The following is a 262,107-nucleotide window of genomic DNA, read 5'->3' on the forward strand; positions in this document are numbered from 1 at the left end:
CGCTTTTAAAACATCACACATGCAGCAAAATTCCCAGGCATTCTCCAAGTTAAGAACAAAATGAACGAAGACAACCAAGAAAATGTTCTGATTATGGGTTCCGATTTTTTTTAACCCTGATATTCTGTGGTAGGTTTCTTTATTTTTGAATATAAAGTGACAGAAATAATTTGTTGTTAGAAAAGAGAAAGTATCTTTGACTATTTACAGGTTTTGTACATCACAAAGGTTTTCATGTTTTTGTTGATTTTTCTTCTTTTTTTTCTTTTTTTTTTTCCTCCACATCCTTTAAACAATGCTGAACTGGAAATCTCAACAGTTCACAAAAAACCCTCTTCCCAAAAAACAAACCCCAATGAGAAACAAGAGAAATCAAAGGGGAAAAAATCAACTCCTTTCTTAGTTCTCCAGGAAATCCATTTGCTTAAATATATATATTTATATATTTATATATATTAATTTTTTTCAAGTTCAAACACCAAAATTCAAGAGAGAAAGGAAAAAACCAAAACAAAACAAGTGTCTTCCCCTCCCCCCTCCAGAATCTGTTGATCCCTGCTTGTCCAAAATCAGAAAGAGTTATTTACAGAAAGAAGAACCGGAGGGGGGTGAGGGTGTAGGGAAGAGGTGGATGAGGTCGTGACTGGTGGAGGAAAGATAGTAGGATTAGGGCCTCGGAGAGATGAGGCAAGCCTGAGTTCGACCGCGCTTTCCCTTAGGAAGTCGCTACACTGGGGAAGTATCCACAGTGTCCCCTTGCCCCCATGTTCACTGCAAGGGTGCTGCCTTTCTGGGTCCCCATCTCAGCCCCACACCAGGTGCTCGGCGGTCATCGCTGCCCTTCTCCCCGCACTCTCCGCAGGTCCTCCCCATGCCAGCCAGCCATCCCTGAGCAGCCCCAGCCAAAGGTGGCACTACAGGGAGCGGAGCGGAGCGCCTCGAGGGTCTCCGCTGCACCCAGCTGAGCCCCTTCGTGAGGATCAGGGCCAAGGTAACCAGGCCATGACTGGCAGCAGTGGTTGCTGGCCCTTTCCCTCTCACTGGCTCCTTTTGCTGTTCACCCATTTCACTCCAAGCCTAAAGTGGCTGAGCACGCAACTAAACTGCGTGTTCACAGAAGCCTGACCCCAGGGCCAAAGCACTACATGAAACTCATCCTGTTGCCAGCTATCCTTAGCATCCTCTTCTGCTGTTTCATGACTGCAGGGTATTGGCAAGTAACGGGTGCTAAGAAAAGACTTCTCCACAGAATATCCACCTCTGATCCCTGTTCCTCCTTGCCTTCCTGCCATACCCTGACTTCAACTGCAACCTGCTGGAAAAGTTCTGTCAGACAAGTCAAATATTACATTGCACAAAATGAAGTTTATGTTGCAGATGTGAGCCTGCAATTTACACATGATTTGCGTGTATTATAATGTATTAATCAGGAAACACTATGTAAATGTGTGTAAATGCAAACCACGATCTTAAATCAGTTTTGCATAATGCAAGTAAACAAATTAATCTCCCAATGCACTTGTAAATGTTAATAAAAACTTGACATTAGCCATTAAGTTTAGATAATGTTACTGGATGAGAAAGCAGTGTTGCATGTCACATGTGCCCTTGAAATGCAAATGAGGAAAATTTACATGTCCAAGACATGCATGTTCTTGAGAACTCAAATTGCTGTTTGCTGCAAGTCATGTAAGCTCTACTTTTTCTGTCAGCAAATTCTTTTTAAAACACTGCCTCCTCCCTGGAGAGAGTAAACCATTCAAAATTAAATGTGAGGAACCCTTGAATATTTGAAGAGTGGCAGTGACTCTAAGCAGGAGTATGCAAAATTTAAAGGGGTACTGGCAAGACAGACCTAAAATTTTGGAGCAATTATGAGGCTGGAACTTGAACTAAGCTGAACTGTAACCCTAGGAAAACTGGTTTTATCATCCTAGCCTTTTGAAAACAAATTGAAGCTAGGTCAGGCTCTGCCCAGTTGCGTGTAGTTTGCACTTCAAAGCATCCTGCAAGGTTTGGAAGCAAAGCCCAAGAAGAAGCTGGCCAGGAAGCTCCGTCAGTATTCAAACAGATCAGGATGTGTTGGATGAACTTCATCAAGAGATGCCAAGCTGGATGAACACTTTGCAGGGTACAAAGAGGTTCTTGATGAAGCCTCTCCAATGTGACAGCCTGAGGTGTTACTGCACACTGGTGAAATCAAAAAAGGAAATTATTTTCTATACAGTGTTTTGACAGCCTCCATGTAAAAGCTGAAAGTTTGTAGCAACCTGACAAAAGCAGCAGAGGGATGCTCAAGACTATTCATGAGAGGCACACTAAGACCTTGATGTGCAAGTTTCCAAGGAAGGGAAATGAGTTGTATTTTGAATCCTAGTAGAGCCTCCATGATCAGCCCAGAGAAATCAGGTCAGGGTGGCAGCCGCCCCATGCACCATAGACATCCTGAGAGACCCTGTACAGCCCAGCACCTCTCCGGATCAGGCTCATACGCACTTCCTCATGCTACTTGTAAAAGTAGAGCTAATTAAAAATGCGCAGAGAAAACTATCACAATTTGTTGTTCAGGTTCTCTTTGTCCAAGGCTGGGTTAAGGTACAGCATCCTCAAGGCTCTGTCCAATGGAAGAAGTGAAACGAAGCTGGAAAACTGGAGCGCTGTCGGAATAGTAAGATTTCTCACCAAACTCACCTGAAGCAGAAGCTGATTGCTCTGGCCATAGCTTTGCAAATAGCTGTCATCCCTTCATGACCTCCAGAGGGGTAAGAAGAAGAAGAAGAAGACGACATCCTGCCAGGTACTGAAGTGGTGGACAGGCATGTCTGGGGTCTGGTGGCCTGCTGCCGTATGGATCACAGCCCTTCCTCCTCACTGTTCGCCAGCTTGTGTAGGAAATTCTCATCCCCTTATGGGGTGGGGGGAGCTCAACTGGGTGATGTTTGCGCAGTGCTGCAAAGAGGGGAGTGTTTCTTTCTCAAAGCTCAAAAAAGCAACAGGCTGAGACCCTGACTGGCCTTTCAGGTTGAGGTCCCAGCATCCCAAATCATGTCTCCTAGCACAAGTTTCCTGCACTACTGACCACATCCCAGAGAGATTCCTGCACTGCTTTCTCCAAACAGCAACCATGAACACAATATTTTTGCGTATGAAAACGCCAGATGTCCTTTTCCTCTGCCCCTTGGCTTTACCACAGTTCATACAACAAGTCACATCAAGTCACCTCGCTTATCGTATGTCTGGATGCCTCAGTTATTTCCCCTATAAAGTGTACATCTCATTTAATTTCAAGAGAATTAGATGCAAATACATGCGAGATTTCAGGATATTTGCATAAAATATGTAAACTATGGCATCTGTCAATTTACTTGTTAATGTAAATGCTAATATTAACTTATTTCAGTTTAGCATCAAAATTGCAAACTCTTTGAAGTAAGGGCTATGGCAGTACAAAGCATCGAACGGACAAATCTTGTTTGAAAACAGGGCCTAAATGTTTTTGATCAATTTTATGACAGGGTTTCACCCTGCTGGCAAAGCATTTCCCTTCACTCACTGTTTCCAGATTAATGACTGATACTGACACTGCCCAAGTCCACAGCAATAGTGCTGCTGTTAGGAGAGATGGAGTCATTTTGACCAATACAAAATTACCCCTGAAGCCACCAGTCACTGCTTGCATTCCATGTGCATCCTGAAGCATACCTTTCTGATGAAATCCTGCCAAATGTGCTACCTACTTCCCCCTCTGTGGCAAGTGCTATCGAGGAGGGAGCTCCTGTACCTTCTGAAGATAGCTTCACATCTTCAGCTCAACCCAGGGCACCCTCCAGGAATAGTTGCTAGTTGAGATTACTATCACAATGTTTTAGGGTCAGGAGAGCTCAACCAGTTTACCTCGCTATTAAATACTCCAGCCACTTCATAAAGAAAGAATTCTTTATTCTTTAAAAAGAATAAACACTCTTAGCTTTTGTAGCGGAAATTTCTAAAAGCACCCGCGCAGCTAAACACTACTGGCTTTCACTGAAACGGGGTTTGTTTTAATAAATCTCTCAGGTGCTTCTAAAAATCCTTCCCTAATTGATGCAAACATGGCACAAGCATTAACTAATTATTTCTTCCTAACAGTCAGTGCTGCTCACCAGGCATCCCCAGCTCTCCAGGATGTGTAGTAGGGTGACTTGAACAGGGCCCTGGGACCACCAACTGCCTGAGACTCTGGACTCATGGCTCATCCCTTGAGACCAAGGTGGCAGAGAAAGCGGCCCTGCTTTTGTAGCAGAAGCTGTGCTATTCCCTCAGAAAAAGGATGTAGAAACACACCCAGAGCCTGCGTATGGCCACCAGCCAAAGATCTGTCTTATTCTACCACCACAAAACAATACGCTACACAGACAGACAATAGTCTGAGTTTCAAGTGAGGGAAGAACCTTCCCTTTCCCCTCTTTCAGGAAATTTTCCGTTGGGAGCAGGGGAAATAGACAAGGAGAGAACCAAGCCCTTCCTTTCTGCTTAGATGCGAGTCTACATACCAATCTTGAAAGGGTGGCGAGCGCGTGGTGTAAGTCACTTAGCATTCCAGTGCGCGTCCCCTCTGCTAACAGCGCAGCAGCAACCCGCAGCCGAAGGGCTATCGCTTACCCACAGCTTAACCTTGCGGCTGGCAGGCCTCGGTCTCTTGCCTCCTCAGTGAGGATAACTAATCAGAGCGCCACAGAGACAGGCCCAAAACTTCATGCTTCTCCAATTTTAATCTAATGTCTCAGATAAGAAAGCAGCCGTGAAGCCCTTACTCTCTGCCTATAAAGAAGGGGAAGGTCAGCAGTGACAACAAACCGGGCTGCCGCTGCAGCAGAGAGTCCTGAAGTGGCTTGGGGAGGAAGGAGAACATCTGACCAGTTAGTCCCTAAGCAATATGAAGCTACAAAGCTAGGAGAAGTGATTGGTTCATTACAACTAGCTCACTTTGGGATGCTTTCATCTGTGTCTTAGGACAGCAAAGTTCAGCTCCCAGAGCTGAAAAGGAGCATCTGGGCACAGAAAAGGGCCACCAGAGACAGTGGAAGTGCATTTATCACTTGGAGAAGTCCCTATGTGTGACAGGCCAAAGAGGAGCCCTGAAATTGTTTGCTTCAAGAAGTGAACAACATCAGCCAATATCCCCCTGGTATGGGATATGCATCTTTGCGGATGCCTTTTCTGTAACTACAGTCCTAGTCCCTTGTTCAAATGTCAAAAAGCCACGTTGAATAGCTCTTTTCCACTGACAGAATCTTGGCTTCCTGATGGACCGTGCAAATCATCTGTGAGGGCAAACAGACACAGCAGTGCTCACATTACAAAAGACACAGAGGTGTTTCAAGGACAGCATCTAAGGCTTGTGTGCTCAAAACCTCCAGACTCCTGCCCTTGCTGTACACGTGAACTGGAAGGACTTCTGCCCTCCCTCTGGCCTGGTTAAATGTCTACCTTGAAAGACCTGAGATATGAGCAGTGAGGTGCAGAGACAAGGTGGGCAAAATGCAAGCTCTTCCACTTCGTCATTAGGCCCCCTGGGTCTAAGGGAAGAGATGAGTCTGCAGCTTCACGCCAAGGAAGGGAAGGTGAGTGAATAAGGAGGCTGGAGTAGAAGAATGGCCGCTGGCTGAACTTCCAGCTAGCATAACGCGCGGCCAAAGCCCCAGTTCCAGACTCTGAGACATTATGCTTTGAAATCTGAATTTTCAAAGCATTTGCCAAGTTTCTGCTTTAGCTCTGTTTCCCCTCTACTTCTAGGGAGTTCCCTTCAAAACGTATTCCACCTATACCCAAATTTCCAGGCCATGTTTTTCCTCCTTCTTTGCCACACCCTGTGTGGCAAAATTATCTATTCTTCACCACTGCGCTCATTCCTCTGCAGGCATTTCCTGAAGAGAGGCAAAGCCCCCAGAGCTGAGGTTTTCATTGTGACTTTTCCTTGCCTGCTGTCAGGCCACTTGTGCTGTCAGGTCAGCAGCCTGGGCTCTGATGTGCGCCACACACTTTCAGCATTGAAGCTGAGATCTCTGTAGGTGCTCCTCAGTCTCTTGCCCTGTCCCCTGCCTCACGTCCTCCATGAGCCATCCTGCTGCCCAGAGAAAAGAAAGAGAGACCATCTCTCAGATGGAGGAGACAAGAAGACCCGTGGGTCATAAAGTCACAGTGCTGCTCTCGCTCTGTGATACGTTCTCTAGCTGGTAAGCACACAGCAGCACAGCATTACATGGTCACCCACACATCACCCTCTCCCTGATTCCCCTTTTCGTACCCTTCTGTGCTGCTGTTGCCTTGATCCCTGGCTCTGCTAAAAGGACGGCATATAAATAGGAGGCGGCTGGTAGAGCACCAGTCACAGGATGATTGTCCAGGATAAAGATGCTCCTTGTGATTCTCCTTATTCTTTGAGCGAGCAAATGCTAGCCAATAACACAAACACAGACTTAGTCCACTGGTCACAGATGTAAAATACCATGTTCTTTGTAAGGAAGGTGACTGGAATATCCAAGCACTGGAGGCGAGTAAGGTAAGAAATACCACTAAGCTGTGTGTAGTGACTTCTCAGCCCTCATGGTTCATTGAAGGACATAGAACAGTACTAGCTTCCTCCCATAAGGGAGCAAGGGCCCCTTTTCTTAACATGCAAGGACAAGAAGCCACAGAGGCATACTGTTCCTCACAGCAAGACAATCTTGCTGTCACGATTTGATGGTGAGAGGACGGGACTAGGAGACAGAATAAGTGGGAAGAAGGGTAAATAGCCAGATATTCACTGGAGGAACAACCTAGATTAATAACTAATAATGACAAAAGCTTCAATAGGCGGGGAAACTCACTCTCCTCTTCCATGTAGGAGTGAAAAAGCAAAAACAGATAGTGCATGGGATAGGTATTGGCAACAGACACAGGCTAACTCAGACCTAGAAAAGCCAAGAAGTTGCTTCAGGATTTGGTCTCTCTTACACTAAAATGACTCTCCCTCTCTTTCCTCCACCACCAAGAGGTAATGTCCCCACGGATCCTCTTTCACACCTGTATATGGGTCTCAGAATTCAAGAACCCACCAGTCAAGTTGGTCTACACCACCATTGCCTCCAGGTTCTCCCTGTCCACTCCACCCAAGTCTGTCTTGAAATGAGCAGAAGACAAGATTTTGACCCAGGATTCTTTTTCTGCACACAGACAGAGGAGTACTCTAAGCTGATCTTGAGTTTTTACTGATTTTCATTCTCTCAATCAAAGCTGAACCCATATTTTAAGTTACATAGTGTGCTATCTGCCTCCTCCCTTTCAGCCTACGATGTAGAAGACACTCAGACAGCAAGGCCAGGAGCAACAGAGAAGTCCCCTGCTAGCTGACGGGGCAGTGTTTTAATGATTGCATGGGAGATGAGAGCATGAAGGGGGAAAGATGAAATTAATATGCAGGAGGTCTGATTCACTCAGGCACAAGGAATATTTTCAAGACAGAACAGACAGAGCAACCTACCAACTTCTCTGGGACAGTCCGGACACCAGCATCTCCCGTTCTCTGAAAATTCAAAGAAGCAACACACCTTGATTCACAGCAGGGTGGGATGGGTGCTACCACCTCCTCGAAGGCAATCTAGTGCTCCAGCACCTAGAGTCAGGTGCCCAAAGGAGGCAAAGAGCACTAACCCCACTTCCTTCAGTGGAGCAGAGAATTGCCACCGTCATTCCTAAGAGGGACTGAAGCACTGAGACAACATGCTGTTTTGTCTGGAATCGGAAGAGGCAGTCTGCTTCCTTTAAGAAACCTATCATTTTCTTGGGTTTTTTAAAGAACTGAAGAATGGTGACAATATGTCCTGCAAAAGCACACTACCTTGTTCCCCAACTCAGGAGGAAATGTGAAGAGACCCTGGTTTAACTCCTGCACCTCACATAACAAAAACCAGAACTTTGTCAGCCCGTTGTTAATGTCTTACCTCCTTCACACCTGCCTCCCCAGTACCACAATCTCAACTACTCAAAAATCATAAACCAAGCAGAAAAGATTCATGATCGCTATTAACACTTAAAAGCAATCCATGGCCATTGTCACTTTGCCTTTTGTTTTTTGAGTCTTTGGGATTCATTCTGTTCATATTTTTCAAGATTTTCTCCACAGCAATCAGAGATAAAAACATCTTTTCATATAAAATATGGGTTGTGGTTTTTCTTTTTTTTTTACATAATCACAAGACTCCAGTTACCAAGATTGAAGAAAAACGTGATGTATTGTGAAACTCACAGTAAAAGCCATGGCAGTAGCATCTCTCTCATACACCACTGCTTTTCTTTTTCTTCTTTTCCCTCAACAACTAAACAAAAACACCCTCTGCACAGCTTTTATTCTTGATCATTTTATTTTGGTGGTTTTCATGCTACATAAAAATTATTTTTTATATCAAAAAATTATTCACAATATTTCCAAAATAGTTCAAGTTTTTTTTTTCCTTTTTGTGTTTTTTAAATATTTTTAATGTATTTTTATTTCTTTTTTTTTTTACTGCAGCTAGGGTTACAAAACATCCCATTTCCTCTCGCCACCACCAATTCGCTGTCGGTTCCCTTTTACATTTGCATATGTAAAAAGAAAAAAAAAAAGAAAAAGAACAAAACTTTTCATATAATTTACTTGAGAAATAAAAAGTCATTTGGCACTCATGTCTCTGTGGCTCTGATTTTCACCAGTGGAGTGGCTGGAGGTGGGTACGTGTGTGTGTGTGTGTGTGTGTGTGTGCGCGCACGCACACGCATGTGCGTGCATAAAGGGGATGAGGAGGAGGCAAAATTTAGGCAAAGACAGTCTCAGACGCGGATAAGATATATCTGCTGTGTGCAACAGCCTGATGGGTGGCCAGGTTCACCGCAAGATACCAACAGCTCAAGAGAAGAGGAGGTAGCAGTGTTGGGCAGTAGAAGACTTACACTAGAGGTGAGTATTTCTTTTTCTTTTGGTTGGTAGACTGAGCTCATCAAACATGCTCTCCAAAGTAAATGTACATTAGTTAGAAAGCAAATACAGCTGAAGCTGACCTGTGCCAGCTCTAGAGATGCTACCTGCCCCAATCCTAGTAGACGTGACAGTCCTCCACTACTACTCTCAGCCACTTCCAGGTGCCAAAGGATGAAGGTGCTGGGCTTTCCCTTAGGTGCCATGACATCGAGAGCTGGCCAGATACCCATGCACCACCTTTAACCCCTACTTCATGGTCTGCGAGACTCTGCTCAGCCTTGAATGACGTTGTCTGAGATGAGGGTCAGCTTTACTCACCTGTAAATAGCTCAGGAGAGGTGAGGCTGAACCCTCTGGCCCATTTAGGGTCATTTGTTTGTCCCTGTTGCAGACCTATGCGCCCTGCTCCTGCTCCGGCATGGGAAGGGCTGTGCAGGGGTCTGTGAGCTATCTTCCCCTGCCTGCCCTCCAGCCTGACCCACCACCCACACAAGCCAGAGGATCATCTCCCATGGATGCTCATTCCCTTTGGGTCAGGTCCCTCAGCAGCCACAGGGTCCTTGTCCCAGGAACGGCTGTGGAAACTGCCAAAAAAGGGCCTTTCTCCCTCCTCACGCAGGCAATCCCACACAGCTTCAGGAGGGCAGGACCCAGGGGTCAGACACCCTCCCTGCCTACTACCCGCCTCACAGCAGCCTTTGGGGCACCGGCCAAAGCTCACTGGAGAAACATATTTTTTTTTAAAGGGAAAAAAAGAGAAAAAGAAAAAAGGAAGGAAAAGAGAGGGAGTACCAAAAAAAACCACCAGCCCCAAAACCCACCTGTGCAACGGTTAAATAATTTGCCTTCTGTGACTCCCCAGGGAAGTAGGTGAAAAACTACTTCCCAAAAGGCTGCTGCCTCCTCTTATACCAGCCCTTGCCTCCAATGCTTTTGTCACTGGCAAAGAGACGTTTCAAGATAGCCCTGCCATTCAGGAGAAACACATACAAAGGAAAGACCCCAAACACAGCTGAACCGTACAAACAATAACTGCACAGAACTGAGGTCTCGGAAAGTTGTATTGCTGAAAACACCTCCCTGCTCCCACTAAAAGGACTGCGTAAACAAACAAACAAACAAACGGACAAAAGAAATCAACAGCTAATCAACAAACATTTTTTTTCCCATGTTAGAAATTTTGAAAATGCAAAGCTAAAAAGAGCAGTTTGCTGCATTTCTAACCACATGTGAGAGAGAGCCTGCTCCAAAGATAAGAAAAGCAACCAGACAGGCAAAGAGGCCTCCAAAGCTAGCAGCTTTCTGTGCTAACCTCCACACTAACTGTTGTCTAGTGGGAAGGCCATTTCCTACAGCACCTCTTGAAGGCTCCAGCTTGCTAGGAGCTTTTAGGTGTATAGCATGTTGATAATAGTAATAATACTTAAAATACACACACACATGTGTACACACACTCACACACATATATCTTCTCTTCCATAAAAGACAAGCCCGGCAGAGCACAGGATACAATTTGATGGAGAGGAAAAGAGCAGCTGAACATGGAAGAAAGCAGAGGAGGTGGACGGATGTGGTCTGATAGAAGGAGTCACTGGAGGCCATAGATTATTCTGTTACATTTTATATATCTATAAATAAAAAGAAACCTTCAAAGAGGCCTGGTGAGACCAGCACTAAAGGGCTGGTTAAGCAGACTTAAGATAGTGTAGGCGATGAGGGCCCTAGCCCCCAAGTGTTGCTCCTTCCTTATCTGACTAGTCATGGCATCTCTTCATCAGGTCCTGATTGTCTTTTCCGGCTGCTGACAGAGGACAGCAGTGTCTTGTTCAGCAGTTTGGCCAGTTAAAGTGCTGTGCCAGTTGGCACTGTAGGGCCCTCCCAGCAGGTCATCCTCTCTGGTGCTAGCAGCGTAGCAATCTCTCCTGGAAATGAATGGGATGAAGAACAGCTACAGAAAGTTCACTCCCTCCCATCCTCCCTATTTACTGTCCCCTCTGAAGAAACAGAACCCCTCCAGAGCTTGGGATTTGCAAGCTCCCTACCCAGCTCCAAGCAGCAATGATGAGGCTCTTCCAAACAGCATGAATGGGAGATCAATCCACCATAGCTCAACTTTTGCCTGTGTCCATCTAACACAAGGGCAAGAAAGGACAGGCTAGTGCGTGCTTGCAAGTGGAATTTCAGTGCTTGCTTTGCCCTAAGAGGCAGCAAAAGGAATGGCAAGGGAGCCTCTTGTTTCAGACACAGGACAGTTTGACTAGATCTCTCCCAAAAGACCTTACAGGTCAGTGCATGATTGTGTTCCTGCTCCACCTACCAATTAAGGCGAAGTAGGTAATGAGTATGGCACAATGGTTTGAAAATGTGGCACAGCGGATTCAGCACAGAAGTGAATGAACACATGGAATGGGTTTCTGGTGCTGTAGTCAAACCATCTTCAGGAGGAGTCTGTGTCCCAGCCTTGTCACTGATTCAGAGCTGGTCCCCCAGAGTCCAAACAAAGCAGACATGCCAGGGCCTACCAGGTAAGCAAGAGCAACAACAGGGTTGCCAAGGTACCTACGGGTACTCATCACCTGGCTTTAGCAGCATACGGCTTCAAACACTTTTCTTTCATCTCAAACACATGCGTACAAACACCTAAGAACACATACAGACTGTGGCACCACACATACAAATGTGTGCAGGCTGCATAAATACACATACCATGAACCCACCCCTGCCCCCAACAAGTAGACACGTGCAAGAAATACAGATAAGTAGCAACAGGCATGCAACATACACATGGTGACCCCAAGCAGAGGGAACGCCTCTAAGCTATGTTCAAGCATGGTGAGTTCCTGGGAGATGAATCCTGGCAAAATGCATTGCAGGAAGAGGCCCACACAAGCAAGAGAATCCACAAAAGGCATTCTAGGCATCTAAACCCCTAAGTAGCTGTTCCAAAAGCTCCTTGAATTTCACAGGAATTTAGCTGCCTGTGATGACGGATCTGGTTCCAAGCCCTGGAAAGAAAGCAGAGGGAGAAAGCACAAAACTTTCATCTTATCCCCTTGACTGATTTTTTTCAGTTCAGGGGCACGTATAATCTTTCTCCAGCTGACATGGGACTTAGCAGCCACTGCCCAAGGGCCTAGATAGAAGTCTCATGTGATGGATACATTCTCTCTGGATGCCCTGCAAATGTTGCAGGTATGTCATACTCATGGCACATCAAATAAGCAAAGGAAACACATCAAGGAGCCTGGTGACGCTCAGAAAGGTAACTAACTCACTACTTTGGCCAAAAGCTAATCTATGGGATGTACTCCCAAGGGGATGCCTGTCCACACCATTGGGGTAGCACCAAATGGGCCAGAGATTTCCAACTTCACTTATGTTTTGGATTCTGCCAGGAATCACTCGAATGCACAAACATATGCCCTTCTCCCAGACTGACACGTGTTTGCAGCTATGTATTCACAAGTACACAGGCCACTGTGGACCATGCTGGAAGAGCCATGCCAAGGTCATAGCAAGGGTACATGAGAGGGATGTCTACCCTGCTCACGCCTTTGAGCAGAGCTCCATCCCCATGTGGCTGTAGTGGTTTCTCCCACTCAGAAATTAGAGATGCAGGCCTGCAATGGCAGGTTGAGCAAGAGTTAGCTGCAGCTGGGAGAAGACTGCTGCTCTGGATAACCTCTGGGCATGCTGACCCTTTCCATTGGTCCCTGCACTGCCCATATGCTTTCACACAGTACAGCTCCAACCCTCAAAGACCATGGCACATGGCAACACACATGCAGACACGGAGAGGCTGACTGGCCCTTTCTCAGACTGTGATCAGCAAACCCAGGTGTCTTCAGGGATGAGCAGGCAGTGCTATGGCTGTGGAGGATGGGGGGTTGATAGAAGTTCATTAAGGGACAATGCAAGTTGTCCAAAAGGGAAGGAGGGAGGCGTCTTGGCATCTGCCTAGTGCCTCTACCAGTTTCACATTGGCTCTGTCTGTGCTTACTCACCATGTCACCCCCTGTCACTCTCCTCCCTTACTGACATGACACTAGACCATAAACCCTAGGCAGCTCATGCCAAGCACCAGCTTATATTGACTTGTCAGACAGAAAGGGACCAAATACTACCAGACATTCACTCCCAGGTTTGCAACATAGCAGAACATCATGTAGATGTTTACAAGTCAATGGCCTCTAGGCAATAAAGGAAGGTAGCCCCTGTGCTTCTAAAAGATAGCATACGTCTTCCTGGTAGCCTTGCTTTATTCACATAGAGTAAAAGCAAAGATACTGTACTGACCCTGGTGTGGAGGAACCTGGAGTGATAAAAACTGTATCTGTCCCCGCTCTAAATTCACCATCCAGCCATCGAGGACAGAAATTATGTTCTTTCTCTTGGCTTTCTCAGAAAAGACAATTTCGCTGCTTCCTTGCACTAGCTAATTTGCCAGACTGATCATTTGTTATTTCTTGAGTGGGCAAGAGCAGAACACCACCTCAGTGAAAGTGACAGAGAAGTCAAAAACAGCTACCAAATATGATCTTCTAAAAATCTGGTCAGGGCTAGAATTTTCCAGGAGAGGGGAAGTAGAGGCCTGCCCTTCACTCATCTTCTGTACGGCATCGCACAGTTTGATGAAGACAACGGAGCAACAAGACAGTAATAAGAGGAGCGGAGTGGGCAAACAGCCAGCATAAGTCATTCTGAGAGAAGAGGCATAAAGACGAAATTGAAGAATCAGTGTGAGTAAGATGGGAAATAAGTAGATAAGAGGCCAGGGAGATGAGGCAGTAAACTGCTAGAGAGATCAAGCACCTGAAAATGAGGTTCTGCTTAGAGGAAAGACAGAGTGGGTCTAAAGGAGAGCAAGCAAAGTGGACAAGAATGGCACAGAGCGTCCGAGATGACACCACCTCCCCTCCCACTGGCACTGGGAAGGCCAGTGAAAGAGGGAGATGGAAGAGTTGGTCAGGAGATGAAGGCCCAGAGAGAGATCCCTGCAATCCACAGTAATGAATGTACTCTGCTGACATCCCAGGGAGAAGACAATGGGGACCAGGGAAGAGAAAGTAATCAAAGAGCAAAGCACATAGAGAAGGAAACAGCCCTGTGCCTCACACAAACAGTCCCTAGCAATCAACACAGCTTTTATTACAGGAAATTATTAACACCCTCTGCTACCCACCACCCCTCACCAATCCCAAACCTCCCCTGTTTGGGGACCCTTTCTTGGCACACACATATAACATCCAGATAAACTTTCCGAACCAGCAAAAGCAACCACTGAAACAACTTCAAACACCACAGACCAATAAAACCACAATTTAGAAGTTAACTTTCCCAACCCCCCCATGCCATTATTTAATAAGGAAATACTGTACAGATATAAAACCCACCCTTTTCCCAACCTGAATATAATTGCTTGAGTTAGTTTCTGTACATATATACACACATATTTACACAGTAATGCTGCAGTCAAGAAAGCAGATGATGTAAAAGTCACAAAATGAATACATAAATTAAATAACTACCAGCAGAACATTAGGAAAGGTCACGTTGTTCCTACTTGGCAAAAATGCATTGTGGGACAGAGTCATTAAGCGTACTGCAATGTACCGTGCGTGTGTCTGTGTGTGTGTGTGCGCGCGCGCGTACAGGCACGCAAGCCTCACAGCTTCCTGCTGTGTCAGGTTTGTTTGCGTGTGTTTCACTTCCCCAGTATGTCTCGTACGTGTGCCCGTGCCCAGAGGAACCCCTGTCCCACAGCGTGGAATTTTTTTCTGACCTGTTGGAGTGTATACTGGTGCTTTCTGTGAACCTTTAATGGCAGGAGGCCAGCAGGTTAAGAGATCTGTAACTACTAACACATCACAGAGATCCTCCTTTACCTCAGCACCTAAGGGACTGTACCCTTGGTGTCGGCAGACATGAGTCCTGCTCTCTGCGATAGGATTTCAATGCCCTTTTCTATATGCAAGCAGATTCATGCTGTGTCAGTTTTGCTGTCAGGAATGAGAGAAGGGTGCCAGAATTCACTCAAATGGCATGGCTAGGAGAGGAGTTTGGGGATGCTCAAGAGATTAAGAAAGAACTCAAAGCCAATTGCAAAGTGGTTTTTGTTGCCGTTCTAATGGCAGACACCCAGGTCTGCCTGCAGTCAGCCCCAGGGAGGTCCAGAGAGCCCGTGATGAAGATGAAGCAATAGTATTAGTATTGCCAGTGAGACAGTCAGCGCCCCAGTTTGCCTTTGAGGGGGGAGGAGAGAGGGAGCCACAGGGAAGTGTAGATGGGTGAATGCAGCGAGGGTCTATGGCTTGGAAATCTATTTGGCTGCAAATTGAAAATAAGCCCTTGTGGGGACAACAATCGGGTCCCACTAGTTACTATCTCAATGTGCCCTGCAGCATCCAGCAGCATGGTAGGTGTGTTCCAGGTGGACACGCCAGGTGTGTTGAGCAGCAGGGAAGCACTTATGGGAAAGAGTGGGTGCAGACGGGGATCGTGGCCTGGAGTCTGTCCCCATTCGTTGCCAGCAATCCAGTTCCTTTCTCGCACACAGCTCCCAGGGGCTCCTGTGGTGAGCCAGGCATATGCCACCGAGAGGCAGCATAATTGGACCCTAGCCTTCACCAGCTTGGATTGAGCAGAAAGGGTGAAGCATAATTCCTTAGAGCGATGGTGCAGAGAGTCAGCACAAAGTCCCTTCATCAGCACTCCTCATCTTTATCCCCTCCCCTTTTCTTTTCTTTTTGGCAACCAAAAATACGTGGGGAAGTGCAACCTCCCACCCTTCTCCATGGGAAGGGCTCATCAAAGGTTGCTTGACTGGAGTGGAGGATGTGTGAAAGGCCTAAGTCTGATCATTGGCTGTGTTCCCAGGCTTGCTTCCATCTGTTGATAAGCAATGGAGGTGGGAGGATATGCCACATTTGATAGAAAGCTCTAAAGCAAAGACTTGCCTATAAAGATCCCTGAGGTATCTCTGATCACTCTAACCTGTCACCACCATCATATTCATTCTCTGTCTCCCCCTCTCTCTTTTGCTGGCAATGTTGCTGTGAGAAACAACCCTGATTTGAAGGTACAAAGGGGCTTTATTCAAGATGGATGCTAGTGTCTTCTTGGAGTGAGGAGCTCAACTTCAGCATGCATTGCTGAAGAAGTCAGAAGCAAAGATGCCCATCCTGGCAGCTCTTAACTCCTCCACCAAATCCTTCAGGACATCACAAAGGAACCTCTTCCCCCTCCTGCGCTGGAAATTGAAACATCAATTCCCTCCAGGTAAAGTTCATACTTGCATATTGCTGAGCATTTTGAACCCACTGGGGTTCTCGCCTGGAGAGTTCTGACAACAAATGCTGGATTTTAGAGAGAACGGGATGGATTTTTGCTGGGGAGGCAGGGCCGATGTGCTTCATTGTCTCAACTGACAAGTCCTGACTGCAGCTTTTCTTTCCCTCTTATGATGTGACACGGCAAATTCTGATACTGTCCTCACTGGGAGGTGTGATGGGAGACAGAGAACTACTACACCAGCCTGTGTTGTGTTGCGCTACAGTAGAAAGCTGGTGTGAATACTCCAAGACGGTTTATGGTGTGGAGATCCATGGCTGCAAGTTCTACCTGCCAGCTGCTTTCCACCATGTGTGGCAAATTTCTGATATTTTTTTTAATATTTCCTCCATCTCCTTCATACACATCCTGCTTCAGCTGAGTACATACACTCCAGTACCACTTCAGAAGAACATGGCTCATGAAAATACCACTCAGAGAGCCATGCCTAGGGCTAGAGTGAGGAGGCAAATGTCAGAAACATTGCCAAAGGCGCCTAATCTTTCCCAGGAGGCTGGCTGCAAATATACAGTAGAGGTCACCAAACTGTAGAGGACGCAATGGTTTTTGCTTGGTATTCTTGTGTGCAGAAACCTTCAGAGAGGGGAAATGTTCCCAGCCACTGCCCCAGAAAATACTGGTGTTTCTAGAGGAGAGAGAGAGAAATGGCAAGGGAGGGGATGTGGAGTTTGTCAGGCTCTGGTATGAAATCCCATTCTTTTCTGGACAGGTAATAAACAGCACGTGGGTGGTTTTCTAGTATAGACAACACCTGCTGCTAATATTACCTGATTGATTCACTTGAATACTTAGAATGAAAATACACCAAATCTAAAATTCTAAATATATAATCAGAGTTTAATAACATCATTGATTTATTTTCTGGATTATGAATTACACCCTCCCCCCTCCCACCCTCTCCCCTTCATCTCTGTCCCAAAACTTGTTGACCTGTCAGAACTAAAATAAACAAAGCAACCAGAAAAGATCGCTTATAGGAGAAAGGATTAACCTGATGGACACGTGGCCTAATCTATTGTGGGAGAAGGCAAAATACCAGACTCCTGTGGTTAGACCAGTGGTTCAGTCCAGAATTTCCAGTTCTTCTTTTCTGGTTGCCCTAGAGCATTCATTTGAGTGGTTTGTGGCACAGTTAATATTTGCAGAGCACTCGGAGTGTTAACAGTGCTACAACAGTATCAACACTAGATAATGATTTTGGCAAACTATCATTTGCCAATCAGTGGAACAAGGGACAGACCAGTTCGGAGAAAATACGAACCAACTTTCACCCCAGAACACAAAAATCAGAACCTTTAAGAAGAGATTTGAAAAAAGTTCCATTAACTTCTTTTTGGTTTGTTTTCGGCTTAATTTCCCTGCAGAGACACCCTCCAGGTTTCCTCGTTCCAGGTGGGGAGGGACGGAAAAGTACCGAGATAACCGCCAAAGAGATTAGCTGCCCTCGCCAGCTGTCAAGCTTCCCCCCCAAGCCCTTAGGAAATACCAGAAATTATCACGAGCTTTCCCAGGTCCAAGATTTCTAAACCAAAGTAGCATTGGAGAAGTCTCTTAATGTCAAAGTGATGGTCCAACCTGAGCGGCCAACTTGATGGTTCACCCCACCACTATCAAGACAGCGTAGTGCCTTGAGGCCCAAACTCCACAGAGAGATGCTGGTACAGAGAGTTTATATGCAAAAAGGAATTGGGGGTGTTCCCGTCAAAACATGAAACCCTGCTGGCAAGGCTTGAAGTGACGTTCCGGCGTCTTCCATTCATGAAGATAAAGGTGACAGGGCGATACGGGGGGCCTCAGGGGAACACAACACACATGGGTTTCTCTCTCTCTCTCTCTTTTTTTTTTTTTTCTCATTCATACGGCCTCGACCCGCGTAAACCGCTTCCAAAAACGCAGCCTGAAAAGTCGTAGAAAACAAACAGAACAGAAACAAACTTCCCCTCCCTCCCACCCCACGACCTGAATATTCACGAGAAGAGAAACACCAATTTATACAAAAACGCAATAAAAAAGAAATATTTACAAATGAAAGGAACGCCTTCTTGGTGGCCACTGTCAGAGGCATCTGACAAGCTGCCATGTGTTCTGGATTGCAGATCGCTCTGTTAATTTGTTTGGTTTCTTTTTTTTTTTTTCTTTTTTTCTGTTCCTTTTTGTCTTTGTAATGAGAGAAGAGGGAAAGAATAAGAATTTCCCTTACCCTGAAGACTAAGGGGTGGCATTACAAAGACTCTCCCCCTCTTCCCTCCTTAATTTCCTCACTGAAATATAAGAAAATACTCCCCTCACCAACCCTGCCCACCCTCTCCTCACACTCTTTGACTTTACAGGCAAATCCCACCCTCCCCCCGCCCCAGCTTTAAAAAATAAATAAAATAAATAGGTAAATAAATAAAAGGCCTTTTCTTGGCTTAAGAGAAAGATAAGATAAAATCAACCAGGGTGCGGTGAGGAATGTGAGAGAGGTGGCTTTCAGCTCCAAGAAATGTGGCTCATAAAGACGGGGCTGCCATCTCCTTTCAGAGTCAGTCCCCAGCAGTGTCCCCATGCCCTCAGCACAGGGTTCTCTCAGCCCTTCCCCTGCTGAGCCATGGTCATCGAGACACTAGGACAGACCCAGGACAAACAGGAGAGACTTTGCCATATCTCTCAGGATGGGAGAGGTCAGCCCACATCCCCACCTCAGGAGAAAGAAGACATATGAAAGGGGAGTTCCACCTCTCACTCCTACCATTGCTCCCTTTCCTTTAGTTAAACTTGCATCTAAAATGATACAATGGAAAGAAAAAACCACTCTTATTGATACTAGGTGCACCAGGAAAGCTGTCACTACAACTGCAGGGATGGGAAACCCTAGGCTATTCCAGCTTTGCACCTGTGCTAGTATCTCTCTCTCTCGCACGCAGAGGCACACGTACATGTACACACGCATCTCAGCCTTGCACGTCTTGTCTTCAGCCCTTGGCACAAGTTTCTGTGCTCTCTGGCATTTATTCAAGCACACCCCTTCCCAGGAAGACAAGCCGCGTACTTCCCCTGTACATTCAAAGTAAATATACACATGTATTTCCCATGGGTGCGCACACCCTCCTCCCATTTCCACATGTGCAAGGAGGCATTGAAACAGTCCACCAGCACCACCGCCACCACACGCACCCTTTCATGGCACTTTTTTTCCTCTCAAGCACCATGCCAGCATTGGCAGAGGGCACCCTATTCCTTTTGTTCCAACCTACTGGCCAAGGATAGGGAGGGCAGAAGGATGAAAACCCTTTTTTCCCTGCCCTCCTCACTGAAAGGACATGCCAAAACGGGCTTGCTGTGCCCTGAAGTGACAGTGACAAAACTTCCCTTCCCACCTTTCCCTACTCTTTAGCTCTGTTCCACTGTGTTTGTTATCCAGACACCTTATAGGATCATGGTTTTATTTTGCCTTCTCCGCAGACATTTCAAGTATAAAGTTATCGTATATACTCGCGTATAGGCTAACCCATACTATACACTGCTCCCACCCCTGAAGTTATGTCACAACTAGAGAGCAACTCACAGCTAACGAACCAATCCTGCGCCACTTTCCCCAAACTCTTCTCATTTCAGTGCAAACCAGCGTCGTCTGTCAGAGATCCCAGCAGCCTCCCTGAGTCCAGGGTTGCTTTCCCAAACTCAGGCCCCTCTTCCTTTCCATTTCTCCCGCTGGTCTGCCACAGATTCAATGGCTGCAATAGCCATAGTGAAACCACTAGCCAGACCTGCAGACAAGCCTTCTCTCCCTCCCCCCACATCCCCCAACAGACAATTCAAAATTTTAGCGTAAATTTCTCAGCATATACGCAAATATATATATATTTTTTTTTCAGCCCTAAACCCCCATAGTCTTCACAAAATAATGTAACGAGAACCTCAGTATAGCTAACATATAAGTGCATCATCAAGTTAGTCGTGTTATTCACCCTTCACTTTCTCCACGTCTTCAAACACTACTCTTTTCTAGGCAGTCTTAGGAAGAGTTGCCTGAGCAAGCACCTTTTCCTGCATGTCCATTACTCTGCTTCTGCTGTCTCCTCCTGCCACACACACCCGTGTGTGTGCACATGCCTTTGCCGGGAGCCAGCAAGAATGAAATGCTAGAGTCACTGCCGCTCCCCCTCAGCCCACCCCTTCCCTGCCTTTTTCTCCCCTTCCTGAAATCACGAGCGAGGATATCCAACTCCGACGTCACTGTAAAGTGCAATGGCCAGGAATGGAGGAGAATGGGAGGAGCGAGAACATGGAAAAAGAGATAAAAGGGGAGGGATGGGAAAGAGGAGGAGGAAGAGGGGAAACCAAAGAGGTGGCACTTGTCACCAGTGCTGCACTATTCAGAACTCCAGTATCCCACAAACTAAGGATGACCCAAGAGAGTAGCTGATGGGATTGATCCCACCCCACCCTCCCACGCTCCACATACACCCCCAGTCCCTCCCCGCGCTCTTCCCCTCTCACTCAAACGTCAGACTCAATACTGGAGAGTTTCTCATAAACATGCCCGTTGCTGGAGCCATTGAAAGCCCTGGGGTTTTTGTTGTTAGGCACACAGGGGTTGGACTGGTTCCCTATACAGATGTCCTTCTGGAAACGGGCTGGCACAGCCCCATGAAGGGCTGAGACCACCGGCTTGTTGGTGGTGACGATGGCTCGGAAGTCTGGCCTGGCTTTGGGCCCTCCTGCCACCACAGGCTGCCTGAAGAAATAAGATTTGCTGCCGTGGAGCAAGCATTGGTCATCCCCAAAAGTGGGGATGAAAGGGTTTTGGGTGACCCGGTCGGGGTAGAGCGACTTGCTGAGCATGTAGCCCCCGCTGCTGCCGGGGTTGTTGTGGTGGTGGTAGCTGGTGGCGGGCACTGAGGACTTGTTGTTGGCAAATGTGGTCTCACTGGCTGGCATCTCAAACATGTGGGCGTAGGGGCTCCCTTCCAAAAAGCGGCCCTTGTCCTTGAGGCTGACGCTGCGGGGGGCCAGGGCCGAGTCATCCTTCTGCAGGTCCACAAAGGTGTCGTAGGAGTGCTGCCGGCGGAGCTTGTTGCGGTTCTTCTTCTGCACCTTGGAGGCAGAATTGGAAGGGCTCTGAGGATATTTGGAGGAGGAGGTGGCACTGGTGGCCACGGGCACGGGGGCAGGCGGCTGGTCCAGCTCTTGGAGCGAGTTGTCCTCACTGATGTCGTACAGGTTGCCCGCTTTCTTGCAGGCCTCGCAGCGGATGCAGGCCTGGCGGGTGGAGTTCTGCCCCACCACCGATGGCGTGTAGTTGTGCAGCTTAGAAGGGCAACCGCGGCAGAAATTAGCCCCAGGCCGGTCCTCCCAGTCTAAGTTGGTCAGGTTCTTCTCCCACGGTGCCGGGACCCCACTCACAACGCCATGCTTGTGCTCGTTGCCTCCTCCAAACTCGCCCGAGCCATGCTTGTGGTGGGCCCTGTTGGTGCAGGATCCACCCCCTCCTCCTCCCGTGTCACGCTTAAACTCATCTCCCCGCTCCTTGTAGATATCTGTCAGGTCCACATGTTCCCAGTGCGGCGAGTTCTCCTTGGCCCGAAACTGGTCCAGGTAGAAGTCCCGTAGCCCTTCCTTGTCCCTGAAGTAGCGCTTGTGGTCAGGCGAGCGAGGTGGACGCCGGCGGTAGGCCAGCTCTATCTCGTCGAACTCCCGCCGGGACTTAGCAGAGGCTGGGCGCTTCTTCAGGCTGTCCTTGTACTGCTGCTTCCGCCGCTTGGCTGCGTTGCCCTCGATGTTGCCGTAGGTGACCGTGTGAGTGGAAATGTCAGAGACGTCCGAGCGGATCAGGTCATCATGGGCCCCACTGCCCCCGTAGCGGTCACTCTTGAAGGAAAACTTGCCATAAAGGTCACCCAGTTGGCTGTGCTTGGCAGGGGGTAACCCCAAGTCCAAGGGCTTCTTCCCGATGGACCGCGACTGGGCATTGAAGGGCGGGTTGTCACAGTCGTAGAGCCCGTCGATGGAACTGGTGCTGCCAATGCTGTGGGGGCGGTGGTGGTGGTGGTAGTGGTCCTGATACACATTGCTGTCCTTCAGCTGGAGGTTGCCAAAGGTCCTTTCCACCTCACTAATATAGTCACTAAAGAGGTTCTCCTCGCAAGGGGGGTTGTTGTAGGATTTGCAGTCTGAGTGGGTAAAGCTGCGGCGGTGCTCAGAGATATCGTAGACCGACGACTCACGGCGGATAAAGTCCAGGGCACTCTGCGGTGAGCCATTGACCCCTGACAGGTTGGCCATGTTCTTGGCTGTCCGAAGCAGGCGGAGGATGTTGGAATGGGTGTTGTTCATAGTCGCTGTGGGGGAGTTCATTGCTGACTGGCGTTCCTCGATGGCCACGCCATGGATGCAGCTGTAGATACCCTGAAATGAGAGAAAGCAGGAAGGTGAGTGGTCCTGCAAAGAATACACAAAAGGGGATCTGGACTGGGAAGCTGTGCAGTAACAGCATGTTCCTGTAGGACAGCAAGGCCTGTCAGACTTCCATCATGAAGCGCAATCAAATCAAATGAAACCAGACTTGCTCTACCAACCCTTGCTGTTCTGCCCCTCTTTCTTGCCCCTCACATTTTTTCCTTCCCCTCCATTCCTCTTCCTCTGCTTTGCTTCATGTCATATCTGTGGGATGCAGGAATACCTGCTTGCATCTGTAAGAGTTACTCAAACCTAGTAGGTGTAACACTGAATTGCAAATGGGGAAAATAATATCCTTGTGAACAAAAGCATCAAGACAAATGATTCTGTGTGGATGAGAGGAAGAAAGTCTGGTTTGGCCCTTGAAATTCATCTGGACATCAGTGAATCAACAAGACAGAAGCTATCTTAAAAAGGGAACAGCTTCATTTGTCATAAACTTAGCAACATTAATCACCAGTACAGATTAGAAAAAGAAACAGAGAAAGAGCAGGACTGCGGGTATTTAGGTCTTTTGCATCTGGTTGAGTGAAGTACAATAGAATTTTTAATTGCATTCTGTTAAATTTAACAGTGATAACAGGCTCCAAATTGACATCCCTGAAAGCGAAAGTCCTCTCTTCAACCTCAAATCAGACAGCAGACATGCCTGGTTCCTCCACATTCCCGCCAGCTCTTTGATCCACAACACAAACTGTTTGCAAGAGCTACCCTTAGGAGTAGAAGGAAAGGGGCTCATTTATTCCCTGGCCTGCCAAATGGCACCTGCTGATTAATGTCAATTCTGAAATGGACACCATCACACCATGTTACTATGGTTTCTCAGCAGCTAGCAGGTGATTAACACTTTTCAGACTTTTCACCAACCTGGCCCAGGTCTAACAGATAACCTCAGAATGAAAGAATCTGTATTTAGCTAAGGACCACCAAACACAATCCCCCACCTCATCTCCAGACTAAACCAGGTTAGAAACTAACAATATAGAAGAGCGGCTGTGCCCCTGCATTCAAAACGCTTTGTCATTTTCCTTAACAATATTTTATGTAGCAATTATATACTCCTTGCACAAGCAAAGTTAATTCTGTTACATCGAACACTGAGGCCAAAAATCTGAGATTTGACCTCACTTCAGCATGGATCAGGGGAAAGGACCAGCGGCTTGAAAGAAGAAAAAAAAGCTCCAAATGGGATACTGTTAGCTACACTAATAGCAGAAAGATGACTCAGAAATTACTAGAATCTTCTTTAAATGTAAGTATTATACCTTAAGGCAGATTTGTATAAAGCAATTGCTAAGTTCATGTGGTCTTCCTCTCTGGAAGGAATTTCTGCATGGTTTAGGGCGTCGCTTTTGGTTAGGGACTTCTGACTGTCCATGTTAGAGTTAATTTCTCTTTATACTGCATTTTCATTTCCATGTGAAATTTCCCTTTCCATGACCACAATCCAGCAGAGACCAGAGATGCCACAGAAAAATACTTGCAACATTAATGGTGAAAGGATGCCAGCCTTTATCCTGCAGACCACCACTCTATGCCACCTGTGTGTTAGACAGTGTCGGTGGATTTCCCCACTTCCAGTACCTAGGACTGTCTGAATAAATCCTGTGTTCCTCCCCGCTAGCTAATGACACTCACCCTGCTGATGGAGAAGACCACACCGGGCTTGCCGGAGCAGACGCCCATGAAGCAGTGGCGGAATTGCCAGTAGAAGAGATGCTCACAGATGAAGGTGATGAGACTGAGGGCCATGGCTGCTCCCAGCATGTAGAAGACACCTGCCATATTATCTATATCCAGCTGGCTGCTCATAACCTCGTTCTTCTCATTGTGACAAATGCCAGTGAGCCATAGTGCTTCCAGCTCCTCCATCTCCCCTAGGAAGACAGAGAGAAGGAAAGAAACAGGTTAGACAGCCCTGCAATGACTAGAGAGCTCAAGCCGAGGCAGACTGAAAGCAAAAAGCTGATCTAAGGTCACTTCCAGTGGCCATGGTCTTTTTCCAATTCTATTATGTCCATGGAATATCCTGACTGCCCTTCTGGTAGGGGCAGGCGCAATTTGTCACAGGGAAGGAAACAGGATTTTTCCACCACCAGATATTAGCCACAAAAAACTTCCACAGGACACAGATGTCACACTTGCCAAATGTTCACAGTGAGATCCTGAAAAAGTTGTCCACCAGATGACTGAACACCTAGCCTCACAAACTTCCAGTTTCATATTAGGTCAATGCAGGGAAAAGTCAGTGACTGATACTGGTAGACAAAAATGAGTTACTTCTAAATGAAAACATTGTACTTTTCCAGCTCAAAACTCAAAATGTTGATTTTTTTTTAAAATCAAAACATCTGATTTTGGATTTGTTTGCATCATATCCATAGCTCATTAAAACTAGGTGCAATGTTCCCAAAAATATTTGTGCATTTTTACCTGTTTTCCTCCCCTTCACTTTTGTCCAAATTCAACAATTTCAAGCCCTTTGACCAATCAAAAATATTACTAATTTGTATCAGCTAGGAACAAATGTTCTGTAGTCTAATTTCATACCCCACTTACTCCCATTATGGTATTTCATGAGGGGAGAGAGAGAGATAAACACTCACACACACACACATACTGAGACATTCAGAAATAAACTAATTTTGCAGGTTGGCAATTCTTTTCATGCTGTTAGGAAAGTTAGTTTTTCACATTTTCAACCTCCAGTCCAGTGACAGGAGGAAAAAAATCTGTATATTTATGTGGCGCCATAGCACAGTCTTTAAAGCTTTATGGAGCACTTACGTCTTTTTCTGAAATAACAGATATTAGATTGTTCAGGAGACAGAACACCCTATCCTTCAGGTGGCCAATTTTCTGCTGAAGTACATCAGAGCTATATTCTTTCCATATTTATTATACTGTATGTTATTTTCAGATTTCAGGGGGAAAAAAGGAAATATTTATTAATAAAATAACCTCTGAATTTTATTTATTCAAAAGAAGGACACAGTAAGATGTAATATGGAATGGAAAGGGAAAGTCAGGAAAATATTTTCTAAGGAGGAATTCCTTATCCCATGAATATTTTTTTTAATAATAGCAAATTTCTGTAAAGGAGGAGATGAACTAGGTAACTATAATTTTCTGATTAAAAACTCACTCCAAAACATGCTTCTGAGTCTCAAGTCCTTCCTTGTTTATTCTGAGGTTTTGGAAAATCTGAGTTAACTCTTTCATCAGAAAGAGTTAAGAAATAAGAAATACTTATCCTTTCATTTTGTAAACTCTGCATGGCTTGATCCTGTCTAGAACCATAAAGCATGGGAAGATCACTAAAAGTACAGTATAGTTAGTGGGTTTGGTCATGGCAGAACCTCAAATAGCAAAAAGTTCACAATAGAAACCTTGTTTTTACAAGACATTCTTTGCACAAGATGTTTCAAGCACACAGCTGGTTCTATGAAACCTTTAGTGCTTTTGACATTGCTTTTGATGATACTGCTACCCTGCATCAACAACATAAACCAAGTGACATCCTCACATTTTTGGTGTAATGCCTCTAACAAACCCTTTTAATAATTTTCTGTTCTCAACTCAAATCTGAAGCACCAGAGCTAGGAACTTCTATTTCTTACATGCAAAACTTTGGATTTCTTAGAAAAACCCCTCTTTTTCTTGTCACTTACCATCTCCAAAAAGCTGTAGAATGGCAAGGTCAACCTGGCGCTTCCAGCCTGAGTCCTTTTGGATGGCAATGCCATAGCCGGTGGAGGCAAACACTTTCCCGCTCCCAATTGTCACCAGCTTGCAGCCTTCATCTCTTCCAGCCATGTAATTTAGCACTGCTGCATCATAAATGAAAGCATCCAACTTCCTGCACAGGTGCAAGAAACAAGAGGGGTATAGTACAGAAAGGATAGAATCTGTTTAGATTCTAGAGTTTAAAGGTGTTCTCAGGTCATTAAGGCAGAAACGAACCTCTTTCAGATAGACTACAATAGGTTGCATCTTCACCTTCATCAGAGTTAACTAAAAACTGAGTCTAGAACCTGTTTACAGGTGAAACTAGATTATAAATGAGGACTGTCTGTTTCTTTCTGACTCTTTGATAATCATCATTTCTGATCTGAAAGAAAATTTGTAATACAAACATACTGCAAGATAAAGGTGAATGAAGAGGAAGTCAAGGGGATCTATCGTCCTAAGAATAGCTTATATTTCTGTACTGCCTTTCATCTCAAAGAAACTTGAAATGCTTTATGAAATGTATCAATATTAGATAGCAAAGTAGGGGTTGGAGTAAGGAAAAGATTATCTCCAATTCAAACTGCTGGCATGACTTAGCTGAGTAAAATGTATTTTTTTCAAATTAGATATAGTCAGGACATCATGTTTAACTCCTAGGTTACTGTGAAAAGCACTATTGGATCTTTACCAATGTCAAGTAGCCATGATAGCAGCTTTATGGTTTACCATGCTGAGTAGCTCTTTGGTAAAGAGTGCTTAGCTGAAAACCACAAGAAAAATTCTATTTCAACACAGAGAAATCCCCATTGTGGGCTGGGGTGGGTAGACGGCACAACAGACTGATGAGAGCCTTCCTCTCATCGCAACAAATTGATATGGGTGTGGGGGACAGTCTCAGGTGCTGCATCTTCCACATAACCACAGACAGCCGATGAGTAAATCTTCCCACTAGATCTGAAATGAAGCACTTTCCGATATAAGACCAAAGACCTTCTACCTTGCACATTCTCACACCCACACTATCTTTCCAATCCACCTCCTGCACATATATTTCCAGTATGATGATTATCTCAGTTCAAGCGCATATCTGTGGGGAAGTCTGTCCAAAGGTGGATATGAAGCCAGGATGACATCTACTGCAAGTGATGAGCTCTATTTCATCCATATATTTCCAGGACAGAGCATATTTATTTCCTGGATGATGACTATCCTGGCAAATGTACCTTCCCAGGATGGCATCCAACAACGGTACAATCATTTATAATGGGCTGTGTGCCTCTGAACCTGGCAAACAGGTTTAGGAATATTCAGTCAATCTAGTAATTAAATTGGCTGAACATCTTCATTCGTGCTTTGGAATGAACTTTCTCATAAGAGTGCAACACGAGTGTAAGGAAGAATGGTTTTTTTCACTGGGGCTGGGCTCTGACAACCAAAATGGTCAGCTCTGGGAGGAAGTCTTTAATTATAAAGGACAAAGGCCTGCAAAATGGCGTTTTAAGTTAGCTCCTTTGTAGATTCACTGTTATTAAAACAGGATGAGCTGTTTAAACATACTTTTTGCTAATTAGTTTTCCCACGTTTCCCAAATTACCCAAGGAAATGCTCCCATTTTATATACTTCCTCATTTTTCAAACAACATTTTGTTCAGCCCTTGATACTAACATATTCCAGAGAGAAGGGCTACTTCCAAACTATTTGCTTCAAGCACACCTTCATTACATTCTATTAGCTAGTGATACACTGGGGTGGGATTAGTCTGACAAGGATTGTTTCAGCTTCCTGATTAACATAATCTTTTATACATAGAAGAAAGGAAAACAAAGGAATTTCCAGATGACAATATAAACGTTCTGAAAAAAAAATTTGTCCACAGAGGTCTGAGAACTTTCCCTGTGTATGCATAAGGACCCATCAGCATGAAACATCTCGATGAAGTAAGGTCTTCAGGACTAATATACACAAGGCTAACATACACAAGGATACAGAAGATACTCTTTTTTTTTTTTTTTTAGAACGATCTTAGAAATACAGCAAAACCAGAAACTCTTCTACAGATGTCAATAGAAAAACCTGGCTAAGAGAACCACAGAATTATTCTCCTGTGCTGTGTTTGGCCTTGCTATACTTTTAATCACGGAATGATAATGGAGGGTCATTTTCCAAATCCCACAAAATAAATTTCAGATAAGCACGAAAAGAAGTCAGGTATCTGTGGTGAGTAAGCATGGAAGAAGAAAGCCTCACCCAGTCTTCAGTGAGAACAGTGCATCATCCACCCCTCTCTGATTGAACTTCACCATGTAGCTGTGCATTTCAGGGTAGTTGTTGCGAATGTTCCTTTCTGTGCTGCCATTGGGAACCGTCCCGAAGCGGAAAGGGGGTGAGAAGTCATTGGGTTTCTGGAACTGGAGAGACAGAAAAATAACATTTCTCACAATCTTTCAGCAAGAAGCAGTCATCTGAATGGGAGAACACACTCTCCTCGGAAGGTAGTTCTGATTTTATTTTACTGCCATGTAGAAAACATAATTGAGAAGATATCATATTTCACTTTTTTCAAACACAAACATCTCCTGTTAGTGACTAAGAACCAAGAAGTGAATCTGAGCAATCCGGTCTTTTTGTCCACTCTGGATTAAGTGCATAAAATAGCCAGTGATCAAACATTAAAAGGAGGTTAGATAAAAAGAAAAAGGAAAGGGAAAAGGTAACAGTGGCTTTGGAACACAGTCAAGGAAAGATTTTCAATAAAATCCATGTGCATTTTATCCACGAAGTGTCCTTTATTTTCTAAGTATCTTTTTCAGCTCTGTGGATGCCTTTGCACTTCCTGATTCTGACTGACATAGAAAAGTAATTAATGAGGAGAGATGCCTCTCAGAGCACCTCACACCCACTTCACCAAACGAATGATCAGCTTTCAAACTTTTGGGCAAATGTCCCAAATGAAATGCTATTAGCGGCTGCAAGTCACTAGTAACATTTGATGCCCAGAACAGAGCTGGCAGAATACTCCAAACCTTTTGCCGCTCCCAAGAAACACATTCATCATAACATTCCCCTACGGCTGCAAGGCTGTGAGATTTTATATGCCACTTGCTTAACTCAAGTCATAATCAATGCTCTCTGGGGTTTTATGAGCAGTAAAATTTAGACTGTCAATTACCAAGACTGCTTAAAAACCCTAGAACCAGCAGACGGGAAGGAGCACAGAATTGTAAGCCAGGAACTGAATAAGCAGTAAAGAAAAAGACGCAAAGGTAGGTTAGATGGAGGGAAGCCCCCTCCTCTCTTGATATTCAAGCAGTAGCTTGCCTTATGCTAACTCTTGACTCCCGACTGTGACTGTATATTTGGATGATCCTGAGAAGCATGCCAAGAACATGCTAACAAGTCAGACCAAACCCATTTAACAATAAAAGTTCACCTGGTACATGACTATATGCAGTCATGTACTGCCACATTCTATAGTAGAAACGTGGCTGCGGTCTCTGGCTATAGCTTAAAGAACATGCAGGTGAGCCTTGTTCTTGAGTTCTGCTCAAAGCCAGTTTGGAACCTGGTCAACTGAGCTGAGGAGGCCAAAGCCACTACAGCAGTGTATCTCACTCACAACATCTCAGCACTAAGGCAACCAGGAGCTGTGTCCGTGGGTGAACGCACCGTTCATATGACCTGTTTCTGTGTACCAGTCAAGTCATCTGGCTGTGCAAGGAAGCATCTCTCCAGTTTGGATGGCGAGATGGGCTGGCTTGTATGTGCACACATCAGCGTGTGAGAGAGATCACATGTCCTACTGCTTTAAGCCAATAGAAAACACCAGGGCTGTTTTTTGAAACAGAGGTTGGCACACCACCAAAATAGAAGAGGTTTCACATAGCGTAAAACAGGCAGCAAGGTGGCTCTTAAAACCTTGTCACACCCGCTAGGGATAAAGACAAACTCATAGCTATCAAAACCTGTAATGAAAGCAAACTTTGACAGGAGAAAAATCACTGCAGCATGCTAAAATTATTCTTTTTTACCAAGCTGATTATAGCAGCAGCTTAGGGGACCCATCACAAGAAGGGCATTGCCTTACCAGGCACAAAGGAACACAGTCTCTCCCCTGGCATGCTAAAACAAGCGTTTGCAAAGTGGGCAGCTTGCTTCCCCAGAGGCCGCAGAACGTAGCCTTGAGGGCAGATGGGGCACCCCCTGTCCCCGTACAGCCCTCCAACAGAGTAAAGTCAGCAGGGCAAGCAGCAGGCAGGCCCAAGCAATACTGGTGTGACCTCAGTTTCAGCATGCCCTTTGGACGGGCAGCAGCTATGAGAGCGTCTCTCTGGGTCCAAAGAGTGTTAAGAGAAAAAGAGGTCCCGTCCAGCGTCCATTTTATACCTCCACCCTCCATTCCCAGTGATATAATCTCTAGCTTTGTCTGCTTCCATCACTATGTATACGAACTTGAGTAAGAAGGATTATAGAGTCAGGCAGGGCTATGATAAGGGAAACGATCCCACCTCTGAACTATCCTTTGTCCCCACTGTGTTCGAGGACCCATGTTAGCAGACAGAGCTGAAATATTTCATTTTTAACCTCCTGGGCAATCAGTAAATAAATGAAAACTCTTGAAGAAAATGACTATTTTCGGCAACTGGAAAAGCATGTTTCTAGAGAAGGAAGCCAGGCTGATGGCTTCTACAAACCACATACTGCACATTCACTCATCAGCCCTCACCCTGTTCATTCCTCAGTCAGAACAGATCTGCAAATGCGAATTATTCTTCACGCACCCACAAGCACACACACTTCAACCATAGCCTGGTGGACAACGAGACAGCAAACCCTCTGAAAGGATTTGTATGGAACCCACACTAGAGATCTTTACCTTGGATGTCTAAGAGGAACATACATCCCTGGGCACCTGATTTGGTGTTTGCAAAGCTGAAAGCAATTGATGCCCAGCTGACCCCACAGTCCATGCAGCCAGAGATAAGCAGCTAACTTCTACATATTTGAGAAGTAATAGTGGTACCTACATGCAGCTTTCTGGCAGGAGATGGCAGCTGAAAAATCCCCACATTTCTTGCTCAGCAGTAGGTGGGCACAGCTCAGTCCAAGGATGGAGGGATCTCCAAAGAGCTCTCCAGAGCCAAAAACTGAGGCATCTTTCTGAGATCTCTTGTGCCCCACACAGCTCATACTGAAGGAGCAAGAACACATACCAGCCTTCCCAGAAAATACATGGGACAGATGGGGAAGGAGTGTGTCCTCTCCTGGCAACATGGTAGAGGTACATATGTGGAGAAACTGGAGAAGATCCATAAGGAGGAAAGCTAATTGACACTGTTGCCAAAGAGTTCTGTAAGGAAAGCCACTTGGCCAAGGGCTGGGAGAGTGGGTCTGGGTCAGAAGTGTCAGCCCCAGGGAAGCAGGGCACTTTGGCAGGTTGGTCTAGAAGGACTCTGAGAGATGTGAGACAGGAGCTGAGGCACAATGCAGGGGCCATTAAATGGAGGCAGCCTGTGCAGAGGTAATCTCATTGCCTCAGTAAATATCGACAAAGGAATTAACCACAGATATTGACAGAAAGGGTCAGAATTTAGATTAATGAGAGAACTCTCCCATCATTTCATGTAAATGTTTCTCCTGCCAGAGCCCTAAGTCACAACTACTCTACCCCAGTCATCTACAAAGATTAGCCCCGTGAGGCTCTGGCAAAAAAATATGGTCATAACAGGGGAGGGGAAGACAGGCAACTGCACCGGTTGTTGGGCAAACCCAGCTGCAGAGAGACACAGGGAGCAGCAAACAGGACTGTACAGGGTCTGCACTTGTAGGAGCCCCACCTCACCCTTCCCTGCAGCAGGAGCCCTGTCCTGCTGCCCAGCTCTAGCTACCTCCAGAGGATCACCTAGGAGGGAATTCACACGGCTCAGCTGCAGCCCTTCACCCAAAGAGCCCCAGGCAGAGGCATAGTCCCCCTGCAGCCTCCTGCTCACTCACCACAGGGCCTCGGTTGTGAGATGCTCCTCTGGTACCCAAGATGATGTGACATGCTCTCGCTCATGAGAGACATCCCTTATGGACCTGGCTTCACATCAAATGTAGAGGGGAGGTGGATGCTAGAGATGGGGGTGGGAAGCAGACACCAAGCGTGCCTGAAGGGCTGGGGTAGCTCTGGGACATGAGACATCTGTGTTCAGAGCCCAGCGGCTGCCTGCCTCTTCAACCCCTCACTCCACAAATTGAAATCAAGAATTAAGTCCAAATCAGACCACAGCTTTGGGAAAGTAACCTCTCAGAGTCAGAGAGCAGAAATCTTCCTGCTCTGGAGAGCGATAAACACACAGGCTGGGGGCTATTAGCACATTCAGAGTGGAGAGCCCCTTTCCCGCTCCCCCCCACAACTCGCCATGAGAGCTGTCGGCAGCAGCAGCAAGAGCGGGTTTAAGTGACTTGTCTGGCAGAGCTGTTTCATTAGCAATTTGGAGCCGTGCCGTGCAGAAAGCAGCATTGTTCTCAGATGTTCGAATATCAATCTGCATAATGAAACAGGTGATAGGAGCTTTTCCAATTCAGGCAGCCGCGATTGGAGGGGATTCAGGGATGAGGGGAAGGGGTTATGTCTAATTGGTCACAATTAATTTGATGAGACTTTTTTTTTTCAATATATTGTCTATCACCAAATGGTTCCTACAGAAAAGCGCATCTGCACTTATTTATCTGCCTGATGTAGGCCCTGTTTACACTGTAAAGTGTTTGCCAATAGCATTGAAAGCAGTTTCCCAAACTCAGCAAGCTCTCACAACAAAAATGCTCCTTTTCATCAGTCGATCTACTTTTACACTGCTTTAAAAAAAAAATAATCCCCTGCTGGATAACATAATGAGCTGGCAAAACTTGGTGTGAGTGTGTGTACATGTGTAGTGCCTTAACCTTACACAGCTCCTCTGGGAGGGCTCCTTTCACTTTGTAAGGCCCAGACCCCCGATTTAAATTTTCTACCACAGGAAGCTCCACAAAGACCCACCAAAATAAGGTCCCCAGGTTCCGCTTCTCTGTTAGCCGCAAGTCCAAAAGAGCTTGTTGATCCATTGTGAGATACTCTGGGTTCAGTTCATTTGCCCAAGTGCTAAGTGCCAAGTTGAGATGCTCCAGAGAATTTCATCACGGGAGAAGGTCTCTCATAGCTTCTGTGTCAAGATTTGCCAGATGCCTGAGGGTATTTTGGGTACTCTGGTGCACTTAAATTGGCTCTAGACATCTACATCTGCACAGCTGAATCTAGCCATTGGACTATTTGTCCCTCAGAGTAGCTTCTCCACCAAAAGCACAGGGAGCCAGCTGCTGTGGGCAGCAGACACCCCAAAGTGCCCACCACTCTCTTGAACTTGCCCGTCAGGGCATCAGTCACAGCCTTATGTGCAGGCGCCTATAAGCAGCACTCTGCTTGCTCTTTTGGCAGCCGTACAACCAGCAGATATTTGTTGTGGCATGGGCCAAGTATCTCTAAAAAATATGGCATTTATTAGTGAGCTGCAACGTAAGATTTAGTGACATCGGGCTAGAAAAGCAAAGTCCATGCTCGAGTGCATAATTTTAGCACAACCTCTCTGCATTGCCCAAACATCCTTGATTGCCCCCTCTTGCTCTGGTTCAGCTGCATGTCACTGCAGTCAGCTTGCACCTTTCTTCATTGCCTGAGAATCCAGTCAGGCTGTTTGCACCGGACCTTCATCCAGAACTTGTTAAACATTAAAGATTGGGTCAGTGGTTTTCAGATCTAACTCTGAGGTAGCTCTATGCCTACAATTAAGCCTTGATAGACTACACATGACCACAGCAACATGTCTTCCACTTGCGGCCTTGCTGCTGTATCCTCTGTTTCAGCTAGGAAATTAACTCCTTTACAACTAATGGATGACTCTCAAACAGAGGAGGCTTGTCCTTTTCATACCCCCAAAATATGTCATTTTTGTCCCTAAGACACACCAGGAACAATGCAACAGAATCACAAACCTGGATCTGACCATGAGAAGATATCTGCTCTGTCCCTCTCTCTCTGGTTTGTCTCTCCTAGACATCACTGTTCTGACAGCTCTTCATTTGGCCTGCTGTGGAAGATGGCTGGTGCTGGAGACTCCCCCATTCTCCATACAACCTACACCAGGGCTTCACCATTGGAAAAATCTTCCAAATGTCTGAACTAAAGCCTTCCTGCTGCAATCCAACTACAATACCTTCATCATGGACAGGGAAATCAGAATAGTCTCTTCTTCTCTGAAGGTACATTTTATGTTTTTGAAGACTGTTGAGCTGTTCCTTCTCCATGTTCTTGTACTGGGGCTAAAGAGGCCCAGTTTCCTCAGATTTTCTTTGCAAGCTGTATTAGCTAGACCTGCAACCATTCTTGCTACTGTCCATTGGATGTATCCAGTAGGTCTTTCCTTGACTTGCCTTTGGTTGGTGGACATGCTGTCCACCTCCACTGTACCAAGAACAATCTGATCAGGACTCCGAGACACTGAGAGAACATCACAGTAAAAAAACTCACAGCAAGACAATAAAAGCATTGCTAGTGAGAGTTAATGCTCATTATGACTCTCCTCAGTGCCCCTCTATGTTATATCCTCTTCCCTCTGTCCTTTAGTCTTGTCATCTTCAGCTTGCAAATTCTTCAAAGCTGTATCTCTGTCCTGAACGGTATTCGGGTGATGACCAGTTTGTTTCTGGAATGTCAGTCCTCACTGCCAGCATCATCTTCAGGGCTTTTACTGTATTTTCTTTATTCAGCTTGATCCTGCACATAGGCACATCCACACAACTGTGCCCCAACACCTGTCCTGACAGAAGATGTGTTCCTCGCAGGCTCCCAGCGTGGAGCCTGCTCTATTGGCATGTTGGTGCAGGGCACTTTTACATTGCTACAATAGTGTCCCAGCTAGGAGTGTGTTGGCCCAACACCGTAGGCAGAAAATCATGCCGCAAACCTAAATCATAGCACTGGTACAATAATCTGTGAGGAGAGCAGACTAAAAAGACTGTGCTGCTCATTCCTCTATTACTCATGAGTCTATTGTACAGATACTTCTCAAGCTTCATTCCTAAAGCATCCCTCTCCCCTCTGCACAGTCACCTAGTCTTGACATTACAAACATTTTTTACTCCCAAGGTGGAACTCACAGCCATTTCTAAGTGACTACAAATTTTCAGACCCTCTTTTTACCCTAGCTTTGATTTCCTCTCTTCTTCTGCATTCCATCACAATATCACCCTCCACCTCTTCAGCAGTGGCTGGGACTTCTCACAGCTGAGAATCCAGTTGCCACATCAACTCTTCCTGACTGTTGGGCCCAGTTGCAAAAATCACCCCTAAGATTGCAGTGGCAAAAAAACAATTTCTTGTCTTCACCAGCCAAACAAAACATGCTTTGATTTATAAAAAAAACAAAACAAAACAAAACAAAACAAAAACGAACAAAAACAAACGGAATGAACAGCATCAAATCCAATATAAGTCAGTTTTGGGAGGGCATAAAAATACTTTGTGCTCCCTCAGACTTTGACTTTGTGGTTTATCTTATTATTCAATACCCAGTGATGTTTCAAATTCTCTGGTCTTGCTTTGCATAGTGCTTTCACCCATGAATTCCTCTAGATAAGTCACAGAAATGAGTTATCAGTTAGTGCAGCTGACTGCAGCAAAGTTGGAAAAGAATTAGATTAAAGTCACTTTTAAAGGAAGATGTAGGGTGGGTCAGACCCACAAACAAGAAGAAAAATACCTATGAATGTCTGGTGGTGAAATAGGGACAGGTGTGGGTCAGGGACAGGAACAGAGCAACCTAGGGACAATGCACAGGTGAGAGGGGGCAGGTGAAAGCAAAAGAAAGGAGTTCAAATATAGCAACTTTAAAAATAGTTGCCCTTGTAAAATAACTGAGATGAAAGCAGAGATCCAATTGGTGGAAGAAGCCGCCATCACATGCAGTTACTGCCAGAGCAATGCACACAGTAGGATTGTGCAGCCTCTTTGCAAGCTGGATTGCTACCTGCAGACCTGCTCTGTGCCGGTTCTGCACAGAGCACAAGACTGGAAACCTTGGGCAGTGCAGTGTCTCCCCAAATAGACGGCATTTCGGGGGTCCCACATCTCCCATAGCCAGACCTACATGCACACGCTGGGACCCTTCTGCTGACCCAGGTGCTACAGTGGCCTGTGGGGCCACTCCAGGATCAAACCATCACATGTGAACAAAGACCACCCACCACCCACAAACAAGGCGTCTTCTGGGTCTGCTAAGTGTGTGAGCATTATGCAGAGTCTGTGTAGCTTCTCCACCTAAAAGATAACACTAAGGCTTTAAAACTTCCTTGGGACACATTTGGCAGGCTATAGGCTTCAAGTCAGCCACACTGTTAGGTGTCCCTCACGCTTGACCAGAAAACAACATCTGTAGTGGAATCACTGAGCTTCACCAAAGACAAAAGCTCCCTACACAGCCCTAGTATTAGTAGATGTGGCATCAGATGAGCACAGTCATACCTGTGGCAATTAAGTGGACTATAGGATCTTAGCTACAGTACACTTAACTTTTGCTTGCATGCATGTAGAAGATGGAGATCATCTTTTTATCCCAGTATCAAATTGTGCCATGTATTCCATCCTTGGAAGTCAGCTTCCTTGACAGCTAAACACAATGGAGCAAAAGGCACCTACTGAATAATCCCAGGCAAGCACAAAACAGAAATTAGTGAGGCAGAAAGATGCCGGTTAGTACACTCATGTTAATATCATTAGAAGTGTAGATGTTCATTCAGAGGGAGAAATTTAACTGATGAAAAACACCTTGAGAGGAGAGGTGGCAGCTAAGTACAGAAGAGTTTATAATCTGCTTTGTTTGGACATGAGACAGATGGTTAACAAATTATGAAACACTCTGAGAAATTCACAGGATGTAGTTTGGTGTAGGAGCAATTTCATTTTTCATCCTTTTTCACTAAGGAAGGCAGGTCAGAGACTCCTATCTTCTGAGCACACAGTAGCCAACCTGCTTCAGGACCTTGTATGTGGGTACCAACCACTGGGCAGTAGGGTGAAACCCTGCGCAAGTCTGGAAAACCTCCCAAAGACTTCACTGGGGCCAGAGTTTCCATCTGAGTAATTAGAAAATCCTAGTCAACACGTTAGTGCAATTTCTTAGGCACCTCTGTAGGCAGGGAGGAAAAGCAAAAAGCAGGGCACTCAAGGCAGAGCAGCTGGGGCACTCCAGCCCCATCCCAGAGGTGGGAGATAGAAACTTAGAATGGTTTAGGTTTGAAGGGACCTTAAAGATGACCTAGTTCCAAACTCTTCTGCAGAAAGCTGGATCCCATCTGCAAGTGGACGACAGTGGATGAAAGCCATATCACTCCCTTGTGAGTCCTGGGGCACTGGAGCAGGTACACCTGAAACAAGCAAGCAAGCCTGCTGGGCCACCAAGACTTAGGGGAAGTTTGACCTTGAACAGCCAAAGACCTGGGAGAAGCAGGGCTCCTTTCCACCAGGGGAAGTAAAAATGCCTGGGAAGATACAACCTGCCAAGTATTTATCAAGTCTATGTATGTACACATAACTTCAAATGTCACAGTCGCTAGGCATCAGCAATGAAAGGGCGGGGGGGGGGGGCTGTTGTATTTTTTTTAATCCTGTAGATCTCATCCTCCCATCCCCTCCCCACTAGCAATTCAGCCCTGATCATTCAGATGAAGGAGGCCAGCTCTCATCTCTCAGGCTGCCAAATCCTGGTGGCAGGGCCATTGTCTTTTATTTGACTGCAGAGTGCCAAGTACATTTATGGCACCGTATAAATAATAAATAAAAATATTCATTGCTTCCTTCTCCGCTGACTTATACTGACGCGAGAAGCAGGACAATCCTTTGCTCCCCTCCTCCCTCCCCCCTTACGTAACTCCCCAAAGACAGCTTTTTCCAGACTGCCAAACAATTAGCGCAGAAGCAACCAAATTTACCGAGAGCCTCCAAAGGGTTAGCTCCAAGAGACAGTTAAAAGGAAAATGAAAAGGAAGAGTCAGTGGTGGCCAAGGCCTGGGAAGGGCCAGAACAGTGCAGCAGGGGCAATGTAAAAGCTGGAGGCCAAGGACCGTGCTGTGGCTCCATAGCTGACATCCCTCATCCAGCGACTCCCATCCACGCTGCCGGCAAAGCCCAAGGGGTTGCATTTCTCCCTCTCCAGCAAGAATCAATTAAGCCTATGGTCTGACTCTGAGTATCTCCTCCCCTTGTATCTTACCTGCTTAAGTTCCCAACTAAACTTCATTTTCACTGGCACTAATCCTGAAGACTCCCATTACAAGTTTTTACTGCCATTAAATCCCCCCAGATCAACAGAAAAGAGAGAATCCTGAGAGATTGAGTCAAGGCTAAAGCATATCGCAGCCTCCTCGCCGCTCTGCGCTACGCAGCGTTGAGCTTAAAAAAAAGAGGGAGAATGACAAAGAAAGTAGGACTGAAGCGGTGGGAGAAAAAGCATGCTTGGAAACCCACTGACTTTAAACATTTATAACCTTAAAACTACTGAATCATTCTTTAGCACACAGGCACAGAGGTTTGTTCCAAGGATCTCAGAAAGCATAAAAATTGTGCCAATCCGAAGAGTGCAGAATGACTGAATGTACGATAAATGTACCCATCTACAACTGTAAAAAATTATCTGAGATCATATTTATGTACACAATAACTGTAAGTCACTAGTTAGAAAGATCTATTACTAACATATGATATGCTATAACTATTTTAATAGCTATTTATTAATATGAAGACTTTAGCATAATGTGTAATTACACAGATATATACTGCACTATAAAGTATTTGTAAATAGTTCATACTACAGGAACCAATTTACAAAGACATGCAGAGAAATCAGATTTCAAGGCATAAAATTTCTGACTCTCAAAGCTCTGAGTTTCCTGCAGTTCACTATGAACCAATATTTGTTATATTAAGCACTAGTCGGTACCACTAATATTATATATAAAGGTCATATTTAAGCAAAAGACTGCACACAGTTCAACTCATCTACAGGAAGGTATCTTCCCAGAGAAGTGTTGTAGGAAGAAATTGAACTCTACCCCATGATGCAAGGTTTAGGGGTTTGGGGACTTCCTTATATTTTTTGGGTTTTGGTCAAGTAAGGTGCATCAGAGTGTATGCATTTTAAAAAAGGTTCTGATTTATCACAAGAGGATGGAGTTGGAAATGGCATGGTCTTACTTCTGTCTAGCTAACTCATATCTCCATAAAGGTCTCCTAACAATAAAAATCAGACTGCCGTTGAAAGGACTGCATATTTTCTGCTTTTGGACACAGCCACATAAAACTTCCTTTATATCATGCAGAAATGTGCGAAAGTACCACAAATGTGTGTTGATAGTAAATGCGCAGTCCCGTGGAAGATTTGCACTGTTTTCAAGCCATCCAGTTAGACAATCTTCCCCTTACAGACCTTACAAGGCACAAGACTGACTCCCACTTTTGGTCCCCTTGGAAATTTTCTAGCTGACACATGTACCCACTCCCCGTTTTTCCTAGACGTCTCCAGAGCAGGTATTTGTTGTACAAAAGCTGCAAGCTCAGAAAAGCATTTAACTTCAATCATGTAAGTAATAGCCCGTTGACTTTAATGTCGCCACTCATGAGCGCAAAGTTAAGCACGTGCTTAAGTGTTCTGCATATCTGGGATCCTTGTATAATTTAGATTTAATGTGCCGCAGAGTACAATGTGGGAAATAATTCATTTTTCAGTTTCGTGGCCAAGCATTTATTACTGCAGAAATACAGCAGATCCTTTTTTGCAGGTTTTTCAGTGAGATTTTTACCCTGTATCAACCTGAAATACTTCATTCATCTCCGAATAATGTGTGTTGTTTTGTCTTCCAATTATCTCCTTCTTTCCCTTTCCTTTGTTACAGAAAAAAATCTTTATTTTCCTTTTTTTTTTTAAAAATGTAGGTCAATTTTATGAGTAGTGCCTTTAGAAAATGACAACTCAAAAATACATGTCAGAAATATCAAACAAAATATTTTGCTTCAAGTACACTTAAATGAGCTACTTTGGCAAATATCAGAGTTTCCCTCTGCCTTCTTAAGCTCTCCCCAGACTTTTTTTTCAGTAAAAATATTGGCCAGTTTTAACTCCAAAAATTAATTTGTTTGGAAAAAAAGCGTATCTATTGAAAAAAATAGCTGACCTATGCTGCATAGAAACAGGCCCTTTGTCTCAACATTTCATTAACATCTTAAAAGCAAATAAGTCAAATACGTGTGAAATTTCAGCAATCTATATTAATTTGCAGGCATGCAGAAATCCATGCCTCTCCTTTTTATGTCAATTACAAAATTACCATTTTGATACTTTATTAGTTTCTTTGTCATTTCCAACTAATTTATAGGCACAGATACTATTTATTTTTTTTTATTATTAACCTACTGCATTCTAAATTATTTTATTTAAATGCCCTGCTGGCTGTCCACATTTGCTTTTATTCTATTACTACTGTATATGAATGGAAATTACGTATAGCTATTAGATTATTTCACACATTAGTTCATTTTATATAATCTTTCCTGTATTTATTGCCTTCGTTAGGCTGAAATACCGCAGGCTCTTGTTTCTCTAATGTGTCTGAAGCTCTCACGTTATTGGAAATTGGGTTATATCTCCTGATTACAGTCAGATGAAATCCAGACCCAGGAGCTGACTGCAGTATTCTGCGACAGGCCGCCTCACCAGCAGGGCTCTCACAGGGGTCGGGGCCACAGAAGCCCCCCACATGGACCGCAGACGGATGCAGCCTGGCGGTGCGTGCAAGGATGCTCCGGCTGGGCTCGCCGGCACTGCCGCCGAGGGCCCAAGCTCCGGATGAGGAGCTGACCCAGCCAGCATGGCTCTACCCCTGCCAGGCCCACATCCAGCCGCTCCGCTGCCCAAGGTGGACCGGCGGAGGCGGCGGGTGCTGTTTTGGCATTTGTGCAGGAGGAGAGTGGTCCGGCATGCCGCGAGCATGGGAAGCGGGAAGGGAGATGCTGCCAGAGCAGCTCTTTGCCTGCAGGACTCGGGGGGCCAGTGCTGCTCTCAGGGAGGAGCGGGTTTCTCCTCCCTCAAACTGCTGGTGGCTGCACCAGCGTTAAGAGCCTCAGCTTGACGTACGGTTTAGCAGCTGTGAGGGTTAACACGGGGGAAATAACAACCATCATGAGATGGGCTCCTGGGTTTGATCTGGCACCAGTTTGGGGACAGCTGAGCACAAAGGGGTGGCACTCAGCAGGGTGAGCATCACCTGGGCCAAAGAGAGAGCAGCAGAGGTCCCTAAGCACAGCACGGGGAGCCTCCAGTGACCCTCAATCCAACGTGCTACACCAGCATAGAGGTATCTGCTCCAGCCCAGCTCAGACAGGTCTGCTCAAGCATCCACACAACACAGCGGGGACGTGACGTTAGTCGCTGTCTTGCATGTCATGGGGAAGTAAATGCTGGGGCACAGCCAAGACACCATCCAAGTCCTTAGACAGCTGGAGCATTTCAGCCCACTTTTCTGGGGAAGCGGCAGGTCAGCAGCCATAGGCACCTCTTGGAGGGGCTCTTCCCTCACAAGGCCCAAGGAAGAGGGTCCAAGGAGACCCTCAGGGTGGCTGTCACAGGGTGTAGCCAGCCTGACCTTGACAAGCATTCCCCAGCCAGGCACAGTAATGGATTCTGTGAGTGCATCTGGCATTTTGGCTGCTGTACAGTGCCAGTGGGACACCTTCCCCAGGTACTGTCATGCTACAAAGACATTTGCAAGCAAATCTGGGTCTAGGCAAGTAGGAACAATATCCCTTAAAATAACTAGCCCTTTGCTTGTCGGCTTGGATTACATTCTCTGTTGACTCCTCGTGCTGGACACAGCTGCCCTTGCCAGCTGATGTAGCAGGCCAGGAAATTATCTGCCTCACTTCTACTCTGGACACCAGATCACACATTGGAGATAAAAGAGACTGGAAGCTACAGCCGTTTCTCTTGGACACCTGGCATTGGTCAGTGACTGCCTCCTTTGAAAGTCTGAACTGGCTGATTTAAGGAGGCAGGAAAATGGAGGAAAAGCACAGCACACCTCTGTCTCCCCTGCATCCCGGCCAAGCAGTGCATTGAGGGGCTGAGTGAATTGCACGCAGTATGCAGGCTTTGGAAGAGGGAAAAGAAGGGATTTAGAAGACTGAATTCCTCCCAAACCAGGGCATCTTGAAGCAGTGTGACAGATGCCCGGACGGCTGCTCTCAAATTCTGCAGGGCCCTCTACACATCCAGAGAGCAGAAATCCATGAGCCCAGTAGATCAAGCTCATTCACTCACACCTTTTGGATGGAGATATTCCCACCTGTCTTTATTCTCCAGAGGCAGCAGTTGGCCTTCAGTTCTTACCAGCCAATTTTCAACAGACTCCAGATGCTCTGGTAGATCGTCATTTTATCCAAATGTTGCACTTGCACTAGCAGCTGTGTTTGAGGCGTACCGCAACGATCTGAGCATGTGCTGTGGCCTTTCCCTTCCCCAAGAAAAAAAGCACATCTACTTTAGGATAGCAAAAGCAAACACAGGTATCTTGGTAAAGAAAAATGATAGAAAATGACCTCAATCCAATACACACAGGTGGCCCTCCAGTGAAATCGACTAAAATACGCCCAGAGATCTGTATCCAAAGGCTCTGTGAAGCTCCAGGAGTTCCCGCTTTCAATTGATATTTCATGCACATATCTCTGCAGGTATGAAGAATATCTTGAAAAACATGAGAATGAAAGCGTGGCTCTCTCCATGAGCCTAGGCACTGCCTGAAACAATAGATCACCGGTATGAACTATCTCATTTAGCTCAGACAGTTGAAAACCTAATGATGACAAACTAATGTTAACACTGATAGGGCTGTCTGGTTTTGAACAGTGCCTTTCAGTCTGAGGGAGTCCACAGCTTCTAAGGAGTCTCTGCAACAGCCTCCACCTGGCAGAAAAGCAACCCCCCTCCCACCCCCTTCTCAGCACAGCACACTGCAAAACATGGAGACAGCGTGAAACAAATTGAGGTTGAAATTAAAACAAATAACAGGAGCACTTCTCCATGGATTGTATTATTCTGTGTCATATTTCATTCCATGAAAAAACAACAAAAGGGAGAAAAAAACTCGTAAAAATTAATCCACCACAGAATTTCCAGCTTGCTGCACAGGACACTGTATGCACAGGGGGCCTGGCCACAATTTATTTCTGGACTATAATGGGGGACACAAGAGACGGTAACTATAACCAGTCTAGCAGTAACAAACTGACACTTCCAGTCCTCTTCTTGCTGCTATCCCTGATAGCAGTGTGTGCGACCTATCGCTGTTTGGTTGCCCTACAATGGCATGAGGCCTTAAGCAGCCCCAGTGATGGAGTGACATATTCAGCATGGGCAGTTGAGCCTCACAACACTCAATTCCTTGTGAGTAACTCCGCCACAAAATGAAAATAAAGCAGTGTGCAAAGCTTCAGACCCTCATGAACGAAACAGCGCTACCCTGCAAGCATGAGCAATCCCCTCAAAATCCTCAGTGTGCAGAGCCCAGCAAAACCAAACGCTCCACGAGGACGAAATGCAGCGCATGTAAACAAGGCAGCGAAACACACTCTGAACAGGAAACAATTGCTCGTGCTAAGCTTCCAAAGGCCGCGAAAAAATGACAGTGTAACTTCAAATGCAAGCAATAGAAAGTCATCAAAGCCATGCTGATTTGCTCCCATGGGCAGAACTTGTCCCCATAATAAACTAACAGATCATATTTGCTAGCCTAATGGCCAGCATTCCCACACAGACAAATTATTTCATCCTGAAGAAACAGGTTACAGCCATTATACACACTGTCTCCAAAGGTCAATTAATTCATTTCTTGCTGACAATCAAGGTGTGGTTTGGGATCATGCAAGCAAACACAGTTCAGTTCTGTTCCTAATTCATTCCTGAAGTGCTTAAAACACGTAAAAATGCAACTGAATACCAACAAGGAAAAATTGTGCTATTTAAACTAAGGACTAAAGCTATGATACGACTCTGAAATAAACTGAATGCTTCCCCGGTAAAAGCAAAGAAGAGAGGGTAGAGCAGCCAAAAGCTGCTTTGGGGGTGGGGGTTGGGTAGTTCCATTACCTTTTTGTCGCTCAAGCCAGACACCTGGTCCACGTATTCCTCTTGGATCATGAAGGCAGCCAGGTTGGCAGTGTAGCTGGCCAGAAAGATGACAGCAAAGAAGGCCCACACCGACACCATGATCTTGCTAGTGGTACCCTTGGGATTCTGCACTGGCACAGAGTTGTTGAACACCAGCCCCCACAGCAACCAGATAGCTTTGCCAATGGTGAAAGAGGGACCTCCGGGCTCTGGAGTGATTGAGAAACATGATCCCACAGTGAGCATCTCAGAGTAAGTGGTCTGCATTTCTATTCACATACGTATCTTGACTTCAGAGTTAAGAGCAGTATCTATTCCCAAATGTGAGATGAACGTCCACAGCTGCTCTCCCCTATGTTCATGGAACCACATCTCAGCAAAGTGTGAGCCTGAAAAATGATATTTTTTTAAATGTCCTCAGGCTTCCATATTTATTCTGTCTCAAAGACTTCCGCTGAAATCTTATACAAGGGCTATTTTTGTATCTGATTGGAGTATCTAAAAGCCCAAATATTCCATTTTGGTTTAAATGTTGTCACCACAAATAGAGTTTGCTCAGAAATAATTCTATCCTCGTTTCTAGCTGTTTGACAGTGATGTTGCCCTTGAACTCCCAGCATACACCTGTGCAAAACATGGCCTTCACTGTTACTTGTACAGGTGTAAGGAAGAGCACCATCTGAAATAACAGGGCTTTACAAATACCACTGCAAGAGGGTTTCATTACCTGATCTGTTGAACACACACAAGACAGAGAAGAACACAGCTCCCTTTCCCCATGTTCTGTGTCTACGGTACGTAACAGTGACGTATACTCTGGTCTACCTCAGGAAAATCGGCAGTCCTGCCCCAGACAGTCCAGGAGCAGATCCAGTGTTTTAAAAGCTGCTATTTTCCCCTTATTCACTTTTCAGCATGGAACATCTTTCATACCCCAAAAGCCATGTGTGCTCATGAAGCACTAGGCCTGAAAACTTGTGAAATCCTGCCTGTCTCCCAGCAGTCTCATATCCCTGGCATATGCTGATTTCATTAGTGGGAACCCAAACCAAAATTTGCTCAACTTGAGCACAAGAGGAGCTGTCAGGGAGACTGCAGATGCAATTACTCCAAGGATCCTGCTGCTTCAAGATACCAATACCCTCTTAGGATGAGAGCCCTCTAGCACAGTTCAAGGTTCTGTTACTTTTCCAGTGATGCCAACCTGGCTCTGCAACCTTTTGGGTTAGCATTCCATGTTTTATCTCCTCCCCTGGGTAGGCTGACTGAGGCCAACTGTTGCTGCCCGTGGTTAAGCCTGGCTCCAGCAGAGGAGGGAATAAAAGGGAAGCAAGTTTTGACAGTCCTCTCCAAGCCCCTGAGCAGGGAATAGCATAGTTCATCTGAAAGCACTAACTGTGTTACTCTAATTACAACTGAAAGGTGAAAGGGGCTCATTTTGCACCTGGGAACTGCACACCAAGTTCAAAGCAGAATCATCACCTGGGAAAACTGGAGCCTCTAGATGCCAAAGAGATAAAGTTGCTATAAGAAACATAGTTTGGCAGTCCTTGTCTTTTTACATGCTGGAATGGTAGCTTTATATCCCTCTCTACCTAATGAGTCCTAAGACACACAGATGCAAGGCCTGCACATCATCGGTGAGAACTGTAAGGTGTAAGGAAATTTTGCGAAGTTCTTTCCTTGAAGCCTTCCTCTCTCCATGGATCGCCCCATGTGCTTTCACAGTTACTTTGTCAGCCACAAACCAAGCCAGCAGTGGGAGCCTCCAATCCAAACCAGGGACCCAGAATTCTTCTGAGCTCTCCAACTATTTGCCCTAACAACAACCCACCATCATTTAGCGGCTAGATGAGGGCATGCCCACCCAACCTTGGAGAGAAAATCTTGGTGTCTGTAAAGAGAAAATGCAGGTGTGGGAGGCAGGGGTATACTATCGTAGACTAGTTCAAATGCAGCCAAAGTAACATTAGCTAGAGTGTGTGTTACCAAACAAGCATTGCAGTCTCTGCAGCAGATTTCTATAGCTTCACGTTATATCTGCCTGATCATGCAATACTGTTCATAATTACTCAGAAATATTGATACTTGGAGCTGCAGTTCAGCTAACTTAACTCCGTAACTGCACACCTGTACTAAGAACTGCTTCAAGTTCCCACTTCTGTATTAATATCTAAGAGACTCAAAGGTTTACCAGTATTTGTTTGTGTCCATAGATCCACGTGGTTACGATCAGTTGCCATAAAGACCCTCCACAGCTCTATGTTAAGAGAGAAGTTCTCCACTTCCCCATATATGTGGGGGTTTTTTTTCACTCCTCTCTAATTTGATGGCATAAATTCACTCAAAGCACTAGATTGGGGAGCAAATGGGTGCATTTTCCAATAACTATCTCTCTCCCACTATTCTGAACAGACCAATAAGCCCAGAAATATTTGAAAGGCCAATTCATCAGGGGCTGAAGATATGGTGATGACAGAGGGCTCAACTTGCGAATTGTCTTCATGCCAATAAGGCAAAAATGGCTGTCTTCTAGGCTGCCTGTGCATCCTTTCTTTAACTCATCAGGCTGTCTTCTGAAGATCAGAACCACAGAGATGGGGCACTCACTTGTTCCCATCTTTCCTGCTGCCCTCGCAAAATAATCCATCACCCACTCCCAGGAAAATGAGCTTCCCACTTTCCCAGTTGGCCTTAGCAAGCCAGAGAGCCAAGACAGGGAGGGACGTGCCCAGGTGACAGATGTTGAGTCCAGAGGGCATACCGCTATGCTGGGAGTGGCTCGCTCTCCAGGGAGATGTAGCACTGAAGGACGGACTGACGGTGCTGAGCCCTCTGATTGCCTCAGAGAGCGCAGCACCGTGGGCACTGCCAGCCCCAGCTACCAGGACCAATTTTCCCTCAATGAGAAACAAGTTGGAGCTGGTGCATGCTTTAGAGATGAAAGGCAACACACCTCCATCTCCCAAGCCAAGCAAATTATCCATTAAACACATCTGCTCTCTTCAGAGCCTTTTTTCCACCTTCATCCCTGCCCTCTTTAGTCTGAATGCAGAGCTCAGAGAGGGGTAGATCCATACCATGTTCAAAGCAAAGGAAACACACCGATGAAGGAGCTGGGACTGGAAGCGAGAGAGGATCATGGCAAGGAGGGACTCCCCTTACCTCTGCCATCAGCAAGGCACCGATTATAGCCCACAGGGCTGAAGTACTCAAAGACGAAGACGGCCACCGCAGAGATGATAAGCAGCATCACAAACATCATCACCCATACATCAGCACTGAAAGGCTCTGGAGAGGAAGAGAAAACCACGATGAAAGACCTGGTACGCCACCTCACCCCTCCCTCACCTTCTTTGCTCTCCAGAGCACCCCAGTGAGAGTGTGGGGCAAACTGGGCTGGGGAAAAACGTAAGTTACAACAAAGCCTTCCACTTAAGTCTGAAAAACTTCTTAAATTGGGAGAAGTGTAGTTTCTGTCTCTGTAATGACTGCATTCCTTCTCACTGTTACATTTGTGACACATGGCTCCATCTGGAACTACATGCAGCCATTGTGGCATGCATTGATAAAATAAAATGCATTGATAAAAAATTGTTCCCAGGAAGTCCTCCAGCACCATCTGGAGAGAGTGGGGAAAATCAAGCAGAACTGGCAGAGTTTCAGACAAGCATCCAACTTTCAAGATGCTGTTGAGCCAAAGAGCATCTCCAAATTTCTAAGGTTCAGCCATAATGATAGTATTTTTTTCAGTTATTCCATTCCTGTAGCAATGGGAACTCTGGCTCATTCTAGAAATATTAGCATTCGCATTCTGCAAGTGTTTAATCTTTGCCAGGTTCTTTCCTTCTCCAAGCCTGAACAAATAAAGATGGGACTGAACCAGATCAAAGAAACTCTGAACTTTGTTCCAGACTATAGCTAATATTGCAACCTCAGTTAAATTACAATTTAAAATTTTGGAGTTAACTTTATCGTTGGTTTTACATATCCCAGCAATATTGGTGGACTTGGCTAAAGGCAAAAACTCCTGAAGAGTGAGTAGTCACAAAACTCCTACTTAAAGAGGTTTGGAAAAATTTTTTTACCCATATAAAGTTATTTCTGTTTGTAAATGTTCTCATGATGCTGGCAGACAGTAATTATATAACTCATATACTGTGTTTGCTGCATCATAAAGAATTTTATAAAGTAGTAGATACTAGGAAGGCATGGATGTCTTGGGGAAATGCAGTATCATTTCTGCATTCTCTGATCACCTTCCACCACTGAAGGACGTTAGAAATCACTTTACTGGAAGTCACAGTGTCAGCACAGAACTGAAGGCTCAACTGTTCTTGAAAAGCTCTATTAGATCTCTAACTTCTACCAGTTGCTCTGTCAAGGGAGGGTCAAGTTAATACTTCCTTTACAAATAATGTCTCTCAAAGTGCAACAATTTATTGCTATTTGTTATCACTAAGTACTATGGCATACCAGCTACAAGGCTTGAATCAATTTTCTTCTGGCCTAAACTCCTTGAACATGCTATTAGTTGAGTCACTGGGAAACCACGTGCTGCAGCGTAGGTGACAACTCTGAGTGAGACCATTCTTTGCCAGGATTAGGCATACAATCACCGAGAAATGCCTTGGAACTCCTAGGCAGTGCCTGTTTGCATTTGCCTGGATTTTGCTTCCTTGGGATTTAGAACTAAAACATCACAGTTTATTTTTATATACCTGTCCCACAGGTACTCCCAAGAAGGGACTTTCAGGCTAAGAATCACAAGCAACCTTCACCTAATTTTTCATGAACACTAGGTGAAGTTTTAATTTTAGATTAAAGTGATACCTAAGAAGGCAGAAGGTGAGACAGTTCCATTGCTACGTGACACCATGACGCTGATTCCCGTCTCAATGAAGGGCACTGAGAAATCCACCACTTCTGATCGCTCCTCATTAATGGTGAGGGATCCCACGGCCATATAGGCCCGTTTGGTGACAACCTGGAGGAAGGAAAGGAAGAGATCACACACGGACCCAAGGCACCTCTCAAGCACCACAGTCAAGCCCTTTCTCACTTTCCTGCCTTTCCACACAGTCCTTTTACTCCTGTAATCCCATTCCCTATATTGTTTCTATCATCTCTCCTTTCTAATCTTTCATCAGGACACCTTCTTCTTTCAGGAAATCTATAGACATTAATCTTCCCCTCAAAGCTGGTATGTGTATAAAAAATAAATCCGCAGAGGTCTTAGGATAAACACATCATCCACTGAGAAGACGTCTTATCTCATTTTTTTGTCCTTGCTTTCTCCTCCCTCTAACACTGCAAAGTCTTATTTCATTCTGTATGCACCTTATATATGATGTAAGTGTAATCTAGGTTGCAGCCTCTCTGGTGCATGGTTATCACCCTCTTTCTTTGACTGTGAAGCCAAAATTTGTGACACTATAGAGAATAATAATTAATCGTCCAACAGGAAAGGCAGTCATGGTCAGAGTGTCAGAGCAGATTAATTCTGGTGCCCAGAAAGAATTCAGGGCAACCACTTATATAGAGTCACCTCTGTCCCAGCCCCAGAAGGGGGGCCAATAATGATGACAGACCAGACCTGACCCATGTCACCCAGCCCAGGGATGAAGCCCACCATGCCCTCCCTTTGCTGCTGACCTCTCCAATCATTCCATTCCACGTCCCATTGATCTTTTTTCCATGCTTGCCGTTAGTCACCAAGTAGAGGTCATAGGTGAACTTGACAGACTTTGAGATTTTCTTGAGGATGTCAATGCAGAACCCCTTGCAACATTTCTTCATGTAATCTGGCTCCTCATCGGTTTTGTTCCTGAACCGTCACAACAATAACGGGTTAAAAGACTGGGGAAAACTCCCTTAATTCCCTTCTGTTGTCAGTATGCACTCCCCCTCCCACAATAGAACGTGGAGAATTTCATTTGGGCTATCTGTGCTGGAGGGTGAAGGGATACACTACAATGATTTGCTTAAAGGGGCCAGTCATGAATGGACACAGGCCAGGCTGGGCGAACAGAGGTGACTATTCTAAAAAGGATTATCAGGGTATGATGGTATTGTCCCAACAGACTCTACATTCTGCTGAGAAGGCAGAGCCCAATAGGAGGAGAAAAACCCAGGGGTGCATACTCTGTCACTATGCGTTTTTGGCAAGGGACCGTGTTCCTCATGCAGGTGCCACTTAGGGGGTCCACATTCTCCACGATGACGAACGGTGCCTCTTCCAAGGTCACGATACTCAGGTGATCGTCCTCACGTTCCTCAGAGTCAGGATACAGCTCAAAGCGAGGCCACACATAATACTTCATCTGCAACTTTTTTTCCTTCCATTTCCCCACCTGTGGAGACACAAACCACAGAAGATAAGATAGACTTCTATCTGCCCCATCCTTCTACATCAACCACAGCCCCCACAGGCCTCGGCAGGAAGACCACTCTGGAGTACCCAAGCTCATGGCTCATGTAAGGTGAGGACATTTCTGAGGAAAAGGTTCTGAGTAAGTGGGTTCAAACCAGGGGGAAGTGGGGAACAAGAAAGATGTCTGGGTTGTCTCATCTCTCACCCTATGGGAGAGTGAGCAGATGACCTGGGGGATACCATCACCACAGTCAAACAGGCATCATGTATTTCCAGTTTCTCAGCCAAACAACAGGTACAGAGCTTGTCTCCTGAAATGTTGACTTCAGCCTACTAGCCACAATAAATATTTTTTTTCCTGCTAAAAAAGAGGAGAAATATATACAAACACTGAAACAAATGTCATTTTGAAACAGAAATTGAAATACTTTACTTGAAAAAGTCAAATAAGAACTTATTTATTCTTTCAAAGTTTTGCCTTTGTTTTGTTTTCATTGAAATTCATCAAAGAAAGAGATTCATTTTGGCCAAACTTGATTTGTCCAGAAATAACTCCTTACTCTGGAAAAAGGTTGCCCATTCCTAGTCAGGACTGACTTCTTCCAAGAGACAGGCAACCAAGGAGGGCGCTTTCTGCATTTTCAGGAGTGTCTTCACAGGAGAAGAACATGGACAGAGGTGCTTGCTAACAATAGTTCTTGCTATCCCCTGCTAAGGCTTTACTGAAATACCTGCTCTCGTCCTTTCACAATGACTTGGTTACATACCTTAGCTGGAAACAAGGAATTGCTCTGTGTTTCTGACACATGAGAAATAATATCAAAGAGCATCTATGATTTTTTAATCTGGCTATTTTTTTCATAAAGATATGCTGCAATTGTATATCTTTTCATTTTCCATTTCGTAAGCAGACAGAGATCATTATCTTCAGCAGTCAGAAAAGGGAAGTGGGACTCAGTTGCCTTATACCTACTGCCACGAATAAAAGTTGTTTTGAAGCCACCCCAGTCCCTGAAGAGACAATACATGTAGCACAGCCACTGCCCATGGTAGACCATTCCTTGCAAAAATTACAGGCAAAGAAAAAACCTGAACATCAACTATGCTTTCAGCTATCAAAGTCTTGCCTTTGTTCTCAATTCCTCCCATTACAGTTGACAGTAATTAGCACCTTGGCTGGCAGCTGAAGCTGAGAGGGCAAGAAACTAACTGGGCTTTAGAAAGAACTTTCCTGCACGATCCTCAAAGAAAGCCCTCCAGGCCAAGGCTGAGACATGTTGACTTGACGGCAGAGGCAGTGTTGGTGTGTGGGAAGCTTGCACGACTGCTCTTAGCAGTGTACCTGCTTGGTGGGTAAACACAAAAGCTTCGTTCCACTGCAGTCCAACACTCCTCCCACCACCCCCAAATTTCAGTCATTTATTTATTTAAATGACAGGACGGGAGGGAGAAGCACTTATTAGAGGCTTATTAGGTGCCAGCAGTTATTCTGTGAAACTCAAAGCCCAGCTGGGGTTTGGCATTTGAGAGCAGCTAGAATTCACATAAAACACTTGTCACCTTCAAAACAAACAAACAAATGCTTCATCTGGCCATGAAAGACAAATCCACTCTGGGGGCTTGTGGAGAAAGAAGAAAGGCAGAAGAAATCACCCACAGACAGCAGCCTCCCCATCCATCCCTGCAGCATGAACACAGCACACCAGTGAGGGAAAGGCAGTGTGTTCTTTAAGAAGAGGGTGAAGCAGCCGGGCAGCTTGTCTTACCTTCCCAAGGGCCTTTATGACCAGCAGATGGCAAAAAATGCCAAGGTGAGCTTGCCCCTAATATTCCCTCCACCCATGGAGTCACGCTGCTTGGACCAGCAAGCAGAGTACCAGCTACTTTTCTTCTTTTTCTCTCTTCTTTTTTATTTTTTTTTTTGTTACTTCAGCAGACAGGGAGGAGTTGTTTTGATTTTTAAATACACTTTGAGCAGCAGGTGAAAGCTGGCAGACTGGGAGCCCTGAGAACTGGTGGCCCTTTTTGTCCACAAATGACAGGTAGTGTTGTCTAGGGCAGCAAAGGGTCTGTACTCTGGGTAATGTCTAAGCCTGGATGCGGAGAGTGCATTTCTGAGGGAATAAGGAGCACATTTACCCTGGGTCTGCTCAGCCCTGGACTTCCCACTCGTTGACCAAGCAGGTCAATTTATCATCATCTGAGCCAGAGGTTTCTGCAGTGCAACTTTAGCCCTCAAGTAACTGAGCTCAAATCCCGCAAACCAGTTCAGTGAAGCCACCAGACAAGCAGAATAACTGCACACATGGAGCTCAGTAGGGACCAGTGATTAAGATGCAGCACGGAACAGCCCAGACTTCAGCTCAGTAACATTAACTTATCATAGAAATAAGTGGTTGATGAAAGAGACATCTTGCAGTATCTCAGCAGCACTTAGATATCACAGTAATAGGCATGATATAAACCCCTAAGTGATAAATTAGATCAGATAGGCAAACCCAACTCGTAATTACCCAGAAGTTCTCTGGGACAGAAAAGGGAGTTCATAAGGCTGTGTGCCAGGCACGTTTCACAGTGTTGTACTACACAGACAACATTATGAAATTAGGATAACAATGACAGTCTTGCCACAGCCTCCTGTGAACTGAAACACCTAACCTGCAAATACAGTAGTACATGTCCTTTCCTAATTCTAAATTGTCCAAAAAAGAGGAAAAACAGGATGTGAGGGAATGTTCTGACCTAAATTTTTAGGTTAACTATGGAGTGTCTCAAGAATACGTGCAAATATTACTCCTCATTGCTAACTGGAACAATTAGGCATGTTGTATACTTGCAGACGGGTACAGATGTGAATAAGAACAGTCAGAAAAGCTTTGTGAATTAAGAGGTGGCAGATTTCTTTACCCACCCATGCATGCAAGGGTCAAACGTGCATGCATGTAGTTAAAGAAGAGTGGGCTTAAGTAACATGGGGGCAAGGACAGCAAGGATAATAAGAAACTTCACATGTGCAGAGGATAGAGACAATGCAAGAGAAAGAAAATACAAACGTGCATTGTAAGCTAGATAATCTGCCATGAGAGGGAAGGAGCGATTCACTGTGGGGACAGAGGTTAGCAACAACAGAATTAAATGTCACAGATTTGTCCAGGTAATGATGCCTACTCTTAAAAGAATATAACCTGCCAAGCTGCGCAGAGAAGAGCAAGGCACTTCTGAAGTCTCAGGGTATTTGGTATTAACAGCTTGTGAACTGTTATTACTTAGGTTTTGCTCAGTGCTTGCCTCAGCAAAAAGAGGAAAAATAAACCATCCCAGGCATCCTACGTATTTGTCACCCTGCAGTTTCGAGACCCACTGAGCGTTCTCCGATCAGAGTCTAGTCATCCAAACTCCCACCAGGAGCCCTGGAGGGTCACAGAATCAGCAAAAGTAAGGATGCTAGGGATCTTTAAAACCCTCTTTCTAACCATATTCTCCAGTCCCTAGGTACGTTTCTGTATGCCAGAGCACCTTAACTTCCCTTGTCCTGTCTGTATCACACCTGATCTTACCAAGAAAGGAACACCGCTTTGGTTTGGGAATGAATTTGGAGGTGTTGAGGGAGGGGAGCAGCTAACTTTTACCTTAAATATAAGATCTTACTTTGGACAACAAGCTGTTGGAAGTAAAAGTCCAATACATTTGTGAAGAAAGAAAGTGAGAACTATTGTAGAACAAAATTTAATCATATATGCTATTGGTTTGCCTAAGTCTATAAACTGCCCCATGCAGACAAAAGGTAAGACTGCCTATGCAAGGGGGAAAATAAGTGAGAAGAGCCTTCTGAAAGCCTTCCAGCAGGCTGGCAAATTGCCTTAACCGCGGTATAATGCAGCCAGAATAAAAGTGTTCTGCAGTATGTTAATGCGCATCTTTAATGAAAGCTGTATCATATTAGTTCCCTGAAACTAATTCTTAACAGAGGCTTTTCCCTACTCCCAAGGGAAGCTAAGGCTTGTAAAAGCCATTTGTGGCACATGTTTGTCTAACCTGTCCTTATGCTGACAGAGAGCCTATGGTCTCCGCGGGCAGTCTATTCCAGTGTTTAAGTATCCTTCCCATTAAAAAGGGTTTTTTTCCTGATATTTCCTTATTCTTCTACATGTGCTCTTTTCAGTGTTATCAGGTCAGTAAGATATTTATAACACAGCAGAGCTATCAGTCTCATTCAGTGGATATCTTATATGCCACACTGACAAAAGCAACCACCTGTTCAAATGACCAGCACCCAGTCTCACCATTTACGAAATCTTTACACAGATGGGTAGTACAGATAAGTACAAGCTACTCCCATGAACTTCCAAAATTGCCTGTTCCAGCCAGGGCAGAAGCCAATCTACGAGCTCCTCCTAGTATGCCAAGACAGGACTTCAAAACACAAGAGCATCTGGAGAAATCTCTAACGAATGTCAACGTACTCGAAATACAAAACTTCCTAGAAATTGTCTTCCAAGGACTAAGCAGGAGAATACAATTCTGGATAAAACCAGCAATGTTCAGATACAATTCTTAGGCAAGATGTTCAGAGGCAATCTCAGGTGCTTGTTTTTCAACAGGCCGCAGAAGAACTACATCTGGGCAAAGTCTTTTGACAGTTTTTATTTCATTCAGACTCCCATTTGCACCACTCTCTTTTCATTTAAAATCTTCTCTCACTTCCTGTCACTTCTGGTATAGAAGAAACACAAAAGGAACAAAAGGGATTTGGTTTCATTTACAGAATAAAAGAAGGACCATCCCAAACTCACTTAGGACTTGAATTGCTTTCTGCATTTCCCCCAAAGTTCAATGTTTCCTCCCTTATCACCATTTTTTTTCCAGGAGCTGAGGGACTTGTTCATTCCAGTGGGGAAGCACTAAAGCAATAACACAGAGCATGGATTAGAAGGCAGAAATTCCCTATTCCACCCAGGACCTCTGGAATCCAATCTGCACCCTTGTGCCTCCACTCCACATTGTGTAAAATGGAGATAATGGTATGTTTTCACTTCTGGGATGCACTGGGCAGATAAATACAGAAAAGGCCACAAGGCTCACAAATAGTATGGAAATGAGGAGACACACACATGTGTCTAGAGCTAGATGAGAGAACATATACAGCATGTACCTGTGAGTGGTGTAAATGTGAAAACTTCCCGTCTTTTATCTTTGCTGTCAGAGAGTTAACTGGAAAAAGCTTATGTAACTTTTACACCTGATTTTAATACACGACAAAGGGAAGATCAAATATAGAAAAGTTAAAGGTTGGGCAGCGGGCAGAAAATAGCAGTGTTATTGGTAACATAGCTGATGGAAAAGCATACCTAACCCCTCTGGGAAGCAGGGAGAAGTAAGTGCCTTGTCAGTACAATACGTACAGATCCTGAACGAGGACATGGGAAAACCAGAACAACTGGGCAGGACCTGAAAAGGGCTACTGTAGGAATAATAGAAACACCATAGAAATAGCAATTATAACTGGGACACTGCCAATGGAAGTAAGCACTGCTCAGGGTACATAAAAGTAAAGGTAAACCTGGGGGATGCTGTTGTAACCTTAAAGCTGCAGTAGACTGTGAAGAAATAAATCATGCATAAATAAAGTGGAATCACCTGGGACTGAGAGATTTTTGGAAGGCTGGTGCAAGATATTCCACCAGGACTGAACTACAGAGACCTACTGTAGATCCACAGGCTTGGCTTTCAGTCTGGATAGAGATGTCATTACTGTTATTAAAGAGAAATTATATCGGGAACTAAGTCATTACGGGAGACTTTAGCTTCATAGAGATAAGGTGGAGAACAAATGCAAATTTTAACAGCAGTACCCTGATGTCTTTTTTTCTGGATCTGATAGTTGACACATTTCTTCACCCCAAAATTACTCAACAGGCAATAGGTCATGCTGTTTTACACTCGGTTTGGGCAAAGCAGCAAGGAAACTTACAGAAAAGCTAGTTATCAGAAATAACCTTGGATTGAGTGATTAGGGGAACAGAAAGCCTGCCTTCAAGAAGGAGATTAAAAAGCTTGTTTAACCTAGATAAATGAAAGCCAAGAGGGGATATGACTGCTCTGTATAAATAAAGGGGGGACAGATACACAAGGGAGGAGGAAAAGGGCTTTTTAAGCAGAAAAACAATGTTGGTACAAGAACAACTGGTTGTGAGGAAATTTGCCTTGAAAATAAGATGGATTTTAACCATCAGAGGAGAGAACTTCTGGAACAGCTGCCCAAAAGGAGCTGTAAAAACAACTAAAATGGGGTTGAGAAGAAGAACATTGGTTTGTATAGGGCTATATGATGTTGCTGCCTAAAGCAGCACAGGTGGGACCAGACGAGCCTTTCCAGTCCAGTGGCCTTAAGTAAGCAGAAGCAAGAGGAGGAATCCACAGAATCATGGAAAGGTTAGAGTTGGAAGGGACCTTAAAGATCATGTAGTCCCAACCCCCCTGCCATGGGCAGGGACACCTCCCACTAAAGGAGGTTGCTCAAAGCCCCTCCAACCTGGCTGGCCTTGAACACTTCCAGGGATGGGGCATCCACAACTTCCCTGGGCAACCTGTTCCAGTGTCTCACCACCCTCACAGTAAATCGTTTCTTCCTAAATATCTAATCTAAATCTCCCCTCTTTCAGTTTAAAATTGTTACCCCTTGTCTTATCACTATGCTCCCTGACAAAAAGTCCCTCCCCATCTTTCCTGTAGGCCCCCTTTAGGTACCGGAAGGCCACTATAACGTCTCCCCGGAGCCTTCGCTTCTCCAGGCTGAACAACCCCAACTCTCTCAGCCTGTCTTCATAGGAGAGGTGCTCCAGCCCTCTGATCATCTTCAGGGCCCTCCTTGACTTTTCAGCCTGCAGATGTCAAAACTCAGCCATAATCATTATATCTTTGCCCCCCAGCTAACCCATGTGAACAGAAAGACTCTTGTTATTAATATCTCCACCTCCTAGGCTCATACTTCCGTTGTTCAGCAGCAAATCTTCTCCAGTGTCCTGAGAACAGAACATTACTCTCAGCCTTCACCCAAGCTGGTTAACTCATGACTCTCACACTTACAGTGCTGACATCACAGCCATTACCAAATGTATAATTCCTGCGATGCTACAGGTCTGTGTCCTCACATAGGCTGGTCTACAGCAGGTGGAGAAGAGATGCCACAGAGAACAAAAATCTCCTGTTTACAGACACTTAAGGTGATTAATTAGCCACATCAGCCAAAGCAGACAAGAAATGGTTGTGAATGCTCCACATGCAAAATTAATTAACACAGAAACAACAATCCTTCCTGAACCTCAAGTTCACCTTCCACAGCCACCTGGGGAAGGCTGCTTTCTTCACTGCACCTGCAGAAGCAGGAATTGCTTCTAATAGCCTTTCAATTAAACATGTAGGCTGCAGGAGATGGTGGAATTTTCTTCCCTCTATATTTATACAACACCTAGCATATGCCAGAGAGATGCTTGGTTTAGAATACAGACAGGGTGAAGTACTTGCTCTTGCTTTACAACTCATTCTGGGAATAAAAGCTCTTTGCAGAAACACGGTCTCCCAGCTCACTGAGGTCTGGCATTTACACAGCTCCTGCCATTTTTGCTGAAATATTTCTTTCCTGGTGCATTTATATGCTTTTTGCAGTTGCTGAGGTCCTGTCCCCCACCGTGATTAGCTTGAGAAGGTTAATGAGATATACTTTGAGCGCTTCTGACTTCTGCAGAGTCAGTGAACTATGGAGCTCCACTGGTGTCACAGAAAGGTCAGAGCTGTGAGAATGCCAAAGTGTTTGCCTTGGTAAATCATTCCTCCAAACCAGAAGGTATCAAGCGATTCCTACAGGCATAAAACCAGCCAGAATCACCTGATAACTCCCTCTGGGAGGTGGTGGTGTTCTTGGTGGTAGTGTTAACTCGGGAGCCCAGGAAGTGGTTCATGCAGGCAAGGCTGGCTCACGCAGGAGCAGCATCGTTTCCAGGGAGACATATTTGTTCAAGGTCCTCAGTGCTACCTGATGTACACATGACCATGATTTATGGAAATGCAGACTGCAATTAGCACAGGCCTAATTAGGAGACATAAGGGGAGAGGTTAGAGGAAGCTGTTCATGGTAGCGTGGGCTGTGATCTCAGTAGGCTGGAGGATGTAACTCAGCAAAGCCATAGCTTCTAGGGGGGCAAACCAGGTGTTAGGATTTTGAAAAAAGGATTAGAAAAAAAAAAAATCTATCTTAACGAACACTGCAGACCGACTGTACCATCCAACATAACCACCTCCAGCTAACAGGCAGTGACAGCACCTGACTCAGGCTCTTACTTCAATAATGTTATACCCTGAGAGCCATCATGCCCTTCTGAAATGACTCTGTGTGAGGAGGGGGACGCTTAATACAATGCCCTAAACTCCAGCAACATCAGCCTATTCTGATTCTGGTCTGGTAATAATAGCTGAAGCCAGGAGCTTATACTGCCCCTATCCTTGCTCATCTAAGGTGAAAGAAGGCTTCACCTTGAGCATCTCTACTGCTCTCCTCTGCAGAACCGCGGGGCAGGGGAAAATGCAGCAGGGATACTGTAAGATTGCGTGTTTTGTGTCACAGGGGGTTCGGGATTCACAAAGCTTTAAAGAAAAATGTATTTTTACATGCATGTATAGGCATCTAAATGCTTTATGAAAGCATTTCATGGTCTCTAGGAAAGCATCCGCATTGTGCAGGTGTGTGTCTGCATCCAGTACGTGTCCATGCATGTAATGCCCTATCTAATGATTTTTCCCCTTGGCTTTCCCTGTTGAGCGCTGGGCTTGGGTTTGCATTTTGCTGAGCTTTCATTTCTTTCACTCAGACTTTTTTTTTCCCCCTAAAACATGTTACACAGTGGGAGGGATGGGCTTGCCAATTCATACCGCAGTCTGAGAGATGGTTTAGGGCTTCAGCTGGTTAGTCAGTCCTGTACAGCGGTGTACAACACCCCGACGTGTGCTCCCCTGTGCAGTGACACCTACTCTTTACACAGAGTGAATATCTCTCCCAGCATCTCTTGGGACCTGAGGCTGAAGGAATGTTTAAAAATGCAGATCCAGAGGAAGGCCAAAAACGTTTCCTTTTGCTGAGAAAAAGCTAAATGTTGAAGCAGGCCCCGGCAGGGTTAGGAGAGGAGGCGACATGAAGAGAGAGAGGGTGGGCTGCCTAATCCTCACAATTTTCTGAGCTGTGCAAGCAAGACCGAAGGCGCTGCTTTGAAAAGCATCTCCGAGAATATCAGAGAGATCTTTCAACTTTCACGGGGGGGTGTCGCAGCAGGTGAAACACCTCGTCATCCTGAATACACCATCTAGAGCCCCTGCCCTCCCTGCAGCAGCCCCGCATTGCCCCCGTGCAGAGATGCACTCCTGCCGAGAGAGGCACAGGCAGGCACGGCCGCACACACGTCCCTCCGCAGAGAGATGCAGCGTGCCCGGCTCCTCTCTCGCTGGTGAAAAGGGGAGGAACATGCCTCCTCCAGAGGAATTACTGCCCATGTTGGGAGCAAGATCTCAGGGAAGGCAGTTACAGAGCTGCACGCCTCTGTTCCTTTCCTCTCCCACTACTGAGAGCTCTGGACAGGTGATTGCAAATGCTGTCCTCACCCGCTGCACACCCTTTTTCCGGATCCTGGCCCTGGATTCACACTGCCATAGCCACAGCCAGCCCCACCATCTCCACACCTTCGGTGTGCACATCTGCATGCTCCCCCCAACCTGCCACATGCAGGGCGCCTTGTGCACTGCACCGGGGCCGTCCCAAGGCGTAGCCAACCGAGCCACTTGTTGTCTCGGTTGCTGTCCCGGCTCCAAGTTGTCACCAGATCTCCAAAATGAGTAGAAACACCAGATCTGCTCTGCATCCTGGTTCTCAGCCAGGTCTCTTCACTCAGCTTTGCAAAGGGGCCAGATAGTAAGAAGGCTGTCGGATAGGGGCAACCAGGGGCGCCCTTGCTGCTATCCCTCTACCCAATGTGTGGTAAGGGGCTGCTCTCTGGCATCCTTGGGCCTTTTCTTATCCACAGTCTCCCTTGCCTGTCCCTATGGAGAAGGCATGGAGATAACCTCATGCTCTGACTCAGTTTCTCCCTCCCTTCTTCTTTCTTTTGTTCACTCAGCTGATCCCAAATAAACACAGGGGACAGGGTATGGGGGGAGGGGGGGGAAGCACAGGCAGCAGACAGCCCCCACCTCACCTGTGTCAGCAGAAAGGGACGGTGGTACCTCATGCCCCAGCTCATCAGCACTCTGCGTCCCACCCATCCACGGTCGTGCCCCCCATCGCTCATGTGCATTCATGGACATGGTCCCCACTGCACAGACCTGTCTCCTCGCCACTGCCTCCATCATGTCTTCAGTCTGCTGCCCTGCTACCCCTGTGCCAGGACCAGCCGCAGGAATGAGACCAGTGCAAGCAGCAGAGAAACCCACACGGATGGGGGAGTAACTCATGGTGTGATTTCTCCCCCATCTCAGCTCCCAACTGACTTAGAGCTGGGTGGGGTGGTTTGTCCCCATCCCAACAGTGCCCAAATGATAGCCTCACCTCTGTCTTGAAATGAAGTGCTGTCCCAAACCAGAGCTGTGTCAGCGCCACACATCTCCGCCAGCAGCAAGCATTGCCAGGGTACTTCTGTCCATGCTGCTGCAGACCAACCCATCACACGGGACAGGCTGCCAGGGCTCCCAGGACCTGGTATAGGCCGCAGTCCCCAGCTGGAGACTCCTGCCTTAGGAGCTCATGCTTCAGGCTCTCTGGTGAATGAGGACTCCAGAAAGAGAGACCACCAGCTGCAGGACCCCCACCTGATCGACTGTGACAGCCAAGCGCTGGGCTTTTGCTTGAAAACCACAGTGCCCTGCTGTGTTTGGGCAGAGCATTAGACAAGACCCACCAGCTCTACCTACACCTTACAGAGAAGCCCTGACCCTTGGACAGAGGCCACCAGCGGGACAGCTGCTTCACTGCACATGTCTGCATTACTGCCACGCTGGCTGGAGCCAGCAAGTACTCTGTGAGTAGCAGAGAGAGGCTCTGCCAAAGATTTTGCTCCTTTCCCATCCCATACACAGGTGCAGACACAAACACACACACAGAGGTACCCCCAGCAGCAGTTATCCTAAGCTGATCTGGGCTTGGAGTCCAGGCAGAATTGCCAAGGGCCCAGCTGAGGCCATCTGGGCTGTAAGTCATCTCTGTGCAAAAGGAGTACAATCAGACCTGAGCAGGGATAGAGAGGTAACCTTGAAATCAGTGATTTGGGAAGGAGAGAGGTAGCTATGCATTTGTCAACCACAGCTAGCATAGAAGGGTTAAGCCAAGGACTGCTTTCTTGGGAGCATGGCCTTAGGGAGATAAAATCCTCACCTTCTCTCAGCCCTGCTGGACCTCAGGCACACCTATTTTTCAAACATCTGCCTGTCATTTTGTGCCTAAACATGTCAACGCAAAGCAGATCTTGTGCCACTCCCTTTCTACAGCCTAAAAGTAGGAGAACAGGCATGACAGAAGCAGTCTTGGAGACATAAGATGAAGGTAAGGCTCTCAACAGGTTGCAAAAGGTCTTCTGTGGCACATTTAAGTCCACACATGGAAATGACTTTTTGCAGCCTGGAATTAGCTGGATTACTTCATATGGGTATTTAAATGTGTGTATAATGTGTAGTTACCTCTATTATAAGGGGAGTAAGTGGCAAGTCTGTTAATTAGGTTCTCTGACGCTTTCCATTACAAGAGTCTTCAGGCCAGTTCCCTGAGAAAAGCCAAGATCTCCATGTTCTGCAACAGGCATTTGAAAGTCAGCAGGAAAAAAACCCTGAGGCTAAGGACATGATTTTTACTTTGGCCCATCAAATTTCATTCACTCTTAACTGCATTATAAACTGTTAAATAATCATCATTTCTTTTCTGTCACTTTCTTGCAGAAATCCTGGCAGACAGCCCAAACAGCATCTGAGCATAAACGTTTTAAGAGCTAAACCCATCAACCCAGTAAATCAGTGGGGATATCGCCACCAGTACCACAGTCAGTACAAGGAACACCTCAGCTTTGGCAGAGCAAGAGAAAGGCAAAAGCCCGATCAGGCTTTTGCCCACAAAATGTGGACAAACCACCCAGGTTCTCCTCTATCTTTCAAATGTACCTTACTGTGAAAAGGTCACTTGCACTCCACCATTTAGGAAACGGAAGAAAGGGAAACCAGTCTGAGCTGCCATGACTGTCGGTGGAACAAGTACAGGTTAGTCACTGGGTTGAGCAGAGAGACTCAGTGCTGAAGGCTCAGCATGCGTAAGAATGAACAATACATTTCTGCAGAAAAGACTTTGGGTTTTCCCTTAAAAACAAACCAATCCACACACACAAAGAGCACATAAAGCAAACAACACTACAGGAACTTTATTTAGGTTGAAATATTAGGAAATGGAAGGTTTACGGTTTCCTTTTCAGCCTTTCTTCCATCCCACTTGTGTGTGGACATTTTGATTTGAGTACTAATTAATGAGTGCATGCAACTCTCTCCATGGGGTCCCTGCCTCAATCCTTGTACTGCAAAGAAACTTGAAGGAGCAGAATCAAGGTGGCCTGGGAAACCAGACTGGCATTTCCTAGCTTGACTTCACAAGCTAAAAATGTAATCACTGTTCTTTTATTTTCTGTATGTAATTGCTTATACAGCTTGAATGTGCACGAACTCTTACAAAACCAATAGAAGGGCCAAGAAAATATCAGGGAAGATGGAGAAAGAGTTATCCATGAATCACCAAGCTCTGGCAGAGAAGAGCGGAATAAAGAAATGGTGATGGACAGCAAACCAATCAACCAATGTAGAGATTATGCAATCCCATTTTATGACGAAAGAAGCAGCACTGACCTTGCCAAGGGGCTGAACGAGGCAAAGAAAGTAGAAGCCAAATTGGGAGGGAGCACTGGAGAGGGGTGGAAGAGGGTGAAGCTGGCAGGTCCTTCATGGTGGTGGTGGTGTCCAGAAGGTGAGAGGAAAGGAAGGCACTGATCAGGCAGATTACACTGCAGGCAGGTTTCTCACGTTGCAGCAATATGGTTGTAAGGGGCTAAGGGAGAGAGAGGGCTGGTCTGCACGGGAGGTATGGACAGGACTGAGCTGGTCTGGCCTGTGTAACCTTACCATAGAAGCCCGAGGATGGGGGTAGATGGCATGGGGACACCAAGCCAGTTATGGTCCTGATGCTGTCTAGCCACATTAGCCCAGCAGGGCTAAGCTGAGAGCCGAGGCAGCTTGCCAGGCTCACGCAACTGCCTTGCACCACGCTGCGCTGCTGCGTCCCTGTGGTGCTGCTCTGCACAGCGTGGGTTCACCATCGCAAGCCTACGCCAGCACAGGCAACGCGTAGCCGGGTTTCACAGGGCAAACTTGCCCTAAGCAGCTGCAGCAGCTGTGCAGAGCGCAGATGCTTTCTCCCCAAATGCCCAGGAGTGAAGAGACTCAAGTGCTGGCTGTAATTTTGTTCTGTGCTTACTCTGTGACCTTAAGCAAGCCACTGAAGCTTTATGAAGCTCAGTTTTCCTGCTGTAAAAGGCTCTTAAATAACCCATCCCACGTTGCAAGGGGGATGAACAGGGACCTAACAGCTGGGAGCAATGACAAAAGTCACTACAGTTCCGCTCATCCACCTCAGAGGGGATCGTGCAGCTCGGGGCTGCACCTACAACACCCTGACACCCCACCTCAGAGGAAGGAGCTTTGCTGTAGAAGGGTGATGGTTACTGCAGAGCAGCCATGCGCGCCGGCAGTCAGCAGTGGAAATCGTGCTGATTAATGACAGAGCGGCAATACAGCAGGTCAGGCACGTGGATCGACAGCTGTAAAAGGAACAGCGGGATTTTATACGGTACTCGCTAAAGACTAGTTTGGGATCAGGAGATTAACTAAAGCTCGCGAGCACATTCTTGAGTCTTCTCCAGCTTCTCTGGAAGCTGAAGTGGCACAAGTGACCAGGCATCTGTCTTTCCTGGCTCTCTGAAGATACCTTTCCTGGAAGAGGGAGCACAGTGATGCTGGAGCTGGCACAGCGGCGCTCAGCCCTGCCCCTTCCAGCCTCCAGGAAGCAGACCCATCTCACCTCCCATGCTCGACATAAAGCTCCATCAGCTGAGTCCCCAGGCCACAGCTCTCTCCTGTGGCTCTGAAGCAGCCTCTCTGCCCCCCCAGGTTGCCATGTGCAGTAGGTCGCCACACACACAGGTGAGACGTGGGTGGGAGGGAGGCTGCAACCGCTCCTCCTGCTCTGCCCTCCTCAGAGCCCTCCGCCAAGGATGTTCCCCAGCTGTGGCCAAGAGCTGTGGCTCTCCAAGACAGTGCTGCTCTTGCACAAGGAAATGGAAGGAGCCTCTCAGACCTGGGTAGGAGAAACGGCCTTGGAGAAGGACCAGCTGATCAGCATTCCTCGGTGATGAGACAGGCACTCGGGGTGGTGGTAGGGTAGCCTACCAGGTGCAGAGCAGCCCCACGGCCAGCCCGAAGCACGTACAAGTGCAAATTTGCCCCAGTGCCAACTTTAGCCCCGCTCGCTTTTCTGCTGTGCCAAGAATATCCAGTAAGCCAGGCCTTACCCTTCTTGCGACAGAAAAGATCGTGCTTACGACTGAACATTTATCCCTTCCAGTCTGCTGATTATTTCACCAGGCAACCTTAACGTTCCATTAATATCAGTCTTTGTGGAGCTAAATATATACACTAAGCACATATACAAATACATATAAATACGTCTCTATCTAGCAGAGAATCCAATTAAGTGAATATGTTACGCCTTAGCAATTAATGAATTCAACAAGCTGAGCTGCCTCTTGCATATGATTAAAGTTCAAGCAATATCAATCACAACAGCAAAAAGATTCCAGATTTTCCTACGTGCTATCTACAAAGAGATTGTTAACACTTAAATCAATGGGCAAATTCAAGTGTATTTGCAAACCTCGGGAAACTCATCTTCCCAATGACATGCAGCCTGTCCTTCAACTCACGGTAGCCTGTTCTCACATGCAGCATCTCAGACCACACCTGCCTTCTTATATATCTCCCTGCAGCATTTTCTCGATGGCAGGTCTGTAAAAATGCTGGTGTCCTATGGGTCAGAATAAAGCAAATTCCGTGACTGAGTGGAGCTGGGTCTTTAATCACTTGACTGGTGCAAATGCTTTCTTTCTCTTTGTGTTCAGTTGCCTATTTATTGTTTGTAAGTGTGTGTTTGTGTGCACACATGTGAGTGTGTTCTTTTGTACATTAATTTTTTTGCAGGACAAGGCTTTTTTGTGCAGTTTCTGCCTCTCAGCAATAGACAACAGCGAGCCATCTAGGGACTGCTCACTCCCTCCTTCTCTCACGATACCCCTCCTCTGCGTTCATAAGACATTCCCCAGGGGTAAGTTCTACATAAATAAATATTTAAGTAGCCATTAAACCACAGAAGATGCAGAAAAGCACACAAGGGACTTGGCTGCAGTATTCAGGGCACAGAGGGGAAAGAACAGAGGCATGGCTTGGAGGGTTGGGAGAAGACAAATGATGACGAGAGTTTGAACTGGAAACACAACCATCCCCTCCTCTTCCCTGACCCAGCCAGCACAGCAGGTGCTTTTCACCCTGAGACCAGAGCTGATATAACACAGGACTGTGTTAGTACGGCTGCACAAATAAGAATGTGCCTTATTGGGAGGCTAGCAGAGGAAAGAGCCTTTAACTGAGACACCAAAGACACAGATAAATAACTGTGCTTCTAATGCTGAGTCTTTTTTATTTTAGTTGCTCTGTTGTTCTCCTAGTTTGTTGTCACACTCCAGAAAGAGGCCTCAAGTGCCCAGGAGCAGGTTGGAGGCTCCCTTCTGGGGACTGTTTGGGGCTGTCACAAAGAGAGGCCAGGCTTGAGCCCTGGTCCTGGCTGTTCCTTTGCCGCCTGAGCTGGGCACCAGAAGGGACAGCTAGCCACTCTCCAAAACCCTGCAGCCACTCATCCACCTTCATCCCTGCTACGTGGCTTGGCAGAGGCTGCTATCATATTGATGGCTCCTTCCAGGCTCACCAGCTCGTGGATCCTATACCCATGCAGAATCATTTGTGTCTACATCCATGCAGCACTACAGATTTCACACATCCCTATGAGACACTAAAGAATAAAGCTTGGATCTTTTCTAGACTACTTAAGAAACAGTGGTTTGAAAGTGGGTATTATATGGAATAGGGTATAAAATTGGCCATTTATACCACCCATGTAAGATTGTAGTTTGAGGGGTAATAGCCATATAAAATACGCCATACCCCAGGAAGCCACACACTATTTGTATGCTTCCCAACATATCCAGAAGAGCTAAAAAGGCCTCAGAAAGTACAGTCAAGAGCCATTTTTTTGCAGAGCTGTGGGAGCACACTCTGGCATACACACAGAGACCACAGCGGGCACCGGCAGACTTGAAGGACCACTTGTATGGTCAGAGTAGGGCATTTTTTGTGTACTGGCACACAGCTGTTGGAGGGTGACACTTCAGAGAGATTTGGAGATCTTTCCTTAAAGAGATCTCCAAACTTCCCCAGAGAGCCAAAAAGATCAGGGAAGGTGCCCTTTCAAGTTCGCTGGTTTTATTTCCTCCTCTAGGTACAAAGATGATGGCTGCTATTCGAGTTGTGGTAGGAAGCAAGCCGTCAATGACAGCTTTGGGTCCAAAGAGAATGCAACCAGCCAAAGACAATTCTTCCCTGTGTTTCAGCAATTTCTGCATGTTTTCTTCTGCCTCAGCAGGGTGTTTTTATCACCGTTTTACCCTACTCCACATCAGTCTCCTTTGGGGAAGGGAGACACTTTGGGGAAAAAGCTCCTTATTGATAATAAGAAAATAACATAGCCACTCTGTATATGGACATCAAAAACCCCAGCCTTAGCACATACGCAAACAAGTGTGCTCAACAGGAATGAGAGGGGGGATGGTTTCTCACCTGAACTCTGTGCAATAAGTATAAAGAAATGTACGTCCTCCCCTAGGCAGCGTTCTTGCACTACAGGGAGAAGCACCCTGTCTCTCAGAAATTCGAAGAGAAGAGCCAGCAGTATCCACCACAGCAGTAGGTGGTGTGTACCACTGAACATGAGAGACCGGCCCATTCCTTCCATCCATTCCCACTTCTCTGTAAGCAGAATGGAAAATGAAAACACCCTTCCCACAAATACTCATCTAGGTGTCAAAGTAGAACTGCATTTGCGCAGTAGGGATCCCTTGGGATTTTTCACCCCACACAGCCGTCACAGCTGATGATTCCCCAAAGTGGCTGCTGCATTGTCAGGCTCCTTGTAGTTTGCTTTCTCTGTGGCATCAAGCCCTTTCCACCCATCACCTTCTCCCTGTCTGTGATTACCACTGCCTGTCAGCACCGCAGTAAATATGTGTATATTTCCGGGTCTTTCATTTCTCACTTTACAGAATTCTCTCTCCTAAAAAACGCAGACACTAATATAGAGAACAAACCAGGATTTTTGACAGGCTCACCTGTTCCACTCACTATGCGTGTAACTACCTGCATCTAAGAATTTTTTTCTGCTTCCTGTACTTCTGCAGCTGTGACATTGTAAAGCTGTTGTCAGAGGTGCCCGTGATCTTATTGGTTAAGAAAAAGTCACGTCTCATGTGAAAGCTCGACAAGATATCTCCAAAACCCAGAAGTCTGATGATGTACAGCAAGCAGCACAGCAGGACTGAGAGAAGGAGAGTTCTGTGCTCTGGCTCCTGGGTGTCAGAAAGCAAACTCTGCTGCTGGACGGACTGACTTTTTGGAGGGGAATGCAGCCAGGTTCTTGACTCCACATTGGCGTCAATGATGCAGGTCTGAGGTATGGGATTAGGACCCAGGTGCGTTGCCCTTCACAGAATATCATGGCCCTGCTCTCTCCCTTACTCTAACGTCTTTTCCCTTTGGCTGTGACAAACGCCCCTCAGCCCCTCACCCCCATTCAAAAGGCCATTTCAGAGATCATTTGCCTGATATAATTTTTCCCCTTTCTTTTCAGTCTTCTTTTGCCTCCCTTCTCAGCTGCATCAAGTGCCTCTTTTCCAAGCCACTTGATGCCTCTAATCCCTCAATCAGTAACAAGATGTGAATGCTGACCTGCTCCGCTTTCTTCAGTAGCTTTTCAGAGACCCACATAGCTTTCTTCAATTTTGGCCGTCTTCTTGAGGGAGGTCCCATGACTACCAGTGAAGTTGTGTCATTGCTTTTCCTCATACCCTACCCTTAGTCTCTCTTTTGCCCAGATAGCTGCAGACAATTTGCAACAGTCAGGCTGTTGATATGCTAAATTTACAGACCACAAAACTTAGAAATACTCACCCATTTTCCCCTCTTATTCCCCTAGCAGATCAATGCAAAAATGTTCACTGCCATCCGCAGATAAAATATGCCATGTCTTTACAGACTTTCCCTAAAGTATGCACAGCAAGAAAATCTTGGATATTTACTACTGTTCTTAACTTGCCTGTGCACTGACCCTCTCATCTGTCTACGTGACCGTGTTTTCTCAGCTGATACTTAACAGTAAGCATTTAGTGGCTGGAGCCATCATCTAGGTCTCCCTGCGCAGCTCCCAGCACAATGAAGCACTGGTTAACGGCAGGCCTTTTCAGAGACTACAGTAATACAAATAATCAAAATAACCATAAGCTTGTTCTGTGCGGTTCATCAATCAAACTAACCAGGGCTGCTTTTTTGCAAGACAGAGAATGATAGCCATATTGCAACCCGAGTGCTATTCATTACAGTCTTTGTCTCTCTAATTACCCCTCCATTTTCACCTGTTTCCTAAACCGCGGTTAGAATGGCTTTGCACTGACGAGCAGCTGCCGCATCTCATCCCAAGGAGGTCCGGCTGCATCTCGACAGAGGGCAAAGCGATCTCTTCGAACGGAGCATGTTCCCAGAGGGCTCAGGGACCCCCGAGGCTAAGGGAAAACAGGAGGTCTGCAGTGTCACAGATTTGCCTCTGCCTGGCCACCGCAAGATCATAGAGATGTGGGAAGTCTGTCTTGAATTTATTTAAGTCATTTATATATATTTAATCGCAAAAGAAAAAATAGAAGAAACTCAAGAAATGGATTTCTATTTTCTTCCACTCATACCGCAAAAGCCCCTCTCCCCACCCCTCCTTCCCCCTGTCCCAGCACAAAACGCACCCTTTAAGACACTAGCTGCTCACTCCATGCATTTGACAGACTCTGATTAAACTCCCAGATAATAACCTTGCAAGGCAGAGCCAAACTTGCAGCAGTACAGGGTGTTCTCATCATTGGCTCCCAAAAATAGTTCCTTGCCAATAAGAGTCGATCGGTTCAGGCTTTGCCAACCTGCACTTCTACTGTGTCCACCCAACGCAGGGGCTGCTGACACAACTTGTTCCCTCCAGAAGGGTTGTGAAGCTCTAAATACAGCCAAGAGTTTTGTATTTGTTGCTGAAAATACATCAGGTTTGTAATATTAATGTAAGCCAGGCTTCCACGGGTCCTCCCTGTCTCCACTCCCCGGTATAAGGGAGATATGGGAGTCCTAGACTGCAATAGCTGTGAGACATAGTTTGTGGCCTTTGGTCTACATCTTCCACAACCTCCTAAGACTTAGTGGCAATGATCATCCTGGGATAGTTATTTTGGCTTTGTCTCAACAACGTCTACTGCAAGGACTCAGCACAACTGGCTGCAAAGAGGGCACGGAGCACGGGGAGCATGCAGCTTAAGGGAGCATGCGATTGCAGGCAAGCAGATCTAAAGGGATTTGGAAAGAAGACAACAGGGAGGAGAAAAGAAGGTCCCAGGACCAAAGCAAACAGAAAAGGGGGCTCTTAATATGCAAGGATGGAGTGCAGCACTGTCAACAAGCCAAACCAAGCACAAGAATGGGTCACTTTTGGGACAGAACCCACTCCGTTATGCCTTAGTACTGTTCATTTTGATATCTACATTGCAAAAATTTACCCCTGATGTCAAGCAGTAAAGCCTACTCTGAATTCAAGGGAATTGCAGCCACTTATGCCAGAGGTGAATTTGGCTCCCAAAGGATTTTTCTATGCAATGATTTAGTTAATGACCCTTCAAAGCTTATGTTGCAGCCATAGCATGAGAGGGGGAGAAAAAGGGCCAAAAAAGGCTGCAACAGAATAGCCATCTGTCATACTCAAGTCTAGAGCTCAGCTAACCCAGAATGGCATAAAATAAGGGCAAGAAATACTGGAAGCTAATGAGCCCCCCTGAAGGAAATCTCACCCCCATCTAACAGTACAAAACAGTACAGATGTGTTAGTACAGGCGCCTTTGTGCAAACTGCATCCCAGAATATTTTGCAAAGTTAAATACAAGACAGCAAATGGCATGCGGCATAAAGAATAGCTGGTGCACTGAGCAATCAAGAGGCAGTGCAAATGGCCATATAATTTCGCCTTTTAAAAGCAACTGCATAAAAGCTCATTCATCCATAAAAATGCTGTGTTTCTGTTTTCTGCCTTCCTAGGAGCTTTCTTGCCTGCCCTCTTTATCACCAACTACAGACTTCAGATCTCAAAAGAGTAAGAAAAAACACCTGTCCTCCCATGCCTGGTGTGGTGAATACACTTGGAATTTGAAAATTAGGAATGAATAGGATATGGTTTCAGGTATGGAAGGATAAATTTTTTTTCCAGTTCCTCTGAGAAGGCAGAATCTGGCATTCTGGTGCCCAGTAAAATCCAGACACTACTTTAAACACCTTGACACTCAGCCTTCAAACTCTCTTCAGCGATGATGTCTGCAAGAATTGCCAGCCATCTTACAACAGCTAGTCAGACAGCAAGTTACATGCACCATTCATTATGCTATAATACAGATATTTCACTTCCTCATTGCCCCCAAGATCTCCCACTCTCTCCATGTGCATGTTTAGTTTATCTACTCGTAGTGTGTAACATCTCCTTTAAACACTTTGGAGAGACTGACCTCTGGAAGGTGTTTTTGCAGTGCCTAATACAAGACACCACAATACTACCATGAAAGATGACAGAGCTGAAATCTGGAAGTCCAAGGGAATTACAGTAGCCCAGATGGAAGAGGACAGAAGACATGTACAAGAAGTCCAGGAGAGTGGAAGCTGGGGCAGTATTACAGACAGGCAAGCTAAATCACTGTGGATGTAGACTGGTGATAGACAGACAGACAGATAGATAGACAGACAGATACATACATATAGAAGATGCAGATGAATGAAAAAGGTAAGGCCAAGTAAGACAATAAAGAGCAAAGCCTGACTTTAAGAAAGAAATAAAAGAGATAATATGAAGCCTTTATCCCTCTTCCCGGGTTACAGATGCTGTGCAGAAGATGGCGTGCCAACCTTTAAACCTCACCTTGAAGACCTTGGCTAGCACACAGCATGCATTGTGAGTGGTTCTAACAACTCTTGGGTGCAAGCGACCCTTTGGCCTAGGGTCACACTTGTTTCAAGTGGGAGAGATTCCTCGTGAGCCCTGCTCACTTGCCCCTTTCCCTCTTCTTTCCCGTGACAGCCTCCAGTGCCACTGTGTTGACCATGGTCCGAAAGAACTGTTCAAGCAGACAGGAACCCCATCATAGAAATGCTTCCTCCATCAGGGACCGGATAAGACCATTGACAGTCACTGATAGTGTCACTTAGTGCTGTCAAAGGGATTGCTGCAGATGGGGAAGCTCTGAGATTCAGAGTTCATTGCCTGTCATCCAGTCTCTCCCCCTTTGTCCCCGGTCCTCTCAATTTACAATTAAACAATCCCAATTCATTAGATCACTGCTTGTATGACTTATTTTCTACACCCTTGATTACTCTCACTGCTTCCCCCAGACTCGTCCCAGTTTGTCCAGATCTTTCTTGAAGTACTATCCACAGAACTGCACGGTTTTTCAGCCTTACCATCACCCAGCAGAGCACAGAGATTACATCATGCGCCTTGCAGGCTAAACTCCTATTTATACATCCAAGTACAGCATTTGCCTCTTTCTCAACAACACACAATCATGTTCAGCTTGTGATCCTCTTTCATCCTCCCCCCAATCCTTTTCTGCAGAACTGTGATCTAGTTGATCTTTCTCTGCACTGTATTTATGTAGTCCATTATTCCTGCCAAGGTACAATAGTTTGTGCTTGTCTCTATTGAATTACATCCCACTTTTTCAGAGTGTATCTCCAATTTGCCAAGATTATTATGAATTCTAACCCTGTTCTCCAACAAATTCACAGTCCCCCCAGCTTGCTGTCATCTTCAAATTTGATATGCAAATTCTCCATCCACCACCAAGGCTGTTAAAGAAAACATCAAACTGAACTGAGCACAGGACAGACCCTCACAGAACCCCAGTCCACACTCCCTTCCATTTTGACATTCTTACTCATTTTGCATGCATTTGTTATGAGCTCTCCTCGAGACCTTGCTCCTCTAGATTGCTAACAAAATGCAATGAAAGAGATGGTAAAAACCTTACTGGAGTCAGAGCAGATGACACTTTCTGTTTCACCTCTGTCCACAACGCCTGTTACCCTGTCACAGAAAGATATTAGATTGGTCTGACATGACTTGTTCTCAACAAATCCTGGTGGACTTTTACACGTCTCCTTGTTATTGTTCAGGTGCTGACAAGGAGTTTGGTTGATAATTCATTTCATATTTTTTCTGAGGATCAGGGTTAAGCAACAGTGATTCCATAAATCTGAAATTCCCAAGCGCCTTTCTCATCTGCCTCCCCCCCACACTGCTCTTTTTCAAAGACAGGCATTCATGTTTCTCCCACGTCTGTCAGATAGTGCCTGGGTCAGCTTTACAGGTACAGACCCAATGCAGTGCATACACAGAACACCCTTTCTGTGAATTTTCTTTGGAAAAAGGGGCAGGTTGGGTATGTAATATGTTGCTGCAACAGGAGAAAGAAGGTTGTTTCCTTGTCTTGGAAAACACACGCCATTGCCCTTGTGCAAGTCTCCCTTGTCACGCTGACAGCAGAATAGAAACTGCTATTAACATGCACCAGACCTCCTGTCCTACAGCCCTGGCCTGCGGCACATCCTGCCATTTCAGCCCTTGACAGCAATAAGCAGTTCAGCCAGCGCACCTTAGACCCCATCCATAGCACCTCAACTATTTCAGTCTTTCCTCCCACTCCACACTTAAGTTTTCTCTATATGCCTCTGTCCTGCTCAGCAGCAGCCCCAGCTACTCAGTCCTGCTTACCCTATCCCACCTGTGTGCTCAGCAGGAACTGATGTTAAGATGATGGCCTGCACCTTCCCTGACATGACAGTTCTCACCCACTCTTTCTCCTCCTCCTTCTCCGGCTCCTCTGAGACATCTCAACCCTGACTTCCCGCTCCCTCCTACCCCCACAGCTGTGTCAGTGCAATTTCCACCTCAATTCAGAGCAGTTAATCCCTGGCAGGCAACAAGTTGTGCGATGTTTCAGGATGATAATCCAGGCCATGGAAACCCAGGAGATGACCTGAGGCCTGCTGCACTTGTTTTACCTGTAGCAGAGGACAGGCTGGACATCAGTGGTCAGGAAGCAACCCACTGGAGGAAGAAGGAGTCTGGACTGTGCTCTGGTGTGCCAAGTGGAAGTCAACAGCCATGTGCTGGGAGGAGGCACAAGCTCTTGGCTGGAAGAAGTCAAGCAGCTGAGACCATTGGAGAAAGGAAGTTCCTCTATAACTACTGAGAGAACAATTAACTGGCATCCTGGGGAAACGGTGCTGTTCCAGGGATGCGCTCTGATGGGCAAAATAGCTTTTTCGTGTACTAAATACCATGTGCGCTCTTCAGTGCAGAGAAGGACCCAGGTGCTCATCAATTATTGAGCTTGCTTGAAAAGGCATTTAGGAGAGGCACAAGAGGCCAGTCTGCAGCTCTACCTCAGTCCCAGCTGGGCTGCTCTTAGAAACCCAGCCAGTGAGAAGGGAAGAGAAAGAGAGGAAAAAAAGAGAAGGAAGGAAGTAGAGAGAGAGAAAAGGGAAGAATCTAGTAGAGCTTTCCCCTTGCCAAAGGAAATCATGCACGGTACAGGAAAGGCCTCCTTGCTGCCTTGGAGTATCATTCCTGTAGTATCACCCTCTTCCTTCCTACTTTCTGGGATGAAAACAGCATCTACTTTTTTCCTCAGGGCACAGCCCACACCCTCTGAGGCCAGCTCCTAGACTGCAGAGAATACCCTGGATTGGAGTCAGGTCAAGGCCAGAACACACTGTTGCCCCAGCAGCACTGTTACCACATCCTGACTTTACAGCTTCATTAAGACCTGCCACGTTTATGCAGTCCAATGGACTGTGAAACATCCTAAGCGCTTCTGTGACAACTCCCATTTAGGGAAAAAGACAGCTCTTACCCAAACCTGATGCCAACATTCAAACTTCCACCTGTCAACACACATCTTCACATGGATCTGCAACAGAAGTCTGTCTCCTGAACAGAACAAGCCCGTGCATTTGCTGCAATTCTCCATGCATGTTGGACATAGCCAGCATTTAATCTTCATTACTGCTTTGGAGACGAAGCACAACTCTCCAGAAAATCACATGGCTAGGTGCAGCTCTCTCAGGGGATCCACAGCTGATGTGCATTCAAAATGAGAAAACGAGAAGAAATCTCAAGGAACAACTGCAATCTCAAGGAACATTCACTCACAATCACTAAGAACTTTTCTATTTGTGAACTAGACTTCCTCAGATATAAAAAGTCACTTATGGCATTGAACAAGCATCAAGCTAAAATTTGACCAACCATAGAATTATCCTGGCAGTAAAAAGTGTGTCTTTTATTAAAAATAGGTAGTTTTTTTGTAACAATAATATAAATTGAAAAATACTTAGTAAGGCCAAACTCTAAGTGGTTTTTTTGTTTGAGATTTTTGTTATAATTCTGAGCTTTTGAAGAAATTTTGGGTCAAGCACATACAAAAATAAGAGTATTTGGGATTACCATGATACCCAAAAGGCAGAGCTTTCTAAACTATGAGCTTGTGGAGGGCTAGATACAATTACAGCAGACAACACAAGATGCCTGGAGAGTCAAATTTCTTACAATCCAGGAAAGAAAGAAAGTCTTACTTTTTTAATTCAAAGGCTTTAAAAAGTAGCTACAAGTTTCTTTTTTTTCATTAGTGTCTTTCATTTAAGATCATATGTACATCTTTTGGGACCTAGGAAATGCTAAAGCATTCTCTAAACCGCTGTTTAAACTGCTCTCTATTATATTCCAAAAGTCATGGCACTCTGGTGAAGTCCCCACTGACTGGAAAAAGGGAAACATAATCTCCATTTTCAAAAAGGGAAAGAAGGAGGAACCAGGGAACCATAGGCCAGTCTGTGCCTGGTAAGATTATGGAGCAGATCCTCCTGGAGGCGCTGCTGAGGCAGAATAATAACAAAGAGGTGACTGGGTACAATCAACACGGCTTCACCAAGGGCAAATTGTGCCTGACAAACCTGGTGGCCTTCTATGACAAGGTCACAACATCAATAGACAAGGGGAGAGCAACTGACGTCATTTACCTGGACTTGAGCAAAGCCTTTGACACTGTCCCGCATGACATCCTGGTCTCCAAGCTGATAAAATATGGATTTGATGGACTGGCAATTCAGTGGATAAAGAACTGGCTTGACGGCCGCACCCAAAGAGTGGCTGTCAATGGGTCCACGTCCAAGTGGAGGCCAGTGACAAGTGGAGTCCCTCAAGGATCAGTACTGGGACCGGTCTTGTTTAACATCTTCGTCAGCAACATGGACAGTGGCATTGAGCGCACCCTCAGCAAGTTTGCTGACGACACCAAGCTGTGTGGGGCGGCTGACATGCTGGAGGGAAGGGATGCCATCCAGAGGGATCTTGACAGGCTGGAGAGGTGGGCCCATGCCAACCTCATGAAGTTCAACAAGACCAAGTGCAAGGTTCTCTATCTGGGTTGGGGCAATCCTAAGCACCGATATAGGCTGGGCAGTGACTGCCTTGAAAGCAGCCCCAAAGAAAAGGACTTGGGGGTGCTGGTGGATGAGAGGTTCAACATGAGCCGTCAGTGTGCACTAGCAGCCCAGAAAGCCAATCGTACCCTTGGCTGCATCAGGAGAAGTGTGGCCAGCAGGTCGAGGGCGGTGATTCTCCCCCTCTACTCCACTCTCGTGAGACCCCACCTGGAGTACTGCATCCAATTCTGGAGCCCCTACTACAAGAAAGATATGGATGTGCTGGAATGTGTCCAGAGAAGGGCCACGAGGATGATCAGAGGGCTGGAGCACCTCTCCTATGAAGACAGACTGAGAGAGTTGGGGTTGTTCAGTCTGGAGAAAAGAAGGCTCCGAGGAGACCTTATAATGGCCTACCAGTATCTTAAGGGGGCCTAAAAGAAAGCTGGTGAGGGACTTTTTAGGATGTCGGGTAATGGTAGGACTAGAGGGAATTGATTAAAACTAGAGATGGGACGATTCAAACTGGACGTTAGGAAGAAGTTCTTCACCATGAGGGTGGTGAGACACTGGAACAGGTTGCCCAGAGAGGTGGTGGAAGCCCCATCCCTGAATTTTTTTAAGGACAGGCTGGACGGGGCTCTGAGCAACCTGATCTAGTGGGAGATGTCCCTGCCCATGGCAGGGGGGGTGGAACTAGATGATCTTTAAGGTCCCTTCCAACCCTAACAATTCTATGATTCTATGAAATACTTTTCCACATACTGGAGCATCAGGTTATGGAACTTGCTGTCATTGCACAATAGTGGGGGACATGGCTTGATGCTGATGAGGAAAGGACTGAGCATTCCCAGGATCAGAAACCATTCCCAAAGCTGCAATGGCAATGATTAGAAAGGAGCAAAGACAAAGAAACTTGGAGTTATGGGAGTGCTAAAAGCTCTTGTGATACGGGTTATAAATCAAGACTGAAAGAAGCGAAGGTGGTGTTAGGCAGTGCTCCACACACACTGCAAGGAGTGGTACCTCTAACCTACACGTAGCAATATGTGCAGGACCAGTACACTTCCACATGTACCCTGTTAAGCACAAGTACCCTAATGCACATCTACAGCTTTCTGCAGACACCAAACACCACTCACCTGTACCCCTCAAAGAATAATATGCACAAAGTTTTGTCTGCCCTGCAGGCACCTCACTAAAGCGTGCATCTGCCCCGAAACACTGGGGAAACAGGTCCAGATTCCCACCCGGTATCAACCACTGCCTGTTCACAGCCATGTTGAAGCTTGTTTCTGGGGTTACATGTGGTGTATTGGGTGCAGCAGCAGGCAAAAGCCAGAGGTTAGCCTGGATGGTGAGGAGTGTCAAATAGAACACAAGATTGCTGCATCAGACCTGGCATTTTGGCTGCCTGAGATTTTTGGCCATTGAACAGAAGTCCCAGACAGCAGCCAAAACAAGATGGTAAAGAGGATGGAAAATAACATCACCCCAAAACTAAAAATTTGGGCTATTTTCCCTAATGACATAATACTGATGGGGAGGCTAGCCCATTTAATTATGTTTAAGCCATTCTGCAAGTAAATCTGCCTCTGCTGACTGTCCTGGACTAAGAGAAACTCTGAAAGAACAGAGCATTTAACACAAAATTCTGCCAGAAAAAGTGCTTGTCTCTAGCACAAAGTTTTCTTTCTTATCCTGGGCCCCAGGGGACCACGCACTTAAAATATCCAAGGGACGAGGCCTTGTCCTCTGAGTCCAAATCACTGGACACTCAAATAACTCCAGCAGCATTTTTAACTATTCTCAGCATCTGTGGAGGAGCCTGGAATGACAGCCTGGAGATCAAATTCACTTTGCTCTCCAGAGAGCATAAGCAAAAGCAGTCCTACCTTGTTACTGAGAAAATGGGACATTATGTCTTGAACCACTCTGAAGTTTCCCACATCATTTACTGCCCATATTAAAACACAATGAACTCATAACCTGCTGTGGAGATGCTACGCTCCTAGCCATGGACAGAAAAGCCTGTAGCATAGAGCAGAGATTTCTTAGCAGCTGTAGAAAAAAACCCCACTATTTCTGACCACCAGTGAAAGCCCCCCTGATCTGTGTTCACCATGAAGTTAAGTGTCAGAGGCGTTGGACTCAAGGAGATCTTTAGGATTTAACCTAAAGGATTTAACCATCTTTAGGATGTTCTTTCAAGAAGTACCTCGCTCTATCACCCCTTTCTTTTGCCACAGTTTAATTTCAGCTGCCATTTCTCTTTCTCAGCAGCCAGGAAAGATGGCTTCTTGGCCCCCTGTGAAGGGGAGAGAAGGGAAATTGTCACAAGGACAGCTCTACCTCTCCTCCATCAGCTTCTCATGGGGAGTTTGTGCACAGATTAAAGATGAAGAAGGACTGAGTTGGTCTATACCACAGGCAACCCATCACATGCTGCAGGGGTACTACCAGAAGGACCTAGAGCAATTGAGCATCGCCTTTGCAGAGGCAGCTGCACCTTACAATGTTGCATTAAAAACCACTGCTCCAAAACACGTAATAAGCAAACGACACTTGCCCAAGGCCACAGGTCAGAATATCATTGATACTCAGCATGGCTTCAGGACAGAGAATTAGAAAATGTCAAGACTTTCCTTTTCTCAAGTAAATAAATTTTTTGGGAATGGGGGTAAGGAAGAAATTTACATTCTTGAACAATAAATCTTGAACTGATTTATCCCAGAAATAGGCTCCTTTGTAAACTATATTGACAAAAGACTGAGGACGGAATTTTGTTTCCTTCAGGTGGATTTAGAAAAAGGATCATCAAAGAAAGTTTTAGTGAACTGCATCAAAACAGTTTAGGGATTTCCTCTGGATATGGCAAACTGCAAGAGGTAAGGACACCGTTGTGAGCTTTGTGTCTTCTTCCATAGCCATGGCTACACAACTGCACGTATCTCCAGATACCTACGATACAAACGGGAAGGAAAGCGTTGTCTCCACAGCATGAAGCATCCCTTTCAACAACACCTGCTGATACAAGCAGTCTGTGTAGATCAGTCCATCCACAAGCCAGAAGGTTCCTCTTTCTGCAGCTGCACCAGCAGCAAGAGGAAACTCGGCTTCATGCACTGCTGCTGCGCAAGGACTTGAGGAGCTCCCCGGGCTGCTGTGCTGCTCCTCTCTTATCGATCAAGTCCCATTTCCTGGGACTTCTCCTGAAACAAGATGTCCACAGCTCCTCAGTCATCTTGCTAAGGAAATTAGAGGCATTGTCCTAACCCAGCTGATGGCCGCTTTTTTCTGACTGATGCCCCCTCTTTTGACTTCTTGATTAACAACAGAGTTAACAAATCCCTCAACTTTGATCTGTCACTTCGTATGTTCCCCATTTCACTGTTCCCTACCTCCCTGCATCCCCTTCAGTCAGAGTGTGTCTCCCCTGTTCACTGCCCTGCCTCCCATCCTTCAGTATTTCTGGTGCTCACCGTGTGTAAAAGAGAGATCCTGTGAGAACACTTTCTCCAGAAGAGAAGCCAGAGAAAGAAGGACAAGTAGTTTATTAGCCAAAAAGGAGGCTCCAGGCATCACAGATGTAAGATTTGCCAAATCTCATAAGATCATTGGTTTTATTTATTTCCCATTCCATATTGTGTATTATTTCAATCTCTCCAAATGCAATAGCAATAAAATTGAAAAACATCCATGGAAACACTTCCAATTAACACAAGGTCAGAAAATGACATTAGAGACCTCCACAGCCCATAAAGAAGAAATACACCCAACACCTCCCTGTACTACCGTTCTCCGCAGAAACAGTCTCAGCGAACAGGCAGGCAGTGCAACGTGTCTTAAAGGTCAGCAACCTACATATGCATTTTACCAAGGGCATGGAAGAAAGTCTCTGTATCTGGCACCCGGTGCCAAGATAACACCAGTAGTAAGCTACATGTACAAATCTACAGATTTTTAGCTCAATTAACTTAGCTAATTTCAATCCAGGCTGAAGCATGGAGCTACAAAATACTCAGGATGCAAAGCCACGGAGGGGCTCTGGAGAACAAATTCAGGATCTTCAGCTGCACAGAAACACAAAAGTAGGTAGGCCCACCACTGAAAAAGAGATGTAGTGGTGGGTCAGTGCATGAGCGTTACCCAATGAAATGGCTTGACCTCACTATGACTTCGTCACAGGTTTCTGTACAGTAGCAAGAGAGATAACGACTGCAGCAAGAAAGGCACAAAACTCAACAACTAAAATGAAAACAAAAATGTTTTTAAACAGCTATGGTGCTATTTCTTGTCTACATGTCCAACACAAAATAGATGGGACACTCTGGTACCTGAAATTCAGCCATCCAGGCTCCTTTCATAGGCAGATCAGGACATTGCCTAGTGCTTTTCTGAGCCCTTGTGGCCTCTTCCAGCCAAGCCTCAGCCTCCAAGACTACCAAAAAGATTTCCCTCACACTCACATGGAGGTCTTATCCCCCAGACCAAGAGCCCTTGTGTAGATAAGCAATAACGTCAAGGGAGCAGAACGGAGGTGTTAATAAAAGGTGTGTGTCTGACTCAGGAACCGAATCCTGGTTATTACGGCCTTCACAGCTTCCCTGCTCCCAAACCTAGGCTGAAAAAGGTGAAGAAAATCAAAGGTCTTTAGATCTGCTTCTGCACAGGCAACTCAGCAATCACCTTCCCCTGCAAGGAAGCCCTCTGGCAGGCAGGCAGATAAAGGGAGAGCTCATCTACTTTAAAAGATAGCTGTTCACAGTATCTTACAGGGTTGCTCACAGAAGGCTGGTAACCTGTCTCCTCCTCTTTCTACAGAGGTCAGGGTGATGTCAGAAAATCCTTGAAGCCAGTTCCATTTTCCAGCGCTGTCAGTATTATGCTGCAGGTAGATAGCTGACTGGCCACGTGGCAGTATTCAGTTCACTGCAAAGTGCTGTGGAAATGGATGACCAGTAAGAGCAAAATTCTAAGCAGAAATAACCTTGGTTTAGTCTCTTCCCCAAAATACAAGTTTGTAATCGAGGATGCAGTCAATCTGCTTTCAACACAGATCTCATGAGGGTTATTTATTTTAACCCTTCCCTTTCCTGATCTTTGCAAAACTATCCTGTCCAGCACTGTCTGGAGGGACAATGTTGGGAGAGCGTGAACTGACTTCCTGGGCATGCGCATGAAGGACCAGGCAAGGGCTGTTGTCCCCATCCACTTGAGGACAAAGATGGTGCTCAGGCCTCAGAAAGAGGGGCTGGGTTAGGAACTGCAGTACCAATTTTACAGCATCAGTATAACTCAGTCTGTTTTGCAGCAACAGAGCAGCTTCTGGAGTAAGGAAGTGGGAGAGGGAGAGGGTGCAAGGCATCAAGGAAAAGACACAAGCTTTGCATGACGCTATAGAGGATGGTGTCTAGGTGGCCTGTAAGAGTGGCCTATCAACAACAGAACACCTTTTTTGCTTTAATTTTTAGAAACCATCTTGCAAAGTTGTGATGCTGTCTAAATATTTATCATTAATTCTTATACCTTGTTCCAGTAATTTCTGTTTTTCCTGCCACACAGCTGTGCCCCATGCTCACCATACCCTTCATAAACCCTCAGTAGGGAAAGGGATTGCAGCTTCAGATTTGTCCAGGATCTCGACCTTGAACTGGTATCCATCCCTAGCCATTTCCTCAGGGATCGAGGTTTGGTTGTTCCCTCAGCATCTGCACAGCTTTGCATTTATCATTGCAGAACCTTCTGGAGCAGCGAGAGACGGCAATTTGCTCTGAAGGAGGTACACTAGCTAAGAGTATGTTCTTCTTTTAATACCAGAATCATCTGGTTTGTGATTCTGGCTTTCTGAAACACACAGAAATATCCATTTGAATATAAATGAGAGGAAGTCCCTGACATTGCTTCTTTTGCTGAAAATTTCAAAATAGTATTCAAAAATTTAGGAACAAAAACCCAAAATCAAATTGTACCCATTTGTAGCAATAAAAGACTCTGTAGTGTCTCTTTTCAGACTTCTCGGCCTTCTCACAAAAAGTTGGACTGCCTCAAGGAAAACAAGCATCTCATACGAAAAATGTATTTTAACTGAAATACTAATTTTCCACCAAAAAACCTTTCAGAGGATTTTCTGCAAGTTAACTCAATACGAGTTGCTTTTGGGCAGACTCATTCAAATAGATGTGTTTGTATATGTAGGCCTCTTTCAAAAGGCCTACACTTAACTATTGTAATACATCAGCATCAACAGCTCTTCAGATTACATATCACCAAGACAAGCCCTGATGAGCATGATAGACAAATGAGTCTTAACCAGTGCTTCTTTCAGGATAACAGTCACACTTTCATAATATGAATATCTTCATTATATCCCTTTTGGTGCATTTCTCTAAATGAAATTATATTAAGAGCCTGCCTTCAGGGGACAATTTACCAGTAGAAGCTATTCCAATTGACAAGTTCGCAGCTTGAAGTCTCTTGCTGACCTTCCATCATCCCTTTAGAAAACCTCCACTGCCTTTCACTTCACCTCTGCACAGCTGTAAATTCGTCAGAGCCAACAACTGAGGTGGGACACAGCACCCAGCACAAGGGCAGAAAGGTAGCATGCAACATCTCAGGGGTTTGAGACATCAGCTTCATCTTCACCTTGCATCCTTGTCTATCCACTGCGACCCTGGCTGCACTGCAGGCCAAAACAAACAGCAACCCCCCATAACATCCTTCTGCTGTTGGGCTCTACAGAAAGGTTCAACAGTCCCCAGGGACCCCCTCTCCTGGGTTCATCCACCATGACACTAGAACCGACATCTAATGTCCCCAAATTCTATTTTTGCCTACTGCTCCCCAATTCTGCCCTCCATGGTTCTCACTGTGCCCCTTCACGTGTCACTCAGTCTCTAAGGGCTTCTCCTAAACCATGTTCTGACCTCCACATGGGTCTTCCTACTTGGCCCTTGAGCCTCTTTTTAAGGCTCCTCTGCAGTGCCCTCTCCACTGCAGCAGCGCCCAGGGAATGTGCTCTTGGGGGCAGGTCATCACTGCAGCTGGTTCTGTGCTGCCAGGAGGAGTCTTGGCTGTGGACACACACAGCCTACGCAAGACCTCTGGACTGCAGTGCCAACAGAGCAACAGCACTTCTGAAGCAGAGAGACCTTGCTGGGATCCAGGCTTGTCCTCACTTGAGCCTGCTGAGGTTGGTCTTTGCAGGCTCCCTCTGTATCAGAGGAAGCAAAGGTGCATTCGAGCAGGGACCTGACTTAGCCATTCTGAATTGTCTCCTGGAGCAGTCAGTCTCACCACTGGTCGCAGGTCCAACCTTATGAGTATCACCTTCCTTTCCCCTGTGGTCCCAAGCTCTGAGCCTGCTCAGCAGAAGTGGCAGCACCCCAGCTGCCAGTGAGCCTTTGTGCTGAGGTCCCCCTGCCCTGTGAGAGTCTGTTGTCAGAGGTTCTGTCTTCCTCAGCTTCCCTGATCATCCTTCACATCCTCATCCTCCTCCCATAGCCAATGTACAAAAAAGGCAAAGGTCTCCCTTTTTGAGAGGATGTGAAAACATCTAATCCTCCACTCACATTTCCTTTCATTTCAGATCCTAACTGAAATCATGGGAGACTTTTTTCTGCCTTACCTACCCCTTTCACTGCCCTCTGTCAGAATTATTCAGCTCTCTGAAGCATTACCAGAGACACTATGTAGGAAAGACATGGCAGAAGAAATTAAGTAGTATTGTTAGGTATCTATAATTACCCCACGTCATTTTTTCCACAGTGCAGCAATTTCAAATCTCTCACAGCACTCTCTTTGGAAACCAGATGTTGACCATGTCAGCTGTGTGCTAAGAATGCATTTTCATGAGTTGCGTTTCTTGGAGTTTGCAAAGTGATGGTGGTGACAGAGGGGGATGCTCCTGGAAAATTCCACCCGTGCAGGTGCAGAGACCCGCTGGGCTCCTCAGGGCGCAGGGGGCTTCTCAGCCCTCTCCCTCTGCCACGGCACAAACTGGGCCCCCTCCCCTCAAGCAGAAGGCAGGCGAAATTTCTTCCATGCCCTTGCTCGTAGGAGGGCAGACAGGGTGGCTGGGGGGGAGAGCATGTCTGGGAGAGGGAGGATTTCCCCCAGGGGTGCTGTGCTGCTCACCCTCCAGAGCAACACATAGACAGACATGGAACGATAAAAACAAAAAATGTGGTGGATGTCTCTCCAGCGAGTTCCTCTCCACCTCCCTCCCATTTGGTCTGTCCCATCGCATAGTCAGCAGCCACAGCAACCAGGCTCCCAGCACGTTCATCAGACAACTGGTTTGCATCTTCTAAAAGAATCCACTGATCCCTGATATTCAATCTAAATGCACCTCCTGCCACCCCATTATTCTTTAATTACACTCACTTGGATTGTCCTAAAGAAGTCCTTCCTTTTCTTATTGATTATTCCCTTCAAACACTTGCAGAAAATTATCATACTCTCTATCTGGCAAAAATATATATTTGGAAAAAATCTAACCTCAGCAACCAGGCAAGGGTCCAGTAAGACACAGGCTACACAGAGAAACAGGTTTTAACTAAAGTTCAAGTAACATTGCACAGTAAACCCTGGGAATACTTCGAAGTGTTTATTTGAGACAGGGGACTTCTTAATGGAGAACGTCCTTAGTGCAGATTTCACTAGACTGTACTCTTTTAGTCTTTATTTGTAAGACAGTGTCTCCGTTAGTCCCAGGCTGGAGCAAGGTGTCTGGGCAACGAGCAGGAAAATATATATGCACGCAGGACTTATTCTGGGACCAAACACAGGAGACAGAGCATGGATGAGAACAACTGTTCAAATACAGACACACACAGCTCTCTATGGGTCTACTCCTCATCCTGAAAGCCGAGACCTCAAATAGCAGCCATCTGTAAGAAAAGGGACAAGGCATGAAGCTGGCAGAAACTACAAATGCAGACTGATCTACACACAGGAGAAGCTCCAGGAAAGCAGCTGTCCACAGGTAGTCCCTGCCAGAGGCAGAAAAACTACAGACATGAGATGCTGCCATAATCCCAGCAGTCTTTACAAAGCAAACATAATTAAATGCAGCGATACAAAGAACCCTGGCCTCGGTGAAAATCAGCACACACCTAAGAAGGAAAGCAAATAGCTCCCACTGCTAAAAAAGAACAAAAGTAAAGCACTGGCCTGGAAGAAGTGACCTGAGCAATCCTGAATTCTTAAAAGACCCAGATGATGCTGGGAGCAAACAGTTAAACTCAGCGTGCAGGAGCTGATCTCAGGCAGCAGACTGCAGAACAAGGGGCTCTTTCTGTTATTGCCAGATCTCCCAGCTTGGATAGCGAGACTGTCGTATGACACTGCTTAGACTGGAAAACTTGCAGCACACCTCTGCTGTCCGGTGCTGCGCCCAGTATAAATTGATTTACCAGCAAACACTGTTTCTTCTCAAAAACCACGGGATTACACAATACCAGGGTGGATCTACTGGGAGAACAAAAGGATCTGCAGCACCTATTAGCATTAACGTTGCAGAGTGCATCCCGTGTTATGTGGTGGGTGGCGAGCTGCCCTGCTGCACAGTTTCCCCAGTCACCTAAGGGCTGGCCCTGCATGCTCCAACACTGACCAAAATGGTGTTCTGATGAAGCTGCACAAAAAATGATTTTTCAAGGCAAGGTCTTAACACTATAGGGGGGGAAAAAAAAAAAAAAAAAAGAAAAACCAACCAATTTGAAAGTATTGCTTCAATCTAAACCCAGCTTTGTTTGCTTTTTTTTTTGAACCTTCCACTAATCAAATTTGTCCACTCAACACATACACACAAAAATCATGTTCTTTATCAGACATGATTAATAGAAGTGATGGAAATTTGGATCCAGACAAACATCCGTAAAGACACTTCAAAGGAGTTTCTCTTAAAAAAGAAAAAAATAATGAAAAAATAACCCCAGTCCCAAGAGCTAGACTTCTCTCCTGAGAGGTGATGGAGACCACAGCTTAAACCTCCGTTCCAAGTCAGGTAGAAGGAATTTGAATGCAGTTTTCCCATTGCCTAGGAGTCTGTCCTCACCGCCAGGCTCTGGGATCTGGGAAAAGATGCTGCCATTTCCTCCTCCACGTCTCCTCTGTGAACGGTATCTAACGGCTTTTGTGAGTCTACAGGAAAACACCCAAATGTCAGTTTTCATTTACAGCAATAAAACTTCCAAAACAAATCCTCACCAAAATTAATGAATATTTTTGTTGATCCTGAACTATGTTTTTTCACAGACTCGTTTGTTCCTCCCACCATATTTCTGAGGCTCAGGCATTATCACCTGGAAAGGGATGGACACTGGCCTTATCGCTCCTGGTCTTTAATGATCTGCGTCATTTGCCCCCAAAATAGACATTGGGGACAAAATTGGCCAGAGTCCAATTAAAAATTCCTCACCTCTTTCCATCTGAGACTTTTCTTTCTTACCCTACATGGCTGCGCAGCGCTGTTTTGCATGATTAAACAGCCTAACCCCATTCCACCACACGAGCGGCTGAACGTTACTCATAGTGAAATGTTGCCTGTATGTTAATTTTGCAAAGTGCTTAGGATCCTTCTCGAAGGAAGGAACAATAGAAATGTAAGTCATTATCATGTACAGGAACCGAGGAAATAAACTTAAGGGAAACAAGCACCAGAAACTGTCACATAAAATGCAGACCAAGTCGAAAGCTTAAACAGGAACAAGAAAAAGGCTGTCAAACAATCTTCCAGGCTTGGCATGGTGGGAGACGTTGCAGAATGCAGCTAGCCCGGCAGAAGGAAATTAAATAAGCCCGGCAAACTGCTGACTCAGCGGAAGACAGCACAACCCACAGCACATTTTAGAAATAAACCCAGGTCAGTAAATGCCAGAGCCTTTCACAAGGAAGAAAGGCCAAAGGATAGTGACAGAAACTCAAGACACCACTACGAGGCAACGAAAGAGTGAGTGCCGGGATCTAACGTTACCAAAGGCAGTCTGAAAAAATTACAGACTCAGGGAAAACACAGTTCAGGCAGAGGGAAAACAAACGACGCTGAACATATTGTATGCTCAAATCGATGACACTAAACGCATGCCAGGGTTCATGAGCAGCGAGAGTAACTCAAGCACACAGTAGCTCCAGTGATAACCACAGTTTTAACACTGAGATACCTTTGAAAAGCAGCAAAGAAGTTAATGTGGACAAAACCACAGGGGAAAAGACTGTCCTGGTCTAGTAAAAAATACTGCCAAGACACAGGTCAGCGTCAAGCCAAGTCAACCATGCACAATCGGGATTCAAACCCAAAGCAAGGAGCGTGTGAGAACCGAGAACAGAAATGCTGGCCAGAATCAACACCAGAGGAGAGAAACCAAGCCAAAAACACAACAAACAAGCTATTCCTTACTGGAAAAAAAAAAAAGTTTGAGCAATTTCCTATTAAGAAAAATTTATTTCAAATGCATTCAGAAGCAAATGTGGCCAGACTTCTACTCCAGGAAAAGCAAACTGCCAAAACCCTAGCAAAAAAAAAAAAGGGGGGGAGGGAGGGAGGGAGAGAAAGCAAAACAAAACCAAAAGAAAAAGGCAAAGGAAAGAAAAATGTAGGGTCCTATGAATATGCAGATGAGGGCACAGCAGCGCCTCCCTTCTCTCAAGCCCCGTGGAAGGAAAACAGAGCCTCCAGTTAATAACATTCAGGAAATGTAAAAATAGAAAAAGCAAAGGATTCACAGGCCAAGTAAAGACATCGTCGACATGAGACAGAGTCTCAAGCAAATGCAACCGAACAGATGAAAACGCACCCCCAGGCGCCGGCGGCCCGTTCACTCACTGCAAGTCTCCTTCAGCAGAAGCTATGCTAGGACTTTCTCCAGACGCAGTTTGGTTGGTTGCTTCCTCTCTGCCCTCATCTCTTCACAAATTTCAAATCCTAAAGCCACTAAAATTCCCATGCTTTCGTCAGCTGTCTTTTTGTTGCATAGTCTGGCCACCAAATGCAACAGGAAATAAACGGCCTCTTCCGATGGCACTGGGGCAACTTGTGTGGTTTCTGGCTGCTACGGAGTCCCTGAAGTGATTTCCAGTATGTGGCTGAGGACAGAGCAAGGCAAAGTGAATTTTGCTGTGCTGTGTATCCATATGGTGTTGTAGGACATACAACCCATCCGTGTCACTCCTGAGTGGAATACAGGTGGAGCAATTACAGTTGTCATCAGTTCACTTGTAAATGGAGTTTGGAGAAAAAGTCATTTTTGTGCTCAGACTGAAATTAGAGAAGAGCTTTGGCCTGAAGAGAGGGCAAGGGAGGGGATTCTTAGCATATCAGCATACATCACTTAGACTTTCCACAATGACATGCTTTGCTTAAAAATGGCAATGCACAAAATGAAGCTTTAGAAAATTTCATTTTCACATGACATTTTTATATCAAAACCAGTCTGTGTTACAAAAAGATTTTTACTACATTTAAATGACCTGATGTTTTTTTTTTCAGGTCAGAAAAACATTTTGTGTGGACTCAAAAAGACATATGAATTTGTTTTCATTTGCCAAAAAATACAAAACAACACCCATGTTTCTTTCTTTCATTTCTAACAAAATCAAACTCCCCTTCTTGTGTTTTTGAAGATGTTGTGGACTGATCAGGGATGATAGGATGGATCCTTGATATTGCACTGTGATAGGAATATTTAATTACTGTACCCATGTTTGAAAGCTCATCTTCCCGCAGCAGCTCAGCTATCATCTGAATTAAGATATAGATGTTTATTGTCAACATGCTGAGATAACACATTCCCACGATCAATTAAATGCTCACGACGAAAGGGACACAGATACACAGCAACATCTAACATGCCACGGAAACCTCCAAGCTGGTGGCAAGCAGGAGGGTTTTCGAGCAGAAGCAACATGACTCTGGCAGTAGCGCACCAGCCCTGCACTGAGAAGTGGTGCTGCATCGCAAGACGTAGTCTTACCACCGTTTTTTTTTTTTTTGGTTTTCTCTAAAGTTAGGATTATCCCCTCAGATGTTAAGAAGGCTGAAAATTTTCCAGCAGCACTGGGTATTTTTGAGTTGTTGCACCTTCTCAGCTGCAGCTCTCCAAAGCATGCAGAAGCACCTTTACTGCTTTTTCCCATCTGCCCTTCACACTCTCGACGAGGCACCCATAAGCCTGCACAAAGCCGGTTATAATTCTCTGCTGCCTATCAAAGCCTTCGCAAGAGTTAGGCAGTTGGTGTGTAAAGCTTGCTGCCTACCATGCTGACTAATGTTGTCTGATTGTTCCCTTGACTCCCCCGTTGGTCCATCTGTACCCATCTGCTGCCTTTTGTCTTCTAATTAAAGTGTAACCACTCTGGGGTAGGAGCCACCTTTCTGGTTAACGTTCATGCAGCTCCCTGCAGAGCAGAGTCCCCAGTCCATAACTGGGCGCTGGGAACAGCAATGATGATGCATAAGAGGTGGCTGCATGTACACGCAGCAAGGGGGAACAGTGACCCCCTTGCTGTGTGGCATGGTCGAGATAGCTGGAAGAAAGCCCCAAAAGAGAGCCCTCATCTAGAACACAACCAAGGCAAGAGCAGTAATCTCCTCTGTCTGGATGGTGTTACCACATTAGCACACAAGGCACGGTCCTCGGGGCTGCCCTGTCCAAGGAGTCAGGTTGGCAACCCCAGTAAAGGTCAGATGGCTACAAACACCCTTATCAGCAACACCAGCACGGAAATGGTAGGCGGGATTCTAACTACAGCCTGGGCTTAATAAAGATCTCCAGATTTTCCAATATCTGATTTGCATTAGGGGACAAGGTCTCTCCAAGAAGCTGTCATTGTTTCAATGTAAGAATTCCCTCCGGTAGCCAAAGAGTAGGGCCTGGTGGAGAAGAGCCAGAATATTTTTCTGCAGGCTCATGAATCATACAAATGCACTACAAAATTCAAGCAAACAAAGTCAGAAACCACTTCAGCAAGAGGCAAAGAGAGCAAACAGCTTATACTGACATAATATACGGTGGTTAGGAGGAGACACCCAACTAGTGTCCTCTTTGGTCAAAGAGATGGACTAGCTCATTATTGCAGAATGCAGTAATCTAATCTAATGGTCTGATACAATCAGTCAGCAAAGATACCATTTGATCAGCATGTCCACAAGATTTACGTAGGAGGCTTTTTCGGAAAGATTGTTCCATTTATTGTCTGATAAGGAAAGCTTTGTGTGGCACTTGCATCTGCCCTTCTCCTTAGGAGTCAGTGTAAGATTAACGTGGCCATAATTAGCCACAAATACATACAGTTACATCCTGGACAACTATCAGAAGCCAGGCCAAATCCTGGCAGTGGGTGCAGCATAGGTGTACAAATAAAGCCATCTGGTTGTCTGATTGAATCAGGGTCATCAACAGACCCATCAGATGTGACCTAGATCAGGTATCTAAGGGACACTCACTTGGGATTGGGGTATCCATAAAATATGTATTCTTTGATGAAAGCCTGCTGTCTAATGAGAAGCAAGGGATTCAGTAAATTGCAGTCTCTTAGAGAAATGTCCAGAAAGAATAATTTAAAAATAAGGGGGAAATTGCACGTACAGACTCCCATTCTAATTTCAGCCATATGTGCTTAAATCCAGAACGGTCCATCTGCCCTAAGTGAAGCTATATCCTTCTAAAAACTGGTTCTATGGGAACAGAATCAGTCACTAACTCCGATTAGGTTTAAACAAACTCCTATGCCATTTCTCCTCAGGGACAATGAGTCATAAATCCCCATGCACACAGGGAAATTAGCAAAACAAGACTCATTGGCAAAAACAATCCAATCTTGTCTCACCATAAAAGGAGTTGGTGGGATAAAAAACATTACCTCTCTGAAGTGCCTGGACACGCTGTCAAGATGCCAAAGCTCCACACACAGAGCAGAACCTGACCAAAGGCAGTAACTTCTAACCCAGGGAGGCAAGCATACCTGTGCATGTGTGTAAGTGATCAGAAAGGCTTGCTCAGGTGGGCACCAGACAACACAAGGAGGAAACTGTCTCGAACGATCTAGACATCTTTCCAAAGGCAGGGGAGGGCCTTCAGAGAAGATGCTTGGATTTGTACAGCTGCAGTTTTCACCTCACAACCCTACATTCTTGCTCCTCTCATTTTTAAAGAGCCTTCTTCAGAAAATGAAATTGAAAGAAAAAATATAAATCCTTCCTTCTGCTAGGCATCCTAACAGGTACGTGATACATATTGGTTCTTCATGGAGTGGCCAGTACCATACAGACCCTTACTAAAAGCCAAGAATACTGATCAGATTTTCAGTCCTCTTCCCTCCTCCCATTATTTCTGCCACTGGGACATCGAAGCACACAAAGAAATGACAATGCGTATTTTTTTTAATGCCCAGAAAGACTTGAGATCAGGCCTGAAGGCTGCATTATCATCAAAAGCTACAGCCTGTTCAGCATCTCTGTGGTGTTCATCAGCCCTCCAAAGCTGCAGACTGCAGGAGGTGGCAAGGGCCTCCATAAGGGCTTTTATTTGCAGCCATCCACAATAGCTTTCATGTGCCAACTGCCTGCTCACACAAAAGGTATATGGTAGAAGCTTGCAGAAATTATGTCCTCACTGGACCCGGCTTGAAGTTTTTGCTGATCAGCTTGTCCATAACCCAGTTTTTCTTTCCTATCAAATACGTGGTCTCTTGTGAGACACTCTTCAGGTTCATCTTGTTCATCTTATCACAGAAATGTAGGCAAGCAGAGAACCACAAGAGATCACTTACTGCATCCACCGGCTCTGAGGCAAGACAAGACAGATTTAGACCCTGCAATGCTGGATATTATTCTATGTGTCCTCCAGCAAATGAGCTTCACCAGCAAATGAGCCTCACCATGCTAACAATTAGACAGCTCCCTATATATCTAACAGAAATCCTTCTGCTTGAAAATGTAGCAACATGTTTTCTTCTTTGTGCTTATGGTGGACAGGATAAGCAACTGACCATAATGTCCTTTTTTCAACAATGATTCAGATGTCCAAAGACTTATCTTGTTCCCCTTCCTCTTTTTTTTAGATTAAACAAACCTTACTTTTCCATTTTTTCTTTTCTAAATCTTTTTTTTTCTTTCTGTAGCTCCCTCCCACATCCCAGGGGAACCCTTCCCAAGTACGGATGGGCATAACACTGCCTGGCCCAGGCAGCAGACAGGGCCACACAAGTTCATGAACTCACCTTATGTGGACTACGATCCAGGCTGAACACACCTCTGGAAAGCCCATGCGGCAGAGAGACCGCTTTTCACCCTGTTGCAGCATTAGGAAGTACTGGAAGTCTACAGTGACTGAGGCGGCTGACGGCATGTCACAGCAAATGGCCCCAATCGCAGGGAGCACAAATGTGTGCAATGGTGTAGGGGAACAGGCTAAGAGCAGCCTGCCGGTGAATTTGTAATCATGGCCACACCGATGGCTAGAGGAAGCAGAACAGATGCTGCTAATTGATTTTCAAGAGTTCAGAAGTCAAACACTGATAATTATAGGAGCAGCAGCAGGCAAACATTTTATCTGCTGAGGGGGGTGAGGGTTGATAGGGGCAGAGGATTAGCACACGCAGCAGGGAGAATTAATCTTTCAGCATAAGTTTCCCATCTGTCCTCCTCTAAGATGGCTTGTAGTGGCACCCTGACCAAACACATCATGTGGGGCTTTAACGTCCAGCCAGGAGCAGGAGTTACTGAAGCGTGTGTGGTAAGAGGTGCCCCAAGGAGCCTGAGAATCAAAGGGCTCCGTGGGGTGGTACAAGAAGTTTCTTTCACGAGCCGCATGGAAAGGTGCTCTGAATCCCCAGTGACACACCTAAGGGAAGAGTCAGAGAAGCATCAGCAAAAGGAACACTCTGGGAACAACCTAGTGACAGAAGTGATGCAAAACTCACTGGAAGTTAAAATAGAGAAAGAATACCAAAAAGGGCCTCAGAGATAGTGTCATCCCTGTATTTGCTGGGGGAAAGTGAGGCAGCAGACAGGAGGAGCTGGGAGCTAATGGGACAGGACTGGCCAGCAGCATTTGCCAGCTCTCACAAAGGGATCATGAACCCAGAAGAAAGTCCTCATCATATGTGGGATTACAGGAGAGCAGAGGAGAAAGGCAACCAGTAAAGTAAAAGCCTGGGTGAAAACTCTTCCCACACAAAACATCACAACCCACAGACACAAAACCTAGCGTAGTACCGAGCCTCTGACTCACCTTGTGTGACCTCTGGCTCCAGCTCTTCGCTGCATTGAGGCAGATCCCTTCATGGGGCAATGGGGCATAAGGGTGGACCTCCTACACCACCTCCATCGGTATACTCTCTATAATAAATACAACAGGGGCACCTAGGCACCCAAAACACGCAGTGTCTGGCTGGCCAGTGAAGCAAACACTAACCAGCTAATTAAAAGGTAGTGAAGGAAGGCATGCAGTCTTCTGCCCCTAAAGAACTGAGAACAGAGAAGTGAATGAAATGCAGCACATTTGCTTATCACAAGAGGAATCATTACTCATGGCTACAAGAGCAGAAGAGCTCGGGTTACTGCCCCTTTCCAGAAAGCGGTTGCTCTGTGTTCTTTCACGATTGTCAGCCCTACAAGGCTCCAGTCTGTCTGAAGGACTGAGGAGGAGATTTATCATCATCAGGGTCTGGGGACAGCTGTAGCTCTTCTGGAAAATGAATACCTGTTCTGAAATAACTGTTGAGGTTTTGAAGATATTTCTTCCCAAGTTGGAATGAAAAATCAAAATCTCAGAAAATCTCCCAGACCTGAAATCCTGAAACAGTTCAGTCACTGTCTGCATCTTCGCTGCTCAGAAAATGGAAGGCTTCGGACCTGTTTTAAAACATTTCTTCATACATATATATCCTATGAGGTGTACTCCTCACAATCTATATGCCATCTTTCAAGAATCAACTGCACCAAGATGTACAGAGCAGCAAACTGTGTCACTAAATCCAGAGGAGACTAATAAAAATGATCAGAAGACTAGAAAACATGACCTATCAGGAAAGACTGAACAAATTCTTGTTTAATCTACAGCAGAGGCGACTGGGAGACAACATGATAGAAGCCTTCAAACATACATAGGGAAGATAAAAAGAGGAAGAGAATAAACAATTCTCTATGTCCACTAGGGAGATGCCAAGTAGTAATGGGCTTAAACTGCAGTCAGGGAAATCTAGGTTAGACATTAGAAAAACTTTCCAGGGTAAGAAGAAAGAAGCCATGGAAAAGATTGCCTCAGGATTTCATGGAGTTTCTAGCATTGAAGGACTCTCAGAGCAGGTGAGACAAACAGCTGTCAGGAATGATTTCAGTCTAATTGATCCCTCCCTTTGGCACAGGGAGGTACTAAATGACCTCTTGATGTTCCTTCCAGGCACAGCGTCTTATTATGGATAAAAGTGTGCAGCGATGTAATTAAAGACATAGTGAACGCACACAAGCGGGCTGAATCAGTGTTTCCCATGCAGCCTTTCATCTCTCGAATCCTACCACCTGAGTGTTTGACTTGGAAACTCTCCTGCGCTTTGCGCAGTTTCTTCTATGTATTGCCTTGAAGTTGCCAGGATAAAGTACCTCACTAATTTAGCAAAAATTTGTGAGAGTTTGGATGATTTTACACTGCAAAGCAATGCACTTACAAAGGTATTGGGACTGTGTGCTAATAATACATGAATAATTTATGTCTTGTATTGTTGCATTGCTTGGGAGCTGCTAAGAGCCAGCACTTTGCTTTGCCTGACTCTCCACAAACATAGAACAAAATTATGATCTTTGCCACAAAGAGCTCTGTTTCATCCTTATATTTTAATGTTTGCATTTCTGCTGAATGGAGAAAATTAGGAAAAAGAGTATGAAGTTTCATGTGTGAAAGGTATTTGTCTTGTGATCAGAGCATGTTGGAGATGACTTCTGTGTTTTCCGGGAAGAATCTGCCAGCGTAAAACTCAAACAGCTCAGAGTTCCATTATAATTATCTGATCTTCCCACTGAGCGAGACATCCACTTCAAGGTAAAACATTTGTGTTCAGGAAGCACTATGGCCTTTTCATACCACTATTACCATAGTTCATCATAGACTCATTTCAACCAAGCCCCAGCTCCTATGAAATGAAGAACTGTTCTGGTTTAATGGATGCCAAGTATTTCACACAGACAGCAAAGCTCAGGCAGGTCCCAGGTCCAACCCAAACACTCCAGCTCACCAGCATCCCTTCCACTAATTGTCTGGTTCATCTGAGAGATGACGGATATGCACTCAGAGACCGAACAATCCCTCTTACCACTCAGGGAAGCCCTGAAGCCTTCACTGAGGGTGCCACAGGGTAATACACATGACAAGCAGGATAAAAACAGGACTGCATTTAGCTGCCCCTCCCCAGAGCCTGCAAAGCATTCCAGCAACAGATTCCCTGCAGCCAGCCCTGCTAATAATCCCTAGCAGGATTCATACTGCTACTGCCTCATTTTCCTGCTCTGATGATGGAGTTTTCCTCTGTGAGAACAAATTTGGTGCCATCTAGGAATAAATCCTCTTGGATGTTGCCTGATGGGCTTTAGTGAAGTTGTATGATGGACAGAGCCTGACGTGAGGTCTCTGCAGCCTGAGCCTTGCCTGCTCACCCCCTGTGCAATATCCAGCCAGCCTGCCTCCAAACATGTCGAAGAGGTGTCCACACATGCTGAAGCCGTGCCATACATTTCCTCACACTCCTTTCCCCCTGATACCTCTGCTGACTCTCCCAGACCATACACTCTCATCTGGTGTGCATAGTGATGAGACCATGAGGTAGACAGGTCTTCCTGGAAACCAGGAACAAGCTAGAGCCTTTCACTCTCTCCCCAAACTCCTGCAATTACTGGGAGACCTTAGTGTCTGCCAGGCACTAATGCGATGGCTCTTCTGTCTCCTTCAAAAGTTGTTCCTCCGGTCCTCTTCTGAATGCACTTCTCCTGACAGCTCCCTATTTCATTCTCATTTCCCCATGAACTTCTTCCTGGTGTTGGCCATGCAGACCACATGCAGAGAACAAACAGCCAAAGAGAGAAGGCTTTCTGTGCCTGGTGGGGCAAAGGGGCATTTTTCTAAGCCATACACATGATCATATCCAGACCAAGCTCTGCTTCATATCTGTTGACTGCTCTGCTGAATTTTCCTTGCTTTCGCTCTGACTTCTTACCCCCATCACTTGTTATATCTTATTTTCTTAGCCCTCAAACTACCCCCTCTACTTCAATTCTAACCCTTTGGGAGTGCTTGTTCTGAGTCTGGACCACTGGCATTTATGTGGGAGGTGAAACGAACCAAAGCTTTGCACTAACACAGAAATCCACACCATTTCCAAAATGGTGCTTTGGGTTACATGCAAATTATTCAGAAATATGCAAATTTGGATCTTTGAACAACTCGATACGATCTCACATACACATCCTACTTAATGCACCATCCCATTGCAAATGACACTGGCCAGATATATCAAGGACAGTTAACATTGGAATATATTACTAAGTGTGGCTGCAGCTCAATCGCAGCCCTTTAGCATACAGAACTTCACTGCCTCCGAACCATGCAGAGAAATATTTTCTGTCTCTGCCATTGAAACCCATGGCACAGACGAGGTCTCTTCTCTAAAAGGCAGGAAAACTTATGTTCAGAGGTTACAGAAGGGAAGCTGATGAATTTTTTATACACGCTAATGGAAGAATGTAATGGCATCCTGCATGGAAAAGACAGCAGCCTGGGTATTGGAGATACCAGGAGTCCAGGATGCAAGGAGGAGATTGCCAGCCCTTGATAAGAAGTACAGAAGGGTGGAGGGGATTATTCACCTGGAGCCTTCCTCCATCCTCCTCCCTGAGGCAGTTTGAAAATTACCAAAAATGTCCTACCCTCTCCCACTTCCTCTCCTTGGTCAGAAGGATGATCACCAGCTTGGGATGCATCTGGTATCCGTCCTCACTGAACGACAAATTCCTGCCTTCAAAGGTGACATTGATCAGGTACCTGCAGGAGAGAGAAAAGAGCGAGGAGAATGTTAATGCCTGGAAACCAAACCCAAAATGAGACCCTGTCTCCCGCCCTGTAGCTTACACCAGGATCGTGGGAGCACGGTGCAAACAGTGCTATGATGCTGGGGACAGCAAAGGAAAATCTAAGAGGAAGGAGGTGAGGGAAGCAGGACAATTACTCCAGGAACTGGGACAATCAGGCAAGGCAAGGCAATTGCCCCCATTTTGAGACTAGGATTGGGAAACAATGTCCCACGTTGGGTCTCAATGAATTCCTGAAATTATGACTAAGAGCCATATGCACACACGCGTGCTCACAGTCCGTGATTTCCCCTTACTCCAAAGGGCAGAGGGATCCATAGCAATTACCTGTGTAAACATGCTCCACAGCCTACACTTTGCTCACTTTCCAAAGGGGATTTTACGTGTCATTTGAGGACAGTGATGGCCTACAGGTGAAGCAGTAGAGACAGCCAATGATAAGGGAAGCTGTAGAGAGCAGAGGAAGGAGCAGCACACCTGCGAGAAGATCCATCCCTATTAGAGCCGGCACGCCTCGTGGGGCCCAAAGCAATCCTCTGAAGCAGCTTAGGAATAGGGACAGTGGATGTTGAGATAGTCCAGTTAAAGTCCTTTACGGACAGAGTCATGCCTTATACCCGGCAGGATCAAACTAGAGGGTGATCAGCCCTGAAAATCCCTGCAGCCAACATTAATGATTCTCTTTGTCTGGAAAGGCCCCGTCACTTCTGCGCAAGGCACTCCCCTTTGGGGCATCTCATGTCAGATGTACAAATGGACTATTAAACAGTCCGAGCTTCAATCTTATTTATCCTAAGGCCTTTTCACTCAGCTCTGGCAGCGGGGAAGACCTTTAAGTGGACCGAGATTACGGCTACACTTATTTCAAGGCCTTGCTGCATCGTGAGAGCATGTTAAAATGGTTTTGCTGTAAATGAGAATCAGGTCTATTGTTTTCTTAATTGTCAGACTGTCCAGAATGACACTGTGGGGAAGAAGAGGAGGCAAATACACATTTCACAGTTCAGTGGCTTATATGACATCTCCGTGGCACTCTGACAGTTTCCCCTGTTCATATATTTCACTTCAATTCACAATCCTGTCGCATGAAGTAGATTTTGCCTTTATACACCTGCTCTGGCACCAGCAGCATCACATCACCGTGAGAGGCAGAGGTGACCAAGCTGCCTGCAGGGCTAGCCCCAGGACCCTGCCCTCCAGTGCTTTGCCCAGTTCTCCTATAAATTACACAAGCAACATTTCCATTACAGGCATGAGAGGTTCTTCTGCTCTATTATGCCATGATACCAGGAAACATTTCCTGATATTCAGCTTCAGTTTGTCCCTTCTAAACTCAGTTTGAACCAATTTCAAGAAAAAAAGGGGAAAATGAATCTGTTCTTTCAGTGGGTTCACACTTTCCCACTATCTGCATACAGAGAACTCTCTACTAATTTAATGAAAGCATTGACAGTAGGGAAACTTCTTTGAACAAATAAAAAAAAAAGGTCATGATTTTCGCTTCTTTTTCCAAATTTTTTTTTGTCTTAACTCCATTAATCAACGAAACTCTAATTCCCCATTACCAAGTGTAATCAGCAATGATGTTTATTTCTAAAGGAAATTCCATACTTGTTCCATGTTGTGACCTTCAACGGATGTGCACAGCATAGGAAACACAGCCATAAGGGAGCCCAGCATGAAACATGTGCAACAGGACAATTTTCAAAGGCAGACTATTGGTTATTTTCCAAAAGCCAGACCCATTCAGCACCCAAACACTGAGAGAACCCCAAAACATCTGCTGCTTGGAAAATCTTAGCCACAGGATTGTTTGTAATGGTGTAAAGCACCCCATGTCAGGGCCACATGTGCTTTTTTTCTGGCCTTTCTTTCACAGCCATTTGCATTGCTCTAGTCCTGAAGAATGCAAGGCACAGACCATCACCAGGTATGTGCAGCCTACCAGACCTATGTAAGGCTCTGGTGGTGGGAAAGACCTTCCGGTGCGCACAGAATACAGCTACACCCATTTCATGACTTCTCTGCACTGGCCACCAGAGTAAAGACAAAGCAAGGCTCCAAGAAGATGAGGATGCCATTAGCCTGATGGGAGTTGCAGCTTTGTATGTCAGTAGTTAGAAAGCAGTGCCAATATCTCATTAAACAAACAGCAATAATAAACAGTTCTCAGCCCTCTTTCCCCTCCCACCTGAGAATGATGCCACTATGGGAATCTCCCTTGCACAGCCTGACAAGAAGAGTTCACAGAAATCAGCAACAGATATGACACAAGAGGGTGTCATTTCCGTTCGTTTTCCACCGGAAAGATTAGAACCACTAATAATAATCAAGGAGGGATCATCAGCGACTCCAATCCTTGGAGCTGCCTTGAGATTTACACTTAAAGTGGCACTAAAATCCCTCGCTTCGCACCTTAATGACTGAAATTAGTCTCCAAATTTGGCACAATAACTCTTCAGAGGGTTTTCTCTCAAACCCATTAGCAACGTGTTTACAGAAGTTTGCAGGAGGAGTGCAGAAGCAGCAGCTCCTCCCCGCCCCCCCACCCACCCCCCCAGCTTCCCCTGAATTCCTGCAGCTTGCTGGGTCCTGTCACCTTGTCACCTACAGAGGGATGCAGGGCGAGAGCGGTACGCGGGGAGCTGCGGGGCTTGCTCAGGCACACTGAGCAAGGGGACGCCTATATGACAAAACATCAAGGCTTGAAGGACTCCCTGGCTGGCCAAGCCGGCAGCGCGCTGCAAGGCAGCCACACTCAAGCGGCTCTGCCCTCCATCACTATCACAGCCAGAGTCATCCCCTTCGGCAGCAGCGCTGCCCTGGTAACGCCAGCACTACTGCTGCCTGCTCTGGCCAGGGGGGATTTGTTTCTTCCCTACAGCCTACACACACTCCAGTCCCCAAACAGGCAACCAGGGGGCTGGGGGGCTCCCTGGCACGACTGCACTGAGCCACCAGCTGCAAGAGGGGCACAAGGTGAGGGCAGCAGGCTGTGCATGCAGGTGAGGTAACCCAAGATGAAACTATACCTGTAAAGGGCTTAATCCATGATTGGACTCCAAAACGGAGACAGAAAGAAAGAGGGGTGGGGGGACAACAATGACAAACACAGGTAAATTAATTTAATTTGCTAGAAACACCTTCCAGCAAAGCATTTTGCTTATGCAAGTGTTTCTGGAGCTGCTCGATGTGAGCACAGAAGGGTCGAGCCCTTCCCCAGCCCGGTGCAGATGCAGCAACCGCAATGCCCCAACTCAGCCAAGTGGGAGCAAAGTACAGATGACACTGTGAAAACAGGCCGACACTGTGAGCCCCATGGTACGGACGAGCAGGCAGGAGTCAAGAAGGAAGGGATGTGTCCTTGGGCACAAAGCAAGTCAGATTTGGGGGGACCCGACTCCCCATCCTGTGCTCTGACCATTAGGTAACACCACCCACCCGAGACGTGAGGCTGACAGCCCTGGACGCTAATGGAGAGTGTTTGCAAGGCTGGTTGGCATAGGAAATAGAGCATTAAAACCACATCAGATGGCCAATTTAGGACCGGTGGAGAGATGATGACATTTTAAACGGTTTCAGACAGTGATGGGGAAAGCCTGGAGAGGCAAATGCGGCAGGCGAAGGGGACTTGCGGGGAGACAGGGAGGGCGTTAACCAAATTTTTCTCTGAGGGCGTTAACCAAATTTTTCTCTGCCCCAGAAACAGCTCTGAAGGAGATGCATTTGAAATCAGCACTAACCACTCCTACTTCTGCCTCCAGTGCCTTGCTGGGAATCACCTCCTCCTGAAGCTGCTGACCAGGTGGGCAAATTCGAATAATGCCCCGGTTCAGCCCATCGCACTCCCCGCCTCACGTGTGCGCGCACACACACACATACACTCCCCTGTGCCCTGTCAGTGCTTGTTATGCTCCAATGAGACAAGCGGTCTGTCTGAAATGGCGTGATTACCCTAACATCGACCACTTCCCTGAATAAGACAGGCCATATGAATAAAACAGCCTCTCCACCATCCGCATCGGGGGGTCATCTTGGCAGTCCAGCACACAAGGGAAAAACAGGGTGTTGGTGGACAGTGGGGAAAGAAAGGCTATGAGATACCTCTGCCAGAGAGGATTTGCAGGGTGAAAGGCCGGTAGAGTTTGATGCAGGATAAGGGGATGGGGGTGCAGACTACCGTCAGCCTCTTTGGAAACTCACTGTAATGTGAAACACTGAGGCCAAACGTAACAGCAGTGAGGTGAAGGCAGTGAAAGGCCTTTACCCTGCAGAATTTGCATGGTGAAATAGCCTTTTTCTTTCCCCTAGAGACAGCACTAAAAACCCACCAGCCAGAGGTACCAGGGAGAGGTGAAGCTGCCTTCCCAGACCTACTTCATGCCCAGCAAAGAACAAAGACGGATGCGTTACTGCATCTCACCACAAGTGCACCACAGCTCCAAACACGTTCCCTCTCCCACCTCTGGCAAGACCTGCCCAGCCGGGACTGATGCAAACAGTTTTGGCAAGGTACATCACTCCTGCCCTGCAGCAGGTCCTGCCCGCCCCACACACCTGCTCCCGAACAAGGATGAACAGACAGAACACAAAGGACAAGGAAAAGGGAGTTTTAGGAACAGTGTATTTATCTACAAATGGGAATTCTGACCTTCAAATGGCAAGTGATTGACAAATTAAGGTTTAACCAGCACTAACTATGCCGTTAATAGCTTCTGCTCTCATCTGAGAGACTGAAATAGTGTAGATTTTTTTTTAAATGAGAAAACTGCAGCTGATCCCTTTGACTTCTGATTTATATCTCCATACTCCAAACCCATGGGAAGCTTAAAATAATACTGATATTTTTTCTCCATACCATTGCTCGACATTTCCATGGCTGCCTCTGCCTCAGAGGACAGCCAAATACATGCGCAACAGCCATCCAGATCCAGCTGCACGCGCACGAGATCTCCAGGGGATATCAAACCCAATCGTTCACCCCCAAAAAGGTGAGAACGGGCTCCACCTGGGCCTTTGATCAAACTTCCCCATGGCTGGTACCGACCTTGGCTGAGCCGTTCAGAGGCTCTCCCATTGCTCACTCCCCTGCGCTGCCCCAGCCTCCTGCGCTGCCTCCCACTGCTGCGGTGCCAGTGGCTTGTGGAGTCATGAAAGGCAGGCACATCTGGCTGTGTCTGTGTAACATCTGTCCTGTGTCAGGTACGATTTACAGCGAAAGGAGTCCACGCAAAGGGCATGAGCGCAGCTGATTTTACATAACAAGGGGCATGGACTCTGTTCGTTCTGCTATCATGAAGAACAAAACCAAAACAAGGTAGGAAAAAAATAGAAGCAACCGTTGACTAGGAAAATTAAATCTTAAAGGAACAGCATCTCACTCTTCTTCATTTGCTCCCTTCTCTCTGTCAGTGTTACCACTGAATCTGGGGAGATGCACTGCAAGAAAGAAAGAAAGTATCGAAAAGAGACCAACAAAATTCTAAATTGTGCAGGCATTCTGCATCAGAAAATATGTCCAGGCTACAGCCATTTTATACTACTGGGAACCAATCTGACCAGCAGGCTCAGAGAAACACCCAGAGCTCAAGATTGTTTTCATTAAGCAAAGAGGTTAGGAGAGCATCTAGATTAGGAAATATCCCTCAGGCTACAAGATAACAAAGATATAAGAGACTAATTTGTTTTTTCCCTGCTGTCCACACCTTTTTAAAAGACAGGAGGGCAGACACTGGGCTGGAATAAATCAGTGATATTCAGCTGACATCTATGGAGTGATACTGTTTGATCTGCTGAGATTCTGGCCTCTCACCTCTAGGAAGATAAATTTTCTTGGTGTTTGATCCTGACCTGTGAAATACCCATTTCTGGTGGAAGAGAAATTTCTACTGATCTGTCCTTGCTGTTTCTCCATCATATTCAGCACAAGTGTTTTGAAAACAATGTGCACGTGCGCTAAGACTTCCAAGTGACAGAGCTCCTCTGTACAGTGGAAGGATGAATCTTTTCCATCACTCCCTCTCTTCATCATAAAAAAAATGGTACTTTCACTTCATTTCCCATTTCTTCTATTTATCTGCCATGAATTTGTCATTTGAGAAAGACTCTGAGCTGACAGTTCCTGGGGACTGAGGATATATCTATCCTTAGAGTACGTAGGGAGCTAGAGCAGTGGCAGGGCCGCTTTCCTACATGCATTGCTTGATCCTAATGAGACGGGACCATTCCTGAGAACAAGAAGCGAAGCTCGCTTTCCACAGCCTGTGCAGTCCCTAGCCTCCCTCTTGAAAATGTAAGGGGAAACTCAAGCACCGCGGCACAGGGTTTTGCAGCATGGACAGAAGTCCATCAGGGAGCGGACAGAGGGGAGTCTCATTGTGCAGGGTCATGGTGTCAACTCCCGCCTGGGGCACAAATGACAGTCATGACGCCTAGGTGAAATGCTGCTCAGTGAGCTTCAGAGTTTCCACAATAACTTTTCCTTCCACATATCTTAACACCATCTAGGACCTGATCTCCCATTTGCTTTTGGTCCTATGCAGTCACTGCCTTTGATAGCAAAAGGGAAAGAGGTGCTGCCATTCAGGTCTAGTGGCATTTTACACTCCCTTTGCCAAGGGTGCCGCTCACAGTACCAAGGCCAGACTGTGAGAGCTAGGTCACTTGTAGGAAACAGTGGTATACATTAGGATGAGGTGACCTGTTTATGGAAAAAAGGGCAGGATAAATCTTCACTTTGCCCCATCTGCTATGTCAGTCACAACAATATCTTGAAAACCCAACCAAAGCCAAATTTTTCTCACACACGTCCTGACTGACCTATTTTCACAAATGCCAGAGCCAGGAAAAATTACCTATCAAAATCACTTTTTAAATGGGAAAGAGGGATAAGAACTTGGCAACAACATTTTCTCATGAGGAGGTCAACATTTTGTCAGAAAGAAAGAGAACCATAAGATCAGAAAACTGTAACAACATTGGACAGAAAATGAAGCTTCTGGCATGGTCATGCTCCCACACAGTCTGGTCTGTTGCGTGACACATTTTGCCCTTTCTTTTATGGACAAAAGCCCCAGTTAAAATAAATCTTTAATGTGCCACCCTGAAACAGTCCCACAAGGAACAGCATCACCTCAACAAGGGAAGGTTATCACCAGATATTTAGTCTGTCCAAGTTTCATGAAGGAGAAACGAGAACATAAAATTCCCATGCTCCTAATCCCAAGAGACAGCAAATAGGATTTCCATGTCAAAATATTCCATTTTAAACCCAAAATATTTGATTTACAACTTTTCTTCCAAAATTATCTTTTTTTGCTGGGAAAATGACAGAGTCCTAAGTAGCTTGAGAATATCCCTCTACACCTTCTGGCCTCACTGGAAATAAAACAGAAACAAGGAAAAGTGTTTTAAGAGCACACTCCAGTTAAAGCAGGAATTAGCCATAAATCTGATAGGAAATCAGCCTATTCTCAGAAAGACTTTTTTATCCAAAAAAGCTTTGATAAAAACAGATATACTTCTAGATTGACTCACCAAACCTTTAAGTAATAGAAAATAGCTAATAGAAAAATAGCTTTAAGGTCAAAATTGTTACAGTGACTGGATAAAATAAAAAATAAATGTTCAGTCCAAAATTGGATCAAGCTGCAAAGCTTTACTGAGTTAATAAATTCCTGCCAATTACTTTTTTTTAAGTATTATTTTTTATTGCTGTGTCTTTCCATCCTTCCTTATTCATTAGGAACAGATAACATATCACTTTTCTCCAAAGTAAAAGTAGTCTTCAAGGTATTTCTCTCATTTGAAAGGACTAAAGATCTGCTTACATGAGGCAGTAAAAGCATGGAAAATTACATTTGTCAGAACAGGCGAAAATGGGTCATAATTATGTCTTGGCATTCACCTAACAGGTCACTGATGGAAGCCATACCACTAGGATCAGGCAAATACTGAAAGGTTAAGAGATGTCCTTCAGATTTGTTTATCTGTCTTAGGGCACAGTCATACAAACATTGATAGGACAAGCAGTTACAGAACAGAAGTCAAATGAGGCTCTTCACACTGATTTTTCACCCAGGATGATGTTTTTAGAGCTCTGTCAATTTGCAGAGCCTTAAAAAATATTCTAGTTGAGCTACTATCCCCATACCGTGAATTTAATCCCACTTTTCTTAATCATTTTTGCACGTCCCTTCAAAACCTCCCATGGACCCACATGGCTGTGGACCACAGCTTAAAAAAAATGGCCAAGTAAATGTGCATGTCAACAGCCCCTTTGGTCTTCTGAAGGTGGCTGGTATGCTGGAAGTCAGCCATCAGGGCATCTCAGTATTTACCCAGAGCTCATTCCAGTTTCTGTCCTGGGAGCAAGACCAGCAAGCAGGTGAGCACATCAGTTTTCCTCCGTAGCTTTCAGGACTTTCTTGCTTGTGGAAAACCACTCAAATCTGCCAGAAAGGTCCCTCTCCCCACTGCCAGGAGCCAGACAGGGCTAAACTAGCTGGAGAGATTGAAATAAATCCCTTTATTACATTCTCTGAAACAGCAGACTAACTTAACTTTTTTGACCCACCAGGAAACCACAAGTGATTTGGGGGTTATTCAACGTTTATCAAGGGCTGAAAGCATTCATGCATTTGCAAGGGCAGCAAATTCACAGTGCTGGCAGGAGCAGAGTCACTGCCCGCAAGGAGGCTGGGTCCAAAGAAGTGTTACTGGATTTTTCTGGGTTGGTAGCGGTTCGGCCAAGACGGCACCTTATCACTTTCTTCCCTATCACACCTCCAAGGGGGAATCGATTAAAACAAACAAACAAATAATCGCTCCCGTCAGTAACTGTGGGGGGGTCTGAAGGCTGCTCCTCCTTTGCCAGAGGAGCCCATCTCTCGGCTGCTGCTCCTTCTCCCTTCTCCCTCTTTCTCTCCCTCTGTGGGTTGATGTTTCCATGGAAACGTGTTCTTTAGTGCCGCTGAAATTACATTGCATTTAAAGCATTAACCCTTCCTTGGGCTGAGGAAGGTCTCAGAACAATTAGGATTCTTTTTTTTTTTTTTTTGTTCACACTCGCCTTTAAACTTCCTTGCATTTTTTTTCCTTGCAGCATTAGGAAAACCTCATTCTTCCCCAGAAGACCTCCCAGCTAGCATTTGTCTGGCAAGGGGCACAGGATGTATCACCAGTGGGGTAGTGTCTAATTTAGGATTTTTCTTTTTTTTTTTTTCTACACGAAACCATTAATGCATCTCTCCACACTACATGCAAACAGGGAAAATGCTGCAGTAGCAAAGAAAGTGAAGAGTGAGACAGAAGGGGAAGCGAGCAAGCCATGAGCTGCCACATGTGGAGAACACAGCTTCAGTTAATACTAGAGCTGAACCCCTCGTAGCCCCGCACTGAGCAGCAGCTTCTTCATTGCAAAGTGCCATAATCGCAGACCTCACCACTCTTCCTCGAGCCTGCCTCCTCTTCCTCTTCACAATCATGTCTGTAATTAGCCACCCTCGTCTTCACTTGTAGCTAGCACTCCAGACGCTACTGTAACACTTGCTGCAGTCAGCACCCTCCTCACCACCAGCACCCTTCCCTGTGCTGCTGCCACTTCACCCAAACTGCCAATCTCTGCCGTCATTCCCGTTGGCTCTCTATTGCCAGCCATCGCCTCCATCAGCACTTCCAATGCAGCCATTGCTGGGGCACTGCTGCCTTCATTGCTGCCAGCTCAACTGCACGACCACTGGCGTTGTCTGTGCTCCCGCTGTGGGACAACAAGGCTCTGAAAGCCAAGATGTCCCCATCCAGGTGCTCCCTGGACCCCAGGTCCCAACCCAAAAATTACTGTGCAAATCCTCAGCCCCCAGACTTTTCTTATCCCCACTCTAGTCACAGCCATAACCCCTCTGTGCTCTTCTTCCACTGACATCATCCCTTTTTCAAACACTTGGAAAACATGGAAGGGAGGTAAATACCGAGAATCTCCTTCTAGTCTTTTGCCTGGGTTCCTACAGTCAGGCATGCCTCCGTTCTACCCCAAAGTCCCATGACTTGACAGCTTGCAAACCCCTTTCATTACCTCTACCTGCATAGCTACAGGGTCCATATTCACTTGCACCATCTATTTTCAGTTTCCCAACACACACTGAACGCTTCAATCATAGCTCACTGTTCTCAACTCTTGCCCCAAAAGTCAAAGTGTGAAGCTCCTGCTTTGAGCTGGGTGCATATGTAGTGCTGTGAGGATGGATCAGTGTGGGAGGAAGATGCTATTCTAAAATGAACGATAAATATGGATAATAAACTCAACCTAAGTCTTTTCTGCCTGTCTCTAGTGTGTTCCCAATATGGGAGATAGAAATATCATGGGTACATTTCGAACACGGCTGGGAACACTGCCAAAGTCCTACTCAGAGTTCACACATTTACATCATTTATATCACATCCGACTTGTGCTTTGTATTATTAACTTTGTAGAGTGTTTTGTGATGTAGTTTGTAGTCCAGGCTCTGTTAAATAAAGTCACACGCCCTCTCTCTCTTCTCTTTGGTAAAAGAGGGAGTGATGTCTGGGGCTACACAAGGTCTGGCTAAGCACAAGGAGGGCGACTGTGTCTGCTGATACGGTCAGTGCACTCCTACATTCTCACACAGTGCTCTGGAAAACTTTATGGGATTCATCCCTGGGGCCTGAAAGGTGCAAAAAGAAAGGAAATATTTGCCTTCTGGCCAACAGTTCAACTCCTAGCCCAGATTGGTAGTGACTGAGGATTTTTTCTGATGCTGGATGTTCAGGAGCCTCTGTGAAACATAGAGATGGGGTCCACCTGAGAGGTGCCCAACATGGCACTGCGACTACTTGGGCTTCTTTCTCAGCAGTATCAGAAAAGAGGTTGAAAACAGAAGGAGACAAACAACCCCGGGCATAGGACTAAAGAAATTATGTTCGTCTAGAAAAGAGTAAAGCCATAACAACAAGGAAAGAGGTAGAGCGTTGCTGACAGATCAGGTTTTTTGCTTTCTGCGGGACAGACCACAGTCTGCGGCAGCTGAAAATCCATCACCTTCCAGGAATTCATGCAAAAGAAGAGGAGCTACAATGACCCAGCACTGTGACTTTATGGTTTTATAAATCGATAATTTTTCCACCAGCCTGAAAAGACTCCAGGTTTATACTCCGTCACCTACTCCACATGCCCAATTTAGACGCTGTGACTATTACGACATCTGAGGCCAGGCGAGCAGCAAGTGACTCAGATGCCTGGTACACACAGACAATGGGGAGAGGTAACCACAGTGCGTAGGCTAGGTGTCTGCAGCGGGCCGCCTGAATGTAGTTGCCTCTATAAAAAAGAAACAAAACGTGCACCCTCAATGTTTCCTGAACAGGAAAAGAGAGAGAAAGAGTCAACTTCAGCCCATGTTGCTGCATCTCTAGTGAAGTAAATGTGCCATTTTACTCTAGAGCTGCATTTGATCTTGAATTACTCCTCTGCTTCTTCCCTCGGAACAGGTCAGTTTAAAGCCTCAGGCGTGATGCTAACATCACATCCAATGAAGGACTCTCAGGAGGTCTGAAACAAGTACAAGGTCCAAATTTGGGATATATTATCTGCATCCGTTCCCTTCTCCCTCCTGAACAGAGTGGGAAATCTCCCAAGAATATTTCTTTGCTCAGGAGCCTTCCAGGACTCCTTGGACCTAGAAATATTGTGAATAAGGTTTTCCAACACGCATCTGAGGATCCCGGGCCACAGTGCCCACTGTGGGAAGCCTGAACACAGCGCAGATGGAAACAGCAAGCGTGCTGTGAGTGAGACCAGAACATTTCCATGGAGAGTGCAGCAAAGGGTCAATTCCCACATCTATTACCACACCACAGCTCCCTCCAGTTCAGCCAGCTCTGCTACCCAGAACAGCAAAGCTATCAGAGTACCCCAGTGCTTTTCAGAGATATCTAGGTGAGCTTGTTTAATTTGAGCAGAAACTTACCTGATTTCACCTTTAATTGGTGCTTAAGCTAACAAACTAAAATGTAACCACAAACCTCACACGCAAGTTCTGGTGGAGTGCAGACATACCCTGAGAACTTGGGAATTAGCATGACGATCAAGTGGGATAATGTGGGCTCTAGTTCTGGTCTCATTCAGTACCTTCAGCTGCATCATTTCCACAGTTCTTGCTGTGCACATATTGTGGCAGCGTATGAGTTGTCTGCAGCCTTTTCTGTTGGCAGCACTCACTATGATCATTTCAGAAAAAGCAGCCTCCAGAGGAGGCACCTTTCAGAAATTTCTCACTCCTCCTTTTTCTCCAACATGTCTTGGGCACTTAAACGTCATTGATTCAGGCTCCAAACTCCAAAACGACACGGTTGCTTCAAAATCTCCGGTGTCACATAAGCACTTCTCAAAGCCACGACCCTGCCAGGATGCCCATCAGCTGGAGCTCCCCTCTGCAGCTTCTCATCACCCTCTCTCCAGGAAGACCTCCAAATCCAAGACAGAGACTTCCCTCTTGCCCAGGGACAAGGTTTTGAAGAGGCAGATGGAGCCTCCCCTGCCCACACGTTAAACTAAAAACCAAACTTTTAGCACCAAAAAAAACCTAACCCAATGGGTGGGGGGAGAACTGAAATTCTTTGTGGATTATGACTTTTCCATGGCAACAGGCTTGAGAAACAGGAGGGCTGGGGAGGGGGGTGAGGAGAGGGAGGGAAGGGAAGGCAGAGCTCTGAGGAGGGAGCGAGCAGCACTGGTACATTGCCATGGAAACCCTCTTGCAACGGCAGCCAACTGCCAAAGTCAGTCAGGATCCCAGAAATGGGCTTGGAGGGGGGCCCAGGAGGGGCAGGGGGGGTGGGAGCCATCACCTGGCCAGCCCCGAGGGTACCCCATCACCACAAAACCCAGCCCCGCTGCTCTCCTGCTTCCCCACCAGCCGTGACACTCCTGGTGCCCTTGCCTCCGCCAGACAGAGCCAAATTTGGCCCAGCTGAAGAGTGGGAGGAAATACGGATCCGCAAACAAAACAACCAGGGCGGGCGGGAAGGAGAGAGGCAGAGAGGGATAATTTTTCTGATAGCCGTTGGTTTCCTTTCCACCTTTCTGGATCGATTTGGACCACGCAGATGTATTTGTTTTCACACCCCAGATGGCTGTAGAAAGAGGATGTCACTCCTAATCACTGAAATTGAGATGGAAATGTTACTTCCCTGCAAACTTAGCTACTGAGGCAAGAAGAAGGGCTGTGTCTGATTAAAAGTTGCCGGGTCCACGTTTGCACAGGGCCACGTCCCTTTCGACTGTGTCTATCCCACTCAGTACAGCAGATGTCCCAACCTATCTGTAAGACATGACAGATGCCACCATGTTGCAGCCAAGTGAAAAATTAGAGGAGATTCTGCTAATGGAAACGAAGCACAATGTGAAAATGAGTTAATACTGCCTTCTAACCCTCTTCTGCAGCACTCAGAAGGCAGGCAGCTTGGTGAAATGAACAATCAGCCATTCACACCCCTTTGCACGTTGTATTTCATCAGAAGCCTTTTGTTGCCGTAAGAAACAGTCAAAGACAGATTTTGGAGAAAGAACTTAAAAAGGGCTGGCAACTTCTGTGAACTCTTGCTAGTATTTATAGTTGTACCCCTAGGATGGCAAGGGATGGATGAGTCGTTTCAGGCTGCAGACGGCAGGAAGGAATTGACTCCTACTCCAACCACACAACTGGCTAAGCAAATTGTGGAGGAAGATTCCCTTCTCCTGAAGCATCTGTTATCACCCATCTGATTGCACAATGAATCAGTAGTATGAGGACAGGCTGCTGTGAGGGTGGGGGAAGAGGGAGAGAAAGATTGCAAATCAGAGTTATAAAGCAAGGAGATGCCAGTTTCCACTTAGTCAGAGGAAAGGACATGGACTAAACAGAAAGGGCCTGGTTTGTATACTTTTAAGCTATGTGTGTGGATTACTACTGGTAGTATAGCACCAATGAAGTAGCTTAACTTTTAATGCAAACAGTAGCTTGGTTCTCCCACATATCTTTCAGAGCAGGGGATCCCAAAGTGCTCTGCACTCTGACCATTCATCTCTCTAAATCATCTGCACTGATGAAATAAAGCAGCCAGCCTTCACTGACAATGCTACAGCAGACGCAAAATTCTTCCTGCACAGAGCCCAACCACACCTCTTTTGGACCACCAAGTGATTCATCTGCACTGTTCTGCTTATTACTGAGCATGGAGCCCAAGCCCAGGCCACCAGACCACTTCTAAGATATTCTCACCACTAGTCATGTTACCTGGGACAAAGACAATGATCATGGATGGTGGCAGAATTTTTCCCAACTTTCCTGATGAGGCAAGAGCAACTGACTGACTCTTCTGAGCTCCGTAACTTCCTAGGTGTCTGACACAGTTACCACAATGATGCCTTCATGACCTCAGCATCAGGGTGAAAACTGTCAATATTGGCCCAGGCTCCTACCTGGACTGTTGGTGAGACCTGAAACCAGTCTTCATTTTGGAGGAAGAAAAAGGAAATTATAGTAATGATCTGTTACAGACTTCAGTTGTAAACTGGTCAATGTGGAAAAGAGTCATCATGGGATTAGTTTTTTCACATGGACTGAGCTTGGGCAGCAACCAATGTATCAAGTCCAACTCAGTGCTGATTTCCAGATCTATATCCTGGTAAGCTTGTTCAGTTGGGATCAGCTTCAAACAGGCAAGCGCACAAGGGATGTTTCTATTTAGGCCCATTTAAAAGCTTGAAGGAAGGTGATGGGTGTCATTCTGTAGACCAACATGAGGGATGACATTGGGGCAGGTAGTAGGCACGGATGAGTTCAAGTTTGGGCCATGGCCAGCTGTGAGGTGTGGTCTGATTTGGAGCCTGGACAAGGTACCATGCCGCATGGGCATCAGAAAGGCGTGAAAGCGCCTCTCTGACCTAACTCTGACCCACTAGTTGAGAAAAAGCTGTGATTCCTACCCAAAGAACACAAGTTCCCTTCTCCAGGAAGACTGCATCTTCAACTTCATCAAAGGCGAGGGTAGTACCTAAAGGACACTGCTCTCCTGAGAGGACAGTTCGCAGCCCACAACCTTTCACTGTGCATACAACAACTAACCATGCATCAATAAAAGGAGCCAATCCCAAATATTTTCTTCCTGACCTCACTATCGCAATTACTCTTCAGGAGTACTCTGCAACACAGGATGCATATGAGGAAAGAATGATTTCTTGTGGCCCAGAGCCTGGTTCCAGAGACCTTATACTTCTGAGCAGATTGGGGGCTCTCAGACAGCCACCCCCAGTTATTTACTGGTCAGAGATCATATCAAACAAGAGCCTGCCGCTGGAAGCTGGACTCCTGTGGGCTACTTTGTGCCTGGCCCTGAACTGTTCTTATCCCTGTATCCCCTGCGCCTGTGTCTGCCTTCACAGAAACAGATAGGCTATTAAATAAGAACTTGTATCGCTTACAAGAGCTTTGCTGGTCCATCTGTGAAATTGCTCTCTGTCTCTTGAAGGCGTGCGCAAGAGACATTCTCTGCCCCCCCTCCACATCCTCCATTGACGGATCGGGTCTGTCAGCTTGTCAGCTCTCATTGGGCACTGTTTGACATCAGTCCACATCGGGGCAGTGAAAATCTGTTTGCAGTCAGCTCTTCCAATAGCTCCTGCGGAAGAGGGGAGGCTGACCCACTCCAAAATATGCTGCCTCAGCTGGCTACAAAGCGGCCACGGATGATAGTGGTGTTAGAAAACAGCTTGAGCCAGGGTGGCAATGCTACAGGTTTCTTTAGGGTTTGTTGGGCATGGCAGGGGAAAGGCTGAGAGCTGCGACGGGGACTTCATGGCTCTTGGATCCCACACACAGACATTGTCACCAAGACCAGTGGCTGGTGACTGAAGAAGAGGAAGCTTGCATGGTGGAGGTTGCGCAGGGACACAGCTCAGTGTCATGGGCCCTGGAATAATGTTCTGAGCATCCCTGGCCTCTCAAGTTGCAAATGTCATCTGTCAATCCTAGGCTCAGTCCTTCCGGAGCATTTCTGACAGGGGTAGCTGAGAAGGGACATCAGAGGCTAGCTAGGCCTGCAGTGCCTCCAGAGGGTCAATTGCCACGATACATCAAGTAGCCAGTCATTCACAATAGGGTTTCTTGACCCTGCTTTCTTAATGTCTAAAAAAATTATACTGTTTGATATCCCTGAAAATCCTTCTCAGAGTCTTTCTAGAAAGACAGAATCAAGGCTATTGTGACTATCACAATGTCTTGCAAGAAAAACGTTAAGTGATTAGCAACACTGAAGTTGCCATCATGACCACCTCCTCTCCAATTAATTTTATTCTGATAGATATGGGAAAAAACATGCAAGAATAGCTGGGTTTCTAGGAAGGAGCTGAGGTGCTATGATGGGCAGTTCAGTGACTAAGAAGTGCAGCCCACAGAGCTTCTCAAAGGGAACCATTTTGACAGGGAAAGAGGGAACTATGCTGAATAATTCACGTATGGGTCCAGTTTCAGCCTTGCAGTTCCACTTCCAGCTGCAAGCCCTTATTTAGCAAACACTCACTCTGAAAATGTAAAGACTTTGACCCCGTTTGGCATTGCAGCCCTTGATTGGCAAAACACTTCTACAGATGAGCTCTTCAAATTGTAATTTTGTGCACTCCTGCAAAGTAAGATTTGTTTAGGCCATGAAAGAAGAAACACTTGATTGAATTTCTGTGCCTACACAACAAGATTCCAGATACTGTCCAGTCCCACCACACCATACGCTATGAGACAAGCAAACAAAAACACGCCTCAGGATGAAAATATCACTACAGAAAACAAGATTTTTAGAGTTATAGAAAAATTCAGGTTAGAAGAGACCTCTGGAGGTGACCTGGTACAGCCCTCCACTCAAAGGAGGGCCAGCTTAGGTCATTTTCTCACATCCACTTGCCAAGGAAATAACCAAACATTGAACTATGATCAGTAACTTACCTATTGTTTCATATCACAGTCACCCATTCTTACACAACTGCACAACACATGCACATAGAGATTTTTAACCCCACCTTCAAACCAGTGTCAAGAGAAGCAATAGGTCTTTCCAGATACTCTAACAAATAGCATAAAGAAAAAACAAGCAAACAAACAAAAAAACTATATCACCCTGTAGTCAGGTATGATGGGTAAAGAGTAGGAAGGAGGCTGGACCAAGAAAGGAAAGAGCAAAGGGCAAAAAATGTGAATGTAGAAAGGGGTGGATGGAAAGGCGGAGTGTTGTTGCAAGGGGAACCCCTGGATCTGTTTTAGCAGTAATAAGTGATATTAAAAATCTCACAAGCAAGGTTTAATTTTTCTGAGTTTTCTAGCCCAGCACTTCAGAGCCAACACGTGTGGACAGTTGAGCTAAGTAGCCATGTTTTAGATACTGAAGGGAGCCTCCTTGCTTGCAGAGCCTCTTTGCCACAGAGCCTCAGTGGGTGCCAGCTGCCCACTGGAGTTCCTGACCACAGTATCTGCTCTCCCACCACTTCATCTAGGAGCTATCCTAGGTGTAGGCAGGGGGACCCATGGCAGAAACAGCTCAGGTACATAGCTATGAGGGTGAAAAACAAAGCTGATGATGACATTGGAGAAGGAGCTACAGTTCCCTTCCTTGCACCAGGACACACAGTAGAAAGTAAAGAGGGATGAGAGTCACAGAGCGAGCAGTGAGCATATGGTCAGGCTGAGTCACTTAAAGATGAGCCTGTTCTCCACCTCGCAGCCCTGCCCTGTGCATCAGTTTCATCATTATCCATGACAATGGTGACAGAGGATTCCCACCCTGGAACAGAGCTATGAGAGCATCTGCAACTCCCTCCCATCACTGCCCAAACGAACTTCTTCCTGTCTCTGCAGAATTGATGCATGAGCCCTTATTGCTCCTATTAAGCCCTGTGTAATAGCTGGGGCTAGTCCTATTCAGAAAGCTGGCTAATCCATTCTGGTATCTTTTTAAGCTATTTGCCGTAATATTCCCTTAAAGAAGCTACTTCCATACTTTAATTAGACACTGTATTTTTAGGTCTTCTCCTTTTAGCCTTCTCCCTTTCATGCATTTTACATTTGCTGTACCTTAACCCCAGGAAATACTATTTATTCTTGGACTACTGGAGAAGGTATGGAAGAGTCAAGCAAGGAAGTCTCAAGAAATTAGTAGTGAGATGGAAGAAATATACGCAAACTCTCTCAAAGATAAAAGTGGAGGAAGCTGAAGGACTGGGAAATACGTATGAAAGAAACAACACCTTGAGAGCACCCTACAAAAGGCATCATCATGGGGTTCAGGGGAAATAGGTGAGAGAAAGGATGCAACTCTTGGTTCATGCTCTGGTCAGTGCCACTTGACAGGGAGATATTTTCACACTGCACCCATGGCAGTCCTGGGCTAGGCTTGGCAGAGACGTATCCTTGCCAATTCCTTTTAATAACATGGCCTTCTTACCCATTCATTTTTATGAGGTTCTTCTAGTGTCATCAAAATGGCAGCTGACTACCTGACAGAATTTACTATAAACCCCCAACATGGAGAGTTTGCTTTTTACTCCTACCTCCCAGACATTGATGATGATGTTGAATAGAGGGAGCTGGGGTGAGGTGGGAAAGGGTTGCGAGCCCCCACGCACAATGCGGAGTACCCCAGCTCTGACTGGCTCTTCAGGGGTGTGCAGCCTGCCTCGAGAGCCAGCTTGCTATTTCAGACAAGAGCTTCAGGCAACAGTAAGCCCTGCAGCGAAGGGCTTGGCGCTCACTTGGGACTAAAAACGGAGCGCTTCTTATTAAGGAGGCTGATGTAAAGCCCAGAGCAGGGGGGTGGGGGGGATGATGCGCGAAGGGAGGACATGTGATATTCATTCAGTAAAAGAAAACCAAGTGCTAAAGAATGCGCAAGGTTAATATCAGCTGCTTTTCCTACCCCAGAGCCTCTTGGTGCTTGGAAGCCCAACTGGCTGGAGTGTTTTCTTCACACACACATAACACACACACAGCCCCCCCAGAAACATGCCCCACACACCCCAACAGCCTCAGCCTCCTTCAATTGGAAAGAGGAACAGATACCCAGCGCACAGACTAATGAGAAGAGCTCTGCAGGGAGGAGTACTTAACTCCAAGCAGGACTGGTCCTAGCCCAGAAATCATCACCCCGTACAGCTCCAGGGGTGGGGACAGCTTTCCTGATGCCAGCCATCTCCAGCCCCCAAGTAAGCATGCAGCCACTCACTGCAAACTGGAGAGGAGACACAGTCCCTTGTGGGAAGCACGTGCAAGGTGGGAACACCCACATCTTCCCCATATCTGTCTCTCTTTGTTACTCCCCCTCTAACCTTCCAGCTTTCGCACTCTTGGTGCTAGAGGCTCTCCTACTACAACCTCTGTGATTCAAGAGGCTGAGGGCGGCACAGCCACCCCATGCTTCTGCACAGCAACCTCACCCACAGCAAGGGCCAAAAGGAGAACATTCTCCAGGTTAGGACAGCCACTAATCCCCAGCCTCCACCCTGTGTAGCTCTGGTTCTGGTCACCGCTGGTCTTTTGGCTCCAGCATTCATGCTCAGAGCTATCCCTACCTCTTTCTGCCCGGTTTATACCCTGGTTTCCAGACGCTTCTCATCATAAATTGGTCCTGCTCTTCCTTCCCCTCTCCCCAAGGCACACTGCAGCCTCTTTGCATGGTGGCCCAGAATCCAGGATCACTGCTAACCACATTTGAAATGAAGAATCAATGGGGGTAACAAGAAAGTCCTTTTTAGCTTCAAGTGACAGCCAGGGAGGGCTAACGAAGACAAAGCAGCAAGGGTGGCAAAGTAAGACAGATGGACAGACAAGGAAGATGGCACAAAATTTATATTTTCTATTACCCAGATGTAAATGGATTTGATGTCCTGCAGCGATTTACGATAGCTGGAAACTGGTCCACAAAGTCATGGAGGGAATTAGGATGCTGTAGTGTCCCAGAGAGCCAAAAGGGTTGATTCAATGCTGAGCTATTCCTCAATGGGAGTCTTTCTAGATTCACAGCCCAAACATAGAATCATAGAAACGTCTAGGTTGGAAGGGACCTTTAATATCATTGAGTGCAACCATCAACCTAATACTGACAAAACCACCACTAAACCATGTCCCTAAGCACCACATCTACCTGTCTTTTAAATACCCCCAGGGATGGCAATTCCACCACTTCCCTGGGCAGCCTGTTATAATGTTTGATAACCTTTTCGGTGAAGAAATTTTTCCTAATATCCAATCTAAACCTCTCCTGGCGTAATTTCAGGCCACTTCATCTTGTCCTATCCCTTGTTTTTTGGGAGAAGAGATCAACTCCCACCTCTCTACAACCTCCTTTCAGGTAGTTGTAGAGAGCGATCGATAAGGTCTCCCCTCAGCCTCTTTTTCTCCAGGCTAAACAACCCCAGCACCCTCAGCCACTCCTCGTAAGACTTGTCCTCCAGACCACTCACCAGCTTCGTTGCCCTTCTCTGGCCACGCTCCAGAATCTCAATGTCTTTTTTATAGTGAGGGGCCCAAAACTGAACACATGATTCAAGGTGGACCCTCACCAGTGCCGAATACAGGGGGATGATCACTTCCCTAGTCCTGCTGGCCACACTATTCCTGATATAGGCCAGGACGCTGTTGGCCTTCTTGGCCACCTGGGCACACTGCTGGCTCATATTCAGCCAGATGTTGACCAGCTCCCCCAGGTATATTTCTGCTGGGCAGCTTTCCGGCCACTCTTCCCCAAGCCTGTAGCGCTGCATGGGGTTGTTGTGACACAAGTGCAGGACCCAGCACTCGGCCTTGTTGAACCTCATACCATTGGCCTTGGCCCATCAATCCAGCCTGTCCACATCCCTCTGTAGAGCTATCCTACCCTCAAGCAGATCATCACTTCCACCCAACTTGGTGTTGTCTGCAAACTTACTGAGGGTGCACTTGATCCCCTCGTCCAGATCATTGATAGTGATATTAAAGAGAACCAGCCCCAATACTGAGCTCTGGGGAACACCACTTATGACCAGCTGCCAACTGGATTTAACTCCATTCACCACCACTCTTTGGGCCCAGCCCTCCAGCCAGTTTTTTACCCAGTGAAGAGTACACCCACTCAAGCCATAAGCAGCCAGTTTCTCCAGGAAAATGCTGTGGGAAATGGTGTCAAAGGCTTTACTAAAGTCTAGGCAAACAACATCCACAGTCTTTCCCTCATCCACTAAGCATGTCACCTTGTCATAGAAGGAGATCAGGTTAGTCAAGCAGGACCTGCCTTTCACGAACCCACGCTGACTGGGTCTGACCACCTGGTTGTCCTGCATGTGCCACGTGATGGCACTCAGGATGATCTGCTCCATGACCTTTCCCAGCACCAAGGTCAGACTGACAGGCCTGTAGTTCCCCGGATCCTCCTTCCAGCCTTTCTTGTGAATAGGCATCACATTCGCTAACCTCCTGTCAACTGGGACCTCCCCAGTTAGTCGGGACTGCTGATAAATAATGGAAAGCGGCCTGGTGAGCACTTCCACCAGCTCCCTCAGTACCCTTGGGCAGATCCCAAGCCCCATAGACTTATGTATGTCTAAGTGCTGTAGCAGGCCCCTCACCATTTCCCCGTGGATTATAGGGGCCTCATTCTGCTCCCCACCCCTATCTACTAGCTCAGGGGCCTGGGTACTCACAGAACAACTGGTCTTATTGTTAAGACTGAGGCAAAGAAGGCATTAAGTACCTCAGCTTTTCCTCATCCTTTGTCACCATGTTTCCGCCCCCATCTAATAAAGGATGGAGATTATCCTTAGTCCTCCTTTTATTGCTAATGTATTTATAGAAACTTCTTTTATTGTCCTCAACATCAGAAGCCAGGTTAAGTTCTAGTTGGGCTTTGACCCTTCTAATTTTCTCCCTACATAGACTCACAACATCTTTGTAGTCCCCATGAGTGACCTGCCCCTTCTTCCAAAGGCCGTAAATTCTTTTTTCCCTCAGTTGCAACCATACCACTCTGTTCATCCAGGCCAGTCTTTTTCCCCGAAAGCTTGTTTTTCAGCACATGGAGACAGCTGGCTCCTGGGCCTTTAAGACTTCCTCCTTGAAAAACATCCAGCCTTCCTGAACTCCTTTGCCCTTCAGGACTACCTCCCAAGACTCCTGAAAAGACCAAAGTCTGCCCTCCAGAAGTCCAGGGTGGGAGTTCTGCTGACCCCCCTCCTTGCCTGTCCAAGAATCAAAAACTCTAGCATTTCATGATCGTTATGCCCAAGATGGCCCTGGTCTCAGTATTTTCTTCGCATCATGACCAGAAGGACAGAAGAAATCTGCTCCACTGACCACCGTCCTCCCCCCACCTGACTCAGCCACATGCATAATGAACTAATAATTCAGTCATGCATATTCACCACACTCTCACTGGAGCCCACATGCTCACCCACCTGCTGCCAGAATAGGCACCCCCCCCCCATTGCCAGAGTCGGTCAGGCATGTTTCTTCTCCCACTCACATAGTCCCACTCAGCTCCATCCACACCCCAACTCTGTCTGCCTATAACAATTATCACCAGCTCTGGGAAGGAGCACTACAGATTTGCATCCCAGCCTTCCCTCTAACTGCTTGTGCGTTGCATCACAGAACATGCCCTGAGCTGGAATGAAATTTTGCCCTTTGCATATCCTTACTTATTTACACTTGCTGCTTATGCTGGTTGCCTAAGGGATGGGAAGGAGACAGGAGGCTATTAACAAGCTCTTTAACATGATAAGAAATAGGATAGCTGCTTCTATCTGCACCATTATCTTTTGCTTGAGTGAAAATCAGGCAATGAATGCACTCAGGACTCCAGTCCTGGCTATTTTTCTTTGTGTCCACATGATGCTATATGGCACACCAAGTATTGGGGCTCAGCTGCTGGCCCATCATTTCTAAAAGCTAGTGCTCATGCACTAGGCTCAAGCTTTACAAGGTGTGAGATGGAAAGTGGCTTCAGACACTCTTCAGAGCTCAAGAGAAGGTAATGCCCTTGTGGAGACAGAGCCTTTTACAATTCACGTCCATTCTTCCACATCATTATCCACAGGCCTTTGGATGCTCACGTCCTCTGCTCTCTCCACTGCCTTCCTCAAGTCAGTCACCAAGATCTTCCTTTCCCCTCCAAAAAGCCCACTAGTTAAACCCAGTAGTTAAAGCACAGGGACCTCAAGTCCTAAATGCCTGGCTGTTCAGATAAGGATGTCAACCAAGGTCTCCCTGGGAAGGCCCCCTAAATTTGGAGTTGTCATGTATACTAATATAGAAGAATTTAGCTAAATCCCTTCTTCTGAAGTAATCTCATACCACAGAAAATACTTAGATCTTCTTTGAAGCCTGAGTCTGTCGTATCCAAGCAGAGCACCCTCACAGTGGGGTACAGTGCCAGCCCCAGCCTGGCTAAGGGTAGGTGTAACTGTACTAATAATTAAATACGTGTGACACCCCTACAGCAGTTGCTTGTCTAAGGTCACAGAAGTACTAAGTAGGATTTCTTCCCTAATCCAAGTGTGTGCATAAATGATAGCAGTCAGTGGGACCAAATCAATATTTTCTCCCACAAGCTATTCCATTCTTCTCCACTGGTATGTAGCCCAGGCCACTTGGGAATGTGAGGGGGGGGGAAAAAAACCCTCCAACTTTTTTTTCCTGGATGCTGGTTCATGACTGTCATGCTGAGGAACCAGAAACACATCCTTTCACTCATGCCAGCTCACTGAGTTCCCCTCTTCACTGCTAAAGCTATAGAGCCAGATTTTATCTCAGCTATGCAGGTAAACCACCATGACTCCAGTTAGTTTTCCTCTGCTACCAGTTCTTCTGCGGCACTCAGTCTTCCTCATTTTGGACACTCTGGTTTTACAGATTTATACCATGATAATTAAGGGTAGAGCCTGAGTCTGTCTCCACTAAGGCAGGTTTGCTGTAAAAGTGTACAGGGAATTGTACTTCACGGGGCAAATAGATTCTGTGTCCCTAAAGGATCGCACCTGAGACAGAAACTGTGCTTCCAATTCATCTGATTGCTACAGTTAAATGTTCATACCACTCCATTACACACATCTTAATTAATCTGCTGATTGTTCCCATACTCTCCCATATTAGGATACCCTCTCCTAGAAAACATTAGCTTATTAACCCCAGTCACTCCTCCTAAAGTAGTCCCAGAACAGAACATTGTCTACCCACTAAATGCCAAGGTGTTCATAATGTTCTGATTTACCAAGAGGCATTGCAAAATCTCTCAGAAGTATCTGAGTAGAGGAATAACAACAGGCTCTTTCAGAAGCATCATTAAAACCAGACAAACCTTTCAATCCATTTAGCGAAGTGCCTGAAGGTTGCCTTTTCAGAGAGGGGAAACAGAAGTAAATACAGCATGCTGAAATTGAATACACGCAGTGCCACAGGCACCAACCCTCTTGCACATCATTTGAGATGCTGATGCTTTTTCCTGTTTCCTCTTTTTCTTCAAGTCTATACTCAGTACATTTCAGGCTCATGTGAGGAGGCATCATAATAGCCCTGGAGATTTTTATTTATCCCTGAGAAAGGTATAAAGTGGGCAGCAGCCAGGGAAGTTCCCTCCACTGTCTGCGGAATGCCACCCAGAAAGGATCACTTACCTGCCAGGAGAAGACAGTTCATAATTCATCCCCGCGCAAGCCCCTGCCCTTTCTGCTGCAGACGACTTACTACAGGAACTATCTGAGAAGGGGACTGGCTTAGGAGAGGGGTAATTTCAGCTCTGAATCAGACTGAGATGCCTTGTTCATGTCACAAGTCCCACCACATTGCCATTAGGAGGCAGGTATATTTAGTCAGCGCTAGTGCAGAGGTTCAAGGCTGTGCCACCCATTCCCCAGAGCCCCAGGGCTTCTGTTTCCAAAATCCTCTCCCAGAGAATGCCTGTCCTGGAGTCCACAGAAGCGATGCTTTCTACTGGACTTTCTCCAAGGAGAGACCAAGGGAGGATGCATCAAGTATCAGAAGATGCTTGGTGGTTGAAACAAATTGCCAAATCTCTCTCAGCATTCTGACCCCAAACATGTCCCCTCCTCCAGTCTCTCACAGGATGTAGCACATAGCCAGAGCTCTCAGCTGGAGCCTGTAACCTCACCATGCCAGTGGGCTCCTAGAAATTCTGCACAAAAAGTGAGGAAAAGCAGTAACTCTGGCATTGTTTTCTTCTTGTCAAGGCTTCCCATGTTTGGGGACGACTCATGAGCTGCAGGGGTTAACGCGCTTTAGTGAAGGTAGGACTGCAAAAATACAGCCCCATAGACAAACACCCATGGCTGAAGCAAGGAGGGAGGGAGAGAAGGAGGAGAAAAAGAAAGACAGCCTGTGGAGGACTGGATTTTTTCCACTCTTTGCTTGTTTGTTCTAACTGTTTGGCTGGTTGGTTTTAGTTCCACGCTGGGGACTGGCACTGATTTTCTTTCATTGTGTGACATGCATTTTTAAATGAGTATTAAAGGTGCTGAAAGCCTGGGGTAGGCTTTTTTTTTTTAGGAAACCTTGTTTTTAATTCAAACTGAAATAAAACAAATCATTTCTCTGCTTGCTGACTGAGCCCCAGATTTAAGCATCTACAAAGACATGTTTAGCCAGTTAGCCAGTGAGCAGACCCTCCTTGACCTCCTAAAAATGCTCCAGGAAGCCCACAGACAGAGGTGAGATCTGCACTGCTGATGCTGGTACTGCTGTCTCTCCAGGCTGCCCTCTGCTTCCTACTGTAAAGCCTTCCTTACGGGTTCCTCTAGCTACGCCAAATTCTATCTTTCAGATTGAAATTTTCCATATCAGATGCTTATCCCAGGTTTGATACTGGAGGAAAACCAAAGGAAAAGTGGTCCATCCATTTCCAAAAATAGGCTAGAGTAAAGAAGCTGTTTTACCAATGTTAAGAAAAAAATAGTGACCTTTTTAAAAGGCTCCAGCAAATTCTCTGCTTTCAAGGCACTTGAATTTTGATGAGAGGGGAAAGAAAAAGTTCCTTTCGTGTCACATGTTGATTTTTGCCATGCTTGTGAAAACCTAGACAGGTCATAAGCTTTTGGAAAAACTGGAATTTACACTTGTTCAACAGAGACTTAATAGAGCTTTTAAAAAAAAACCAAAACCACCACAACACCAACTTTTCGAAAATACTCTCCTCACTCTTTTCGAAAATGATCTCCTCACTGGGCCTTCTGTAGTCTAAGGGACTTTCTCTACACAAGCTCAAGGAAGGTCTACCTCTGGACTAGGGACGCAAGAGAAGGAGGACTGCACCTCTTTGGTTTGCATTTCCCCTGATCCTGCCTGCTCCCCGCACACAGGGACTGCTGGAAGAGGAGGCTGGCTAATTCCAAAGTAGTGGAAAGAATCAGGAAGGTGATCAGGATACATTTACTTGGGAGAAGTATGGGTCTGAAATGCGGCATGGGAGAAGAACACTAGGAGGTGTGACGCCTGGACCACTTGGGCAAAGAGTCTGGGACTTGCTGAGGCCAAGGGTGGCCAAGCACAGATGGAACAAGGAGCCAGGCTGTGAGATAAGTGGAAATGGATGAAAACAAGGGGCACACAGTCCAGAAGAGGAAGCTGGATTTTTCTAGATCCAGGGTCTAGAGCTTAGATGAGACATCTGTGAGGCAGATCCCAGCTTTGCTAGGTAAAAACTGGACTGGGACAAGGAGCCAGAAGGCCAGAAGAGACAAGGCAAGTTGGAAGAGACAGGACAGGAGAGGTCAGCGGTGGGAGAGGAAAGCGGAAAAGTTCATGGCTACTAAACCATGCACTTTGGCAAAGTCTAGGCTTATTCATTACACAAAGCCAAGCACTGCAATATGGGGAAATGTCAGCATTACAGTTGTTCAAGCAACCTGAATGCATCCCATTTTGCATAACCATTACAAATCAGTCCTGAATGACATAATCGGTGACAATTTTTCTTGCAGGACCCCTGTCTCATTCAGTGCAGCAGATGGACTGAAGTGGGAATCAAACGTAGCTCTTTGGAAAGTGGGCAGTAAACAAGGGAGAGGTAGAGAATGGCTGTAATAAACAAGACAATCACATGGCTAAGACAACCGAGAGCTGTTCTGCAAGGCTGGATTTGTCCCTACCTCTACACAAGGATCTTGGAGAGGAGAGTATCTGAGTTGGAAGGGATCTGCAGTGATCCCCTAGTCCAACGGCCTGACCACTTCAGGGCTGACCAAAAGCTAAAGCATGTTACTGACAGCATTGTCCAAATGACTCTTAAACACTGACAGGCTTGGGGCATCGAACACCTCTCTAGGAAGCCTGTCCCAGTGTTTGACCACCCTCTCAGTGAAGAAATGCTTCCTAATGTCTCGTCCAAATCTCCTCTGGCACAGGTCTGAACCATTCCCATGCATCCTACCACTGGATACCAGGGAAAAGAGACTGGTAAAATCTCTTAAACCAGATTCTTTGCAAGCAGTCACTAAATCTGTGTGCCTAATGTTCCAGATGCTTCGCAAAGGCTGGACAAAAGTTCTGGCTCTGTTTTTCATCTTGTGGCAATTCCAAACAAAAATAAGTACTGTATGGAGAGCCCAATTTTGGCAAATAACTAAGCATAAAAGTTTTGACTTTGTTGAAACAAAACATATAGTTCAGCCTGCCCTCTTTTGAATCTGAACATTTTCAAACTTTTTTTTTCCAATAAAAAGAGACATACTGAAATTATAATCTAATTTGAATAAGAAATTAAATGTTTCATCTAAAATATATTGAAAGAAATAATTCAAATTAAAATTAAAATAAGGAAACAGTTTGGAGACTGCTTTGTTTTCCCCTGGGTTCAAGATGATTTCTGCAAAACAAACAATTGAACAGGGTACAAACAAACAACCCATATTACTTGCATGTCACCAGATCTCCATTTCTACCTTCAAAAAAAGTCAATGAAAAATGGTTCTCAGTCCTACTTAAGATTTGTTGGGGGCAATTCGAGGAATTGCTGAGTTGAAGTCAAAAAGGAATTTGCTTTGAACACAGAAAGCATTCTGTAATGATCAGTACTTTGAATAACGAGATTCGAGGTGTCCCAGATGGGCCATGAAAAATTAATAGGTGTTTTTGACCTTAATCTTGCTGCACCTCAGTTTTCCGCCTATACAATGGATTTACATAAAGCAGCTTGTGTCCTCTCATCTCTCAGGCGTAGGGTGAAAACCCATGAACTTCATGATGTACTGGGATACTGCCCTAACGTATGTCACAGGTAACACCTTGAGACGAAGAATCATCTCTTCTCAGCAGCCTGTGAAAGCAGGCACAATACAAAGCTTAAGGCTACACATTAAACAAGGCGAAGAAAACAAAATACTGAATCACTGTTCAGTCGGGAAATGTCACCCATCCTGCGTACGGAAGCAGGCAGGGGTCCTGTCTTGAAAGATAGCATGCAGTCTTGAAACCTCTGCTGTGTAGTGCATAGACACGAGAGTGACAAATTATGATTGCAGCCTTAATTCTAGCATTTTCTTATGTCTGAAGCGCTCGCCTTCACAACCTAAATAATATTCGTCTGACATAGTTATGTGTACGTAATACATGAAAGGCTCTTGGCTCGGGGGCCTTGGACTTCACAGAACATTGCAGCAGTCCCCCTGAGTCTTCCTCCCCGGTTATTTTGCTTCCAGCTCATACCAGTTTTGCAGCACTGTATGAGAGCCTGTCTTTTCCTCTCTCCCTCCGTTACCACATGCCCTTCCTCAGACCTGCTTTCTGACCTCCAGCCACCCACCCAGCCGGCCCCCCTATGCTGACTTTCATTTCTGCATTGTTAATTATTTGCTTGGGCAATCATGATCGTAGGACTCCAAGCACAGACAGAGGTCTCACTATGTTATATATAAAGCAGCAAATACAACAGTTAGAGGTTCCCTAATTTCAGGGCAGAATTGCAAGAGTTTAAGTGTTGGCTTTTTGCATGCTTCCCAGATCTAGTTCATTCTACAGAGGTGCCTGCACTTACTCCTTTGCAACCCTCCACCCAGTAACTGTACTGGTGGGAGGCAGAAAGAAAGTCCTTGACTCGTCAGACCTGTCTTCAGTTCCAGCCTCAGTTCGCCTAACGTTTTCACTGCTATCTAGCTGCTGTGGTCTTGTAGTCTTTATCCATATCTCTTTACCTCAACAGAAGCTGAACCAGCACCTACTTCTCACCTGAAGAAGACAATAAAACTCTGTAAACTTATGCTGGGATAAAATCCCCTTCAGAGAATTTCTGGTATGGTTTTGTTCATCCTGCAAAATGTGCCCAAAGCCTTGTGTAAAGACCATTCAGGCAACATGTTTGCATCAAATGAAACAGTGGCACCATTTACTTTTCAGGATCAAAAGGCTCCAGAGACAATGATACCTCTTCTGTGTTTAGCCACCTTCAAACTTATACCAGGATGGAAAATTCACAGAATCATAGAATGGTTTGGGTCGGAAGGGATCTTTAAGGATCATCTAGTCTAACCCCCATGCCATGGGCAAGGGACGTCTTTCACTAGATCAGGTTCCTCAAAGCCCCATCCAATCTGAACTTGAACTCTTCCAATGATGGGCCATCCACAACTTCTCTGGGTAACTTGTTCCAGTGTCTCACCACCGATACAATGATGTTATTCAGGAAGAAAAGCTTTCCAAGCCTTTGGAGGTTCCTGAGGGCGCCCATCAGGTCTGCTCAGCTCACAGTCACAACTGCCTTGCCTCTCACCTCCACCTGCCCTTGTAGCCCCTTCTTCCTTCCCAGTAAGTTAATGCCCTACTGTCACCTGTGGCAATACAGACACCCTTATTACCCTTATTTCTTAGCACTGGTTGGGAATTGCCCAGCAACATAATTCTCGGCTGAAACTGAGATGATGATCTGTCAAGCCTGAAAATATTAGGGTGGGACTGGGGAGCTGATGTTTAAAAAAACCTTATGCAGAGGGAAAAACAATTTTGAAGTTGCCAAAAAGGAACTGCTTTAAACAAAAAAAAAAAAAAAAAAAACCAAAATAAAAAAAAGTTTAGTGCTTTTTTTAATTTTGAATATTTTTTTCTTACTAAGAATATGTTTCAGAAGTTGAAAAGATCAAAACAACACAAAAAGACCAACCCAATCCAAAACTCTTCTCCCTGGCGCCATGACACCAGTCTGTGCAAGATTCCTCCTTCGCTGACACCCCTTGTCCTGTCCTGTTCTGTTGTAAATTACTGTCCTCCTCCTTTTACTGTCCTCCTCCTTTTTCTTATTCCCTTTCTCCCTTCGTCACTCTCTCCTAGCTCTCTCCTCTGGCTCTCCCTGGTGAACAGTGAGCCGCAAGAAGCATTCCTGGGCTAGAAATTAACATATTAATGAATAAAGAGCCTTGAAGAAGGGTTGAGAGATGGGTAGAAAACACAGAGATGAGGCAGGCAGAACAAAATAACAAAGGGAAGATATAATGAAGAAGGGACACAGAGCCAAAGCACAAAGGGAGAAAAAAAATGCTTTTCTCAGGAACTTGTGCTACTTCAAACACTTCCATGGGAAGAAAAGATGAAAGAGAGGAAAGAAAGGGGGTGGGGAAAAATGGGTGGTTCTTCTGTTTTAAAGCAAGATTTAACATTTCTATAGAAAAGAATCACCTATTGAGGGAAGGATGAGAAAGATGGAGGATGAGAGCAAGGGAAGGACACCAACACACAAAGGGGACATGACTGGTAACAAGAACAATGGGTTCATCCCCGGCTCTTTGCAAAGCACCATGAGCATGGAGGCACAGATACGTCAGTGCAATCTTAGGGCTTTGCCTATGAGTTATTGCCTCCCCAGCAACCCTTCTGTTCTCTCCTTCCACAATGTACTCCTGCAAGCCTGCCCCAAAATTATGTTGAAAAAGGAGAAAATGTCAATTAGAAAAGACTACTGTTGATCTGGCAAGCTCACAAGAGCCCCACTCCCAACCCCTCCCAGTGCTCTCTCAGGCAAACAGTGGGAAACCCATTAGGATCAGTGGGTTGAGGAGGAAGTAAAAAAATCATTAGTTCAAACATCTAAGTACGTGTTCAATCATCTGTTCCTCTACTTGACTACCCACCATTTACATCCTTGGTTAGATCCACTGCAGAAGTCACAAAATTGTTAGTTCAAACATCTAAGTACGTGTTCAGTCTTCTGTTCCTCTACTTGACTACCCACCACTTACTTACATCCTTGGTTAGATGAATTGCCGAAGAACATATTCTGAATACTGCAGAAGAATATATTCTAAATTTGCTCTTGCACCCACTGGCTAGAACAAGCCCACCACTTCCATGCCTGCTAACAAGACAAGGGGGCAAAACAAGGATTCCTGGCCTGAAGAAGGAACACAAGGAAATGGCATCTTTAGCGGTGAAATACACAGCAAACATTGCACAACCAAGAGTTATAAGGACTTGACTAGGAAAACAAGCTTTTTGGCATAGGTCTGCATCAGTAAAGGTGTGACCTGTTACCAGAGGGCCATTCCTGTAAAACAGACCTCTCTCAATTTATCACCATCTTTCACAGTTCCACCAGCATGTGCCACCACAGAAGAACTTGTTCCACAGCTTCCTCGTGGTACCAGACTAGATCCTTGACAACTTACCAGAGCAATGCTATACTGAGAACACCCACAACACCCCGAGGACTTGTGGTGTTCTGTAGCACCGTCCTGGAGACCTAATGATTAAGTAAATAACCACAGGCACAACAGCGTTTGTCTCCTTGACCAGCTCCACATCTCCTTTCTTCTATAATGGTGAGGGGAGAAGGACCGAGGACGATTCCTTACTCAGCCATCTCCAAATGAGACCCCTAGGTGCTACCACATAGCTTTATTCTCTGAGGCTTAAAAAAACTTCCAGCACGAGCCTCTGTCACAAATGTGACAAATTTATACGCCTGCTTTCCTTTGTCTTCTCTGGCAAAAACAGAAGGCTGCAGGAATTTGCTGGTGTGGAAGTCCCCGCTGCCTAGCTTCAGCAGAATGGCCACAGCCATTCACCTCTCCGGCTTTTGGCATTGCTGCTCTACCTGTGGCAACTGAAAAGGTAAGCTATGAACCACAGGGAGGAATAAAGGTCAGTGCCACTGACAGCCCTCCCACTTGGGGAACCGGCTGTATGCTGAGCTTGGCAGTAGTCTGCATGCCCTTCACGGCGAGTGCTGTAAAATCAAGCCCAGTGATGCTCTTTATTTCCCCAAGCGCTCCTCCTCCTGCTCTGCATCCCCACGTTCCTTCGCTGCCTTTCTGTCAGTGCCCTTCTCCAGGGACCTGCTTCCACACTGCTGACTGATGGCTGTGACGAAGGTTTCAGAGCTGCCGCAGCTGAGCACCAAGAGGCAGGATCCAGAAGTGGGTGGCAAAAAGGGAGGCAACAAGTAACAGTGAAAACCAGCCTGATCCCCAATGGAAGGTGGTGAATGCCTCTCACCTGAGCAGCTCTCCCCTCCCCTGTGGCTAATCCTACCCCTGAGTGACTACATACCCTCTGTACTGACTTACATGGTACTTCCAGTGCCACCCACTGTTGGGAGTGCCATGCCCTTCTCATTTGGCTCCCTTGCTCTGCCAAACTTTCTTGTTAAGCAATTTCATGGAACTATAATAAACTATCCCAAATCAATTTCACAGCATTGCTAAGCTTGTGCCTTCATCAATTCAAACTTAAGCTTTCCATGAAAAATTGCTTGGAGAGAAAAATACAAATCAGTAAATTAAGTAAACTTCTCACTCTAGCCAGTCAAGCAGAGGCCTTTTTCAGAACTAGCATCTTTCCACAGCCACCAGAGAAACTGTGACTTGGCACCAACTCCAAGGTACTTGTGTCATCTGACCGGTAGTCTCACATTGGCAAAAAGCAAGACCTCCTCCTCCTCACAGCTACATTAAAACCAAAATAGATTTGCAAGTAGAGCTCCCTCAGTATCTCAACTACATGCCTGCAAGGAAAGAGAAGGAAAAGGAAAATGAGATGAGGGCAGCAGAACATGCAGAAGCCTGAAAGATTGGTCCTGCTGCACCACCCAGATCTGGGCAAGTCAAATACTGGAAAGCCCAGCATCCCATGCTCTCCCCCAGAACAGCTATTTGACACGAATACATGCTAGGCATACTGAAGAGCAGTTGATAGATGTTCAGATTTATTTAGAGGCTCTAAGCATCTGTACTTTGCACCTCAAAGTCTTCACAGTCCCTTGGTGTCACTGGAGAGCATTTCATCATGGCTTAAGTACCATCTCTTCTAAGCTCTCACTATGCCACACGTCACCACCTAGTTGCAGAAGGGCAGCGTCAGCATCTTTGAGAAGAGGGTGGAAAGCATTTCTTGCAGCAGTCTGCATTTGAGGTACCTCATGTCACTCACAAGGCTTAATCTGCCAGCGACACATTATTTTAAAGGGGAAGAAAGCAATGAAAAACATCCTTTTGGGGGGACCATCTTTTATTTATGGCATCTATTACCTATGTGGCTGCATCCTCCCAGAGTTTCACTGCAGTTGACCCTTTTGCTCCCCATCTAGTTCTGGTTATCACTTGTCTATACCCAGCAGCAGGTACACAGCAGCCTTGCTGGACATCTCCCTCTGCCCAGGGCTGAGTTTCCAGGGGAAATAAGCAGGTAATCAGTGTAGAATCAAGGTACATCTGCCCAAAACATGTCATGGCCTTGTGATGAAGGCGGTCCCGGAAAGCAGATATCATCTGCTGGTGAAGTCTGCACGCTGGAAAAGCTGACAACCTCTTTCCTGAAACCACTTCTGGAACTGCTGGCTGCCTGATTCACACAGGCACACGAGAGGCATGTGTGGCACTGCCACTAATCTCTTGTGCTTATTAAACAGCCCCAATGTCTTGGCGAAAATCCACCTCTAGCAATTTCATTCTGCCAGCTGAAATTCCTCGTGCAGCTCCAGTGAGGTGCAGTATTCATCTCCGCTTCATACTACGTGCTGTTAAACAGTTGCTCTATTTCACCCCAGAGATGGCTGGATTTTAGCGGTGAATTAAGCCATCCCTTTCTACTTTGTAAAGTGCTTTGGAATTGCAGATAAAAGATACTACAGACTGTCATAAATAAATGTAAGATGCTGACACTGCTACTGGAGGTAGCCATCTTGCTGAAAAATGATTTCATTTGTGACACTAATAATACAGGGAAGAACGCCGGGCAAGACACTGAAAACTCATTTCCATCTCGTTTTAATACAGCTTCAAAACCCAGGAAAAAAAGTCAGCGTCGAGTCAGCATTTGTGCATTTTTAACCACTGTCAGGCCACGGAGATGCATGGATTTTTCAGTCCAGGGTGGCAGCTCTCTTCCACCCCGGCCACACCGTCAGTGGGTGAACTCTTCATCCAATTACCTGATGTCTCGCCAGATCCTTAAGAAAGAAAGACCAACCCCGAGTTCACTAAGTCTGTTTTTTCAAGCATTTCTCATGGTGCATTACTGCAGGGGGAAGGTCTAATCACCTTACAATCTTTACTCCATCAAGACAGGTGTGGAGACCTGTTCAGTGTGATATAGCAAGCTCAGAAATCTCTCCACAGGGGTGGAAAAGAGCTTTCTTTGTAGGAAGATGGCTGGCAGCATTCAGTCTGATCATTTCAAGGGCACTATGGTTAGATTTTAATATTCATTTTATATTAAGGTGCTTGCAGGCTTGAGTAGGGACATCTTTATTACTTAAATCAGGAGAGAATATGCTGCAGGAATGATAGAGCAGATAGTGGACTGGACAAGCTGACAAGCCTCTGCCATTTCTATTTTCTTTGTTTGTATTTTGCTCACATTTAAGCATTTTAAATACCACATTTCTAGAGTATCTTTCATTCAAATACTTAAAGAAATACAGCACACAATGAATGTACAATACCCCCCAAAAATGACGCTAAAGTAACATACACCACTTTCAAATGTTCATATTCAATTCAAAGTCAAATTTTCTAACCTTAACAAAGCAGGAATCCCTTGTCTAACACTGCAAACTGATTTTTGAACTTTGAAGTGACGCTAGCTTTGAGTTATTTGTCTACACCAACAGAACCCCCACTGCTGGATAATTATTTGAAAGCAGAACAAATGCATTCATTTCACACTCTCATAACTCAAAATTGGACGAACAGGTTTTTTTGCTAAGAATTTTCCAAAATTTTTCTTTGGACTGAGAATGAAAAGAAAAATAAAAAATTGCAACATGAAACAAAACGTACTTTAAAAATTACAGCTACTTGAAAGTAGGCCAGTGGAGAGGCCTGTGAGCTGCAGAGGGAGGTCTGGATTCTGCACAGGTAACAGGTATTCAAAGCCACAGTTTGGTTTGGTCCCTTTTAGATGAGTATTCAGCTGCCCCACAGATACGCAGATCCACATTTTCCCAAAACTGGGATGCAAGACTCGAGTACACCCTTAAAGCAATGATTCTGAGAGGAATTTCATCAGCGGCATGTAGTCAGGAGTGCTCTAAGCCTCAATTCATCAAAGCACTCAACCGCGAGCTTAGCTTGAAACGTGCACAACGATTTCTTAAACGAAGCATATACAGCAAAGACCACTGAACAGCAGGTGCCTCTGGAGGGGAAGAGACCAGCTGTTTAGCAGGGCTCAGCTCCATCACACGAGGGCGTAGGACAGAAAGGGGAAAAGAATATCCCGTTGGAAGTTAAACCGCAGGAATGGCGTTAAGACTGCAGAACACAACGAAAAAAAAATCTCGTCCCGGATGCACCAGGGTTAATGCCTCGACTCTCTGCCAAGAAAAGCCATCTGATTTTTTACTTCCCCCCGCCCCCTCCCCTTTTATTCATGAATTTCTGTCTCAACGGTGAACGCTGTCACGGCCCCCGCGCCCCCCCAGGAGGGAACCACTAGGCGGCGAGCTGGGCTGGTGTCTTGTCAAACCGCATCGTGAACCCAAATTGCATCAAAGAGAAGAGAAGAGAAAGCTGCTCCACAGTTGCACAGGGAGCCATAGCAACGCGGCAGTTCCTATTTTTAAAAACTTGAAAGATAGTAAGAACATTAAGTCTGAGGGGAGAAAAAAAAAAAAAAAAACACCACGCTTCTATCGAAAGAAAGAAAAAAAAATGCACGTGTTCCTTACAGGCTCTAGTGATGAAACCGCATATGGCTAACCATCGATTTGCAGGTGTGCAAGTCAGAAAATATCCACAGCCTCAGCAAGCCAGTCTCTGAAGGAAAGAGGCTATTTCTCACCTTCTCTCCGCTGATCTGCTCAAGCAGGTTTTCAAATTCCCTGGGGCACTTTAAAACCCACAGGACCCCAACTGCACTTTGTGATTGGGGTGAGATACTGCTGTAGCTGACGCTAAACCGTAGCCAGAGCTGGGTTTGCGGTTTCGCACTGCTTCCTTCAGCTCCGCCACAGAGGAAGGATTTTGATTCGCTTTTCATGAAAAGCGGAGAGAGCCTGAATGCACAAGTTAAAGCATATTGTCACCAGCAAGTGAAGTTGCCACGGTATTAGCACTAATTGGACTTGGCTGCGGAGCAGGAGATGTCTCAGAGGGCTGGAAGCAGAACATGGACATTTTCCCATCTGGAAACTGATGGCGCATACCAAAATTCATTCCCAGCTGGTGGATTTTGGAGGCCTTTATGAAAGGGTCTGTCCTCTAATCAAAAGGTAACTCTTGCCAAAAACCCATCACTTCACTTGAACCCTCCCATCCTATTTTAATTGCAAAGAGGATGAAAAATCCAGCTGTCCACACAGAACAAGTGCCTCCTCTCCCCCTCAGACAAAGCCCTGCTCTGCAGTACCATGGCATCCTGTGGCACCTGCTGAGGAACATTTTTGCTGTCCCCCCATCATATACTCCCTTTGAGAAGCCTGGGGTCTGAAGTGTTCTACCAGCGTGCTGAGTTGGTTTGATGTTAGACCTTCCCCTGCGAGGCAGCCATCCCTCCCGCTGCCCAAGCAGCGCTGCTTAAGGGCTGGGCAAAGCAAGGGGGACAGCCAGGCACAGACCATGCCCTTCTGCATTGGGCACCCTTAGCAGCTCACCCATACAGGGGAGGTTTGGGTCAAGAGCATCCCCCTCAGCATCCTCCTTCAGGGGACAGAGAAAAAAGGAGTGAGAGGAAGCCAACGCTGCCCCCGAGATGTGGTGGCACATGCATAAATGCTCCCCGCCACCCCACTGCTCACCTCCTGGGCGGGCGGTGTGACTAACCGGTAGCCCCAGGGTTACAAACCTGGAGCCTTTCACCAGCGCTGAACAACCACAAACAACAGGGAGCAACACACACAGGACAAACGAAATGCAACAGGAGACGCAAGGCAGGGAGGGAAAAAAAAAAAAAGAAAGCGATGGCGGTGTGCAAGCAACAGAGAGCGAGGTGATGTGTAACAGGGGACGCACGGAGGCAGAGAGACCCTGATGGAGGCGGGAGGCGCGGGCCAGCCCCGGCCTCCAGCTGCTGCTGGAGCGGTGACAGGAACAAGCAGATTTCAGCAGCAGGGATCTCTAATCCATCAGCAGCGCTCACGCCACGTGCTGCCAGCTAGCACCAGCCTGACGGCAGCCGGACACACCAACTGGCGGGAACATAACAAGCTGCTAACAAGACACCGGCTTAAAGGCTCTGAAAGGTCAAAAGTTACACATGCTCCCTCACCCTCCAAGTTTCCGAAAAGGGCAATTCCTGCATCCGCGGGAACGTGCCATTTATACCTTCTCTCCCCTCCTCCTGGCAGTTAAGAAGCAAGTCCCAGAACTGTGCCTTCCACCACTGGAGAAGGGCTGCCCAGCCAGCTGCCAAGCAGGTAGATGCCACCCCACCAAAGCCAGTGAGACCTCAGTGCTGGCCAGTGCTCCTGCCTTAGCATGAGGTTAACTCAACGGTCCTATGAATGGAGAAAGGGCGACACAAATGGTCCTTTCTCCGTTCCTGCTCTCAACTCCCTTGCTGCACTGCGTGAAGGCGTGTGGCTCATTTGGCTAGGAGACAACACAGAGTGGTTCCATGTCAGCACCTGCAAATGATATATGATAATCCCTGTGTCCAACACGGCAGGTGATAGTTGCTGTGACTGGAGAGGACAGGGCAGGAGGGTGAGTTGGGAGAGGCCCGGGAAACAAGGAAAGGTACTACCTGGGCTGTTCTTGGCACTGACCTAGGGAAAGGAGGTCCAGGATGCTATGGGCATGGTGCTGCTCCTGGGTATCAGGGTGGCACAACACCCTGAAGGGGAACTGCACCTTTCCAGGGATATATATAGCCCCTAAGGTCTTGAGTCTCCAGGGAAGCAATATATTTGTGTGGTCCTATTTCAAGTACTTTCTCTGCTCACTGACTCACTGTTCCTCTGTTTAAGCCCCAGCAATTCCTAGTTTCCACTAGGGGAATGTGGCCATGTGAGAACAGAGCTTGCCCTGGGTGTTCCAGGGAAAATAGTTTCCAACCATTCATCAAGGGCTCTTTCGCATTTCTTAACTGGTTGGCATGGAAAGCTCCAGATGAAAGTTAGTATTTCGCCCAAAGTGGAAGTATCATGTCCAAACTATGTGCCGAGCTAGCTTGCCAGCTGTTTCTATATTTGAGGAATCTGAGGCACAGAATTGAACCTACCTTTGTTCCCCTCTTAATGTATTTCTTTGCAAAGGCAGTATAATTCCACATTTGTATTTTCATTCCAAAGCGAATGCTTCACTGCACTTTTTATTAAAATGAAATCTGGTGTGTGCAGCCTGGTGTTAAATGAGAGACTATTAAAGCCAATCAGTGGAGAACTCATTAGTAACCCTACAACAACAAACTAGTAGTTATGGCCCAGCATTCACAAGCAGCCATGACAACCAGTAGGAAGAACCCAGGTCTCATTGAAGGCTATAATAAAAACACAGCTTATGTAGACCAACGACTGCGAATATCCATACGAAACGGCTGAACTTCTATTCCTCAAATATGTGCCAGAAATCATATTCTTTTCTCATGACTCATCCCTGAATTCCACTCCCAAGAATGCTCCTGTCATTTAGTTATTTCTTCCCATTTCTAAAATGTAATGAGAAGCACCAATCCCGAGCTCAAGGAAATCTGTCCCATCAATTAAAATAACGAAATAAGCAGAAGGCTGCCTATAAACACATCCACTTCTGCCCACTCACTCCTCAGCAGCCATGGTGAAGGGAGAATAGATGAGCTTTGCAGAATGCCTAGAAGGTTTGCAACTCTCCTTGGAAGGGCCAAGAGGGAAGAGCTTCCATGTCTGAGCATCTCTCCAGAGGAAAATCCTGTTAGAAACTCCTTCCCAACCTTTGTAATCTTCTCATCCAGTATAAGTGGGCAGAGACCACAGTGGTTTGCTGGATGCCCAGGATAAGTCTGGCCACTGAGATTACTAGAAACTTGGTAGACTGGAATATTCAAACCAGGTTTCTTTCTGGGACAATGAAGGAATAAATGAACAGGTATTTATTACAAACCAGGCAAAGAATTACAGAGCGTAATTGAACTGGAAAACAGCATTTGGATATTTGGACTCCAAATGATCACCTAAGCCTATTATCAGCATAAAATGAGATAAATCCCTCACTAGAGGAAAAATTCCTCAAGAATCATTCAAAAAGAAAACTAACAATTCTTGTAGAACAAATATTTCTCCACGTATCATTTTGCTACTAGTTAGTGGAGTTATCTCACCAGTGGGCTCATTTCTAGGACAAAATCTGCAATGTTCAGTGGTCGTGATCATACTTCTACAGTTCCAGCCTAACACAAAGGAGAAACGGCTTCATGACAGACAAGAAACAGTTGCTATGAGACCATTATTAATATGACAAGATGCAGACCAAACACCTACATTGGCAAGAAATGGCATTTAGACAAAAGTCGGTCTTGCTTCTTTTTGTACTTGCAGCCATACTTTAAACAAAACTTTGTTTGCACAAGCTCTTGCAAAAATGAACAAGTGTCAATGTAAGAGGGGGGAGAGACATGGAGAAACTGAGCTTTCTTTCTAAATCTGAGCAATATTCAATTCATTTCCTCCTTACTCCATTATACACCGAGATCGACCACCAACTGAGACCACGTTGAGCAAGACCATTTGATTTTAGCTGCATTCAGAATTACTGCACTTTCAGAAAGGGAAAAAAAAGTAAGAAACGGTCAGAGTTCAAAGGCAGATCTTGAGAAATGACTAATTCACAGTCTTAGTGTATAATGTGCCCCAGCTGAACTAAATTACACATTTTTTTTAGTTGGATGTGTCACTCTCCGAAGAATAAACCGGGAAAATTCCTTTATCGCGCTGCCTCCCAGCTATGGACTTGAAGAAAATTGGACCACTTTGGATTAGCTTCAAGGGTTTCTGAAACACCAGCTACATGGTGATGTATTATCTGAGGTCACATACACTTTGCAGTCTCCCCAGACATCAAGCCCACGTACATATATTTCTCTATTCTGTGTAGGCATGTGGAGGGGGAACTGTAAGTTGCAGATGGCTGAATATAGTATTGCCGGGTCCAGGGCAAGACTAAAATTAGTTTTCCAGAACCTTCAGTCCAGTGCAAAGTGAGCTAGACCGTGTCCCAGACATGCAGGTACTGGTGCTGCCTGGTGTACGCAATGCACAAGGGCTGCGGGATCTTAGTAGGTGGAAGGGGTTAGGGAAGGTATGAAGCAGCCAGGTCTGCAGAATCTGTAATATCCCAGATAGACAAAGCATTTCAGGAGAGATTTAAAGACCTGAGACAGACAAAGTATATCAGGAGAGGTTTGAAGCTTAGCACATAGTAAATTCCATTGAGTTCAACAGGACTTGAAGGTATGAACACAGATTACAGCCATTAATCTCTGTGGGTTTTGGTTCAGTGAGGTGAACTCATATCTTCATGTCTACTTCTTTCCATGTCTTTTCCGTCTCCTCTGCCTTTCCTCCTGCCCAGACTCCAGGCTGTAAGGCTGAGCTTGAAGCTATCACACTTCCATTGAACCTTTGGATTTGTAAAAGCAATGCCTTATTTTGGATACCACTAGCTTTTTTACATCTAAAGGTGCCGGAAGGTAATTTCACTTAAGCAGAAAACTACGTGCCAAAATCACTGAAATCAAACTTTTTAACCATCTCGCTCAGAAGTACAGAGAAGGTGGAAACATTTGCGGGGGGCGGAACGCCCAGACTGGCAGAGCACAGGCCAGCGCAAGTGAATATCTGCACTGTGGTCACAGACACAAACTGCAACACAGCGTAATTATTTCTGAGCTAGCTCAGGTGCCTGCAGCAATCTAGGTAGTGGCAGAACGGAGCTTGGCATGGACTAATTGACTCTGCTTCTCAGTGAGACTGATGTTGGAATCCAAACTAAGCCGGGTGTATCTACATGTATCTGCAGTCATTCCCACGAATGCTGTACCCAAAGCAGGCAAGGGAGAAGGAACAGCATGATTTGGGCCACGAAGGTGAGAAGAAAGCTAATATTTTCAAAAGTGACGAGAACCGCTTTCATGTGGGGTGCCCAGGGTTCAGGGCACATCTACACGGCACAACACTACTGTCATACCCAGAGACTCAAGAGTCTTTGAGCTGGCGACTCCTATACAATGCAAAGAAGCGCTATGCGGACAGGTTATGCTGGGTCCTCAAAGCAGCATAGCTATATGGGTATGATGTTATGCACAGGCTAATACAGTGTCAACAGAACTAATTAGCAGAAGGTCTCTGCAGAACACCGCATCACATAGCAGGGGACAACATTTTGTTTTCTAGATAACTGCTGAAAAGGGACAATGCAGCTCCCTCCAAAATCCCTATTCATTTGGAAGGGTCGAACAACAGCCTGCCTTGATGGTATTTCTGATAACTTTGTATATATTAAATATATTTTCCCTGATTAATCATTCCAGGGATGACTCAAAAGAGCAGCAGAAAACACCCCTTACCCCTAAGCCTAGCTGGGAAGGAAACTGATAAAAGCTTTGGGCGCCTGTGGTGGTTCCAAGGCTTGCAGACAGCAAAAAGCCAATATGGGGATGAAGTAAAGGCAGTAAGACTTGATAATATGCCAGCGGATCATAGAGACAAACAGCAGATAGCATTATGGATAATATAATGGGTCAAATAATAGACTTTTCTTTCAGTCCCCAACTTTCAGGCAAAGCAAAATCTGCTTTCTTGTTCACCAGTCCCTCTCTCTGCCTAAGACAGTTGACAGTGAGGGGTCACAGCACGCAAAGCAATCCATCACATTTACACTGTTCCATGATTCATCACGACAAATGAACAAAGATGCTGAGCTCTGTGTGGCCACCTCTCCTGATGGCTACTGTTTGGATTCCCCTTGTCCTACCACAAAGAGACCAACCTGCCCAAGGATTCTGTATGTAAAACATTGGAGAATGACAGCTGAGCAGGTCAGGGGGCATCAGGCTAATTGCAGATCCTATGTCTAATTATCTGGGTTGCTTAGCAACACACTAAAAATCCAGCTAGGACAAAAAGGAAGATCTGGTGATAAGAGTGCTGTTCTAGAGGCTGTTCCACCACAGCCTTCCTCTATGACCTCAAAGAAGCGTCTTAGCACTGTTTCTTAAGAAAATCTGAATCTGGATCAAAAGATGATGTTTATTCAAATAAGTTTTCCCTATTTTTAAATGCCCTTTTCCATCTAAAAAAAATTACTGTTCTGATGGAGGTGCCTAGGCTCTCTGCACAATGTGCACAAGAGAGAATGTGACCCAAAACAGACAGCAGACAATGGCCAATAAGGTGCCAATGAGCAGGGTGACAGCACAAATCCACCTCTTTGAGGTAACCTGGATTCTTAAGACACCCAAAGGCTTTAAAGGCTTCCAGTATAAAGCAGGAGCTGAGCAGAGTTGTTGACTCTTTTTGCAGCTCTAGTTCTCCCATCTCTCTGCACTTCCTTCTCTCCTGTAATTCAGGGCTAATGGCCAGCAGAAGGACAGTTGGTCCTCAGACAACAGATGCCATGAAACTATTCCAGGTGGGTTACACAACCATCACCTATAAAGGACACCTGTTCACATACTGCCGGTGCCTGGAACAGAACCTGATGCCTTCTAGATTTCAATACAAACATCCCCACTGCTTGCAGCAAGAACCTGCCTGAGAGTTACAGACCCATTCATGCAAAGACACGCCAAGAAGTTCAGAACTGTTATAAAAGCAAAATTTTGTGCATCGAGGGGCACACTCAGATTTTTGCACTATGCCTTCATTGTTCCTTTTGCTCATGCTGGCTTCCCCCCTGCGTTGCACGGATGCTTTCTAAGGGGGTGACAGTACTAGCACTCATGATGCACAGCGTCACGAGTCCCACCATCAGCATGCCTCCCCTTGCCCACATTCTGGCCAGCCCCACCCACTGTCCCAAAGCACCACGTGCCGTAGCAGAATTATTCTGGTCTCAGTGGTTCTCTCTGACCCCTTTTTTGTAAGGCTCGCCCAGCCCCTTCCCTTACCTGTTGAGCATGTTGGACTGGTAAATCCTTTTCTCCTGGGTGTTGTAACAGCTGCTCTTGGGCTCAGGGATGAAGCTGTGTTCAGACAGCATATCAGAAGCAGCCGTGGTGATTATGGCTATTCCATCCCTCACTCTGGCAGGAAGACCGTAGTCCCATTCATCATATGAGACAGAGATGAGCCCGGTGGGGAACTCGGATGGCACTGTGTCTGTATCCCCTGCCACCAGGCTGGGCACGATCCACGTGTAACCATAGCCTGTCAGACCCACAGAGTTGGCCACCTCAAAAATGTAGGTGGCCTCTTCCTTTGTGCAGTAGAGGAGGATAACAGGGCTTTGGAGCTTCTTGAGCTGGTTCTGGATCTTTGAGTCCCCATCGTCCAGGGACATGTCCAACAGGAGGACCTCCTCCAGTTCCCAGCCCACAAAGCTGTGCTCAATGGTACTGCGGATCTTGTTCACAAAGTCCTGGTAACCAGGGAAGTAAGTAGTGACAATGGAGAAGATGTACCAGTCATATTCTTCCATGATGTTGAGCATGACAGAAGCTTGCTGTTCTATTGATGGGCCAAACTGGAAGAACATGGATGACTCATCCTAGAATAGGAAGTCAAAGAGAAGAAGAGAGAGAAAAAGAAAATAAGAATAGGTCAAAGGAAATAAACAGCATTCCTAGTCAACCCATTGAGCATGGAGGGGGAGGCACGCAGTCACACGCTTCATGTCTCAGCCAGAGCTTAAAGATTTTTAAGTTTTAAAAATTTAAAATTTAAGTGAAGCAAGTGAGAAGGAAGTAAAAGCCTTTCTATGGACAGCTGTCCTTACTTTATTTTTAAAGGCAGGTTGCTGAAATTACTTTAAGATTTCAAATGCTAGGCATGATTCTAACAGACAGGGAACAAGTGGTACACAAGTGAGGACAGAAAAAGATAATATGTACAAAATATGCCATGGCAGCAGAAATTAAGAGCTTTAATCCCAGGATTATCAGAACATTATACGTAGTATAAACAGGATACACAGCAGCTTTGATATTGATTTAGTTTGGGACAGTCACTCTAGTTTGAGCATCCAGTCTGAAATACAATTAGAGTAGGCAAAACTACTGGACACAAATAGCCCTGAGAACCTCCACTGCAAGCTCCTCTTAAAGCAAGCAGTAGCACAGAGTGCTACAACTGTGAAGGCTCAGTCTCAGAACAACATAAAACATACTAAAATGGAAAAAAAAAATTTAAACTATCGTGGGTTTTGTTTATACCATGTTTTAGAGAAATGTCAGCTCAATATTTCTCTGGGTATTGCTTCCACATCCTTCTACCATATCAAGTTCATCTTTGCAAGAATCAGAACTTGTATCATTTTATAGCTTCCAAGACTCCAAGGGAGTTTTGTACAGATCTCAGCTCTCCCATGGCATAGTCTAAGCCTTTTTCGTCCTGGGATTTCATGAGATACCAGGCTTTCAATTTGTGATAGATCCAGTAAAACCCAAATCCCTGCTTTTGCCCAATTCATGATGGAAGGGAATGGAAAAAGCATTTGCCAATATGCTCTCTTATGGATTGATCTTCTGTCTTTTAAAATCAACTGCAAACTCCCACTGACTTCTGTAGAGTAGGATTAGATCACAAGCAAACCAAAAAAAAAAAAAAAAAGCAGAATTAAATTATATCTCTCTGCAGAGATTCCCATTACAATAAGAAAGTTCTCCAAATCCAATCACCACTTTTAGGAATGAGATAGCAGCCCCACCTTCTTTCAATAAGCCCAAAGAGCTGAACCAGAGATATAAAAGGAGGTAGGCAGGAGTTTTAGACTTGGGGAAACTCATTGTGCAAATGTCTTAAGACATTACCTCAAGATATTCACATTTAGAACAGCTCTCTACCAACTCACTCTCCTACAGAGAGCTCACTCTCCCACAGCCTGGCAGGTAGAGCTGTTTTTCAGCAGGGATGCCAGTTAATCAGCCATCCATCGATCCATCTGTCCATCCCTTCTTCAGTGTTATGATTTTGATTACCTATAACCATTTTCTCCATTGGCATAACATGCCATAGCTCAGCAACTCCAGGGCAAAAAAAAAAAAAAAAAAAAAAAAGCTCTGATCCTGCATCCAGCCTTAAACTGATTGTTTCACTTTCCTGAACTCCCTGTGGATCACATCCTATACGAAAGAGTCCTTGCTCCCAGATCCTCATGCCTCTCCTATGAGGTTTGGTGATTAAAGTCTGTTCACTTCCTCCACACAGCTCACCACCCACTTGTGAAAGTACTCTTAGGGCCGGCTCTTTGCTCACTGGAAAAATAAACGTACACAAAAAGAAAAAGGAAAAGAAGGCAGAAACAAATCGGAGACAAGTTAAAAAAATAGGAGCAGCAACTGGGCCCGCCAGTCTGTGGAAAACAGCTCATACTTTCTGTCACTGGAATTCACCTCCTTTTCCCGGAACTGTGCTCAGGAAAAGAACTTACTTGTCCGATAAAAAGCTACTTTTTATCTTTGAAGCTTATGGAGAAAATCAGGAAAGCCAGAGGAAAGATTAAACTATTGTCACAGCATCTGCCAGAGTTTGAAGAAAGCCTGAACAAACATCTCCAATTCCCTTCATTGCACTGTGCCTTTGAAAGCCACTTGTAGCAAACTGAACGGAAGAGTGCAAAGACTCAGCCGTACCGCAACATGAAAAGGCAAGACAGCTACACTGATGACTAGTATTTATTTTTATATTAAATTCAACAAAAGTTTTTCTGTACTTATGCCTAAGAACCTCTGAATTGGCTGCGAATTTCCACGGTTTCTAGCAAAGAGTCCAAGATCCAAAGGACCTGGCGATTGAATTACGGGAATATTTGACACACAGCACCTTGAAGTCTTGTCTGAAAATATCCTGGGCGCTCTCCTCAGTGACGAATAGGGGATGGGAGATGGTAAACCCACTAGTATTTCAAGGCTGTGCGCACACACACACATGCAGGAGTTAGTAGATGTGGCAGTGTGGGACATACTGCCCTCCCCGCGGTTCTAAACAGGGTCAGATGCTCCAGCTAAAGTGCCCACCCACAGTTCGTTCCACACGAGCGCACAGCCCGACTGTTGATGGCAATTCAGCCTCAAAGGCTGGGGGAGAAAATTCAGAGTTCCTCACTAACCAGAGTGTATCAGAACATCAAAAATCAATGCACCAAATAGAGAGCTTTATCGCAACCCAGCTGAACAATTCCTGTCCACCGATAAATGTAAGCACCCCTCCTTAAATCAAACAGCACAGACCACTTGGCTGTGCATGTAATAATTGCTCTTGAGAAACTGCTTGCATTTTTATTATAGAAGCAGCAAGAAGAGGCAACTTCTATTCAAAATGAGAGCATTAAGGAGGTGCAAGCCAGTCCAGCTTTTGGCTTGCCAAGTTGTCTCTTGGCACTCGATCACCCCACTACTTGGGCTAGCCAAATGTTCTTCATTCCCAAACAAACTCAGCAATCGGAAAAGAGAGGGGTGAGCAAGGAAGGACGGACAACATTGTGGAAGAAAGTGTCCCTCTCATAATAAATCAGGAGAATTGCTGATAGAGCTGGATAGGAATCTCAGTGAGTGCCTTTTGGGCAACAACAAGCAAACTAAGAAAAATGCCTGAGAGCCACAATTTCCTTCTTGTCCTTATTTCTGACCACACCTGATGGAAAGTCAGGGAAAAACAGAAGGAGCTGAACTGACAGAGAACCACAGGGCTATCAGACACAGCAGGAATTTGACCTCACTGTGGTGTTACAGTGAAAGCTTTTAAATTAGGAGATAAATCTAAGGGATTTTTATCATTTTTACACACATATACCCCATAGAATCATTATTGCTTTATTGCAGTCTAAAACCAAAAAGGAATATTTTACCCCTCCAGACATTAAAGTTTTTTACCAAACATTACGAGCTCCTATTTTTCTCCTGCAGAAATTTCACACTCTTCACCTCCCTTTTTCACCTTGGAATAGCCAAAACATGGTTCAACATTGCCACTGGGAGACAGATTTAAGTTTGGGATAGGTGGAGTTCGAAGCAGAAGTCGTCCCTTATACTGCACGTCATCCAGGTGAAATACAGTCCCCTGACTACAAGAAAAAGCTCGTCTTTCTCCTACAGCTCTTTCACCTGCAAGCTCAGGCTTTCCACAGCTAACTGCTGCAAGAGACAGCAAGATGCTGCAGGGTGTCCCTCACCTAGTCTGAAAGAGTAGAGGCTCCATTATAGGATCTCAATGCCTCCAGAGATCCTAGTACTCCCCCACTGCCACCCTGCAAGGTCAGGGATCCGTAGTTTGCAGAGCTGAGCTGGAGGTGGAGCCGATCAATTGACACAGCACCACTCCCCAGCTGACAGATGGCTTCCCACAGAAAATCTGCTCCGAGTTTACCGCTGCTGGGACAAGTATTGCCTCCTCCTCCTGCACGTTTAATCCCTCAGATAAGGAGGCTGGATTGCACGCAGTGAAGGTGCAAAAGCGCTCACTGTGAAGCCTCCTCTTGGAGACTGCTGGCTGGCGAGTTCCTAGTTGGATGGAATAGGGTTTGCAGAGGTGGCACAAGGTTTAGAGAGCAACCAAGAATTCTCGCCACCACTTCTAAATTGCCCGGGGCAGGCCCATGCAGATTATTACACAAAGGACTGGTCTGACCCACACCTCACTGGAGATGCAAGCCCTTGGCAAAGCTGCAGGTGACTCTTGGAGGAGGAGCCCTCCTGCAGCTGCACCATTTGAAACCAATCACTGCCATTTAACAAACCATTTACCTCAGATGTGGCAGGAGAGGTCCCCAGGGTGCTTTTCTCACAAGTTCCTTACTAACAGCCTCTCTGGATTCCCCAGGCAAGCAAAAGCAATTACTGCTCACAAACAACAACTTACTATCCAGAGCAAAACTGCTTCTCGGCATGGGGCAGACGAGAGAACATCCCTAAAGCAGAGGAATGCAAGATCCCCCAAAATGGTTGTAGTGGGCCAGACATCTTGAGGAACTAGAGAGCCTTCCGCTGAGCCATAGCATAACTGCGGACCTGGGGAGTGAGGAGATCAGCATGTTACGTTTCCTCCGTGCAGCCTCTGTGAATGTAATCTGGTTGTGTGCCATGCTCTGATGGCTGGACCACGAACAGATTTTTGCCACTGGTGGCAAGCTCCTTTAGCTCCAGTCCACGTGCCAGACCCCACATGGGCCGGCTGTGTCAGGTTAAGAACAAGGAATTTGACTGAGGAACAAGTCAAGAACACGTTTGCTTTTCGGATTTGGAGAAATAAACCGTATTTTTGCAAAATTCCCTGGGCTGTTATCTCTGCACAGGTGCAGGAGAAATACAGTTTGTGCTGCTCTGGGAGTAACCCCTTTTTATTAGGCTTTTGGGAACATCAGTACACGTAACCCCATTTGCTGCTTCATTAAGCTTCTTGTGCAGCCATAACTTAACAACTAGGGTCTGCCCTTCCTTTCCCGTTTACAATGGGGATCCTATAAGATCCTAACGATTCAGGCCACTATCACTTTCCAAAGCCCTCTTCTCATTTTCCTAATTTAGAAGGAAAGCTGTTCATGTGTCTTTAGTACAGTCTTGATTTGCAAAATTCCTCTATGACCTACAGAAATCACATACGCCTGCCTCTTGTTTAGTCTTCGGCCCTGCCAACCACACATTTTGTAGGGGCAAAAAGGAGTGAGCAAGCACAAATAACTTCTGGGAAAACATAGACCTTAATTTCCCTACCTATGTATTTCTTTTCTTCGAAACTGAGACACCACTGTGTACCTATTTGTCACAGTCCTGGTGGGATACCTGATTCACTGTGAGTTTTATTGTTCATGATGGAAAATGCCACAACAGTTCAAAGTCTTATAATTAAATTTTCTATATTTCTGAGTCCCGTTTGTTATAACAAATCTGACAGGAAATCAAGATCTTTGTTGCTTAAGTGTTCATTTACTCCTGTTTATTCTTACCGCAAATGCATCACTGCCTCGGGCTAGCCTGCAGTCAGGATCTTCTGCCTGTTTGTTTTTTCTCCCCACATTTAAATTTTTTAATTTAGTTTTCAACGACTCAATACAATAAAACTCTGTTTTTAATATTACGTGCTGCATCATCCTGTGCGAATCCTTTCCTTGAGTGCTTGCAGTAAGCATTATGAGAACACGGTGACACCACAGCCCTAGCACAATGTCCTTGTGGTGGGACTGGCATCTAGAAGAGCATCTCTGCGTCTCTCACACACATACATGCTCACATTTCCACAAATACACATATTCACAGGAAAACCTACTCAAAGTAAGGCCGTAGCACGTTTGACTCTGTCATTTCTTAATCACTCTCTGCTTAGTTGATACTATTTAGTAGGATTTCAAAACTTTCCTGTCTGGCTGGAACAAGTTCCCTCGTCTATTACTGATTTTGGCTTGCACAGCAGATGGAGCAGATGACCTCCTGCAATCCTTTCCCAGTGCTCTGATTCACTGATGAGTGGATTGTTCTTGGTGAAAATCCTCCGAGCTGCCCTGGGAACGTGCCGTCAGTGGCAAGTTCAAATTTGTTAGACGCAGGAACGTGGTTTACATAACCGTATGATTTATCAGTTCCCTCCCTTGTTCTCATAATAACTACTGAGCACACGGGCCTCACTTGACAGAAGGATACATAGCTCGGAGATGATGGCTACAGAAAAGTGATTACAGAAATTGGTGGATGAGTGAAAGGGAGGGACCCAGTTCAGTGTCCCCAGTGATGGAAAGGCAGGAAGGATATACTGTGATAAATCAGTGGAAAGCTGTAAGAGCCCTCTCTTACAGGAGAGTGTGTTGCTGTCTTTCTGGCTCCTGCTAGGCAGGGCATACAAGTGGCCATGAAAGAAGGTCTGTGGCAATTGGGAGAGCGGTTGTTGACTCTCTAGGTCTTCTCTGGAAGCCACAATCCCTGGTGGTTACTGAGAATAATTGTGATAAGGAATCCAGAGTTGCTGGTGTAGCTCCATTTTGTTACCCTGGTAAACCGTAACAAATGTACCAAGATTCACATGTATAGGACATTATACATGTTAACTATCATCATATACCCAGAACCCAGTCATGGCTTGGACATTAATCTCTCTGTAGCAGTGGAAACAGATCTGCTGCAGAGCCCTAGCCCACGGGCAACTGTGTAAGTGCTCCAGCACCAAGGAGCTCCTGAGAGTTGCAATAAAAAGGTCTCCGATTAAAGATGACTCAGGGGCTGAGAACAGCTAAGTGATTTCCACATTCCACTTAAGGGTCTACAGAAATCATTCGTTCAAATATTATGCAACAGAGGAAACACAAGATACCCTAGATTCTTGATTTTGGGATTGTTTCACTCCATACCACATGCAGTTAATAAAAAATATGAGAAAGTCAAACATACCAGGGCCATTGGCTGATGTATACAATTCAGAGAAAAACCTCTAAAGTTGTTTGGCTAGGGAGAGGGTGCACCGTTTGTGAATTTTATACACAATCACTGGCCAAAACAGGCTAGTATATGATGGTATGCCATACCTGCTTCTCAGAGCATCATATATGGATGCCAGCAGTTTTCCACAGAGGAGAACTGGCAGTTAGCAAGCTGCCAGGATAAACAGTTTTCACACCAGGAAAACGCATTTCCATTTTCACCTCCCTATGTGTGTGTTTCCTTGTCTGATGAGCTTACATGGATGGATTAAACCACTGGTCACTCTGCATAGATTCCGCCCATCAGGTGCCATGTTATAACATGCTGCCAATCTGGACAGCCCAGACCTAGCTCCCTTGTCCCAGCTCAGATAAGCCCGCTAGGTTGGCTTAATATACTGGCATTGACAGCCCAACACAGTTAGAGGAAAGTCAGACTTCAGAATCACAGAATCTTCATGGTTGGAAAGGACCCTTAAGATCATCGAGTCCAACCAAACAACCTACAATCTCTGCCACTAGAGCATGCCCTGAAGTGCCACATCTAGACGTTTCTTAAATACCTTTAGGGATGATGACTCGACCACCTCCCTGGGCAGGCTGTTCCAGTGCCTGACCACTCTTTCAGACCACTCTTCCCCCTTACTCATCCATCCACTTACATCATGGTGTTTGCCTGGGGCTTCTTTTCTGGGCTGTCTTACTCTCCAGACTAAAGACTGAATTTTGACCATAAGTTGAATGGGATGTCATTGGTAGAGCCATATTAATCAATATCTGACATAAAACTATCCAGCACTCTTAAAAAAGTCCAGTCAGTATTTGGCAAGATGTCATTGAATAAATTTCTCAAATCAACTATCCAGGGTGAAATACTATTTCTTCTTACCATTTCTAAATTAACTGCTCTTCCATTTCATCAAGTATGCCTTTGGTCTCTTATTATGAGCAAACCTTATTATAAGCTGAACCTCCAAAGGTTCACAGAGTCTATTTAGATAAGCCCTGGAAGTTCATCATTGCATCCAATGCCCTCCGAGCCTCTCAGGAGCTGAAGATCTCCTCTCACTGTGGCCCAGCTGTGGACAGGTCAGAGCGTGTCTGCGAGGCCCTCCATTGCCCTTCTGTCTCATGAAGTAGCGATACCCCATTTCTCTCAAATTCTACGTTGCTATTTTAAACATTAACCTTCGCAGGCCAGGCTGTTAGTTACTCTGCATCCCAACACATGGCACCTGTAATCCTGATGATGCCAAGGTCTACTCAGCCTTTATGGACAGAGCGAAGTTGGCTGTGCCTATGCTCCTGACCTGGCCGGACCACAGCTGAAGCAAAGTGGTCAATTTAAGGTAACATTGTGCCAGGACTTAATCTTTTCTTAGAGGCTGGCCTTATTAACCAGTTTAGATCATTTTCAATGCACTGATATAGCTTACATACCCTTTGGATCAGAACTGTCTTGGCTCAGAGTGCAAGTGAGTGAGCAGCTGAAGGCAAAGCCTGTGTAGATAGACATGCCCTCCACTTCCCTTAAGGCAAGGAGCAGTAAAATGCTTCAGCCTCATCCATTCTGCCCAGCAGTAAATAGACAATTCTCATACTCCAAAGAAAAAACTTCAAAAAAACCCAAACAACAACAACAACAAAAAACCCCCAAACCCAAACACTTACTTAAAATGTGAGGGCTCTCTAGCAAAGGGACAAAACCAAGAGCTGAGATCAGACTAGATTACACGACTTCAGATTTCCCACTGCCTCTTCCCTAAAAAGGTCGTAATTGATGCTCTGAGTCCAGAAAAAAAAAAAAAAAAGGAAAAAAGAGAAGGAAAAGGTCCGGCCCCCACTGCTCTGGTCCCACTTCATCAGCCAAGTTTCCCTGGCAACCAGGCACACGTAATGCAGCCGTGGCCATAAGCTCCTTACAGACGGCACTGGGGGTCCCGCATTGCTCCCTGCAGCGCTGCATGGCGGGGCAGTTGTGTCGGGGCTGCAATGGCTGGGGCTGGGCATCACAACCCTCACCTCAAAGAGGGACTCATCCCCCAGCTGCCTGCTGGGATTGCAGAGATGCTTGGGAAGAGTACAGAGGCTGATGGACCACCTGCCTGGACTTCTTGTGCCAGGTAACTAGGGGCAGGCAAGGAGTCAAGATTTCCCCTCATCCTGCCCGCTCAGGCCTCCTTCTCCAGGGCTGGTTCCTGATTGCCTCCATGCTCCTTGGTGCTGTTTTGCTCTGTGGTGTGAGAGGAAGGTGTGGAGAGTATGTGCTGCTGTCCTTGCTTCCCTGCGTTCACGCGCTGCTCTGACCTGGGGATTCAGTCTCACAGATTTATTTGGTTAGCCCAGGTCACTGGCTTCCTGACATGAGGTGGCCCCAAAACTCAGAAAGAAGAGATCCCACCTTTTCTCCTCCTCAGCCTGGGAGTAAGCCTTCAGCCATTTCGTGCTCACAGCTTTCTGAGACTGTGAGGTTCCATGCTACTCTTCACTGCACCCTCCAAATCAGATCCTACCACTTTAGGAAGGAGGTGCCGCTTGCTCAGAGTACACCTCCTCCCTGCCCTCAGCTCTCCCAAACCTGACTCACCCCAGCTCACCCCAGCTTGTGTTTTACAGCATGGGCTGGGAGAGGAGCAATGCCAAACCCTCGCTGTGCACCAGGCGAGAAGGCAGCTCTGTGTGGTGCCTTTTAAGAGGGATTTTACCACCTTCCTTATGCTGCCATGATAGTATAAAAGAGACTGGGCATAAAATGAAGACGGAGTACCCTAGTCCACTTTTGTTTGGACACACTGCTGGCAAGCAGCTGCCCCATTAGCACAAAACATGTATGTCTGCACAAGGCAACGGGAGGCACAGAAATCGTGAGCTGGCCCCAAGACATCCATGCATTAGCACTGCGTGGAAACTCCAGCTCAGGTCCAGTAGAGCTGCCGTGTCAGGAGAGAGCAGGGTGAACTAGTTCAAATCCTGGCCTGCACTGCCGTGGTGGCACTCCATCTGGTTTCAGATCTAGCTGGGGACTCTCTGAGCCTAAGGAGAAGAACCAGAGGCGGATTCCTAAACCATTGGACCTGGACTCTGGATTCAGCCCCAGCTTTGGAAAGCGACTGTATCACTGTGTTACAAGAGTCCTCGGCCGGAACAAGCAATAAGGATTTCAATATGCAGCCTCATTTGTCATGCTTGAAGGCCTCATCCCCATCAGAGCTGGCTTTGGCCATAGCTAGTTACCTCTCGTGCTCCAGGATGGATGAAAGCGTGACAGCACCTACCTTCTCTCTACCCAGCTCTCCTTCCTAATCAACCAGTGGGCAGTGCCTCTGTCGGGAAGCTGCTGTCATGCCTGTCTTGCTCATCTAATTGATTCACAAAGTTTTAAACGACTATTGATTCTCCTCTTCCCCACTGTGGAGACTTTGAGACCAATAAAGCACATGGAGTTATTTACACAGATATTAGAAAGGAAAGAAGTTCCCTCCTCAGATGTTCTTCTTGAGCTTCCATCTATTAAGTCTCAGAAACTCAATAGGAGGTTTCCTATAGCTTTACAGACAAAAACACTCACAAATGTATGAAGTCCCCTGCACGTACACATGCCCATCCAAACATTTGCAGGATGTTCTGCCAAATTCACACCTGCTGAATTATTGCTTCCTATTATTTTGTACTGGGATCATAGCTCTTTAGTTCCTTTTCTTTGCCCTGATGATTAACAGCCATTTGCCATACCCCTTGCTGCTATGAGACTGAGGCAGAAATTATGTCAAACCCCCTATTCAAGGAAAAGCCATTTCTGAACTCAAATGAACTGGAAGTTGTTCTTGGTAAAAGACTGGACCATAGGAGACTTGCAGAGCTAGAGCTTGCAATCTTCCCCACAGTTCCTCAAACACTTCAGATTCATGGTTGCTACAGTGACTGGTGCTGTAAGGACCCTTATATCCATCTCCGTGATCCAGGCACACTCCTCAGGGTTTGATGAAGAGGATTTGGGAGAGGGAATTAGTCCATCTGACTTTGCAATGAGGGTGCTATGAGTTTCAGTTCTGTACTTATTTTGGCTTGGCCGATGAAAGTCAACAAGCCCATTTCTAGTCAACTTAACTTTGTACTGGAGCACACATAATTGAATTCACTGTTTTTTCTATACTTACCTGCACATTAATAGAAGGTGCCATCTATATATTCAATATGCCCTTGACATAACTTAAAAGCAGCAGCATAATAAATAAGATGCTCTTTTTGTACTTGAATTCAAATTTTTCTATCTATATTGGGCTTTGTACTTTTTTAAACAAAACTCAAGGCTGGGACTGAACTGCCATATCTTTTTCAAGATCACAGGCGCACATGAGGCACTGAGATTTCTGTCGAGGATTGGCACAGCAGAGAAAGGGATTGATGGAGCAGTAAAAGAATTTGCCTCTGCTGGCCGTTAATAATAAAGAGTAACAAAAGCATCTGAGAGAATAAAAGCCAGGGTGAGGCGTGTAAGGTATAGAAATAGCTCTTTGACTGACTCAAAGGCAAAGCCGATGCATCTTGTTTCCTGCATCTCCCGTTGTCTGTCCTCTTTCTTAACCACACACTCAGGCACGACGGGGGAGTGGGAAGTAGATGGAAGTGTCAGCAGGAGCTACAGCAAGCCAGGGAGAAACGAGCTATTCAGTCCAAACGTTGCCTGGACAGGGTCCGTGACAAAAGACGAACAAATAAGAATATGAGAGGAGAAAGAAAAAGCCACGTCCAGGACTGCACCTCCTGCAAGGGAAGAGCCGTTGGCTGGGATGCTTTGTCTTTCCATTCCACTTTGTATCTCTCTGTCTTATCATTTCTTGTCTTCTTGTACACAGCTGCCTCCAGGTTCTTCAGTGCATGCAGGTGTGTGTATATATATATATACGTATGTACACACAAACATGCAGGATGGCTCAAGATAGGCAAATTGCCACATCTCCAATATGCTGGTTCCACTCCAACTCAGGCTGGCAGCACCTGAAGTGGATTAGCATCTGACAATGATCCCTATGAAATGAGGTGATGGTGCAGTTCAGCCTTACTGAAGATTAGTATCTACATCACCACACAAGTGTTCAGAGCTAATTAAGCCTCTGGTTGGTGCTCTTAGAGAAAAGCCAAGGATTACACAGGCCGCTTCACTACACAGCCCTGGCCACAGCCCAGAGGAAGAGAGCTTGCACACCTTCAAATTGTGGGTGAAAGCATTGCAGACATGGTTTTAACAGACTTTATTCTTCCTGACGAAGTGCAGTCCTGCAGGACTCATCTTTCATGCAGGCACGTAGTCACCTAATTAATATACACCGAGATGATCTGGGTTCAAAAAAACAAACCAAAACTGTCTTTCCTTTAGGCAGGTCAGAAGAAGCAATACTTGTGGGAAGGGAATAGCCACAGAAAGGTTTATTTCAGGGCGCGGCTAAGCAATTCTGGAAGTTGAGACAAAGTCATCGCTCTGGTCATCTAGCTTCCGGATACATTTTTTTGCTAGTAGGAAGAAGTGCCTTTTCTCCTTTTCATGCAAAACCTCTGAATATCTGCCACCTGAGAAAGAAATACTGAGCTGAAAAACCTTTCCTTCAAGTTTGGTGGCTAGTGCAAGAAGCTCGACCTTTTCATTATCTCAATGGGTGCAGGATGTGTACATTCCTACACTACGCATCCATCTGCGCTGCGTAGGAGCCTGCAACAGTCGCTGCGCACACTTTATCTCAGATGATGTTCTCCTCTTCTCTGTGCTAAGAGTAGAAGAAACAGAGTTTATGAACTATGTATTTTCATCACCTTGGCATCGGTGCTCTTCAAGACTTGCAGAGCAGGCAAGTGGGCATGCTTGGTGAATGAAGCCCTCTGCATGGGAGATAGCAACCCAGTGGTCTACAGCTCACTTGGGTAGCTGTTCTTGTTATGTTGCGCAGTAATTTCTAGGGGCTGATAGTACATCTATTTCTCCTTTCACTCATCAGGCTAAACCCAGTAACTTCAAAGTCACACCACACTCTCTAGGTGGAAGTGAGAATGTGGGCAGACTCCTTGTGCATTCAAAAGTAGGCTATGGACACAACTTTTCTATTCATCAGTGGGAAAACACGGCTTTTACAGATATCTCTCACTGGCCTTCATTCTCACGGAAACTCTCTTTATCATGTAGCTCTAGGATATCCAGGGAAGGAAAAGTATGCAATATTTTTACATATTTGCATGTTTTAAAATGTACATACTCCATCCATACATAAAGGGCTGCGGATCCTAAATCCCCTTTTTTACAGGGAGCTTTCTGAGGGCCATGAGTTCCCCTTCAGCTGTCTGCTGTGAGGGACTTTGCACGGCCCATTGATATTTCTGCTATTTCATTGCTACGCAACAAGCAAATTGTTGGGTCTCCAGAAGATTTTCACTTCACTCCATAAGCAACAGCATGTCTGTTTCAGCAAAGATTAATCATAGAAGCCCTCCCGGCCTTGGACTCAACCCTTCTCAGGGCTCCTCTAAACAGGGCAGTTTACTTCCTTACACAAGGTCAATTGTGCGTCTTGGACTTCGACGAAGGAAGCCCTCAGTCCTCTGGGCACACTGACAGCAACATTTTAACAGCGTACAGCGATGCTGCCCAACAGTTTACAGTCTAAACTAAAGATGAACAGCATTTCAGATGGAAGCGGCTGAAGGACTTCAAGCAGGCTGGTCATAATCCCTCCTGCTGGGATGTGAACAGTTGACATTAACTGGTCCCATTCCTGGTGAGTCCTGGTAGGGGATTTTTCAGGACTGTAAGTGGGCAACACCTTCCATCCTACAGCTTGCAACAAACCACCTCCTCAGAGTTTAACAGCATCTTGCAGTCTTTATGGACTCAGAAGGGAGATTACTGCCTCTTGAAGTGCCAAGAGGTTTTGCTACAGCTTCTAAGTTTTCCCTGAAGTGCTGCCCTGCAGGTATTGAATGGGCTAGGTATTACAACTGAAAAGACTTTCATTTAGCACATTTTTCTTCTCAACTGAGGAGGAGTACAAATGCAGAGGAAGTACGATAGATGAGATCTCTTTGCTGACCCATATCTGCATAAGCTTGTTTCAAGGATATTGTACGATTGCTTCAACTTCCCAACAACAGCCTCCTCATATCTCCAGGCCTCTCAAAACCATGCCTGGATTGTGTAATGGCACAGCCTGATGTCAGAGATGCCAGAGCTAACCTGGACAACTTAGTAAGCCCACAAGGCATACCACCACCTTGCAGAAGTATTAGCTTGGATCCCTGAAGCTGAGGAATGGTTTCAGTGCAGTCCCTGAGCTAAATTTGTGATGGCACGATTGTACCACCCCGGAACTAGCCTGCTGGGTGCTACCTAAAGGTCTACAAACCGTGCCATGCAGCTATGACCTCCCCAAGACTCACTCCCTTCCTGCAATACCTGGGCACCCCAGTATCTCAAGGTGCTTCCCACTGCAGCTGCCACGGGAGACTTACCCTTGCTGCCTGCTCCTCAGGCTCCCTTTGCCCTCACTGCTTCAGCAGAGGTTGTTCTCCATTCCATATGACCCAGGGAACATCTTAAACCTTTTCTCCCAGGCCCACCTTGGACACTCCTCCTGCACCCCCCCAGCCCCACAGGGTCTCTCCGTATCAGCTCCCCTCCCACCTGCTGGGCCTGGGGTGGCCTTGACCAGCCGGGACTGGGGCAGCAGGAGGTGAGGCCAAAAGGACAGCAGACGGTGGGTTCACGTCCACATAACACGTGCACCCCGATTAAGAATCCAGCTTTGTTTCCATGGCAACGTGCAGAGCCACGGCAGCACGGTCCCTTCCCAGCCAGCAGTGGATGTGTCGGCCGCGCTCTGTGCCGCTAAATCCTCCTGCCGCTCCCGGCCGCTGCCGGGTCCTGCTGGCAGTGACCCCTTAACGCGCTTCCCAAAGCCCGGCACATTAGGGCTCGCAGATTTCCCGCCCGTGATGTGCCATCCAGAAGCAGGCAAATATGGATGCGCCGACTAATAGCAGTAACAGAAATAACACCCCCCGTCACAGCCGAGCCGTAAACCCCTTAGAACAGCATTACATGGAGAAACGCGCTTTCTCTCCTGAAAGCTGGCAATGATAATCAATGGAGTGCGGTTCAGGGAATGAAAAGAAGATATTTTTTCCTACGAGCAGGTAGCTCCTTAGCAGACAGCCAAGCAGACAGCACTCCCCTGGATCTACTGCCAAACACCGTTTGCAACCAAAAGCCAACTAATTCCACCTTTTGGGACAGGTTGTCCCATGCAGCCCACCTTCCCATAGGGCTGTACACCTTCCAAACAAGGATAAGCCCGGGCTGTTGCTCCGTTCCACTCCGCGGAGGTGAAACACAAGAGGACAGCCAAGACACCGGGTCTAGGAGCTCGCACCCTTTCCAGCACCTCTCCAGGGAGCAGGGAGAAGCATGTTAGGCATGGCCAGATGTTTCTGCAGGCTTCCTGCAACCAGAAAAGCTACTTGCCAGCTTCGAGCTGAATCCCAGGCAGGGCTGAAGTGCTCATGATTTCTTGGCCATTCCTACTACATGTCTTAAGGGTTGTCTGCTGAGGAGCGATTGGAAAAATTAATCCAAATTAACTAAAGTTGTGAGTTTAGCATGAATTCATTAAATCACATTAGCCTTGAATGGACACAGTTCTTCCAAATTAAAGCAACCCTTAGAAGAAAATTGAACTAAACTGAATTAAGGTCCTTTTAATTCTGAAGAACAGAGTGCCTACATGGGGTTTGATGTAATTAAGGAACAGCAGTCTGGAAGGGATGTCCCAGGCCCAGTCTCCTAGACAGCCTCTCCGTATCAGTCTTTTCAGGAACCTGTTATGCTCCCGCTGAAGAAGGGTTAGGTTTCTTGCTTTCCCTGTAAGGTTTGGAAGCTGGGGCAGAACCTTGCTGTACCAATGACTTTCTGCTGAAGCCCATTCCTGGCCAGTTCGTGCCTAGTTGCTAGAAGAGCAACTTTACCTCGAAGAGCTCTCCTACTGCCAGGGTATTTTCCCCTCTCTCTTGTTTTAATTGAGGGCAGCCTTTTGTGTTCTCTCAGCCTGCATTTTTCCAGTTTAGATAAGCTACACTGTCTTAGTCTCCTCTTGTAAAATGTGTTCTCCCTTCTCTCTACCAACCAGATACTGTTCTGACTTCTTCTTGCTTTAATTGGGATAACTGGAATTATATGCAGAATGGTACCCAGAGGAAATTACAGTAGAGCCTTTTACAATGATACTGATACTTCCCTGCCTTGGCAGGGAATATCCTGCCTGGCACCTAGGAACATAATTGCCTTTTATGCTGATGTCTCATATCGAAGGCTCAGTCATCACATCAGTAAATAATACTCCCACTTTTTCTCTTTTTCATTTGCTTCTAGCTGATAATCCCATTGTTTTTAGGATCAATTAGTAGGAGTAACAAAGAATCTTCCCATACAGGCCAGCAGACTGTGCAAAGTCACCCAGACCAGCTAAAAGAAATAGAAATATGTTAGTGCTGCACTCTAAACAATTTCCGCTGCTCAAGTCCTTCAGATCTAGTGTGGGTTCCACCGCATGGTTCCAAACCAGGTCCTGCAGACCTGTCTATCTGCATGTCCCTGCACTTCCCACCAGTACATTTCACCCTGTTTCTACACCATAGTCCTCAAGACTGTCCAGTTCTTCCTCTTGTTCCCTATTCCACTCTGCGTTGATCACGCTGCTCCCAAGTGTGCACAAATGTCCTCACGAACATGACCCCTCACACTCCGACATCATAAACCAGAGCCAGGTACTTGGAAACATTTGCAATTCTGTGGTTTAGAAAGTTTCGGATTAGCCACGCTACACGTCGTCTCATTTCTGAGGTGGGAGGTGGGAGCGAGGGAGACAGGTTAGAAACGGATAACTAATGGAAGCGAGACAATCGGGTCTCCTATTCAGACAAGCACTACCCATTGCAGGACATGAGCACATTTACAGCGAGTATCACAAATACAGCCAGATAAAAAAAAGAAAACAGTCTTCATACAATATATATCCAAGCTGGGGACAATATTACTACAGGAAATGATTGTACTGAGCAGCAGAAAGAGGCAAAGAGGTAAATTATTAGGTTCTGATTCAACACGCCATTATTGCCGTTCAAGATGCCATTTACCAAGGACCAGGTTACTTTGCTGTAAAATTAGACCTTTGTCCTGGTAATTTAGGCCCTTTAAAAATATTCATTCACATTTTTTATGCAAAATTGCTTAGACCTGGCTTGTCTGTGTTTGTTTGCTGTCAATGCTCCTGTATAGAGTTTTACCTGCATATTCATGTATGGAAACGTGCAAAATCTTGCAGAAGCGTACATCATCTGTGTTTGTATGCAAGTATTCAAGCCAGAAGTACTTGTGTGCTCATTCAACAAGGGAATAGAAACAATACCAAATAGATCTCTCTGACCAACCATAATTAAGTAATGCAGCCTGTATCAATCCACAGAGTAAATATTTTCCAAGAAGTTCACTTGAACAAATTCAAATAAATTTGAGGAAATTATGATCCACACAATTGATATTCCATGAGCAGAAAAAGAAGCTAAATTCACTGAATAAATTATGTGTTGTGAATTAGTCCCCCAGCTCTAGCAATTACTATGGCTGGATTATTAAAATGGATGGATAATTTAGCATCAATAGTACTATTTTTTGTTCTGGGTACTCAGATAATAATACTTAGGTTTTCTACAGCACTGCTTAAAATAAATTAAATGACAGTGTCTCCTTTTTTTTTTTTTTTTTTTTTTTTCTTCCCCCCTTACAGAGGAAGAAACTAAAGTAGAGAAACAACCTTCCTGGTGTCAGCATGTACCAAACTTCCTGGTACATACCAGCTTGGCGGACTGGAGTAAATAAAACCCAGGTCCCTGAACAGCCCGCTCAATCCTCCCTCCAACAAACCACAGCACAAGAACTAGTCAGGACGTGATCCCTCGTGCACATCCCTCGTCCCTCAGTACGGGAGGATGGCTACATTCAGGATGCAGGATGAGTAGGGATCCTATTAGCCTAAAGCAACAGGCAACAGTTATTGTTTGAAAGTGTCTCACCACATTTAATGGGCTAGTGAGCGCTAGATTTGCCCTTTTAGAACAGGTCCTTTGGGAAAATGCATTATTAATTGTGATCTCTTCTGTAGTGTCACCAAACTATGATGTTCAGCAAACCATACTCCAGTCTAAGGGGTAAATTGGTTATTTGGAGAGCTAGAAATAAGACTGAAATCAGCCCGTTACCACAGAATAATTCAGGAAGTAATCTGCAGGATCTTTGCCTAGCTCCTTATTGATTCCTACGAAATACCTCCTTCAGCGCGACATGCACAACTGCTACGCTGTTGCAGGAAGGCAAAGGGAGGAGGAGGAGGAGGAGGTCTGAGCTGCCCACTGCCTCCCAGGGAAGCTTTGCTGGAGCAGGGATAAGGGACTGGCCCAAACCAGGGGAAACGGGAGGGCAGCTGCAGGGCAGCCTTGCCTCGTGCTGTACCTGGGATGGCAACTAAGAGAATTTTGTGCTGTAAAAATCATCAGTTTGGCACCTTGCACCAGCCTCGGGGGCTATTCTGGTTAAAAGAAACAAGGCAATTTCCTGATAATTTCTCTAAAAAGAAAATCCTGAGCCCTCCGGGCGCTCGTGTAAAGCCATGGGTTAGTGCTTGTCCATTCCTCCCTTCCCCAGGTGCTGTGCTGCTGCCACACGCGAGATTAACAAGGAGGTTATATTTAAACTTCCAAGAGGAGCTGCTGTGCGATTATGGGTCTATTTAAAATCCTCCGGGCAGCTGCAGTACATAATAACAAGTCAGCGGGAGGGAGAGAGAGAGGGGAAGGAGGAAAGGGAAAGGAGGGGGCTCGGGAACGTCACGGATTGTCTCCGAAAAATTGATTGCCAGAAGATGGCAGGGAGCGCAGTCAAGTTAAAGATGCCCCCAGCGGGGAGTGAAAGGGAGAGGGGGGGACGTACGAGAGAGGTGTCAGCACCGGCGGAGCGTGATGAGGGCGGGGGGATTGGAGAGGCCAGTGTGGAAAGCTGCCAGACCTGAAGCCTCACTGCCTCGGGCAAGGACGTCATTCCTTTAAACCCACTCTGCTCTCTCCTGAGGGCTCTGTCACACGCCACTGGGTGCCTGTCCAGGCTTCCTCAGATCACAGGCGTTTGAATGAGTAAATAGCTATTATTAGACTGTCCTCTCCAGCCTACCCACACACACACCCCTCACCCTTAGGCCAGCACAAAACTACCCCCAAGAAAACACCCCTCCCAGGACTTTGCCCAGTCCTAAGCTTCGCTATATACCTTGGGAATCTCTTCCCCTGTCTAAATCGCAACTAAAGAAGAAGGGTTTCTTCACGAGACAAGAGCTTGGACCCAGCTCTTCCTGCCTCAGCATAAATCACATTTTCTGGGTTTTTTCCACAGTCCTCTCACCAGCTGCCTCGCCTCCACCACCCTCTGTCAGTACGGAAGGGACAAGATGGGCTGAGGCCCTCTAGGTGCTCACCAACAAATGTTCTCACCTCGCTGTGACATCAGAGCTCAGTGACATCATGTCCGGCGAGGTCCCGCTGGCAACCCTGGGGCAGGTAGTGGCTGGGCAGGTGGAGGAGAGCTGGGTCCCAGTGCTGCAGGAGACTGTGCCGGAGGTACCAGCTCTGGCTGAGCTGAGGACAGGGGCCCTCAGCACTCCACATCACCAAAGGATGAAGGCTGATTCATTCTTAATTGCAGGAGTGAGACCTTTCAGCCACAGGTGTGCTTCAGATAAGTCCCACCCCATCACAGAGGCTCTCATCTAATGTTTTCCCGTTAGTGGTATCATAGCCTCCTGCCTGCCTGCCCTCTCCTAGTCAAATTTCCATGTCCTTTCAAAGACTTGCTGCAATCCAGCCAAGATGACTGCATTTCAGCGCTGACTGCAGCCTTTGCAATGCAGTCTATAAAACACTTTGGGAGCTTTCCAGAGGAAAGATGCTCGAGAAACATCAGTCATAGCAGTCCACACACCTTCTCTGATACTGTCCTTCGTGACCCTTCCCTACTCCTCTCTTCTTTCTTCCCCATCCTCTGGTCCCTACACAACCATTTTCAGTACTGGAGAGCGGTGCTACCAGGCAGGGAAGGAGTGTCTCTCCAGAAAGAGATTTGCCTCAATTTCCATCAGCAACAGAGAAGAGGGGGAAAAAATGTCCAAATTAAGCTGCTTGATTACTGAAATTAATCTTGTCACTTAGCATCCCCGTTCCACAGAACGGGGCCTTTGATTAGCCTCCTTGTTTCAGAATATTACAAGCAGACGTTTATTAAGCAGAAGGCAGTTCCTCCGCAGGGGGAGAGGGGCAGATGATTCCCAAAGGGAGGCTGTTCTCAGGATAAGAGATGGCCCCCAGCTTTGCCCACATCCCTGGCAAGTGAAGGGGTGCTGCTCTGACAACACAGCCGGGGCCCCCCAAAGATTCTCCAAGATCCTCCCCCCAACATATGACTAAGGCCTGTCCTGTTGTTACTGTCATAGCCTTGGTATTTATAAGGCTGACAGCTCTTGCAGCAAGTTATCGCTTATTATTACCGTCATCCTGACAGCCCTCAAAGATTGTGAGGTGCCACGTCCCCACTGCCTGGCTCTCTCTGAGTGCTAAGAATACGTAGCCGGATGGGGAGCACTCCCAAAGGCAACTGGTGGGCCAGAAGACCTGCATGTGGGACCTTCGGCACCTGTACTTCCCTCCCCACTTCCTCTCCAGCTCCATGCAGCATCACAAACCACATGGCTGTGATTTTGCATGCCCATGCAGTCACAGGCGGCTACGTGCTTTTCCACTCCATAGGGCACACGCTCAGAAACCAGTGCCTCAACCGTAGGCGTGGACTGCACTCACTGACCTGATGTGGTGTGCCATACTTGCTGGGATGGCCGAAGGGAGAGTTCAGAGGGGGTGGTGGGATGCCCCAGGGATGCTCTCGCAGCACCCAGGGAATTTCAGAGCCCACCTTCCCCTAGGAGGTGTCTCCAGGGGCTCCAGCGCCCAAAACTGGAGCTGTTGGTATGGAAGTGGGATGAGAGAGAGTAGAAGGTTGCCTCTTATGGCTTCCTCTGCCTCTGCCACCCCCCCCCAGACAAAGGGTGCCTGGACATGGTTACTGGCATAGGGGTATATTCACCAGCATCCCAGGCAAATCACTGGCAAATTTTAAGTAGGCTAAACTGATTCCTGGGTTTCAAGCTACACTGGTCAAAGTCAGCCAGCACCGAAAGGTTGTAAAATCAAAGACTGACCTTTACGCTATCTTCCTTTTCCTTCCTATGCAAGGGATGTTACCGGTACTGCAGGCCTACTGCTCTCAATATTGCTACTAAAACAACTGTATTTCAGTGTCTGTGTGCTACCGCATCACAGTGCCAGTGCTCTGTCCTGCAGGAGAAATACAGATGGGAGGGAACATGAGGGTGAGGCCAGTGCAAGCTTTAAGTACAACTTTTTACAGGCTGTTGATCTGGAAGCTGGCAAAATTTGGCAGTTTTCTAACCACTTTTATCAGAGGGCCTCAAACTACTTTCCAAACACTAAGTAAATAAGTTTCACAGTGGCCCAAATCCTCCAAGTACTTGCTTGCACTCATGGGTGAAGTCAAACTTGCCCAGCCCACAGGGAGGTATCATTATCATCTCTGTTCTACAGATAGAGAAATTGAGGCATGGGGAACACAAGTGATTCAGAGAAGGTCATGCAGATGAGCCAAAGAAGAAGAGAGCTCTTCTTGCTTTGGGTCTTCCTTAGCCCTCTGCCTCCCCATCTCTGCAATACAACCACTCAGTTTCCAGACTGCATTCAGCAGCCCACATATAACAGCAGACCAAACATCCTAGAGCTGATCAAACTTATTTGATCCTCCAAAACTATTCTGAGGGGCCCAGATGGAGGCAGGGACACAGGTGTATAACAAGCTCTAATTTTAGTTGATTCGGGCTTGCTCGTCCTTTCCTCCCCCAGGGTGGCGCACAGGGCATACAGGCTGAATGAGAAACCGTGCTCTGATGAGGCATCTACAGGTTTGGTGCGGTTTTGTTTGTGGGTTTGCTGTTTCTTGGGTACCAGGGCTGCGTGAAGCATTGAAATTCCACCCTGAGCAGCAGTGAGCGGCAGAACCTGGTTTCCATAGCACTGCCATGGAAACCGCGCTCTGCGAATCTGTGCCTCCGGGCCCCTCTGCGGCTGAAACATCTCTCTGCTCCTCCCCAGCACCCACCTCCACACTGCAAGCCCCCAAAACTCCTTGTAGGTCTCGGACGATTAAAGGGTGCGGTATGTAGGAAAAGCAGGACCCTGTTTGGCTCCTCCCTGGATCATAATGTGTAAAAGTGTCCTTTGAAGAAAAATACTAATACCCTACTTCCTTCCCCTCCTTCCATACAGAAAAGTAGAAAAACCTACAGTTAAAATTCCTCAACTTGAAATTGCACAAGTAAAATTTTGCCTGGTAATATATTAAGGTGCAAACCCAATAGTCTCATGCAATGGGTTCTTTTATCTTCCTTTGTCTGCCTGGAACACCAGCTTCCAAAAGTGAAGGATTTAATTAACTGTTGGAACGTAGAACAGGCTCCCCTTATTCTTCTCTTCTGGCTTTGTTTTTTTCTTTTCTTCCCCTCCCATGGCTCATACTAAAAACTCTCATGGCAAGGGCTCCATAAAACGGAGGGAGAAGTCAGACAAGGGGTGTATGCAAGATCTGTATTATTTCCTCCATGCATCCGCTGACTGCTTAGGGAAGCACACTCTACAATGCACGTGGAGCTGGCATTTTAACATCTCAAAAAGATACAGCCTACGAGCATTAGCAAGCCACCTCCACTGGCTGGGAGGCCACAGGTCCGCCCAGCAGCTTGATAGGTCAGTCCCTTACAGCCTTGGTCACCATGAGGAGGCTGAGCCGCAGTGCTTAGACCCTCTATCCCAGGAACGGGACAGGAAAATGCAGGTCTAAATTTCAGAGGGACAGCACCAGAGGAGCAAGCGGGAGTCGAGACGTATGACCCTCCACCATGGGTCTTGAGGGAAGAACCATATCCAGAGTGAAAGAGAAATCTAGTCACTTTGTTTTACCAACATCCTGGTCTCTGGTACGATTATGGAAAAGGATGTTGCATCACCAGGACAGGCCAGAAAATTTTGTTCCAGGGGGGTTAGAAATCACCCACAGCCAATGATACAGAGATGCTTTATGTACTGTCAAAAATGGCAGCTCTCATCTGACATGCATGGAGCAAAGTGAGCCCCTGGATGGGAGAGAGACCAGTTCTAACTGGCTTAGGTCAGAGTCCACCAAGGCACAGACCCTCACATCTTCCTTTCCAAAGCAAGTGTCAGAATAACAGCAATCAACAAATATCAACATAATACCAAATTTTGCATTTTTATAACCTGTCCACTGCCTACTCAAACTAGCACATTGCATTACTCTCTGAGGCGACCTACGCTGTCACATGAACCAGCTCTTCTCCACACACGGACCAGTGTTGAGTCTATCAGTCACGTCATGACCGGGGCCACATCTCTCTCACCTGCTGTGGCTGTAACTCATCTGAAGCCTTGCTGAGCAAAATGACTGATTCGTTGCATTCCCTTACAGAGCGTGAGAACATCACCTGTCTTCCATCATATGCGTACACCTGACCTGACAGTCTCCTACAGCGACAAAGTGTTTTCCCGTGTTGCCAGGCCCACCTCTAGCTTTTCTTCTCCAGCATGTATACGCATAATATCGTTTCATGAAGAAAGGAAGCTTCTCAGCCCCCAAATGCTTTGAGCTTTTTGCTTTGCCCTGCTTGTTCCTTCATATAGCTAACTACAAATCCCAAGTGACTTTGACCCCAGCTCTGGACTCCAGTTTTCTGTTGAACAAAAAGCCTGCAGGAGGCAACTCTCACTCTGCTGATGCCATGCTGTGATTTAAAAGAGCTTAACACAGATGAAACTATAACCTCCATCCTTTTCACTCCGTTCTTTATTATTTTAATGAGGTTTTCGACCCATCTGTTAAATCATGGATGAAGAAAACTAACAGTTACATGTCAAAATCCATGCAAACTACTTAAAATTCATGCCTACTAAACCGGCCTATAGTCAGATGTTACCAAGTCAGGTGTACCGTGCCTGGAAAAACAAATTTGGTATGCATGATCACCTACTTAGCTGGAGCGTCTTCTAATAAGGTTAACTCAAGAAAGTGAGAATGATAGCTTAGGACAAGTACATACTGAATTGTTTTATTTTTGTGGTGTTTCGTTTTTTTTTTTTCCAGGCAGCAAGAAAAGATCAGTGGCTACTTTCCTGCAAGGGGCCAGTTTTCCTTATACCACTAACTCTTTCACTTGACATGGCCTACATTTTTGGTATGTGTGTGAAAAGCTTTGACAGCCTCTTCAACATCACTGCTCTTCTGAGCTCAGGATAAAACCTCTTTGGCCCCTCTCAAGTTCCTTTTAAATCCCTAAATTACCTTCATATAATCTTCAGTCTCTCATCTCGTATTCACTGGGCATCTTTGCACAGAAGTGCTGTCAAGACCAGGGCTGCTGAAACTAAATGAGACACTGACTTTTCTTACAAAGATCGTGGTACTTTTTCCTTGTCTGTGGGGCAGTATTGGCGATACTGTGATCTACTGGCATTAACAAATCATCGAAGTATGTCATTTACACTACATCGGTACTGGTTCCTCACAAAGCTTCTCAGATCATCTAATAACAGCTTAATGGACTTTTAACACAGCTCAAAATCTGCATTATCTAAATGTTTATGCCCTCGATGTCAGAATTCCTCCCCTCGCAGTAGCAGGAACTGATCTATTTTTGAACATTTATTTACTCTCTTAGATTCTATGTGTCCAGCTTTACACACTTCATCACCTGATGATTTCCAGAGCAATAACTCTTATCTCCACTTAGGACCAGAAGGGAATTTTCTAGGGCCATGAATCGTGGGCTGACTTGGCTTCTACCACTCTACCCTATAGCCAAGGCAGCTTCCATCACCCCAGGAAAATATCCTCAAATGGTACCTTGAGGAGATCTCGGCTTAGCAGATTTGGAACCTTAGAATGATAGTATTACAGACCATTCCTTCTCAAGTTTGTTGGGCTTTTAGACATACTTTCAATTCAGCCACTTCCCTGCAAATGACCAAGTCACCCCCATGCATCCCGAATTTCTCTACTTAACACTTCCTTCCATTAGTTTTTCTTTCAAGGCTCGTGTCACTTTTTTCTGGCATCAGACTAATATACTCCTATGCAATTTCACTTCAAGAAGTATCCCACTTGCTTTGACGTTGACAACAAAATCATCTGCTATTGCAAAATTGTCCTTTGCAGATAGAAGAGCTGCCCAGTTTTAATTATGATGTTGGCATCTTCTTTAACTATATTGGGAATGTATTTGCAAAGTAAAGCGCAGTGCTGCAGTTCTTACACCCTTTTCTCAAATGTCGGCACTGTGTTGGTTATTGCTGTTTGCTGCAACATCAGTAGTTCCCTGTGTCATTCTTGGTGGATGCTGACTTTGAAGCAGGACAGTGGCCAAAGCGCTTTTTGCGGATTTCTCCATTTGCAGCATATCAGATTCCTCACCAAATCCAGGCTCTCTTTGGACCCAGTGATTCCTCCCCTCAGGAAATTCAGAGTACTTTTCTGAGGTTTACCATGGAAAGTATTGCGCTCATGTTCTCTCTCTGGTCACCCTCATTGAATTCCGTCCCCACCTACCACCGTCCAATCTTATATCAGGGACTGGTTTAACCTCAGAAGTGCCAGACAGGGTCTTCATCCTTTCCGCTTTCACAAACCCTCTCGAGTTTTTTGCCTTCTTCTTAATACTCTGGTTCAAAACCACAGGTTGAATTTGCACTGACTGCAGAATCACTCCATTCGTATGCTCCCATTCCAAATGAAACCTCATATGGCTGAAATCCCCTGAGAACAGCCCATGCTCCCAGCTACCCAAGGTTTCCATTTTGCTTGCAGGTTTAGGGTCAGTTACCGTGCAAGCGTTCCCTTGCATCACCTGCATTTCCAGAGAGACTCAGCTCTGGCAAGGCTTTTGTCTGTTCTTCTACTCAGCATGTTTTCTTAGCTCATTTTACTCCTGGTGCCATGTGCTTTCCAGCAGTCACTCAGAGCCAAGGGGCCAGCTTCCTTCAGCATCCACTCACAGGCTGCTCCACAGGAGTAAGGGGAGCATCCCTGTAACACAACAGCTGGCTACAGCTGGCTCCTGCCAAAGCATCTTAAAGTTACATGTCCCCAGAAGCCCTGGAGAATGTATCCTCTGTGCAAGGGCTTGCTCAGGCAGCTCAGAAATGACTAGTCAAAAGCCACTCAAAATGAAGCACACGCTACAATTCAACATTACCCTTATGTGCAGGATCTGCCCATGCATGGCCTGTTTTAGAATACATTTCTGGTGATGGCTGAGCCTTTCTTGGAAAGGCCTGGTGATCACTCCATTTTCCAAGGGCTTCTGGTCATGCAGAAACACAAGCAGATGCTATTGGTGAGTGATTGGACATCCTCTTTACAAACTTTGGAAGCAGATTCAGTCACCCATGCACAGCTGCAGAACAGACTCCCCTTAACAGGCACATCCAGCTCAGTTATTTTATGAGCCATGCCCCTCACAGAGCTGTCATTTCTGCACCCCCGTATTCCCTGGATATTACCCATAGCAATGTAGTTTGGAATGACATTGCTTTGCAGGATGACCGAGAAGATCCGCAAAGGTCACCCTGCTCACAGTCACACAATGCGTCAAATTGCAGATAAGTCCAATTGCAGAAGGTAAAATTGTAAGCATCCTGGACAACCACCATACAGAGTTCAAGCAAAGCACCTCTCCTACCTGCCGTGCTACTCATCAGGACCTGGAGAGAAGAACACAGACCTATATGGGAAAAGGATATAACTCTTTCATAGGTGTGGTTTAGATATACTAGGCCCAGGCAGCAGCATGTCATAGCAAAGTCAAAAAGCATCCTTTTTTATGTAGACCCTCACAAAGATATATTTGCAGACACAAGTATGCAGACATGACATCTCGGACCCGCACAAGCTGCCACTGAACACAGCAGAATAAGACGTTACACAAGACACCAGCCCTGAGCACAGCCCCTCTCCGACATACCATGTGCGTGTCCTCAGAATGGAAATCTCTTGCTTCTCTGACCGTCCTGCCCCCCCATCCCATCTGCCTTCCCCACATCCCCAACAGCTTCAGCTTGATGTCCCCTCACTGCTCCTAGCAAACACAGCCTCTGTCTCCCCAGTGTCACAAAATCACAGAATGGTTCAGGTTGGAAGGGACCTTAAAGATCATCTAGTTCCAACCCCCCTGCCCTGGGCAGGGACACCTCCCACTAGAGGAAGTCACAGACTACCATCCTGCACTTAGAAATCCCCTCTGCCACATCTCCTCCCCTCTCTCCCCCCTACAAGCCCCCGCAGGCCACCACTGCCCCTTAGAAGAAGGGATATGGGTCCTCAGACCAAAGAGGGGACTCCCAGCAGGGAGAGAAGCACCAGCGGAACCATACATAGCATGTTTCTGCCACTCTCCTCCACCCCCCATGCTTTCTGTAGGTAGCCAGCTCTTCCCCTTTGCCCTATCCCACCCTATGCCCTGCCCCTAAATACGTCCTCGGGATGGGGAAGCATCTGTGCAGTGGGTGGTGATGAGGGAGGTGAGGCTGAAAAGGCTGCAGACTACCAGGATCAAGAGAGAGCTTCAATAGCGATGGGCCCTGCATGTTTTGGGCTTTTGCTGATGAGAAAAGCACCAGAGCAGCTTGAGGGGCATTCCAGAAGTGGATTTTGTCTAAAGGGGCACACGTGGGCAATTATGCTGCATTTCTCAAGCTGGCAAGGAAACAGAATTGCTGTTTTGTTTGTAGTCGAAGGGCAAAACGTTCTCCCATTATCATGTACGAAAAGTCAAATATTTGTCAAAATTTACAAAAGAGAAATACCTGAAAAACTCCATTTCGGGACATCACAAAAGGATTTTTTATTTTATTTTTTTTTTAGCCTGTCATATACTCAGCTGGCAGGCGAGGGATCTGGAAGAGCCGCACAGCCTCTCTGCAGGCCAACAACCAACCTGCCTCATTTCCATCCACAGTTGTGACAGCCCTGACGCGTTCCCAGGGGACTTTTCAATACTGTACAATCAACATTTTCCAGCAGAAAACTGTTCCACTGGAATATCTTTCAGGCAGCTCTACTATACATTTAGAAACGTTTTGTATGCACCAGTATGCTGAGCATAGCTTCATACGCTATTCACATTCTATAATCTCCAGATAGCTCAAGTGCCTATCCCCAAAGAAAGAACAAAGTAGAATATGCCCCCTAAAATGCCAGCGCCAGTTAAAATGACAAATGATCAGCACGAGCTTTTGCAAGAGGAACTCATAAGTGGACTCTTAATTTTCATTCTTTCCCTTCGTCTCCACCCAAAGGCTCTGGTTCCCTCCTCACTTTCGGTTAGCAGCATTCAGCGGCTTTGGGCTCTGATCCCACTGCTGACTGCAGAGCAGTTTCTGCCATGCCCGTGAAGAGCCTCACTGGAGTTCATAAGGAGCTGCCGAGGAGCTGGAGACACAGGCGTTATATCAGCATGCAGAATCCAAGTGTGCCGTCCCTGTGCGTTTTCCGTGGATACTGCACACGCATACTGGATTGCAATCTCAACTTCATCTTTTTTTGAAAGCTCTCCTCATCCCCACAAGCTCTCTCCTGTGGGACTCCATGGCTGGGAAAATTAAAATTTTGTTTCCTTCAAATGCTACATCTCTGTTTTTCCTAGAGGCAGCTACAATTCTTTCTCTGTGATCTGAAATTGCAGCAATAATTATATTTCCTATTTTGTTCACTGTAGTTGACTGTTTTGGCAGTCATCCTGTAGCAGTAATCCACACATAAAGAGTCATCTTGCATTTTTCAATCCAATTTAAAGGGAATTGTTTCTCAAGCAAAGCAAGGGGGTGAAAATGTTCCCCTCTGGCAAAAACTTCAACTACTAGGGTATTACATGCAAGAATTTTACCTACCTGTCTTATTCATCATTGCATTTTACAAGCACTGATTTAAATTCTTTGCACTTCGAGGAAGGCCTGAGAGTTTGTTCATGATGCTTTTCCCTTAGTCCTCCCTCAATTCTCGCAGCCACTTGGAGAGAGAACTTCAGTTCCCTCTTTCCAGATGACGCTCAGAGCACTGAGTGCTCCTGTTTTGTTCTGGGGCTGTTTGTTTGCTCTAGACCAGGGGAAAGGATGCGGTAGAAATTAAGGCAGGGATGCAGTAAGAGGCAAGAGAATAATTATTCATTCTTGCCATCAGCTCATTCTCTTGGTTTGATTTACACAAGTTGCCCCAAAGTTTTCCTTCTAATTATTTTCACTGAAATACCCAGAAGCCTTTGATAATGGCATTTACATGTATAATTTAGCATTATTAATGTTAAACAAAGCCTTTGATATCCCTTCCATTCTGCAAGCCCATACCCTTTCAGAACAAATTATTGTCACAGTAACCTCTCCCAGACACGCACACCCCCCACCGCTATTTTGTTAAGTCCAGACACTTTTTCCTGTTCCCCATTCATTTTCAATCTTAATATTCTCTAAGTCATGAAGATACAAGAGCAGCACAACAATTAAGATGCTGGGGCCAGAAACAGTTAGGGTCAGGGCAGACATAAAATAAGGTGACTAAAATTCAGCCTTTAAATCCTGCACATTCCAATTGCTGAAGCTATCTCTGCATTCCAGACAGGGCGAGCACCTGAAATAAGAGCATCACAAGAAAGACAAGTTTCAGGATATCTCAGGAACAGCCAGAAGAAGAAAGTACTGAAAGTTTAGGAAGCAGAATTGGTATTTGGAAAGCATCCCACCTCCACATCCTAGCACGTCCAAGTTTTCAGCCATCTTTCCAGTTTACACCACCAAAACCTGCTCATCACCTGAGGAAGCTCCAGATACATCTGTTGCAATTGCAGGAAGTCTTAGGAGCTTTGCTCTGTTCTTTTTAATTGTTGTTTTAATTGGCTTTTCCCTCTCCCAGGCATGCAACGATTCGGGCGTCAGTTGTTTCTACAAGGCCTCTGCTGCATCCCCCCCTGTGACCCAGCTGCTGCTCTGCTCGGCAAACCAGGCTCGCTCCGAGCCATGCCCCACGCCTCGCTGCCTGCTCGCGGGGGTCTGCTCGAGCGTCCCCGTGCAGCTGGGCAGGCAGCGCTGGCGTGTCACAGACAGGAGGCTGACGGTAACATCAGGGCACTTCTACAGCAGCTATTCAGAACGTTGCAGCTTCCCAGGGATGGATACAAGATCCGCGCCTGGGTCAGAGAGTGCTAAACACCCGCCTGCTCGGCATCGCGGCCCAGAAGCTTGCGGTGTGCTTGCTAGAGGGATGCAGCAAAGGGACAAAAACCTAATAGATCAATGCCAATATAAACTGAAATTGCAGGGAAAAAGAATCACAAGGAGTTTTTATACCATAAGGGCAATTCTAGAAAGTTTCTACACCTCAGACTCGTGTATCACTTCTTGGGCACCTCAACGCCACTTCGTGGCATCACAGAAACGCTGGCAGGACGATGCCTTGAAGGATACCCTCACAATGAGACCATCACCAGCAGTAGATCTGATCAGCCAGCTGTGGCTGACCTCGGGGCTCTTGTTCCAGCACTGCGCTACCCTCTTACTGAAAAAAATTTTCCTGATGTCCAGTGAGCTCCCATGGCCTCTCATTACACTGTTTAGCACTACCAAGAACAGTTCGGCTCCGTCATCTTTGTAACTGCCCTTCAAACAGTGCTGGGCACCTACACCTCTTACCCTCATCTCAGAGAGCAGAGTCTAATACAACCCCTCAGGACAGCACAGGGCATGCTGTATCTGTGTCAGGGCCAGCTCAGTGAGACGCTGCAAGTAATACCCACGGTCTACAGATCTTCCTTGTTTCCACTGAAGAGTCTCTGTTGAATTCCTTCCCCAGAGGGATGCAGAAGAAGCAAAAAAGGTATGAGAATGGATGACACAACTGGAAAGCTCTTCCTGAGAATCAGCTAAATAAATTACAATTCTCCTGCAGAAAAGTAACAGCTAGGGGGGAATACGGTAAGGACTTCTAAGCTCAGGGGCTGGATGGAGAAGGTGAAGAGGGAATAACTGTTAGCTACTTATTTCCAGTAAAAGAATGAGGGGATATCAAACGAGAATGCCAAGTGGCAAGTTTCCAACAAAGAAGAACTTCTTCACCCCATGAGCAGCTAAGTGGTGAAACTCCTTGTCTCTTGGATGCGAAAAGCATGCATGGGTTCGTAAATGCCAAGAATGTGCATGTAGGTAAGTCTATGGAAGAAAACCCATCCAGTGCTACTAAACGCAAAGATACACCAACCAGCTTAGAAAGTCCCAACCCATAACTCACAGGATGCTTAGAGAGTATTCTGAGGAAGTATCACTAATTGATCCTCTATCAATTGCTGTTGGATGCAAAATACTGGGCTAAATCAACTTTTGATTTAAACCAGTTCACACATCATTACAAAAAGGTTTCTAAATTAACATTTACTGGACAACTTTAAGTGTACTGGGACAACATAGCAAAGTCCCTACCACTATGGGTCAAACCAATTTACAAGTCCACCCCTCTTTTTTTATTTAAATGCTGCATCATTAAACAGAATCAAGACTTTTGGCTTCCTGGAGAAAAGGAGCGTGCCTGATCACCCCATCAGTCCAGCGGGACATTACTGCCGTCCCACGGCAGCCAGAGGTGCAGAGCACCTGGGATTGAGCCCAAGGACTTCAGCCATGGCACATCACTCTGCTACGCTCTTCACTTCACAGGCAACTGCCCCCAGCTCTGGAGCATCTTTTACGAAAAACAGCAACGCTATTACCATGGCCAGGATGGAACAGGCTTTGTGGCCAATCATCTTCTCAACCAAAATGTACACCTTCATCTCCACTCCAAACATTCACAATCCATTATTTTTGCCCTCCCCTGATTTTCTGCCCTCTGCTATACATGGAGGTCCCAAAAATATCCCACGAGGTTAAAAACTGGTCTTGGGGTAGTAGCCCATTTGGCCAGGGGAAGAATGAGGAAGGAAGCCTCACCATATCACCTTTCCCATTCTGCCCTGATGGGTAGAAAACACTGCACCGTACTGCTCTGCCACGCGTCACCTCACACTGTCGTGATGACACTCCTCTGGGACAGCGGATCCGCTCCCAGCCCCTGACATTACTCAGCCACCAGGACCTGCGCACTACAGGCATGCCTCCATTTCTGCGAGTTTCCAGTGCTGCCTGTGCCAACTCCTTTCTCTTCCTGCTCCCTTGGGTCGGAGGCATAGCCCAGGGAAGACAGTTTGGCTGGGGGCATTCCTGTATCAGACTAATCCCAGCTGCTGCAGGGGCCCTGGGAGTCTGTCAGCAGCCAGAACGAACTGAGGTGGGTCTGACACGCCAAATCCCAAGCCAGCAAGGGAAATATACAGGTGCAGAAATGGTGTAAAGCCACTTGTCTGCTTCAGCGCGCTGACACGGACCAGGCATGGCTCAGCATGTCCGGGGACAAGGCCCAGCAGCACAACACCCCGAAAAGACAGATGACTCCTACGATCTTGCTGCAGGTGCCTGCCCCATAGAGGATGGGACCTTGGGAAGCCAAGGCTGTCCAACAGATTCGTGCATGCCAGCACTTTTATGTTCGCCCCGGGTTTATTCCACTGGCTTTTCTAGTCCTCCAATATATTTTAAGCTAACCAGCTCTCACCCCAGCACCCAGCTCCAGACAGCCCCAGTTGCACGCAAGCAGAGAGGAAGCAATGGCGTACCGAGGATGGAGTAAGCACGCCAGGGTCACACACCTAGCCGTCCCCGGCTAAGCTCACCGCCCCTACACCTCTCCTACCCCTCCTCGCCCTGATCCTGCGGCGGGTTCGTTGAGGAGCACAAAGTTGGTCCTCGCAGAGCCGGCACACGCCAAGCTGGCACGGGCTTCAGAGGAATTAATTCAGACGGGCAAAGTCTGATCCCTTTCAGGGAGCGTGCGAGAGAGGAGGCAGCGCTCAGCACTTCAGACATCAAGGGAGAGTAAGAGAAAAAGAGATGAGAGAAAGCCTCGCATAGAAAAGGCAGCAGGAAAAATGTCCTAATTTGGAGAGACAGGCCTCATTGCCATGGCAACCCAGAATCGCCCCAGAGCGGACAGATCCGACTTTGTATGTGGTGTTAAACGATTCAACCATTAAGGGAAAATACTAAGGGGAAAAAAATAACGGGGCTGTGGAAGGGAAAGTATTTGGCAACAAAGATTTTTCCTCTGGGGCTACTTGGGCAACTAAAGTGAACCTTTTGAGTCTTAAGTTGTATTTTTTTCCCCCCCATTTTTAGGTGCAGACACATTTTTGTGCATTTGCTTCGTTTCGGGAGAATGAGTCACTCCTTCCTCACTGCACTGCCTTCCCTCCCCAGCCTGCTGCTCACCAGCACTGGGGCCAGATCCTGGCTCCTCAGCAACAGGGGGAGAAATGGCAACTGGCGCCGCCATTCCTTTCTTTAAAGCCCCCTACAAAGACCTCCCAAGACATGGCAGAAGGCATGGGGACAGTGCAGGGTGGCAGCACATGTCACCAAGGAGGTGGCAACATGATACAGGGTGACAGTAGCCACCAGCAGCTCCAGCCTCTGGTCCGTGGCCTTGAGAAGGCACATTCGGGACATTTGCGGGAGAGCTGAGGGCTGCTGAGCACATCTGGACATGGGGTAAGCGAGAGAAGCAGAGGGAGAGATATGCTCACTAGAAGTCACACAATGCACGTATTGCTGGCTGAGAGGGGAAGATGCATCCCTGCGGTTGCTAATTATCTGATCTCACCCTGAGATCCGTCTGCCTGCTTTAGTCTATGAATTACTCTGAACATCACATCGAACACCCTCTTCCCACACACTCGCCTCCTTCCACCCTCACTCCTGGGGTACCCTAAGCCCTTCCTCCGCACTGCTGCCTCTTGTGGAACACCCCCATTCAGCAGGTCTCCTCAGCCTTTTCTTATCCCTGGCACAGTTCTGCCACCTTTTCTCAGCCCCCAGGAGAAGTCCCACCCATTCTGCAGTGCTACCCCTCAAAGGGTGCTAGCACGTGGAGATAGACCGGTACAAAGAATAATAAGGCCAGGTGAGCAGCAAGGAAGGAGTATCAGAATATGACTTCAACCTCTGGAGGTTCCCTCTTTGTAACTGAAGGAACAAATCCCAGGGGATGAGTTCCCAGAGGACCGTCCCCTACAGATTCCCAAGTGCAAAGAGGTAAATTGATTGTCACAAGATCCTTGTCAACTTGTAAGTGTCTAAGCTACTTGTGTCAGCTCATTTCCCTACCCAATTTATTCATCAAACGGCAGCAAAATGTTTGGCCAAAAGGATTCCTTGATAGCAGGGATGCACGCAGCGTGGAGGAGGACAGGACGTGCCTCTGCAAGGGCACAGTTACGTAGAGACACAGCCACACATCTTCCACATGCTGTTACCCGTTCCCATACAAAACCACTTCTCCCTGGCCACAGAAACCCAAACACGCCAAGCAGGAAAATCCTTTTCCTAGTATTACAGTCTAGACTAGCCAGGAGAAGGGGAAACAAAAAAACTAAACTCGCTCCTCTACTACCAAACGAAAAAGCCATCAACGTATGATTTGAGAGATTTGTGTATTTTATAGCAGCGGCACGGCAGGAGCTGCTGGCTGGCTACTGGCACTCTGGAAGCACAAAATGCTTCCCCACAGCTTGTATTGTATATCACTGAGTGTTATTACGGGCACGTCTTAAGACATAGAGCAACACACTGCTGGACCAGTACAGTGACCAGTGAGCAACACTATCGGACGGAAGCGTGACCCTAAGCACAGCGGGAGACAAATACCACTCACAAGCTCCGTTTCTCCTGCCGGCGGTCAGTACCACAGCATGTTTTTGCCAGCCCGTTTTGCCTCTGGCGAGAAAGCTGCCAGCCACCACTTCAGTTTATAACAATTAAGCAGATGAAACTTAAAATCCGCCTGTGCCCATAAAAATCTTCCAAGGGAACTCAGGCAAGGGCAGAGGGATCGGACAGGGAGAACGGCTGGGCCAAGCCCCAGTGAAGATGAGCCCCGTGGCCCCACGCCAGGACATGAAGACAGCGAAGGTTAACGGCAGCATGGCTCATTGGGGGAGAATGGACCATGGCCACGAGGAACGGCGCAGCCTGGTGAGGTCTCCAGCCATTCCCTAAATGAAGCTGTTCCACCATCTGCAGGCGAGCACGCTTTGGCATTAAACATTTTGCATGAAGGCCTAATTAATGGACCACAAAGTGACTTATTAAATCTAAATTAAGCAACCAACCGACTAGGAAACAAAATTACATCTCTGGCCAGGTAATGGCTGTATCGAACATTCAGATGTGCCCAAAGCCCAGCAAAACTCACCTGGCAGATTCCAAATAAGCAAAAGTTTACCAAAAGATAATCAGAGACTTTTAAAACAGAAGAGAGGGCGGCCACCTGAGTTTGGGGGTTCTGTCAGATGACCAAAACTAGCAGAAAGAGGAGGCTGGCTGGTTCGTCCTCTGTCCAGCTCCTCCCTATCTCCTTCCACCTCAGCAATGCTGTCTCCTGCAGGCATGCACATACTCCAAAACTGTGTCAGTCCCATTATAAATTATTTCACTGTTCAGACTGCAACTGCAGGAGATTAGCCCACAGAGCCAAGGAGCACTCGCTGCCCAGAGACCCGTCCAAAGAGTGCTGTGCACTTCCCTGCCCCGCATTTCATCTCATTACGCCTTTCGGACCTTCCCGTCTCTCCCCTTCCCAGGGGTTCAGCCCTTTCAGCACACCCCCACTTCTACATCAAGGGATACGTACACCCTTATTTTCACCGTCAGGCTGACTCCCCCTCAGCCCACCCAAGGCACCCACTGGTTAAAGCGTGCCCTGATCTCCTTCAGTGCCGCTTGAGGAACCCAAACCACCAGAGTTTGCTGTAGCCTTGCCACAAGGTGAAGAATAAGGCTAGACAGAAAGCTCAGACAGCCCAAAGGCAGAAGAAATAAGTGGGGCAGAAAACAGATATCTGCTCGTCAGTTACGAAGAAAACCAAGGAACAATTCACATTTTAAGTGCAACTTTTAAGTCTCTGCATTGAAAATATAGTTAAAGGCACGTGCTCTCCTCTTCCACAGAGGATACTAAGGGAATAATCCAATTACTGCTGCTGCCATCAGGCTAATTTCTTTTCTCAAGAGGTCTGGTTTTTTGATAGAAATATTAAAATCTCCAAGCCTTGCGCCATGTTCTCCTTCAAAAGCTAACCGATAGGAGCACGCAGCGCTGAGCAAGTGCCTGTTCATGACTATGTCTCATTTGCTGCTGCTGTGATCCAAGCCACCGCGGCGGGGTAGCGTGAGTCACGGAGCGCACGCGTGTGTGCCGAGCAATAAGCGTGAACCGAACGTCCAGCCCCGAGAGACCGCACCGCTTGCGTTTACACCCTCCTCCGTGCGAATCTCAGGGCAGGACCACGCTTGGGGCGAATTGGAGTGAGCCACCCTGGGAGCGTGCGGCAGGGAGGGCGAGCACGCCGCAAGCATTTTTGGGGCACCGCTGCGCAAGGGTGACTTGTGCAGAAACCTCAGCTCCCGAGACGCTCCAACGCAGGGCTCTGCCCACCTTCCGCGTGTGCATTTTTAGCTTGCTTGCTTTAGGAAACAAGGCTCTTGCAAACCTCATGTGTGTGTGTTTGTGCGTGTGTGAGTCAGGCTTCCCAGTAACTCTTGAACCTGCTGGCCAATTTCCACCTGATTTGACAAAGGGGCAGAGGACTCAAGGAGAATTAAATTCTTACAGTGCTGTACAAAATACAGCCCTCAACTGCGCGTAGTCCCAAGGCCTTTGTCTGGCCCCACAGCGGTATGATTCACCCACACGCAGTCAAAGGCTCACTAGGCAATCAAATAAACTTCATCCTGACCTGGCAGCACGCCTGTAGCGGGCAGCCCCTAACACACAGAACCCCAGGGGCACCACAGTACATCTCACTTTTGCCTAGCCAGCGGGTATAAAAGACACAGTGGAAACTGGGAGAAAAGCGAGAGGAGACCTGGGGGAAATGGGGTTATTGTAGGGAGGAGGTGTAGCCAGCTCGTGAAAAATGGAAGCTGCTATGGGGACACCCACTTACTTGGTCTGTACATCTTCTAGTTGAAACAGGGCGGTGAGTGGAGGAATGACATCCTTTTAATGCCCCAGGTCCTCACCACTGGGGGAAGGATGAGTTCAGATCTTCTGAAATCTCTTCACACAGCTCAAGTTCTCTCTTCTGTGGACTCTCTGGTGTCTACTAAGGGCTGAGCTCACGTTGCTGTCTTAGTATATAATTCAGTTAAAGAGTCAATTAACCATGAGATGTGAAACCACTGAAAACAGGATTCATTCATTTGGGAGCTGACAAAATTACTTGTTCCATCGCCCTTCCACTCACTCTGTCTTCTCAGCAAGCTGTTCCAATGTCAGGTCATAAAATTAGCTTTAAAGTGTGCCAGATAGGGGGGAAGAAAAAAAAAAAAAAAACAAAAAAACCAGTCCGCTGGTGTGGATTTGCAAAAGCAATGAGGGACTGTGGGTGTCCATTCAGAGATGCAACATGAAAGGCTGAAAGGCTCAACTTTCAGAAGGTGGAGGTGCCCAGCATTTTTTCAAATTTGGGCTGCCTTAACCTGTCTCATGTTGGATGTCAAAAATAAAAAATAAAAAAAGGCACCTATAATCACTCTTCACACTCGGAACGCTGTAGCCTACTTCCTCGATTGCCGTCGTTTCCTGGGAGGTGGGCAGAGCCCCTGCAGATACCAGGTGTCCTGCGCCTGGTGGCTTGGCAGGCAGCGCCGCGTGGAAAAGGCGCTCCACTCCACCAGCCCCGATGCCACCTGTTCCCAACCTTCCCGCCGCCCACCCAGCCCTGCCGCGACGAGGAACAGGCTGAGCCTGGCCCACAGCCCAGGCCGTGAAGGAGCCCAAATGGAGCCAGGCAACTTGGAGACGCGGAAGGCAGGCACTTCTGAGAGATGCTCTCCCCACACACCCTTATCTGGCAAATGCACCATTATCCAACAAGAGCCTCTGTCTCCTCTTCCCGAGCGACGGCCTCCTTTGTTAAGAATCTATTGACCCCCTCCTTTTTATCTACAGTACCTTCAGAAGAGGATCATCTTCCTTATGTTTCTGCTGAGCTCACTAGGTGGTTTGTGGGGTGTTTTTTTTTTAACTGTCTTTAGTAGATAACTAAAAGGTATTAGTAACCATCAGCTCAGTGCGTCCCCCGAAGGAAAGCGCGTACTCTCTTCCCTTAACCTCCTTCCGTACCGCACCAGCAACGGGAGATTCCCTGCTCCCCACAAGCCTTTGTGAACTGGAAGTGATGGAAACACTGTATTTCCAGTGAGGGGAGTCTCAGCAAGAGGAGGACATCCCCTTCAGAGGGAAAACTCAATTATTTCAAGAGGGTCAGAGCTACGTGCGGTCACTTGAAAGAAAGAATATTTCTGGTGATAGTAATTTTACCTCGCACTCAGCCCCACGCAGGGTGTGTGAACCCTGTGATTTGGTAGGCTTAAATAGAAGTTAAGACAATAAAACCCTCCCAGATCTCTGACCTTTGATAAATGCGAAGAGCTGGTTAAGGCAGCACACCAAACATTGAAACTTCAGCTCAAGTAGGTTTGTGTCGGGGGGAGCCCCCACCAGTCAGGAGCCGCAAACCCTCGCCCCACACACCACATCCCCACGGGCAGCTCTGCCCCAGCTGAGGTGACACCACACGTTGCTCCTGGCCAGGTCCCCGCAGGCTCAGCAGCCTCGTCCCTTAGCCCAGGGCGGGCAACCAGCGACGTGCGAGGCTGTCACAAGCCTCTCCCCAAGCTTCGCCTCCCCTTACCCACTCGTCCGTGACGCGGTAGAGACAACGCTAGACTGAATGTTCGGCTGCGGTGAGAGGATCACCAGCTTGTCAAGCTGGTGATGTGGAGAACGGTATTAACTGAGTAATTAAATCATTTCTGTAATTACTCTCACACAGCTATAAATAATGTAAGCCCACACGTTCTCTCTGGAAGCCACAATAGCGAGAGAAGAGAGGGTGAGGAATGCAAATGAAAAAGGAGAAATAATAATAATAATAATAAAAACACTTAACATTTATATAGCACGCAGCATTTTCAAAGCACAGTGCAAACAATAATTAAGAAACAGGTAGAGTGACAGACGGGAGAGGGTGAGAGGAAGGGAAGCAGGAGAAGGGAAAGCGGGGGAAGGGGGGCAGGCGCAGAGCAGGATTTGAGACCCAGCAAGGCTGGCAGCCCTGCGGACATGCCGCGTGGCTCTTCACCCCACACCTCCGCACTGCTGGTAAGGACACAGCTCTGCCTCCGCAGAAAGCCAGCAGCAGAGCCATCGCCCGAGCAGGAGCCGAGACAACGCGCCGCACTGCACGAGTACACACCTGGAGGAGCCGGCATCTCCATCACAGAGCACCCTCCTAATGGCTTCTGCCTGTCCCCTCCAGCGCCGAGGCTTGGCAGTGGCCACGCTGGCCCCCAGCCAGGCAGCTGGTGGAGGCTGTGGGGGGCTTGTCCCCTCCTCCTGGGAGCTCTTCCCTCCCCCCACCAGGTCCGAGGCCCCGGCACAGGGTGTGCTGGCTAAGCCGAGCCAGCCCCAGGCACGCTTTGGGAGACCCACTGGCCTTCCCCCAGGGGGGAGCACTGATGCCAGTGACCCCATCCTCCTCCCAGGGAGCCATTTCTGACTCCCTTTGTGGCTCAGTGCAGAGCAGGGAGGGAATATTTCTGTCTGAGCGGAGGGGGAGGCAGCGCTCACAGGGAGAGCATCGCTGCCCCATCCCACCGCCCTGTGCCCTGCCTCGGCCCAGGCCTGCTCTCCTCACCCAGTTTCCACCCGACAGGCTTTCCATGCCCGTTTCACACCCCACGTCTTGTTTGCTCAGCAGTTCTGCCACCCCCCTCTCTGCTCCCCGGCTCTTGCTCCCATGGCATGCCAGGCAGCATCACCTGCGAGGGCAGCGTCGCCTGAGCAAGCACACCTCCTCCTCTTACCTCTCCCCCTCTCCGCCTTTTCCTATTCCCCATCTCCTGCTTCCCACCTTTTTCCACCTCCCCTGCCCATCTCCTTGTTTCAGGATCTCTTCCAGATGCTCCCCCTCTGCACTGGCTCCTCATCACACCCTGCGCGCTTCCCCACCTCGCCCACATTCCAGCCCAGATCCCCTCCTGCACAGCGCATTTCTCCTGGCCAGATCCCACCGGGACCCCACAGGAGCCCTCCAGCCCCCAGGTCCAGGTGCAGTTTCGAAGCACAGTCTGCAAGGGCAAGATCTTTTCAGGATATGTGGCAAACATTTAAAAAGACTCTGCTGCGCATACACAGTTTCTCATGCTTATAACAAGGCCAAAGTTGGGGCAACCTATGCAGTGGTAGCAAAAGCACATTTCTGGTTAAAAGTCCTCCCTTTCAAGACACCCCCTCCAGAGCTGTGCTCTGAGGACCTGCGGTGATCGGGCAGAACCTTTGGAGGAAAACGTGCCAGCACTTGCAACACGGGTAAATCGCCTATTTTCCTGCACCACGTTTTCAGAGAGAGCTGTTTTATTTTCCAAATAAATAGCGAAATAAATCAATCAGCTTGAGGCATACACCTGGCACAGGAAACTTTGCTCAAACAGTCATAGCCTGGCAAAGTTACAGGAAACCCCCAAGAGGATCTTATAATGGAGAATGCTGGGCAGGCTTACAATAGACGGTACTATCAGCCCTGCATACAATAAGCTCTCCTGCGTGCCACAGCTATTCAGCCACCTCTAATGGGGGTTACAGCTTCTCCTCCCGGAGTCCAGATTTTTATATCAAGCATTGTATTTACTTCAGCTAGAAAAATCCATTAATTGCTCCCTAGCAATTAGGTAGCCTTTGCCTTTTGTAGAGCTCAAAGTACTTTACAAAAAAATTGTTACAGTCTTCTTGCAAAGGGCAAATTGCTATAGACAGAAGTCGAGCAGCTGTCTTAAAGTCACGTTTTATAGCAGAGCAGTGAGGACTCGGGTCTACTAGACCCGGTTGGTTCTGCTGGCACCCTTTAGATCAGCCCTCCTCACTGTGTGTGCCTGCCTTTTTTGCTTTTTTCCTGCCCACTTTTAGACTCTCCATGTCCTTCATTCCTTCTTCCCCCCTTCCTCTGAAACATATTGTTATTATCAGGAACCTCATAGATACACAGCTAGAAGCTATTACCAAAGCACAGAGAAAAATTGCCTCAACAGAGCCTTTCCGGTATTTTTTTTAAGTCACTCTCAGAACTTACTCTCTTTTTTTTTTTCTTTCTTTCTTTTTTTCCTCCCCACGATCCTAGATTCAGGAGAAGTTTTTCTGTCTGTCCCTCATCTTCTTCATCGTCTTTCTCCTCCACTCTAGCTATATAACACATTCTCCAGTGCTTAGCTCAGCCCTGCTCGAACACAGCTGAAGCAACATGGTTTCCCCGCTCTTCCCTGAGGACACTAGAGCACATCCTAGTAAAACTCAGTGTGTGAGCTTTTTTTCTTGATACACATATATATAATTTAATATTATAATTTAACATATCATAATATATCATTTAAAAATCTTTTCTCGACTTTATCCTGTCTCTCCTACTTCTACTTCTGTCAGGTACACCGAGCATTATTTTCTCTAATCTCGGTCTACCTCTATTCACTGTGTATGTAAATCATACCCTGACTCATTGTTCAGCCAATCTACAATACGCACGTATGGCTGCTTCAGTCCTTCTTCATGTATCAGCTCCTCCAGACCCTTAACAGAGTCACAGACTACAATTAGATCTTTTCCTGTACCCTGTTTTTTATCCAGCCTGCATATATGTAATTCCCTTAACTTCCTTCATAATCCATCCCCTCCAAACTTGGTCAATGAGGCAAATAAAAGGCAAAGAGAATAAGAGATTCCCTGGAAAGAATTGTTTCTCTCTGTCCCGCGGTTACTGGGGAATGACACGCGGATCTAAAGCAGCAGCATCGGGCAATTTCACACTCTGTGTTTTCAATTTCATTTTGAGGCCAGTTTAGGGTAGGGACAAATTTGAGTGTAATTAATTTAGATTTTGTGAGACAAGTAACCGCTTGGGGTTGTAATAAAGGACTGCCTGCTCCAGAATGAAGAAACTAATCTCCTTGTCCGGCTGGGGATGGCACAAATTGATTTAATACTTTTGTGTTGGGCTTTTTTGTTTTGAAGAAAGGGGTTATAATAATGATTATAAATAACTATGGGTCCGATCGCATCAAGCTCCTAGATTTTTTTTAGATAAGCACTGGTAGATTTGTAGATACCTAAACATCACCTGTGTGAAAATCAAGGTTAGAAATCTAGCAAGAACGAACTTGTTCACAAAAGCCCCATTACTTGCACGGTCCAAGCTGGGTGGAAATCAACATTTTTCTCACAGATATTTCAATGCTTCTATTTCCAGGTAGACAATGGCAACACTGCATTTAAACATTAGTAGGAAAGAGGTTAGTTCAGCTCCTCTTTCCCTCAGGTAGGTTGCAGCGTTTGCGTTCAGAGCCAGGCAAGGAAAGGTCTTCTGTCACTCAAAAGAAAACATCACTATAACAACAGAAGAAAACTAACACTCAGTACTCCTGGAAGAAGAATTCTATGACCCAAAATAAAGCAGCTTATAAATAGCTACAAAAGGCTGATGTAAAGGAATCAGACTTCAGTTTTGCTTGGCGTTTGTTGTCTGGGACAACTTCTGCCGAGGGAAGGCATCCGCGCCGCCGTGTAGTTGTTTTCTCCTTCAGCATCCTCCCCCTGCCCCAGCACTGCCACTGCCCAGAAGCGCCCCAGGGCGCCTTGGCAGGGTGTCAGCCTCGCCAGGGTCCCTCCAGGTTTTCTCCTCCCCAACCCCGTGACACTCAAGCTCAGATGGTGCCTTCAAACTTCAGCTGTCCAAGGCTCTGCATTTCCAAGGCTCAGGGCAGATATGAAGTGCATGCAGTAGAAATTATTAGGGGCGGAAAAGTGATGGGGAATATATCAGGAAAATTCACATTTTGTAAGATTTTTTTTTAAAGGGGATTTCTTGTTGCTTTTTTTAGTGTGGCAAAAAAAAAAAAACCTCAGTATTTTTTTTTCTTGTGACTCTTGACAACAATACTCACAAAAAAGTGAAAGCTCGAAATGGAGTTCTTCCCAAGCAAATGGCAGATAAAGTAGAGGGAAACTTTAAAAAGTAAAAAAGCAGACTACTTAATAGGATATTTAATAAAAGAAACAATACATTTCTTCGAAAAGTAATTTTTTTCATTGAAATAATATTAAGGCGAGTATTTGAGCTTTTGTTTAGAAAATGAGAGTTAACATTGAAGGATTTAATGGCCCTGGGGAGACGTTAAAGCTCTTAAAAGTTCATTTCCAGGTTTCCTAATATTTGAGGGATTTTAAGCGCTGTAATTTATTTGTAAAGTAATAAATATTGTTCTAGGGAAATTCTCAGATGTTAATTAAACTCCACAGAAATACACTACCTGTGTTCCCTTTCTTTATATGAAAAAATGTAATTTTGTATGGACAGATTAGCCACAGATGTAAATATAAATTACGGAACCACCTGGCCTGTTATTACATGTGTATACTCAAGGGAAAAACGACACTGGCGTGCAACATTGGCTTTTATTCTCTGTATCTCTGTGACCTACCTTTCTTCTCCCTCCCCAGCTTTTGCAGCAGACTCGTAGTTTGAGGACACGTAATATTCAGTTCATTATTTGTGAGCTACACAGAGCTTTCGTTTGACAGCAAAAGGAAACTGAGTACCAAAAGCAAAAGTGTATTAATCACGTCTTCAATAAAATTATTAAAAGCTTGTAGGGAAACTGCTGATATTTTTTATTTTGTTTTTTAAAATCAAACTCATCTTTGCTAATCACTAGATTAGTCTAAGACACATTTAAACTATTACTATCATGAAATGCAGTTTCAGAGAAGTGAAAATGCTTTGTGAAATTACATGAACTGTATATTGTTTTGCTTTGGAGGGAAAAAATGGATAGAAATCTAACAGAATTGAACCATACTCTTTCAACGTTTGCAGATCAAAATGTGTCTTATTCCCCCTCCTCCCCCCTTCTAAGCAGCATTTTGTTTGGAATTTATTTCACTTCAGTTCATATAATCCATTCAAAAGGAACTTTTCGTTTTGGTTTGGTTTTTTTTTTTTTAACTGAATTTCCTTCACACAAGGGCTCTACAAATTTCAGATGTCATCCCTAGTGGAAATGAAACAAATTTACATCCAAAAAATGAGGTTTGCATTCCCCATGCATCTCTATTATTTAACCTTTGGAAACCTGAGAGTGAAAGTGCTTTCCTTTTAATTACAGATGTTCTGCTTTTAGCAGCACTGTCCCGGCGTCTTTGACTTTGTCCTGGTTTTCAGCGGGTATCTAGGTGCTCAGCTTATCCAACTAGTTTTGGCTTCCCTGTACCTGCAGCATCACTTTGCTGCACTCTGACCGGCAGCTGGATTTCCTCCCTGGTGCTTTACACCTATTGTCCCAGTCTGGACTTGCTCCCCACCAAAATACCAAAGAATATCATTGCTGCAGCTGCATGGCCCTGGCATGAAGCGATCACAGCAACCTCCAGTATGGAAAAAGAGAGAGAGAGAGAGAGAGACAACCTGTCTGGAAACCTTTACAGAAAACAAAAAGAAAGGGGACGTGGATTTATGAAGTGGGGATGGAAAGGCAGAGGGAGAAACTGCAACTTTGGCGTGAACAGGGGAAAAAGAGCAAGGTAGTGGAGGGAGGAGCAGAAAAAGTCAGCTCTATGCTGTGTGAGAAAAGAAGGAGAATCTGGCCTAGATGGGATCACATATTTTAGATTTCAGGTTAGTTTCATGCAGCTTTTATACAGATTTTATTATGGGGACAGCCCAGTTGAATAGACTGTTCTTTCCTATCATTTTATTTCCATCAGTATGGCTACCCCGTGCAGGCAAGCCCTGGAGAAAATAGCAAGGGATGCAGAGAGAGAAGAGAATGGTTTTCAGCTGCAAAAACATAATCATGCTCTTCTTCCAATGTTTTTTCCTGGGTGCTGCCTGTGCACCATTGTGTTACTATAAAGCTGCACAGGACAAGAAGCTTTGGCAAAATAACGTGACTGTGGAGAAATAGCGAGGGACAGTTCCACCAAAAATGATGGTCACCGGCTGTGCTATAAAAGAACATAAGGCATTTTCTACTCTTACCTTTTCTGCTTTCATTATCACCAAGTTGACTTTTTCTGTTATTTTTAAAAAATTAATAGGCTACCATTACAAAACAGACCAGTCAGCCAAATGCTGTGGTCATTTTTTAGGCAAGGAGCTAAATCGTTTCCAACACTGTAAGTGTCCTAAATCTGAACAACAATTTGCTTCTCTCCTAAGGTACCTATAAACGTACATTGTTATTGTTATTTCCTTTTCTGTGACTGCTCCTTTACCTTCTAGTTCTGGGCAGAAGCGATTTTAGGTAATATTGAAAACATAATGAAGAAAAGCCCAGCCCAGATTTCCAGTCTCAGGTCTGCAAACACAAGATACTGGTTTGTGTGATTTATCTGCACTGAAGCTTGGTTTGCAGCCTTGAAGGCTTCCTTCCACCATCAGTCTCCTACCACAGAGCATCCTCACCCGTCAGCCATTTCCACACTGTGATAGGATTGAATTTCTGCTTTCAAAACAACTGGGGGGAAAGGAGAAATTATTTTAAACACTGGAATGGGAACAGATATGCTCCCCAGTCACGAGTGTATTGCAGTCCTCTGGACAATGCAAACTAATGCTTAAGATCAGGCAACACAAAGCTATAAAAAGAAAGGTCATTGCGGCAACTTCAGGCAAACTGAAGAGACCAGAGAGCTCCCACGAACAAAGGTCTTGCATCACAAGAACCTAACATTTGTGATGGTGCACATTTCTCTCCTCTCCATCCTATCTATTCCACATTAAACACAGATCATCAGTGATCCATGCTATTGCCTTTCTCATCAGAGGTCCATGTGAGATGATGGTATCATCTTAGTCCCTTCTCATGGTGTCAGCACCAGAACAAGGACCGGGTGTTTCCTTGTAGGGTTGAAGCAGTGCAATCGCTCGTCTACCCTGCCCCACAGCTGCAGGGCTTGCTCCTCTGAGAGGAGCTACCACAGGGGCTCTCGGACCCCCTCAGCCATCACTCCCAGGCCACCCAGACCCGACAAAACAACTGCTGCACTTCATGCTGTTTGACGTCACTGCTGGCACTTCTTCAGAGACTAAAGGGACTGAACTGGCTGTGACAAGACTCTGCCTCAGCAAAGTGGTCTCCCCAGAGCTCGAGTGAGGCACATCATGTGTCTGTGCTTCACCGTTTTCCTGGAACTAAACCCAAATCGCAGTGTGCACACAGATCATCTGGTCATTTTCTTCTGATGCCAAATTAGGCAGAGATTAAATGTAACACTTTATAACAGCTAAACAGGTGGGATTAGAGACACGAGCACCGAGGAGAGAAACAGCAAAAATATATGCAAATTCCTATATACTTATTTTTCAGGGGAAAAAAGATAAAACACAGGGAAAACAAGAAGACATATAAACATTACCTACAAAATCTAATCAAATGCAATATTAAAGAGCATGAGCTTGAACAAAACAATCGGGAAATCCAGATGTTACACTTTCAGCAACATACCTCCACCTGCTATGTTACACCTAGGGCAGGATTCATAGCATTTAACTTGAGGCATCGTGAGCAAGTCGAGGTACAGCCTTCTTCAGTAATCAGCGGGGAGACGCAGGGCTATCCCGCGGGCATTTCACTGCACCCTGAGATGGGTGGGGTGAATTGTCCTCAGGTGGTGCCTCCTTCCCCACTGATTGTAACGATGCTGAGACCTCCAGCTGGCAGGTAGCAAAATTCCAGATGCATGTTAACTGAGATAAAGCCAGCCTATGGTGCACGTTATACAATATTTATTTCTAAATATACAGGAGAGAAGAAAATTCAGGCTTGAAATCTTTTTGTTTTCCTTTTTTTTTTTTTTTTGCCTGCCCCTTCGTGTCTCAATTTACTAGCTACACAGTATATTACAAAGCCCTTTTTACTCATGGATCCAAATTTCCTCCCAGACACACTTATTAAACCCTCATTGAAGGTGAAACAGAATTTCACATGCTACTCCAGGGAAGGTGGTTTGACTTGATGAGTCCTTTTGCATTAACCTCCAGAGAAGAAGGGCTTATCTGTCACACCAAGGCATTAGCGGTTTGCAGCGTTTGTTACGTTTGCATTGGCACTACCGATCACAAATGCACAGGGAGCATAACGAAGCTGTAAGTGCAGGTTTGAACCTGTGAAATGCTGAGCAAGTTCAATCACAGCTGACTGCTGTGGGCGTTGAGGGGATGCTGAAAGAAGCAATCCGTGCCTGCAGGATCAAACCCCAGCCACACAACTCATCTGCAAAGAACATGACTAAGAGTCACTAAAAGCAAAGCCTCTGTCAAGACCTTCTGTGGAAAATAGATTGTTTAAGGACTTACCTGGCTGATTTCAGTATTTTAGTAGAATATCAATGTATTTACTCTCTACCATATTTTAATTCAATTCATCAAATAAATATTATCCATTAAAGATTACACACCTGCGGATCAGAAGCTGTAAAGGTCAGCCTTTTCAATTTATGTTTAAAAGAAATCTTGGCCTTTCCTAAAACTGCAGATCTTTGTATGTACTCTGCTTCTCCTGCCCGCAAAACTACCCAAAAAAAAAAAAAAAAGAAAAAAAAAAAAGGAGCTTGGTAAAACAGAGGTCTCCATTCATAAGGCCTCCACCTTTGAGCTCCCTGTGGGTTGCCTGCCCGCCAGAACGCTCTTTAGAAGTGAGCCAGTGGGGTACACAGGGCAGTCGCGGGAGATGCTGCCTTCCCAAGGAGAGACTAGAGACAGGTAGAAAGAAAAATCTTTGCAAAGTTCAACAGGCCAAATTTCTCTTTGAATTACAGCGGCGTAAATCTGATCTAATCCTGCCAAAGGCAATGGGGCTATGCTGGATTTGCGCTGCGGGAATCTGAAATCAGAATTCGGCCTGCCACGTTCAAAGTCACAAGGACCTTTTCCCAGTGCTTAGGAGGTCTGGCATCAGTAACACTTAGGCTTGTTCAAAGAAGATGTAAAATGCCACCATAAATGTGAAATGCAGCACTCAAGAAATGCTTCAGACCTGCTTTGCACAGACATCGATAACCATGCAACGCAGGAGGCAGGAGAGCATCGAGATGCAGCATTGCTGCCTGACTGTCTCCCAAGACAGAAAAGCTTTATTGTGGGTGGAATGGGGCAGAGTGACTTTAGCACATGTGCAACTATTCAAGGAGAGAGAGGGAAAAAAAAATGCCTGTGATGATTATTTTATTCAGTGACTACTTTAGTTCAAAGGCTGATACGAGAAAATAACACTGCATATTAACTGTATGTTATTTGGCAACTGAACAGTTGGTCAAAGAATGAGAAAATAATTTGTAATTAATTTATTCCCATCCACTCACCTACAATAACCTGCACCGGATTATTTATTTACAAGGTAAATAAAACAGAAAGTGCCTGGATTTCTCAGCCCACAAGATCTCTTTCTGAGGAAAAGCCGCCACTGCGGCCAGCTTAATTCTCCCCTTTCGTTCAATTAGACCCAATTCTGCCTAGTTAAATGTTTCAGATTTGCTTAAGAGTGACCTGTAAAAGGAAAAGGCTGTTGGCTTGTGACCCTGTTTACTTCTTTGAGATGCACAAAGTGTGGTCAAGAGGGTCTTCTCAACAAAGGGCTTGGCCCTGACTCTGTCACCTGCAGGGAAAAGGACAGCCTGCTTCTCTCGGGTATTCCCACTGGCCCACAGCAGCCCAGAGGCCACTGTTAGCCACACCATGTGGCCAAATGCACACTCCCGTCGGGGTCTCCTGTTCCTCCCAGGGGGAAGACTTGCATCAGGTCCAGCTGCACCCCACGGAGGCTCCCCTAAACTGAGAGTTACCAGCTGGCCAAAGGTGCTGCTTCCTCCGCACCTTTCCCTGTTCAAAAGCAGTAGTGGGAAGGCTCGTTTGTGCAGTAATTCCCCAGAAGACTGGGTGGGGCCTGGGAAAACAGTGAAATGTCAGGGATGTGAAGGAATAAAGTAGTGCAGTGGAAAAAAGAAAGCCTTAGCTGGACTGGTTCAGACTGGTTAGTTGCTTTAGCTAACACCTATTTAACTTCAGGAGCTAATGAACACTTCTGAGAGAGGACGGCTTTATTAAAGATTCAATTATTTTCCAATTAAGATGTAAGAGCTGTATTAAATGTCCCTGAAAATACCACAATGTCCTCCAGCTGCATGCAAGAAAAACCCAAGCTACCATCCTTGGCTCTTCTAAGGTAAAACATAAGCAAAAATAAAACCTTTAAAAAAAAAAAATCACAATTGTCAGGGGCTCTTTACCCTTCCTAAGGAAGAAGAAAAGGGCCGATTCTTTTGCAGCTCTCTTCTACCTGCTCCTTTCCCTCCTCGGTTTTTCCCTGTTGCAGATAATTCCACATGATTAATAGGCTCTTCTCAGCGGTGCTACACACAGTTAGCTCTTTTAATCTCCCTTTGAATCTGAGACTCTCTAATCCCCCAACCCTTCGGCCCCATGAGACTACACCTGAGGATCACAGAATAAGATATTTCTTTCTGTTTTAAGTTTCGATCTGCAGGTCTGTGATAGAAGGAAGCTCAAATTTACCTTATCTGCCATGATCATAGAGGAACCTCCGTGGATGCCCAGGATGGGAGTGAGGGTCTGGGCAGAGATGAAGTCCAGGATCTGGGCAATGGCTTCCTGGTCTGTGTCATCAGCGAATACCACCCCTTGAATCTTCCGGTCTGACATGAGGTCACAAATGCGGGTGATGATGCTCTTGGGATCTGTCTCATTCATGGCCACCAGCTCCACCCGAGGCACCACTGAGAGGTGGTGGAAGTCATCTTTCTCGTGGGCATCTTTGATGGCCACTTCGTCTGAGGTCCCCACCAGGATGACTGCAATGCCAATGCTCGGGTGGCTTTTCTGGGCATGGGCCCCGCTCCCTGTTGTCGCGAGGACTGCCAGCACCAGCCAAAACCTTGGAGAGTAGCACTCCACCCTGGGCCTCATCTTCGGCTCTTACACTCCCTGAGCAAGGAAGAAAAAAAAGGAAAGGGGGAAAGTAAGAGAAAGGGAAAGTGATTAATTGACAAGTCAATCGTGCACTCAGCCTTCAAGGCAGATCCATTGATCTTCCTCAGCCACTACCCCTCTTCCCACCAGTCCTCCTTGCCTGATGCCCAGCCCTTTGGCTACATTCAGGGCTCTGCTAAAGTCAGGGGAGGGTCAGACCAGTCCAGCCTCTACTTCAGAGTTTGGAGTCACTTCAGAGAACAGCTGTCAGCAGAAGATGGGATCATGTCATCTCTCAGGTCCCGTGTCACTCTGAGACCCAAGTCAAAAGTGATAGAGAATTGTCCTTTGACAGCTGATCGGCTGTCTTTGTGAAACTAATTGCTTATGTCAAGCCCATGTCTAAGTGCTCACCCTCAACACCAAGGAATTACCGTTGCTTGTGATCAGTTTGGCCTCCTAATGGAGGTATAGGCAGGGAGGCTGGAGGGACCAGGCAGATACTGACTCCCTTTTACTTTCTTAGCCCCTCCAGAATAAAGGGAGGACAAATGGACAAGGCCACTCGATGTCTATGTATGCGTGTATCCATTGCATACAACCTTCCTACCGCCAGGACACACACATCTCCAGTCTGTAGTACAGTCAGCCATACGCCTTTCACCCATACAAGGTCCATTGCTTTTTAAAAAGCCTGGAACACAAAATTTCCTGGTGGTCGTGGCCAAAACTGGATCAGTGCAGTGTGGGGAAGACATTCCCTGCGAGCCCATACAACAGCTACTTTTGCCCAGAAGCAGAAAGACCCACCCAGCTTGCAAAGGTTCACCCTCAGCTACTACAGCCAGGGATGTTACCCTGATGTTTTCCCTGAACACGTCCACTTTATTTTGTAATCATAACAGCAGAAATGGAAAAACCTGATGAGGTCATCTCTCCAGCCCCTGCCTGAGCGGGACTATTCCCTGCAGGATTGTTCCTAGCTCTTTCTTTATTCAGTCTCCTTTTAATAATAGTTCACATTTTCGCAGCGCTTTTCATCCTCCAAGCACTTTACAAGCACTAACGGATTAATCTTTGCAGCACCTATGCAGTGTAAATACCAGAACCCCCCCAGGTCTGGGGGCAAAAACAGAGCAGCATCCCCCCCTCCGTCTGCCCACCACCCCTGTGGGAGGCAGCACTGCTCCGTGTGCCCACTCAGGGCCATGCTGCTGCCCCAAGGAGATTTCAGGCGTTTCAAACTAAAGACAACTTGCCCTCAGCGCAAAAGGTCCTGCTCAACTATTCATGCCCATAAGTATGTTCTTCGGCAGCCAGCCGCACCTGGAATAAATACGCATGGAAAAAAGCCCTCTGCTGCTTTGCGCTACGCCTCTGGCCTCGGAGGTCCAGAAACTGTACCCTTCCATGCTGGGAAAGGGTGGAAGAGACCACATCTTGCCCTGCCCACGAGAACACGTAGGCTCAGCACCTGCTCCCTCATTGCCATGCTAAGCAGATAGAACGTATCCTGCATTGATATTACCAGATAAATAAGCAGATAATAAAATAGATAATAAATATGCACCGGAGGAACCAAATCCACTTAGGAGGCTGAAAGGGACCACGGGTGTGAAGCACCAATCGATTCTAAATTCTCTGACGGATCCACTTTCTGAGAGATGCTCACAAGGAGAACCAAGAGACTTTGAGAGTTTGGCAAAATGAACAGCTAACTTCATTCCGGCAGAACTGTTATCCTCCAATTACGAGTCACTAAATTAGATTCCTTCACAGTGAAATGCAGTCCCCACTCCTGCAATGCTTTATTAACTTTAATGCACTCTATACGCTCTCTGTCTCTCACTCCCTTGCTCACTCACTTTAATGCTATATTTGTTCTCTTTAAAATATGTCTCCTGTGATCCCTCTGCATAGTCTCACACAGTATATTACGCTTGGTTAGGCAATGGCTAGCTGCGATGCCCAGGGAGCAGAGTGTGGGTTTTTCCCAGCCCCTCTCCCACCAGGAATACTTTACGGGGCCTTCCAACCCAGGGCTCGGATAGCAGCGATGCAGGAGCTATGCAGGCAATCTTGGCAGCTGTCTGCCTTCACACCCAAACTTCTCCCACTGGGAAAAATCCTGGCCAAGAAACCCGTTCCCTTCTCTTCACCTGCATCAAAGCCAACAAATCTCCAGCATCAGAAAATCCAAGCAGCAGAGAAGAGCCCAGATCCTGAAGAGCACTTAGGTGTCAATCTGCTGGATGTCTAGCGCATGGGATGTGCCCCCAAGGGAGATTTTTCCATTCAACACAAGGTGATGGAGTTCCCTGTACAGTGCCAGATCCTCTGACTTTGGCCAGATATGCAGGGAGCAGCCAGGGCTAGGAAGAGGCTAATGCAAAGAGGAGGTCATCAGTGCCTCCACAGTCAACCTGACATCTCCAATTTGGATCCTCAGTCATGAGCCGGTTCAGGCAGAACAATGCTTGGATAACCCGTGTACCACCCAAGACACCTCTCCCTCCGCCTCTCGCTCACATGTAACACTTCTGTCAGGCTCACGATGTGTTTCAGGTGCTCCATGGGCAGTCTGCACACCAGGGACCAGCGGCCGTCTGGGGGAATGAGGAGGAACCAGGTCCAGGCTGGGCTCCCTAGTCTGATGGTCCCCATGAATGTGATAACGCAGGGGAACTCCAATAAATCACACCCGACCCAGGGCCGGTGGCACCGCTTTAGCTGCGGGGTGGCCTCCACTGTTGAGCCCCAGCACACTCCCACAAGGCAGCAGCAGGTTCACAGTCCAGAGTTGAGCTGCTCAAAGACTGCAACTGGGATGCTCACGGTGCTGACAATCCCTTCCCTGCCCTCCTTGAGGGTGACTTCTGTTCACAAGCAATAGCCACTATCCACGCTTCTGCTCACATGCAAGTGCTGGTTGGTTGAGAAAGGGACAGGAGTCCCAGCACCAACCCCACCTCTCCTCCCTCCTCTGGTCTGGCTCACTACAAGCCCCTTTTGAATGTGTGGTAGTAGAGGAGAGGCAGGAGCAAACCAGCAAAGACTTATCAGATTAAGGTGACCCCAGAGCTATTGCGAAAATGTGTTTTTGCATACGCAGCAGCAAGTTTTATCCGTTAATTTCCACACTGTTCAAATGCAAAAGTTTGAGGTACCCTGTCAAGGAAGCACTGGAGGCAGGATGCTGACCTCCTCCTGAGCGGTGTTCTTGTTTCCAGAGAATATTTGCAAACACACACGGAGAAATTCACAAGCGCCTGAGAAGGCGACAGTTGTAAAACAGGGCATTTGTCCTTAGTTGTTTCAAGTAGCTTGAATATGGCTAGCGTCTAATTTCACCAGTCAAGAATGATTTTAAAAACACGCCAGTATGTTTTATTACAAAGTATTTTACATGAGCAGGTATTTCCCTTGGTGGTGGTGTGGGGCAACACAGTGTTTGTTGTCTTTTCTGTGATTTTGCCACTCCAAAACAATTTAGCAAATCCCAAACTCCAGTCTGGCAAGTAAAATCCTTTACACCACATTTACTCCGCACTATTATATTGTCCCTTACTCCCCGGAAAATAATATATGACCGGGCCATTAGACAAAGTGGTTTTACAGACATATCTATATTTAGGTATAAACATGCCTGTAAAACCATTATACTTCTATAATCTCATTTTACTTACCAATAAAACATCACCAGCATTGTAGAGGAACACAGCATCTACTTAGTACTGCGGAGCAATGTTACACAATCCCTGTTAAAATGGGAAGGGAAAGCTAACTTCTCCAACTGAAAATGCAAGAGGAATGTAGGTAGTCAGACAGTAATTATTCAGATTGGAATTTGGCCAGGACCAAAGGTTAGATTGCTTAAAAATATCATGAGAACCTTATTTGACACTGCATTTTTATGTGGATCAGATCTAAGATAAGTATTAATAGAAAACTATTAGGCTGCACAGGCAAAATACAGCTCAGCGTTTAGAGATATTTCTGGACGATATTTCAAAATACAGAAAGTACACAAATAGGTCACTGTGCATTCAACCAGGCTAACTGTAAATAAGGTACTACACAGGCAGTGTACAGCAAAGCCGGGCAACTTTCAGGTCGCATAAAGAATCTGAGGCAGAACACGGGCTGGTCCCAGGCGTTTGGGGGCAGCTCTGTCGTGTGCCGATGCTGGTACCGCCTTCTGCTGCAATTGCGCCAGCTGGGCAGCCTTGCACAATAGCCCCTTGGGAGGGTATTTGCAAGCCCCCAAAACCCTATCCCCGAGCTCAAGACAGCAAGAGGAAAGGAAGCCCTGTAATACCGCAGTCCCAGAGAAAAAGCTGTCTTGAAGGCAGCTTTCCTAATCAGGAGGAAGATGATGCTTGGGACAGGAGGCTGAACAGCATGCACTAGCCACCAGCAAAGGGAACTTCACAGGGACGCTGGGTCCATGCTGGAGGAAGAAGAGCATCACATGCCTCCAGCCTCCTGTACTTCCCTGGAGGGCCACAGGGAAGTTCATTTCTCGGTGTTTTCTGGGCTCTGCTCACTGGGAGCTCTGATGAGGTCCCAGCACTGGTAAGAAGACTTCACAGAATCTGAATTCAACAGCTAATTTTGCACCTGCACCAACTGCAATGCTAATTCCCAGCCCTACCCCTCATTCCTGATCACTAGACCAATTCCAGGACTTGCCACTAGCCTCAGATCCACTGACAGATGTCCTGCCAGCCCCAGTGTTAGCCATCAGTGTTACTGTACCCTTCAATATTTGCTCATCTTTGACAGCATCTTAATTCACACTGGCTTCATTTCTCCGTTTCAGAAGTATCAGACAATGAATCAAAAAGCAATCCTTGTGTTTCAGGCCCTAGTTTGGGCTAGGAAGAAATCCATCTCTATACACTACAAAACTGGAAGGTGCTTTGTGCCTGGTATCCAACACATCACCAGGGAATAGCAAGTGCACTAGAAGAAGCTGTAGGGAAGTTAACATTGCACTAAAGATGCTACTGAGCTGTCTGGCAAGGAAACACCTGTATGTCCAGACCAAAGAAGAATACTATTTCTGTGTTTACCAACTGCAGAAGACTGGTGCGTATTTAATCTTTTTGTCTGCTACCTGCTTTACAGGTAAATTGCAGGAGCTAAGACAATTTGTGTGAAGGAAGAGGCAGGACTGATTGCAGCCCCCAAAAACTATTACTCCTAAAAGCTGGGGCTTAAAGCTAAAAGTCACGCCATACTTTACACCTCAGCTTTTCCAACGCCCTGACTTTTGGCAACCCAATTTCAGTTTAGGACAACCTCCCATTCTCATGGTTACTGTCATCTCCCCAATCCAGACACACTGCATATTCTGTACCTCTGAAGAAGCATTTCTCATGTTCTAACACTGCTTTAACCATTGTCCTACCGCACCTTCAGCCCAGGCTGTTTGTACACTGACAACTCTTGTGCTGCTGTTCCCATATTACTGCTTACCAGGTAGGTGACATAAGTGCCCATAAATCTGCTTCTGGCTCACAGCCCTGTTGTTCCAGGAATTTTGTAAACAGAGACAAAGAAGAGGGGGATGGATCTGGGACACAATGGGTGTGTCTTGGAAGCGCCTGCACACTTCAGGTGCTGATAAACAGAATGAATGATGCTGCAGGAAAATCTCCATACATTCAGAGTAGGAAGACGGCCGAGACTAGAGACAATGGGAAGAGCCATGCACAGTGATGAATGCAAGAACAATCCAGCACCTGGACCAAAACGGCTCATTATGGTGACTCTAAGTAAACACCCCCCCAAGGGCATTTCAGTAGTTTTAGAAGAAAACTGGTGCAGTTTAGTTTAACTAGCTTTGAACATCACTTATATTATCATTCTGATATATAAATGTTCCTGTGATAGTGGTAGAAACATTTCTCCAACGCCTTTTGGGCAGGTCTTCTTTCTGCTCGTCACAACCACTCCCTCTCTAACATGTACCTTTGTCCATGCCTGTAATGTCCCACAGACTCATTTCTACCTAGCTTACAAAATGCTTCTTTTTCCGTATTTTTCTCTAGTCAGCCTTTTTCTTTCAGGGAATGCATCACACGCACCCAAACAAAGCCTTGAAAGCCCTCAGAGCGCTCTCATTACCTCTCTGTTAGCTTTCCTTCCATGGACACCGGGTGGAAAGTAGCACATATGCTTACTTCTATTCTCTATTTATTTTCTTTCAAGCTGTTCTTTCTTTATTAAACCAGGTACAAACTCCTCCCTGGCTTGGGCAGTGTCAGATTCATCCTATGTATTACATATGCATTCCTCCCCACCTCTGATAGCTAGTTTGCCTCTGTCTATCCAACGGGTCTATCCAAGGATAAGGTGAAGAAGTGCTTCCCCTTTTTCTGCCCCACGCAAAGAAGAGCGATTCTCTCCCTACACTTAAGGCGGTACAAAGAACCCTTTGATCATCAATTAGACCCATATCATTCCCAACAGATGAAGAACTATGTCTCATTATTGTAAGCTTGCCCAAGGGTAAGTTCCCAGTGTCCTTCCCACTTCCTCCCACCCACATGTTTTACATATCACGGGTGATAGCTGACACAGCCACAGCCTGCAAGCTTCTGTTGAGACCAACATCAAGTGATTCACGGAAATTACAAATTAAAATCCTCTGCTTAATAGTCTTGCCCTTCCCCCAGACACTTCAGGATTGCTGTCTACGGCATGTGCTTTATAGCACACTACCTTCTCCAAAACGACTCAAACAATAGGATTACCACTGTTAGGAGACAGCTCCAAGGCTCACATTTAGAAACGTTTCCCTAAACTCAGCCTAAATTTCCCCTTTGCTCAGCTATCCTGTTACTTTAATAATATCTCCTTCATTCAGCCTAAACAATTTCTCCCTCGCGACTCACCATTTCCACCATGAAAACGCTTGTAGATGGTTATCTGATCACCCCTTGGGACGTTCCTCTGCTGCAGCAGAAGCTCAGCTGTGTTCATCCCTCCTCGTAAGGTGAGTCCCTTCTGGTCCTCGGCAGGATGAGCGAGGGAGGATGAAGGTAACGGCTGGGCAAGGGAGAGCAGGAGTGAGTCTGACCTGCTTACCGCGGCTGGCACACACGTGCAGAGCTGCAGGAGTCAGTGTCACACACACAAAAGCCATTAAGCGAGACAGCAGGTCAGTCTGGCGTTGCCCAGTGCCAACTTCTAAATGCCAGGGCATAGAGGCTTGGCACAGCCATCACTCTCTGCAAGCCTGGCTTGCGGAGCCGTGCTGGAGCCACCATTCCCCTGCCAGGATCTCGCCCCCCCCAGCATCCCACTTGGACAAGTTTAGAGGGATGAGACAGGCCCTCCCTGCCAGAGACTGAAATATCCGCACCACCTGGAGGGTTCAGTTGCCACAGCTGTCACTCCGTGCATGCTCCATTTGAAACAAGGGTTTCAAAGCTTATGAGACATGCACCGTTTCCCACTTCTCACTGTCATCTGCCCCATCTCAGAACCGGATCCAGGCTCAGAGGGAGATCATCCAAAGCAAGGGATGTGTCGCTGTGCACGATTGGCCCCTCCAAAGGGATTTCAGCGTGGTCAAAAGCAGCTTTGCCTCCTGAAGTGCACAACTAAGTTTAACGGGCAGCAGAACACTGCACCAGTGCAACAACGCTTTTGCCAATTAAATCAAACTGAAACAATTTGGTAATTCATGCTGCAATCCCTTCTTTCCCTTCTTAATTCTCCACTTCCAGGTTTCATTTCCAAGCAGGAATCACCAGTACGCTAATAACATGAGGGCTTTAAAGACTGCGATTTCCAAAAGCTCGGGATTTAAATACCTCCGATCCATTAATATCCATGAGAAGCACACATTTAACTTCAGTTGGATGGTTTGGAGAAGCACATCCTCTGCATTTCTCATTATTTGCTGTACTAATTTAAGGGCTTCTATTCAACCATAATCAACTCTGCATTTTGTGCATTGGCAGATTGTTATATTAAACTTCAAAATTTAAAAAATGATGAGAATTTTTACTTCCAAGGGTGGAAGGACTTTCCCATTCCCCAGACTCTCTCATGCACCTCTCTCAGTACCTGTTCGTTCTCTGCATCATTTCCTTAAAGGAAAAACACAGAGCAGGCAGGCAGAGACTGCACCGTCTCCTGCAGGCAGCTGCCAAACACCATGCCAATGCTGAAATCCCATGGGTTACTCAAAGTCTCACATCAAGAGAGAGTCTTAAGTTCTTTGGATGCCAGATGTAAACACTGTAAAAGCCAAATCACAAAGGTTTCTTAAAGCATACCATAAGTGGCAAAGAAAGTACCATTTTTGTTTTTCTTAGGCAGAAACGGAGTGATTCCTTCTTCTACAACATGGATAATCCCAAAAAGGGCCTCTGAACCAAAGGGAGACAGCCTTAAACTACGTCTGCACTTTGTATTACAGCCACCCAGTTTGCTGCCAGTCTCCTCAGGTATGATGTATGCCACGGGATAAAGCTTTAAAACATAAACCTGCCCATCCCTTAGGAAAGATCTTCATGGGTGCACCTTTCAGTCTTGCAGCCCATGCAGCAAGGGCAAGCTAGGAGAAACTCACTGCACTGCCTCTGCTCATTGTGGCACCATTATAGCAAATCTTGAACAGCCCTAAGCAGAGTGCCAGAGCTCACCAGACCTGATCAAGCCCTCACGAAGGGCTTACAGACAGCAGAAACGGCAGAGAAGAACGCTCGATACCCAAAATACTAAGAAGTGAGGCAGGCAAAGGAGCCACTAAGTAGAGGCAGCAGGGTGGAGGGAGGGAGATGCATCCTATGAGCTGGTCCAGCGCAATGCTGCGGCGCTGACGACACTGATGGGGTGCAGTTTGCAGGAGTCTTGTGAACTCTTGATTTTCAATGGTATGCAGCATTTTGGGAAGTGGGGTTTAGTCACCAGTGGACCCCATGAGAACGCCAACCTTGCTTGTGAAATGAGAAAGGGAATTAATCTGGAAATGAGATGGAACAAGAGGTGCCTTTAGCATGTTCCTGTTATCGTTAATTACAGAAAAACAAAACAAATCTACCTAGAAGAAGTAACAAGGGAACCCTAACATGTGACACCAAAAAGAGTGCCATTCAAGATGTCTGGAGTCGTACACTCCCAACCCAGAAGCATCCCAAAAAACACTCACCCCTTTAGAAAAACTTGATCCTTACAATAAACACTAAAGCCCGAATGAAGGGAGAACTGACAACTGCAAATCAGGAAATGATTTTGGTGGTCTCATTTTTCTACTCCTTTCCCTCTTCACTCTCCCCACCCAACACTCTTCCCCTTTCCCTATCTTTCTCTCCCCGAGTTCAATGACCAGTAAGGCACCAGCCATGAAGCCGCTGTACACAATATGCTTTCGCAGTACATTACTGCTGTGCACCAGACCATGCTGTGCCTGCGATTGTATGACAGGTCAGGGCCGATTCGTCTTACCGAGACCTTCAATCAAAAGCATCCAGAAAGCTTTTCCAGCTGGAGGGACCCAGCCCAGCAGCCGCTGACCTCTCCATCCGCTCAGCACTCGATCATGTTTATAGAGTTCCAATGACGGAAACATACACAGGCAAAGCCACATCTGGACCACGGCTAGTTGATGCTTCAAGGGACAGGGACGGGAAGGCCCAATCCAGTGCAAGCAAACGGATTAGATTTGGCTCAGCTGAATGCCATTTCCACTCATTTTCCCCTTCCTCTCTCTGTTTTCTCCAGCCTCTCAAATTCATTCATGCTGGCTGCTTCAGCCACCTTTCCCCGTAGCTCACCTAGCAGTTCATTCCTCCATGTGCCGACCATGGCATACCAGGACGTACGAGCACACGCCTCCTCTTAGCCCAGGCCCACCACTGGCTTCCGCAGGGTGCAGCTCAGCCCCCTTGGGCCACATCTCATTTACACAAAAATCACTATAGCTTATGTTTGCAGCAGGGGAAAAAAAAAGCATTAGTAGCAAGAGTAAGAAAGAACAACCACCAAACGCAGACAATTGTCACAATAAAGAATACCCTACCGGTAAATAAAAATCAATACTATGGACAAAGTGCAGCCGTGAGTTACTTATGCTTTAAGGTCAGTTTACGCTCTTAAAACAGCATAGGTGGTCTTAGTGTAAAAGAAAATCCAGAATTTCAATATTCCTCATTAACTTCTTTCAAGCTACAATACATGCCCTAATCTACCGCCTCCCTCAGCTATTTTCATCCATCACTTATCTCTAATCCATTTTTTGTCCTCCATGGCTACCACAGTTATTCCATTCTTCACTTTAAGCACTGTTATATTTTTGGTCCACCCTTGGTACCTCTTCGCTCACTTGTCTTCACAGTGTTAGGTATCTCGGTTAAATCTTGAAAGCACGGAGGAAGTGAACCACAACAAGTGAAGTCTTGTTCTAATCCCTTATACCACCATCTAAAAATCAATAAACATTTTTTGAAAGCGTAAACACCATTGTTTTCTTCCTCGCCCTTCGCCTTATTTTCCTCATCAGAAAGATGGAGATGCATCTTCTCTGCTTCATAGAGTTAGAAGGTTTAATTATTTATGGTATTTAAAGTACTTTTGGCTCTCAAGCGATAGAGGCTACAGGAGCTGAGATTATTATTATTGCTTTCCATTGCACTTCCCTGAAGGCAGCAATGTCTTCTTGTGAGATCATACCCAACGTTACTCACAGGTTCCCAAGAGAGTGTATTAAAACCTGTGTGTCCAAGATCTTCTGGACAATAAATCCTAGTTTAGCTAGGAGCAGAGAGAAAGGAATTGCTGTAATACCATAAATAGTTGTCGGTTTCCAAGCAAAATCCCTGATATTCAATATCGACTTTGCCACATTGACTCAAACTGCAAAATACTGCTGATCAGTGGTTTCTGATGAAACAACATGTTGTCAGCAAATGCCAGTTTGTTAAGCCTATTCTTATGAAAATATCTCAACTTGCAATGTATTTTCACCTACTCCAAATCAGCTCCATGTTGGCAAGGAAGAGCAGGAGCAATGCAGATCTTTGGAGAGCGAGCCAGAGCTGCAGCGGGCAGGGGTCTGGGCTGGAAGTGCAGCTCTTCTGAGCATCAGGCCTCATCCATTTAGGCAATTTTAATCCAGAGATGGAGATCTCCTGTTTCATCAAGAGATCTGCCCTGTGGGCCTGCCATGGACCCAGGGAGTCTGGTTCCAGCAGCTCTTTGGACAGTGGAAATGTAAAGTCCAGCTCCATCTTAATTCACTTGCAGAAACTCCAAATACAAGATCTCCTTGCTGCAGGTCTCAGCAGTGGAGACCCTCAGACCCTGGGTTTAAACAGATCTGGGGAAGGTTGCCAGACCACAGTCACCAGGCTTCTATACCATAGCCAGAAAGTCCTAGGGGCTCTGTTTACCTCCTAAAAAAAAAAAATAATCTTGATCTTACACCAGGGAACCTGGAGACCCTGAGAGTCCTGGTTGGGGCTACAGTGCCAGAGGTGCCAGAAATGTGAGATTCACCGAGAGGTCCTCAGATGTAATCCTGAGGGCCCACAGCCTCGGGCCAGGCTATTAGTGAGAGTGCCCCACAGTTGCAAACCCTACAAGCCCTGGGAGCGACGGGAGGAAACTAACAGCGCTGACAGTTTCACTGCAGCTCCCTTTTATCCGTTCCTCTGAACTTGTCATTTCTCAATATTTGCAGGGAGAGGGAGGGAATTTTGCCATTAAGTTCAGACTACCTCTGAACGTCCCCCTGCCTGGAAAACCTCCTTGCAGCCCATTGCCCCGCGATTCCGTCAGACTTCACGGACTATGCTGCGTGTGCCCGTGGAGCACCTGCGTGAGACTTTGACTCTGGCCCAAGTCAGACTCCGACCTGAGTCAGACTCCCTCAGTGAGACTGAGTGATTTTGAGGGGTGCTGGCAGCCACAGACTACCCGCTGTCGTTGACGAGCTTACATAGAGCAACTGCTCTGCTTTGAGGGATTATGTTTTTTTGTTGTTGACCAGAGACCGTCAGTAAAGACTAGAGTAGTCCTGGAGTCAAGAGAAAAGATGTTGTAGTCCATCCCAACCCAAGTTCTTCTTCCAGTTCCCATCATTTCCTGGGTTACACTGCCACAGAGCAATGTTGAAAGACTAGTGTGTCCCCACTCAAGAATTAAGTATAAAGTAAAACGAGAGTATATGTATATGATTTTTTTAATATATATACACACTATATATATTTATTTGTATATAAATATGTATTATTGCTGTTTATTTTTTTATATATATATATATATGATTAGTATATATGTACTCCATCTCATCTTGGACCAGCAGACAGGTCTGCGTTTCTTTGAACAAGGAAATCGGGTGGGAGAAGGAGCTCTTTGTAGGATGGCTAGTTACACCTTTCCTGCCAGACCTGAAATGCCACCAGTTCCTAAAGGCACTAAATCCCTGTATTCCTGAAAACAGGAAAACCTCAAAAACAGCCTTGGTGAGGCGGCGGGTGGGGTGTGTGGTGGGAAATAAAAAGAAAAAAAAGAAAAAAAAAAAAAAAGGTGGAGACAACATTCAAGTTGCACCCTTTACATCCAGAAACTAGGTGATCTTTAAGGTCCCTTCCAACTCAAACCATTCTACGATGATTCTACGCCATGCTGGCTTCCTGCAAAGCCTCTCTGACACAGCTCCTCCTTTGGTGTCCTCTCAGGATGACACTGTGACAGGACCTCATTTCCAAGCCAGGAGGTGTTTTTGCATGCAGCTGCGTTGATTGTTATATATATGAAGATGCCTTGGTACAGTAAAGTTCCTGGAGGCCTTTACGCTTGTGTTTCCACTACCCCTGTGCCAGAGGGGTGTAAAGCCGCTCTGGTCTGATGTGGCAGCATTTTAAACCCACTTTGCACAGGTGCTGACGCCTTTGTGAGGCGCTGGATGCCACGGGAGGGGGCTTATGATCTATAAACACAGCACACATCCAGAGAGCAGCCTCTTGCCACGCTCCCTGTGACATTTGTCTCAGGAGAGAGAGGGAAAAGCTGGAACAAACAAACCATGTATGCATTATCACCTGACTACATTGCCCCGGTGTTGCTCTGGGATCCTCTTCCTCTTGTATGTACTTTATCTTCTGAGTCTGCAAAGCTTCAGGGACCCTAAACCCCCTCCCTGACCATATTCCTAGCACAGCCCTGTCACCACCCCACCCAGAGGCCAGGGATACTTCAGCAAGACTAAAAGCAATACCCCATTTATCACTCCTCCTTTCCTAATTAAAGAGATCAGAGGATGTATTGGACCACGGCTGAGCTCCTGGCCCGGGAGCTGAGGTGAGTTGGTGGGCAAGCTGTGCAGCCCCTCCGGCTGATTCATTTACCCAGGCTGGCCTGGCGTGGGGCTAAGGGACCGTCCTCTCCAGATCCATCTTCCTTACAGCTTCCCCCGCTGCTAAAATTTTAATTTATTTATAAAGAGCAATTGCCTAAAAGTATACATACATACAAAAAAAAAAAAAAGTACCCTGACATTAGGAAAAGAAAAAGCACCCAGGCAGTGCACAAATTCCCCAAGGGAGGTGCTCAGGCGTGAGTTACTGCCAAGATGACATCTGTAGGGAAATAAGCCACCAGATGCAAGGGAATGGACTGGAGGGGCCCAGAACAACGAGAAGGGGAGGGAGGGAAGGGGAAAAAAAAAAAAAAAAAAAAAAAAGAAAAAAAAAAGAGAGAGAGAGAACTAAAACAAGAAATTAAGCAGGCTGGTTTGCCCATCACTAGTTACTACGCTTTACAGAATTTACAGGTTTCTTTCACTCCTTATCTCTGCTGAAGCAGCTTCCGAAACGTCCCAGTACCTGCTTCAAACCATGTGGCCTGCCATACTCCATCCCAGCAGACTCCCAGCCAAAAAGGCTCCAGTGCCTATTGTGGCAGAGCAAAAGAGCAGCCATCTTCTCTATCCACTGTGACCTGACTCTCCCCGCCACCTAAAGGGCCCCCACTTCTCTCATAAGCAAAAATAATCTTATGCACAACCACACACATACCAGCTTTGAAAGTAATGCACCTCCCCAACCCTCCCTTTGTCAGCCGGCAAGAGGAGACACAGTCCCATCTCCCCCGTGTCCTCAAGCCCACACTGGTGTAACAGCAGTGGTGGTGTGAACAGAGGATGTGTCCTATGCCAACAGAAATGTGAAATGAAGAGGACAATGTTTCACCAGATGGCTCCGGACTTGTCACAGCAGGGAGAGAAACCCACTAGAAAAACCTGTCCCTGACGCTAATCAACATCTCCTGGACTGGTAGTACCGGACCACTGGTGCAGGTGGGGCTGAGTAAGAGATGTGAGACAACAGGAATGCGGAGCAGCAATCACACAGGGTGAACATGGAGGCAGCGAGAACCATAAGCTTCCTCCGTGACTGCAAAAACCTGTTCAGGCGGGCAGCATGCATGGAGCAAGAGCAGAGGAAAAGATGCACATACCAAACAGTCAAGGGAGCAGGGCAAGGGAAAAGTCAAACCATCTGACCACAGCTTATAACGAACAGCACATGCAATGCACCAGCCTGCCTATGGAGTCCACTAGCCCAGAAGACTTCACCCTCCCCAACCCAGTATCAGCCCAGAACCACCGCTGGTGTCAGTGATCATTCTTGTTTCACACAGCCCCTCTAAAGGGCCATCTCCTTAGACATCATGCCTGAAAACTCAGGCGATAATCAGAAAAGTGTACTTTGTACAAGTGAAACCTGCTGTTGTCGAGCACACTGAAGGAAGTGGAGGAAGGTCCTTACCCCTTCTGCACAGTTTACTGTTTTCCAGGAGACAACCTTCTGCCAGTACAGAAAATGCCATCACATATTGAAACCTCTGCTAGAGATACACCTTCCCCCCACCACCACCATGTTCATTGCATTTTTGGTTTTGATGGCCCTCATCCCAGTACTGGGGGTATCAGCCAGTTGTGTGGGCACAGCTGTCACAGAAGTCTTCTGCAAGCCCACAACTAGTGGGACAAGGGGACCCCATGGTGACCATGCTTCCTACTAGACTGAGCCCATGTACTCTTCTCCTAAAAAGGTTTCAGCCAGAAAGGGACTAAAAGGGAAAAGGCTGCCCCACAGTCCCAGTCCCAGAGCAGCTGTTGCACGTGCCAAGAGCAAGATAGATAATCCTTGCAGGCAGATGAGCTGCATTATGAAGAGGGATGACAGAGATGCTTTCCCTTTGCTCGTCCTCAGCATGCTCCCCTGAGTCAAGGGACACCCACTCCCCAAAGAGGCCAGTCTGCACCCTCCTCTAGTTGCTTTTCCGAGGAGGTAGGAATGCTCGGTTAGATGCAGTCAGTTCCTCCACTCCTCCATCACAGACCAAAGTCCATTCCAGGTGCAATGTACACAACCACACACCAGTGAACAATGATCAGAGAAAGAAGGGAAAAGCTAAGGGGAAGGAAACAGCAGGGCAGAGAAAGTGAGGACAAGAACAAAAGTGAAGAGTGAGAGAGACAGTGAAAAGAGGAGATAAGAATAGGAGAGAGAGTGGAGAGGGAGATACTTTGCAAGCGGTAGCTAAAAATCTCCCAATGTTTACGGCAAATGATGCATGAAATACACTGTCAGGAATGTGATGCCCAGAACCTATTGCTGCTAAATATTTAATCTGATTGGCAGGGAGCCGTTAAAACCTTAGTGTCTGGATCTCAGGCTTCTACAGAGCAACAGGTAAGGTAAATACCTCAACATGTAGCGATTCACCTGGGGTGCCATCAGCCTTTCCAACCTGCAGCATTGTGCAGGAAAAAAAAAAAAAGTTGTCAGTGGATATTAACAACAGCAGAAACAGGCTACAGGAAGGACACAGCCTATGTACCTTGGCTCCCACTGGAAGCTAGAGACAAGTGGAAGGTGGACATGCTGACCGTCTTCTTCAGAAGCGACAACACACTGCTGCAAGGGTCTCAGACGATGCAGTTCATGCTTCTCAAGCACTATGAAGTCACATGGAATTGTGGTACATCGAGGCTGCAGCTCTAATGGCCCACACTTCCCTGTGTGTAATCCCTGAAGCCAATCTGCAAGCAGACCAAAGGCTGCCTCCAGCAATCAGCTTCTACCGTCTGTCGAGCGTGAAGCAGGTCAGAATGTCCTATATACGTGCCTCTTAATGCCAGCACACGAGAGCACAGCAGGGCTGGCTGGGTGCATGCAGGTATGCAGCCCTTTGGGGTAGCAAACCTCATTAGCTGGTACCGCAGCAGAGTGAGGGGACAACAGGACAGCCAGCTGCTAGCCAGGGCATATACGCGTGTACATTTGCACATCCAGCGCAGGCTCCCACTTTGCTGACTCTTCCCACACAACCTTCCGGGCGGCTGCTGTCCATGTCAGCTCTGGTGTCCCTAAGCTGGCAGCTGAGCTGAGTCTGGGCTCCCAAACTGCCGCTTTTTTGGAGCTTTGCGAAGGAGAAGGATAAAGTTTGGGCAAAGCCTTTGCAGTTTCAAACTACAGCTCCATTCTGACTCGAAGGCAAACCCAGCCAGAGATACTCTAGGGAAAGAAACAGACTTCCATCTTAATCATTTTGTATCGTTCAAACCAACTCATTTCTAGAATGAAGGTGTTTGGGGGTTTTATTTAGGTATAACGTAACATTTTAAATTTTCCAAAGGTAACTTAAAAGGTAGAAGTATTCTGCTCTGCTGTAGAGAGCTCTAGACCAAGTTCCTCACCATCATCCAATACACCAGCAACAGGGGTGCAGTTCTTCCTAAGGACTCCATAGGTCCAGGGCACGGGCTTAACTCGCTGCATTGGCACTGACAAGTCAGAAACTGTATGAGCCTGGCAGCTGCCTTCCAAAAATGAATAAATAGATAAATAAATACATAAGAAGTCGAAAGCCATCACAGAAATGCAGGGAAAAGCAACATGCCCCACACTTGTTTCACAGAGGACATGGTATTTCACTGTATCCAAAATCCCATATCATGCAGGACATTTGCAAATATAACACTGGCTGCAGAGCCTTGGAAGTCTGGGATGGAGGCTTTGCAGGTAACACAGCACTGAGACCTTCTCTAGGCATAGATCTTGAAGGACTCATCACAGACTGGTATTCACCAGCATAAATTTCCCATCATATTCCCCTTTCTGTATTTCTGGCTGCTTCCCTGTCCCTGTCGCAGCTGTTGAAGGAGCTGACTTCATCAGAATACGCTTTGTGAAGTGCTTTTCTGCTCTGTATGATGCTTTTGCTTTATTTCTTTCAGTAAGTGCCAAACCACTGAAGAATGCCAAGGGTAGAGCTCTGAAAGTCAAGACCAAGTAAAGAATAAGTATTTTTCTATGGCATCATCAGCTGAAAAGTCTCAGGGCACCTCACAAACACAAAAGAAAGTGTGAGTTTTGAATACAGCTGTGTGGTGTGCGTGTCCATCACCCCAGCTCACAGATGAACGGGTGTGCTGAGTGACTGGCTTACAGGCCCTGACAAACCCTGATACTCTTTAAGACTTGTCCAACCTTAGCTTGCCGTGCTTGTGAGAAGGTACTGCCTGTAGCTGGCAAGGCAGAAGGAGATGTGTGCCTGTGTTTCGTCCGCTCCTGTCGACAGTGTGCCATGCTACCCTCAACCAGCAATGAAGGTGGGTTTGCCAGACCATTGAACTGCTGCAGGGAAATGACTTTATTGGCCACAGCTGTTGATGAACTGAATCAGAGCCAATGCATGGAAAAGTCAGATACGGGACCCTGCTGACCTGCCTCCTGCCTTTACCACACGACAAGTCTTCCCAGTAGCCCAGGAGAGCACAGCCCCACTTGCGTGCAGTTGCTCCAGCCTTTGCCTGAAAAGGTGCTCTTCTGAGTTTACTGCAAGAACTTGTTTCTCTGATCCTGGGCTCCTGTCACTCTTTGACTCCCTCTTAAAATTGCCCAGGAACTAGCTGTGTCACTGGGAGGCCGTCACTGTCATACAAAGAACTAAGCTGAAGCATTTATTTTACAAATAGCCCTCCAAACAGGTATCACAAAAGAATAAATTTAGGATGCTCTTCACATCAGGCTTAACAGAGCCATTCACCCAGAGAGACTGGAGCCACCAGCCGAGATACTGCACCGGCTCATGGCTCTGGTTCTTACCCTCACCTCTTCATTTCACTTGGAAATGCTCTCAGTCTTAAAAGTAGATCAGGAAATTAACATTTCCAGGTACGGAATATCCTCCTAGCATCTGAAAATGGACTTTATATGAAAAAAATGTGCAGAATTTCTTAAGTACAACTGGATGAGAAACACTGTGATAAAAGCTCTTGCTTCATGATCTTTTCCTGTGCCTGTCAAAACGAGGAGATATAGTGCTGCACAGAGGCTTTTTATTTAAAGCTAATTAAGCTATTTCGTACCTCAAAAAAGATTCACACTGAAGGGGCAAGAAAACCAGCTAATCCACACTCTGCTGGAACTAGCACACTTATAAAAAAATGCAATGAGGAGCATTTCGTCCATAGTCCCTCCATTGCAAAGGGCAGCAGCCAAACAGATCCATAAGCAAACAAGAAAATATAATTAAACAGAAACATTAACAAACATGTCCTGAACAAATAACCTGCAAGGAAAAAGCACCACAGCACTGGCTCATTCAGAAGCTCAACCGCCTTTTAAAAGACACTGAAATCTTGCTGAAACAAGATTGGTTTCCTGATGCCTCTGTCACCCCCTGATATGTGAGTGCCTAATGTCATCCCTGGGTATCTGTACTCACAGGGATTCCCCCACCCTCTCACTAGTCTCCTTGTCACCCAACACTTCAGCTTCTCCTTCATACTGATCCCGCTTTTCCCAGCTTCAGCTAAGGGCCCAGTTTCTTCCAGATCTGCCCTTAGTGACTAAAGAGAATAATTGGCCCCTGTTCTCTCTTTATAACAGTCCTTTACGGATTTGCAGACAGTTAGGTTTCCACCCACAGTTATCTTTCCTCTAGGCTGAATGCTCATGGCTCTCTTAGCATTTCTTACAGGACCTAGTGTCTACTGTCGTCTACCCCTATCCCCTTGCTTGCTCCCCCTCCAGCCTGCAAACTATCTTTTCAAGGACACTACACCCCAACAAGGATGCAACGCTACACAATCACAGCCAAAAGGATGGGGGAAGAAATGATATGTGCGTCCTGCAAATTGGAGGGGGAGGGCTCCGGCGGGAACACTACATCCTTTCCCTCCTCTCCTGGAGGATTTTGGACGCTCCTTGTAGCAAAGCTCCCAGGGCTACTTTCGTTCGGAGACTGCCACCGCGTCCCAGAGAATGGTACTTTTGTCTCTGCCATGCCTCACAGCAGGAACTGTGCTGTCTATCCAGAGCTTCCTTTTGTTCCGTTTGTTGCTATTGTTTGGTTACAGCTACTTCTCCTTCAGTTCTGGTTAGGCTCCTACACAACTCCCCTAGCAGCGCAGACCGGGCACCTAACCAACAGCCGCTCCGACAGCACTAAACAATCCCTCCTTCTCTTTCTCTGTCCTCAGTGTTTACATTCTTAAGCGCACACTTTAAGGCAGTCATCACATCTCTCTTTAAATTGTCATTTGGCCAAGCTAAATGTAATTAGTTACTTTAATCTTCCCTCTTAGATCAATCCCTCCAGCATCTTAATCATTTTTGTTGCTCCACTGAATTTGTTCTAATTTGCTGCCATCTTTGGGGCACAGAGTTCTCCAGAAATGAACTGAACAGCCTAGGCACACTCAGACCAGGCACATGAAGAAAACATGACTGAAAACATGGCGAAAACATTTCCTTGCTCCGAGACGCAATAGTCCTGTTTATGCAATCCAGAAATCACATCAGCTTCTTTGCTGCCGCATTGTATTGCGAGCCCGTATCTCATTTGCTAACCGCTGTAACCCCGATGTCATTTCTGGCATTACTGCTTTCCAGGGGTGTACCTCTCATCTCTGCTTTCTTTCCAAGTGCAGTCTGATTTTAACTCCTACTATTCAATTTATTATCCACTCTGCTAATCCCCAAATCCTATTCTGAGGTATGACTGCTTAGCCAGCTATATATCTCAAATCTCTTTGATTTCCAATGGAAATACTCTCACAAAGCAAAAGGCACGGGGTTTGCCATCGGAGTAAAGTCAAGGCACATCCCTAAATGCACAAGACAATATGGATTTTTCACACACCTGTCCCCAGCACCAGTCCCTCACCGAAAACTGCCAAAGGGTTTTCAAACGCTGCAGTTCAGCTTTGGTGGCGTACGAAGGTTGTGCCGTGGCGTGACGGCTTTGCATCGGGCCCTGCTGCTCTCAGAAAATGCAGTGGCCCCTGGAGACCCATGCAAGGCCCTGTGAGAACAACTGGGGGCGCTGGGCAGGTGCCGATTAAGCATCATCCAAATGTACCACTGCTGGGGCACATTTCTGTACACTGCCTTTCTCCGCACGCACGCTCAAAGTGGGGATGGCACCTTCCTAGTAGCCTGCGCATCGGCTCCCTTAGAACAACGGTGTCAAAGGCAGGCTCCCCTCCTCCTTCATCCCAAAGATGAGGCTTCTTCAAAGCCTCTCTGTGAGACATCACATTGGTGCAAAGCACCCCAGATACCGCCTGAGCACTGGGCAGTCACAGAAGCAGGACCTAAGTGCAAAGAAGAATTTTTTAGGATACAGAAAAAAAAAACCCTTCCTCCTCCAGACCTTGTCCCTCTGAAGTCTCCTTCAAAACCCTTCCCCTGTCCCCCACCCCCAGCTCCTCCTACAGACGCCAGAGCCTCCAACAGCTCCCAAACCAGTTCAAAGGCACGGAGACAGGGTGGCTTTGCCCCCCAACACAACCGCTGCCCACAGGAGTGCCCTGACCCCAAGCTGGGGGTGATGGCATGAAGTCCAGTTGGGCTTGTGCGTCCTGGAGGAGACGGGGGGGTGAAGAGGATGATGGATCAAGGGGAAGGTGGAATGCCACAGGGTCAGGGGTGGATAGAGAGCTAACCCTGGGCAGCATTGATGGATGCACTGCCTCTGTGGTTGTTCAGCTCGGGGTTGGGGGGTGGGGGAGAGATGCCAGCCTAGTCCTGCTTACACCAGCCACAAGGCAGCTGTGGTCAGCAGTGTCTAAATGAAGTGGGTCGGGGCTCCTTGCCACTGTGCCTGATCTCCCTCTGCTCTGGGCCCTAGATGAAGGGGGGCACCTCTATCCACACCGAGCAGGCTGCAGTAGCATCCATTTCCGTCTCCCCAGAAAACAGGGGAAAATAAAGCACCGGCTACTCCCTCCCACCCTCTCCCCTGCGTATGTACTGCTAGCGCGGGTAAATTTATGAGTCAGCTCTCTCAGTCCCTCATGGTCCAGGCTTTCCCAAGATCGGAATGCAATTTACTGCCAGTGAAAGTCCAACGAGGTGTATAAATCTGCCCTCCTGCCACCACCTATTCTCACAACCCATGTCAGCCCACTTCCTCCTCACCAGCAACAAGAGAAAGTCTTCTGCTTAACTTTCCAGTCTCATGCGGCAACAGAAAGAAGTGAGGGAAGAGGCTTAGCACAAATCAAATCACTTGACAAGCCTCAATGTGTGTGAATTGGCTGGATTTATGACAGTTGTTAGCGCCACCATAGAGATACTCACTACAACTAACAGGATCAGTTTGAGCAGAGGGAAACCAAAATGGACTGAATAAAAGTACAAAACTGCAAAGCACCCATCCTTTGGATGTTCAGAAAATGTGAGATGGCACAGATGCACACATACACCTCTCCCACCTCTACACTTTGCACTTACTTGAAGCCCATGGGTCCTCCTTGCAGGAGTCTAGTCTACAAGATCATGGGATGCTTTTAGCCTGAAAAGAAAGACCAGACCTACGCATACATCTAGAGGAGAGGAGCTCCAGCCAAACCACCTGACTGTATCTCCTGGCACAGATAAAGGATGGGCACCTTCTGCCAAATGCTGATCAGCATATACTAGACCAGCTCAGCCAGGATGGAGAAGGTCAGCTTGGCTTCAGCCAACTGGGAGCTGACTATGGCCAAGAAAAACCTTAGTGTGGCTCTTACCATCTTGCTCTAGCAAGCCATACGACAATTCTCAATCACATCTTCTCCAAGCCCTCCAGTTTTGCACCAGGGAACTACATCCATCAGCAAGTGCTGCTCAAGGTCAAATGGTTGTTACCCAGTATGTTCTTCTATTTACTGGTATGAATGTATAATACAACTGGAAGTGAAACATTAAGAGGCCCAGCCTTCTCTTTACATTGCTATGCTGATCTTTCATTGAACAGACTATCTCCAGATGCTTTTATCCAAGTTCTGTATTTCTTTAGCTGGTGTAATAAACGTGGCATTTCAGTAAAGCCAAGGTTCAAGTTGAGTCTTTTTCACACGAACTTCTCTAAACCCCCAGGCTTCACCTAAAGAGAACCTAAGATTTGTCATATCCAGGAGGAGCACTGGACCAAACGCTGCCTTTCTGCCATCTCCTTTAAGTTCACTGAATATTTAGACAAACTATAATAAAGTAAATTAGGAGTTTTAAAGGGAATTTAGGTCTTTAACTCTCTTTTTTCTCTCCCTCTGAATCTCTGACAGTAAAATCAAAATCTATGATTTTCCATCAAGTTTTGTTCTGCAACTTTTAAACCATCATTTTATATTACTCTTTCAAAAAGTCGTTCAGATTATGAGAAAACACCATTAAGTTGCCGTAAGTCTCAAATTCTGTTCAAATGGAAATTTCAGCTATGCCAAATACAGCCATTTTAAGCAGTTCTTACCAGAGTGTCATTGATTTTTCTCCTCCAGGCATAGTCCATGAGGATTTGGGGGAGGAAATTCAACATAACTTAATCTGATCCCAAAACTGAATGTCAACCAGATTCTATACTTATTGCTGGTTTATACTGCAGGAAAAGAAATACATTAAGCGATCAAGAAAACACCTGAAAACTTACACAGCAAAAGAAATGTTGATGAATCTGTTTGTATCCTTAAAATTCCATCATTTAATGCTTGAAAAACAAGGAAATAATCAAATATGAAGACAAAAGCCCCCACCCATTGTATGCAGCTAACATCAAGGATTTATGCAGCATTCATTGCCGGTATCAAAATAGACAATAGCTCAAAAGCGCTTTAAGGTGTTCCTCAGATGACAAAAATGAACAAGTTTATAAACAATAATATTTTTAAATTAAGCTGATTCAAAGAAATACTGCAAGCCCTTGCGTCTCGTACCACAGAGCAGACAGACAAAGTCGACCCAATCCTCACCACAGCCAATGCCAACATTCTGACCAACTTCAAAGGGACAGTGGATCCAGCCTCTGGGCTGCAGCTGAACCCTTGTGTAGGTACACATCACAATTTGTCCTGCCACAGTTGCTGAACTACAGTATCACAGAAGACTGTCATGTCAGAGAAGATACACGGATTTCTGTGTTACCCTGTGCACTTAAAAGCACACAGTTAGACTGCCAGGGCAAACCTTCTCGCCCATTTTCTGTTTTGTTTGATTTTTATGCTTCATCATACAGGCAATATTTTCTTATTAAACATCTGCCTTGGTAGAAATAGGCGATGCTTCTAAATGCATGCAGGCAAAGATGTACAAAGACATATAATTAAATGTCATTCTTACACCGACTCCCTCCTGGGACGCAGTGGCTATAGAAGAAGCAAGCCCTGGCCACCTCTCCTTAGCCTTCCTGCTGCATCCTGAGGACAGTTCTCTGTTGGGTGCCAAGAACCAGACCTATGATACCTGGTCACATCAAGAGACCTCGTGTGCCAACTTGCCACTCTCTGACTTGAAATTAAGGTTTGAGAAGTTCAGAGATCGTGGCTGGTCTGAGCTATACGGACATTGCCATGTCTTGCAAATTCAAATCACATTTAGGAACAATTCACATCAGACCCAGACTGGGGGATCTCCAGGCCTTCACATTCAAAAAGAGATAGACTACCAGGTAGCCAGTTTTCTTACAGTGGAAAGATACAAGACAGAAACCCGAGGATTAGGAGACTTTGGATTCCTCCTGGATCGTGACTGTTTTCCAAAGGGGGTGGTAGAAGAGGGATAATTTAATACAACCACTGTCATTTCCAGCCCCCAACCCTGTACATCCTTAACATGCAATACACACAGAACAAAAGAAAGACTTAAAATCCTTTAGGAAGCTCACCTATGTAGGCTGCCTTCGTAGTCAACAGGCATTAGCTTCTCCAAAGGGCAAGCTGGAGCACATCCATTGGTCTCCTGCTTTACACTGCCCTTCGAAGGATCCCCTCTTACTCCACTGACTCCCTGGAGATCCTCTGGGAACAAGTCTCCCACAACTAGTGTTAGCTTCTGGAAAAACTACCCTTTCCATATAAAAGTCAAACATCTCACCAAGCTTATAAAAGCAAATGAATAATGAACGACGAGAGGGGATATACCGAGGGATACAAACCGCAGGAATGAAAATCCCAAGTGATTTTAAAGATCTGGAGACAACTTTAAAGAGCTACCTGCACATTATAGGAAATGATAAAATTTTTCATTGAAGCAATAACTCTGGTTTCCTGTCACAGAGTCTCTGTAGTTCTCATCCCTCATCCTTTGTTTAAGAGCATTTGCTTGAGGACCAGGTCTTTGTTCCCTGGGAATTCACCTCCTCCTGTCACTTTTTCTCCCACCCGGAGTCAGTACTGAAGCTGGATGCTGATGCTAAATGAAACATTTTGTTGTCACTGGGAAATACAAATGCATCCAAAGCAGAATAAGAGCAAACCCGCACTGCCTAATTTGGAGGGAGAATTAGCTCCCATGTCTCCCGTATCTCGGAGGACTCTACAGACTCTGGGCTACGGAGTCGGCTTCTCCGTTTCTTTCATGCTGAAGTCATTTCCCTTTATATAAGTAATTACTTTATATCGGGCCAAAGAAACAAACTACCTCCACAGCCCAGTCGTTAGAGCACTCCCTCTCCAGCACAATGAATAGGCATTTATATAAAGTAGAACAGCTCCAACTGGAAAAGCTCCAGCCGAGAAAGCATTACTGCAGAGGACCCAGTAGTCTGGGCCCTCACGTTGGCTAGAACGGCCTCAGAGGCAAGTCCCCACTCCAAAGTATGCAGAATATGAATGCGTCACCCAAAACCCCATTACTTTTCTGCTTACCAGGCTGCTGGCTATTCTGGGCTTTTCTCCGCTTTTTCATGAAAAGACATCAAATGCTCTAATTAATTTCAGCGCAGAACTAACAAAAATCTATGAAATTAATATTCTTTTTTTTTGTGGGGCAGTAAATCTATTTTCTGCCATGTTCACTCCATTACAAACCTCTCCTGTCAAAAGCCTTAATCACCATCGCTAACGTCAAAAGCTGAAGTCAGGGATCTCTCTGACAAGCCGTGAACAAGGAACACGATTTCACCTCAATGTCCTAACAAAACAAAAAAAAAAGTATAAGAGCATTAAGGCAAGGTATGGCATTAAGCAACACTCATCTCCTATTGTGTATCTCCTGATATCTGAAAGTTATTCCTCCCTCCAGTAAAAAAAAAACCCTATCGCACAGAAAGGTGCCCGCTGTGGGCATCCAGCTTCTGCTTCAGAGAGCGCCGAGGCACAGGCACTCAGCTCCTGCAAAGTTCTCCGAGCCCTGCAGTTCAGAGAGCCTTTTAGCCCCTTTCCTCCCCATTGAAACGGTGCAAATTAAAAGCGGATAAAGCATGAATCTTACAGCTCTCTCTGAGTCGCTGGTTCGAAAGTTTGCAAACCTTCAAACCAGGGATTCAAAGAGAGCTTTCTGTAAGAGCCACTATATCTTTCAAAGCAGCCATCCCATTTTTGTAAGCGACTTAGTTTTTATCTCCTCCTGTTTAGAGTACGGGGCCCTCCATCATGTAATGAAATGATTGCAATGTCTTTTCTGAGATTCCATTTATGCTTTTTGTGGCATTTACCACTTTGTTACCTCCAGATGGAGTTTTAAAAGCTTCCTCCCCAGAATACTCAAATACATGGTACTTCAGACCACGTCCAAGCTGCTTTTATACTTTGACTTTCAACGTTTCAGGACACTATCTTTGCAATTTTAATTATATATAATATTCACCTTTTCAGTAATAAATTAGAGGGTAGTTTCAAGTTGCACCAAAAACGTGGAGAGCTGAAGAGGAGAGACTGAGAACAGATTATGTCATTCTGTCGCTTTCATTAGACTCTCCCTTGGGGATTGTCAGCCTCTGATGTTTCAGCTTGCCTCTGCTGAAACACGTCTGACACGAGGGAATCTCCCCTGAGATGCTCAGGCCACTGTCTACAGCAGCCAGCGATAACAGAGAATTACAGGGGAGGAGAGAGAGGGGCGCAGGGACACGCAGATCCCTCCCGCGTGCTTTCCACGCGAGGGTATGCCTACGTGCGAGTTGCCGCGAGCTAGTGCTTTTTTGTGCGTTTCCTCTGCCACAATGCACTTCAAACGCATTTCTCAGCGGAGTCCTGTGACAGATATTCCCCGGCAATCCAATCGTGTGCAATTAATTAACATCCCACTTTACCCAGCACAAAGAGATTCACGGCAGCAACCCTTTCTCCATCTTCCTCCTGGAGCAGCTGGCAGCGTCCCTACACCTTTCCATGCAGCAGCGGAGCCATTCTCACTGCACAGGCTTCAAAACCACCTGCCCCCAGATGCTGTAAGGATTTAGGCTTGCCCTTGGAATGAGAGCCAGCTTTAGTCTCCTAGAAGATCTTCTGCAATTCATTTCTAGGCGGTATTCACTTAGGGCCTTCAGCCTTTCACTTTCCAAACATCCACTGCGTATCTCCAGGACCTCATTCCCAGCCGGGAATGCTGGAGTAGCAGAAGTCCCATATGGCAGAGGGAAACCACCGTCCGTTCTTGCAGCAGACTGCAACTTCTCACCTACCCATATCCCCCTGTGTCCTGTTCATGGCCCACAGCCAGAGGCAACGCATGGCCGCTGCTATCTTCAGCTATCATTAGGCTATGATGCCTATCACCTGAAAACAATTTTCTGTTCATTAGGCAATCAGCTGTGATGTAGGACATGGCATTTGTGCTAGTAAATTATCAGCGGGTTCACAACACCAAATCTCATCTGTCTCAGCTGGCTCCCAGTAACCGTCTCACCTTCTAGGCTGTTTTGAAATAGTGAACTTAAGTTTTACATTTGTTTCCTTTTGCAAAATCCTCTGCATTCTTCAGAGGTCATACATGCAAGAAACTACATCCACATCAAAGAGTTGTGCATATTAGCTCATCAACAGTGCTTAGTAACCCTATCAGATTAGGAGAAGAGGTGAAATAAAAATGTTAAATCCAAGTATAATAAAAAACAGAGCTTATCGTGTAATTTCCTCCATTTGAGTTTGAGTTTGTCCTGGTCACGTGTATAGAAAACTCCTGATTCTTACAAAAAACACCAGAGGTCAGAATTACATGCTTGTTGCTCTGCTAAAAAAAATAGCATAACCCACCAGCAAGGATGTACCACAGTCCCCGCTTCTGCTGATGCACAGGAGGATATAAACCGGCATAGGCTTCCGGCCACGCAGCGCGCTCCCGATGCTGGCCAAACTCACAGTCTCAAAATGGCACTTTCAGCCCCCTCAGCTGCCGGTGGGGGAATCTCTGCTGACTCAAAGTAGGGGGACTCCTCTCTGAACCCATCGACTGAGCCGCTCATCCAAACCCCGGCCATGCGCAGGAAGCTCCTCCAACTCAGAGCACAGAGAGATGCGACCGTGAAGGCCGGATAGGGAAGAGATGATTCTCAGAAACCACAATGCTCGTGGTTCCCCAAATCCCATTTTATCTTCTGGAAGCAGTAAAGGTGAGTAAACAGAAGGCACCTTTGAGCTGTAGCTCATCTTGCAAGACAAAAGAATGACATCATGAAGTAGCAAGGCGTGTATTTTCACATTATTCGGTATGTGATGATATACGTCACCGCCCCTTGCAGTATCAGGTTTTTGCACACTAACTATTCAGATGCTGCGATAGTGTAAAACATTGGAAGCAATGGCCACAGACAGATGAAGCTTCTTAATGAAAGGAACACGCTCTCAATCTGGAACTGCCCAAATTATCCCAAGATTCAGGGACTGCACCTGCAAATGCTAAAGCATCGTTCCCAGAGGACGGGTCTGTAAGTCTCTTCTGCACAGATTTCTATACTGAAGCTCTAGCCATCCCCCAGGACAGGACACGCTGTCACAACGTACCAGAGGTTTTGAAAACCAGACATCTTTGGGGAGGTCCCAATGTGCTCAAGCTGTGCCACCGGCCAACACCATCATGTTGACTCCTACAGGCGCCATATGAGATTTGGAGCACAGGGACAAACCTACTCGGCACGGAGGTTTTCCTCCAATGGGACAGTCAGTCCCTCGCTCCTGCACACGGAACAGATCGACCTCATTATCTTTCTTCCAGAGTTGTTTGGTTAGGCATGCAAATATCATGATCTATTGTTCACTGGAGACAGACTTTATTAGATATAAAATCCTGATAGTTCAGCACCTACATCTAGCTTTAAATATCTTCAGTCACAGCCATCCTGACACGTTTATCAGCATCTTCTACTGTCACTAAACCATTATTGCAGTAAACATTTAATTTGATGTTTAATCTGCATTCTCTCTACTTCATCTTAAACTCATTTATTTCCTGATCCGTCCTCGGTGACTAATGAGAATAATTGGCCCCTGTCCTCTTTCTGCAACGGTCTTTTATGTATTTGCAGACAGTTAGGTATCCACCCACAGTTGTCTTTTCTCCAGACTGAGCTTGCCTGGCTCTCCCAACCTTTCTTTACAGGTCTTGTTTTCTCTGATCTGTGATCATTGTCTTTGTTCACTCCCCCACGCTCTCCCCACTCCTTCCCTCTCTTAGAAGTCCAACCCCCGAACAGAATGCCGTTATCTAAGCAGGGCTTAACCACATCTGTAAATAGGTGTTAGGCATATCATTTCACCATTCGTGAACAAATGAGGATTGCATACGGAGCTCACACATGGGCTGGGCAGCAGGTCCAGCAGAGGATGGTGGTCGCCAGAGTGATTCATTTCTTGTTCGGTGGTTCAACTCCAGACTAGGAGTGTAGGAAGAAAGAACTGTTCCCATTTCACAACTAGATAGCTACACACAGACGAAGCAGTGTAGGCTGACCGCTACCTTGAGAAGTAACTTGTAAGTTTGTCACATGAAAAGTTAACTGGACATGAGCTCCTATGTGCCCGGCACGTCAGGGTGAGCAAGAGTGACAGAATAATGTCCCATGGATTATTCAGGTCAGATAAACAGATCCACACCTGTTTCTGTGGATGAGCAATCAGCTGGGACAAACCACCAAACAAAACAGACTATGAAGACTATATTCTCGTTTTTTCCCTAAAAGTGCTTCTTCCCCATAAATGTTGGAGCACAGCCATGCACACCAATATCAATGACACTGTATGTGCTCTGGGAATACAGAAACACCTTCAGTATTCAGAGCTGGCAAGCTAACATTTTACCTGAGCCGCTTTCAGTGACTCTTTTCAGTTTTGAACCTTCTTTGTGGACAGGGTGAGAGGATAAAGGGACTGAATGCTGCAGAGGTCTCAGCTTAGTATTCCTTTCACTTTGAGGCAGTAACCACACTCTCATTCCTAATTTCTCTTTTTCCCCAGATGCTTAATCAATCCATCTGTATTGGTGGTTCTGAAATGTGGTCTTCGATTGCTTGTGTTAGAAAGGGAAGAGAGCCACCCGGCATACTTTGTGATCTGCAAACACCCTCTGTATTAGGAAGCATCAGCTGACAGTGAGTCTCAGAACACGTACCCTTTTCCTCTCCCATTTTTTAGTGTCCCTGAGTACGGAAAAAGCAATATTTTTATTCCCCTCACATAAAGCATATTCAGTGTATGTGTAAAAATTTAAGAATGATAAGCCAGTCCCTCCTCCTGCTCAGAGACAGCGTTCTCTCCTGCTTCTAAGAAAACACTAAGCAAAAAGCAGCCTTGCCTTGAGAGGTCCAAATTAGCCATGGTTTCGTTTGACTTGATGGCAGTACAGTTTGCACACTGCCTAGCGCCATGCATTTGTTTCTGAGCGCATAGAGAGGGTTTTTTCTCTGCATTTGACTTCAGGTGCATGGAGGTACGCTGCCTGGTTTGCACAGATCACCACATAACACTTGGTCGACTTTTACACACACCGATTCACACGCCAACACGCAATTCTAGCTGGGAGCCGGTGGTTTGCGGCTTAAGGAAGCCACAAGCTCTTGAACTATAAAGGGTGGGTTCGTTTGCATATTTTTTTTCCCAACATGAAAAGTAGCTTTGACATTTAACCCAGCTGGGTCAGTCTCCTGGTTCCCAGGCAGTTAGCACCATGCCGCTAAATTTGCCAGAGCAAGCGCCAGCCCACACCTGCCGGGAACCTCCTCTCCTGTCTTCAGATGGACAGACAAGCAAGATGGGTAAGTCAGAGGGACGGTGGAGCCCCCTTCATGGCCGGAGAAATGGTTTTTTTAGTTGCCATTATGACGCACTTAGCTGAAGCAGGAACACAAGGCTCAGAAGAAGGGACAAGGCAGGGGTAGCAGGAGGGCCATGCTTAGCTTTAGATGTCTTATTTTCCTCTGGTTCCCCTTCCACATATTTCAGTGCTGCGATCTTCAAACTGCCATTTCATCTTATGCAAGGAGGCACCCAGGGCAGGAGCTAGTCCGTCTGATTGCGGCGAAGCAACGAAATGAATAAGTTGATTCACTGTGGTTTAAAGAATTCATGTGGACGGGTGGGTGGAGGACGGATCAGGGTAATAGCAGATAACTTATCAGCCCTGTTCCTCCCAACCACTCCCTACTTTTCTATCAAGTACAAATATATCTCAAAGAAAGATAATCACAGAATTGCAAAAGAGACGGGCAGTCCTAGAGCCCCGACGTCAGGCAGAGCAGATACGACCAGCATCCCATTGTAGGTTAGGCAATCACAGTATCTGAAGCCATCTCTCTCAACAAGATCATCTAGTTGATCTCTCCTATTAACTAATCCATTGCTTTGTGATAAATTGCAGCTTATACAAAGAAAATAAAAAAAAATTAAAAAAACCCCTCTGCGTATTCTCCAGCTGCAAGACAAGTCTCTTCCCCACTGCCCACCGAGCCATGCTGAGAAGCAGAGGACAGGCAGAGTAGAGCTGTGGCCTCCCTAAAGGCCGAGAAGATTCAACCTCTGGGGACCAGCCCTCAGTCTGGACTATCTCACAGGCACCTTTTGCGCATCTTAAGGTGCAAAAGATGGGAGCAGGGAATGGAGCCCATTGCAGAGACAAGCAGTGCTGTCTGCACAGCGCTCCCATCCCTTGCCAGCTTGGGGGAATGAGAAAACAGCACTGGGAATGAAATCCAGACCTCCCACATGGTACTGCAGAGACACCGATTCCCGGTGCCAGCCCAGGCAACGCGAGCCCAGCGTGGGAATCCAAGCGCAGCTCCAAGCGCTAGCGCAGAATGGCTCCAGCACCGGAGATGGGGTCCACCTGCCCACCTTCCAAACCAAGCACAAGAAACAGTCCCAGCTGAGCTCCAATGGCAGATGAAACACAGAAATTAATGCTGCCACCTTTTCCCCCCGTCGGTGAGGGTTTGGGGATAGGGTGCTGGTTCATAGGTTGACAGGGGTTTTATACAGGAGCAGATGATAATCCAAAATGAAAATAAAACAAATCAAAGTCTAAATTATGAGATGGGGATGGAGGGTTGGGATTTTTGCCCCTGCTGTGTATTTTCCATCTCCCCACGATCTCTTCATGCTCTTGCGCACACAATGTAAAACTCAGCCATCAACGCAGGTATCCTGAGAATGCTGCCCAGCCCAGGATGGCTGGGGGCTGCTCCTGACACCTCCTTTTGCCCAGCTATGGTCTCATTGGCAAAGGGATCACAAGAGGCACCAGGAATGGTGCAGGCTGAGCCAGGCCGGCACAGTGGGTGTGTGCCACCAGATCAGAGCCCAGCATCCCCAGGAAGAGAAGTAGCAGCTTTGACCACGCTCCTTTCCTTTTCGCTGCTAAGATCTGCCTCTGTGTATCAAAGGCAGAGCCAAGGGGAAACTGAAGCAGGTCTCACACCCCCGGGCTCTTTCCCCACTCCACCCTCAACCTGCTGCATCCTGTCCCAACTCTGTGAGACCCCCACCCAGGACTGGGAGACAAGCTGGTGTGGTGGAAAACCAGAGAAAACCAGGATATGCGGAGGTGACATGAGCTGCTGCTCTGGGGCGGCGTGGGTGAGCCCTTGAAAATAGCCCATACCCACACATCCCCTCTTACAGAGCAGCCGGCACCCACGCACGCACTGCTGCTCTCCCCGGCGCTGCAACTGGGGGTACACCAGGTCACCCCACACCCCCAGATGCCATGCACCTGCTCTGCTCACCAAGGTCTTGGACTGTGGGGCACCACTGGGGCCCCAAAAACTGGGGTTGCTGCATGCCCAGCCCTCCCTGCCTGCCCAAGGGGCAGCTCAGGGGGGACCAGCTGCCCCCCCCCGCACTGCTTACAAGGACTGAGGCATCTGTGCTTGATGGTGGGGGACAATATTAGAGGGCACCTCCTTTTGCCCATGCTGGAGCTGGTAGGGAAGGCGAGGCAAAGTCCCAGGTAAAGGTAGCAGCAAAAGAGACTGGGAGGTAAAGGCAGAAGGAGGCTGTGGGCCCACGCTCCCTGCCCCCACAGCTGAGCATCAAAGCTGCAAGACCCCCTCCCCAATTCCCATCCACCCTGCTCTACCTCTGCCCAAACCTGGCCCAGGTCATGGCTGGGAAGGGCCATGGCAGGGATGTGGCACCCGCTCAGGCCTGGTGCCCTGCAGGCAGGGCTGGCGGCTGTGGTGGTCACCGGGCGGGCAGTGCTAGCCACTGCTCTCCAGGTGACCACACAGCCCAGCCCAGCTGCCAGGGGCTGCTGCCCTTGCCGGACACCCCAGGCAAGGTGTCCCCCCTTCCCTCCGATCTGCCTGCAAATCATGGGGTGGGGGGCAGAGGGGCAGGGGGCTGAGCCAAGCTCACCCAGCATCTGCTCTCCTCTCCCCTTGCCCTGTTCCTTGAGGGATGAGGGTGCATCCCAGCCGGACCCTCCTGCCATCCCCCCGGGTGCTGTGCTTTTAGGGGCTCTCACGGGCAAATGAGACCCGAGGGAGGGGACTACAATGTCCCCCCCCACCCCTTCCCGGGCGGTGCTGGGGTCCCGGGTGGATACAGCAGCAGGCAAGAGCCTGAAAAATTCTTCCCAAAAACGGGAGAAAGGCTCCCACACGCCCTCTTCTCCGCACAGGTAAACTTTCTGCTCCCACTTGCGGAGGGAGCGGGAGGGAGGCAGCGCTCTGGAAGGGAGGATCCAGGCGCGGATAAAGCCTGGGAAGCCTTAGGTATTTATAGAAGCACAGCCAGAATATGGCAGGAAAGGTGGCTCTCAGCCCCTCGGCGGGGAACCGCTCCTGGTTTTTAACAATAGCCCGACGAAACACCCTCAGAAATGTCGGAATGAGCCGCTGGAAAGGATCAAGGCGAGGGAGGGGATGGGAGAGGCGCGCCCCCGCCGCAGGATGCTCCGGGTGTCTCAAGGGCTGGGGGCCACCGCCCCGGACCCCGGCTGGCCCGGCGGCAGGGCTGGGGAGGGGGGCGGCCCCCCTCCCTCCTCCTCCTCCTCCTCCTCCTGCTGTGGGGTGAGCCCACCGCTCCCTATCGCCTCCCCCCCGCCCACTGCCAGGCCTCCGGGCTGCTGTAGAGACGAGAGGCAGGGGGAGGCGGGCCGGGGGGAGCCCAGGCGGGGGCTGACAGTGAGGGTAAGGGTGGTGGCAGTCCACCCCGGGGGTTGGGGGGGGTTGCAGCATCTCGTCCCTACCCCCCCCCCCCCCCGCCTCCCTCTCGGCGTGGGGGCGCGCAGCCCCACGCGTGCCGGGCGAAGCGGCGCGGCGGACACGGGCTGAGGCTTAAAATAGCCCTGAGACGTTCAACACCTTGTGCCCGGCGCTCCCGGGAGGATGGAGGGGGGCGGGGGGGGGGGGAAGGAGGCGGGGGGAAGGACGGACGATGGAGAGCTGGGGGGGGGGGGCGTCGGCCGCGGGCTCCCGCACCCCGCGGCGCTCCGCCGCCTTTGTCTTGCCACCATCTTACGGAAAGACTCACATGTCACGGTTACGGTCGGGATGCACCGGTGTCTCTCGCGTATTCTAACAGCCGAGCGGCACGATAGCCATTTTGCATCCCTCCCGAGTGGGCTGGGGAAGGGGCTGCCTGCGTGGGGACGCGGGGTGCAAAGGCGCAGGAATGGTTGCGGGGCGGCGGGGGGGGGGGGGCGGCGCGGCGGAGAGGGGCCACGGTGCCCGCTGACAGCACCAGGGGGACGGGGATAAATTAAAACCCGTGAAGTTGCCTGAATAGAGCGCCTCGTAGGTTCAGGTTAAGTCTCTTGACGTGCTTGGACTTAAAATAGCCCTTCACCTCCACGCAAGCAAGCGCACTCGCCACGGCGCTGGGCGGGCTCCTGCCGCGGTGCCAGGGGCGGCCCCGGACACCCCCCACCCCCCACCCCCGCCACCGGCTCCCTCCCCGGCGCCCCCCGGCCCCCGCGTTAGGCCGCTCACGATGGAGGGGCCGGCGTGGGTTTTAAGTAATGCACCACCCTCCTCGGCAACGAGCAGGTTTCTACGTACTGTTATTCCTAATGAGCTCTATTTTCACATCCAAGCGTGACAAGGAGCCGCTGGACCAGTGAAAAGAAAGAGGCAATCTGCGGGTGGATGGATGGATGGATGGACGGACGGACGGACGGATGGATGGATGCGTGGGTGGATGGATGGATGGGAATTATCTTCGTTTTCACCCCTCTCCAAAGCCGTGTTCCACCTCCCGTGTCTCCCCCCACCCCACCTGCCCAACCCCCCCAAAAAAATCACAAGGGACTTTCCCCCGATTCCCGACGCGGTATGTAACTCAAAGCATCCCTCTCGCCTTCTCTTCGTGTCCTATTTGATGAGCCAAGCGGGAATCAACATGTCTGGTGAATGTTTCCTCCTTTTTTTTTTTTTTTTTTTTTTGCTGTATCTGCTTCTAAGAGCAGCATCCCTAAACCTTTTATTCTACCGTGAGTGGTCTTCCCTGGGCAAACCCGTGTACCAAAATGAGCTGCCAGCAAAAACACAGAAGCAGGAATTTCCCTACCTTGGTTTGTAGAAGCAGAACCTCTAGACGGACAGATCAAGGGAGAGAGCATGTTGGGAATGTCCAGTCTCCTCTTCTTGCTTGCATATCCACATAAGAAGAATAAGGGTCGGGGGGCAAACGTGGGGGAATGAGTTAAATAAAAAATCCTATTTGGCTGTAAAAAAAAATAGAGGATTCTTTGTGGCAATCTTGCGTCTTGAAGCGGTGCAAATTCAAAAGCCGGAGACAATCACTTCAGAGGATATTCAGCGCAAGTGGTGAGGATCGTCAAATGCAGGTTCCAGAGTAAGCATTCCTTTCGCCTTTTTAATGATTATTCTTATAATTATTCTTTTTTTTTTTCTTTTTTTCCTGGAGCCCTAGTGGAGGAGGTTGTGTTTAAAGCAACTGGAGGTCGGTGCCGTTCTTCTGTGAAGCATGATTATCCTCAAAGTGTCCCCTTCCTGAAGGGAAAAATAAGCATCAATTTTGTATTAGAGGGGTCTGAAGGGGATAAAAACCGCTCCCCAACAAAGACATTAATATATTGAGAAGAAAGGGAGGCAAAACGCATTTCCCAACAGTGTACACGAGCGGAATAATAAAAAAAATTAATAAAATAATAATAAAAAAAAAAACAGCTGGCACGAGTCTATAAATAATTCAGATACGGGCTGACTACACCATTCCCGGGATAGGCATGCATACGAGACGGGAAAGCGGGCGCGATGTGAATCGCGGAGAGCAAGCGAGGCCCCCCCCCCCCCAGCGCCGCGCTCCCCGCGTCCCCCCCTCCCCACGCACGCACAGCATTTCGCCCACCCCCGGGCCCGGCCCCCGGGAGGGCTGGCGAGGGCCGTGCCCACCCCTCTGCAGTGCTGCCGGCACCGCTGCCCGCCGCGCTGCCTCCGGCTCAATGGGCAGCGCGGGGCGCACACGCACTGACACGGGGCGGGGGGGGGGGTAAAAGGGGGGGGAAAGGGGTGGGGGGCGCTGCTTCACCTGCGACGTGGATGCTTCCCCCCCGCATCGCCCCCGGGAACACAACCCTTGGCTCCCTGGGGTTTGGGTTGGGCTCCTTTTTTTTTTTTCCTCACCCCTAGGAGGGGTGGGTTGATGGCTGGGGGTCTCCCCCCACCCCCCACCCCCTCCAGCACACGCGGACAGGGGTTTACAGCGATGCAGGCATTTATTTCATGAACTCGCCGGTATTTTTATTTTATTTTATTTTTTTTTCTTTCGCCCTTTTCCCCTCCCATCTCGCACGGCAAGCAATTCACACTTACAGCTGTCAGAAAATACAGACCCACATACATACCAGCAAATCCTGCTTCAAGCACTCGGGCTGCTCTGAGCAGCTACTGCCCCCCTCTCTCCCCGCAAGGCTGAGCCACCTCAGACATGCTCAACTTCTTCAGTCTCTTCTCCGATACTGCCAGGATAGGAGATACAGGGCGGGGAGGGGGAAGTGTTCAGAGCATCACCCTAAAAATACATTGGGGGAAAAAAAGAAAAAAAACCTCTGCAATACATTAAGCCCCGAGAATTCTTCCCGGAGGTGGAGAAAGCACGGTGAACTAATAAAGCAGCTTAATGATTAATAAGAATAATAAAATATACACGCGGAAAATGGTGGGGAGGGGGGAAAAATGAAGGCTCGGGGGGAGGGGGGCGGGAATGCGAGTGAGCAGTGGGGAAACCGGGTGGGGGGAGAGGAGGAGGAGGAGGGACCGTGCAGGGAACGGGAGATCAACCCCTCCCCGCCGCCGGAGGGGGCAGGTCTCAGCCTCCGCCGCCGGGCGGGGGCGAAGGGGGAGCCGGTGACCGGGCGCCGAGCCGCGGGCGGCCCCGGTACCTGCTGCCGGGAGCGGGACGGGGCCGAGGCAGCGGGTCCAGCTCCGCACACCTCCGCGCAGCTCCGCGGGTCCGGCCCCAGGGACCGCAGCCGCGGGGAGAGGCTGCTGGGGAGCCGCCTGGTTGGAAGCGACGGAGAGAAGGAATGCTTCAAAAAGAAAAAAAAAGAAAAAAAAAATGTTAACAATAACCATAAAATAGTAATAATGAGAAGAAAGGAACAGGCGCCCAGCCAGCAGGCAGGCAGCGGAATTGGATCTGAAGGAAAAGAAAGGAGTGAGAGCGGAGATAACACTAATATTCAAATTGGATACTCCACAATTAAGCCCGGTGCTTTAATTGCTGTTCTCAGGGCCCCCCTGAAAGCTAAGGAACGTGAAATCAGTCTGAACAGAAAGCAGCCCGCATTTGCACACTCCTCCCTGCCCGCGGGTGTCTGCGCCCTGGCTCCCCGGCGTGCTCTCGGCCTCGGCCCTGCAGTGCCATCGGCTCTGTGGTCACCGATACACCCCTGCCCCCTCCCCACGCCTGGGTTTAGCTCTGGGCGGCCTGAGCAGAGCAGAGAGCGCCCAACTGCCCTCCGCAGAACTGCAAAGCAGCCCTGGGGGGAAGCCTGCCCCAAACCCGGGCAAGCCAGAGAGGACAGCAAGGCAGAGCCTCTCCAAGTAGATGTGCCAAGGGCACCCTTCAGGTCATGTAGTTGCCCCAGGTTGTAAAGGCCCACCCTGCCTTGGCTGGCTGGGTCTTGATAGGAGGTTTGGAAGGGCTCAGCAGGGCCTTGGTGACCCCTTAGAGACAAGAGCAACGAGGAAAGCCCTCCTCATGCTGCCCTGCCAGCTACACTTGTCCTGCAGCAAATCAGACCCCAGGTCCAACACTACGTGCACTCCTTTGGTGCCAATCTGGGCTGCATTGTCCTGCCTTTGCATTCCTCTCACCAAAAGCACCCTCCAAAGAAAACACAGCAGCCTGTACCTACCCAGGCATGATCTGTGTCCAGGAACGATGAGGAAGGTACCCCTCAAAAGACGGGCAAGGAGAGCTGGATCCCACATGCTCAAGAGCTGTGCTCCAGCGAGCAGCCAAGCACTCTCGGACACAGTGCCTGCCCTTTGTTGCAGTTTATGTATCTGAAGGGGAAAACATGGATAAGGCAAAAGTCCACACTAGGATGGACAAGGTTCCTGAGGGAGAAAAGCCACCTGAAAGCACCACAGCAGCTCCGGGCTCTCTCTCAACCCCCAGGTCCTGCCAGTTTGTTCCTCAGAATCCATCTACATGGTTCAAAGAGGGTTTGCTGGTCTGTAGGGGTGGTTACGGATGGCATCGTGTGGATGTATCAATATGCCATCCGGAGCTTGAATGAGCTGCTGTGTACACTGGGTGTACAATGGTATTTTTCATGTAGCTGCAGTGACCACAAGCAATACCAATCTGTGCTTGAGCTCCTTGCCAAAAACAGACACCAAGATTTTAATTCCGACAGCCAGGATGTTCCTGAGGGTGCTGGTGAGGTCTGTTCTGTTAGAAAGATTTTCCTAACATTTTTAGGCATGCTTATAAAAAGTGACTATGATCTTTTTCATTCTAATTTCAGTAAAAAATGGAAGACATATTAGCCAAAGCCTGAGGTAGTCTGGAATTATCTCAGAACAGTTGGAGGAAAGAAATGTAGAGTGATACTTACATACAGAAGTTGCTAATAGCTGAAGAGATTAGTCATTTGACTTTCCCATTCCTTTCACTGATAATAGTGATACAAGAATAGCAGACGGGATTTGGCCGAGGGATGTTTTTCCTTTCTGTATGGCAACAAGGATAAACGAGGACTGTGCAGGTCTTCCTGCATTCTTCTGGATGAAACAAGTGGAGAAGGAGCTTGACACAAAAAGAAAGGGAATGTTTTTCATCCTGCTTATTACTTAGAAACACAAAATGGAGGGTTAAGAAGTATCTTAGGAACAATTTCTGAAAAGGGGCCTATCAATCAGAAGAGAACAGCTGCGATTATTTTAAGCAAGTCAGCAATATTTAAGATTATCATTCTCTGTGACCTTAAGATGAAGGGATTCATCAACCGCAAGTTTTATTTCTAAAACTACACAACTCCACGGTTACACAGTACATAGAAGCCTGTGTTATTTCTCGCTTTTAAGGATAAGGCTAGTTGCCTTTCTACTTAATATTTGTAGATGTACATCCTGTATAAACATTATACATATGTATATGTATAATTCTCGCTTAAATAAATCACAAAGATGAAGTTCCCTACAGTGAGCGTCCAATTGGATACCTTTTTTAGAGAAAGGTGACCCATTCCCCCTGACCAAAGAAACTTACAAGTTTGAAATTGGGCACAGAAGAATGCCGGTTGCTTCAGAATTATCTTCTTCTTGAGATTCTGCACAGCATCTAACCCTCAAATTACTTTTACATTAAGATGTAATATTTATTGTAAATAATGGGTGTGGAGGTAGGCTCCAAATAAAAATTGTTACAAAATCTCCAGCAGCATAGTGCTATGACAGGGTTTACTCTCACTAGCTGGGGTTGGCTTTTATTTTTTCTCCAATCAACCAAGATGAATGAACTGCATAAAATGAAACAAATAGCATCTCTGACAGGAAATTGGTTTTTCAAACATCTCTTCAATTCAAAAACACTTAAATGTTATTTGTAAGACAAATTGAGGGATTTATTTTAAATGTGTCCATGCTTACTATAAATTAATGGCTGTATTATTCTTGTCCTGCCTAAGATGAAAGAATGTGGACAAAAGTTCTTATATCAAAAGCAACCAGGGCTGGATCTGGCAGTGGCAGTGTTGGGGAGGATGCGGAGCAGCAGAGCCATTCTGCCACCACAGAACAGCATCTGCCAGCACTGACAGGGACTGAAGGACCTACTGTATGTTTAACCCTTAGTAAATGCCCTGCTGACTTCATAAAATCAGAGCCCGCTTCCAGTGCGGTATGTCCCTAGATAAATGGGGTCTGCAGCTAAGGGAAAAGACCGGCAAGTCATAGGTTACCTGCACAAAGACAGACGCAGTTGCATCAGTGTAAGAAAAGCTATGATGTCTATGAAGAGCAAGTCCTTATAATCAATTAAATGGATCGATTGCTCCGGATAATTCACACCATAAAAAGGTTTTTCATCATAGCATTCCTTTGGGTGTTTGCATAGGGGCTGCAGAGCCTGGTAACCGAGTCTCCAGCTGCTTTTATACAGTGCCCTGTGCTTCACCCAGCCAATCTGATCACAAAGTGGCCAAATACCCCTATGCCCATGTCCCAGATCTTCCCACTGTCTGAGACACTGCTCGAAGTCCTGGTATGATGTTTTTGGAAGATCACCACAACATTGGCCACACAGGTCCACAAGCAAGGATGCCACGTCCTGCTGCGTAAAGAACAGCATGAAGAAATTTTATCAGATAATTAAAGGGAAAGCAAACAGAGAAAGGAGCACACAAACATGACAGTGAGACAACCACCTGGCTGAAGGACTCTGCTGAATTTTGTCATGAAACCTTTTATCCTTTCTTTTGCACATGGCTCAGGACCAAGACATGCCAGAGCTGGACTGAGCCAGAAGCCACTGGGGGAGGATTTCTACTAAGTCTCTTGCAAAGACACCTGAACACAAGGAGACCACTCGATTTGTTTGCTATCTCAGAGGACACTCATCCTGCCAGCAGCCCTGCAGAAGAGAATTGTGAGCACAGCTGCATTTGCTTTGAACTGATAAACATGTTCTCTCAGCTGTCATACCAGGACACTTAGCTGAGCTCTCATCATTTTCTGTCGCAATAATTGCAGTATCCCCTACTGTCTCTGCCATGGTCAGTCTGTCCCCCAAAATCCTAAACAACTAACGGGCTGGTTTTTTGTCATGCAGAATCAAAAAAAGTGTGAAGTAGATTAAAGGAGAAATAGCTTTCTCTGTGTCTTTATACACTTGTTTTATTCTTTTGAGTATGGAATGTCAGGCTTACTGAAATTGGTTTTCCTGGATGGTCATTTATACGTGAAATACATACACATTAAACTAAGAAACTGTGGAGTTCTTTCTTTCAAATGGAAATGTGTTATTTTTAAACTGCAAAAGCACAGACGATCTCAAACTGACACTGTCACTTTTTTAAGATGATATATGGCTGCCCTACCTATAGCACACCCAGACTGAAGAACCTACCTGTCAAAAGCCACTATATCTAATAATAAGTAGTAATTATCATCAGATGCTGTATTCTATATCATCAAAGCACGGTACAAACATTAGCCATATATGCCATCCCTCTTCACGTGCCATTCAGAAGCACGAAGGAAAGGCTGAAGCACTGCCTTGCACCACTCTGAGAAAGAAGCTTTTCTCCTCCACCTCTGGGGTGCAACGATCATTCCAGTGGCTGGAGATTTTGTCCCACCTCGCTGGTCTTAACAAGGCCTGATACACTTGAATGAATGGGAAACCATAGCCCTCCAGGGAGTCATCTCCATCCTGTTCCAACCCTAACGAGACAAACAGATTATCTGGGTTTTTTTCTAAAATCAACTTTCTGCTCGATGAAAACCTTATTGGTTCTGTCCAGATTTAAGTGATGACACTCTTTCCTCTCTTTACTGGAGGAGCTGCAAAATGGATTAGGCATATTGCCTTCATGGTTTAAAGGAAACTGGAAAACCGCTTTCAGTAAGAGATAAGGTGTAGCTTTTGCCAGCTTATCGTGATGAAAAGCTAAAGAAGAGTCTCTTCGAGAAAGCGCCTGCGTTCACCTATTCTCCGTACAGGGCATACAGCAGCCAGGAAAATCGCCCTTATGTCTGAAAGCCGTCTTCTATGTTCTAGCAGAGGATCCATCAGAGCATTCAAAACTAAATTAAAATCCCAAGGAGGAATAGGGGATTTAATTCTAGGATTAAGCTTTGAAGTTGCTCCCAGGAAATAAATTATTATTGGATGAGAACCAACACACCAATTACCTAGCTTACTGCTCACGCTACTGAGAGCTGCTGCACACACCCTGAGGGATCAGATACCGCGGCTCTTACCCACCCAGTCTCGTCTTAAACACAATATCCAAGGCAAAAGCTCAGCTAGTCGCATTCCAAGAAACTTAGCTTCCCAGCTCCCAACATTAACAGGGAAACCTCCCCGCTACAAAAACACAGGGCAATAAGATTCAGTCGCCTAAACTCCCTGCTTTTCACCTTTTGTCTTGCTTTGTTGTAGATAATAGAATAGTTAATAACATGCCACTTCTTTGCTCTGTACGTTATAGTCGGGTCAAAGTACTACAATATCGGTGCCACCATAAATAAGCACATTTATTTTTCTTACACAGAAGGCTACATGCTAGTTAAGTAGCAGGCAAGTCCTATTCCATTCAAATGGCATCTAGACGAAGCAGTGGGACATATCGAGCTTTTCACTTACTGTTCCACAGATTTCTTCAGGCTACCCAGAATACCTCACCTTCACTTATGCAGCCTCAAATCCTTAATGCTTGTTCAATGGGACTTTGCTACAACATGAACCACCTCCTGTGGAAGGAATAAGTAAAGTTAGACAGCTCCAAGACTGATAAAAGTGTCTGGAGCAAAGAGAAGTACAGACATCAGAGCTGATATTTCACTCAAACTAAATGCTACCAGTTAATCAGTGCTATTATAAACTCACTCAGAACATTAAGTTACTGCGGGTAAAAAATAAATCCTTCCCTCTGAAAAATATACATGTCACCACTGAGGCAAAAGCTGGCAGCAGCAGTGTACACAAATACTTGGTTTTCTCCCAAAGAACGTGTTTTTTATTTAAACACCTTATAACCCAAGAACACTGCCACCAAAGCATCACTACTTGTTTCCTCACATGGTTCCTATCTTTTCTCCGTGGATTCCTTTCAGTCCTTAACACAGGGAAACAATGTACACAAAGCAAAGATGAAATCCCACCCACCTCCCATGTCCTCCTTCACCTGCAAGCTCTGTCAGAACTTCTGACACCACTTAATACACACACGTACATGTGGAGTGGGGCATATCCAGTGAGGGGATTCACCATAATGGCAACGTGGCAAAGCGGAGGCACTGGTCAGTGTCATCAGCCAGGCTCCCTGCTGGTGCAGCAGTTCTGGCAAGCCCCATCGCTCACGACCTTCTAACAGACCCAGCTTTTTTTCAGAAAAACTCGGGGTTGATAACAGCACTGAGTCTCTCGCGGTTCCTCTCATTCCTCCTTCAGGTGAAGCAGATGGTATTGCAAATAACTCGCTGAGCGGGTGCAGGGGGAGAAATGGTAGCAAAGGAAAATATTATTCTTACTGACAAGGATTCTGAACAAGGAGCTGCATGACGTTAGAAAAGCAGATCACTTTTCTAACACAGAGTTGTGGGTCTAAAAGCATCCTTCAAAATACAAGTAAGAATTATTTCACCAGCGAGCCAAGAGCTGGGGATGTTCCCACAGGGTTTGGGTTAGGTGCTCAGTCCAGCATTTGTTGCACATTTGTATTGACCATCTAATTTAAGACAAATGTTTCCTGTAGACACATTTTAAAGTGAAAAATTATCTCAGTTCGCACGCAGCTGTGGTCCCCGAGATAGCTCCTTGCCCAGGGGCAAATGGAAGAGAGATGTTAATGATCTTAAAAGTAGTTCTGAAAACCACTGTGTCCATGGTCAGTTGAGCACCGGCAGGATCAGGGTCACCTGCTCCTGTGATGGTTTATTTAGTAGTCTCATTAATTGAAAACATGAAAAAGCATGTGCTAAACCTGAATATTCACAGAGCGGGGAGAGAATATCTACCCCCAGGAACTGAGGTTATCGTGCTGCCCCATTACCACCACGCCTTCCTGAAAAAAATACCTACCCTTGGCAAATTACTTTATGGAGATGGAGATAGATTTCCTTTGCCTGAGCTGTTTGCAAGTGAGCCAGCTGACTCAATAGTTCAGCCCTCCGGCTGGAAGAAGCATTAAGATTTCTGTCAGATTGCTCTATATTCTAAAGAAAACTGCCACCTTCTTCTCTCCTTTCCTTAGACATCCCCTTACTTAGACATCTAGGAAGAGGCAATAAGCAAAATACCTCTGGTACGCCTCATCCGCCTCTTTTAATCTACCATCAAATTGAAATGGAGGACATTCACCTCAACTGCTTTGATGCCCAGCAGCCTATTTTTGCTCTCACGTTAGGTGCAACTCAAACTCAAGCCTCAGCATCGTGATTGCATGTACTACCTACAGACTTGTCTCATGCCCTGGCTATTTTTTTTGCCATACATCAGCTGTAAACCTGATCCCAAGACCAGGCCTTACTCAAATATGAGCTCTCTTTCACCTCCACAGTGATTATCAACTCAACAAGAGTGAGGTCTGGCTGCAGCTGACCAGCCTCCATCCTCCAGCAAGCCTGCAAGTTTGCCCTCTTCCCCGGTGTGTTACTGCTGCCAGGACCCAAGTGCTGATTGTGTTTCTACGGCCCGGCAGTGGGGAAAATGGAAAGCATGAACCCTCCTCATGCACGGGGTATGCCTATTCCTCATCGCTTACCAAGCACTGAATTCAGAAAAGCACATGCTGTTCTGTCCCTCTCCCCTCATCATCTTTAGAAAATGTTCACCTAGAGCTTTGGCCACACTCTGGCAATTCTCCCAGTCCAAGGACAGAGGCCGGGCATTAGAGCAAGGCAACATTTATTTGGAAGGACAGCTCAAAGTGGCTCACAGTGAAAATTTTGGCTTCCTCTGGCCCTCATAAACAGGTTAGCCTGAGAAGGGGGAAATCTGTGATTATATTCTGTGCTCTTTTCATGCCATTCCCCTGTATTTATGCTGTTGCGTTGCTTGGTTTTACAAGGCCATTTGTCCTTCGTTGTGCCCTTTAGACTCAAGCATATAAAGCTCCTGTGGAGCTGTGGCTTGTTCCCCTGGCAAAAGAGCAGCTGAGAATCTCTGCTCCAGCCCCTGTGTCGGTCAGAAGTTGGAACTCTGCGCTTGCTGTGCTACCAGGCTTTCTCGTGCTGACAAAGAGCAAGCCTGCAGGCTGTTTTGTCCTTGCTGGTGATGTCCTTATTCTAGGTCAAGGATGGCCATGTGTTTTCATGCTACCTGAAGGAATTGTTCATTTTTTTTCTCATGAACTGATCTGTGTCTCTCGCATGACTCAACTTCCATAGGCCCCCCATCTTCTTGCCTTGGCCAGCTAACAGCTTTGCTGTTGGAGCACAGCCTCTGCAGAGGACACTGTCCCAGTGGCACAGATGGCACAAGGGACAGTCCATGACCTAATGAAGAAAAAGCACAGGAAAAAGGGGATATCACTAATGCCACCTTTCCCACATATTTTTGTCTTCAGAACCATCAGAGGAGGTCTGTGTCTCAGTTACATTGTTCCTTGTGGCACCTCAGGGGATGCAGAGAGAGGAAGAGAGAGGCTTAAAAGTGTCCACCATGACAGTGCCTATGACAATCTCAGTGATGAACTTTGCCTCAAACTCATCTGCTACCCATCGACAGAAGCCGACAGCTGTCCTTCTGCACCCTTGGCCTTAAAGGCTGTATGCTGACAGTCTGAGATGTGTGCAAGCTCACAGCACAGCATGTCCGAATAGCTTCACATGTGTACAAGCCCCTTGTACCTGCTGCTGCTGACCTTCCCAGGGGCAGAGAACAGCATGGGCCCATGGAGAGTTGGTCCCTGCCTCCCAGAAATGATGCTCTACAGCAGAGAGACAGGGATCAGACAGACAGTTGCAGTCAAGCAAAAATGTAAGTATCTCCCAACAAACAATGGGGCCAGAACTGCTTTTTCTCTGTTTCCAGATATACTGGGTCCCTCTGAAAAAGGCCTTGCAGCTGATCCAGGTCCTCACCAGAAGAAAAGCCAGCAGTCCATGCACAAAGGAACCCTGACCAAAAACATGCAATAGGAGAAGACAACAGGGGTCATACAAGGCCTGGGTGCAGGCATCCAGGCAGCACAAACTTAGCAGGTGAGTTCAAGCTCTTCTCTGTTCCTCAGGTGGTTCCCACTGTGTCTCCCTCAACCTTTATCCCCCAAAAACGCAAACTGAGTATTTTTCCTCTCTGAGCATACTAAGGAAAGACTAAGGGACCATAACTGCCACAGAGAAAGTATGGCTTCAACTACCATTGTTCCAAACATGTAAATCTCCAAAGAAAGAGTGAGGAGGACTGCACAAGTAACTGCAGGAGTCCCCATATGAAATGGCCATATTTGCGACAGGGTGCTAGACCCAAGTCGACCATTCTGGTCACCAGGATCTGGAGGCAGGCTGGTCTTGAGTAGGTCTCCACTACACATGAAACCACCACTTTGCAATCCAGTGCTCTGAAAGGACAGCTTTTCTGAGAGGCGCTGGTGCACTTGAACATGACGCCGACATGGAGCAGAGTTAGGTATCTCCTGCCTTCAGGGCTGACTGGTAAGGCAACCACGGAAATTGTGAGCAAGGAAACTGGCTGTTATCATCTGCTTCTACAGTACTCTGGGAAGCAAGTCCTTAGGTACACCATCTGTAAATAAACAGGCTCACACAAAAGATACACTCAGTTGTACAGACAGTTTCTTTGCTCAGTGGAAACAGCAGGGCAAGGCCACTGATACTGGATAACCTCCTGGGCCACAGAACAGCAATACCAGGCTGGTGACAGCCCCATCCCCCCTGAACTGTCACCGGGATCTGCATTACTCTTCTGTGCTGCTACCAGCAGCCGTAGCTCAGCTGAATAGAATTGAAATAACTAATCACACAATCTCAGGTAATAATGGTAGGCCTCAAGCTCTATGATTGCAAGCATCTAGCATATGTACAGATGATAAATGTCCCCTGGAGTTACTGCTCAAAAGACCAATTTCAGAGTTTTCATCAGAAAGGACTGGCTCCTTAAAAATCTGTTCTTTCTTTTGAAGTCCGACAGAGGTCAGAACTGCTTGGTGTCTCAGTGTGCTGCAAAGAAAGGAGTGTAATCTCCTTCAGGGGGGTGAATAGGAACAATTGGCTTCACTGTTAAGTGCATATCTGACTGTCATGGCATCTGTGACGCTTTTATTTTTCAAACTTCTCTTGATGGCTTGGAAACTGCAGAGGTGCTATACTGACCTGAAGTGCTTGGCTCTGTGGGCGTCTTAGAGCACAGTGACAGAGGAACAGCAGCCACTCCTCACCATCGGGGAGTCATGGGATCATAGGATAATTTGCTTGGGTGGGACCTCAGGAGGCTCTAGTCCAACCTCCTGCTCAAAACAGGGTCAGCTGTGAGTTCAGATCAGGTTGGTCAGGGCTTTAACCAATTGGGTCTTGAAAATATCCAAGGATGGAGACTGCACAGCCTCTCTGGGCAACCTGTCCCATTGCTTTCCTATCCTCAGTCAAATTTGCAGGGTCTTTGAGCTGGGATTTCTGAGAGAGCTCATGTTGGATGGAAAGACTATAGACCCCATGTTTACCAGAATGCCTTCAAAAGGTCACAGGAAGGCATGCTCCAGGGTCCCCAGACCCTCACGCCCCATATATCTCTTCAATACCCCAGCCAGTATCAAGACAGGGTGCCCAGCCTCCTCATCAACTGCTCTGGCCACATCCCTACACAGCATCAAGATGCTCACCAGCACCTTATCCCCACCAAACCCATGAGAGACTACACACAGAGCCATAACCAGACCCAGTACTTGTTCCATCATACAGCCCTAAGCAAAGCACAACCAGTATGGACCACCATGGTTATTGTACTTGCTCTCCTCCGCTAGCTCCCCTTTTGCCTTCCAGTAGCAGTGTCCTCAAAAGTGTCCCCTCCTTGGATATCACCAGCTGAATTGTGACAACAAGGTTGCCAAGCAACACAAATCCTCCAAGCAACCAACCACAGCAGATCAAGCAACCCATCGCAGACCAGCTCAAAAGCCTGCCACCATTTTGTCTCTCAGCAGTTCTTCCATCCAGCCATAGCTAGGATCTACTCAGGTCCATCCTCTTCTCTTCGCTTATCGACCAAGAGCACCAGCCCAGGCAGTCATGCCATTTCCAAGCAGCCAATGTGCCCACAACTGATCAACAGTTACTCACAGTACATGCAAGCAGAGAGGCCAAGGAAGTCCAAGCAGGAATGGCCTTCATACAGGTACCAAGCACTTCCTTGTCTTGCATGGATCACCAGTCTTCTGTCTTACTCCTTTTCTCTTCCCCCTAGACTTGGTGGTCATACACTGCAGGTGGTCAGGACACTGCTCCATGTCCTCCAGCGCCACCCCAGTCTTTCAAACAGAAGCAAAATATTTTTATCTGCCTTCGGAAACACACCTGGTCCCTGCAGACCCTCAGCAGATGCAATGGCATGATCCCCCTGCAGAGAAGGGTGGTTCAACCAGACACCCCAGTCACTGGGTAGGCAGAACCCAGTTTCTCTAGCGCACTTTTGGAACGGGCTCCCCAGGGGAGGAAAACCACAATGGCAGGAGACAAACACACAGCAGCAAGATCCACAAGTGACTATTTGCTGTAGCCCCTCCCTGCTCTTTCTTCCATCTGTCTCTTCTGCTCTTTTTAAGGAGACAGTCACAGCACCTCCAGTGACTCCCAAATGCCAAATCCCTTCTCTCACCATCACTTAGCTTCCTATACAAGAGAGCTGGAGGCAGAAGGTCCTGTCTGGGCTTCACTGTCTTGGAATTTTTAAGCAAATACCGTGAGCAAGTGTCAGGTAGTAAACTCTTGGAAGGCATTCATGGCACTCAGGAGAAATTGAAGGCTTGGCCCTGCTGCCTGCAATCAGCTGAGTTCAGAGGAGGTAGAGATCTCAGGGTGAGCCGTGTGCTGTCTGTACTGAGCACAGCCTGAGAAAGAGGCTCCCCAGGTTGCCTTGGGCAATCTCAGAAACCACCTCAGGAGAAGACAGAGCTCAGGGGCTCACATGCTCGCACTGTCTGTCTGGTACAGGTGGCCCAGACAGCTAAAGGACACTTTAGACACGCTGTTTTTACCAGGCATGTCACCATTAGGGGCTGGGATCACCCAGAAAAAACCTTGGTTTGCTCCAAGTTGACTGTCTAAGAACAGAAGGCTTAGAGGAAGGCTCTGTCTTGTTCAAGGCCACAAGCTCTGAGCACCAGGCACAGTTTTAAAAGGAGCTTTTCAGCAGGGCCATGGCAGAAAACTGTCTTCTCTTGGAGCTATTTGTGTTTCACATCATGTCACATAACACACAGCCCAAGTCCCAGCCCCCACTAGGAAAACAAAGATCTCCTTGCCACGAGCATCAAGTGGCATCTGCACAACCAAGGAGGGCAATGAGGAATGAGGCTGCAAAAAGACCTGTTCCTTACCCACAGACGCCACCAATGAATCATAGAATGGTTAGAGTTGAAAGGGACCTTGAAGATCATTTAGTTCCAACAGGTTTGCTAATGAAAGCAAAGGATTTTCAACCTAATCAAGGGGTTGCTTCTTTCCAATACATGTTGCCTTGTGTCCTGACTGAGGGACTTGAAAGGACTTGGTCCCCAAATTACGTGTTAGGCTTGACAGGGCATGTGTATACTGCTCCATGATACAGTACACTGGATTAAAAAATCCTAATTGTGACCTATAACGATGCTAATGTGGTATTGCTCTGCCATTAATCAGCCCAGGTGCAGAAGCCTGCTGATATGAATTCTGGATTTGGTCTGTCCAGTCCTAGCTTATGTATATCCACCTCCATCTCCTTTAGCTGTACAGACATCCCCTTGCACAGTGTCATTTTAATCAAAGCAGACCAAAAGTGTTCAGAATAAGTATATCAATTCTTCCACATAAAGGGGCTGAATAGCCAGATTGATAACTGGGCCAACCTGGATTAAACTAGTGGAAATTTGGGTATAGACAAGGTTTTCTTTTTCTCGTTAAGATCATTAACTAAACCAAGTTTTGATTGGCATTACCTGCATGGTAACAAATGTGAATCCTCCGTCCAGTCTTCCAGTGTCTGTGTCTCCATCTGGCCTCAAATATAACACACGGAAGAGCTGAGCACACTCCTGATCCTGCCCTCAGAATTCATCCTTAGTAGGTTCTTACCTGAACCCCAAAGGACCCAGTAACATTGCTGCTTTTTCCATAAAAATAACTTTATGGAAGCATCTATACAACCATTCCTCACAGAGGAATTTGAGCAAGGCTCACTCTTACAGAGAAGCTATCATTTCTGAAGAAGCAGCAGTTAACCAGATCATTCTGTTCCAGCATCTCATCTATGGGCCCTGTATGGGGATAATGGTATTATCCTATTTTTCCTTCCCAGCTAGTTAATAGGAAATCCCCTTTCAAAGGCAATTTCCATTTTAAATCACCCACATTAAGAGAGACATGTTTAATACCAATAAATCCGCTTTCTTAAAAGAGACAGAGAAGCCAGGCTCATCAGCTGACTAAATCCTCTCCCCCCACCCCCATTCCTGCCTTGCAATCTGTAGATCTTGCAGAAGGGTGATCTAAGACAGCTGTAGTTAGCTAGCTACACTTCTGAGCACTAAGCTGCTCCTCGCTTTGTATTCACTCCGTGCCAAACCAAGGTCACAGGGACACGAGGAGCTAAAAGACTTTTCTCGCTGTAAAGGAGCGGGAGTCTCAGCCAGAGATGCTCAGAGGCTGGGTTTCCACACACTTTCCATGAGAGCCTCTCCCTACACCAGTCTCCCACTACTAGTCAGCGTGGAGTGAGTTCTATCTAAAGGCTCTGCAGGTGACATTACTTTCTCTCAAAGCTTTTTCTAGCACACCTGGGAGAATCAGCCACTGACTCCCAGAGGGGTCCCTGTCCCCAGACACATGTGCTGAGGGCTGCTCTTCTGGTGTGGGGACACCACTCCATCCTCACCAGCACTGGTTCCCCTCTCCAGAGGTATTTCTAGCCTCATGACTCTTGCAGACAGTTTTACCACACCTTTGGCAGAGAGGAGAGTGGCAGCCTTTCCAAGACTCTCTTATATGCCTAAAGAAGCAGAGAGCAGCGTGGGCAATGCTCCATCAGAAGCCAGAGGCGGGTGACCTCGAAGGACCACCCTCAAGGTCAGGACTGCACCAGCACCAGGGTGGTGGCACAGGTATCTCGCTTGTCTGACAGGAAGAGACACAGCTGACTAAGGTGGGAGGATGGGGAGCTCTGAAACCTGAGTAAACTCCCTCCTGCTTCCCACTGCTGTGACAAGGATCAGTAGCAAAAACTACAGAGTAAAATAAGGCTTAGGGAATAAAAAAAAAAAAAAAAAACAAAAAACAAGGTACAGCAGAAAACCTTGGCCTGGCTGCCCTTGGTGCTGCCAAGAACAGACCTAAAGTCACCCATGTGATATTCCCCTGCCTCATCATGCAGCTCCAGTAGCCAGATCTTCTGCTGGCAAGTACAATGCTGTGTTGCTGCAATGGTCTCTCGTGGGAGAGACAGCCAGCTCCCTTCATTGAGCTGAGATCGAGAGACAGCAGTAGGAATCCTGAAAATTACTTTGAAATCTTCTATCTGAAGTACATGTTGGAGAGTTGATGTTTTTCCAGTTGGAAGTCTGAACACCTTATTTGGCAAAACAGTTTTTGTTTGTTTGACAGCAAATGGGTCCATTTGCTCTGGACACATCCCTGTTTCCCCACCAAGTACGCCAGCTCCAGCTCTGCAAGCACCCCTATAGGTAAGGATATGCATGCCAGAAACAGCATGGCCTTCAGCAAGTACCTACCTGTGTGCCTGTATAAGGTAGGGCCTGTCAAAGTGGGGGGACTGAGCCCAGTGACGTAGGAGGTCACTTCAGTGGTATCCCAATCCTGCAGCGGGACCCTTACAACCGGATCCTTCCCTTCCAGGAGCACTGCTGAGACAAAGCCTGTTGACAGAGGGACGTTTCAGAAAGCAGCTTCTTGGGTTTTTTAGGAGCATAAAGGTAAGAACACAAGAGTCTTATTCTGTACTTTATTGTTTAAAGAACCTTGGCCTCATTTTGCTCCACGAGTCTATGGCTGACTGGGCACCGCTCAGCAGCAAGGACAGCTCTTCCACTGTGGGAAACCGCCCTGCCTTTACTGGAGCAGGAAGCCATCCTCCTCCTCCCTCGCAGCACTCTTTCCAGTCTAGATAGCATGGATAATTATATCTGTTTCCATGCTCTGCTTAACCAAAGTGGTATTTCTTAAACAAGTCTACAAACAGACAAGAGGACTTTACTTTCAATCGTGCACTTATTTTCCACCTGATACTAAGATCTGTTTCTTGATCTGAGAGTGAATAAACCTTAAAAAAGTAATTTAATCCTGTAGTCAATGAGGAAAAAGAGAAAGGGGAAAAACATGAGTTGAGGGAGCTTCATGGCTTATTGCTCTGCAACTTGTCACAATAGGTCATAGCAGTTAGGTTACATTACAACACAAGACCTATGATATGTAGACCAGGGTAAAGCATACAAAGATTAGTATAAGATTAATACAACAACTTGTTCTAAATACTGCTGCTAGGAAAAAAAGAGTTAAGGAAAATAACAGGAGGAGGGAGAGCACAATCCTCACTTTCTGTTATTGCAAGATCACTCTAACCTGTCCAATGGACAAAACATCTCGCTGGAGCAAAATCTTTTTTCTTTAAAAAAAGATGAATTAGTACCCTAAGTAACTTCTGCCATGCCCCAGGGTGGAGTTAGGTGCGTGCTAGAATGTTCCTATCTGTCTGTATCTGCACCGAACTGTTAAGCAGATGCTCACTGAGGAGAAAATAGACTGCAATAAACTGGCACTGACACAGATCTGAATCGCTGGAACTGCCATAGAGATAAAATTCACTTAAGAAATGTGGTTTCCATTTCCATTTTCTTTTAATAAAAAAGCTATTGAAACATTAAAAATATCTACTATTTCAAACAGCACACTATACACATAAGTAAGAGAGGGAACAGAGACTTCATTTTATTGATGTAAAATGTGAATACGTCACAATATCGGACCTCATGGAAGAGCCAAATTAAAGTCCCTTTTCATAGCAAGGAGCAGATCCTGTCCTCATCTACACAGCTGACGAACACTCAAGGTCTGGCCCATTTTAGAAGCTGCAGTCAACATATGGGACCCCCATGGACCCCAACAGGAGAACCACACATGGGAAAGAAGACAGCATACAGCGCAACACACCTCAGGTAAGATCTCTACACTATGCTGACAGTGAACTGCCCTTCCCTCCCTAAATTAATCTGTTTTTTGGTCTTACTCTCAGCACTCTACCCCAGCCACTACACAATGTGACCCGATATACCCTGGCCATTTTAGCACTGCCCTTCCCAGAGTGGGGCAAGACCCTAAAGCAGTCTATTCTTTGATCCTGGTGCAAATCCCTCTGAGTTCTGCCCAGGCTGCTTCAACAGCATATAACGAGCTCCTGTCCTGTTCAATGAGTAGTCATGACAAAGCCCCAAAATTACATATATAAATTGATTTCTCCTCTCGTGATCCTAAGAAGAGCAATTATTCTGCCAAATTAACCTGCCTCCAAATCAAGCCTTTGGTCCTGTACTCTAGGAGGACTTAAGATATGAATTTCAAGCACCCTTAATACTTGGATGAGATCAGGAGTAGAAAGCTATAATAGAGACCTATAAGTCCCTGCATTCTCTCCAATAATTTCAGTAAGCCGGGCTGACAACTCCAGAGCTGGTGGCTAGTTGTCACACCAGCCTTCTACAGATATGTAAAACTTGGACAGATTCAGCACCCTAAACACCTGCTGTTACATACCAAAGAGAAAAATTGCCATGCTAGCCTAATTGGTGATCAGGTCTTCTTTAACAACGTGAATGAAGATTACCATGGATACTATAAGTCACTGCATACTTAACTCAGTAAAACAAGAAAGATCTGAAAAGAGTTTTAAATTCCATTTTTTCCTGGCTATAATGCCCTCACACTCTGCCTTGCATATTTCTGCTGGAAATGCTCAGCATAACAGTGTCCCCTGTCCCATCTCTTCACGCTCACTTGTACTCACTGTCACAGGGTGAATGGGATGCCTTGTACCACCCTGTTGTGGGAGAAATACGGTACAAGGTGGAATCTTAACCGTGTTGCTGCAGAAAGTTTTCAGGTCACTAGCATTAAAGGACAGCAACCCAGAATTAGCAAGAACAAGATTACCAGAAAAATAGTAGGAGGCTCATAACTATACTGAGTTTTTGGTCTCCAGGGAGAAGCTAAGCAACCTTTTCCATGTAGCCACAGTTTGGTACATGAACATACTTGCATTGGCTTAAGGAAAGCCAAAGGAGTACCAGTGCTGCTTCCAATAATGCCCAGAAAAGTACTTGTGATGAAGACAAGGAAACTGCATCATTTTAGGGAAATTCCCAAGACAAGACCCAAGTATCTCCCAAGACCTCTACTTTTCTTCAGGCTCTCAGGGAGCAGAAGGTGCAGGCTGCTCAACTAGGAAAACCAAGAGAAGATGGAGACTGCAGGACCATGCTGTCATCAACACAGGCAGAGCCCCACAGCACCCGAACAAGGCCAGCACAATCATCCAACACCCCAAATCAAGTCCAGATGCACTAAAGCTGAGACTAGACCTCCTCTCTACACAGCTCAGACACAGAGCAAGGCTGAGGCTATATAGTGCTCCCAGGTCAAAGAGCAGAGTGGGTGCGTGGGTGGGGGTCCCAGGTGAGGCTGCTCAGGGCAATTACAGCCCGTCAGGGCTTGACAGCAGCTCGCTTGGGCACTAGGCAATACTTAGTGTCTCCATTCCCCATGTATGGGCCATGAGTCAGCTTCCATGGCTGCTGCTCTGAGTTTTTCACCTAGCAACAAGAGAGACGGATGGATGGGGGGTGTTAGGAGAAATGTTGAAGCAAAATGAGATGAGAAAGACAGAAACTAAATTGTCAGGGAGAATAAGGGGCAGGTGTGGTGCCCGAACCTACTTGAGTTTCCAAGGGACAAAGACCAGTTTGTGGACAGCAAAGTCTCTCCTGCACTGCAGCCTTCCTGGGAAGCCATGACCAACTCTCATGGGGTGAGGGACCCATCCAGATGTCCCTTGAGCCACGCTGTAGATCAGTGGGCTTTGACCTGTGTGTCAGAAGCTCTGCACCAGCTTGGCTGTGACCAAAAGGCTTTGCCATTTGCTGTGCAGGAGCTGAACCTGAGCTGCCTCTTACCAGGCAGGACAAAGTGCTCTGTCAAAGGGTAGCCATGAGGCAGCCCTCACCATGCCCACTGAGGTACAGCAAGTGACACCGCCATAGCTGAGTTTCAGCTGGTTGAACTGGAGGCGCTGAAGGGAGGACTGGAAGGTGTGACAGCAGATGCTCCCCAGGGGACAACCCCCGTCATGAGCCAGAGCCCTGCACCCTCTCCCAGAACACACCATGCTGCAGCCATCGCTGCTGGTGCCAGGCTCAGGATCAGGGGGAACAGCCAGGCTGCCCCGCCACCTCTTCCCAGAGGAGAGAATGCTCTCAGAGACTTGGGGGTCAGCACTAGGGAAGGCTGTGCCTCCTCAAGCTCTAAAAAAAGGACTTTGTTCCCGCTCAGCATTTTTTTTTCCCATCTGGGCTAAATCCACTCTTAGAAAGAGATAACTCCATCTCCAGGGAAACAGGCTCTCTGCGCTCACAGGGACTCAGCCAGCTCCCCCTCTCCTTTTGCAGTGGGGTCACTCAGCAGCGAGGCTGAGGCACGCAGGTGCCGTGGGGCATTGGGCTTATGGAGCCACCCCAGGCCAGGAGCACTGCAAGCTCAGGACGCTCTGAAGCAACACGTTAGCCTCCACGCTGGAGCCATGGCCACCACAGGACATTTGTGAGCCTGCCCGGCCCTGGAGAGCTCACACAGGACTGATTACAGAGACCGACCATGCTCAGAAGCCTCTCATTACTGAGACTGACTCGTGCAGTCTGCTTTGAATCTTCTCTTCTGCCCAAAATAGCTCCATGTTCTCAGCACCAGTTTTCTTTGCAAACTCACTCACTGCCCTTCCTCCCACCACAGAGAGCCAGACGCGTCCTGCTCACAGAAGTCCTCCCCAACTGAGCTACAGCACGTCCATCCCCACACACAATCCCCCTCCATCCTCTCCCCAGCTGGGCACTGCAAGTCCATGGGATGCTTTGGACAAGCTGGGGAGGCCAAAACAGCTCGGGAGGAGAGGGGGTGACATGACAACAGGCTGAGCTCACTGCAGAGCCCCACAGGCCCCTTTTCCAGCTTGCTTGGGGAAGTTATCACCTCCTCTCCCACCTGCCTGACCTCTGGGGAAGTGATGCATGTCATGGTGGAGGAAGGTTTCACCCAGCAGTTTCTGTATTTCCCATCTCTAGGCTTAATCCTCAAATCTGAGCCCTAAGGAAATTCCCACAGCAGCTACATTTTGGGGTGGTTCTTTATTACCACAAGCCAAACTCCATTTGAGACAGCTGCCCTGCACTAACTTCTGAGCTGGAAAGGAAACAAGCCTGCAAGGGTCTTCTGGGCTACAGCCCCTCACCCATGGACGGCCATGAGATCTCTCTTATGGACATCATCCCAGGTAACCTACCCCTTCCCTACTTTGAGGACCAACTCCCAAACCTGTGACCACCGCTCCCGGATACCTCTTACTTGCTCAGAAGCAGAGACATACAACACACCCCACACCATGTTGCAGGAGAGTTATACCCAGGTTTCCATGCAGCCCTTCCAGCAGGTCTGCCCTGCTGGGACCCCAGTCAAAGAAGAGCGCACATCAGCAGTGGACACTGCACCTCTCACTGCCTTCCTGCAGCCCAGACTTTCGGGCTCACCACGTTGCAGAAGCCCAGCCTTGACACAATGCTCGCACAGGGTTCGTTGCAGGATCCATGCCTTATCTCGCCTCAGCATCTGAAAGCAGACTTTGGCTAAGTCCTACACGCTGCTATTTAAAGTAAGCCAATTTGTATTCATTCTGCTTGCTACATTCACCAGTTGTTCTGAATTGTGTTTGAAGCTGAAGGGAAGAGGAAATGTACAACAAGAAAAAATTATACACTGGTAAATTTTGTTCTAATCCCTTCTCCTCCCATTATTGCTGCCCCTTTTTTGGGTTTCTTTTTTGTTTTCTGTGTTTTATGTATTATTAGCTTTAGCATAATTTTGACTGAGAAAATATGTAGCTGATAGGATGGACTAATTACACTACCTAGAAGAATTAATTACACCATCTGTGACTGACAGTGGAGCCTGACTCGTTGCTTCCTGGTAGATGGAGCTACAACACCAGCTGCCCCGAATCTTTCCCTGTAGAAGGCAAAAGAGGAATTACTGTAGGAAACGTCATGTAAAAGCCATTTACTTCTCTTTTTGAGCAATTTAACATCATTGGGTGACCTAGCCTGACTGGCCAAGACAGGGATGAGGCTCATCTGCCTTCCCTTGTGATCTAGAAAGGAAATATTTCTACACCTATCCTGGCCCTTTGCTACTTGCGGTCAGCTGGCTCAGTCAATCCTAAGAGCTAAAATGGACCAGGGCCCATTTGCAAGGCAAGTAGCACAGAGTGGCTCATGTCCCTATAGCTGCCCTCCTCTTCTACCCCTTCACACCTCCTGGGACGAGTCCCTGGACAAAGCCGTCCCTGAGCTGGAGTCAGGCTTTGTCTGTGAGTTGGCACAGGCTAAATCTGTGCTGGGGGCTGTGCTCACAACGTGATGGTCAGGATGATCACAGGACAGCCAGTGCCCTGGCCCTGCCCGGTCTGCTCTCAGAGGCTCTCAAGATCAGCATATGCTTTTGTTCCCTTACTCCAGCAGAGGTGGGAGGGCAGGCTGCTCTCTCAGCACAACACCTTGAAAACAACACCCTGAGAAACCACAACACCTTGAGGGAGGCAGGGGGCTGGAGGCAGTGAGGTTTTGCCTTGCTGGGAAGACTGCATCTCTTATACGTTCACCCACCGAGTCCTGTCAGCCTGCTGCTGGCATGTTGTCAGCAATGGGCTCTGGCAGCAGCCCTGAAAGGATGCTGGCAGCTTTGGTCCCTGCAGCCAGCTGAAAATCTGTCCTGGTTTCTGCCCTGGCTTACAATGGACCTGCCGAAGATTGTCGTGGGTGATGGAAGATCTGTTCAGATGCACAGCCTTGAATGTATGTTTTCGGCTAAGGAAGGGGAGCAGTGCTCACATGGGTCAGGAAACTTTAAAATAGTCATGCTTTAAGGTAGCTGTTCCTGCCCTTTTTGCCTCCAGCTCTGCTGCAGTTCTTTTCCTCCCACTCCTCTTTTAAGCCCACTCAGCTTACACAGGATAAGCTGTTGTAGTTATGATGTTAGAGCAAACCTCTTGACTGCATAAACACATCCCTAACTAAAATTCAGGACCCCAAGCATACAGTTTTATGTATACCCTTGCTATTATTTGGGTGCACATTACGTGGATGAAAAAAACTGGACTCACCATCCCTCGGTCCCTAGTTTAGACCAGGGATCTGGTTTCTCTCAGTGCAACCCAATGCAGCGATCCTTAACCTGAGAAACAGGAATACTTTTCTAGGTAACCAAGGAAGAGCTCAAGACATCCACTGAGATCTGATGTTTGCCTGACTCAGTTTTGCCCCAGGTCTTGAACAGCATCCAAACTGTATTTTGATTAAGCCTCTAGGAAGCATACACTAGCAGGACACAGACAGATCCTGGGAATTCCCAGGCACTCACAGGGGAGGCAAGCTTTATTTTAGACTGGGTATTGGGAAAGGCCCAGGATGGTGACAAGGGACTGTCAATGCACAAAGATGCTCTGGCCATGTCCAGAGGGTAGGCAGGGTGCCAAGAGGAGCCCACAACTCTCTAAAGGGCTTTTTTTACATCATGAAATTCCTTGGCGGGGGCTGAAGTACTAAAGTACTAGTCCTGCACTGCCAGAGCAAGAACTCATGTCTGGCTCGTCGCAAATATTTGCATAGATGCATTTCACATGGGAGAAACTTCCTGAAATCTTCCTCTTCTGGAAAGGAGAGGAGCTAAGGAGAGCAACAAAATTTGGTATCTTTTCTTTCTTCCTCCCAAGTAATCCTTTTGCCTCTCATTCTCATTGAAAGGAATGTTCCACCTCCAGCTTGGGAAGTACTTTTCCCTGGAACTTATAGCCACTTCCAGCTCCAAGGACACACCACCATTTTCTCTTGGAATGACCACTTTTTTTCAGCTTGCCAAGGTCTGTATATGTGGGTAAAGGGTTGATGGAGAGCCGAAGAGAAAAAAGGAGACGTTGCAGTGAAGGAAGAAGAACAAGGAGCCAGAGAGTGTCTAAGAGAAGTGTGTCTATATGAAGTAAAAGGACACCTGATGAAAGGGAACAGAGTCACTGGGGAACAATAGGAAGAATCTGGGGACCAACAACAGAGACGCAATGAGTGAGCAAAATGAGAGAGGAAAAGAGGAGCAGATGCATGGAGAAAAGACAGGGAGACGCCAGTCTGCTGTTTGCAATACTGGAAATAGTAATGGGGTGAAGGATTTGGATCTGGTACAGGATATTCATGCACACATTTTCCAGAAACTGTTCCTGTATTTTCAGCTGGGTATTTCTGTGACCTTGAAATGTCACTTTATTTCTTTATACCATAGCTTGCTTACTTGTCACTTGGAGGTAGTGATAATATTTCCATCACAAGAGCATGGGTATGCTTAAACAAAAAGCTTCAAAAATCTCTGGTGGTAATTGCAAAGTATTTTCACATTTAGTCAAATTTCACAGATACATACGTATAGACGTATGTATGTTATATCAGTAACTACATGTATGTAGATATAAATATATTACAAAGATATGTATCCCTTTTTTATTTATTTAGGCCAAGCTGACATTTCATGGTTGCTTAGCTACCAGGGAACAATAATGAGAATCTGTTTAGTATATATTGCATGGAGAAGGGAAGGGAGAGGGCAGCTGGCTATCATGTCAGACACAACCACTTGTCGGGCAGATTAGCCTTTTTGGTGGGAAACATGGAGAAAGGCAAAAGAGATCAAAGCTGAAAAGAGTTCAGACAGGGAGGCAACAAGCTGGGCTGTGCGGTGCGTGTAGTTCTTGGTGTTCCCATGGCACCTCTGCAAGCATGAATCAAAGCTCAGGTCATCAGGAGTCATGAAGTGTTCATTACTTCCATGGCACATGCCAGCTCACAAGTTAAACAGACATTAGGAACATCGTAAGTAGTTACAAAGTCTACCTCTCTTTATTCTGGACTTCTACTCTCCTGATCCCCATCCACACCAACACTGACACCGCTGCTTCAAAACAAATGCCTTTGCTAACTGTAAGGAAGAAGGAAGTTTTGCTCGTCAGAGCAAAAAGCACCACAGAAGTCAAAAGCAACAAAAAAGCACATTATGCCCTCCCAGCTGCATTCACCCTCTGCTGCAGCTCCCAACCATTTCAAAATTTGCTTGGCCTGATTTTGTAAACTCATGGAAGAGTCTTAAGGTTCAGGAACTCATCTCACTCTTTCACTTCATGCTAAAGGTAGTCTAGGTAAATTTTGTTGATGGAAAACAGCTTTTCCACATTGACATCTGGTGTTGCCAGCTCTCACACAAGCCCAGAAAGCTTAATGAGAGAGCTTGAATTCGTCCCAGAACACCGTAAGAGTGGTTTATGGTTCACCATTCCCTTGGGAAGAGAACTTCTGGAGTTCAATCTTCCCTGAAGGCATTTCTAACAGCAGACAAGCAGGTTAAGATAAAATTAAAGATATAATGTATTTGCTACAACTCATATATTAAAAATAGAATTGCTAACCTTAGAGACAGACATACAGCAATTAAAGAAAACCAGACTTTTGCTACAGTTAAGCTGCCATAAGTTCACTCCCTGCTTCATCCAGTTAAAAAGGTGCTAGAACACAGTCCTTGCATCAGGGATCCAAGTTCCAGGCAAGACCCTTGTCCTGGATATTGCTCAGACACATACTGGATGTGTTACTTATTTTAAATCCATAGTTCCCTCACAGGATTCCACTGAGAGTTAAGCCTTCTTCCCATTCTCCCCAGTCTCCAAGAACTCCCTATGACTCATAACATTAATATTTAATCAAGGTATGTTAACATTTCTTCCAAATGATTATTGACTGTCCTAACTTTAGAGATGCTGCTGTTGGGCCTTGATCATATCTAGGAACAACTCCTGACAAGATAGTGAAAAAACCTCTCTGCTGATGAAGTTAAAACACCAATGTTTAACTTGACTCCAAACAAGCTGTTTGCGTGTTTTTAAAGAAATATTGCTCAGACTGTCAGAGCATGTGTCTGGTACCAGACCCAAAGGACCACCCAGCCCAGTGCTCTGACTGCAACAGGAAACAGCAAAGGCTTAGGCAACGACAGTGCAAACATACAGTGATCCTTCTCCCACTGTATTCTCCCAGCAGCCAGATATCTGCGGCTGAGAGATTTCCTGAGCCAAAGATCACATCTGCGTCAATGTGTTTCGAAGATCTTAATGGCCTTTTTTTTTTTTCCGTAAATGTGTCAAGATTCTTTTAGGACTATTTATAATTTTGCCCTCCACACCATGCAGTGAATTCCACAGTTTAAGCATGCACCGTCTGAAAAAAGTGCCTCTTCTTGGTTTTGACTGATAAATTTACTGGGGATTCCGACTTTTCATACAAAGAGAAAACAGTCATTTCCTACCTGTCTCTGTGATCCTCCTAGACCTCTGGCATCTCCTACTCAGACATCTCTTTTCCAAGCTGAAAAGTCCTAACACCCTGGCAAATAAAAGGAAGGGTTCAAATCTTGCTGCCTTACGAGCTGAAACGTTGAAAAGTGAGCAGAAGTGTAGAAAACAATATAGACATAGTATGAAGTAGATATACATTATACAAACATATTAATGAAAGCAGCATACGCAGTGCATTACCGGCTCTGAAGACCAGACAGGATAGCAACCAACCAACCTTGGGGAGAACAGTGTACTCGGGACTAACCATGCCTGCCCCACTATTGAAGGATGTTGTTACATCAGAGCAGTAAAAGCAAACATTTCCTCATAATTCAAACTAGTTTCAGCTCAGCTAAACTGATCCCAGAATCAGCTGTGCTGCCACAGAGATCAGATGTCTGCTATATTTCTGTCAAGCCCATTACAAAGCCTGTTCCACGTGAGGCTGAAACCCATTCAGCAAAAATGGCTCTGACTGCCTGAAATCTTATCTAAATTACAGCCCTGGCAAGTTTTAGATGAAGCTTAACCGAGCAGGTGTATTCTCCAAGTCTGGAGTTCGTTTTTTTCTGTACTCGTGTACCCAGATAAGTACAAAATATTGCTTTTTAATCCCCTCTGCATGACATAAGTCCCCTTACTGCCTCAACAACCTACCTTCTGGGCTGTGCCATAACTCATGCTGGAGGCAAACTGTATGACGTATAGGAGCTAAAGAAGCTACAAAAGAAAGACAAAGACCTGAAAATGTCCGCTGGCAAATTATAACCCAACTTTATTCTACAGCCTATACCCTCAAAGATTGTGGCACCTAGAGCTGGATGCTTGTGAGAGATATTGAAGTGACCCTTGACTGTTACACTGCCTACCTACTTAGCAAGACTTATTTACTTCATGTTCATCATGCAATGTGAAATCATCCAATAATAACTATTCTAAAAAAGTCAACCACGTTTTCGTATTTAATGTACATACTGTAGCTAAATAAAACCACTTTTGAGGGGTAAATAATTGCAGAGGAAGAGAAAAATTCAAGAGCGTAGGCTATGAAGATGCACTTTCAGCTGAAATGTTTTAAAAACCGATTAGTTGAGGCAGAAAAGCAGAAAAGCTGTTCTTATATGGCTAAATCAACTCTAGAGGAGGGTTTCACACTAGCTGAGGTAGAAAAGTAGAAGCAAGCAAGGTGATACACGTGAAGGAAGGGGTGGGAAGCAGTTTATGGTCTAGGAGATGTAATAGACAAGAGCAAGGAACCTGAATCAGAAAGTTGCCTCACCCTGGTCTAGGGGCAAGTCCCTTAATCTCTTCTGTCTGACAGCTATTCCATTTGTAGCAGGGGGGTGGATCTTACAAATGGGGCATTGTGAGGATTAATAGTGCGAAGTGGGTTAGGAATCTAAGTCCAGTACAGCTAGCCACAAAGAGTGAAAAAAAAAACCAACCCAGAAGCTGGACTCCATAAAAGTCATTGCAAGGTCTTCATATCTTTTTTTCCTCTGGAAACGGCACTGTGTTTGAACTGCCTGTGGAGCACCCTATTCCCAGCTCCTCAGCATGTAACATTCGGAGAGTCACCAGTGTTCCCAAAAGCAGATGGTGACTTTGCACTGACTCTGACTGGACACTCAGCAATGCAGAAAATCCAGCTCCTCCCCACAAGTATCAGTGATTTCCACCCGCCATGCACCTCCTCATCTGCAAGACCAGCAGTGAATTATTCACTTCTCAGCCCCACCTCTCCTGCCACTGTCCCGGCTCACAGGAGTTATCCCCATTTCTCCCCCCTTACTCCTTGGCACACCTCTGACAAGATTCTTCTTTGCTTTCCTACCCCTACCATAACCTACCGCAGGGGTTGCCATGAAACAAGGTGGAATAGGATGGGGGTAAAACAACACAACCACAGCAGCCTTCCTGCTTCTTTCTTGCCCAAGGGAGATAAGAGTTTGAAGTCTCACTTCTTCTCTTTTCCAAGCCTGGTACTACAATGCTAAAAGAGAGTAGAGCAAAACGAAGTCAACCCATTTTCCCTGCAGGTGACAGGGGAGCAGCACTGTGCAGAACATCTGCTCCCTCCACTGTCTGCTGACAGGAGGTCCGCTGTCTGTTCTCCCAGGTTAAAACCAGTCTTTTTCAGAATCTACAAAAAACAGTAGCCGTCTGCTCAGCGAAACAAGGGGCATTGTTGGGAGCCACAACCTGGCCAGCGATGGAAGGCAGCACAGGCCCAGACCACAGAGAAGTAGCATGAGGTGATGTGAGGACCTTTTCCAAACAGACCTGCCAGGTGGGCAGGCTAGGCAAGGCCAGGAAAAGGTGTGAAATAAGGAGAGCATGCAAAAATCAGCTCCTGAATCACATGGGAATTGCTCCGTTGGGGAGAAAAGGAGCGCAAACCAGGAGAAAGGTGTTGCAATGGATAAAGAGGATCTGAAGTAAAAAGAAGGGCTTTTCTGGAGGTAGAATTGAGTCAATTGTCATGCGCAGGTCATACACATTACCCTACCTGTAATGCCACCATCTCAGGGTTTGTACCCAGAAGGAGCCTGGCCTAGATTTGGCCAGCAGTGGGACGAGCAGCACCAGGAGACAAAGCAGGAGCCGTGCTGGTGGCTCTGCAGACAGCGCTCTGGATGAGCATCTCCCTGAAAGACTGTAGCTGAAGATGCTGCCTGCCAGATGGCCTTGAATTCCTCCCAAGGCTTTGGAGTTTTTGTTGTGATTTCCTCCTTTTTTAGGGCTATGATGTCCTGCCTCATGCAAAATGAGGCTTCGTCTGCTTTAAGCAGCAGTGAGGCAGACAGCTGGGAGAGCTCTCAGCATGGGAGACTGCCGTTTCTCTCCAGCACTCGCAGGTAGCACTAACACTGTTCACACCAAAGGCAGCTACCACACGTTGTTGTGTCCAGTGGGGATGAAGAACGTCTCCCCAGGTAGTAAGAAATTTGCCCCGTGGAGAGCAGGCTGGGTCAGGAAAACGTTCAGCTCAGGAAAAGAGACTAGAAAGCACAAGAGGGGTGATTTGTAAAGACAAAGCGGACTAGGACCACGTCTGAGCTCAGGTGAGGGGGCCACTACCAAAGCAACATGATGTGCAGGGGACCAGAAGTGCTAAAAATAAAGAAAGAGGAGGAGATCAAGTGGAAAAAGGAGGATGCTGCGGGGCAGAAAAACCAGCAGATTAGATGGGAGAATGCAAGCTGGATAAACGCTATTCTAGCCCCCCTCCTTACTGAGCAAAAGCACTTTGAAAGTAAGTCATTATAATTATGAACATAAAGAAATAATCCCAGTTTTGCTCTATCATCTGTCCGTTTGGTTGAGAAATGTCAGATGCTCAGGGAGGGGAGGAGGAAAGGTTGACATCAGACAACATCCATTTGTAAAATTGTATCTGCCAGTTTCCCAGCAGCTGTGATCTCCAGCTAATATCAGGAGTGACTGTGAAAGGCTAGACAGAGGGGAGCTTGGGGTGGGGGAATTATGATTTTCAGTTCTCCCAAGCAATACTTGGCACTGGAGCCAGCACTTGATAACGAATTGACTCAGTCACTAACTCGCATAGGCGCCCTCTCCAGTAATGGACTCCTCTCTCATTAGCAAATACAACTGGCAGCAAAAATAAACACACTTGCACCCTCCCCCTCTTGCGCTGCTGACACAGCCCCGACTGACGGATCTCACAAGTACATCAATGAAAGGAGAGGACAGTTGCTGTTATCAGCCGGCTTGAACACGGGACGGAGCTAATAATAATATCTTACGTTTACACAGTGTCTTTCTGTCACGATCCAAAGCACCGCAGAGAACAGAGAGTGGTCTAGCAAGCTCTGAATGGTGTGCAGTAAGTAAATTCGAGAAAGGGCTCTCATTTTAAACTTCTCTGTTCAGTTGCTCAAAGGAGCCATATTTTAAGTTTATTCATTTTCTGCTAGCGCTGACAGTGAACAATACCCAGAGTTAACAGCCTAGAAAAGAGAACAACAGAAAGCAGCCAGGCTTTGTTTTGTTTGCAAAGTGGACAAGGTCCCAAACAGCTCCTTTGGTTCTGAAGCACGACTGCAGATACCTGTGCCTCGTCCTAGTGATGAAGTATTCCAGCAAGCCTCAGGAAAAAGCTGCAAAGACGTTATGCCTGACTTGCTGAGAACAAGAGAGGGAGAGAGGGAAGGAAGCATATTTGCTGCCTTTAAACAAATAATTAATCGGATCTTTTTGCACTGGAGTTCAAGTAGTTGAGATGAATACTTTGGTGAGGAATTGTCATTACACCAGATCATAATGAAGGAAAAATCTTCATCGTTTCAGAAGTATGCCCAGGCATTAGCCATGTACATACGTAGTGACACCAGAACATTATGCACAGAACATGCCCAGCAGTCTGCAATGGCAGATGCAGTTCTGTGCAGAAGCAAAGCCTCTACTTCCCATCAAAGATTATACATTACAAAAACTTCAGCAAAGAGCCATTATGCACATACTCCACAGTCTATGTCTGAAGACACTATTTTGAGCAAGAGCCGTATGTAAGTCTTCCAGCACACAGTGTTCTGCATGCATTATCCCACTTCACGTTACTCACTGCACATATCCTCCTGCCTGAACTGTCAGCTGTAATCTCACCGAAAAGGGCAACAGAGTTGAACCCATTCCCCTAGTGTTTAATATCGCAGAGTCCATCCGCTTTTCTGGGATTCAGTTTCTCTCCTGGATGGGAGGGTTTCTGGCAAGGCCCCACATTTTCCACAGCAGCAAAATTTCCTATGGAATACATTTTATACCAGAGCATTTCTTAAACTGCAGGACTGCATTCTTCAGGGAATAACATTCTACTTTAAGGTTGCAAAGAAACCTTAAAATAACAAATAGATGCAATCTGATGCCATGCTGTCCTCCTGAATCCAAGGCCAGCATGGAAGCATCCTTTTCCATTCTCTTCCAGGAAGGTTTATGCCTGAGACAGCTCTGTGGCTCTTCAGCACTTATAAGGAAGGTATAAAACCTTCTGTTTTCCTTACTGGTATCTAGTCCTAATTAAAACAAAAATATTAGCTCTATTAGGTTCATCTTAATGGAGAAAACAGCTAAATGAACCTGGGTTCCTTAGCCCCAGCACGGACAGTGGCTGATTTACCAAATGCCAAGTTGCCATCGCTTCCCTCATTGCCTTCCCTGTCAGCTGGTGCAGCAGTGAACTGCAACCAGTGCAAAAACTCGTTCCATGTTGAAAACAGAGATGCTATGCAAAACAAATTCAGCATACCCTCAGCAGTGTCAATCAAAAGGACACAATATTAACCAGAACGCTTATCATTTTAGATGTAAATACATGATTATTTTTTCCAGAATTCCTCTACAAATTGCACATGCCATGGAAGGTAGACAGTTTTCCAGAAGCAGAAGACCCAGTCAATGGAAAAATGTGATTTTTGTTTCTAGCAGCTGGGTGGCAAGGCCACCTCAGACCTGATAGCTGCAAAGAATACAGCCCGGCCAGTTCTTCCCCAGTCACTTCTTCTCTCTTCTGCATACCCAGCACACCCCATCTACTGGCTTATGTTCTTCACCACGGCTTCTAGACAGGAGCTTGTGGACATCAGCTTGTGAACTTGAAGAAAAGGGCGTCAAATGCAGATCAGCTAAACTGGCAGTAGTGAGTAGCGTTAGGGCCTGGAGGCTGCCAAAATCTCAGTCCCCTGGAGGCTGAAGATAGGATTTTCTGCATGGACGAAGGTCCTAGAGGAAGTAGAAAAAAAGTCAAAAGGTTTCTTTAGGAAGGAGGGAGAGGAGGAAGGAGACGTGAGCCAATGCCCACCTTTCAGTTCAAACCATCAAGAACACATCTATTCCTCCTGAATGCTCTGAGGCTGAGATGGAAAGCCGTCATTTTTGCTTCCCCAGTCTTACTGTGGCACCATGTTTTGCACAAAAACCCATCTGTTGTTGATGTTCAGTGTGCTCGACAGTTCTCTGTTCCCCTCCACTACAAGCTGTTGCTGTAGGGTTCGGTTCTTCTCATCCCAAATCTCATTTGCTTTCTGCAGCCAACAAGCTGCATCTCTGAATGACTCCTAAAGAGAACTGAAGACATGCAGCTTCTGATCTTGCTGATGGAAGTATTTGCTTTGTAACCTTTATCTTTTTCTGTTAGCATACAGGAATTCCTCTGTGTACAAAGACCCCTTTATTTTTGTACCCACCTGCCCCAGATTTTTGCTCCTCCAGCCTCCTGCATTGCATTCAGCACATCCTGCCTCCTGGGCCAGACCCTTCTGATAACATCAGGTGAATAGAACAGGAGCAGCTTTATAATAGCAATTACGTTTGTTTTAAATCTATATTTGTCATGCCAGTGTGCAACAGAGAAGATTTAATTAGCCAGTGAAGATCGCCTTTGGTATGTTTTCATGAATACAGTAAGAGTTTTGATGCATGGCTTCAGGCTGCTACAACAAACAAAGAAAACACACCATGAAATTAAGAAATATAATAATATACAAGAGAAGACACTTGGCTGCTGTTATACATTTCACCGAGAAATGGGCCACCACCAAACCTGGATCAAGCTGCCTAAATCTGGGGATATATTTTAATTCAGATCCAAATTTTGCACTACAGTCTCAGTTAAATGCTGGAAAGAAGTTAATCGCACATGAGATGACTGCATAGGACGCTGTGCAGAAATGAGGAGGGAGAAGAAAGCAGGAGTAACTAAAGGAATGGACCTGATGTGACACATTAACAAAACTCCAAGGTTGTTTTGCATTTTGATGGCTGCAAAAAGACTGCTGTGCCAACCAGGACAACACCAGAACCCAGCATGACCCTGTCTACTTCTACCATGCTCCCTATTATGAGTTTGTACAACTCTGAAGCGGACCCACCCAGCTGCACGAGCGCTCGCACAGCTCTTCAGAGCAGAGGTATGTACTGCTGGTGTCAGTGATGTAGTACAGATGAGTAATATTAAGATTCAGCATTGAGTCAAAGCTGAACTTTCCATTGACCTCTTCTAAGCAGATGCAAAATGGCATCTTTGGGGTAGCCAGACCACTTCTCAGTGAAGAAGATCTTCAGGTCTGCCCGGGTGTACCTTTGATCCAGTCCTAACTCTGTCACATATGTCTTGCCTGACCTTTTCTGATAAGCAGAAGTTAAATGATACATTTGACTTTGCAGGTATGTTACGAGGATTCATTATTTAACATTTACACTTCCCTACACATGCTGCTGTGTGATGCCATTTATTATCTTTCAATATGCCATTCATTTTAAGAGGAGAAATCAAACACAAAAAAAACAGCTTCAGACCACCAAGAGGAAAACTATCGAGCACAAATTTCTAGCAATTACTTTCAATTTTAGCTACCATGATTTCTAGCTGATAGACTTTCTCTCCTGGCTTTCAGAAATGCTGGTAACCTGCAACCTGAAGGAGAAGCACTACATCAGCAAGCTTTACCAGGTATGGTTCTGCTGGCAAATTCCTTACAGCCATACTGTGCTTGCAGCATCCATTAATGTATGTCTATCTTTGCTGCTACTACTTCCACATAGCACAGCATGAGAAGGACAAGCAGACACCTGGGGCTTGCATCCAGGTGTGAGCAGCTGGGGCTTTTTCGTGTGATTCAGGTTACGAGGAAGCCACACTTGGAGCACATGGATGAGGAGCAGTGTGGGAAGGTCTTACCAAAACTGGCTCTGTCACTCCAGGGCTGAAGAGAAGATTTCATTCTCCCAGAGCTGCCAATCTA

At 46.5% G+C, this 262,107-nt stretch overlaps 1 protein-coding gene across 2 annotated transcripts; it reads right to left on the reverse strand.

The window, feature by feature from the left end:
• Positions 1–20,181: 20,181 nt before the first annotated feature.
• On the reverse strand, positions 20,182–229,719 carry GRIN2B (glutamate ionotropic receptor NMDA type subunit 2B). 2 transcript variants are annotated; one of them, XM_074577022.1, is made up of 14 exons: positions 229,110–229,719; positions 227,810–228,255; positions 192,166–192,594; positions 141,693–142,291; positions 98,011–98,125; positions 50,870–51,078; positions 50,381–50,552; positions 49,559–49,712; positions 47,891–48,016; positions 44,705–44,934; positions 28,749–28,909; positions 26,440–26,627; positions 24,407–24,645; positions 20,182–22,717 (listed from the first exon to the last, which is right to left on the reverse strand). In XM_074577022.1, the coding sequence occupies exons 3-14, from the start codon at positions 192,574–192,576 to the stop codon at positions 20,810–20,812; spliced, it is 4,512 nt and encodes a 1,503-aa protein (XP_074433123.1). In that variant the 5' UTR covers positions 192,577–192,594; positions 227,810–228,255; positions 229,110–229,719; the 3' UTR covers positions 20,182–20,809. The 2 variants fall into 2 exon arrangements, with proteins under 2 accessions (XP_074433123.1, XP_074433114.1); XM_074577013.1 differs by lacking the exon at positions 229,110–229,719 and having other exon boundaries at positions 227,810–228,323.
• Positions 229,720–262,107: the final 32,388 nt, after the last annotated feature.

This window comes from Larus michahellis, chromosome 1 (genome assembly GCF_964199755.1).
Source record: "Larus michahellis chromosome 1, bLarMic1.1, whole genome shotgun sequence".
In the NCBI taxonomy this organism is placed as follows: domain Eukaryota; kingdom Metazoa; phylum Chordata; class Aves; order Charadriiformes; family Laridae; genus Larus; species Larus michahellis.

Bases quoted from the DNA above. Each gene is read 5' to 3' on its own strand.
- GRIN2B (XM_074577022.1), bottom strand. From the start codon at position 192,576: ATGAGGCCCAGGGTGGAGTGCTACTCTCCAAGGTTTTGGCTGGTGCTG. The intron at 142,292-192,165 runs GTAAATTTGAGC...TTCCTATTCTAG, and splicing joins CTATGATCATGGCAGATAAG to GATGAGTCATCCATGTTCTT. The intron at 28,910-44,704 runs GTAATGGAACTA...CTGTCTCTCCAG, and splicing joins CTGGCTTGAGCGACAAAAAG to TTCCAGAAACCCAATGACTT.